Below are 243,793 nucleotides of genomic sequence, written 5' to 3'. Positions count from 1 at the left end.
TGGGGGGTTAACTGGTCAATCTTTTTAATGCGTTTGCCATCTGAAAGTGCGGACCGCGTATTTGTGATGTAGTAGAGGTGCGTATATGCAATGAATAGTTTCTTGTCTGCATATTTATTCCGGGTTCGACAACCAGTCATTTAAATAGGCCATCAGTAAAGAGTTTCGCCAGAGCGTTGAAAACAATCCAAATTTTGCGTATTTTGGAATGGAGCAGTTATCCGTGTTAAATCTCAAAATTTCTTCCATCAAGTAATTTTACTACCTCTGAATAACCTTCCGTGTTCTTCTGTGTGCAGAAATACTTCTAGGAGGATGTAAGAAGCGCACTTCTTAAATGCTGACCGAATCTTGGTAATGGTCAGTGTAATAGTTCTAGTACTTGTTCAGTTACATTCAAGGGACATCACTTGATGTCTAAGAAAAAATTATAAAAACGAAGTTGTCAATATTTCTCCAGGGCAATATTTTGATAGCTTCGAATGCTTATTTTTAAGCACTTTAGCCGTGGCTCTGATAAGACAAGTAAAATGTCGAAAAGCAAGATATCTATATATTAGTGATATGTGTAATTATGGAATGAATATATACTTCATGGGAAAAAAATATTCTCTTTATTTATTATATTCTGTACTGGTGGATTTCTGTTACGAGTATCAACTTTTAAAAACGCTTAAAAACTGGAGAAAAAAAAAAAAAAAAAAAAAAACCACTCCTGCTTTAACCATTATTTGTAAATGGTAGAAGAAAATGCATTTAAAATCCAAAATAATTTTTTTTTAAAAATGGAAGTCGTTTAATTTGTATTGTTACTGTGTTACCTTTGTTTTTCATAATGTCTGTTTACTATTTCAGACAACACAGCCCATAAATCCTACTTTTGAGTTTGATTTTATATTGTGTTAAAGCGTTTTTCCATACCCATGTTAGAGAAAACATACAGTACCACAAATTTGTTGCTCGTGACACCATCCACTTATCGTGTCTAAGAATTCAAGTTCCACTTCCAATGGTTTTGTAGACAAGGCGAAAACTTCCGTTTTATTCCAAGGTGTTAACTGTACAGATACAGGCGGTGTAGTAGTTTCTGTCAAAAAGATTTCATTTTCACATCACATTTTACGAATATTACAACTACGGACTGCTTGAAGGAGTAAAAAGTACATTTGAAATATGTCAGCGGGATTGTCAAATCGATGAACTTGCAAAACAGCATAGATTCTGAAATGCTTAATGTTAGGTCATTTCAACGTTAGGTAAAAACACGATTAGATTCGTCTTCAAGGTTCTTTTAAGAAGATGTTAACTTACTGTATCTGCATTTAAATAAAATGGGGGGAAAAAAACTTTGAGCGGAAATAACTGAATTTAATGGATTTGCAAAACTTTTATAAAATTCCATTATCGAACCTTCAAAAGAGAACAAAAATATTTTTAACTGTTACAGCAGACAGATAAACTTTCGATTTTTAAATCTGTCTGAAAATCCGAAGTACCTGTTTTTTATTTTGCTTTTCTTTTCTTTTCTTATTATTTTTTTTTTTTTAAGTTGGGTATTTTGTAAAATCCATACATCAGCCCAACTGTCAGACGCGAATCAACAATACCAAAGTAAAAAACTGGTCAACTTTTAGAGAAGGGCTAAGCGTTAGTCTTTTAAACGTGGCATGGTAAAAAGAAGCCTTTGACCTGTCTGAGAACGCTCACTTCCGGTAGCTAAAATATAATAAATGGCTTTAGGTGTGTTTCTAATAGATGGAGCCAGAAACCGAATTTACGTACTATACGACAGAGTATTTGTGTGGGCCTTGCTTCTCTCCATTTAGTTCTATTTGACAAGCCCGCCGACAACACAAGATCATTTATACTGTGGTCTAATGGTGTTTCAAGGAGGGAGGGAGAAAAGATAAAGGGCTGCTTCGAACGTGAGCACGGGAGCGCGTTGATCAATAAATAGACAAAAACAGGAAACAGTTCGGTGTCCATTACCGTCAGCCACAGTTGTAGTCAATGATGAATGACTGCCACAATTCTTCAACTGACACACTTTGGTCAGCCAGCCCGTAACTTATTGGTCGTCCGAAAATATATCACTCGTGTGTCACTCGCCAGCACGTGCACAACAACAGTCTAACTTTCGGCGTATCCGTGAACAGTTTCTTTACGGCTTGTTTTTAAGTTAAAAAAGTCCTTTTTTGTTTATTGATTGTGGTGTGAGATATGTCTTTTGATTGCACTGTAAGTTGCGTTACATAGTTTCACGAAGTTTCCAAGTCAGTGAGCATGCGCAGGTGGACGATTTTTTTATGTACAAATGTTACAAAAGATGGCGACGGCTTTCCTCAGAGGCACGTATTAATCTCTACATCCCGCCGGCAGTCCTTGCACTTAACGTAGCAGCACCAATAAAACTTGCATTCGCACCTCTCTTTCACTGGCTCTACTCGACTCGTGAAGCCTCTTCCACAACACAGAAGTTCGCAGCCGTCGATGGCACGCGACGTCTTGTTGCAGAAACGGCCGTAAGTTCCCAGCGATCCGGTGCGATCGTCGCGCTCGCAGAAGTCGGGAGACGAGTCCAGGTACACTAAATCGACTTCGGTGTGCGGTTTAAAAAACGGATTCACAGGCACGAGTTGGTTTCGTTTCCCTAATTTCCGAACCTGTACCTCCGACGCTCCGTCAAATTTCTCCTTTAGAATAGATCCGACCTCTCGAAATTTCGGCATGGCACGCCAACATGTCTTCGTCTCGCAGGATCCCGAAACTCCGTGACACTTGCATTCGATCTTCATGTTGTACTCTATCACCTGGAAAAGAAGAAATCGCATCTTAATTGAGGTTTTAAACGTACTAAACTCTATATAATGAAAATGTTTACAGCAGTAGTAATGAACAACAAATAATATTACAGCAGAATCATACCACAGCACTCAAATTATATTTGAATATAACTGGCCATAAGGGAGGACATTTCTTCCTCACAGAAAAGCGCTTCTGCTTGTGGGGATGAGAGTATCAGGAACAAGATGCATTAAGGGCGTTTAATATGTCAATGGGTGTGTGGACCATAATTCGAGGTTGACTGCATTATTCCATTTTTATTGAATAGCTTCGACCGAACCTAATAATAATATATTTTTAGATTATAAATTGAAATTAGCATCTCTTTCGTTCAGCCACTGTAGTAGTGTCTTTGCTGAGGAGCAATCGTGAAAACATCCCTCTGAAACAAGTTTGTAATCAAATCCGTGTTCAAAGGATAGGACTGATCACTTAAAAGTGCTCAGGAATGGGAGTAGTTTAGTGCAGCCACTAAATAGTTTTAAAAAATAGCTGCACATTTTTGTTGTCAATTTGATTATACAATAATGATGCCTTGTTGTGTGGCCAACTGATAATTCGTGTTTTAAAAGTAACTTGATGTATTTCATCATGTACTTCTCCTAAGCGGAGAAATGTTTTCTTTCTTAATATTGTATTCTTTTGGTATTTATTTCAGCGATGCTTTTAAGCGAAAGCGATTTATAATATTCTAGAAAACAGTAGGCTAGGGGATATTTGTTGTTACTTAATCAAAAAAAGACAAATTCTATATTTCTTTTTTTTTTTTTTAATTTTTTGCATAATAAAAGGTTTGTCTATCATTCGCATAACCCCTGATAGCCAAGCTGTAAACGAAAGAAAATAAGAAAATTGTAATATTAGATCAGTGCTTATGAAATCAAAGTGCTTTCCACAGAATACTGGATCTTGAGATGTATGAAACTGGATCTGTAGTTTTTCGCTATCTCAAGATTTACACTTCTTGCAAATTGGACCTTGGAGTCATAGTGTAATGATAAAGAAAACATCACGACGCTCTCCAAACTAATGACTGGATGGAATGATGCCCCCTCAGTGACAGAAATCATTAAGAACAGAAAGAAAACAGAAGAAACTCCATTAACTGTCATTTACCTCTCAGTTTTATCCCTTCAAACCTCGCTACCATCAGAGGAATGTTTCCGGCAAACACATTGTTAATTGTTAATGCAGTGAAAACAGACCTACATAGGTATACTAATAGCAGAAAGTACAGAACAAAAGTCCAACAAAACATGTAAAAAACATTTCAGAGAAAACTGAAGGAAGAATGATAACCGAGAATTAGTTTTAAAAAATCAAAAAGAGTACTGTGACTAATTAGAATCCAGTGGTCCATAGAAACTATTATAATGTTGCATATGTTTAATGTATATTAACCACTAAATTTCTGAGAAAAGTTCTTACGATTGCATTTATTATGTTTGAAATAACTTGCATTGCGCCCTGAGATATTTTCACTTTCTGAATACCGAAAGTTGATCGTTTGTTTGTTATTTGGTTTTTAATGAAGAGCATTAGCAACTAAGGCCATATTGCTCCGGGATATGCGGTGGTCATTCCCTGACCTTTCCGCATCCTCCGTATTTGGTGGTCACGGGCTCGAACCCCGGTCTAATCAAGAACCGTGTGCTACGCACTGCTGCTCCTGCCCACCTGGCTACGGAGGCGTCGCAAGTTGATTAAAATGATGCACGTATAGCATGTGATAGAGTTTGTATATAGACCTAATTGTATATATATATATATATATAATGCATTAGTCCTCCGTTGATGACGTGAGGAATTTTTATGGGCCTTTTTCACAACGTGGCTGAGTTAGTCGGTCTCAGGCGAGGGTACCATGGTTTTTTCTCCCGGAAACTCGAGTTTTTCGTTCAGCAAACAGAAAATAAACCTCGAAACACACGCAATTTACAGACAGTATACACAAAGCAATATGGCCTTAGTCGCCAATGCTCCTAAAACCCTACAACAACAACAACAACAAAAACAGCATTGCTCCTTCCATACCGACTTCTATATGCCATATACAGTATAATGTATATGCATCTATTATAAAATTCACACGGAAATTCATCTTGTAAGCATTGAATGTACCATCTCACTGACCCGCTAACCGTTGCTGTTAGCAGGTCAGTGAGAGACCAGCAGTTCTACTGAATAAATAAATATACATTTCCGTATATTTTTCTTTTATGAACAGTTTTTCTGCGTTCATATCATCTTTTATGATAGTACACCAACTAGAACTTGGCTATGTTGTCACCACTCTATTATGCACAGACCACTCGCATTATATGAAGTAAAAAAATGAAAGGATTGTATGTAGAAATAACCAAATCAGCTGGGAAAACTGTTTTTTAAAATAGTTTAAAATAGTAGCGATCTCAGTTGATGTATGTCTAATGCTATGTAAGTAAAAAGCATGAATATGTATGTATAAAGTTCGACAAATATTGTCTATTAAACTAGAGGGGAGGGAATGGCGATTACAATGTATAAACAGTAAACAGGAACTCCCACTCTCCTTAACTATATGTTCCCTATCTGATCCACCCCCAGGTTTCTGTATATTTTTCTTTATGTGAAAGTTTCGACACACCTATTCAATTTGTCATGCTCTGCAAAAGTATTATTGCAATGTAGCGTGCGCACATCTTTCTCTATTTTTATTCTCAGTTGACCGAATACATATTAAGCATGTTTTAAAGCCGGCTCACTGACCTCTGAATATCTCAGTCGGCCCGACGAATAGAAGTACATGCAGCTCACACACGCAACTTGTAATGTTCAATGTCATACTGTCAACGTGTTTATCCCGAAGCCGTAAGTCGTTGCCAGCAAGCACTGCGAGATGTTTTTCTTTAACTTTCACTACAGTCATCTGTCATACTGGAGACAATGGACATTTTTAGTGCTGTCTTAACTCTTGTGGGTTTCCCTCCTCCCCATCCCACTGGTTGAAGTGCGCTAGAACGACAGCTTTGATAATTAAAGTAGTTAAGAAAATGCCAAAGTGTCTAATGTATTCTTACAGAAGCATTCAAACCAGTGGTTTTTTGACAAGTTCCAATCTCTATTTATTGTACTCAAAAGAATACACTGGAAGGAGCAATTAATCTTGAAATTGTCTTTTATTGAAAAGCTGAGGTTCCAAGTCTGTCTGGCCTGTGTTGGCTTTGTGCGTAATATGAAGGACAATACAGGAGTCAAAAAATAATTTTATATTGAAATAAATTGATAAAAATTGATATCGTTTCGAAAAATATATGTACCAATTAAGAATTGATAATTCTGTATAATTTTTTCCTAATAATCACATTTTGATTGTTTACTGACTAATAAATACAACATTAATTCATGCGCATAAAATTTTACAGAACTCCAAAAAAATATTCCCCCCCCCCCCTCAGAATATCATTGAGAACATTTAGAGAATATTCTCTACTCACTAAAACTATTAAGCTTACTAATGAACTAAAAATAATGGGAAAGTCATCGAAATGAAAGCTGTTGTAGCCGAGTGGTCGAGAAGTACGTTCTCTCGTTTGAATTACCGTGGCTCAAGCTCACGTGACTACTGAACACGGTGATGTTCTTGGATTAACTCTATCTTGTGAAGTCTTCTGATCTTATGTGGTTGTCTGAGTATAATAGAAGGTTTATTTCCTGATTTTAAAACTGTTTTGAAATGAACTAGGGATTATGTTTATGTAAAGCAAAGGGAAACTGGACAAAAATGGAGTATTTTCTCTCTCTCTCTCAAAAAATACACACAATAGTTTAGAACTTAGTTTAAAAACACGATTTTGGTTGTTTATGGGTAGCACCCAGCGGAACACTGATGATAATGGAAGAACACTGGCATTTTAGTGATCAATTATAATAAATAGTCATCTATTCCGCCCACTTCCGGGGAGGATTTTCTGTAATTGTCATATTGAGATGAGTTTAGACAAGGATGCCTGAAATTTAAGCGAGGATATATGTCCAGAAGAAAACTATCTTAAGTTTCTCCAGGTATCTTAGAGTACACTTAACATGAGATAAATTAAATACAATCATATTTCGTGCAGCTTACCCAGACTACACGCGTGAAATGCAGCAGGAATTGGCACGTTTCAGCTAAGCTATCTGATGCTAATTGAACTACAAGTTATTCAAACCGTTACTGACAGCGTTGATATTAATTCAAGTATAAAATGAACACTGTGACAGGAATTGCAACTGTTGCTTTGTAGGATACTTATCAAATCCTCTCCATTTTTATTTGTGGAAAATGTTTTAATTAATCGTCATTTACACTTTTATTTTCAGATAGATATACAAGATATTTGGTAATTAATGAGTTAATCATCTGTATTTTTCCTAAACGGATACCTAGATCATGTGGTACTGTATCTTACTATCAGCTTTAGTTAATCAATACATAGATCGCAAGCAGGGTTTTACTACTCATACTTAAAGTTTAGTCTAATTGCAATTACGAGTGCACTGTTTATCGAAATTTCCCTGGTAAGCGTTACCAAACATATCCAGCAAAAAAGACTGAATGAAAGCTTCTATACTCTTAAATTATTTTATTATACATAAGAACAATAAATATATCAAGAAGGCAAAGTCGCTGCCTCAAGTTTGTGTCACTGTCATATAGTTAACGGAGCCGACCGGGCTGGCCGGATGGGTAAAGTACCTGCCTGGAAACCCAAAGGTCGCGGGTTCGAATCCCGCCTCGGGCTTGGATCAGAGTACTGCAAAAAAAAAAAAAAAAACCTTGGGAGGTGCATTATGGCCACAGAAGCCGATGCGCCAACAACTAACTAAAAAAAAAAAAAAAAAAAATAGTTAACGGAATCTAGTTGGAACACAACACGTGTGGATACGATTCTACATAAAATAACAAAAAAGAACCAGTTTAACAAGTAATATGCTTCACTGTACGTGCCTGTCTATTGTAGCAATAGATTTCTTGGCGAAAAATGTTATAATTTAAATGCATATTGTGACACTGTGTTAGTGTAGGAAACTACAATATTGCCATGTTACTCAGGGACTTTCATTTCCAGGTGCACATCGAATAGCCCGAAGGTTTCCATAGCAAAAGGACCATAAATCACACTAAATCTTAATTAGCCATGAACCCTAACTGTAGAGATTAATTATCTTGTATCCTCCCTTAATTATAAAAAGCGAGACAGGTAGTAAACAACAGAAACGGATGTAAAATAGCACTTTAGAAAGAATGTATTCGATATTGCAGGTTGGAGACAGAGGTCCTATGTGGTACGGTACAAATGCCTGTCTAGCCATGCGCAAGATTAACTGCCATCCCAGTGGGATACAACTATATATATATTTTTTACTCTGTCCCCCTTCTTCAAAAGAGAAGTGATGTACGATGGACCCTTCACGTATTACGTGGTAAGAAGACTTGATCCATTCCTCTCACGTGCCGACCCCTCGTTAATTGGACATATGCAAGACATCTTGACTTCCCTATGATCTACTAACAGGGTTACTCTATGTGTAACTTACGAGTACACCTACGTGGTTCCAGTAGTTCATTAAATCATGCAATACAATTTTTCTCTTCACATCCTGTGTTGCAGCTTCTTAAAGATGACAAATCACAAGCCAATGTTTTCTCTAGCTACAAAACGAAAATACTGCAATTGCACCAATCAGCGAAAAATATTTCTCTTACAGAGGAACTGAATTATGTTGATAGCAATGACCATAAATAGGGTTAGTGTAAGCAGGAATTGCATATCCAGCCGGCAACACATTTATATTTAAAATAATTAAAACGCAAAATAATTATAGTTGTAGTTATAGTTAGTCCTTCCTCACATTTGGGTGACTGACTATTTTCAAGTAAGCAGAATTGACAATACACATACAGACTAGTTATACAATGATTAATCATTTGGAGGTCTGTGGATGTAAACTGTTAATCACAAGGAGTGAAATTTAGTATGGACAGTATAAACAGTATCTAGACTATGCCCAAATGAAGGTATGATTAAAACAGAATGGTTACAAAGAAAGGTTCCACGGTAAAACTGGCACTGTAATCAGTAAGAATGCAAATTAGAAACCACTGACACGCAACATTTCCATGAAAGGTCCATTAAAGGCATGTGATTACAGAGCAGACAAATGGGGACAATACTTGGAATGAGGAATCAAGCATTGTTGGCGAGACTCCATTAAGCGTTGGCGTTTCCGTTGACGAAATCCTTCCACAAAGTGTACAGTACTGCTCAACATGACCACGAGGTTCGAGGCGGCAAACGTTTGATTCGTGGCGTAGGACAGGGATCACTTGAGGAGGGCATTGTTGATGACACTGCCATGTTGTGATCTGTGCAGGAAGCGATCGGCATTCTTCAGTTAGTGCTAAAGCGGTTTCTTCGCGAAAACTTAGCATTTTATGATGCCAGAGTAGTTTCACGACAGCATAATTGTAGAAGTAGGGCATAGCCTCAGTTTGTACATCGCAAACTGTTTGCTACTAGTATTAAGCTTATCGATCTCATATTGAAGAAGCAGTTTACCACGAGCTGCATCGGTATTGCACTACGTAAAGTGCGTAGTGTAATACCAACTCGATGCACTTAGCAAACTTATTTTGCTCAATTTCTGTGCGCAGACTGAGGCCTTGCTCAAGTTCAACTGTGTTTTATAACTCCAGTGGTATGAGGCACATAGAATGTTGAATGGTTTGTGGCCTAAATTCGTTGAGCTTTTAAAATCTGATGACAACTTAACATCCCATAGTCACCTATTCGCAGAATGCTAAGAAACATGCTACAAGATCCACGTGGTAAACAGCTAATATAGCCTTTATTCTATAACTCCTGGCGACAGTAGGGGTAGACATGTGACCTTCAAAATTCTATGAGTCAACGAGGTACATTTTCAGATCAGTGGCAGAGAGAACTCGCAATTTTCGGATGTAGATCATCAGAATAACGGAAAATCGAGCGGGGATATTATCTTTAAGCGGAACCTATTATATTTTATATTTCACGAAATTTCCATATAATTTTTTTTCATATGATTTTTTTTCAATACAACTTATTTTATGTTAATATTTATGGGACAATTCGAGGACCCCCTCTAGTTATGTGGGTCCTCCGAAATGCTGGGTCTTCCGCTGTGCCATTTCTGTGGAGGCAGATCCCTCCACAGAAATGGCACAGCTATAATCCACGAAATTCTACTGCACCATATGGTACAGTTTTACCGCTATTTTTGGACCCTGTTTCTTCGTTAAGGTCCCATCTTAAGTATCGTGACGGGTGCATTTATTATGAACTCATCACCTAATATGTTATACCTGACCTTCAAGCAATAGGTATGAACTGTTTTCATGTAGGATGAGGTACGATTCCGTATTTCTTATCCAGTGTCGCAGTTTCCCAACGACTGCATAATTTCCCAAGCGCTTAGCCACCTCGCTGGACCAGACTTCGTTATTACTTAAATAAATAAATCTTTTAGTCAATGGTTGCAGGGAATATTTGAATGAAGCCAGGTGATATTTATTTCTGTTATCTAAATATATCATGTTTTGTTCAGCGCATAATGTTTTCCAAAGCAGATATATGATTTTCAGAGTGTGGAGACCAAATTAGTGCAGAAAAAAAAGGGCTATGGGTTAAAAGTCAGGATCATATATGCCGTTCTATAAAGTGAAGACAAGCGGAAAGGAAAAATTTATAGTCTTGTTAAAAGTTACAAAAATCGGTAACATTATTGATGTGCGTTGAGAGGCGCCAATTCGTTTAAAAAGTGACTCCCAGATCCTTTTTAACTCTGGAAACAAGAGTTGGAGTGACTGAAGTTTTATTTGCTATGAAAATCAGTAGAGCATTTAGAAGCATTTAGTAGCATTTAGAAGAATGCCAAGTTATACCTTTGTGGATTCTTGATAAATAAGAAGATGAAAAATTTACGAAATTTATCAAGTGCATAATATATTGCAAGTTGGTATGCAGGTATTTAACAATCCTGTAAACTTCGTCAGCATGTTCTAGAAATATATTTCGGTATTAAAAATATACGAAGACAACAGAGGTCCCAGGAATGATGTACCGTTATGTTTAATATAAAATAAGATAAAATTGATAAATGTCGATATTATGCAGATATTTTATAAGATGGTTATGAAGATTACTGCAAATCAATGTGATTATTGATTCGCAGTAAGGATCAAATTGCATTATGATCTTTTACGAACTTTTATTCAGTATCGAAGAGGACTGCCTTTGTTTCAAACAACAGCAAGTGTGCAACGTGGCATGGATTCTATAAAGGGTTTTAGTGCACATTGGTCTAATTGTAACCATTCTTCCAGCAGATCTTGTAGTTGCGGCAAAGTTGAAGGAAGAGGACTTCGTTGCCGAATAGCTCTCCAGCATATCCGACACATCCTCAATAGGATTGAGATCAGGTGAATGTGGGAACTAGGAAATAGAGAAGATGGTGGAAATCCGTGTCATGTTCTCCGAACCATTCTCGCACGATTCTGGCACTATGCGCTGTTGCATTGTCATCCATCACCTTCAGGATAAAAATGTAAAATTGTAGGGTACAGTAGATCTGATACAAAATTCAGGTGCTTCCTTGATGGCATTGGACCTTCCTTCAGTATCAACGGACCGAGTCCGTGTCAACAAAACATCCCCCGTACCGTGATACCACATCCGGATGATTGGGTTGTCTTAACAAGGTAAACAGGATTCATCGCTTCGTGAGGTTCTCCCCACACTCTGCCTACCATCAGTGCAAAACAAAGTGAATCCTTATATAGCGATGGGGTCACATCACTTTCTTCCATTGTTCCACTGTCCAATCATATCGTTCTCGGCACTACTGCAAGTAGATTTTTCTGTTGTTCTCAGAACCAAGTGGTTTCCGAATAGGCAGACGACTGCCAATACCCAAATTCTTCAATTTTGTGCTCATGGTAGAGTATTATATAGGACAATTCTTGGCCTTGTTGATTTCATATGTTATTTGCTGCACACTGAATGTCCTATTTTTTCATACAGTCCTCTTTAGAGTACGACAGCTTCGCTCTTTGAATATTGCTTTTCTGCTATATTTACATCTTTGAGATGTGTAAAAACTATTTGCTTTTCGGTCATTAAAAACCTTTGAGATGGATGCTTTTGAGAAACCAGTTATTCTTTCGTTTCTTTAATCGTGGCTCCTGTTAAACGTGCGCCCACGATAAGACCTTTTCAAAGTCAGAAATATCACACGTTTTATACATTCTGGCTTCAGATTACTGCGGTCTTTATACTCAGCGAGGCAACACGTCAGCGCCGTATGTCAAGTTTCCTTTGCATCTATTTGCATTTCTTTCTTCCTTCATACAATGTCTTCATACAATGGTTCGTATTTTTTTTTAGCCAGTGTGTATACTAAAACAAAATATCAAAAACAGGATATCAAAGGTTAAATTTACATTATCAACGTGTGGCGATAATAAAAGTGAAAAAAAAAAGAAGCCATTTTATTAAATTTATATAAGTGAAATCAGTTTGAAGTTGCAGAGGAAAAATTCTTAGAGAAATCCAAATGATTAGAGTAAATTATATTTGGTACAGTGTGATCAAAAAGTATAGAAACAGAATCCGTGAAAACTTAAATCTCTTTAAAAGTAAGTAGGGGCTCACATCTGGTGAGTATGGGCTTGGCACACCCAGGGTCCTGAGCTGGATATCATCATTCTTCTCTTTCTTGGTGATTCCTTTCTACTTCTCTCTCTCTCAGGGTAACTCGGGAATTTTTTTTTTTTTTTTTTTTTTTGACTGGTGCAGCATAAGCCTCAGGCTTCCTTGCAGCATATGGCTAATAATAATAATAATGGGGCGCGATGGCCCAGTGGTTAAGACACTGGACTACCAGCCTGATAGACCCGGGTTCGAATCCTGCATTGGTGGAAGCAAACGCGGCTCTATTATGCTGGGAGACCGATATAATAATAATATTAAATGATATAAAAAAAAAAAAAAACATCGAAAGTTACCCCATTGGACTTACCTTCCCCAAAGTCGGAGTGACGGGTGAGGTATAGAGTGGCGCCATCTGGTTTCACGCACAAGAACTAAATAAATAAATCACTAGACATAAGTCGAAGCTAAACAAGTCCACCTCCATAGATGGATGATGTCTCAGATAGATATTATTCATACTGCATCGACTGTGGCGCAGAATAAAGTCACTCGCGTTCAGGCCTTAGGCAGAGGGATCGATTCGAAAAGTTGGAGACAGTCTCCGGACAGTGAAGCAAGTGGCGCTGTCCCCCGTAAGGCTACCACAAGAGAAGGGCAAGACCATCCAGCCTTACCAACTGGAAGTGTTTCCTGCACTAGTGACTACAAGGAAGAACAGGAAGAAAGAAAACACCAATGCATGAAGTGAAGCATTAAAATGAATACATCATGCGAGCATACTATGAAATAACCAGGCTAGAGACCAATATGACAATGTACAGATCGCGACTACATACCAAGTGGTTAGAACGATACCCGGATATTCAGGTCACAGAACAGCGATTAGCAGACCAGAGAAGGCCCATCGTCACGAAGAACCTAATAGCTCCTGCCATCTTGGAAAAAATCAAGCAGGATGCCAGCGATCTGCTACAAAGCACAAAGAATATGGAAACAGAGGAGGAACAGCAAGAAGAAATACAACACAGAGTAGCTGAAGTGGAAAGAGACGAAGTCATGCCATCCAGAATAGAAGACGAGTGGAAGAAGGCACTAACAGAACTCGAAGGAATGGACTCCACGTGATACCTAAGCAGAGGCCAAATAAAATCCTATGGAGAGTAACAGACCACTTCAATCGGCAAATAATGCCACATTACCATTGACAACAATGGTGCAACGCTGGGGGCTATCCACAAAGCCGTATACTGTGCTGCCCTAGCAGCCACTAGGATTAATGGAAAAGAAACGAGAGACCAGCAGCAGAAGAACCGAAAACAGAAGGAACCGCCAAGAAAAGAGGAATTCATCAGAAGATAAGACGATCGAAGAGTTCTGGGAAAATATATGTAGCAGTGAAGTAAGACATAACAGCAAAGTACCCTGGATAGACGTAGAACGGAAGAAAACGAAGGACCTACAAAAGATGAGAGAGTGGGAGATTCGAGAAGAAGAAGTAAAACAGTCGATCAGGAACACCCACAACTGGCGAACCCCGGGAATTAATAACATCCACAACTACTGGTACAAGAAGCTCACCTGCACACACAAGCACCTAGCAGAGCAGTTCAGTCGAATGACAAGGCACCCGAAGACAATCCCGGAGTTTCTCACTGAAGGAGTCACATATCTGAAGCCTACAAGAAACCCGGCGAAATACAAGCCAATCACATGCCTTCCAACGATGTACAAGATCCTGACCAGCTGCATAACTAAGAAGATATCAGACCACTTAGAGAGTCAGAACATAATGGCCGAACAGCAGAAAGGATACAAGGAGCAATTAAGCATAGATGCTGCAGTTATGGAGCAAGCCTTCAAGAAACACCGCAACCTATACACGGCCTACATCGATTACCGCAAAGCCTTCGACTCCGTAACTTATAGCTGGCTGATACAGACCCTGAATATCTACAAGGTCAATCCGATAGTGACAAACTTCCTAGGAGCAACAATGGCGAAATGAAGTACCACCATTAAGGTCGAGAACATCACAACCAGGCCAATCCCATCAATAGAGGAATCTTTCATGGATTTTCTCAGCCGATTGTGGGTCTGTCTAGCACTCAATCCGCTATCCACCATGCTCAACGGCAGTAAGTATGGATATAACCTCAAAGAAGGAAGAAAGAAACTATACACCCTCACCCACCAGATGTACATGGATGACATCAAGCTCTACGTGGCAACCGAGAAGCAACTCCAGCAACTACTCCGGATCACCGAAGAATTCAGCAAGGACATCAGGATGGAATTTGGTCTAGAAAAATGCAAGACCCACACTGCACACACTGCACCAAAATTAGTTGGTCGAAACTACCAGCTGTTGACTGGTAAAGAGATCGAAGCTATGACAGACGGAGAGACCTACAAATACCTAGGGATAATGCAGGCTGAGCAGTTGAAACACAAGGAAATCAAGAAATGCCTGACCGCAAAATATCATCAGAGACTCAGAAGCCTGCTGAAAGCAAAATTGAACGGAGGGAACACAGTTAAAGCCATAAATACCTATGCAGCTCCAGTACACCTTCAGGGTCATAGATTGGACTAACACCGAGCTAAAAGATATCATGCGAAAGACAAGGACAATGATGACCAAGAGTCGCCAACACCACCCGAAGTCAGCAGTGGAGAGAATAACAATATCTCGGAAAGAGGGCGGAAGGGGCCTGATAGAACAGAAAACAGCGATAGTTAAACCTGAAGGATTACTTCGAGGCATCATAGCACCACTCCACCAGGCCATAAGGAAGATAGATAAGTGGTTTACCCCACTCAACCTAAGCGAGGAAACCCCTCCCGCCCAAACGGTACAAGAAACGAAGATAGAAAGATGGGCAAAGAAGCCACTTCATGACAGACACTACAAAGACCTCCATCAATATCATATCGATAACACTGCTTCCAATGCATGGCTCACAAGCGGGACGCTCTTCCATGAGACCGAAGGATGCATGCTGGCCATCCAAGACCAGGTAAGCAACACCAGAAACTACAGAAAATATATCGCAAAGGAACCCGGAATGTCAGATGACACATGTCGACGATGCCACCTGGCCTCAGAAACGATCCAACACATCACCGCGAGGTGATCACCCAGACTGAGTACACTCATAAACACGACCATGTAGCCAGGATAATACATTAGAATCTAGCGAGGAAATACCATGTGTGTGTATGTGTGTTTTTGTAATGGGCGGCTCCTAGAACGTTAGTTCAACTCCGCTTCGTATCTCTGTGAAGAACAGTAACAGCTGACCAAAGAAAGTGTACCATACTACAAGTACGAACCCCAGGCAGAACTAGGGACCCCAACACACAAGCTGTACTGGGACCGCGCCATAACAACGGATACTGGGACCGCGCTATAATAACGGATAAGACCATCCTGTACAACAGACCGGACATAACCCTTGTGGACAAGATGGAAAAGGCTACCTACCTGATTGACACAGCGGTGCCGAACACTAGAAATGTTCAGAAAACCAATGAGGAAAAAATTAGGAAGTACACGAACCTGAGACATATCAAGGAGATGTGGCATATGCAAGAAGTATCGACCATCCCGACTATAGTGTCAACTACCAGTATGGTACCAAAGACTCTACATAGCAGCAATAAGTCTCCCAGAGAACACCTACAAGGAACTCCAGAAAGTCGCAATCCTGAACACCTGTAGGATAGTTAGAGATTTCCTCGACCGACAGTAACACCAGACATTACAACCACCCTGTGTACTTTGTAGCAGTACCCGTCACGGAGTGGAATCCCCCAATCAGGGTGAAATAATATTTTATTATTATCTTTATTTTCTAGACACCCGCTTACAGCTATTAACCAGGGGGGTGCACATTCATATATACAAATATAAGTTATATACATAATTATCCATTTATAATTTATACAAATCATCGTCTTTATAAATTATTCTTCTTCTTCAAGCGGAGTGTTTCATTTACAATGGGTTTCCTCAGCCTACAAGTTATTTCTTGTTAGGAATTTTTTCCCGCCATAAAGTGCGGTTCATGGTGTCTTGGTCGGTTAAGCCTCGGGCTGTCATGCACTCCCGTACTCCATCCATCCATGTCCTCCTAGGTGTTCCTCTTCTCCTTCTTCCAGGAGGTATCCATTCCAGGATAGCTTTTGGATATCTGTTTTCTTGCATCCGTTTTACATGTCCATACCATGTTAGACGCTTTTCTCTGATGGTGTCAATAATAGTCTTTTTCACTTCCATTTTTACCCTTATGTCTTCATTCTGTTTCTTTCTGTCTCTTCTAGAAGTTCCTGCTGAGCGTCTCCAAAAATCCATTTCTGTGGAGAGCAATTTGCTTTCCGCTCGCCTATTCAATGTCCAGGTTTCCGCTCCATACAATAGAAGACTTTGTACAATCGTTTGAAATATAAGTTTCTTTGTTTTATGTAGGATATTTTTGCTCCACAGAACAGAGTTTAACATGACGATAGCCTTTCTGCCGTCTGTTATTCTCTTATTGATCTCTGCTGGGGATGATCCATCACTTTGTAAGATTGATCCCAAATATTTGAATTTATCGACTTGTTTGATTCTAAAACCTGCAATATTTAGAACGTGTCCTGGCCCTGAAGACAACATTTCAGTCTTGCTAAAATTGATTTTTAGACTCCATTGTTTATATTCCTCAAACAATTGACGACATGCATACTTTGCATCTTCTAAGTCTTGTGCTATCACCACCTGCTCGTCTGCAAAAAGTAAATTGTGAATATAGGTGTTCTTATTAATCGGAAATCCCATTTTATTACATTTTTTGACCAGGATCTTAGGCAGATGTCGATATAAATTTTGAAAAGTGTTGGTGACATGCAACAACCTTGTGATAAGCCTTTTGAAGTGTGGAATTCAGGTGACAAAGCTAATCCCACTTTAATTCTGCATTTATTATTCCTGTAAATTGCCTTAATAATGTTAATCAGTTGTCCATCAACATTTGCCTCTTTCAGTGCTTCCCATAAGAGTTTTTTTTGGAACACTGTCATATGCCTTTTCAAGGTCAATGAAAATCATAACGATTTTATTTCCTTTTGATTGGCATTTTTCAAGGATCTGTCGTACTGTTGAGATATGATCTATACATGACCTCCCAGCTGAAAAACCACTTTGTTCTTCTGATACCTCGATTCGGGCTTCTAAATGGTTCCTGATCCATTTTCCAAGGATTTTAACAGAGGGTTCAGGACGCGCTTTATAAATTATACATTGTCTAAATTATACAAATTATACATTGTCTAAATTATACAAATTATACATTGTCTAATTAATTATATTATATATATATCATTGCCTTATTTTTACATGACAAGCAGATAGAAAGAGAGCACAAGCATAATTTGCAATTTTACAAGGAATTAGAGAATGTTCACATCTACAGCACTATTTACAGCGAGATAACAGAAAGACAAGAAGTCCAATATAAACATAACAGGAGCACCAGTGCGGAGCAAAAACAGTCCCGACCGGTTCATTCTTCATTTCCTGCATTCTCTTTTGTTTTCATCTGTGAGCATCACTCAACATTTATAGGTGGAGTAATGCATTCTGAAACATTTCAGTCCTGTACCTCTTCTCTGTGCAAAGCTTTTCTTGGTCTGCTTGAAGATCGTTGTAGATCTTAATGGTGTTAGAAGGAAAAAATCGCCGAAGGCTTTCCAGCTGCGTGAGCGCGCTACTGATTGGAGGGGATGGTGTTCTATTCGCCCATCTTTGCGTCATGGGGGGGCCGAGTCAGCAGGTAGTCAGTTTCTGGCGAGTCGAGTCTCCCGGTCAGCAGTTTTGCAAGCGTGAGAATGTTCTTGGTGACAATTATGTGAGACCAAGACGTGACATCCAAGTTGGCATATAAAATGGTTCTTGAGATTGTAAATGGCTGAGTAGTGATCCTGTTTAACCATCTCAGCATCCAGTACTCTAAACCCAGGAAAATCTTGATGGTAGCATCTGGGGCAGAAGACCAAATCTGAGATGCGTAGAGAGGAATGGGGGGTGACGCATCTTAAAATATATTGTTTAACAAGGTCAGGGTTCCTGATACCTACCAGTTCTTGTCTGGAGGTCCATAGCGCTTCGTAAGGTTTCTTCTTTACATGTCCGAAATGGGGTGTGAAGTTTAGGTTTTCGTCCCATTTCAGACCAAGATCAATATGTGTCCTGACTTTTTTGACCACGCTGCCATTTACGCGTATTGATATGTGATTCTTTATTACCTTGTTGGTGAAAACCATTTGTGCTATCTTGTGTTCATTTAGTTGGAGCCCCATGCAATTAAGATATTTTTGCAACTCGGCGATTTTGGAGTTTGCTTCGTTGTTGCGTTGTAAGGATATGTTTTGGTCATTCGATGTGATGAAAAATTTCAAGTCGTCTGCATATACGACAAATTGTTTTTGATTTTGGGTCAGGAAGGGATGCAGTGCTGTTGCAAAGAGAGTAGCACAGAGGACACCACCCTGCGGGACTCCCCTATTGACTTGGAAGGTCTCTTTGGAAATTCCATTTATGGCAGTGATGTGTCTCTCCCTCAAAGAACTCGTTATTATAGCTAATACGTGCCCAGTTATATGGAAATATTCCTCCAAGATGATAGTAATAGCCGAGATGGATATACTGTCGAAAGCAGATGCGACGTCTAAGAAGACAATATCTAACTGCTGTCTGAAGTTAAGGGCGTGTTGAATTCGAAATAGTCTCCTTAAGATTCGTGGTAGTAGATCTTTGTGGGATCACTGAATGAAGGTACTCCGGTCCATGCCCGAAGCAGTGATGGTTGATGGTATTTAAAATGGATTTCACAAATATTTTTTGAAACGAACATCCAATTGCAATAGGCCTGTAGTCTTTGGCGGATTTAGGATTGTTATTTTTGGAAACAGGTTTAACGAAGTACGTATTCCATATCTTCGGAAAGTGAAGAAGAAAATCTTTATTGTACAGTAAAGATACAATAATGTGCCCGCCACAGCCAGGAGGCCAGGGGCTTGACAATGATATAGGGTAATATAAAAATATGTACAGTATAAAAATTTGTGCAGTATAAAAGATTACATAACAATTAAAAACGTAGCATTAACCATTCAATAGATATGAGTATGTACATAGATGTGAAGCAGACAGTACACCAAGGTATGTACACGTTCATATGTACAAAGCACATATTTAAGCATATTCACACAAGTCAGAATATTTCACAGTGCCAAATTATTGTTCGGTATTGCATTTTCTTGTGAAGACAGTTCGTCGATTTGCCTGCGACGTGCCGTTATGCGCCTCATAGGAGATAGCAGGTGGAGATATCAGTATGAGTCGACATCAGGGGCCAAACAAAAGGGGAACAAGTTCGGCCAACGAGCGCCTGTAATTGCGATCGGAAGCGAATTTCTGCAGGTCAACTCCGATCATTAGCAGGGCTTGTACTATCGGAAGTACTTGTCCAGGTAGGAATCTGTCACTGATCTTCAGCCTGTTCCGTTGTAGCTGAAGAAGAGGGGTGGCTCGTAAGGACGGAAGTGGAACATGCCACTGGCATATATCCCAGAAGTCAGGGGAATTGATTTTTCCAACCAGCATTTTGACTGTGGTCGCAGTTCTCCTCATGCTGATTATTTGAGGCAGCCGCGGGATTTGGAGTTGGTCGGCCATGCTGGTGGTCCTCTGCTGAGGGGGGAGTCGATGCTTGTGGGTTGCCCACTTCAATATCCAGTATTCACTGGCGAAGATGGGCTTCATGAGAGAAGGTACTGCAGATGCCCATATTTCAGAGGCATACAGAAAGGTAGGATACACAATGGTTTCCAGATATCTGATTGTGGTTCTAGCGTCTGTGTTATGAAGAAGATGTTGACGGGCAATCCAGCGCATTCGGTTGATCTTGCGTAGAACACATTCGATGTGACAGTTGAACCTAAGGTTTGGGTCGAAGGTTACACCGAGATCTTTGTGTTTAGTAACACTTGGAATAACTGCGCCCTGCAGTGAGGGTTGTATGGATGTGGGGCACTTCTTCAGAGAAAAAACCATAATAACGGATTTTTGGGGGTTCAGTTTGAGACCGAAATGGTTGAGATGGCTAGAGAAAGCTGTGATTTTATTACAGATTTCCGATGTGATCACTCCCCTGTCAGCTGATGGTGGTATTTGCGTTAGGAACTTTATATCGTCGGCGTAGGTAATGACATCATCTCTGTTACATACAAACGGAATAAGGAGGGCGGTAAAAAGTAACCCCGATAAAACGCCACCTTGCGGCACACCAGCATTGATGGATCGGGTATAGCAGAGGTTACGATGAGTGAGGTACACTGTTCTGTTCCGGAGGAGCGAGTGCAGAAAAGCGAAAACGTCACCTTTGATCCGAAAGAAATTGGTTAGGAGATTCAGAAGGGCTGAGATGTTGAGGCTATCAAAAGCAGCTTCAATATCGGCATAAACAACCGCCATTTCTGATTTGGCCTCAAATGCATTTAAAATCTCCGTTTGGACTGCCAGAAGGTTGGAGACAGTTGATCTATTAGGGAGAACATAATGGAGTTGTTTTGATGATTGTGGAAGAAGATGGCGTGTTATATGCGGAAGAAGGACTTTTTCCAGTAGCTTTAGGAGCGTGGATGCAGTGGAAATCGGTCTGTAGTGCTTCGGCTGGCTTGGTAGTTGAACTTTAGGTAGTGGGGCAAGACTGTATTTGCTCCAGGATGCAGGAAACACTCTATGAGAGAGGATGGAGTTGAACAAGTAGAGCAGAGGATCAAGGATGTATGGACTGAGGCACTTTACGATGAAATGTGGGACATTATCGATGCCAGCGGTGCATGACGGACGCAGCGAGTTGATGGCTTGACGAAGCTGCTGTCGATCGATTTGAATGGAAAACAGCTCATCATCTGGACTTGAAATGGGGTCTGGTTGGTAATCATATGGTTGTGTGATGTTGTCTTGGAATCTGGCTACATAGTTGATCCATTCAACTGGATTGAAATTGGAATCTGGTTCAGAGTTACGGGTATATGGCACTTTGCCTTTGGATAAGGTCTTGTCAGTGTATTCTTTAATGGCTTGCGATTTCAGTCTGTTAAACAGTGCTCTCGTGGTTTTCACTTAAAATTTTGTGGAAAATGTGAAGGAGCAGATCTATGATGTATACACTGCTGATCTTAATCATGAAGAGCGGAAATTTATCAGGCCCAATTGTGGCTTTATTCCTGAGGCTGTTCACAGCGGCTTTAACGTCATCTCTAGTGATATTGATTTGAGACAGTTCAGCATAGACCTCTGTCTTCAGTTTGCTAATTGCCTCACGAATTTTCTCTGTGTTGGTTTCACTATCAACTTAATTTTCTGCCAGAGGAGTTCCAAAGGTGGCTTGGGTTCATTCTGAGAAGATGTGCTCGGGCATTATATCCGTACGCCTTTTCTTATTATATATCCTGCTTCCTTTCTTTAAATGTGATCGCACCATGTCATAGTGAGCTTGACGTTTCAATCGAATGAACCGTGCTCTAGCTTCTTTATATTGAATATAATCAGGTGGGTGTTCAGTTTTTTTCCATTTTCTGAAGAGTTTTTGCTTGTTCTTGAAAGCATATTTTAATTGTGGACTAAACCAGGAATTTGCTCGATCGGAAACTTTAATGCGTTTTGATGCACCCTCAAGAGCAATAAAGTGATGTGTATCCGAAAGCGTTTCTAAGGCATCGTCTACGGGGAGTTGGAAGAGATTTTACCAGTTGAAATTAACGAGCCGTTTAAAAATTACGTCTGATTTTATATACTTGGTTGAGAAGATAACATCAGCGTTGTTTTCCCACCTCCAGTTCTCTTTTTGTCTACAAGCTTGACTTCTCAGGTTGGCTTGGATTGAGAGAGGGATGTGATCAGAAGCGAAGCGAGTCGTACTGTCAGTTAATGTGATGTCTAGAGCATTATAGTATACCAGGTCAAGGCGCTGTGTGCCTCTTGTGAGGGGCGTTTCAAGTTGTTTCATCGAGAGGGTTTCCATAGTATCATTCAATTCGCTCTTTGCATCTTTGTGCTTAGGAAGAGGCAACAACATATAAGAGCAACAACAACAATAATAAAAGTAGCCTCCTTCAGCACGTACACAACGTTCAGCGTTGTCACTAATTATTATTATTATTATCTGTTTATTTCTCTTTCGAGACACCCATAGACAGCACGTGGCTAGAGGGTGTGGTTACATTATAGTATTTACAAGCATGTTTACATGAACTTATTTACAAAATTTGGAGATGCAAAAACACAGAATATGTGGTTAATGAATTAATTGTTAAGTTGGTCTAATTAATTGCAAATGGTTGTTAAATGCTAAATATTATTATATAAATTATTAAATTAGTCTTCTTATTATATTTATACCTCCCGGTAAACATTACCAAAGATTTCTGTCCTATACATTTTGTCTGTACATAGTTTCTCTGGATCTATATTTAAATTATTAAAATAATTCACAGTATTTGCTGGGAAAAATCTCCCCAGAGAGTCCAATTGAGTCAGTTGGCACTTGAGACTTGGTTCTTCTCTGTTTATTCTCGGTCGTGTCATCCGAGGGCGAGTGATCACGTTTCCCACTTTCGGCGCATCTATTCTCTCCGTTAGTAGCTTTGCCAGAGTTAAGATGTTTCTGGTTGTGATGATATACTTCCAGGGTGTGATGTCCAGATTGGCAGACAAGACCGCTCTTGAGATGGTAAACGGTTTCCCGGCGATCTTGTTTAGCCATCTCAGGAGCCAGTATTCTACTCCTAAGAAGGCCTTGATGTTGCTCTCAGGGGCTGATGACCAGATAGTCGATGCGTACAACGGAATCGGTGTAACGCATTTAAGGATGTATTGAATTATAAGATGAGGGCTTCGGAGACCGGTGAGTTCTTGTCTAGTGCTCCACAGTGCTGCGTATGTCTTTTTCCTAATGTGTTCGAAGTGAGGTATGAAGTTTAATCCTTCATCCCACTTAAGGCCAAGGTCAACATGTGCGGGGGAATTTTGGATTCTGGTATTGTTCACAAAAATCGTAATTTCATTTTTCTTCTTTTTGTTGGTGAAGGTCATTTGGGCAGTTTTCTTTTCATTAAGTTTCAGGCCAATGTAGTGCAGATATTCTTCTAGCTTCTTGATTGCCTTGTTTGCTTCCTCTGATAGATGGGGTGCAGTTTCTTGTTCTTTAGATGTTACAAAAAATTTCAAATCGTCAGCATATGTAATAAATTGTTCACAGTTTTGAGCTAAAAATGGGGCTAGTGCTATTGCAAAGAAGGTGGCGGACAATACGCCCCCTTGAGGTACTCCCTTGGAGATACAGTAAGATGCTGTTTGTTTCCCGTTTATTGCGATAATTTGTCTTTCTTGAAGGGTGTTAGTGAGAATGCTTAAAGTGCTTCCTGAAATGAGGAAATACTCCTTGAGGATTACTGTTATAGCTGGGATTGAGACGTTGTCGAAGGCTGCTGCAACATCCAGAAAAACGATGTCCAACTGTTGTTTATTATTTAAAGCTAACTGTATTCGGAGTAGAGTCTCCATTAAATTAGTAATAGTCGACCTTCGAGGAAGCACAGAATGTAAGTATTCTGGCCTGTCCCCAAAGCAGTGCTGATTGATGGTGCTCAGGATTGCTTTTTCAAATATTTTTTGCAGAGAGCATCCGATTGCGATGGTCCTGAAATTTTTACTGGTTTTAGGATTGCTTATTTTTTGGAACTGGTTTTACGTAATATGTCTTCCATTTTTCCGGGATAACCCCCTCACTTAGTATTCGCTGGAAGAGGTGGTGGAGCGGGTCGATTATGTAAGCACTACATATTTTTATCATGAATAGCGGGAACTGGTCCGGCCCGATCGTTGCTTTACTGGGGAGCGAGTTAATAGCTTCCTTTAAGTTTTCCCTGCTGATATTAATTTCAAGTAATATGTTTCTATCTCTAATTCGGTTAGTGCCAGTGGAATCCATCAGTTTTTCAATCATTTTCTGCATCTCGCGGATGTTTTCCTCACAATTTTTCTGCTTTTCATTCAAAGGTTTTCCGAATGTGACTTCTGTCCACTCTCTAAACAGCTGGTCCGTCATTTCTTTTTTGTTGTTTTTCTCGCTAACTATTCTCTTTCCCTTTTTTAATTTTTCCTTCATAACCTCAAAGTATGCTTGTCTTTTCAGTCGAATGAACTGTGCCCTTTCGCGTTTGTACATAGTCCGATCAGTCGGGTGCCCAGTTCTTTTCCACTTTCGGTAGAGCTTTTGCTTCTTTTTAAACATAACTTTTACTTGTGGAGTGAACCAAGAGTTCGCTCTGTCGGAGATCTTTAATACTTTTGCTGCTCCTAGACGGGCGATCTGCAAGAGTAACCTCGAAATCTCGTCTATGGCTTCTTCAGTGGACATCTTGTGTAGACTTTGAAAGTTATATTGCGCTAAGAATTGCAATATGACCTCGCATTTGATATATTTTGTGGAAAATATCAAATTTGATTCATTACTCTGATGTGTGTCGCAGTTCTGATCGGCAATCTGTCTTCGAAGAGCAACTTCCATTGAAAGCGCAGAGTGGTCGGAGGAAAACTGTAAGGAGTTGTCTATTAAGTTAACCTCTTGCGCGTTGTAATAAATTAAATCCAAGCACTGTAATCCTCTTGTCGCAGGTGTTGTTAATTGTTTCATTCCGAGTGCTTCTACTGTGGCGACTAGCTCTGCTTTTGCATCTTTATTCCTCGGTAACGGCATATTCAGATCTCCTAAGATGATTGTCTCAATATTTACGTCTAAGTTTGATACCAGCCAGGTAAAGAACTCATTTCTGATCTCCCTCGTATGTTCTGGTGGCATGTAGATAAGACAAAGCTGTACCTTGCTGTTCTCACCAGAGAATGTGGCGATAACAGCTTCAAAGTTATCAGAATTAGAGCTGTGTTCTTTCCCAATCTGGAAGTCGGTTTTATATAGCATCATTACTCCTCCGCCCCTTTTGATTTCTCTCTCTCTACCGATGCACTTGTAGCCTAAATTGTCTGTCAGAGCGTTCAGCTGCTTATTATTTTGGAGCCACGTTTCTGTCAGACAGATAAATGAGTGTTCTGAATTGATTAGAAGGCTCTGCAAGGTGTGGAGTTTATTGGATATGCTGCGAACATTTTGTAGGAAAATGGAGACTTTTGTATCTTCTTTGAAGACTGGCGAGGTGTTCGTTAATTGCTATTGTTTTGCCAGGGTGTTCACTGCACTAGTTGTGGGCCTTGTCGATTGCTCTCTGTATCTTTTAACGAGGGTGCCACTGGGCCATATGTTTCTGTTCAGTAGTTGGGCTTCACAATTAATGGGGCAAGAGATGGTGAAGGAGGAGTAGGCAGGGTGTCTGGTTCGTACTTGACGTACCTCAACATCGATACCAATTCCCTCAACACACATTTCTCTGATGACACCAGGAGTAATATTGGGGTTGATTCGCGACACAAATATTTTCCCTCTCGTTTGAACCGAAGTGATGTTGTACTTTTCGGCAAGACAAGGACGATATCTGTGGGTAACCTCGGCGAGGAAACAGGGATTTTATGCATAGGATCTCCGTTTGGTCGCGTTGCATCATGTTGCTGATTGGTATGTAGCGGGTGGCTTTCTCTTTTAGTAGAACTTTGGTCAGCCGATTTTGATGGGAGAGTAACCATCTGTGCGTAGGTAGGTTGTTTCGGTGCATATGGCTCTAAGTTGGAACAGCGATTCATATCTGTGCAGGGTTGGCTTGCGGGTAACGCAGTGCTAGCGACTGTTGTCACTGGAAGTACTGCTGGAAGTACTTTTCAAAACTGACTTTTCGAACTCACCAAAAGCTTCTCAGTTAAATTTGCTCTAATCGTTTTCACATCTTCAAATATTTTACCATTCAGGTGTTTTTTTTTTTTTTTAATTACTTTAAGGAACAGAAAAAGTCACAAGGAGGCGCAACTGGTGAGTTAAGTGGCTGGTTGAATTGAAGAATATATATACACGTATAGCTAAAAACTGCTGAACTGCCTCAATTAAAATAGCCCCGCATTGTCATAAGAAATGCTTATCGTCAATGTCATGAATAGTCAATAAATAAATATATATTCTGTTTTTTATACTCTGGGACGTCCACATACAGACTGAGGACCTTGCAATATAGAAACTATTGTATAAGAAAATTACTGTATGTTTTGGTACTACGCGGCATACGCAACTGTATTATTTTAGATGACCACTGGATTAAATTATTTGACTTCCATCGTTTCGCACTAAATTTGCACTGGCACTTCGGTTACCGATTCAACGAGAATGTTTTGATTTATAGAATTACTAAAATAATTAATTGTTATAATAGTTCTCTAAATCGCATTTCTTGTAAAAATTTTATCTTCATTCAACAGCTTTCCTTGATTCGCATATGATTATCCACAACTGATTTTAATAATAATAATAAAAATTTCCTCAAGTTCTCCAATTTGTTTCGAGAACTATACTAATCAGTTAATTACAAGAAATTGTAATCTATCTATTATTTACAAGTGCAGTTTTACTTTATAATTAAACAGCAAAGAATCGCTAAGGATTTTTTGTTTTGTTGTAGACAAGCAGGTGTCCCTTGTGGGAGGAGGACTACTGATAAATTCAGCGAGTCCGTAGTAAACAGCTTATTACTTATCCAATAATACACTCCTGAGACCGATAGCAGCGAAAATGTAGACAAATGAATGCAATGAGACATGTTTCGTGCCAGCAAGATTACTGGTGGTACTTTTCACAGAGTCGCCCGCTTTCTGGGTGGTCCTCGGCATATGTGTAGCCCACAGGTAAAGCGACCTTCCTTCCCGTAGCGAGCCACTATTGTTCTACGATGGACGGAACAGTGCTAAACAACAAAGAAGCAAAATGTATTCCACCGCAACCGCAGAGAATGGATATTAAATTTTTTCACATAAATTATAATCATTACGCCGAAGATTCATTCATGGTTTTTTTTTTTTTTTTTTTTTCGTTCATTGTGGGAAGGGGAGGCGAGGAGGACGAAGAGTGATTACATTTTTAAAATAACAACGAGCAAACACCGAAGCTCCTAAATTCCAAGGGATTTGCTATTTACGATAGAGATATCTCTTTCTATTTCTCTCTTCCCTTTATTCACGTGTTCTGTGAATTTCTTGTCTGTATTTCCATCTTGAAAACCGTGGTAGTGTGAATTTAGTATGATTTGTACCTATGCCTTCGACGATTAATTACTGGCCCTTTTAATTCAAGGTTCAGATAACTTATCTAGACGCATTATTTACATGAGCGTGTATCGAGCAGCCAGCTGGACTGTATTCAGCATTAACAAGCCAATTATTGATAATACTAGACCACCTAGTGGGAATTCGCTTAATTGGTCTTCTATTGGTGTAATTCGGGTTTCAAGGCTGTCTAGGCACTAGACAAAGTTCTTTAGTCATCGTGGTCTATTTTCCTTGATCTTATTTAGCTCGACATTCACAGATCTTTTTTTTCAAGCACAGAGATAACCAACAGGGGAAAACAAACTGAATGGCAATATATCAAGATTGTTTCTATCTTACGTAACCTTCCCTTCTGAAGCAATTCTTGGAAAATGAAGTAATAATTGTGAAATACTTTTTTTTTTTATGAGATCGCAATGGAAATAATGACTATTGTTGACATGATACCTGTTACCATAACTTTTTTTGTTCTCTCCCCCCCCCACCCCTATCTATCTGTCAATCTTCAAATTTGTAAAAATGAGAAAATAATGAGCCGGCTCATCGTATACTGTCCTGCAATAGAAGGTTTGGAGTGTTAGGGACTCAAAATTTGAAAACTAAAAAAATAATAAAATAAAAATGTGTGCGTACATTGTAATTGTATTTAATTGTAATTATATATAAATTGTCGAAACTTAATCTATATATTATACTTTAACACTGCTTGCGCAAATAATTCCCGTTCTGAGTTCATTTTCAATTATTTTTGATTTGATCAGTGATTCTAGAAAGCCTACTTATTTCGAAGAAGCTAACCAGATTCAGTGAGCTTTGCAGCATTCCTTATATGCCATACCTTGAATGCTCTCGGAACTTTCAGTACAGTTCTTTCCAACCTGTTGCAGACGTACCATTGATGGTACATAGACTGCTGTGAATCATTTTAATAATTATTTTTAAATAATTCGCTTCACATGGACATGGGAAAAAATAAAAAATAAAATAAAGAATTAAAAAATCCAATTCTTCTTCTTCAGGTTCCGTGTTCAATTTGAACGTTGGAGGCCAACATTTTCCAGCCAACTCTGCCTCTTGCTTTATAAAATAGTTCCTGCGTCGTCAGATCCCCTGTCCATTTTTTGATGTTATCAAACCATTTTTTTCTTTTTCTTCCTTTTGCTTTTTTGCCTTTAATTTTTCCTTGCAGGATTAGTCTCTGCAGGTCATATTGTGGGCCACTTATAATATACCCGAGGTAGGCAGTCTTTCTCTTTGTAATTGTAGTTAGTAGTGTTCTTATGGTCCTTGCCTTCTTAAGGACCCGCTCATTGGTGACTCGATCTGTCCATGGGATTTTGAGCATTCTTCCGAGCGTCCACGTCTCCAAGGCTTCAGTTTCCTGATTTCTGCTTTTCGCATGGCCCAGGTCTCGCATCCATATAGAAGAGTGCTCAATGTGTAGCATTTGGCCATTCGATATCTTTTCTGGAAATACCAATTCTGCTTCTAATTTCTGTGGCTTGGTCATTGTTACTTGTAAAGATCTTGGTCATTTTTACTTGTTCTATGGGGGAGTGGCCACAGCATATTTTGATTCTAGGCAACGTGTATTCTGATGTATTATCCTGGCGTCCTGGTCGTGTCAGTGAGTGTACTCCGTTTGGGTGATCACCTGCATCCCGCGGTGATATGCTGGATTGTTTCTGGGGTTAAGTGGCACCCTCAATACGTGTCATCCGTCATTACGAGGTCTGCGATGTAATTCCTCGTGTTTATTATTTTATTTAGTCTTTGATGGCGAGCATGAATCCTTCGGTCTTGGGGAAGACCTCCCGCTTGTGAGATATGCGTTGGAAGCCATCTTATCTATGTAGTCCTGGTGGAGGTCATTGTAGTGAATGCGACAGAGTTCCCATATTATTATTATTGTAAACAAATTTTTTGATGAATAAATTGTATTGTATTATTATTATTATTATTATTATTATTATTATTATTATATATGGTAATCGAAGTCCACTGGATGTTGAGACTGAAATTTTTGGTCCATCGCTGATTCGGATTTTAACCAAGAATATAAGAGCCAGCGAGGTATCGTCGTAAAATGTGGCATGCTCCAGTTGTACCGTGTTTGTGATTGCCAAGCTGTTATCCCGTCTCTGTCCGTTGCTTCCAGATGTTTCCTCAAACATCTTGCAATGGCAGCTAGTGCTCCAATCACTACTAGGATAACAGTTACTTTCTTTCTTCCAGAGATCATGGACTTTAATTTGGGGTTTCCGATATTTTGTAATTTTTTTTTTATTTCTCTTTCATTATTTCTGCTGTCTCCTGGAATTGTCACATCAATCAGTGTAGTTTGCTTATTCTCAACCACAGTGATGTCTGTTCTTTTGTGTCCCAGTTGCTTATCAGTTTAGAATTTAAAATCCCACAATATTTTAACATTTTTGTTTTCAGAAATTTTTTCAGGCTTATGTTCCCAATTTAGCAAAAAGAGAATGCCATCGGATGCCATTCTCTTTTTTGCATAAGTTCCAATGCAGAATTTCAGAAATTGCCTATTATTATTATTATTATTATTATTATTATTATTATCTAACAGAGGAATAAGAGGAATATATATATTTTCCTCTTATTCCTATTGTTCTGTATATTACCGGTAAGAATTTACTGCAAATGACCACTGTTTTACAGACAGATTTAATTAATATACAGAAGTGTGCACATGATACTAAACTTGTAATTAGTGAAAGCAAAACTACTCTTATTAATCAAACCTTTCATCATGTTAGTGAATGCAAACTCTCAATAAGATTCCATAGCCACAGCTCCTTACACTTGGTAAAATATTATTCCTGCTCTTGAAAACAAATTGAACAATTATCTCAAAATAAATAAAATAACTGGGCTTGTGAATACACTATTGTTTTGATTGCGTTAAAGATATTAATTATACTGAGTGCAAACTGAAATTCTTTGTGTACTTTACCATAGTCAAAATAAGCTGAATCTCGCTACCAGAATCTCCCTCTACTTTCTTTAATAGATTCAGTTTTAAACTATGCTATTAATTTTATATAATTTTATTTTCTGACTAGAATATTTAAGTTATTTATGGGTAAACAAATCTGGAATGATCCTAATTTGAGGAATCAGGTACTTTTAAAGTTTATACTTACGTACTCCCTATCAAAAACTGAAATTAAATTAAAAAATAGAGATAGTACACAAAGTGATCACCGAATTATGACCACCTACCTAATACTTCGTTGGTCCTCCTTTTGCCCTCAGTACAGCAGCTATCCGACGTGGCATTAATTCAACAAGATGTCAGAAGCGTTCGGGAGGTATGGCCAACCAAGCTGTTTGTAATGCGGTCAGCAATGCAGGTATGGAGGTTATTGGTGTATCCAGACGCCTGATATGCCTTTCCATAGTGTCCCACAAGTGTTCTATGGGATTGATATCGGGGGAGTTCGGAGGTCAATCGATATGCTGGTAGTCAGAACTGTGTTCCTCAAATCATTCCTCAACAACAAGTGTGCCCGATGGCTCGGCGCACTGTCATCTTGGAAGACACCATCGCCATTCGGGAAAAAGTGTAACATAGCGGGGTGTACACAGTCAGCAAGCAGTTGACGATAGCGGAGGCCACTGATACGTTGTTCCACATGTACCAGGGGTCCAAGTTCCTGCCAGTAAAACATGCCCCACACCATACAACTGCCTCCCACTTTTGATATCATGCATAATGGATCAAGAGCCTCATGTTGTTGACGGCAATTCCGTATAAGATCATCCACGTTGTGAAGTAAATAACGTGACTCATCCAACCAGCACACCTTCTTCCAGTCTTCTAACGTCCAACTTGCACGCTCTTTGCACCAGGCGAGTCTTTTATGCCGATGAACCTTGGTTAGGAGAGGATGCCATAGGGGTCGTCTGCTGGTATAGTCCATACGCGCGACGCATGGTCATGCCAGATATTGTTCGGGGTTGGCCCATATTGTATTTGGTAGTCAACTCTTCAACAGTGCTACGCCTGTTCGCCTGTACAAGTCGTTGCGTTCGGCGGTCACCTCTAACATCAACCTTTTGCTGACCTTTGCAGTTTTGCCGTCGAGTCGTTGTTTGACCATTTTGACGCCAGTCTTGGTACACTTTGCTACGGCGGCTCTCGAACACCCCATCAGTTCAGCAGTTTGGGCAATTGAGGCACCAGCTCGTCGAGCACCCACAATCTGTCCTTTATCAAAGTCTGATAAATCCTTCCTTTTACCCATCACGCTCGGAATTTTACTACCTACTGAACCACTGACACCTTATCTATGCTATGTAGGTCGAGTAACTGCGCACTCTCGTACGTCACGTGGTCAACGGGGTCGCATTCAGTTTTCATAGGGGTAATTATAATTCAGTGATCATTCAGTATATACTTTCTACAGTCAACCATTCCCAAAACATACTCTCTTAGATAAAAAGAGCTTCTGTGATAGATCACCCCCACACTCCTGAACGAATACAGTTTTACGAACAGTTTCTATACTATCAATACTGTCTTAAGCAAATTGAATTTTAAAATTAAAACGTTTAATTTCTTGGAAAGATAATATTTTTAGTAAGAAGACATATTTACTTGGTTGGTTGTAGTAGGGTTTTAGGAGCATCAACAACTTAGGCCATATTCCGTCTTATATAATATGTATGTAAATTTCGTTTGTTCTGTGGTCGATTTGCTGTTTGCTGGACGAAGAACTGGAATTTCCGGGAGGAAAATCATGTTAGTCTCGCCTGAGACTAACTCAGCCACGTTGTGAAAAAAAAACAAAAAAAAAAAAAAACAAAACAAAATCTCAATTCTTCCCGTCATAGACGGGATTCGAACTGATATCTCTTCTATTCGGTGTGGGGAGCACAGTAATTCTATTAACTGTGCTACCTATGAGGGCCTAATAATCTTTAAGCGTTTTTCGATTATTAATTTAAGGATTGGTCGAGCAAAATAATTTGCTGAATAAGTCCAATTTGGATGATTTCCTGGAAAATACATAAATAGTGCATCGATTATGAAACAACTGACAATTTTCACCATGAAAATGGTAAATTTTTCTGGACCTACTCTGACGTTATTAGACAGTTTATTTATTAATTATGCGAAGTTTTCTTTTGGGATGGTTCTTGCACTTAGTGGAGTCTTGAAAGTTAAAGCTGGGTGTCTCTTCGGGCCGATTTTTATTTCTGCTTGAAACCATTGCCTGATTTTTCCTTTGTTTCCTTCTGTGTTCAGATAATTAATATTATATACGTTTTATATTTTGATGATGTTGTTATTGTTATTGGGTTTTAGGAGCATCAGCGACTAAGGCCATATTGGTCCGTGTATATTTTCTGTAAATTGCGTGTTCTGAGATCGAATTTCTGTTTGTTGGAAGAAAACCCGAGTTTCCGGGGGGGGGGAACCATGCTACCTTCGCCTGAGACAGACTAACTCAGCTAAATTGTGAAAGAAACCCATAAAAATTCCTCCCGTCATTGATAGGATTCGAACTCGGGTCTTTTCCACTTGGCGTGGGGAGGACGACGATCCTACCAACTGTGTTACCCAAGAAGGCTGTGTTGATGTAATTACATTTTTATTAATTTCATACAAAACGTAAGAACTGTCTATCATTCCGTGCTTCGTCTCATTTTAAATCAGAAAGTTTGAAAATATCTGAGTTATGAAATTAATAAACTGATTAGCGATATATTAACATCGTTTCTGTCTTGCGCAATCATCCCTTCTGAAGCAATTCTTGGAAAATGAACTAATTGGGAATTTCATTATAAGATCGCAGAGAAATAATAACTACTGTCGTATCTTCATGACATTTTAGCACTGAGACATCTTCTTTACTTTCCCCCAGATTACAAGATATTGCTCCTGCTATAGTATTGTCCATAGCAGCGTGTGTTCGGATTTGCACTACGCTACACCATGGCTTTGACGGAATATGCCACGGATGGAAAAGTTTCGTTTAAACATACTACATAGTAATACACTGATGTGCAAAACTTAAGGACCAACAGTATTTCTAAATGCTACAGCTAAATACACACTAACCATAGTTTTAATTAGTATTAAAATTTACATTACACATCATTGCCTCCCCTGCCCTGGTGTGTGAGAAAAAGATGAATGAGTGTGAGTGAGGAAAAAATAGATATATAAAATATTAAAAAAAAAAAAAGTATAAAAATAGAATGCAAGTAAAGTGAGAATGCAGATTATGAATGAAGTAAATGTGTGTCTCTCCCACCCCTTCCCCTGGTGGGTTCCCCACTGCCAACTAACATATCCCACCCCCGGAGCGGGATGGGCAGCTTGACCTTCCTACCGGATTCGACACTGCTTGGACTTGACAACAATCACCGAAGAAGACATTCAGCGGCTTTGCTGCCGACACGTCATTGGCTATCTGAACTGGGTACTCTAACCCGATTCCCTTTAAAACCCCATCCCCGGGCAGGGGAGGGAGGAGACAGGTCTCTGTCTCCTCTCCTCCCTGCCTACCTCCCATACTTCACCTGGTGGGGCTCATCTCCACTGACCTCTTTGGGGATGCCTACTCTATCGTCCCTATTCTTCTATCTGTTTCCCCCCAGTCTTCAGTCTCCCCCCTTCTCTCACTAAACCGACCGAGTACACCTGTTAACAATGCCGCCAAATTCTAATAAACGTCTAAATTCTACCGTTTTCTTGTAAATCTCTTTCGGCCAAATTCTAGTGTTCACCCCCTTTTTTTTTAGGGCTTGCCACTGAAATACTTGGAAATTCCAAATACTTGGAATACTTAGGTGGTGGAGTCTGCCAGAATACTTAAGTAATGTACTGGGTGCCTGATCTGCCTCCTCATGGAAAAGTGTGGCCAACGTTGGGTACCAGTAGAGGCCCAACGACTAAATGGTCAGAGAAACAACAGAACATAACGCTACATGACAGACCATTCCCCACACACTTTTTAAATCTCTGGCCTCCACAGAGTTCTGTGTCACTCACAAAGAATACAACGCGGAGATGGGGGAAACCCCTGGTGCCATCAGACAACTAACACGCTTTACACTATTTCTAAAGGTTCAACCACAAAACCAAACGAAACAGTCTGTGGCGATTTGCATAACTGGCTGTTCAGTAGAAAGCTGGTGCACATGCAAAAAACTGAATCGTGATGAGAGGGTTCACATAAACAGATAAAAGCAGCAGTTATGTGCAAATTACCGAATGGTGAGCACGATTGTTACAGACGTTCGATTGATTTAATACAATGCTACAGACAACGAAATGGCCAGTAGACAACATCTGGATGACTTTACCCGGGGTCGAATAATTGGGAAGCACGAGGAAGTGCGAGAAGTGTGGCTGCAGAGTTCGGTATCGCCCATAGCATCGCTTCACGTGCGTGGCCGGCCTTCAGAACGACAGGTACAGCTGTTCGAAGGACCAGTGGTGGTCGTCCACGAAAAAAAACGCCCAATGATGACCGCTATATATACTCCTACAGGCCAAGAGGGGCCAACACCAGACAGCGGGATCCATCGCAAATCAGGAGCACAGGACGCAGGATATCGCGGTTTACTGTGGCCAGGCGACTCCACAAAGGTGGACTGTTTGCCCGACAGCAGGTACGGTTTGTTCCTTTAACACCTGCCCATCGGAGACACCGTTTACAGTGGTGCATCGAACACAAGGACTGGACAGCGGCGCAATGGCATAAGGTACTCTTTACCGAAGAGTAAACGGTGTAAACACTGTAAACGGTGTCTCCGATGGGCAGGTGTTAAAGGAACAAACCGTACCTGCCGTCGGGAAAACAGTCCACATTTGTGGAGTCGCCTTCAGTCTCAGTAGCGATTCTGGACGTCAGCTAATCTTGCGAGAGGTTGGCACACGGTATCATCTCGCAAACATCACTGAAAGGTGACCGATATGGCGGTCGAGGTGTTCTCGTCTGTGGTGGCGTCATCTTGGATGGACGTACAGAACTCCAGATACTGGAAGGCGGTACTGTAACCGGTGCACGCTACTGTACTGAGGTAATCCTTCCCCATGTGCGTCTGTTCTGAGGTGCCATTGGCCCCGAGTTCGTGTTTATGGATGATAACGCCACACACTATCACTTCAGCTGTTGATATGCTTTTGGAAAGTGACTACATTGTTCGTATGAATGGGGCTGCCCGTTCTACTGATCTAAATCAAATCGAACACATATGGGACGCTCCGGAGAGATGCCTAGTGACACGTCCACACCTACAAGAAAATGTTTACCAGCTGAAGATGGCGCTGACAGAGGAATGGACGATGTTACCGCAAGAACTTATCAATAAGTATGGACAGGCAGTGGACAGGTTCTAAGTATGGACAGGCGGTGCAAAGACCTGCATTGACATTAGGGGTGGTCATATCTCCTACTGAGGACCACCTCTTCCTTTGTTCCATCTTTGGCAGTGATGCATCTGTATCATGGCAGCCAGTGCTATGTTGCCATTTTTGAATAAAGTCCCTCTGTACCGTTTTGTTTCCGTTGTTGTGTCAGTATTGTTTCCTTCATCATTTCTGTACCTCACGAGGGTCCTTTGATATGCTTTTTCCATATCCAGGACACTCCTATGAGAAGCTACTGAAAACCTGACTGCTCCGTAAGTTTTGCACACCAGTGTAGTATGCTTAAACCAAAACTCTATATGTACCGCGATAAACTTTGAGCTTTCTTGAAAATTGTAAATAAGCATTATTTAATTATTAAAATATGAATATTTCTTTAACCATCCATGTTTCGGATGAAGAATATGTAAGCTGTAATTTATAAATTATCGCATGTTTTTTTTTTTGTGAAAGTTCCAAACACGACAGGTATTAAAACCTATAGTACTTAGTACCAGTTTAAGGTTGAGAAGACGAAAGAAGATATTTGTTGACATTAGACTTGATCTTCTGTAGACTAATTTTCAAGAAAGACACATGAAAGAAGGTTGTTCCAGAAAACGGCAGTTGAATGAATAAATGAGGAAGATGAAAAGTGGTTCTGTGAGTTTGAAGTTGGACAATAAATGGATGTTGGCTGGTGGCAGCACGTGTTCCGACTGTTTTTAAAGAGAGAGAGGGAATTATAGAAGACAATTCAGAAGAACAGTGCCCGTGGAAGTATCTGTAGAAAAGGCACGTAGCACAAACAGTACGTCTATGAAACATAGGACATATAGTGGACATAGTGTTATTGTTATGCGGTTCCCGTGGTTTACCACAAATCCGCGTTAGGTACTCTGTTAACATAGTAAAGCCAGTCAGTGTGGGTTATGTGTGAGTAGTGTGTTGTTTGTGATGTTTACTGACCTCTTCGTTACTGGGAGGCGCGATCACCAGGAAGGAGCCTCCCGGCATCCGTCCACTGGCACGAGGAGCCGGACCAGGGAGTAAAAGACATCTGGCGGGTAGTCCACACTCCTACAGGAGCTAGAGTGGGGAAGACCAAGGAAAGAGCAGAGAAGAGACAGGAAAGTGGAAGACAGGTAAGATAGCGAGGGATGACAGAGCGTAGGCATCCTCCCAGGCGAAAAGGAGCAGGAAGAGTGTTAGGTGCAGTTGTGGGAGTCCTGGAGAAGGACTGTGGGTAGGAAGAAGAGAACAAGTAAAGTTCAAATTAAAGAGTCCAGGATCGTCACAATGGAGAATCAGGAGCGGAGTCGGCAGGGCTGGCCTCAATTTTCAATTTCATGACTGGAAGTTTCCGGTGCTGGGTATCAGTTGCTGTGTGGAGGAGGTTATCCAGGAGTAGTGTTCGGCAGTTGCAGATGATGCCAGCGACGACGAACAGCGAGTGGAGAGATGAGTCATTAATTAATCTAACTGCCCTCTTCTGAATGGAATCTAGAAGCCTGAGAGAGGTTTGGGGGGCACCGTCCCAGATGTGGGAACAATATTCCATGGTAGGGCGGATTTGCGATTTGTACAGAGTGAACAGCTGTTTGGAAGAAAAGTAACGCCGAGAGCGAAAGAGAAAACCAAGTTTTTTAGATGCAGAAGAAGCAATATTTGTAATGTGCTTGTGCCAAGAGAGATTAGAAGTCAGGTAATCCCCAAAAGAGATATATCATCTTGCCTAGAAATCGGAGTGTCACCAAAGATAAGCACAGGAGCAGAAGAATCCTTTTTTGCGAGATATAAGACAAGACTGAGTTTTAGAAGGACTGAAATCAACTAAGTTGTGTTTTCCCCACTGGAAATGTGGATCTTATCGTAATATTCCTAGCCAAAGATTGTTTAACAGTGAAATTGTTTTTTAAATAATGTTTTTCATCCTCGAGAGTAGCACAGCGGTTACGATCACAATTATCACGGAATCGATTCGAATCCCAATCGATTCCGTGATAATTGAATCTTTCCGCAAAACAGACAAACCGACCACATATCTACAACATCGTGCAGTCATTGACTAAAGGCCTTACGCCCAGGCCATCCTTGATGTGCTCTTTTATCGATAATTTCTATAGGCCACTTTCCTATTGATTGAAGAGTGAAGAAAATGAGAATTCCTCAGTTACTGGAGTCTGATTCATATGCACTTGTTTAATGTGTTGGTATAAACACTGCGATGTGTTTTTACAGTACCGGAGACGGGAAGAGTTATTCCCCCCTAAAACTCTTTCGACAAATTCTCTTTCTACGAGGGATTTCAAATATAAATGAGATTTTTTTTTTTTTTTACTACTACAGTATTTGATTAAGAAACACAGGAATGCCAAGGAACTATGGTGGCATCATTAAGTGGAGGGATAATCCCTCATCTTATTAGCTATAGGCACGACAAGACCATCAAAGACAATGTCAGGCTTCACCGCCGCAGTGACAATGAATGCTTCCTCAGGAATCCGAAACTCTCCCTCTGCTTACTCTCTCTCCCCATAAACTAGACTGAGCACTTGACTGTAATTTTTTTTGGGTGGTCAAAAACCTCAAAATAACGAGATCATTGAAACTTGCAGTTTTGTTTCTAACAATAAATAAATCTTTATTTGTCCTACCAAATATAAAATATAGGTGTACATTGGTAAGTGACGAATTCCCTTCACGGCAGAAAATGCCAGGGGATTACTATAAAATGAAAAATAAAAGAATGGCTAAAATATACAAGAAAAGCTGAAATAAAAATTGAATTACTCATCACTACATTTCTGTCTAGAGTCCCGGCAATTGTAGTACAAAATTCAGTGGATGTGATGTACTTAACATCACATCCACTGAAACAACTTGTGCGAGATATACACTATTCAATTGCGTACACACAGTTCTTGACAGAAATGCACACAACTACTAGGCAACAGCAGCCTCATCGAACCACACTGCGGTTTGTTTCCTATATTTCGAATCTTCTATGAGCCTTAGTAGGTCAATTCCGATATGTGTGAGGCACTAAATTGATTCTAACGCACTGGCAGGTATATACCTGTCGGCCATCTTCAGTCTGTTGGTCTTCATTCTCAAGGACTTTGTGCCTCTTAATGCAGATGGCAGGATGTGCCACTCACAAAGCTGCCAGAAGCATGGTGATGATATCGTGCCAGTCATCATTTTGATTGTGTTTATTAATCGTTTCCAGGCAATGATGTCTAGTAAACACTGCAGTTTAAGCTGCTCAGAAAGCTGCGTGGTTCTTAACTGTTGAGGGAGATGGTGCTTATGGTTTGCCCACTTCAGCAGCAGCCAGAATTCACTCGCATATATTCTCCTAATGTGGGTAGGGGTGGCTGACGCCCACAATTCGGCGCCATACAATATGGCCGAATACACTGTGGTTCTTAAATGTCGTGCGGTTGTTGTGGTCTGTTTCACGTGCAAGGGGTGCTGTTTTATTGCCCAACGTAAGTAGTTAATTTTCTTTACAATCCGGTCAATATGCGATTTGAACGTAAGTTTAGTATCAAAAGTTACTCCCAGATCTCTATGCGTCTCAACAACTGGGATGGGTTTGCCATTTAGTTTCGGGTGTACGAGCGTAGGCAATTTTTTGAGCGAGTACACCATGATTAGTCTTCTGCGTATTTAGGACCAAGCCAAATTTATCTAAGTACACGAATAAGTTCAGAAGCTTATGATTAATCACTAAACTTCTTTGAAAACGGCACTAGGGAGTAACTAGAAAGAAGTGTTTAGATGAAGAAGGAAACTATCCGGAAAAGGTTCATGTTATTAATTTTATAAATCCGTAATTGAATTTATAAAATTCATAAATTCGTAATCATAATCGAAGATACAATAACCACTGTGGTTATTATATCTTCGATGTTTCATAGTCGTTTGTGAATCGGGGCGCTTGTTAATTCTCTCTTCAAAACCCAAGAGAGAGAATTGTTACAATTTTCTCTTCAACTGTGTATGTACTCGTGCTTATCAGACATTTATCCTATCTGGAAATCACCACCAATCCCCCTGTTGGAGGAAACCTATTCAAAAAAGTCATATTAGAAACGGATGAAGGTATTCACCACCGTGCTATAGTCATAAACGCGAAAAAGGCTTCGAGACAGCTCTTCTTCAAAAGATTTGCCAATCCCAAACATTAGCGAAATTCATTTGCAGAGGTTTTCTTACTGCCGTTAATAATCAATCTTAACTATATTGTTGGATGATTAGGACAGAACTTTTACAGTCACAAGGCATGTCAGCATCACGCACCTTCTTTGTAGCCGCTTCCTTTAGTTCGATTTATCCGTTTCATAATCCTCTAATCGCTATTACGGTCTCAATTTCCGACGCCAGTTTTCGGTAGCTAAACTTTCTAGAAAGAAAAGAGTACGAATTTCCCTTTACCCCCATGTGGGTAAGGGACCAGCAAACCCTCTGTCATGTCCGCCTAAAATGAATTCAACCCTCTCTTTTCTGGCGAATAGCCTCAGCGACACTTTATCGTCGGCATTAACTTAAGCTTTTCTACTCATTCCAAAAGGACATAACAACACTAAGGTCAAAGAGCGACTTGCATTATATTGTTATCACTATGAGAGTTCGGATCGATGGAGCATGAAGATAGATCCGTATTGCTCTTTGACCTTGTTCAGTAATCGGATTATAGGCTCAAAAACAGTCAATTCACACTAATCCCACTTTTGTGACGGGAGCGTCCGTGGGAGAAGAACCGAGTGCTCTGAACAGGATTTTCTAGAGGGGGTTACCGTTAATCGTAGTCGGCGTCATCTTTGTCACGTGCTCGCTGCTGTTCGTTTTGGATATATAGTGGGCACACTTCTGATATTCTATAGCGTAGGTTCGATCGCTCTGTCTCTGAGTTGCACACCAATCTAATAGAGATTTAAACGATGTGTAGAGGACATTCGCTTATTTTTCGACATAATGAAAGAAAGAAAACAGTGGGTTATGCCAACCATCAAGAAATAATTCAGTTTACTGGAGCTCATCAAACATGCTGTGAAATAACAATCTTAAAGTAAATCAACATTATTTTCCATGAATTCGCGGGAAATGCATATTATAGGTACATCATACGATTTCACTTAATCCATCTTAACGAAATGGAAACAAACAAACATATGTACAGTAAATGAGAAAAAACTTCTTCCCCTCCATTTTTATTATTTTACAAAGTAATAGAACAGCATCATACTAACTATCACTCCTCTGGGTAATGATATAGGCCGCAGTAATTTGTCTAAAGGTTGCGAAGTCATTCTGTGGGACGACTCTCCACTCTTGCTGTACTTTTGCTCGTTCGGCCACTTTGATATGACTGAGGCACGGAAGTAAGTGTATCAAGTGTACCATCAAGTCCCATACGTGCTCTATTAGAGACAGATCGGAGACATATTATAGACAAATCCATCCTGGCGATCGGAAACATATCAGAAACAAACCTTGAGACGTTGGGAAGACTATACAATTCAAAAGCTGATTACGGTATGGTGTGAGAAGCACATGGAGCAATGGCTATCGAGGACACAGCCGACTTTTCTTATTTGTGGCTTAATGGCACATCTGGCATCCCGAAGTTTGAAATATGGCGTATAGTCATGACTTTCTGCCCTGTAGCCAATCACTCCTTAACACATCCACCCCATAACTTCAAAATGCCTAGTTTATGAGTACTGATATTTATTTTTTGGTAACTTTTGTCAAACAGTACAGTTACAGGCATTGATCATCTAGCTTCAGAGACAGTCTAATAACCCATCTACTCAAATTCGATCCGGCTGTGTGATGTCTTCGAACTCTTTTATCATGCTTTTTAAGCTTGCTTTCTTGCATCATCTGCCACCACTTAAAAAGAACTATCGGGATTATAGTGCCAGTGTTGCGACTGTCTTCAAAAGCTAATCATGTACATATTTGCACTTTAAAACAAGATCTGCTATGTTTGAATAAGATAACGGAACTCAGAGTGGATACAAAGCGTCGATTAATGTAATTTTATTTAATTAATTAATATGTAGTAAACCTTCTTTACGGTATGGTGTGAGAGGCATTTAATTTTGCAAAAAAAAAAAAAAAAAATCTTAGTATTAGTATTGGCCATTTAGTGCAAAGAAGCCAGAGTGCCAGAGGTTTTGCTGCACCGACCACAAAAAAAAAAAAAAAAAAGTAAAAAAGGAGATAAAAAAAATAAAATTTATGCACTTCCCTCCTCATGTAGATAACTATCCGGTTGACCTTTGAATTTCTTCAAACTGTCAGCCTCAACTACCTGTAGTGGAGTGGAGTGGAGGCAAATTGTTCCAGTAATCAATAACTCGCTGGCTAAAAGACTTCCTACAACCTAGTCTAAACCTCTTCCCCTGTAATTTGAGTTTACGTTCTGGAATTCTTTATAACAGTGAAAATTCCGCCCTCGTTCATTCATTGTACTAACCTCTCTGAGCCTTATAAACCTCAATCAGGTACCGCTAAGGTGCCTGGTTAACAAGCTTTGTAGCCTCCATAATCGAAGTCTCTCTTCGTACGGTCGCCCTTTTGCCGATTTCACGATGCGAGTTGCCCGTCTTTGGACCCTTTCAAGAAGCTCAATGTATTTTTTTCGGATGACGTCTCCATACTTGAACACAGTATTCCAAATCCATATCTACGAAAAGATCTAAACCTCCCAAACACTTCCTAGTTCATTTCACAAATATACCACGTATATTTGTGGTATATTTCACAAATATTTCTCCAATTTTAATCTTTCTCCAATTCTAATCTCAACGATGTCCATTTTCACTTCCAATCTGCCAAACCCCATGTACTTTTTCCTGACAGAATCTCAGTTATCGGTTCATTCAACTACTGCTCATCTCAGTTGCCCAAATTATTCGCTGTACGATTCCTTCAGCCTCAAAGGTGGTACTTGTGCTTATGTCCGTTCCGATATTCCCGTCAGAGATTTGGTAATTTGGAATCTCCTCTCTTCGATCTTCTCTGTCTTAAAATATCTCTACCTCACTGTGTCAAATTCATCTGTTGTCTCTACCGTTCTCCCAACTCCACTAATCACTTGGAGCTCTTTGACTCCCTCTCTTTGCAACTTGACTTTCTCCAGTCCAACTTTCCTAACAGTGAGGTAATTTTCCTTGGTGATATTAATGTCCACAACTCCAGCTGGTCGAGATGCTGAGGCTTTTGCAATTACTAATGACCTTACACAGATTGTTCATTTACCTACAAGAATACCAGACAATCCTAACCATACAGCCAACATGCGTGATCTTTTTCTCATAAACAACCCTTCTAAGTACACGGTCGAAGTGAGTGGTGCTTTAGGCACCTCAGATCACAACTTGGTGATTGTCTCTTCTCCAATGGAGCCTTTATCTCATGGCTATTCCCAACCTCGTGTTGTTTGGCATTACAAGAATGCAAAATGGGATGATCTGCGAGATTTATTTTCTTCTTTTCCTTGGTTGGATTACTATTTCAAAACTTTTGATGTCAACGTTTGCTCAGATCGTGTCAGTGAAATTATTCTTGTAGGAATGGAATCCTTTATTCTACACTCCACTTTAAAACCACTCGTCCTTGGTTTTCCAATAAATGTCCTAAGGCTGTTCAAGAGAAGAACGTTGCATATCGTAATTGGCTTGTTTCCAATTCTTCAGATTCATTTTCTGCCTACACGAAAGCTCACTACAAAATTGTAAAGCAGTTATTAATCAGTCCAAACTAGATTTTGAACAGGCTAAGAGTAGAAAACTTGCTTCTTGCCCTAATGGCAGCCGAGCATTCTGGTCTCTTGCCAAAGCTATTGGCCGCAACTTTTGCCCATCTCTGCTCCCACTTCTATCAAAACCAGATGGTTCTGTTGTCTCTTCCGCCATGGATAAAGCTGACCTGCTAGCATTCCATTTTTCTTCCAACTCATGTATTAATGATCTTGATAAAACACCTCCCACCATTCCTAGCACGCTCCATTCAATGCCTCCTGTGGTCTTCCGTCAAAAGGATGTCAGAAGGATTTTGACCAATCTTGATGCTAAGAAAGCTCCATGGGCACTGTTCTTCTGAACACGTGCCGCCACCAGCCAACATCCATTTACTGTTCAACTTCAAACTCACAGAACCAACTTTTCAACTTCCTCGTTTATTCATTCAACTGCCGTTTTCTGAACTTCCTTCCTTCATATGTCTTTCCTGAAAATTACAGTCTACAGAAGTTCAAGTGTAATGTCAACAAATATCTTCTTTCGTCTTCTCAACCTCCAACCCAAGCACGGTACCAAGTACTATAGGTTCTAATACTTCTCGTGTCTGGGGTTTTCCCAAAAAAAAAAAAAAAAAAAAAGCCTTACAAAGTTACAATTGCCTTATACAGTGGGATTATGACCACCATCATCGATAGGACACCGTGAGCTTTCCTTGCTGCTTGTTTACACTGCCCAGAAAATTTCGTATCTGCGAGTATCGCAACTCCCAGACCCCTTTCTTCCTCTACTGGTTTTAGTTCAACCCCACGAAATGTATAATTTATTTTGGGGTTGCCAATCTCCTAAATGTAAGAACGTGCATTTCGCTGCATTAAAGCATAGCTGCCACTTTCATGAAAGAAGGAATTTATACATATTCAAACAAATCCTGTGATTCTTTTCATGTGAGATAATTTCAATGACCGTAGGTAACTTTATACAGATTTCTTCTTTAGCTTATATTTTTTACTTATAACACAATCGTTTGATAGTTGAAACGTCGATATCTCTTTTTCAGTTGATCCAAAATTATCACTGATTCCTCTTATCATTAAAATCTCGTGTGGAAGAATAAGTATCGTCTTAATATATGAACAAACATCCATCTGTGGCTGTTGTGGAAATGAATGGTTTGAATAAACTCAAGGAAGAACTAAACAAATTCTTGGTGGGTATGGATGGGTGAAGAATGTAGTGTTTTTTTTTTTTTTTTTTTTGGCTGATGCTTTTTAAGTTTGCTTTCTTACATCATGTTTCACTACTAATATTAATATCTGTAACGGTTCTTCAACTTAAACAGAAACCATGTACCGTACATTACACAAAAATAGCCATCGATGTGTATATATTTGGCCAAGCATTTCACAATCTTCTAGTGCAAATAATTGCGTGTGAAAACGCTTGTCCCTTGAAAACACAACCTTTGGAGCTATTTATATGGACTAACATATGGTAATCACATGGAGAAAGATCTGTGTTCTTATGTGGTGGAGGAGATGTTTTGAACACCAGCTCTAAGCATGCCTAGACTCTTCACCTTTATTGCTGGTTGCATGTAATTTCGCGATGGCATTCAGCATTTATCATGAACGGAATACGAAATAATACCAATACCAGTCAGCATCTATCTATCCATCATTGGCAAACCATAAATTTGAGTACAGCATTGGTCTTTAGTAACAAAAAAAGTAATAATAATAACATATAAAAAAAACAGTAAGATCTTACAAAGGCATGCCAGTGCAACGCCTGCCGTGGCCAGTACGATCAGCAGACTCAAATCAGATCGAACATGTGTGGGACGCCCTTGGGAGTCACATTGCACACCGACCGCTAACTTCTCGGTCACTTGGTGAGCTGAGGTCTGCGCTGGTGGAAGAATGGGATTTATTGCCACAGAATCTTATAGACGCCCTTATATCGAGCACGCTTCACCGCTGTCAGGCCTATTTAGCCATTGGAGGGGATCATAAGCCGTACTGATGTCACGTGATCATATTTTCGAGCATTTTGTATCGCCTTCTGTAATGTGACCTATTTGGTAATTCTTATATAATCCCTATAAATGTTCCTGATACCTATCCGAAGTTTCACGCTATCTCTTCATTTCATCGTAATTCTATGGTATTGAGTTTTGTCCCAATTCATCGCGTCACATCACGTTTTCTACGTGTTCTGTTAATTTTGTCAAGCAGATTTTTAACACTGTGCCACTATCCTTTCACACTCAGGCCACGAAATTTTCAAACGGTCCTCGTATGACTCTGATCTATTGTATTATCTGTAAATAATAATGTTTGCATATACTCATAGATGGCAGTAATGTTGGGGAGGGTTAACCTGTTCACTTGTCCGCCTCTCACTTCTCTCGTTCAGTAATGGAGAGATAATTGTAGCGTGAGTACCTGTACAGTTTATCTGTAAAGTGCTGAGCAAAACTTATCTGTTTTGCTGAGCATTGTATTGTTAACATGTTTAAACAGAAGCAAGGGAAATGTCCGAATCTCTCTGACAATTTTTGCTACGTGTGTGGACGATTTACAACTACTCAGAGGAAGAATATTTACAGAACTAATAAACATGCATATTCTGTGTACTTTGGTTGCAAGATTGGTGATCTGGACAAAACCTGAGGTCCACATATGTCTGTATTATCCGCATCGGAAATCTAAGGATGTGGCCATCTGGGAAAAATAAAAGTGTCTTTTGCTGTTCCTATGATGTAGCGAGAACCGCGTAACCAAGTTGACTATTGCTACTTCTGTATGACAAAAATATCAGGGATGTCCAGAAAAAGCAAGAACAGCATCAAATGTACTATCATCTGCAATAAGGCCAGTTCCACATGATGAAGACCTGCAAATACCAGATCTCCAAAAATTATGGGAAAAATCAAACAGCGAGGAGTCTTGTGTTTCAGAATTTGGTATTTGAATGAGTATTTTGTTTAATTCATTCTAATAACACTAACTCACGAAAAAAAAAAAAAAATCGTGCCTCCAGATCAAAAGTTACAGATTCTAAAGGAAATCGATTTTCTGATTCTAGAAGAAATGGCAAAATTATGTCTCGGTCACTCTTCATTGAAAGATATACTCAGATTTTAATAAATTAATGAACGACCAATTTCAAATATCACACAATAATATAAGTACGTATATATATATATATATATATATATATAATGTTCGTCATTCAGAGTTTTTTCTTATAGTTCATTTAGCTTCCCCTCTTAAGAAACCAGCAGTAATTTCCCATGATGGCAGTATTTATCCCAGCAATATTGGTACCCCCTTTTCTATCGTGGATATGTCCTGATGAATGCGTTCCCCTTGCCCATAACTTACATTTTCTAAATTCTAAGTAAAAAAAAAAAAAAAATGAGTTGGGAATGAAGAAAATGAATTCTCAAAGAATTCGGAAGCCCTATATTTATAACATTGCAGTAAATTTGACAACAGAGATTCAAAATTACCTTCTTTCCTTCTTCCAAGAAATCTATACATAACTGCTTTAAATGATCGCCAAACTAATAGTAGTATCCTGTAACTTTGTTTCGAATACATTATATTTGAGGAGTTTCTTTATATGAGACCCACGAAAATTCCTTCTTTCAGTTTTGCATCTGTTAAATTAGAAAACATTTCCTTTAGGTAGCAGAATGCACTTCCTTCCTTATCCAGAGCCTTAACAAAATTCTTCATTAATCTAAGCTTTATATGCATGATAGAAAAAGAACCTTTTGGGGTTCAAATCAGTGGAACACATTTTATTTTACTTCACTCTGGTAAAAATTCCTCTCTCTTTTCCCACTGCTTCTGCACAATATGTTTTTCCTGTTGCACGACTTCCCCACAGCCCTTGTGGGCAGCACGGTTGGTATAGTCAGCGTCCTCCCTACAACGTGTGGAAAATATATGAGTTCAAATCCCGTCAATGACGTTGTTATGGGTCTTTTACACAACGTGGTTGAGTTAGTTAGAAATTACATGGATAACAAAACTGAAAAATTCAAATGAAATGTTTACCAGTAAAGAATGGAAGGATTACTGGCTATGCTAATTTTGTGAATGTGCAATTGAACTAAAAAACAATTAATCCGCAGACTTATAATCAAATTATTTTCATTATTTGTTTTTTTAAATCCTAGTATATAAAATGTTTTACTTTTTATATCTCGTATGTATACTGCGGAAAAAATAAGTATACAAGTAGTAACTTTATTTTAAAAAAATAAAATAAAGTTATTAATTCGTTTATTATGAACTAAATGATCGAAATATGTGGCATACTCTATATTCCAATACTTCTTAGTTTAGTAAAGTAATTATAGCGCTACGTTTCAGAATCCACTTTGGGTCTCCATCATCGGATTAAAATAAAATTAAACTAGAAAAAAAGAAAGAAAGAGTATGATTATGAAATGATAAGAACGTGAGAGAGTGAGAGAGAGATTAATTTAAACAGCCATTTAAAACATGAAGCCATTTTTCTTTCAATAAGCTAAGCATTTAAAGGTAGTGGTTCTCGAGCTATGGTGAAACAATAGTAGAATAAGAAAGATACTCAAAGAGAGCGTGAAGAGTTTCGGAAAGTAAAACATTGTTAAGAAAGAAAATCAACTCACGAGAAGTTGGAGGTTAAAGAGAGTGAGAGTCTCCAAAGTACAACGCCTGTGACATGCAACAAACGGTTCTGTTGAAACAAACCTTAGTGCACGCAACAGTCTACTATGAGCAGAACGTAACCAATGTTACATGTCTCCAGGCTACACGCGATCAACACAACCCAATTATGCAGTACACGATAGACACAGCTGTGTTTTCTGCTAAATTGAAAACATTGTTATGTACACATGAATTAGCCTTGAATGCTCTTCCCAAAATCCTTCTATGGAGCCATGGGACGTTAGGCATACGAATCGAACTTTCAGCATTACGTAAGCACGCACGCAGCTGGACAGCCTAAAACTATTCTATCTTCTCTCCATGGGTGGAGCCAATTAGCAACAACTTCGTGCTCACAAATTAAAATCACCATAAAACGAGTCCGTAAAGTTAGAAATGAGCTGCGCATGAAGTCTATTAGGAGCGCAAAGCTTTCCGTCCCCCTAGCCCCCTTCCCGTCCGCAGGGAGATCGAAGGGCGGTGGGGTGTCTCTAACTACATCTCTGTACCTCTGACATATCTTGGCTGGAGTCATGTCTACGTGTTTTTGTATCCCCAAGGAAGAACGTGGATCGGTTGTTTGGGTTTCGCAGCCCAGAGTTCCAGCCGAGTGCTGACAGCTCACTGTTTGCGGGGGCAAGTCACGTGACTGAAGGTGGCCTCCCACAATTTCTCGAAGTAAGGGACCGGTTTAGGTCTAACACACCCAAATTAACTTAAAAGCTAAACTAATTAACGGTTCATCGAAATTCCGCCAGTGCTTTTGACTCCGTTGATCAGTTCATGCAGACTTTAAATGTACATTGAAGCCAAGGGTTCTCAGCAGCTTTCAAGGTCAACAATCTTTGCTTTATCTAGGAAGACATTTCGGTAAAACGGATCTACTCTTTGTCAGCATGATTTCCCATTATCTAAGAAACACTATGGCGTGCATGGAAATTCAAGCAAGCAGTTGTTAAATAATTCATCTCCATAAGCTGCAACGCTCGTTTTCAGATACCAGAGGAATTTATACAGGATGTCGCATTAGAATTTACATGGCATTTACAGATAACAGAATGAAGCCTCATGGCCTTAACTGCCTTAAGTGCATATTCTAAAGGAATCCAACGACACAGCTCTGTAAGAACTCACAAGAGCTACTGCCAAGAAACTCTATAAAATCAGCTTAATGATGTTGCCAGATAAAAATCAAGCGCACTCGAAGGGAAAGCTAACTTTGCAGGGGCAAACAGTCATTTCTTTTAATTTTTGTTTTGTTTTGTTTTGTTTCCTGGGAATCACTGCAGAGGTTTTAAAATGAAACTGCAATTTTTAGATTAATCAGCTAATGGGAAACAACTTTCTCCCTATATAAAAATTGATCTGCCCATTTTAAAGTTAGTTCAAATTTTCGCTACTCATATATTAAGCAAAAATAGCGTACAAAAGTCCTATTAAATAAGTTAGAAACGAGAAATATACGAGATAAATACAAAGGAAATATAAATGCTCAGGTAATTTAATCTAGAGGGACCCATAATTTTGCATGGTGCGTGACAAATAGAGATTCAGGTTCCGTTGCATTAGTTATATAATTGTTGTTGTTTGTTTTCCGCCAAGACAACTAAGGCCATGAGGCGCAAGAATACTGTGTCTGTAAATTGCGGGGGTTATATGGTAGAATGAAAAAAAAATCTTGTAGAAACATTATGCGACTACCGCCCGAGATCGATTAACATTGCCACAGTGTGGGGGGGAAAAAGTCCAAAAAAATGAGATAATCTGATCAATGATTAGATTATCATTTGAAATGTAACGAGCCTGTAACTTACCTCTAAGATTGAAACAGTGCCTACCGATTAGGCTGTACTGTCATGTGCTGTACATCCTAATTTAAGTAGTTATCTGAATTTGTATTTAAAACTCCAAATAATTCAATCTCCATTTTTCTTATATTATTATCTGTATTGTGACTATATGTCAGAAGACACGAATAATCTGTCTTTGAAACGGCCGGTACTGAATGATTATCTTTTTTATATGTGTATTTTGCTTCGGGAAGGAAGAAATTGTAATCAAATTAGATTTCGTCAACTTCTAGTATGTCTTTAGCTCAAAAGAGAGCTTTCAACAGGGATCTTGCCCATATAAGCTCTTCATACAAGTTCAGCGCGGCTGTGTGTCTTCAATACGTTTTTTCTATGCTCCCAATTATCACATTCGGAACTTAAGTAGTTTGAAACGGTTGTAAGCTGGCCATTAATTCTTAAAATAGCAAACCATTAAGCCAAGAATATTCGTAACTCTGATAACTAATAAACTAGCTGGGTCGGTTTTAAAGTAATGGGGAAACATATGATAACTACGTGCACCCCGAAAATGTTTATGGTCCCTTAGTCTGCATCCCAACCCTTTCAATAACTTACTTCCTGATAAAGACAACAGACAAGCCAAATAGGGCAAGGCTAAGAATCTTTATGGTGATGAAGAAGCTGTTTTCGAAGGTCAACGTACATGGCTTCACGAAACGGAAAATTATTTTAATTTCAGGCTCTCTTTTTATTCTTTAGAGCAATGTCTTCGTGATTGATTTCATTTTTTTTTTTTTTTTTTTGTAGACTGTCAAAAGTTTTGAAGGCGATGGTTCCTATCTCGACATGATCAGCGGCTACTAAAACATGTCTTATCTCCTCTTCATCGAGACTAGGGGAATGACGGATGGAGATATCGGCCGCAGATAAAGCTGGTTATTAACTGACTTCATTATAATACACGGTTAATCTGATCCTATTTTTCATTTTGTTGAAGCGCAATTATTTAAGACTGAACACTGTTGGTTACTCGATCCCGTTATAATTTTAGCCATTGAGAACTTTTGCTGCATCTTCGTATCATTATAGTGAGCAGATGATTTTATATTAATTCATCTACCATTAGAGGAATTAATAATACATTTGGAAACAGCGAGTTACGTCAAGCTTATTGAGATGAAATAGAGAAAATATTTACCTCATATTTACAAATGAAAATTATTTCGACATGTTGAACTCGATCACAAAATTCCAGATAATAATTCTTTAGTACTGTAGACAATGACCTTCAGCACATAGTCGATTTTTTTTTTTTTTTTGTTAAGACGAAAGGCTTTTGGAGCATTTTTGAACCTTTATGTGCGTAATAAGAGTTCGTGTTCCTTTTGCTGAGGCCACATGCACATTGTCTGTTCGCGAGTTTCCCCGAACAGCAGGGAGTAAGGTCAGAGAGACTTGAAGACTATGGAAGTGGTTCTCCTCGACCTATCCATCGAGTGAAGGATGATGTCTCAAAAAAAGTCACGCACGCGCGCTTATAGTAATGCAGTAATGCGCAGGTTACTATACTACTGAAAAATGAGACGATATGTGGTAACATTCCAACTGTTTGCTGATGTCGTTAAAAGTGATACCTGCAAATGCTCAAAGTTATATAAATCAACCAGCACTTTCAGTTTTTATCACCTATTTATTATTTCACATATAAATTCTGGGAGAAGTGTCTGTTTTTCTTTTTACGGTTGGGTTTTCACTGCTCTCTGCTCATGCTTAAGTAAGCGCATCATTCCAAGCAATTACAAGTATCTCGACAACCCACCTTACGAATGTAAGGTAAAGGGGGTAGGTAAGTAGGATAGAGAGGAAGAAAAACGAGTCAGTGAAGAATGGGAAGAGGTAGCGCAGACAGATGAAGAATCAATTTATAGCTATCCTTAAGGATTAGTAGTGCTTATGTATATTGGTATATACATAAGCACTATTAGCAAAGTCTGGTAATAGTAAATGTTATGATTAGCGTAATTCTAAATTGAACATCAAATGTACACTTAAAGAGCAGAAGTTTCAACTTTTGCCCTACAAGTATATATTTTAACTTCACTAGGAAGTCATTATGTACAAAAAAAAAAAAAAAATTCATATCAGGTTACTCGAGAGAAGAAACTCATCCACCCATGGTTAATATGACCATAAATTGCGTGTGTCCTTTGGTCGGTTTGTCTGTTTTGTTGCACGAAAAAAAAAATGGAGATTCCGGGAGAAAGACCTTGCTGTCCTCACCTGAGACCAAGTAACTCAGCCAAGGTGTGAAAAAGGCCCATAAAAGTTCCTCGCCTTATTGACGGGATTCGACTCGGTCCTTTTCTACACGGTGTAGGGAGGACGGTGATTATAACCGCTGTGCTAGCCGTGCTAACATTTTAATGGCAACGTGTTGCCATTAAAAATGTTTGCTATTACACAAAAAATTAATAGGTTAAGTCACCGAATTTGCGACTTAATTTACAGAAATGAAATCCGTCAATGAGGCATCAAGGTGGTTTTCAGTTATCATTATATACTTTCTTCCATTAATTTCCTGTAGCTGGGATTGACATTATATACTTTTTTCCATTAATTTCCTCTAGCTGGGATTACATTATATAGTGCAAGGCAATGTAAAGTGTGCTTATTATTTTCAAGCAGGTTTCGGAGTGAGGAAATATTTAGTTTTTAATGTGGTTATTTACGCAGTGGAAAGGGAAAAGCTCGGACTTTTTTGTGTGATCAGTATGTGATGGTTCATCAGCTATTAATCCACGTACTTTCTTCCCGTTAGTCTCATTAAAAATCTTTTGCTTTCCAAATGGGGGAGGGTGGGAAAGAAGATGCCACAGGCTATCTTCTTTATCTCTGACATTCCCAAATTTTAGGTTAACTTGACAAGTAGATTTGAGAGGTAAATCATGCGGAATCGAAGCATTTTATCCTACATTGAATCAAAATCTGTCTTTATTTCTTGTTAGGATTAATTAATGATACTTCTCAGACGTTTCGTGGTATTTTCGGTATCACTTCATCAGTGACTGAGAAGATGCCACCTCACACACATCAGAAAAAAAAAAGAATAAATAAAAGTACATGTATTTTTGTTTTGATGCAAGTTTGCGTCATCGTAAAGACAGCATTTCAGTCACTGATGAAGTAGTACAGACAGCAGCCACTAATGTCTGAGTACTATTTATATTTATTCTTCAATCTGTTTACCTGTGCACATGCCACCACAGCAAAAACTTTGGGAGTTAGTCTCAAGGTTCAGTAAGAAAGTGTAATATTAGATGGAACATTTCATATTCAGTTCCTGGGAGGAAGAGGAAAACCTACATCGTAAAGCAGTCGGAATATCTCCCCGACGAATCGAGCATTCTTGACTATTTGTTGTTCCGTGTTCACATCCCGTATATGACTTGAACTTACGCATACCTTTTCAAGCAGGGTTGAGCGATGTTATGTTTGTTTGTTATTTGTTTTTTTTAGGAGCATTAGCAACTAAGGCCATATTACTCCGGGAAGATGCAGTGGTCATTCCCTGACTTTTCCGCATCCTCCGTATTTCGTGGTGACGGGCTCGAACCCCGGTCTAATCAAGAAGCGTGTGCTACGCACTGCTGCTCCTTCCCACCTGGCTACGGAGGCGCCCAGGGTTGAGCGAGGGAGGGTACCTCGGTTTTTCATCTTGAAACAGACAAACCAACCTTAGAACGCACCCAATTTATTGATACCTCATGACCTGGGTTGCCCTGGTGTAAATTTAGGATAACCCAAATCTACACTTGATTAGTCTCTATTTTCTCATTGCCATCGTTCAATATTATTTTACGATTATGCTGACTATTTCAAAAAAAAAATATATATATATATCCAAAATCTCTTATACAATTTGGAAAGCTACATAAGGGCATGTGCTGTCTGTTGAGTCAAATGAAGACAAATCCATATAGGCTAAATCAAGTTGCACAAACTTCTTATTACTAAATAATACATGTTTCATTTTCCAATCGAATAAAACAACAATCAGCTAAAATGAAGTTTCCATTATGTTTCATGCATTGAAATTCACATGGAAACAGTGCAGTTGTGAAAGAAAGCTTCACTCTTTCATTAAACTGCCATAAATTGTCTTGCTCTCATTATCTGATTAAAAATGTTATCCATGTAGTGCATCACTGAGAACTCCAGGCCACATGCAGAATAAGGAAGAATGGCAGATCCCATTATAGCAACACGTGCCACTATTTTTGAACATTAACAAATCTTCTCAGTGTCTGCTTACTAAGCAGACACTGCTTACAGCGTCCCCTCTCTATCTGAGACGTTTGCTAAGTGTTAGTGACCCTCCTCCTCCTCTTTCAGCAGTCAAAATTTCGACTACACCATTTCGCTTGAAATGAGACTCCAACAAATTCGCCAGCAAATAATCCATAGTGGTAGAGGTGGAAAATAAAATAAAAAAATATAAAGAAAAATCATTATTTTTGAGGTTACTCTCGTGAATCCTTATTACAGTAATAGCATTACTGTAATAGAGATTCACGTGCTGTCCCATCTTGTCCCATTGATGGGATAAGATGGGCCCCTCCTTATCACCTGTTTATACTGCACGAATTACTTCGTGTCCACCTGTATTGTAATCACCCAAGTTCCTTTGCACGAAGAGGCAAATTCACACATTGCAAAATCGAGTCCATACGTTGCCACAAAATGTGCTCGATCCATTGTCGACCTTTTTGTGGTAAATTGGCTGCATTAAAATAGTTACAATGAAGTTGAACTGAAATACGTTAAGGGCTTTAGCCTCAGGCTGCGAGAGATTTAGTAAACGTACAAGTTAGTGCAAACGCATCACATTAGTACGCAGCTAAACTCTGAATTAGCAAAAATATGCAAAGGCGGCATCGTTTAAGTTATATCTTATATTTGAATACCTTCACAACGAGTTGCCATGATATTGCACTACTTCGAATAAGTAACGCTTCACCAAAGGAGAAGACTGTTGTTACTTATTCTCATCGGATACCACCACCCAGACGGCACCGTTTCGGAGCTGTTTGGCCCTTCTTCAGTGTGTGAGTAGGTACTCTAGTGATGCAATGATGACAAAACAGTTATGAAGTATAACTCCACAATATGAGAGATGCCAGATGCCACAATTCATATTGTGGCGTTATGCTTCATAACTGTTTTGTCATCATTACATCACTAGGGTACCTATCCACCCACCGAAGAAGAGCCAAATAGCCCTGAAACGGTGCCGTCTGGGTGGTGGTATCCGCTGAGAATAAGTAACAACAATCTTCTCCTTTGGTGAAGCGTTACTTATTCGAAGTAGTGCAATATCATGACAACTCGTTGTGAAGGTATTCACAATATGAGATATAACTTAAACGTTGCCGCCTTTGCATATTTTTACTAATTCAGAATTTAGCTGCGTACTAATATGATGCGTTTGCACTAATTTGTACGTTACGATGAAGTTTTAAACTCTTCTGCCCTCCGCTGTATAGAGAATAAATGGAAATGTATTTATATTTAATAAATTACATTAAAGTGAAATCTTAGATTAGATTCTTAGACTAAAATGATCCTACCACCATTCGGAGCCCCTAATATCTGGGACCAATAAACAGGTAGAACTGATAAAGGACATTGTCTTGAGGAACGAACATAGAGATCACTTTGGTTCTGCACCTCATGTAGGTTGGGCAGGTATTGTGCTTTGTTAGCCTGTTGCCAGGCAACATTGGCTCGGAGAGTAGATAGGAACCTATCCTCCGGCCAGCAAGCAACGCTTTCAACCACTGAGATTTCTCCTCACCAAATGCTACTCGCTTGTATATACTAATGGGACTTCCTCCTCCCGATCTGGTATATACTAATGGGAATTCCTGCTCCTCACTGGTAAGGGTTTATAAATGTATTTAACTGCTGGGCTTACTTAATTAGTTTTCTCAGAACTTAGTATATATTTAGAATATATTATACGCTTCGGCTAACCGTAATTTAATACATTTGTTGATGTTTACGTTGCCCTCATGGGTTAGCCACGGATAGGCTGCGGCCTAGAGAGTGGCCTTTATCATTAATGGAATCATTAAATGTATGCCCTCACGGGTAGCACAGTTGTTAGAATCACCATCCTCCTCACGCCCCGTTGGAAAATCCTGAGTTCGAGTCCCGTCGATGACATGAGGAATTTTTATGGGCCTTTTTCACAACGTGGTTGAGTGAGTGAGTCTCAGGCGAGGGTAAAAAACCCTATTACAACAGCGTGTTTACGTTTTTTAAATTTTTGGCCCAAAGAAAAAAATAAATCAAGGTAGTCTTCGAAACGTCAACTTCTCCCTTTAATTTTACCTCAGACATTGTCTTGAGGAACGAACTTGCATCCCTTGATAAACATTCTACTCATTCATAGGCAGTGTGGTGTACGAGTATGTGCCCCTTCAACTTCAGCCGAGCGGGCTGGCCGAGTGGGTAAAGTACCTGCCCGGCAACCCAAAGGTCGCGGGTTCGATTCCCGCCTCGGGCTTGGATCAAAGTACTGCAAAAACCTGGGGAGTTGCAATATGGCCACAGAAGCCGATGCGCCAACAACTACCAAATCAAAAAAAAAAAAAACCTTCAACTTCAAAATGAAATCTCGCGTATCTAAGACTGTCAGCTCTGTGAAGCTTAAAAGTCCGGTTTTGTCAGTAATTTTGATTTCCCGTTTTTTAGGATGTATTTTAAATGCGGTAATCCTATTTTTTTCAGGCTCTTTCCAATTTTTAAAAACTTAATCTTTTATGCATATTACTGATAAATAGGCCAAATGATCACATTTATGTTGGTACGTATCAGTAATTAATGTGAATAAACAAAGCCTTTCTTTAGCTGCTGATTTTCGTTTCAGTCGTATAGTGGTTGCGTAGAGAAAACTATGAGGGGACTAAGATCATTCGAAATTATACGTCTGTGGATGAACCATTAATAACACGATATACATTCACGTATAAATTCATGAATACATTAATTTAGCGTTGGTTTTATGTTATAAAATAACAGAGTTTAAGAATAGAAAATATAATGCACTTGTATTATTTTAAGAGTAACTTACAATATTAAATAGTTCATTAATTGCAGCTTCATATCCTATACAGTAAATTAGCCATATATGTATACGCTTAAATGCTATTGACACCTGGGTAAACTGTAAATTTTGTACAGCAAGTGTTCACATTTTCTCCATACTGTTAACTCTAGAGGCCATGTTGCAATACATATACATACAAGGGTACCTGCAATACCAGGGAACCTGCCCACCCACCCACCGATGATAGGCCAATAGCTTTGAAGCGGTGCCGTCTTGGTGGTGGCACTCACTAAGAATAAGTAACAATAGTCTTCTCTATTAGTGAAGCGTTACTTATTCGAGGTAGTGCAATACCATGGCAACTCGTTGTGAAAGAAGAGCACAATATGAGATACAGAGCAAATGATGCTTCTCACACTACCATCGTAGTTTCTTAAGAGTTATCTATGGTGTATCTATATATAGATACACCGTAGATAATTATGCTGTATCTATATATAGATACCATACCATATTTCAAACGGTGCCGTCTGGGTGGTGGTACTCACTGAGAATAAGTAACAATAGTCTTCTCTATTAGTGAAGCGTTACTTATACGAGGTAGTGCAATACCATGGCAACGCGTTGTGAAGGAAGAGCACAATATGAGATACAGAGCAAACGATGCCTCTCGCACTACCATTGTAGTTTCTTAAGAGTTATCTATGGTGTATCTATACCGATATTATATAGATATACATACAAGATACACTAAACATGAAAAATAGTAATTTATTTAGTGATCAAAAATAAAAACCACCTGATAACGTTTAGAAGTACATTATACACTGAGTGATCACTGAATTATGACCACCCCTATGAAAACTGAATGCGACCCGTTGACAACGGGTCGCATTCAGTCTCGTACCTCACGTTGCAACGGGTCGCAACGTGAGGTACGAGAATGCGCAGTTACTCGACCAACGTTGTTTGTTTGTTTGTTTGTTATTTGGTTTTTAGGAGCATTAGCAACTAAGGCCATATTGCCCCGGGAATATGCGGTGGTCATTCCCTGACCTTTCCGCATCCTCCGTATTTGGTGGTGACGGGCTCGAACCCAGGTATAATCAAGAAGCGTGTGCTACGCACTGCTGCTCCTTTCCACCTGGCTTCGGAGGCGCCTGTCGACCTACGTAACATAGATAAGGTGTCAGTGGTTCAGTAGGTAGTAAAATTCCGAGCGTGATGGGTAAAAGGAAGGATTTATCGGACTTTGATAAAGGACAGATTTTCGGGTACTAGACGAGGTGGTCCCTCGATTTTCCAAACGGCTGAACTAATGGGGTGTTCGAGAGCCGCCGTAGTTAAAGTGTACCAGGACTGGTGTCAAAATGGTCAAACAACGACCCGACGGCAAAACTGCAAAGGCCAGCGAAAGGTTGATGTTAGAGGTGAGCGCCGGGTCTGACGACTCGTACAGGCGAACAGGCTCAGTACTATTGAAGAGTTGACTACCCAATACATGGGCCAACCCGTAACAATATCTGGCATGACCATGAGTCGCACGCTCGCATGTATGGGCTATACCTGCAGACGACCCATACGGCATCCTCTTCTAACTAAGGTTGATCGTCGTAAAAGACTCGCCTGGTGCAAAGAGCGTGCAAGTTGGACGGTAGAAAACTGGAAGAAGGTGTGCTGGTCGGATGAGTCACGTTATTTACTCCACACCGTGGATGGTCGTGTACGAATTTGGTGTCAACAACATGAGGCTCTTGATCCATCATACGTGGTATGAAAAGTGCAGGTCGGTGGAGGCGATTGTATGGTGTGGGACATGTTTCACTTGGAGGAATGGACCCCTGGTGCATGTGGAACAACGTATCCGTGATCTCCGCTATCGTCAACTGCTTGCTGACTGAAACACCCCCGCTATGTTACACTTTTTCCCGAATGGCGATGGTGTCTTCCAAGATGACAATGTGCCGAGCCATCGGGCACTTATTGTGCAGGAATGGTTTGAGGAACATAGTTCTGACTTCCAGCATATCGATTGGCCTCCGAACTTCCCCGATATCAATCCCATAGAGCACTTGTGGGACACTATGGAAAGGCATATCAGGCGTCTGGATACACCAGTCATCTCCATACCTGCATTGCTCACCGCATTACACACAGCTTGGTTGGCCATAACTCTGGAACGCTTCCAACATCTTGTTGAATCAATGCCACGTCGGATAGCTGCTGTACTGAGGACAAAAGGAGGACCTACGAAGTATTAGGTAGGTGGTCATAATTCAGTGATTACTCAGTATATAATTCTGCAGTTTTCGAATGAAAGACATGAAGTAAAATAGTACTTCCACCTTTGGACAAATATTTTAAGTTGCAACCATAAAATCTGAGGTATGAAAAGTACATACATGATAGAATTCTATCAAAGATTTTTTTGTAGTAGAGTATTATTTTAAGAGTCAACTAGCTAATTTTTAAACAAAAGGAAGCCTGAGGATACGTCATCTGTCTACCCTATAGGTAATGACTGTATATCTGATCAGAGAGTATTTTCATTAGGTTTGTAAATTTATTAATATAATAAATAGATAGCAATAGTGCGCAGTGGCAAATGAGTGATATGCCATCCGATAATCAAAAGTTGTCTCGTATTGCGTGTCTTGCACGACGATTCATACCGACTGCTACCGATATCTGTGGTACTCTGTGGTAATTTAGTAGTAGAAAAGAATTCCTGAATGCTCCCTCTTTACACCTGATGGGTCCGAATACTTTGGAGGGTAATACACGCAAGTAAATATTCTATTACCTAATTCAATGAACAAAAATAATTATATATCTTTGCAGTTCTAAGCCTAAACTACAAACTGGTGTGACGACCTTCCTACCCACCCCCTTCTGAAGGGAATCAGAAGAAGTAGACATTGGTAGGAGTGTAAGGCAAGGATGTTCCATGTTCTCTTTTCTATTTAATTTATATGCACAAGCATTGGTGAAGGAGTACAAAGAAGAGCAGAAAGGAGGTGTACAATTAGGAGGAAGAAGATAAAAACAATAAGATTTGCAGACGACCAAGTATTAATTTCTAATAATGAGGAAGAATTACAGAGCTCCTTGGATATTTTGAACAGCAAAGTAAAGGCGTACAATATGAAGATAAACAGCAGTAAAACCAAGATAATGTTAATTTCAAAGGAGCCAGGAAGAAGAATCAATATAACATTAGATGGAATAATAGTGGGCAGGTGGATAGGGACAGAACTGGGAAGCATAATGACAGAAAATGGAAAAGGTCTGGAGGAAATAAAAACAAGAATTGCATGGGCAAAGAGGCATTTAGTAATAGAAAAGAAGTACTGAGAAGAAATTTCAAGGAGGAAAGAAAGCAAATGTGAAAACATTAATATGGATTATGGTACTATATGGCTCAGAAACATAGACACTGGGAAGAGAGGAGATTAGACGGCTAGAAGCTCTCCAGATGTGGGTGTGGAGGAGAATAGAAAGGGTGAAATGGGTGGACATAGTGAGCAATGAGTACGTTTTGAGGAAAGCATTTGAGGAAAAGAACTAAGAAGACAAAAGAATTTTATAGGACATGTATTGGGAAGAGATAGCATGTTGAGTTAAGCGATTGAGGGGATGATGTGTGGGAAGAGAGCCGTTGGTAGAAGGAGAATTGGAATGATGGATTGGATGGGAAGAGGAAATTATGTAAGAATTAAAAGGAAAGCACAAGATTGAGAGAATAATGGCGTCAATGGAGCACTGAACCTGCCTGAGGGCAGAGAACTTGAAGAAGACGAAGATCCCCCCCCCCACCATGGGAAGGTATGAACACGTTAAGTGGCCAGCACCTTCTTGCTAAATGAAGCAAGAACAATGGTATTTATATGCCTCCCACAATATTTCAGCTACATCGTGGCTTCTGTGTGTTACCGTAATCAGAAATTTGCAATTTCTGAAATTGCAACAGTCAGGTTTGTGATACGTAGATTTGTCACTGTTTTTTCTTTTTTTTTTTTTTCCTGCTCTTTTTAAAAATCAATATATTTGATTCTTATTATATTTTTACAGTTCTAAGCCGTTGGTGTAATGGACAGCTCAATCTACGATATGTTCATGTCCAAAAGATAAGTTACAACTATAAAATCTGAGATATAAAAATGCTATCAACGCTTTTGTACAAGAGTTCTTTTAAGCGTACACTACGTTAAATTTTAAACAAAACATGCATCTATATTTATACATCATTATCATATAACCAAATCCAAAAGTCAGTTAATGGGAGTGTAATTATCCATGACGTCCAAATCATCTTCTTCCCATGGCATCTCGCCGTTAGGGATAGTGGTCATCTTGAATGCTCTAAATTCTGGCCGACCTTGAACTTGCCTTCAAGACACGTCTGCTTCTTCCGATGTTGCTATAATCACGAAATTATAATTATTTACACGTTTCAGGCTCAGGCTACCTCAGCTTCTGACTATCCTTACTGCCATCTAATAGCCATACATCCATCACCACAAACCTTTGAAGAGTCTAGTTCTAGGTAACACTCTAGTCAAATGCATTCTAAACCGTATTGGATTAGAAATTAGAGGTATTTTTGTAGTGGACACTTTTATAGTGTGCCTGATTTGCACATTCTGGACCTTAAAATTGTATTCAAGCGTCATATGACGATTCATCATTATAGTTACGTAAGCACATCAAATTCCATCGTTACATTTTAAAAAAATGTATCGTGCTGGAGTATAAATAATTTTTTTTAAACATTTTCCCGCTAGTTCAGATTTATTTTTATTATTTTTTTTCGCTTTTTTTTTTTTTTAGTTCTGCGGGCAGCGAGATATCACGTTCGGTAATCAGTCAAATCAGGCAATGGTTAGGCCGCATACGAGTCTGGAAGCCTCGTTTTAGGAAGGATGTAGACTTGTTGAAACAGATGCAAGAGCAACGATATTAGTGAGGAGCACAAAAGGGTACTCTTACCACGAAAGACTTGAGTTCTGCATATTGCAGCGCCTGGAAAATAGGCACATGCGAAGTGGCGAACTCAGCTTTGAATGGATTGAGTAAATTAAATACTGATGGCATCGTTACTCTTTCTCGGACGACAAATACAAGGGGAAATAAATTTAAATTAAAAAAGGATGGTTAATGGACGGATGTATGAAAATCTTCTTTCAGCCAGAGAGTAATTGCTTGTTGTAACAAAACTTCTATTGGTGTTGTGGAAGTGGCTAGCTTGAATAAATTTAATGAAAGACTAGACAAATTGTTAGAGGGATGGACAGATGAGGTATAGTGTTTTTTTTTTTAGTTAATACTGTATAAGCTTGCTTCGTTTTCCACTACTAATACTGAAATTGGGTAAACGTACCAAATATTAAACACAGCATTAAATATATTCTGTTGATCAACAGTACATGCATGCTGTGTGTTCACCGTCATGATGAGTTAACTCTCCTTGGGTCCTTCTCTGTGCCAGTGTTTGTCACTAGAAGCATGTGTTTTCGTCGTAAGTTATTTTCCGTTTTGAATTCTACAAACCGGCCACGTAAAGTTAAACTTCAAACAATTTGTATGAAATAATCATCAAAGTGTATTGTTTTATTCTTTTTCATTCCTATATTATGAATTTAATGTGCAGTTGTCAGTAATCTTTTGCCTCCCTGATAACATTAGCTGCTTTTATACAAGGGCTTGAACCTACTCTCCTTCCCCCGTGGGACATAAAAAGTTTTTCATACTTGTTTTGCTTAGCTCTTCTTTGTCGATCTTAAGCTTTTCTGAGCATCTTAACTTGTTTCCGACAGATCAAAATCTCAATAAATTATATTCAATTTGCCAGATTTAGGTAGTTTTTCTAGTTTATACTGTGACATATGTGACTCTAAATTACATTTTATTCATTGACGTAATTACTATAAATTTTACAGCATTCCAGCAGACATTTGACACTTGATAGATACCTGAAAGATGTACGGTATATTTTATTCATTTCTATTAAAATATGTCTGATTGAAGTATCACCTACTCATAACGACAAAGATCAGATATTTGTTTTACCTTTCGTCCGGCTTCGTTGTTGTGTAGATTCATTAGAGCTCGTGCACGGAACTTTCCTCTTGCAGCGCGGAGGTCTCGAGCGTCTACAAAACTCTTAGAGAAGGCGGTACCATAGGCGACATTATCGGAACATCCTGACCATTGGAACCCTTCGGGGGAGATTCCTCTGACTGTACGATCACAACCACACCGCCCAAGCAGTCCGCTGCTGCAAGCCCGGGTCACAGTATGGGCCACCCCTGCGGCTGAAATCGCGTGGACAAAGGCAGCTTCCCGCGTACCTAGTGAAGAAAGAAAGAAAAAAGAAACACGAAAATTACTAGTTGAAGTGAAAGCTTCCGAAGCAATGAGACAGGATAATAGTTACGGAGTTTTGTGAAGCCCACCAATTGACACAAGTCGAAAGTGATTCATGGCGTCAGAACTCAGAACACTAAGAGGTGCACGCCAAAAACTCGTTTTGCGGAGATATACGGTGTGTCATGATTGAAAGGGGAACGATTTGTCCTACGTCGTAAGATATTACTTCGCTCTTGAGCCAGCCGAATATTTTTGAAAATTGTGGTCGGCAGTGGAGAATAATGATAATAATAATAATAATAGTCTGGTCAGCATGGTTGAGTAGTTGCATTGTGGTCGTGTCATCGATTCCCAAATGGAGACTCACAGCTAGCTGCTACTCTCCTGTCTCCCTTTCATGAACTATGTTATATTAATCTCATAACACAATTATGAAGTTCATTGTTATAACTGAAGGACGTTCAAGTATTTTAAGTGTCCTTGATGTATACAGGGAGAGTAAAGTACAGAGGAGTGCCATAGAAAACGCAAATCAATATGGGCTATAGCAATAGCGTAGTTAAATGGAGAAAAGGAATACTTAAACGTATCCAGTAATAATTCGATTTTGGTGAAGGAACCTTTTGTTCGTTCACCAAAAACCGATTAAAGTAACAAGCGATTATTATTAAAAGAATTTAATCTCATTTTTGAATAGGACAAGGAAAGGACAAAGTTCTTTTACATTATAGTTGTTGTCCTTAGTCCTTCATTTAATTTTTATAATAACTAAATCTTTATTTTGAATTCATCTATATCTACGAATTATCTTAAATGTTTAATGTTTATACTCGTAAATGTTGATTTTCTTTAGTCTTTGGCTTCCTGCTGTGAGGAATACTACGTACCTTTTATTTGTAACTCTGAATTCTGTGGTATACTGTCTATAGAAAACTTCATGAGAGGTGGGGGGGCCTTTATGGACGACGACCAGCTGTCTCTATTCCTTTGAACACTGCACACAGGGCCAGTTTCAGTTGGTGAAAACTTTCAATTGGACTCGAGAACAGTAAGCCAAGACTCTCTTCACTGATGAGTTGAGATAGTCTTCAATCAAATTCTCGAAGCCCTTTCATCTTCAAGGAACGGAACCGCATTCCATCGGGTAACAACGAGAAAAGGTATTTTGGAATCACTGTCAGTGACAGTACAGATCAGCCACGTATTCTCGCAAAAGGAACTCTCACGACTGTAGAGCGTCGCGATAAGATCCTCAAACTTTATGTTCGCCAATTTTCAGGAGCAATTAGTGCACTTTCTTTTACAAATACCGATACCTTCAAAAACAGAGTATATCCCAGGAATAACGAACCAATGGCACGCGTGCCATTAGCGGCACAAATATGAAAATATACAGGCATGCAACCACCCATAAATAGTTTAGATCAGTGGTCTCCAAAGTTGGGTGCGCGAGATAATCCGCAATAAATCAATATTTATTAATTATGAAAACTTTAGTATTTCGAAACGTAATTGAACATAAAAATTATGAATAAATGTTTTTTTTAATACTTCAATATGCGGCTTTGTTTGATCATGCCGTCGGTTTCGCCCATGTCCAAAACGAAGCAGCCACATGCCTGCTTCGGGTTCGGAGTATATCTTCCATCCTTGTTTAACTTACTGAACAAATGTAGATCAATCAAACAAATGATTTTATAAATGTGATTTTAGATATAATGGCTTCCATGTAAATGATTTATAAATTAAAAACTATATATTAAATTAAAAAAATATATTAAACTTATATATTTAATTTTTTATTCAGGGGTGCGCGCTAGTCCTTTTAAGTAAAATAAGGGTGCGCGACCAAAAAAGTCTGGAGACCACTGATTTAGATTATAAAAAAGTGTATTTTTTAATCTGGAGGCGAATTTATTTCCAATGGTCTTTCAACCACATCTGGTGGTGAAAACCATCAGATGTGGCAGATAGTGAAGCGTAAGCGTGTGCAGAATTATACAGCATCAGAGTTCTCTTTAAAACTCTTTTTTTTTAACCTTTTTTTATGAAACAATTAAGTTTTATATTAAAAAAATGTCACTTTAGTCAGTTTTTTTTTAACTAGTACGCGAAAATTGTTTTTTTTTTTTTTTTTTTTTCCCCTTTTCTTTTTCTTTTTGCATGCCAAAATTGTTATATTTTTGTTTCAGCTTCTTTTTGGAAAGCCAAGCTGAAAGGTTCACCATCGCCGGTATAGACCGTATGGAATAGCACACACACACCAGATCCTCAGACTTTAATTGAACAGAAAATGACTGGGATGCTCTATGAAATGAGGGTTACCAGTCACAGACGCTCCTTTTCCTTGCCAGAAATCCCACTGCGCTTGCGTCAAGTTCTTACGCAAGAATAGCAATTGACATACAGTTGTATCAATTGATATCTTATTTTCAGGCAATTGTTTTCTGTGTCATATCTGTATTGCTACCTAACGAAGGCACACATCTTATGAGGATATGCTTCCCTGGATTATCGACTTGTCATTTTTGGCCGCCAAAAACTCATTTGCATAAGTTTTGTTATTTCAGATCGAAATTTTTCAAATCTTTGTGCATTATTGACGTATTAAAACGAATATCTCACTAAAATTTAGTCATAATCTAATAAAAGATTTCAAAATAAAAGCTTTCGTACCTACCTTGTTTAACCTTCCATAACTCTTCAATAATTATTGATTTTAACATTTGAACAACAACAAAAACAACAAAAAACTATCATATTATGGCCACTCAAGTAATCTACCAGTCTGTATTATGTCCATAAATTACGTGTTCTCCAGTCGGTTTGTCTGTTTTGTTGGGCAAGAAATCCGAGTTTCCGGGAGAGAGGCTTGGCCACGGATTAAAAAAAGCCCATAAAAGCTCTTGGCGTCACTAACAGAATTCGAACCCTGGCCTTTTCCAACCGATGCGGGGAGACGGCGTTATAACCACTGTGCTGCCCGCGCGGACACCAGTCATATACAAGCAAATTCTCTCTCTGCAGATAAAAAAGTTATCATATTTCATTTTTTACTGGTTTCTTTGATAAACAACCATAGATACTTGCGGCTGGATAGTTTTATGGATACTGAAGTCTATGCATTAAAAATAGCAAGAGTTTCCAAGCATTTTTAAGGAGTCGTATTCTAAGGAATGCAGCAGTAACTGAACTTTTGTGAGACAGAGTGAAGAAACCTGACTGCTTTTAGAATGGAGTCCAAAAGCTCAATAGAGGTTTTGGAGACACCATCCCAAATGTGGGAACAATATTCCATGGTAGGGTGGGTTTGAGATTGTACAGTGTGCAGTTGTTTAGTAAAAAAAAAAAAAAAAAAAAAAAAAAAAAGGAACGTGGAGAGCAAAAATGAAAACCCAGTTTTTTGGATGCAGAGGCAAAGATATTTGTGATGTGCTTAAGCCAAGAGAGATTATAAGTCTGGATAATTCCTGACTTATAATCAGTTGGTTGCAATTAGTTTACAATTAATCAATTGGTTGCAATTAGTTTTTATCTAAGGACGGTTTTTTTTTATCTTTGCCTACTAAAGAATTACCTCGAGATCGGCATTTAAGGACTTAGTGGAGAATATTCGAGAAGTTGAAGTATTTCTGCAGAGTTTCGCAAATTGGAAAGTGGAATGTAGTGCGCTGTCATCAGAAAAGCTATGGATAGGATTTCCAGTCAGTAGAAGGCCATTAATGTACAACAAAGGAAAGAGTGAAAGAAAGGACGGAACCTTGGGGAACACCAGGTTTTATGGAGAAGTTAGAAGATAGGAAGACCCTCACTCTCGGGAAGCGATCAGAGAGAAAAATCCATACCCAATTTAAAAAAATAAACAATAGTCGCCAATCCATAGGATGGGAGCTTGTTTAGAATACCTTTATGCTAAATACAATCAAAAGCTTTGGAAATGTTAAGAACAACTTTTTGAGTTTCACCGAACTTTTCCATCGAATTTGTTCAAGGATGAGTAACATAAACCAATATATCACCACTGAATGGACACCAACGGAATCCAAACTGACGATCATTGATCAGATAGGAATTTTAAAGATAGTTTAAGAGATGGCGGTTGACGGAGTTCCATTATTTTGGAAAGAGTAGAGGTAAGTGGTGTAGGGTGATAACTGGATGGGAGAGATCATTCATTTTCTTTATGGACTAGTTGGATATGAGGAAATTTTCCAGCAGAAGAAAAACACTAGTGGAACAAGAAAGTGTAAAAAAAGATTATGCATAACAGGAGCAAACTCAGGAGCACAGGACTATCTGACATCATTACCCGGCTCTCGGTTGCTAGGAATTCTTTTACAGTCTCTCAGTCTATTTTATTTTAATTTTAATCAACTGAGTGTATAGTCCTCTCAGAAGACACTCGATGTGGTTAGTTGTGGGGGGGTGGAATTTACGTGTTTTATTATTGTATCTTCTCTTTTGTATTGTATTAATTTATATTTATTTTATTATATATATATATATATATTTTTTTTTTATCCCCTTTTTTTTGTTTAACCCCTCCCACTTTAACACCTGACTTGATTGATTTCAGAAAATCCCAGACTCAAGGGGACCTCAATTATATTAGGTATTCTTACACTGGACTGGCTGAGTTTCGGAATGACAGACACACACCCATGAATGTAGAATATAACATTGTTTATTGACATATCATATATAAGAAAACTTGCAATAACATTTAACGGAATACAGTATTTAGTTGGAGACTTGTTATCTTACTAACGTTTAAATGTGTATATATCGTGATATCAAATAAATCATTTCACCAACAATTATCCAATTCTAATACATATTCTTATATATTATAACATTGTGTCTCTTCATGTTCTACATAGGCTTCGATGGGTCATGGTATTCACCTCAAACAATCCCTCTCTCTCTACTCCTAAACAGTCCGTATAAATGAACTACCAACTATCAGCCAATGAGCTGGCTAACAAAGTCATCAAGAGTTCGTTTTCAAAAATTGTAAGGAAAATACATTTATTCAATCAAACATTTCCTTATAGCCAGGTTAACAGTCAACATTAATCGACCAAATTAAATAGTACCCTTCCAATCAATTAATCCACAACTCCTTAATAGCCTACCTGTTTAATCAATTCCTACTTCAATCAGATATATTCACCATAATTCAACATTCACAATAATTCAAAATTCAACTTTTAACTCTACACTAGTTAGGAAACCTTTACCCAATCGCTAACAATTCTTAATTACTTAATAGGTCATTTCTTTCTATCAAACATTAATACAGAACTTCACTTCCAATTATATACTACTTACACCTTAATTACATTACTCCTATGCCATCCTCTAGTCTGATTATCTTTCTTTATGTATTACATTAGTACAGTACTCTTATATATATTTATCACTTAGACATCCTTCCCTAACTATATAGCATTCTCCTATAGTCCTGCCCTTACTAATTTAGGTTCATTTATTCTCAGAAAACTTCCTAACACTTACGTGATTTTCTGGGCTTTTCTCCTTGCTCGGTTTACGTTCCTGTCTGTCTTAGGCGTGGACTGGAATGCAGAAGGTCGTCCCTCCGGGGATCACGGTAATCTTTCTGATGTTTCCCTACCGGGTACTACGCGGCTGGATTTAATTCAGGATCCTATATTCTTTCCTAGCCTGCATTTTTTTTTCCGTGGACTGAGGTGCTTTCCGAGTAGGCCAGTCGCTCGACAGCTCATTTGATTAAACTTTACCTCTAGAATTCTCAGAGTGTGTTCCTCCTTTCTCCCTCCATACTGCTTCAATATCTACAAGTGAACATTCCTTCCTACTCTAGTCTTACCTAGAGTTCTTATCACAATTCTCCCGCTACTACTTCCATCTGCCCCAGGACAGCATCCACCACCCAAACTAGATCACGACTCTTTCCGAATCACCCCAAAAACTCAACTCCTCGAATCTGCTCAGTATCAATCTTTTTTCAGACCCTTCTCTCCGTTCTCTCAAAAATCCCTCCGCTTTCTTCCTGGCCAATCGTTGACTTCCACATCCTTTCCTTCGTGATTCTTATTCGTCTCCTTTCATTTCCGTGGGCGTGTTTTTTTTATTCTTTATGTCCGAACTTCCGTTGGACTAGAAATTACGAGATCATTCTAGAAGGTAGAACGTAAGTTCCGGTCAGCTAAGAAAGTTTCAGGCCTTCTTTGTGATCTCACAATCACATCCATTACTACGTCGCCCACACCTGCTAGAGTCGCACCGTGAAATTTTTAAGAGGGCCACTCCCGCACTCAGTGCCCTTTCTATAGAGTATATGCTCCTGTCTTAAGTGGGATTTGTTTCGGTCTATTACTTTTACTGACTCGCTTAAGGAATCCTTTACAAACAAGATATAACTAGAGCTAGGCGTGGCCGGAATAAACTTCCAAATTCCAGTGGTTCCTAACACATATTTGAGCTGAAAACTAACTATTTACACTACAATTAATTCTTCCAATATTTAACAAAACTTTATTAAATTATTGTAAGGATGGGTCCTTACATAGTGTTTCTCTGGCAACAGACTGGTTCATTACACTAGCAGTTAGTTAAGCTTTGAAGATTTGTTAGTTTTCCATGGACATATTCTGAAAAGCTTTTCTTTTTTTGCTTTACGCTTGTTTTCGGTTGACATGCATATTGTTTGTTCCTCGTTTTTGTAAGGGTTGGTAATCCATATTTACCATCCTCCCCCCAAAAAAAAAACTGCTTGTGGAGAAGTAACGTATCTTAAGAACCATCCTGCTTCACCTGCTAATGTAATAAACCATCCGTTGTTAAAGCAAGTATTAATCACATTGTCTTCTCCTGAGAGGAGAACTATAATAGATGCTGGAATACGCTTGTAATTAACCCTTTTCTTTACATTTAGTAAACTAATTAGTCAATCACATGTGGTGCATAGGATTTCGTTTCTTATATTGTTGTTCATGTATTTATTTAATAATAAATTTATTTCTTATTTGAATAAACAGATGTAACGATTTTGCTCATTTCCTTTGTGCGCTGGTAATTATCTTTTATATATCGAAAAGTGTTTCAAAGAACCCTGAGCATATCAACCGAATGTGCTGTGTGTATCGATTTTTGCAAAAGTTAACCCCAAGGAAAAATCATAGAAATAGTGGCAATATAAATTTAAACAAAGAATTTCATTTCTTTTTTGTTTTCATTAAAATTTCTGAATTGACCCCTCGTGTTTTGCAGAAACCATATACCTACTACATATGTTGATCTGCAATTAAAAAAAAAAAAGGTTGCCGACCACTGGGTTGCACCATCCAAATGCCTATGTCGACCGATCATATGTTGCCAGCCGGAAAAGCAGAAAGAACCCCCTGCAGTTCGAAGGGGAGTACGCTGCGCAGATAACAAACATATCCTTTTACTTAGGAGCTCAAATCTGAACAGTATTAGCGAGGAGTGAGATACACTAACCTTCGGTATCTCACCACTCTGACGCATCAGTACAAAATATCTTTCCTACACGATAGGGGGTATGCCATATCGGCAGATCCCCTTACGACTATGGGAAATGAAAAGAGGGACTCATCCAGTAGTTTGCAAGAACTACCTTTAAGCTAGCAGTGGAATAAACCACACTCTTTTAGGCAGTGGGTGGACCACGTAAGGGGAAAAATGATGTCGGAAATTGTAACTGAATAGGGTGAGCTCTTGATACGCGATGAGCAAGAGCATATTTCATCAGGAGATACCAGTCGATGAAAAATTTCATCTGTTTCGATGGAATAATTGGCAGTCTCACATCGGGCTTCACGATACTAGCAAAAATTGAGCACAATCAACGCCACGATATGGTCTGCCCTCATCTTCATCAGGCCATCAGTGCGATTAACCATCGTGTATAGGATAAAAGGTACTGCTGTTCTTCTTATGCAAACTGAGATGAACCGACATCGACCATCTCGTAGTATGAACCAGTTTTCGAGCTGATAGGTAAGTTATAGATAATAAGCTGGATATATCGTAAAGAACCACGCAGAGAAGTCCTGTTTGGTGATTGACGTCGGCATCTCAGCTTATAAGAACCTGAGATTCTATTAATGTGGTGGAGGAGGAGGAGATACATTATGATACTGATCAATTTTGGTGCCACCGGATGGAAAAGAACCTCCTAGAACTATTTAAATTTATTACCGGATGGGAACCTATAAACAGTCGTCAAATGTTCTTTGTGGTAAGCATAATAGATAAAATGACGTAATTTTGAAACATGCTCATAGCAACGGTTTAAGAACCATTTTAACAACAGAAAAAGGAATGAAATTAACGGTAAGGTTTTATGTGCTTTGTTTATCAGTGATTGCTGTTTGATTTCTTGATTAACGTAATGTTATACACAAAATTAAATGCATCTAGGCTAAAAGAAAATTAGATTCCTCTGAATTGCGGCTCTTCTCCCACCATTGCTCACTCTCTTATTTTACCATTACTGTAACCGATACATATCTTCTCCCAGCTTTGTTTATCAGTGATTGCTGTTTGATTTCTTGATTAACGTAATGTTATACACAAAATTAAATGCATCTAGGCTAAAAGAAAATTAGATTCCTCTGAATTGCGGCTCTTCTCCCACCATTGCTCACTCTCTTATTTTACCATTACTGTAACCGATACATATCTTCTCCCAGCTTTGTTTATCAGTGATTGCTGTTTGATTTCTTGATTAACGTAATGTTATACACAAAATTAAATGCATCTAGGCTAAAAGAAAATTAGATTCCTCTGAATTGCGGCTCTTCTCCCACCATTGCTCACTCTCTTATTTTACCATTACTGTAACCGATACATATCTTCTCCCAGCTTTGTTGGTAGGTGTCGTCTACACCCAAGGTCAGTCTCGTTCATCTATCACCCTGGTCATACATATGATAGCCCCCGCACTCCCGGAACTCAGCTAAAGCGCAACTCTGGCTGACGCTTGAAGAAGAATTAATTTCCACGGAGACAAGGTGGCTTCAGGTGGTAATCCCTCTCCGGGGAGTTGTTGTACCTCTTCAAAGGCTCTTCTTGGGATGACAAGGGGCCAACCTTAACTTCGTCAGCATGCGGGAGGGCTGTCGATTGCCCATCGTCGATGACGGCGTCATGCTGTAACACAAGGTGGGTTAACTGACCTCTGTGTGTTTGCTGTGTAGGAGGTGGGGAGGGCACGCGAGTGTGTTCATCATAGCGCTTGATGCAAATGGGTTATCGGGGTTGATAGAGTACACCTTTCTTTTGTAGATGCGGGCTGATTCAGAGCAAATGTTTTTTTTTTATATATAACAGCGATGAAGTGTACACGGGAGTAAGTGAGCCGTGTGCTTGCTAGAACTTGTTTTTTGAAAGGCTTTACGATTAAATTTTTGAGAAAACTTCAGCTTATTGCATTTGCAGCTAGTAATTCCTTGCGTATATAAAAATCTTGATACGAAACTAATTATGGTTATCCCAGAAATATTTTCGAATCAGAAAGAGAGCGTTACTATTCTCATGTACCCTATTTTTTAATTTTTTTAATGAAAACCCCAAACACAAAAGGTATCAGAACTTATAGTACTTAGAACCGTGAATAGGTTGAAGGATGAAAATACTTGTCGACATTAGACTTGAATTTCTGTAAACGGAAATTTGCGGGAAATACTGTGAAGAAAGGTTGTATTTCTCGAGAACAGAAGAAGAATGGATAAATGAGGAAGATGAAAAGTTGGTTTTGTGAGTTTGCAGTTTGATAATGAAGGGATGTCGACTGGTTTGGAAGACAGTGGAGAATTACAGATGTCGATTCAGAAGAACAGGTCCATGGAAGCATTTTTAGAAAAGGCTTGCAGAAATTGAATTATTTAAATTTAGTTAAAATATGTTTGCTTTACAAAAGGCAGAGTGGAGAGGTTTTGTAAGAGACGAGTCATTAATTAACGTGACCGCCCTCTTTTGAATAGAGTCTGGAAGCCTGAGAAAGGTTTTGGGGACTACCCCAGATGTGGAAACAATATTCTATGGTAAAGAGCGAGCAGAAACCAAGAACGAAAAAGAAGAAAACCTAGGGTTTTTTTTTTTTTTTTTTAATGCAGAGGAAGAAGTATTTCTGATGTGTTTATTCCAAGAGAGATTAAAAGAAAGGATAAATCCCTGATAGAGATATGTTATCTTGTCTAGAAATCTGAGTGTCATCGAAGATGACTAAAGTGCTAAAAAAAATTAAAATTCGGACTTTCCAAGCAAGTGACTTGCCACCACTGATTTCAACCGTGCTCTGCGTGTTAGTCTGCTTTATCTTCTCGCAAAGAAGAAAAGATTAGTTTTCTCTTTTTGTGCAGGGCAAAGTTTCTCAAACTGGAAGGTAAAATTTAGTGGTCTGTCATCTGAAAAACTATGGACAGGATTTCCAGCCAGTGAAAGAAGGTCATTAATAAAGAAGAGGAAAGGAGTAGAAACTGAACTTGTGCAACAACAGCATTAGTGGAGAAGAGAGAGGAGAGAGCCATCTATCAACAACCGCAGTGAGCGGCCAGAGAGAAAGCTGCCTACACATTTTCAAAAAAAAGAATTCATAAAATGGGAACTTATTTAGAAATACCTTTATGATAAATACGATCAAAAGTCTTGGAAATGCCGAGAGAAATTGTTTGAGTTTCACGGAACTTTTCCGTCGAATTCGTCCACCGATGATTAACATAAGACAACATATCGCAGTTGAATAGACATTACGGAATTCATATTGTTCATGGAAGGTTTGGAGATAGTTCAAGAGTTGACAATTGATGGATTTCGCCATTACTTTGGAAAAAGGAAAAGGTAAGTGCAATGGAACGATAACTAGAAGAGAGGGAACTGTCACCCTTTTTAGGAAGTAGCCACTTCCTAGCCACTTCCTTTTTAGGAAGTGGCTAGTATGAGAAAATTTCCATGTAGCAGAAAATATACCAATAGAATACGAAAGTGCAAAAAGGCGACACAGAAGGGAGGCAAGCTCACGAGCTAAGGTTGTGAGCACATGTGAAAACGTTATTAGCATCTGGAGTTTTCTTGCCATCAAGATTATTCAGAGTGGCACGCTCGAGGATCCAAAAAGGACATGGGCTTTGGGTGACCGTGGGTTAAGCCCATGTGTCTACTAAATAAAGTATAATGTTCTTGTATTTTCTCTCTCTCTATCTTGTGAACTTCTCTGACCTGATGCGGTCGTCCCGGAGTATAAAATTTATTTTATTTTATTTATTATTTTATCCTTCTGTCAGAAGGCCATAGGAGGCATTGAGTGGAATGTTTGTTATGGCTAATGTGTTAACTAGGACTATAAGGCGTCCGTATATTATGCCTGTAATCGTGTTATTCTCTGGTCGGTTTTCTTGACGAAAAATCCGACTTTTCGGAGAGGGGAACCATGCAACCCTCCTCTGAGATCAGGTAACTCAACCATGTTGTGAGAAAAGCCCATAAGACAGAATTGCCATGTAGTGCACGGATGTTAGAATTGCGGACATTTTAAGGTTACGAAAGTATTTTATACCTTGGGAATATTAAGGCCATAGCGTTATTTGTTAGTTGAAAGTTGCTTCCTCTACATCAAAAAACTAGGGTTTCTTTATCACTCTTGGCATTACTTTTCCTCTAAATAACTACTCACTCCATACAAATCTTAAATCTAGCCTACCATAGAATATTATTCTCATACCTGGAGTTGTGTCCCCAAAATTTTTATCAAGCTGCTAGACTCCATTCAAAAGAGGACTGCAGGTTAATTAAGGACCCATTCACTTCTGTCTTATCCACTCTGTCTCATAAACATTCAGTTTCTGCTGCTTGCCTTTTCTACAGATACTTCAATGGGCACTGTTCTTCCGAATCTGCATCTGCAATTTCCCCACTCTCTTACAAATCAGCCAGCATCCACACACTGTCCAACTTCAAACTTGCAGAACCAACAACTTTTCCTCATTTGTCCCTTCTATTTTTGTTTATGGAACAACCTTCTTTCACACATCCGGTGTAATAACTAGCGGCCTGCGAACACCATTTAAGAGCTGTATCCTTGAAATGTAAGGAAGATTGGATCTTGCCATGATGTTCATCATAACCTTAAAAAGACATCAATCATACAGTATGATGGAAGAGATGTGGAGGAACGTATATGGGAACTGCAGACATTTTAAGGTTAAGGAAGTATTTTCTACCTTGGGAATATTAAGACCATAGCGTTATTTGGTAGTTGAAAGTTTAATTAAACTATATGTAAATAACTATATGTAAATAACTAAATTAAATACTATTTGTATTTAAATACTCTCACCGAGGAGAGATTACTTCAAAATTTCGTAGATATCTGTTTAGAAAAGAGTGTAATTAAGGGAAAGTTACTGTTATGGATAAAGGGATGGGTGAGTGGGAAAAGTCATAGTTGTTATCGATGAGTACTGCTCTTTTTGGATTAATATTATTAGTGGAGTCTCCCAGGGTTCAGTGCTGGGCCCATTGTTGTTTTATGTATTCATTATTGATATTGATGAAGAGAAATCAGGCAGGCTTAATGTCTAAGTTTGTAGATGATACGAAGGTTTTCTGGGCAGTTGATGATCAGGGCAATTTATTGAAACAAGATCGAGAAAAATTAAACGGATGGCCTAGGAAGCGGCAACTGAAGTTTAACATTGACATATTTAAGGTACTACACAAGGGTAGCAGTAATCCCAGATTAATGCACCAACTGTGGTACCACATTCAGGGTAACAAAGAATGAAAATGACAGGGGTAATTGTACAGTTAGTTTGCAGTTCTCTGAGCAGTGCAGACAGGTACTAGGACCTCATGATATACACTCATTTTGTCAATGTTATACAGGAATTTTGATAGCAGGATCAAGGAAGTGATTATCCCGTTGTATAAGGAAATGGTTAGGCTACGTCTAGAATCTGCACACAGGTCTAGAAGTCTCATTTTAGGAAGGATGTGAATCTGTTGGAACAGATATAGAGAAGAGCAACGAGATCAGTGAAAGTAAAAAAGGGGTGCTCTTACTAGGGAAAGCTTCAGTTCTCCATATGGCAAGCGTCTGAAGATTAGGCACCTGCGAGATCTGATTGAACTGTTTAAGGCTTTGAATGAATAGAGTAAGCTCAATGCTGACGTAACCTTTCCTTTTTTCAGACTCACACTTGATGGGATATGAATTCAGATTGAGAAAGGATGGTTATATGATCGATGTGCAGAATTTAGCCAGAGGATAGTTGATTGGATAAACAAGTAATATAAAAAAAATTTTTAATCAATTCCTACTTAGGTCAACAAAGAAAAATTTTATTTTAGTTACTTTTTATTAAATAATTACAATTAATATAAATATGTATATACATATGACAGAATCACAATATTAAGTGGCAAAATAGAAAGCGAATTTCCTTGCAATTTTCCATTTTCCTTTCTATATATGGTGTTGGACTATTATTTTTATTCACATGTTTCATTTTCCATTTTGTTCCCTCCTTGACTCAGACTAGAACCCAGAATGAAAAAAAGAATCTGAAAAAGAAATTTTTTTCCAGCGATCTACACGCTTCGCCACTGACGGTATTTATTCCTAAATTTATATCCTGCTAAATATCTTATATAAGAGAAATTTTTTTCTCCCATATAAAACTAAAATTAATTAATTAAATTTAATTAATGAATTAATATTTGAAAAAACTGTATTAACATCAAGTGTCATCCACTACAAGTTTAAAAAAATTTATTTGAACTTGAGTGGATGAATAAAAAGTATTTTATTAACGATTGAAAATTTGAACAAGATATATAAATATATATAGGGAGAGCTATATGTGAACTAATAGTAGGAATTGAATAAATTCAAGGAAGAACTAGGAAAACTACACTGCTCGACAAAATTAACAGAACAAAATGTTTTTCATAAATATTTTATCGTGAGTGGTGTTGCCGAAGGCGAACATTGGATATAATAGGCATCCTGGTATGCAAATTCCGAGTATCCAATAGAATTCGAACCTACGACAGATCCGCACATTATGCAAGTTATTCATGCTATAAAAACACGGGTTGTGACCACATCACTTCATTCCCGTTTTTTTGGCTTGCTCAGTGGGAGAGCTACATCTCCAATACTCAGGATGGCAAGCCATCGCCGTTTAGATGATTGTTTGAATTTGGCGGGCAGTCGCAGGCAGAGGTGGCACGTTGGCTTAATGTGCCACGCAGTGTCCTCTCGACACTTTGGAAGCAGTTTCAGGAGACAGGAACCATTAGAAAAAGAGCTATCCAAGGTTCGCCTGAGGGCTACGTCAACCAGAACAGATCGCTCTCTGACTCTAACAGCAAGACGGAACCCTACCATGTCCTGTCATTAGCTGTCTCTTGAGGTTGCTGCGGCCACAGGTGAAAATATTTCCAACCGAACTGTGATAAAAGGCTCAATTCAAGTGGACTCTACGCAAGGAAGCCAGTGGTTTGTATATCATTAACCCCAAACCAGCACAGAGCTCATCGAAACTGGTACTCTGACTTGGAGCCCTTGAGGTACAGTTCTGTTCTGTGATAAGTCCTGCTTTAGCCTACAAATATATTCTAGAAGTTATTTCATCTGGAGACTAGGAATGTGGTACCATCCCTGCAACATCAGAGAAAGGGGCACTTACAGTGGAGGCCGTGTTCTTGTGTGGAGCGGAATAATGATCAACGGCCGCATCCTGAGAATCTGTTCTCGTTACCTCTGCGTAGTTAGCGGGTACCGTAACTGTGCAGAAGTATTGAGAATAGATCCTCGAACCCTATGCATGACAATGCCACTGCACTTCAATTCTTCAAGCAGTGGGGCGATAAATTGTGATGAGTTGGAAAATTGTCGAAAAAAAATTGCAACAATATTCATTTGTGATTAGGACTGCTGAATGTACAAAAGGAGATTCGAAAATTATTGCATGAAAAGAGTAAACGTAAGTCGGGTCAATATCAAGTGGCCAGAAAGAAAGGAAGTATAATCATTACTCCGTATCTGCTGCAGAAATGCATGGTACCCCTACCCGCACATCCCACTAATTATTTTCAAAATAATTTATGGAAGAGAAGAATTAATAGGGGATGCTCCATCTGAGGCTAATTTTAGATTTAAGACAGAGAGTTTCTAGATTTACAGGGAAATAATCCCGGCTGATGTGACATTTTTCAAACCTTTGCTTGCCTACTTCATTCCATTGATAACTGATTTCAATCCCATATAAGTTGAGGCGTCATAGAATTTCAACTTTCTCATTATTTGGATCAGCGCCTGTTGCAGGATTATTTCTACAACTGTGAAGGATATTAATTATCCTTATAATAAGTCATTGACTGAATGCTCGAAATGCGTATTTATGGCGTAATGCAGCCTCGAATCTGCAATGTGTGGAACTGTGTACCTGCATTACTAATCCATATGTAAATATCAGACCTTCGTGGATGCGAATAATGGAAGTAGGTAAGGAGAATATTGGCAGGTCACAAAATGCTTTACTGGCCACTCCCTCGTCTCCTTACACATATTGTTACTGCCACGTATAAGTGTATCAATATTTTTGTTTCTTCTATTTCAACTAGGAGGTGACGGACGCGGAAGTGTCATTCGTGCTTCAAGATATACAATTACGTAGCACAAAACGTGACGCGAACGTAACACGAGATGTGATGGATTATTTAGAGAGATCACGACTGCCATTTGATACTCCAGATGCCATGTACTGATACTAAAAACTATTTCAGGTTTTAGAGTAGAAGCGAGGAAAAAAGTACAACACCAATCAGAGGACTCCGTGACTTTATCATTCGAAATTCCTGTGTCATAATCACAGATAAGTACCGTAAATCAATGATCTATTGTTTATGAAGGTAACGTACATACTAACCAGCTATTTCGAAGGTCTTACACACACACACACACACACACACACTCGTGAAGGCCCTTTTCCTGCCACCAGGTGTGATGGGACGTTGCCTATAATACGATTTAGGAAAATTTTCTCTGTCAGAGTTCAGTGACATCGTTGTGATCGCATGCTCATTGAATTACCGACATGCCAAAGTCAGTCGCCAATTAATTTGTCTTATTATCTTAATAACAGGATCTCAAAGCGTACTCTATAATTATATGACGCTGCAGAGATGTAGCCAGGGCGAATGAAGAATAAAAGTCATGATCTTACAGGTTTGTCATCACTACATGTGTGAACACTATCTTCTCGACTTTATAATAGCCAACAGCAGATGTGTGTGTGAAGAGAGAGAGAGAGAGTGAGATGAAATTTTTGTTAGTATTAACATAGTTTGTTCTATTACAGTTGTATCAATATCTAAATAAAAATAGAATCCTACATTAAGATTATTACATTAACATTACTGCCGAATGATTTTAATGAAAATTTGTGAATTTATATACGTGAAATATAATGGAAGGCCAATTATTATATTTACTATATTATAATGAAAAGTACACATAATCGAAATCAAGAATAAGCATTACTAAATTCACACAAGTGACCGGGATTCAAGCCAGTGACTGCTAAATAAGATGCTGCTTTTGTATTCGCTCTAACTTGTGAGCTCCTCTGACTGTAAGGTCGTCCCGGAATATAAACAGAAAATTTTATTTATAGATATTTGGATAATTTCGAGTTTTTTTTTTATTTTTGAAACATAAGATAGTATTATGCCTATATAAGATAGATATCTTACTGAGACACTATGAAAAGGGAAGGCTGGCATTTATAAACACGTAGCTGGCAAAGAGCAACGGACCAAGCGAGGAGTCTAGGGGGGGGGGGGGGCATCCTCAAAGTGAAAGAGTAAGACGTTGATTTATTGATTAAAGAAATCGAATTCTTGTCATGTAGAGTGAATCGAAGATACGTTCCATTGTGAAAATTTCTATTTTGCAATTTTTGTTCCCACAACTCATAAAAATCAAAAATTACAATTTCAGATGACAGAGATGATACTGATCTGTCCCGACTTCCAAAGGATAACGTTTAATTACTCTACATACAAAATAAATTGTGGGCGACCGTGATATAGTGGTTAGCAGTTGACCGGGGTTCGAGTCGCAGCTGTTGTTTTTTAGCCTCTTGGTCATGTCGCAGTGATGGGTATCATTATTGTTCCTAGTAAGTACGATACAAGTACACTGAATATATGCTAAGTTCACAAGCGAACGTATGCTACTTAGCATACGTTCAATTGTGAAAGCTAAATTTATTGCTGCTAAGTACAAGTACACTGTACTTGTACTTAGCAGCAATAAATAAAGAAATTTAAAATTTGATGACATTTACTGGAGCTCAGGGACTTTCTTTTCTTACCTTTTGTCAAGGTGATATACAGGCGAAAAGTTATCACCTATTGTTTCGCGAGTCACTGCAGTAGTCATATTACAGATGGATAATTATATGTTATCAGTAGTGCACAGCCAGAGATTTAGATCAGAAATGAGTTTGCTTACAATACAGAAACTTTCTTTCTGGCTTAAAAAAAATTCAAAGCAAGTCTCTTGTGGGGCTAGCACTGAAATTTGTTAGTGTTACTATTACTATTTATATAGCAAATAACATCTAAAGCCATTCTGTAAAAGTGTGGATTGATTCTCTCTTTCTCTCTCTCTCTCTCTCTCTCTCTCTACACCTAAGATCGGCTAACTATAATTCAAAGAGGCATTTAAAAATTCCTGAAGTTTCCAACGGAATTTGAACGCCTCCAAACGAGTGGTATGTGAAATCACTACTTTGAACGTCTCCAGTCATGTTCTAAACTAGTTTAACGTTGATGATCATTAACAATTTAGGCATAGGTTAGGCATTCATAACTATCTGAATTGTTAGGCATTAACAATTCAGATAGTAGTTATCTTCACTTTCTTATTAGAAGAAGAGAATGGTAGTACAATTACAAATTGTACTACCATTCTCTTCTCATTTATTTGCAAGCAGATATCTACTCGTATATTTTCTTCACAGTAGAAACATTCCAAGAAACATTAGTCACGTAAAAATAACATGAAAAAGAAAAAAAAGAGGATGGGGGGCGGTTTCTATACAACTGACTTCTTTGGATCACGGCCTTGTTTTTCATCTTTTGTTTATATTAAGCTATGCAAGTAAATATACGAATGGGCCTTGAACAATTCACATTCTTCAAACCAAGATAATGACCATACATCTACATAGCTCCATTCTCAGAGCCATGTCCAACAGTGCTTAATCATAACCACGTTAAAGTGCTATAAATTTTATGCTAATAAAAATAATTCTCACCCTTCACCTGACGTCACAAATGCGCGCGGATCTGCTCTTTCCATAGCCTTGAGATACGTTTAGTTGTTACTTCAACAAATGCATGTCTTGCAATGGACGCAGGACGCGTGTTTTCTATAGCTTCGTTCATGTTCAGTAATAATTCATGCAAGAAAGAGAAACACAAAGCAGGCTCGTAAATCCGCATACGAGGAGTAACAGGGAAGTGAGCACAATAGCCAGCAATGATTAAGTAAGAAGCGTGCTGGCACAACTGGAAATGGTTATCTTAAGTAATACACTGCGGATATGCACGCAAATTAAATTTCCTAAGGTCTGACGATAGTGACCCGAAACCCCAATCATCTCTGAAGTCAACCATCAAATTCCAATGTTACTAAAACAAAACAAAAATGATTTAAGATTCATTTTTGAAGTTATCCGTTTATTACTATTGAAGTTTATCGTTGATATTTTAAGAAAACATAATGATAATGCGGAATAAAATTATACCACTGAGCCTTAAGAATAATTAATACAATATTTAGTGGAAAGAGACTTGGAAAAAATATTAGCGAAAGCAGCGGAGAGAATTGAACTCGATTCTTTCCATTGTATACGAGAGTCGGTTAGCTAAGTGCTCTTCCAGCTGGCTAGTAAGTAGCCTGTAGGGAAACTACCATACCAACAAGGACGCCAACGGAGAGGGGGGGGGGCTGTTATGAATTGTTCCGCTCATTGTCTAAATAATGCATAATTAAATGAAAGACTAGGTTCCAGCTATTAAAAGCGGGAACCTAAACTTTCATCGTAGTGAGACCATGGAGGGGAGGCAATTACCCTTCTGGCCTCCGAAATCTTTTGCTGTTCCGGGTATGCTGTCACCATTAATGGTCATATAATTCTCTGGCACAACAGATAAACGTATATTTATTCATTTAAAAATAAAACTGCTTTGATAATAGAATACGAATGACAAAACAAACCACCTGTCCCGTTGTGCAGTGTTAGGTAATGTTATTATGTTGTAGGTTGCACTCTGCTAAAAGTCACTAAAAATGCAATATTGGCCATCTTAGTCAATCATTGCTTTTATGGTATGTAGGTAGCCAAGATATCTACATATCATCATCGATGGCCAAGTGACTGCCTCCAACACCTTAGGGAGGTGCTCTTCCAGATGCAGAAACTATATAACAGTATACACCCACTGGATATCTTTTTAGATATTAAGGCCGCTTTTGATAATCTATATATTTCTGTACTACTTCACATCATGGATAAGCACTTTAGAATCAGAGGTGAGATACTATACCTATTAAAAGTACTGCTTCTAAATATAAAACTGGTAACAAAGCACTGCAATCAATAATCTCAGCTTACTATCTCTAGATAATAGATGTGTCACAAAATGTGTTTTATCGGCTTTTATTTTCCAAGCAGCATTGAAGCCATTCCTTTCTGTATCACACAATTTCCTAACTATCCTGATGACATAAAATTCTCTGTTTTCTTCCATGATCCCTCCCTCCTACCTTATACGATTCAGCAAGCCACCAATCAGATCGATCAACTTGAAAAATACCTAAATTGCATAGGCCTTGAAATTAATCCCAGAGAATCTGCCCAACTAACATTTACTAAAAAGAGAATAAAAAATAAAGTGCAACCTACTATAGAAAGTGCTAAGGTCAACACCGTTCATTCATCTTTGACTTTGACTCTGTACTCTTGCCTTCCACCGTTTCAAAAACATTAAAACAAAAACATATTTTGCAATGTGGTTCATAAGGAAGGAACTGACAGGGGTACACTCCTCTAAACTTGTACCATGTATCCAACGATGTCTTACATCAATTCCACTTAATGCGTCACAAGTCTGGTTCTCTGCCTCTCCTGGCGCATAATAGCCTTAGATACTAATGCGCCAATAAAACCATAATCGTTTGCAAGGGATGAACAGATTCATGGGGATGGCCATTGACTATTTCCTTGACTGCACGAATTAAGAATCCCCCCCCCCTCTCTCTCTCTCTCTCTCCAAAGCAATAGACTCAACTGACAAATTCTAGATAATCTGCCCACCATTAAGACCCAGTCTATGAAATGAAGAACTATATTTTCTTCTAAGCATTATCAGATGGCATTATCTGCCTCCTCAAATGGTCTATTTGCCTACTTTACTATTACATTTTTATTGAAATTAACTCTGACGGAGTTATACTGTGCTAACTTCAATTTACAGTTTTGTAATAAGCCAAATTCAAGAGCAGTGCAAATTTTCTGAATAGCTGTAATTAATTTGTTTGTTTAAAATAAAACCATTAAGTTTTTAGCAAATAGAAAGATTACAGAATTCTGAACAGCATTCTACAAACCACAGATTCTGCCAAATGAAAGAGAAAACAACATTATTATTTATATATTTGAGATGTCAAGTAACATATTTTAATTTCTTAATTCTGTTAGAAGTAATACATTTATTCTTTGATAACACATGAAGTTAGCAGAGACCAAAAACCTGTTTTCAGTTTTGCACAACTGTTTTGGCTTTTGATATTTTAAACGTGAGAGCAGAGTGGAGACACATGGAAATGCTGAAGCAAAAAGTTTATCGCGAATTCCTCTTGGCTTTATGTGGTCATTCCGCAGTATAAACAAAAAAATTGTTTATTTTGTATTGATAAGGAAAAAGATAGTGCGATTCCCCGAAAAATTATCCAAATTTTCTTCTGGCAATTAATTGCTAACCTTCTCAGGATCGGCTGATGACTATGGTGGAACTAGCAAGTTCATCCATCCTAAATATAGGCCTACTCTAGGATTCATCCCTTCAGAAATCCATCGTTACCGTTGATATTTACGAATAGTTATACGGGGTTCATCATAACGTGGGACCTACTTACTTCAGAGATGGATTTAGGACCCAAAAACAATAAAAAAAGTATATGTAGACACAAGTCTGATTTCGCCTTGTTTCCGAGTTACAGCCATTTTTATGTTCCAGCTACTACCTGCTTACGTTTACAAGAATGCTTAATTTTCAAAATTACCACTGTGTGCCTGAACGCCTGTAAACGCCTCATCATAGACCTCACCCGCTCTAAAGTTCCAAGTATCTGTCGGATTTGCTATTCTGGTGCTGATGGGTCTACCGCCATTTGAAACTCGTTTTCTAAATGAACCAGTTTCCGCAAGGTGTTCATGTATTCTCTGAAAGGTCTTCTTAGTTGACACATGACGATAAGGGAAGATTTCTGCATACAGACGTCTTGCCTCGGCTGCTTTGCATCTAGAAAATTCATACATACATGAGATGCATGTCTACCAACTCTCCAGTTGAATAAGCCACCATTATAACCGCAAATGCACAGTATCAAAGTGATGATAACAGGCTCCAAATTAATGCTGTTATTAGGAGAACTACCGTATTTCCCCATGTATAAGACGCACCTTAATTTTGGGGCCCGAAATTTCAGAAAAAAAGTACTACATAAAGTTATTGAACTCAAGTTTTATTCATCATAAAATTCATACAACTCCTCATCACTGTCAAAACTCCCATCCATTAGCTTTTCCTCATCTGTGTCTGATGAAGAATCACTGTCTTCATATATTGCCTCGTCCTCAGTTCCATCTATGGCATTTGAAATGCCACACTTCTTAAATGACTTGACAACGATCTCAATCTTGATATTATCCCAGGATATTTTTACCAGAGGTACAAACTTCTCCTATAGTTGGTTTCTTCACTCTTCCTGCTGGTGTCAAATTGTCCCCAGAAGACTTCATCCATTGGTTCCATTCGTCTCTCATGGCAGCTTTGAAGGGTTTGTTAATGCTGACATCAAGTGGTTGGAGCTTGGATGTCAAGCCTCCAGGTATGACGGCAAGTTTTGTCTTTTGCTCTGCAGCAATCTTCTTTGTGTTTTTTGTTATGTGTGCCCTGAACTGATCAAGCACCAATAGAGCAGGTTTGCGTAAGAGCCCACCTGGTCTCCTGCTCCAAACTTTCTCAAACCAGATATTCATCCCATCCTGATCCATCCAATCCTTGTCATGAACGTGGACAATCACTCCTTGAGGAATGTCTTCTTTTGGCATTGTTTTGCGTTTGAAAATCAGCATAGGAGGCAGCTTGGTTCCGTCGGCACAACAAGCTAGAACAACTGTATAATGGCTCTTTTCATGTCCACTTGTCTTCACAGTTACAGTTTTCACCCCCTTCTTATCAACAGTTCTGTTACTTGGGACATCAAATTGAAGGGGGACTTTGTCCATATTCGCAATCTGTCCCAACTCAAACTGATGTGTCTTCCGACATTGAATGACAAAACGATGAAATTCAAGGACCTTCTGCTCATAGCTTTCAGGCATCTTTTGGGCAAGTCTGGTGCGTGTATGCATGCTTAGTCCATTCCGTTTCATGAACCTGAAGCATCAATTGTGTCCTCCTTTGAAATCAGTAACTTCTTTTTCATCAGAAATTCTTCTTGCCTCATGCTATTTGTTATTTGTTTTTTTTTTTTAGGAGCATTAGCAACTAAGGCTATATTGCTCCGGGAAATGCGGTGGTCATTCCCTGACCTTTCCGCATCCTCCGTATTTGGTGGTGACAGGCTCGAACCCCGGTCTAATCAAGAAGCGTGTGCTTGCACTGCTGCTCCTTCCCACCTGGCTACAGAGGCGCCTTTTTGCCTCATGCTGAACCATCTTTGTGGACACAGGAATTCCAATTGCCCTTTGCTCTTCAATCCATATCTTCAATTCCCTCTCTAAATCAGGCAATTTTGCTGACTTGCCTCTCATGGCCTTCTTCTGCCATGGCGTCTTCAGTAGGGTTTCTTCTTCCCGTAGCCAGTCTCGGATTTCTTTCTCAGTTGGAGGAGGACCAAACTTACGTTCAGCAGCGTGATTTCCGTTCACTTTTGCAAACTGGATCACTTTTAACTTGAATTCAGCACTGTACGAAAATCTTTTCTGAGCTATTTCTGGGCGGAACGTGGCAAAACGTAACCTAATATACCGGTAACAAGTGCGAAACAATGAGCGCAAAGACAACAAGCGCGAAAAAGTGGGAAATGCAAGTAAAAAAAAAATAATAAACAACCACTGTATAAGACGCACCCAGTTTTTAGACCCCAAATTTTTCGAAAAAAGGTGCGTCTTATACATGGGGAAATACGGTAACTGAAATCACACAAAGAACACTACAGAATCTTATTTACTATTAAACATTGTTTAATTAAGCATTGTTTTGTATACAGCTGAATGAAGCCAGCTATGCTAATAAAGTCAGTGGAAAGTATTGCTGGAACACAAAAACGGCTCGAAAACAAGGAAACTCGGACACAAGGCGAAATCAGGCCTATGTCTAAATGAATATTTTTTTTATTGTGTTTAGATCCTAAATCTATCCCTGGAGTGGGTTCCACATGCTATGATACACCCTGTATATTTGGTAGTATTAATGAAGTTAGATGGATACATCAAGTGCCATTGAACGGATCACGTGAACACTTAATACAAAACTCAGCACAGTTTAAATTCAATTCAAATTATATTAATTTCCATGTTTCTCTCAGAAACACCCCTGTTATAGTTGCGACGTTATTTTAAATAAACAGATAGTCGTTTATTGAAGACTTCCAACAATCAATTGATATATTTTTGAAGCAGAACTGCCCATGTTAATTTACAATACTTGTATATAATTTTCCACTATGTAGAAAATTTAGACGAATCAAGCGAATGCAGTTAATGTAAGAATAAATATCGCAATTAAATTCAATACAAGCATTCATAAAACGATTTGATTTTCTTCTTTTATATTCTTGGACTGAAGTCAGTTGCTTGAAGGCTATACGAGTATTTCGGGTCGTGTTTAAGGAAGTACTACTTTTGGAATCAGCAATTAGACTTTACTAACGGTTTAATTCCGTGATTTCGATGACTCAACGTCACCTTTTTGGAGGAGAGAAAATAACAGGTAGCGATTACGAATAAGATTCACGTTATTAACAAGCCATGTGCAGGGTCCAATTAAGTATAATGGTGTTAATTATGGCTAACCTGGCTTTGCTTCCAGGAACACAGAGGTGAGGGAGATGGTAAAAGGAAGTGATGACTGTTCATTAGTCTCGGCAAGTTGATGGGATGCCGAAAGTTCCGCCCTTGCGCGTGAAGTAGAAAACGCCAGAGGATGGGAAGGAGAAGGGGGAGGAACACTCAGAAGGGAAACAGAATGTCTCTATTTGCGTAAACAAATTGCTTTGGGTTTTTCTTAGTCGTTAGTCAGCGCACTGGATTGTCAAAAGGAACTGTTTCGTTATGTTACCCCCCCAAAAAATTATATTATCTTATCTTTCTTAATTAATCGAATTAGTACAGACCCTGCATATCAATGAGCATTCTCATTTATCTTACGTCAGCCCTTGTCATTGATAAGTTGTAAGTATATGTCTGATCTTAAGAATCCCGACCCTGCATCACTACCATATTATAAACTATCCAGAAAGATAATCACCGTCTTCACCGTTCAAACAAGCAGCAATCGCAGAACTTCTGAAAGCAGTGACAATGATTTAAAGTGAGCTATCCATAATAGTAATGAAGTTTCAACACCCTTGTCGAAGACAGGGGTGTAAAACAACTTCCTCTTTTTCTGATCTAAATCAGTCTATATCTCAACCCCAACTCCACGAATTGGCAAACTACAGTAATACTTTAGCAGCCATTGCTGTTTTAAGTTTTTCGTTAGTTCACAATAATTCAAACACAAAACCGCGAATATAAGAGAATATGATTAGTTAGTCGTAATTACAGAGTTGTTTTACATCTTGAAAAGATGAATTTCGCGAGTGATTATAAATTCTGCGACTAAGTCAGTCTGGTATTAAAAGATACTCGAAATTTACCTATAGGGAAGTGTTCAAGCCGCCAGGAAAGAAGTAAACAAGAGCAACATTTAAAGTTTATATACAGCTTTCTAAAAATTTTCCATTTTTAATTTAAGCTAGAAATTAACATTTCAATTCCTCATCACAATGAGCCTTAGAAATTAAGATTGACTCTTAAAAATTAACATCCATCATAGAACTAAACCGATCCTAAAAATTATGCTGGATTCTTCTTGCTTGATTTATTTTTAAATTTAAAGACATCGCACTGATCCTTCAAAGCAATTTAGAAGAATAAACAGAATTTGATCATAACTAGGAAACCGAACCTGATGAGTAATCAGGTTAGGTAAAGATATTCCAAAGCAGTCCTGGAAATAACTTCAACGAATAAAAATCACGCATCAAAGTGGTTAACTCACTGGCGAATCATGTCAAAGTAGTTCGCCGACAGAGCCGGAGAACAACTAAATAATTTTTTTAAAAAACTTATGTTTATACGCCGGGATGCCACATGGACTAAACGGAGTTTACAAGATGGAGAATACGAGAACACTATCCATATTGAGCAGTTCCGTGGGCACAAACCAATTCAAACTCATGCATTATTGTTCTACGTACTAACTACAGGGAAGCAAATAGCCTTCTAGCCTACTGTATTTTAGGAAATCCTACAAGACTACGACCCACATCCTAATGGAACTGTCCACCTCATATAGTACCTGATTTATATTTCCTCTATGGTAATCTAAGCACTCAGCCCATTTTCAACCGTAAATGAAAAATGTTTATATGACATTTATATAACTTACACATAAGATTTTATATTAGGAAAATAACAAAAAATAATAAACTTTTTTTTAAAGTTTCGAATTAAAAAAGTGCCAAATTTATAACGAAATTCTATAAAGCAAAGGAATAAATTGCGGCTAGTCTTTATAATTTATGGATTCAACAAGAATACCAGCGTGACATCTAAATTTATTTTCTGACAGTTGGCATGTCTCATTACAGACAAACTTGTTCTTCGTTCCATCACCGGAATTTAGATATTTTTGCCCAGAGTCACAGATACAGCTGTTGAAAGGATATTATTAGGGGGTTTCGCACTTGTAATCGCTAATGGGATGAAACAACACTCATTTACACGTAGATAACTACTTGTCACATTGGGAAGCACGGAAACATTTGTCATCATTGCCTTAAATACGACTGAAACGACTTTTGATTCCTCACCGCACGCCATTCTTTATTTTTGCAGATATTTTTCTAAATGGTCTCATTTTATGCATGCGGCAACAATCTGAGAAACCTTGAGCTACAGAAGTCTGCGTTATCTTTCGGTATTGATCTTGAGTTAACTGCGCGATATGCAAACCGATGTGGAAATTATCGGCACAAAATTTAACAGACATAAAAAGTACCATTAGGATTCGAAAGATTTGTCATCTATCTAAGATGTTCTGAGATAAATGGACTAACTGTTCCTTAAGGGAGATTTTGACTTGTAAACAAGTCCTTCCACCGAGTTTTTTACACATAGCTTTTTTATAGTTAGGTATATTTTCCACTGAACGAAATTTAATTTTAATTTTAATATCACGTTTCGTTTCTATTATGCAAGGTAGACAAGATCAGAGCCAGCACGGTTTACTGAAAACCCAGATTGACGTATGACATATGACGATAGTTATGTTTATTGAAATTAATACAAAATCTTTACTAAAATGTCGATACTTACACTACGTATACGGGCATACATAGTGTAAGTATCGACATACAAAGTGTTCGCCGTCCTCCCCACACCGGGCGGAAAAGATTTGAGTTCGAGTCCTGTCGATGACAGAAGGAATTTTTATGGGTCTTTTTCACAACGTGGCTGAGTTAGTCGGTCTCAGGCGAGGGTAGGTGGTTTTTCCCTCGGAAACTTGGGGTTTTCGTCCAGCAAACAGAAGATCTACCGCAGAACACACGCAATTTACAGACAATATACGCGGAGCAATATGATCTTAGTTGCTGATGCTCCCAAAAAAACCCTATTACAACATATCGGAATATGGAATGTACTTGTCTGTCTTTGTGATCCCGTAGAAGTTGGAGGAATTTTTATCAGATTTTTCATACCATGGCTGAGTTAGTTGGTCTCAGAAGAAGGTCGCATGGTTTTTCTCTTTGGAAACTCTGTTTATCGTCCAACAGGCAAACCGAAAAGAATACACTCAATCATAAACATACTGCCGTCTCGTGGCTTTAGCTGCTTGGGCGTTAAAAACACACAACAATATTTAGAAATGAACGATGAACTTTTAAATCACACTTGATTTGGATGATCCACAGATAAAATTCGTATTGTGATTCAAATTTATCGTTCTAAATCAGAATATGAAACTGAAATTAAGACGTAAAATTTTATGCAGCTACGCTTAAAATTAAAACAGGTTTCTAACTAAAGTACTTAAGGTCAAGGCAGTTCTGAACACAATCAAGCAATAGTTTTCACCAAGCTCGAATTTTATTTCTTAACTTCCTTCCATGCAACTTCTTTCTTTCATAAACATTTTGGGTCCATATTTTTAAAATGGATGATATTAAAAACATGATATCAAAGAGAATAATTGGTAATTTTCAATTGCCGTTATAATGAAATGTTAAGTGAACGATCATTAAGCGAAGAATACCCGTATAGTTCAAGATCGGATAGATGCAATAAAATGTGAACAGTATTCAAAGCATGCTAATCTATTATCCATTATCAAAAATGTTTTGAATATATGCTTGTTCACAATACTGGTATGAAGTTTATCCTCTACAAAGATAAATTATATATTATTCAAAATGCCTCAATCATTTGTCCAAGAATCGAGTTTATAATATTAATCAGAATTGATAATAAACCACTCACTGAATATTAAACTGGAACAGTATTTATTTATTTTTGACCTTTATAACTAAACTCTATGGCATTCTGCGATCCATTTCGAGCACAAATTCTAGCAAAAGATGCTGTCAATAGCCAATCAAGCAATTTTCATAAATTTTTGAAAATGTGGTTTATTGAAAGATATTTCAGAATGTGTGCTGAAATCCGGTGATATACCGAATTAGGTCAACTTGTTTAAGCATATTCACTAGTAAATTGAAAGATGCTTTTGTATTACTTTTAGTGTTCATCAAGAAAACTGAACCCCCTAAAACATAACTCCTGTGAAAACTTACCGTCATTAAGTACTTTGCCAAACACTCTGGTTCCGTTTGCAGTGCTGCAGTTCCACCGTCGAGTCCGGAATTGCCACTGGCATTCCAGAATAGCTAGTTCGGCACCCTGACGCACGCTCTCCATGACTTCTAAATTTTTCTTACAGATCTTAACTTGCCGTTTTGTGAGTCCTTCTAACGCGTCGCAGTGGTCTGCTTTGCTAATAGTTACAACGGATGCTGTTCGAAGTAATGACCTGAAACGATATAAATAAAATCTAAGATTCAAAACACACCACGCCATATTCAAATATACTCGTGTAATGAAAAATTTATATGTGATGATTAATTCAGCTAAACTGTTTATCTTAAAAAGGAAGGATACGATCTAGTACCCACAGAATTAGCCCAGCCACTGTAGGATGAAATTTTTTTTTTCAATTTTTACTCCTTTTTCTTTTCATTTTTTTTCCTTATCACCGCTGCCTTAAAAGTAATATACAGTACTTATAATATTTCTTTACTCGTGTATATATCTAAGATTCACTTTTATGTTATTTGAATGGATTTGTAAAGACATACGAGATAGTAATTTTATTTTAATTACCTTTAATTTAATTTTATTACAATGAAAATGCGTGCAAAATAGAGTATACTTCATTCTGCCCATTAAAAATGTATATTAAATAAATCTTTATTTTCTGAAGAAAGAGAGCACTTTCATAGAATTCCTTAACAGCAAATAGATTCCAGGGCCCAGGGGTAGTTACAGTTCTACGTAGCGGTAAAATTTTAGGCACAATTCACCCTCACACACAAAGGTGGGATTCATTTAAGAGATTTAATTACACATTAATGTAATTAAATATCTCAAACACAATACACATTAGTGTCCTGTGGCATAACATGAAAAATATCATTAAATGTTTTCATACCACGAGGATAAAACTTAAATGTTTTCATACCACGGTAGGCAAACATATTTTTCTGGACTTTCTTGGTTTTTTTCTAGTTTTTCAATATTTATTTGGTAAAGAACAATACCTAAGGAGAACACTATTCTTAATGCTACTAATTAAAGATATTGGATATCCCTTAAATCTGCGAATGTGATTTATTTATTTTTGCCTCTATCTTCCCGAAATGTGCTAAAGCTGACTACATTTACCATTTCACTGTATATCTTTAATCAACAGCATTAAGAATACCGTTCCGTTCTAAATAGGTATTCCTCGGTAAAATACTGAAAGACCTTCCACTATTAAAAAATACACTGCCTACCATTCGTGTCCTCATGATATAAACAACTGAATGATATATTTTTTAAAACATGGAAATAGCTATTGTACTCCATCCAATTGGAAAATTAGGGAAGTTGTTTTCGATACAGTCAAGAATTTGTGAAGAATCCATTATGCCAAAAAATTAGTATAGTATATCATGAGGAGTTCTTCGGTTGTATGTGCTCATATCGGGGGAAAATCCGATGCATCCTACTTGATGGGACCAACAATCTTGAGAATTCCATTAGTGCAAGTCGTTCTGGAGCTTCGGAACTCGCACGACGTGCGTCTCCCTTCGTCACTTTTCAAATTTCACCAGAGTTCAAGATGGGATTACCGGCAAAACGTCCTTGTGAGTAACAGTGCGAAACTACACGAGAAGTAATACCCCCTCATTTGAAAAAATAGACTTCAAAAATAGATTAATGCACGCCTCTTCAAAATCTCATCGCCACTCATATCCTTGCCCTCGATAATGACAAAATCGAAAAGTTTTAGTGTAACTTCGGAGATGGTTTTATCAATTATTTTTTTCTCTCGGTAAGGGGTCCGAGTCTTCTTTAGGGATTCGTGTTATTCTTGTTTTGTTATCAATGATATTGGCGCTGGGTTCTCTAGAGATTTTGGTGGTGTGTGTTAAAGGCCAAAGAAACTAAGCGTCGGTATATTATGTTCTGTAATTGCATGTACTCACTCTCGAGGTTTGCGGAAGAAAAAAAAAAATCAAGTCTCACCTGAGACCGACTAGCTCAGCCACGTTGTGAAAAAAGGTCATAAAAATTCCTCGCTCCACAGACGGGGTTCGAACTGTGTTGTAGTGTTTTATGCGCATTAGCCGCTTAGGCCATATTGCACCATATGTATTATTTCTGTAAATTGGGAGTGTTCTGCAGCCGATTTGCCTTTTACTGGATGAAAAACTCTAGTTTCCGGAGGGGGAACCATGCTACAAGCCCCGAGACTAACTAACTCACCCACGTTGTGCAAAAGGTCCATAAAAATTCCTCAAGTCATCGGCGGATTAGAACCCAGGTCTTTTCCACCCGGTGTGGAGAGAATGGCGATTCTGCCAACTGTGCTACCATGAGTTTGGGGGGTAGGATTCGAAATAAGGCATTTTATAACCTGTGCGGAGGACGGTGAAAAAAATTAATAAATGGGATATTTTTTATATGATCAGTGGCATTAGTGGGTAGCCCAGTTGGCATAATTACCGTCCTCCCCACACCGGGGGGAAACACTCGAGTTCGAATCCTGTCAATAACGCAAAGGATTTTTATGGGTATTTTTCATAACGTGGCTGAGTTGGTCGGTCTCAGGAGAGGGTAGCAAGGTCCGGAAACTCGGGTTTTTCGTTCAGTAAATAGCAAATAACAAATTGATCATAGCACACACGCTTGCTGGGAGAAAAACCATTCCACCATCGCTTGAGACCGACTAACTCAGCCATGTTCTGAAAAAGATCCATAAAAATTCCTCGCGTCATCGACGGGATTCGAACTCGTTTTGTTCACCCGGTGCGGGGAGGATGGTAATTTTATCACCTGTGCTACCACGAGAGAGTGCTTCGGCTACAATATATGGTATATGGATAGCCTGTGTGATATGTATGAAAAAAATATATATATTAATTGCTGGATTTCTGTTGTTCCGATTTTAATTAAATTGGGTAAAACTCAAAAATTTGTTCAAAGAGAGTCAAATATAAAATTTTATGAAAATCCATCCACCAGAAGTCGAGTTATTACATGCGGACATGGTGAAGACAACAGGCTTTACGTATACATGCTTTCTGGACCCAAACAAATGCTTATTTGCTGCCAGCTGTATCCCGTGGGAATGTCTACTCAAATGTGATGCCTTATTTGCAACAACTTCTTAACCAGTTGGATCAACTCTATTACAGAATTAAGGCTTCCAAAGTAGTAAGGATATCATCAAAATCGAAAACCTGGTGGAACTCTAGCCTAACTACATTGTTTAAACTAAAGCAAACTCTGCGCAGAAAATGGAAACTGTCTAATGACACACAAAATAGAATTAACTATTCCAGGGCCATAGCAATATTTAATGGGGAAAAACTAGAGCAATCAACCGCTTGACAGCTTTCCCCTGTCAACTTTCTCCTGTCAACACACTTGACAGGGGAAAGCTACCTCGTTGCACACACACAAAAGTGACACAAATCAGGGGCTTGACAAAGAAGCGTGGAGGGACCACATCAGCAGATTCTCCACCATATATCATGAGTCTCAAGTCAGAGAGTTTGAGTGGGATCAATTAGTTGACAATGAGATGGAGTCTGTTTTTATCACTAAAGAAGCACTAATACAGAGTATTAACTCCCTCAGGGCAACTAAGATGTTTTTATCACTAAAGAAGCACTAATACAGAGTATTAACTCCCTCAGGGCAACTAAGACAGCTGGATTGATGGATTCCCCCACTTCATGGTAAAGTGTCTCAGCCCTTACCTAACTGAACTACTCCAATCAATTTATAGCTCTATCCTTGCTTGCCGAGTTTTCCCTGAGAACTGGAATAAGTACGCTGTAATTCCAATGAAGGAAATTACAAAGCCTAACCTTGTGGAGCACTATATGCCAATATCTACTGAATCTACCCTGTTAAAAGTACTGGAGAAAGCTCTATTGCCAAAGTTGTCGAATCAGATACTCGCTGGGCAGCCTCAACAAATTCATTATTCAATAACTGCAAGATCAACAATTACTAACCTCCTCACAGTTCAAGCCGCGATAATAAATGCTTTCCAAGCCAGAAAGGAAATTGCAATAATTTATGCCGATATAAAAGCAGCCTTCGATAGTCTGGATGTACATGCCTTACTTCATCTGCTCCAACACGTCTTCCATATAAAAGGAAATTTACTGAAGTTCCTACAGGCCCTATTTGTCGGTCCATTTATTACCACACAGATAGTCAGATCCTCCAACGCCAACTCCATGCAGGAGTTCCACATGGTGGAGTCTTATCTGGACTCTTCTTTACCGCCATGATGATCCCGTTCTGCAAGGGTAGGGATGATGTATGCAGCACTTATGCAGACCATATTAAGATTGTAACACCCATCCAACCGTCCATGATCATAGTGCATTGTGTGAACAGATTAATTATAAGCTTCTGAACTTATTCGTGTACTTAGACAAATTTGGTTTGGCCCTAAATCCGCAGAATACTGTAATCATGGTGTACTCGCTCAAAAATCGTCTACGCTCGTACACCCTAAACTTAATGGCAAACCTATCCCAGTTGTTGAGACGCATAGAGATCTGGGAGTAACATTTGATACTAAACTTACGTTCAAGTCTCATATTGACCTGATTGTAAAGAAAATGAACTACTTACATTGGGCAACAAAACAGCACTTCTTGCACGTGAAACAGACTACAACAACCGCACGATATTTAAGAACCACTGTGTATTCAGCCATTTTGTATGGCGCCGAATTGTGGGCGTCAGCCACCCCTACCCACATTAGGAGAATATATGCGAGTGAATTCTGGCTGCTGAAGGGGGAAAAAAACATAAGCACCATCTCCCTCAACAGTTAAGAACCACGCAGCTTTCTGAGCAGCTTAAACAGCAGCGTTTACCAGACATCATTGCCTAGAAACGTTTAATAACCACAATCGAAAGGATGACTGGCACGATATCATCACCATGCTTCTGGTGATGGAGTGGCACATATCATCACCATGCTTCTGGTGATGGAGCTTTGTGAGTGGCAGATCCTGCCATCTGCATTAAGAGGCACAAAATCCTTGAGAATGAAGACCAACAGATTGAAGATGGCCAACAGGTTTATACCCGCCAGTGCGTTAGAATCAATTCAGTTCCTAACACATATCGGAATGGACCTACTAAGGCTCATAGAAGATTCGAAATATAGGAAACAATCCGCAGTGTGGTTCGCTGAGGCTACTGTTGCCTAGTTGTTGTGTGAACTTCTGTCAAGAAGTTCACACAACAATTCTTATTACAATTTCCAGGACTCTAGAGAAATGTAGTGATGAGGAATGCAGTTTATATTTCATCTTTTCGTGTATATTTAACCTTTCTTGTATATTTTAGACATTCTTTTATTCACATTTTATGGTAATCCCCTGGCCTGCCGTGAAGGGAATTTGTCACTTACCAATGTACACCTATATTTTAAATTTGGTAGGACAAATAACGATTTATTTATTTAACGCGCTTAAAGATAAAAGTAATAAAAATATAATCAAATAACTAATTCTAAAATCAGTTACTGACTATCGACAGTATGTGTGTACTGACTACCCACAGTATCAACTACCAGTGTGGAGAAAGTGAAATTTTTGAACAAATAAGGTATATGGTTCTCTGCGTTACTTAAACATATTTTCCTGGAAAACAGCTAAGTCCGAAGCTAAGAAAAAGCATGTCTCTTTACAAGTTATTTCCCTTAAACTTTAATCAGCTAATTCCAGGACGGATCGTATGCTTCCATTTTAAAGACACTAAAGACTATGACATTAGAATATGAATTAAGAATTGAAATTATAAAAGATGAATTTTACGTGGTTGAGGTTTTTTGCCTTCAAACTTTATTACTAAGACGTACCAAAGCTATATTTTTTGTGTTGTGTAGCTAGAATAAAATTTTCCTTCAAGTATGAACTACATAGTTTTTCCGAAGCAAACCGGTACATTAAGTTAGAGTATAGAGCACGTATAAAAACACTGTTTGTTCACAATTATTAAATGATTTTCAGACTTAAGAGGAAAATATAAAACAGAGGGCATGCGCACGAACGTGCATGCACGCACACAACACGCCTAAGGAAAAGACAGCAGAGGGTAACGAAGAGAGGCTAAATAGTCTTTTAACTTCCATTTAAAGTCAAAATGGAAGATGGGAAACCAGATAAGGGTCGTAACATTTAATTTACCTTCAGGTGGCCCCAAGTCCGTGACATCTTTGTCCTGAAGAGAGAAAATGGGGATGGTACGTCAAATGTATTTTATCTGAAGTATATAGATTAAGAGAAACGACCAATAAAAATAGTTCTCCTGAAGACATTACCGAATGGAATCTGCCATCTGGTGTTTGGATGGGGTGGGGGGAATTATTACGTCGGTATTGTTGGCAGAGTGCAAGCACGCCTACAAGGTATCTGAAGAGATATTTGCAACTTTGTGTGGGAAGGTGAAGAAGGAATAAGCATTGACTTTTGAAAACACAAGGGGTTGTTTGACAAGTTCTGTACCAATAAACCAGGATAAACGAGGTACTGTATCATGGAGAAGACCTATCAGCCGAAAGGATGCTGTACTCTTCTAGAAAAGTTCATTAGTTGATACCAGCAGTGCACTCTTGCCTTTCCAGCTTCTGATTACACACAAATGACTGTCCAAATAGCTAGCTTACATGGATTCCATTTTCTTTTTTCATTACAACTGCCGTCGGATTTATTTTTTATAGAATGTTCTTCAAAGCACATAGCGAAACCAAGATATTGAATAGTGAATTACTATAATTAATGGTTTAAACTTTAGAAAAATAATGCATTTAATGTTGTTTAACTCATGAATCGAGCAATAAACAGATATTACTACTACTACTAATAATAATAATAAATATATTTGGTTCACCCAAGACATCCGATTCGATCGAAAACTTGAATATTAGTGATCCACAACAGTGGACTTTTCCTTTCATTCGTTCATCATAATATAATATTTCTAAAAATGAAAGAGATGGTTGGTGTATATTCTTTGGTAGTTCCATCTATCCAGTCTTTTCCTTCTACTATTCTTACACAAGACTACTGTTAATTTCGATGATTTTATTAAAATAAGTGCAGCGTCCGATGCTAGAGAATATGCCTTATAGTCTTTCTGTGAAACTGTATGCAACCTCAGCCTGAATTTGTAAATACATAAGCTGTATATAAGTATAGACGATTTCTTGGTAATGATCATAAATATTGATCTATCTGTAAATAATTATACATGTTTTGATGTCATCTGTAACCTCTTAGCTGAATAAGCACATCAAGGCCTGACGTAGCCGAGTGGTCATTGCGCGAGTGCAGTGGCGCACGCTCTTTTTTTTGGTAGTTGTTGGCGCATCGGCTTCTGTGGCCATAATGCACCTCCCAAGGTTTTTGCAGTACTTTTATCCACGCCCGAGGCGGGATTCGAACCCGCGACCTTTGGGTTGCCAGGCAGGCACTTTACCCACCTGGCTAGCCCGGTCGGCGCACGCTCTTTGAGTGGACCGGGGTTCAATTCTGTGACTGCTAAATACGATTAACAATTGTATTGATTGATTTATTGTAAACTCCACTGACTTGGTGGTGCCGGAGTATAAACAAGAACATAATATTATCATGATTCTACATTAATTCAGACTCCTATGTTACGGAAGTAGTTCGGCCTTGGTGTCAACGATCACATTTGTATTTTAAGAATCTATGTGAAAAAGGGTGACATTCCATTCTTTATGAAAATGCTCGTAGGACTGCCTTGTCCTTTAATCTTTTCTGCGGCCAGCAAGATTTAATGATGCATAGCTAATGCAATGGGTCTTAAACTCGTTCCAAACGCAAGTTTATTCTCTCATGAGAATAAACTTGCGTTTGGAACGCGTTGCCCTGATGTTACACTACTTTTAGACGGATGGCCTCGCCAAAAGGTTGTTAGTAAGCGAGTTGCGAGTCTTTTTAAAGATTAAAAGATTTTAAAAAAACAATCTTTAAAGATTTTTAAAGCTTGTTTTCAAATTTGTAATATAGTTAAAGCGTCTGTTTGGTCTGCGTGTCTCACTAGAGACCACTAAATATCTAATGAGAGATCGATTAGTCCTGAAATTGGCTGTCATCGCAGTCTCATATTTTTAAAAAAATAGCCAATTAACCATTTTGCGAGTCCATCTGTTTGAAAGTAGTGCAATACCAGAGCAACTTGTTGCAAAGGCAAGTTTGTTGAGGAGACAGAGAGGATTATACACTTGATAAGTCGATGCCGCGTTACGTTCTGTAGCGCTTCGTTTGTGTGCTAAAACTTTTCTGTAAAATTCAATGCTCTGCAGCTCACTACGCATAATTACGTATAATAATCCATGTGCTAATATTAGTTCCTGTGATATCCTGAACTTCTGGCTAAAAGTATTTTATGAGGAACGAAAAATCTATGTGCCACTTCTGAGAAAATCTATGAGCGTCCTCTGGTCTCCCTCCAACAATTTCTGCGGTTCACTCAAACGTTTCCTGGCAATAGTAGTACCGTAATGTCTCCATTTGGCAATTGCATCACCCACTGTTAATCTAAATTGATCTAATCTGTTGCAGTTTTTGCTGCAACGTATTAGATCAAAGCCAGAGATTGGTCTCTAAAATGGCGTCCATACGCTGTCATACATTATACGCGATTTCTGACAAATTTCTGATCGCCAGATATCTGCAGACATCTTGTGAACTGAAACCTTTATCACACGTGTAACTGATCACAGTGGAAGTGAATCTATTCAGCGGATTGTTCGTCACCGCTAATTATTCAAACTGGTTTGTTACTAATTGCGCAAACTATGGATACAGAAAAAATTACTAATTTCGTTTTCAATGAAAGAGCTTTGTACGACACCAAAAAATGAAAAGCTGTCATAACCAGGAACGTTTCAAGAAAATTATGGAATAAAATTGCAATTGAGATGATCGTTTCGAGTAAGTCGAATTTCTTAAATAAACATTTATTTGGGAATAATGTGCATGATTATAACGTGTGCATGCTGCTATTTGTAGCAATAACTAAATTTAACATTGCTTGTTCATATAAAATCCTCACATTCATTGTTCATATAAAATTCCGTTCCTCCGGAGAAGGAACGGAATTTTATATGAACATAGTGTGCATAGTGTTAGGGGAAAGACGCCTCCGGTGGTTTCCCATATCTGCGCCATTTGAACTCTGTGGAGACAAACAGTATCATTGTGAAAGCCAGAAAAATTATTTGTGTTGTAAATGAAGTATTGTGCTGGGTTCTGTTGGGTGTCCTGGCTTTTGGCCGCAGGGCCCCTGGTGGGACCCCACGTTGCCCGCACACACCACTAGGAGGTAGCCAGGCTGCCCATAATTCTCTGGCTAGTCTCCTCCAGGTCGCCTGAGCTTACTGGAAAGAGACAAAAAAAAAAAAAAAAATATATATATACTGTATAGGGTACAGGGAGTACAGGATGTACCGGAGAGGGTAAAGGAAAGGAGGTATACACAGAGCGACGGAGGATGTAAGGGAAGGCATCCTCCGCAGGTTGGGTGGGAATTCTCCCACCTAAGCGGAAGTGGAAGAAGAGGGCCCTCGAGAGGGTGGAAAGACAATCACGTATCAAGAAAGACACGGATGAAACAATTCAAGCGACCTGAGTGTCAAGTTCAGTAGCTAGAAGTGGTCATAATCTATGTGAAGATGTTCAGTATATGAGAAAAGGGTATTGACCAATGTGCATCAGTTCCAGGATGTTGCACCAGTGATCTTCTGGTGAAGAGATCATGGGCGAAGGCAGAGAAAGCGTGGTACTGGTCTTCCTCATTGATCAGAAAATTTTCATTTCTTCGAGGCAAGGCATGTATTTTTGATATGAGCAACATTCGCTGGTCCTCGTAGAGCGGGCAAAAATAGAATAGGTTATTTCAGTTTTCGTTATCACCACAAAGACAGCGAGAGTCATCCACGATGTTCATAGAGGCAAGTTTGTGATTTATGGATCCATGGCTTGTTTGTTTGTTGTTTGTTATTTGGTTTTTAGGAGCATTAGCAACTAAGGCCATATTGCTCGGGGATATGCGGTGCTCATTCCCTGACCTTTTGCATCCTCCGTATTTGGTGGTGACGGGCTCGAACCCCGGTCTAATCAAGAAGCGTGTGCTACGCACTGCTGCTCCTTCCCACCTGCCTACGGAGGCGCCTGGATCCATGGCCTGTAATCAGGAAAGTGGTATATAACCCTGGGCTGTACCATGCTGGAGCTTTAGGGTAGATCTGGGCTATTTCAGGTAAGAATTTTTTAGTGATGGTCCCTTTGGGGGTGGTATTCCATCTGTTTTGCCAGGCGTTAAGAAGGTAGACTGCAAGGCGCTCTTTTTCTTCTTTGATGGTATTTGCTGGGTTTGTAGAGAAATCCAGGATAGTGGTAGGGAGTCCCTTTGCGAGCCGGTAGTGCACGCCTTTGCGAATTATCTGCAGGTCCAAAGGGAGAACTCCTGCCAAGACTTGGAGCGCTGGGTTGCTTACTGTGCAGCAGGCACGGGTGATAGTGAGAAGGATATTACGCTGGATGGAGGTGAGCTTCCTTTAGTTACGAACAATGAGTGCACGATGATACCAGACCCATTTTATATGAACAATCAATGTAAGGAGGATTCCATTTGGTAGTAATTTTAGTGATCCATTTTCCAGGGATTAAAAATTTGATGCAGTAACATTCCTCCGCCGTTTTGCTTTTACAGTGCTTAAAGTAGGCGTAAAGCCAGATAATAATTGTGCTTGGAATAATGAAGTAATATAACAATTACCTGGTAAGTTAAATACTTACATATAGGGGTGGGCAAAATAATAGAAACACTTGTTATGAAAGTAGCAGCTTTTGTAACAGCTGTATGACGTATTTGTAAACATGCAATGATGATTTTTTTTCTCTTGCAGGTAGTACTGCGAAGGAAAGACGATAAAAGCTTGTTTATTTAGAGGTGATATAAAAAAGGTACATGAAGAAAATGACTAATCTGTCTGAATTCCAAGGAGGTCAAATCGCTGGTGCACGTTTAGAAGGGTAATCGGTTATTATAATTGCTGATTTGTTTAATGTATCCAGAGCAACAGTATCGAAAGTGATGTCTGCATTCGCCAAGTATAAAAACAAAAAAATGTGATAGGGAAATTGTGGGAGAAAATCGAAGCTGACTGAAAGAGACACTGAAAAGAATAGTAGCCCGAAAACATAAAACTGCTGCTTCAAAAATAACTGCAGAACTTAATGTGAGTCGCAGCAATCTAGTTTATAGCAAAATAGTTTGGCGAGAACTTCATAACGTTGAAATGTATGTCAGAGCTGCTATTGCCAAGCCACTCGTCACTGTTGGTAATGCCAGTAAGAAGATGCAACTGCGTAAGGAGCACTAAACTAGATGCATGACGATTGGAAACGTCATATTTTCAGACTTATCATCATTCAGACTTTTTCCAACATCAGGAAAAAGAGAGTTTATCATTCTGACCGTCTTGTGCTAAACGTCAAACTTAGAGGAAGATTAACAATGGTTTGAGCAGAATTATCTTGGCATTCCCTATCAGACTTAAACGTTATCCAGCCACTGTTGCATATTTGGAGTGGAGAGTGAGAAGCAGATTTCCTCCGACTTCATCACTCAAGGAGCTTGAAACGGTTTTCTATTAAGAATGGTCCAATATTAATACTTAAGACAATTCAAGATTTATTTGAATCCATTTCACGTAGTATATAAGCTGTTTTTACAGCAAAGGGTGATCCAACACCATAATAGTGCATACCAGTAACTTTTATCACAGATATTTCCATTATTTTGTTCACCCCCTCTATTTTTATAAGCATAATTGGCATTACCTAATTTTTCCTATTTCTGTTGTTCATTGCGTTTCTCTATCTTCCAACTTGCTTGGAATGTAACTCACCTTTTTCCGTCACTGTGTATTTGTTGCCGTTCGCGATTTTTATTTTTTATTTTTTTACCGATCGCGAAGGGTTCTCAGGCGCTAACCACCGCAATCGAAAGTGATACTTGTAGTTTTAAAAAAGAGCCCCTTGTAGCTTTTTTCATAGAGCGCTAACTTGGATTATTCCTGTGCATATGTTTCGTACAATTTTTAAATTGGACTGTTTACAAATAGTAAACAGTATATAATATATATTTATCCTGTTAGTTTACAAAGGATCCATTAAGGACTTTTTCATTTAAGTTTATTTACCATCAATCACAGTTATACGGAACCTGTTACTTTAAAACATCAGTGATGGCAAACAGTCAGAACTGTTCATAACTAAACATCAGAATAAAATTCGAGTATAAACACGAGAGTTTTCTTTCTTATATATACTGTACATGTTTACAGAGGTGGTGGGGGAAAAGAAACATTGAAAAAGGTAGCATTTGGGAAGTTAGTGGCATTTACAGTGAGAACCTACGTTTCTTATTGCATTTGTGAACAAAGATTCCCTTCCAGTAAATGAAAAGTTCCTCTTTCTGTCCTCCATTCCTCCTCCTCCACACACGAGGTCAAGTTTGAGGTTAATTGACAGGGTCGTCTCACTGTTTATTTTATCACTGCGTGTCAAAAGATCACTAATGGAGTGCGAACCTTGAGAGACATTTTGGGATGGTAAATAAACGGAAGTCACGCGAGTGACACCATGCCTCAGCGTGGTCTTATCACACCTGACTTGTGGAGGTGTAGGAAAGTTGTACTAAGTATAAGTTTGTGTTTTCTTATCGCGTACATTTTAGTTTTTCAAGGTATGCCAAATAAGCATCAATTGGCTGCTCCATTATCACTTACAGTAGTGAACAAATACAGTAGGACACTTATCGGACTGCTTTATAACTGGTAGCACTGAGCACGCTGTATGAATGAGAATATGGCTTACCAGCAGTACTACAGAAATTTCAGAATAAGCTATAAGTGGTAGAAAGTATCGCAACCCTTTATTTTCTCTCAATTTTAACACTATCGTATTTTCCTTGTGAATAATTCGTTGCTTTAAAGCAAGGCAAATAAAGCATTTATCACGGTTGGAAAAAGACTTGTAAAGTGCTAACGTTTGGTATTAATACGCGGGTCCCCAAAAACATAATGGTGATTTTTTTTTATGAAAAATGTTATTTATATTATTTTTAAATAAGATATTACTAAAACTCTTTTGTATACTTTTAATAATTTTTTCAGAATTAAAATTTGGAAGCTATATTTTAGTACCGGAACTGCCGCTAGTTGGAACATTCTTATCTTAAAATAGGTCTCCGGAAATTCCCAAAATTTACCAGTATTTAAGGTAATTATCCAAAATATCACGTTCTTTACAAATTAAAAATAAGAAGTACAGGGTAAATTTGCCTAAATCGCCTCACTTTTTAATGTGTGTGATGCTTATTTAAAAAAAAGAAAAAAGGCCCTCGTGGGTAGCCCAGTTGGTAGGATCACCGTCATCCCCACACCGGGTGGAAAAAACCCGAGTATGAGTTCCATCGATGACGGGAGAAATTTTTATGGGTCTTTTTCACAATGTAGCTGAGTTAGTCGGTCTCAGGCGACGGTAGCGTTTTTTTTTTATCCCAGAAACTCGGGTTTTTCGTCCGTCCAGCAAACATAAAATCGACCACAGAACACACGCTTTTTACAGACAGTATACACGGAGAAATATGGCCTTAGTTGCCGATGCTCCTAAAACCCAACAATAACCACCGCAAGTGTCCCTTTCTCTGATGTTGGAGGGATGGTTCTGCATTCCTCATCGTCTCCAGATGAAATAACGTCTAGAGTCTGTTTGCTGGCTAAAACGGGACTCATCAGAGAACAAAACTGTACTACATTTGTCAGGGCTCCAAGTCACATGTTCATGGCACCAGTTTCGACGAGCCCTGCGGTAGTTTAGGGTTAATGGGATTCAAACCACTGGCTTCCTTCCGTAGAGTCCACTTGAACTGAACCTTCTTAACACAGTCCGGTTGGAAATGTTTTCACTTGTGGCCGCAGCAATTTCAAGAGACAGTTGATGATAGGACATCGTAGAGTTCTTGGTGTTAGAGCCAGATGGCGGTCTGTTCTGGTTGACGTAGCTCTACGGCGACCTTTTCCAGCCCTTCTTGTAATGGTTCCTGTCCCCTGAACATGCTTACATAGTGCTGAGAAAACACTTCGTGACACATTAAACCAAACCCCTGCCTGGCTTTAGTCGTCCATCTCAAAGAATCATCTAAACGAGGATGACTTGCCATCCTGAGTACTGGAGATACGGCTATCCTACTGAACAAGCCGAAAAATGGGAAAGAAGTGGTGTCGTCGCAACCAGTGTTTTTATAGACATGCATAATTTGCATAAAGTGGGGCTCCGTAAGGTGGTTTTTCGATTTCTATTGGATACTCGGAATTTCCATCTAGTTACCTATTATATCAAATATTCGCCTTTGGCGACACTGTTCACAATAAAATATTCATGAAAAACATTTTGTTCTGTTAATTTTTCGAGCAGTGTACTAATATTTTCTACATTAGATTTTTCACTAAAAAACAGTCTTCGCGGTAGTACAGTGTTATCGTCACGGTCCTCACCACTCCGGGTGGAAAAGGCCTGGGTTCGAATCCCGTCGATCACGCGAGGAACTTTAATGGGCTTTTTTCACTCCGTGGCTAGGTTAGTCGGTCTCAGGCGTAGATAGCAAGGTTTTTCTCCCCAGTAAACTGGGTTTTTTTTTTTTTTTTTTTTTTTTTTTGTCCAGCAAAACAGGCAAATCGACCATAGAACATACGCAATTTACAGACACAAATACGGGTTAATGTATTTAATTACGGGCAACCCTAAAATAATATATATATATATATATATTTTTTTTTTTTTTTTTTCACAAAAAACAAACCCATTCTTCCGTAGACTGAGAACTACTGTGCTTGCTCTCCAATTTACATTTTTAGGGTTTCTGCATTTTAACTGTACTTACCGCTTCGCTTTTCTATTTAAATGTCGCACACATGTCTGCTTAGGAATGTTACATTTACGGCAATAGTCATTAGAGCCAATTTTTGCGGCTTGAATTCTTCTATTGTAGTCATCATATTTTCGGTGAACATTTTCCACATTCTCTTTTAATCATTTTAATCTTTTATTTTAAGGAAATATTTATTTCTTAAATAAAGAAATTTCTGTTTAAGGTGGTGTACACGTTTCTCGAACCAAATCGCACTAGATTTGCGCAACCTATCTGTGGTGAGATTTGGGACACTGCTCCTTCTGCCCTTAAAATCTAAATTGCATCGTTAAAGAGTGGAGCATACCATACGTTAAGCTAATTAAGTTTTTGTTATGATACACACTTTTACACTGCATTTATAAAATATAATTATCGTTACTCACCAAAGCAACAGATCCTTACAGAAATTACTTTAAAATAGCTTCACGAGCCTCATGGCCTACTCATCAATACCATTACATACCAATCATAGAAATACTTTCTAGCTTAATAGAAATCCATTGAATTTCATTAAATACAGGCTAGTCGTTCTCTTTAACTTCAAGAAACCGTACAGGACTGTATGATTATGATTGAAATGCGCCAACGTTTGGCTACGTGTAGGTGGCACACCTACCATAAATTGCCCGGAGATGAAATTTGGATTGGGTTAGACAGTGTTTATACCATGCGAAAATGCAAGAAACGAAAATAAATGCATTCCAAAGGGTGACGTTGGTGCTGCATGCAGCCACACAACCGATTTATATAATCAGGTTACAATATATTTCAGGAAGCTACAGGTTGTGAAGCTTAAACTGTTCAATGTGATTAGCCATTTGTGTCGAAAATGTGTTGGAAGGGCAGTAAGGGAATTTCTTGTAATGTTTTATTTTCGTTCAGCCACAGAATTTAATATTTCCTTGATAAATCCTCCTTGAAATATGCGCATAACCACAAGTCATTACGTGGCCAATAGAACGTAAGCAGTGAAGAGAGCGAGGTGGCAAAACATCAGAAAAATTCAGGGAAATGATGTGGTCATCAACAAATGTGGCCCTAAGCAACTGTTTTAAAGAACGTGCAATGTGTCATGGAGCTCTATCTTCTCTCTTGAGTAGGGATCCTAAAATGTAGTGGAAAATCACAATAATGTTCCACTCATAACTGCACTTTTTCTTATATAAGAGATGTCATCAATTTGATGGCTTAAATGCCTCAAAAGGAAAAAAAAACTTTCGAAACAAATGTTTCAGGAAATACCATTTATCTCATTATCAAGAACCTAGGACTGGATTTCGATAAATGCTGCCAAAAATTAGGATGGATTTGGTTATGTGCCAAAGTAACTAAAGCTATGAGACGTCAGTATATTGTGTAACTGCATGAGTTCTTTGGGCAGTTCACTTTTTGCTGGATGAAAACCCATGCAACGTTGGCCTGAGACCGATTAATTCAACCATGTTTTGAAAAAGAAAAAGAAAAGCCCATAAACATTCTTCGGGTTATTGCCGTAATTCGAACTCAAGCTTTTGCACCCGGTGAAGAAGGTCGGAGATTATAATCATTGTGCTACAAGCGAGGGGATCAATATATAAAATTGTTAATATGCTAATTTTAATATACTGGATTATTTATTGATTTTAGTAAATTGTTTAGAATTTGAAAATAATTTGTTAAACCAGTTTAACTTAAAATATTATCCTTTTGTAACAATATAAACCTTCTTTGCCTAAAGGCTGTTTGAAGGTGTGCATGCCAGTCGATTGGTTTGTACACCTCTAAACAAATTTAATAAATTAACAACTTATTGACAAATTTAATAAATCAATAAACAAATAAATTTAGATTCACCATGAAAACATAATGTTTCTCTTATACGAATACAGTATATACACCGATAAGCCAAAACATTATGATCAGCGAGTCGTTATGAAAATCGAAGCAACTACGGCGAACTACGGGGCGGGTCGGTCGGGACACGGCATAAAAACCTGATACTCAGCTCCATTAATCGGTCTTACTCTTGTTCTTCAGATGGGAAAGGCAGCGGACTTAAGCGAGTTTGACAAAGGCCAAATTATAATGGCCAGACAAATGGGTCAGAGTATATCTGAAACGACACGGCTGGTGGAGTGCTCACGGTCACCGAAAGTGGTCCGAGTGTTGGACGACCACGGCTCATCGATGCTCGAGGTGAGCGAAGGCTCTCCCGGATGGTATATGGCAACAAAGGAGCGACTGTGGTGCAACTCGCCGGTAACTGGAATGCTGGTGACGGGAGTAATGTGTCACAACACACAGTACATCGAACCCTGATGAATATGGGACTGCGTAGCCGCAGGCCGCTCCGAGTGTCCATGCTCACCACGGTTCACCGGCGACAGCGCCTACAATGGGCACGCGAGCATCGAAACTGGAACTTGAGTGGAGGTCGTCTGGTCCGATGAACCACGTTTCCTGTTGCACCATGTGGACGGCGGGTACGTGTGCGTCGTTTACCTGAGGAAGTGATGGCGCCTGGTTGCACCGTGAGACGAACACAAGCCGGTGGCGACGGTGTCGTGCTTTGGGTGATGTTCTGCTGGGATACCCTGGGTCCAGTCATCCATGTGACGGGCACTCTGACGCCTACCACCTATCTAAACATTATTTTTATTTTATTTATTTATTTTTTTATTATTATTTTATTTATTTTTATTATTATTTTATTTATTTATCTTTTTATTTTTATTTTATTTATTTAATTTTTTTTTTTTTTTTTTTAGGTCCTAGCCACTGAAATATCAGGAAATTAGGTTGCAGGACCTGCCAGAGTAACTTAAGTCTACTGGGTTCCTGGTCTGCCTCCACGGGGCGAAGGTGGGGCAACGTTGGGCCTCAGCAGGGGTCCAGCGGCTAAACGACCAGATGAACAATGGTACACGGCACTACACATATACAATATCCATACACTTTTAAATCTCTAGCATTTACAGTGAACTGGTATACCCACAATGAAAACTACGCGGAGATGGGGGGAACCCCTGGTGCCGTCTGACACTAAATACATCTTACACATTACACCTATCTAAACATCATTACTGACCAGGTACACCCTTTCATGGCAACGGTCTTCCCCTCTGGCGGTGCCGTCTTTCAACATGATAATGCGCCATGCCACACCGCCCTGATTGTTCGAGACTGGTTGGGAACATGAGGAAGACTTCCAGGTATTGCCCTGGCCTCCAAATTCCTCAGACATCAATCCCATCGAGCATCTGTGGTTTGTGTTGGAACAGCAACTCCTATCTGCGGCGTTAATTTTGTAGAGTCCATGCCTAACCGGGTACGAGCTCTTTTGGCTGCACGTGGAGGACCAACATCATATTAGGTAGGTGGACATAATGTTTTGGTTCATCGGTGTATACGATAGTTCTTCAATTAAAACAATCTAGAATTCAAAGGAGCTCTGAAATTCCAGGAGGAATTGAGCACATTTTTTAAAGCAAGACCTCAACCAGGCTGGCAACGTGTGGGCCAACTCTATCATGAAAAATAACAAATTATTGCTGTCAGTTGTCTTGGTTGCTTTCTTTTGATTCTGAGGCGGAGGCGGTTCAAAGTTTCGGCATAATGTTCCAAGTTAATCTTATCATAAGTGTTTTAAAATCTAATAGGAAGGCTTAGAGTCTTCTTAAAAATTACTGAATATAGGTGGTAATAATTTTTGCGTTCCATATTTCCACGATTTCTTGCCGTATGAAATATTGTATCGATAAAATGTTCTTTGAAATATGCAGGTGTCCGGTTACATTTGGCAATACGGCGTAAATTGTATTTTAGTTTATTTCATCAACAGTAAATAAATTAAGTTTTTAGTATCAAGAAACCATCTGATTATATATGAAATATAATTTTTTTTCATTGTATTTTTGAGCCAAAGTAACTAAGGCTATGAGGCATCAGTGTATTATGTCCACTAATTGTTTGTATTCTATGATCGATTTTCCTTTCTTGCTGGATGAAAACACCAAGCTTACTTTTGGGGAGTAGGGGAATCGTGAACACCTTACCTGAGACTGCGTAACATAGCCATTAAAGAAAAAAAGGAAAAAAAAAAAAAACTATACAAAGATAAAAATTCTTCCATCTTAACTTTAAGACTTTTCCACACGAACCGTCACCTTTTACACATTTCGTGAAAGAAGGGATCGTCACCACTACGCTATCTGCAAGCGTTCCAAATGCATACTGATTTTTATTAGCATTTGCATTAGTTGAGGCATATGATGAAAGAAAACAAGCTTATACACCATTAGCCAAGAAAAAGAAAAAAAAAACCCTCCCATTTCACCCATCCGGTCACTCCAAATGTTTGTCTAGTTCAGCCTTAAATTTATTAAAGCTATCAACTTCCACAACAACAGATAGAAGTCTGTTCCAGCAATCAACTACCCGCTGGCTAAAGGCAAACTTACGCACATCTATTCTACGACTGTCGTTCCTCAATTTGAATCTATGCCACCTCAGGTTCTTAATCTGAGCAAGCGGAAGTATCCCGTCAGCATTAAGCCTGCTCAAATCATTCAAGGCCTTATACACCTCAATCAGATCACTTCGCAGGTGCCTAGTCTCCAGATGCTGAAACTTGCAGAACTTAAGACTTTCTTCGTAAGCGCGCCCCTTTGTTCCTCTCACTAATTTTGTTGCCCTTCTCTGTACTCGTTCTAGCAACTCTACATCATTCCTAAAATGAGTCCTCCAGACTTGTGTACAGTACTCAAGGTATGGCCTGTTCATTGCCTTATACAAAGGGATAATCACCTCCTTGGCTCTGCTAGCAAAATTCCTATATATCATTGACAAAACTCCATGACCTGCTCTGGCACCCCGTGTGCACTTCAGAGAACTTCATATCTGACTGCACAATTGCCCCCAGGACTTTTTCATTCTTCACCTCCCGAGTGTAGTAACACACAGTTGGTACATTTCTCTTGGGTTACTGCTATCCATTTGAGTACTTTGCATTTGTCAATGTTAAGCTTCAATTGCCACTTTTCAGCCCTCTGCCTAACTTTTATAGATCCTGTTGCAGTAACATACTGCCTTTACTGCCATTAACAACCCTGCCAACCTTTGTGTCATCTGGAAACTTGAACATTAAGCCTGATATACCTTCATTGATATCGTTGATAAATACACAAAACAACAATGGGCCCAGCACCGAATCCTGGAGGACTCCGCTAATAACATTAGTCCACGTAGAGCAGTGTCCATTTATTACCACTCTCTGTTGTTTCCCACTCAACCATCCCTTTATTCATTGCAGTAACTTGCCCTTAATGCCATACCGCTCCAAATTGTACAGCAGTCTTCCATGTGCAACAGTAGCAAAAGCTTTCCTGAAATCCAAGTATATGATATCAAAATTATTTTTTGCATCCAGTTCCTTTGTGACCACATCGCAGTATCCAATCACACTGATCAGACAAGACCTCCCTTTAACAAACCCATGCTGTGTCTTATCTATTACATGAGCCTTGTCTAGATGATCCTGCAATGCTTCTTTAACGTGACTCCATTATTTTCCCCGGAACACAAATTAAACTAACAGGTCTATAGTTACTTGTGTTACTCGTTTCGAACCTTTCGAACCCCCCTTTGGGAATTGGTGATACATCTGCACACCTACAGTCCATGGGGACCTCCCTTGAGTCCAAGGAAGCTTTCATAATTATGGCTAAGGGTTTGCTTGCTTACTTCCTTTGCTGCTTCCTTTAATATAACTGGATAGATCCCGTCCACCCCAGGTGCTTTCTTTATGTTTATCTTCAACCATTTCTCCTCCACTTTGCTCTCAGTTATTATAAAATCATGTATCTCCCTGTTAGGGTTTGATAAACTTCTGGCATTATCCTCCTTGAGGAACTCTTCATGTGGGAATGTAGACGCAAAATACTCATTCTGTTTATCAGCTACTTGAGCAGGATTATCAATAGCCGAATCATCTATGTTAAGTGGACCAATCTGGTTCATCCCCTTCTTTCTGGAGTTTAAATAAGTAAAGAACTCTTTGCCTCCCCTGACAAAGATTTCTCGTAATCTGCCTTCGCTTGCCTAACGTCCTTTGTGACTTGATTACAGGCTAGCTTATACCTGCCGTAGGCTTCTATGTCGCCTGATAATTTATATGCATCCCATGCATTTTTCTTTTCTGTCACGAGCCTCATTAATTCATCCGACAACCATTTAGGCCTGAGCCTTGAACAGTATTTCTTAGTTGGTATGAAAGGCCTAGTAGCCTCCAAGATTAAGTCCCTGAAGGCTTCCCATTTAGAATTCACCGTTGGTAACATCATCAGTTGATCCCACTGTATAGAATTTAAAAACTGTCTGAGACCACTATAGTCAGCTTTACGAAAACAAAAACCCTTCCCTTTACCCTTGATGGTAGTTACATCTTTAAGTAAATCCCACATCAGTACACTTTGATCAATGTCACCTAGTGGTTCCTTTATCTGCAAATTCTTAATGCATGAATAATCACTGCTGATAATCAGATCAAGGGTATTACTCCCTCTGGTTGCCCCTCGAACATGTTTCTGTAGAAAACAATCCTCCAATAAATCCACAAAAGTCTTGCTAGCGTGCGAATGACCAACCCACAAGTTCCAGTCAATATCTGGAAAGTTAAAATCCCCCATTACAAGACATTCTGATTTACTGGCCCATTCTATTTCTCTGCACAACTGTTCATTGTGCTCATCAGTGTCATTAGGCTTATAACACACTCCTACTCTTATTATTATTATTATTATTATTATTATTATTATCTGTTTATTTCTCTTTCGAGACACCCATAGACAGCACGTGGCTAGAGGGTGTGGTTACATTATAGTATTTACAAGCATGTTTACATGAACTTATTTACAAAATTTGGAGATGCAAAAACACAGAATATGTGGTTAATGAATTAATTGTTAAGTTGATTTAATTAATTGCAAATGGTTGTTAAATGCTAAATATTATTATATAAATTATTAAATTAGTCTTCTTATTATATTTATACTTGCCGATACACATTACCAAAGATTTCTGTCCTATACATTTTGTCTGTACATAGTTTCTCTGGATCTATATTTAAATTATTAAAATAATTCACAGTATTTGCTGGGAAAAATCTCCCCAGAGAGTCCAATTGAGTCATTTTCTCATTTTCTCATACTCTCATTTTCCCTTTTCCAGTGTTTATGTCCCATCAAACAGACTCAACATTGTACTGTCCACTCGTGTCAACTGGATGCACTTACTTAGGTTTTAATTGTTTCTTAACTAATAGCGTAACCCCTCCGCCCTTCCTACCCTGTCTGTCCTTTCTGTACACATTGTACTCCCCAATTTTCAATTCTGCACTGCTTATATCTGTGACACTATGTCTCTGATGTCCCAACAATATCTGCCTTTTGATGCCTTGATCAGCACTTCAAATTCATCAATTTTATTTACTAAAATTCTAGCATTAGTGTACATGCAAGTAAACATGTACTTGTTCTGACTCTTAGTTACCCTAACACAGCCCATGTATTTACTTGTTCCATGATGACTTCCAGCAGTTCTTGAAGTCCCCAGCAACTTTCTCTCTAGGCTGCGGCTCATTACAGTAGAAGCAGTGCAACAATCACTTTCGCCTCTGCCTGCGCATACCATTAATCTTTTAGTCTGTGTATCCCTCCAATCTAGCAGTTTTCCGACCCACCTAACACTGCCTCGATAGCATCAGCAAAAATATTCTTGCTCCCTTTCTATTTAAGTGTATCCCATCCCTGTAGAAGCAGTCTCTCCTGTTAGCAAGCACAGACCACGCTGAAAAAAATTCTACCCCGTGAGCCTTGCACAATCTCTCCAGTGCCGAATTGATTGACAAGGCTCTCATCATATACTCCCTCCTATCGTGTCTGGGCAGAATTGCAGACACTTTCAAATTTAACCCTAACTCGCAACTTTTTTGCAGCATTGACCTGTTCTTGTTAAGTAAATCTGGAGACCTCTTACTCTTAAAGTCATTTGTCAACGTGTACAACAATATTACCTTTTGTGCCCTTAAAAGTGATATCTGTCCTACAACGCCATCAACCTTTGCCCCTGGCAGATATACCCTGGTCCTGTTCCACCTATCCTTTTGACATAATATATTCCCCGTCTCCCTAGCAATAGCGTCACCGACAATAACTAGTTTCTGTGGGACTAGCGCATTCTGCCTCCATGAATTTTATTTCTTGTAGAAGTGTCCGAAAGGAAAATTGATTTGTAGTGCATTACCTTTGTAGTGATTGTGGTTCTTCACGCTGAGGGAATAAATTTTATCTCTTATTTCTAGAACAATCCAAAATGTGAAAAGAGCGCCTCTAACATAGAATGTATTAGTAATATTGTACTATAATGGCTATCCCCGTCCGTAACCGACATAATATTTCGAACAGGCAGTGCATTCATGCATTTAGTGAATATTGCTCGAAACAAAGTTCCCATTCGAATCTCCTTTTTTGTGTCCCTTTTAGGCACAAATAAACAACGAGTTTATTACATTGGCCTTCGACTTTCAGTTTGTTTATAGTTTTACATTGGGCATCTTTGGCTCATTGTTTTGCACAGAACTCAACAGCTCGTTCGTGATAATGATTTATTGCTTCATTTTCTATCACCACTTCAATAACGACAGAAAAGGAGATCTCACACGACGTAAGCCAGTTTCTCATGGGAGCGAACCTCTTGTGATTTCATGTTGTCGCAGACCTTACTCCCTTTATTCAGCAAAAAAGAATAATGCAGGATATTATGATGCATGAGTTTCTACAGCGAAGGAAACCTGTCCCACGTGAATTTTATACACTACTCGGAAACCAGTAGGGAAACTACAAATTCTGGCCTCATCGCAAGATTCATGAACGAGCGCCCCCCTCCCAGTAATACAGTATACACAATTTGTTACAAACCTGTTTACAGAACCAAAGGAGGAGTAGGCCACTGGAAAACAGGAAAATTTCCGGGTCCTCCCTCCCCTTTGTTCGTGAGCAAAAAGACACCTACTGAATTAATACTCTCACAATGTTATTCTTAAATTTACGAAAAATAAAGAACTGAACAAAAAATTAAAAAGAAAGATAAGCAACTTCCAATCAAGCAATTATTTAAGCTGATTTCTACCTCCACTGCTTTTACCTCCTCTGCATCTAGCTCTTTGTCGATGTCATCTCCTAGTGTTAAGCCTAGTGACCTGGAACACTTAGAACGTAACCGTCCTTTTTCTCAGTAATTATTTGTCGTTCATGGATTTACGGATGGAGAGGGTTTGCCTGTCCCTGATCGCCGCAATCGGTGAGGAATGTTTGTAATGTAGTTAAAAAAAAAAAAAAAAAAAGTCTAGGTCCAAGCCCCTCGAAACATTTCTCAAATATCCTTGTAGTTACTGTTCCCCCCCCCCCCAAAAAAAAAAACCCGGCGAAGTATAGACCATTTCTAAAATATCCTTGTAGTTACTGTTCCCCCCCATCGCACAGAATTTCTTTAAACAGCGTTTTTTACACGGTTATGGCATATGGACATTTTAGGCCGTTATATTATTATTATTATTCAGTTTATTAAGTTTGATTTCACCCCCTGTACAGCTGGTTGGCTAGAAGGGCGTATTTAAAAAACATTATGGTCTATGGGGGGGGGGGGGGAGAGGAATCGAACCCACGACCCTCGCGTTATTAGCACGACGCTCTAACCAACTGAGCTAAGGGGCCTTGTGATCTCAACACTGCCATATATGCTTTCATCAAAGGAGTTTTTACCGCAGGCTGGATATTCTAGCAATGAAAATAATAATAATAAGTGGAGCAGTTCGCCCAGATAATAAGGTACCCTGACACAATCCTAGAGTCTCTAACTCAAGGAATTACCACATGAAGGCTTAGAACAAAGACACCACAAACGCGGCGAAGTATAGACCAATCACTGTCCCCAACAATCACCTGTCTCCCAGCCGCATAACTAAGAAGAAATCAGACTACTTGGAGAGCCAGAACATCATGACCGAACAGCTTTTGATTTGATTTGATTTGATTTGATTTGATTTTTTTATGGCGCATTGGCAGCTAAGACCATAATGCGCCAAGTCACGACCGAACAGCAGAAGGGATGCAAGCAGATGAACAAAGGATGGAGCAGCTGGTGAAGACTGGTCTTCACAGGTCTTTCCCAGCTGGAGACCGGCGAAGAGATTGAATCCATGACAGAGGAAGAGACTATAAATATCTGGGGGATAATGCAGACTTACCAGTTAGAACACAAGGCAATCAAGGCCCGCCTGACTGAGAAATACCATCAGAGACTGAGAAGTCTGCGAAAATCAAAACTGAATGGCGGGAACATAGTCACAGCCATAAACACTTATGCATTCCAATACTAACGTACTCCTTCGGTATCGTATTCTGGACCAATACCGAGCTGGAGGAGATTATGAGATCGACCAGGATAATAATGACAAAGAGACGCCAACACACCACCCGAAATCGGCCATCGAGAGACCTGACCATACCCCAGAAAGGAGAGAGGGGATTGACTGACCTCATTGAACAAGAAAAGAAGGCGATTAAAAACCTACAGGATTACTTCAGAAAAACACAGCACAAATCTACCAAGCCATAAGAAAGATAGACAAACGGCACACAAGATTCAATCTTAACAAGGAGACCCCTCACAAACAGAAGAAACAAATACAGAAAGATGGAGCGAAGAAGGCACTCGTGGCAGATACTACAATGACCTCATCAAGAATGCATAGATTAGATGGCTTCCAATTCATACCTCATGAACGGAAGCTCCTCCCCGAGAACGAAGGATTCATGCTCGCCATCCAAGACCAGATAGTCAACACCAGGAACCCCAAAAAAAAAAAAACTACTACATTAGGGTCACCCGGAAAGTTATTTCATCTACCCATGTGTGTTGTATCTCTGAATTGCACGTGTTCTCCGGTCGATTTTCCTGTGTTGCTGAACGAAAAACCCGAGTTTCTGGGGGGGGGGGGAGTTTGGAAGACCTTTTTATCTAGGCCTGAGACCGACTAACTCAGCCACGGAGTGAAAAAAGCCCATAAAAGTTCCTCGCGTCACTGACGGGATGTATGTATTGTATGTATGTTCCCTGTTTATGGCCAAACTATGAAAGGAGCCCCATACCATGACACTGCCTCCACCAAACTTCACTGTTGGGAGGATACAATCGGGAAGGAACTGTTCCCCTGGCATTCGCCCTGGTAGAGTGCGAATGCCACTCTACCAGTGCGTACCTCGACTCGTCTATCCATAGGACTGTTTTGCACTGCTCCACAGTTCAGGATTCGCACTCCTTTCACCATGTTAATCGTTGTCTAGCATTCATTGAGATGATCAATGGCTTGTGAACAGCTGCCGACCATTGTAACCCATATCATGGAGCGTTATTGTAACTCATATCAACTGACATTTCCCAATACTCTCACATAGGGTTTGCGTGACTTGAGACATTGGTAAATTACGATTTGGTGCACAGTTCTCAGAATTCTCTTGTCCCGTTCTGTTAGTTTTCGGGGGTCTACCAGGCTGTTTTTTTGGCAGATTCAGTCCCATTCCTCTTCCATTTGCATATGGCGTCACTAACCGTTGACCTAGGGATTCCCAGAGTGATTGCGATGTCTCGTACAGAACGCTTGCTTATGTGGCATCCTACTATCATTCCACTTTGGAAGTCTGTTAATTCTGTTGACCGTTTCATATTGCATGCCCACTTTTACAATTGTCTGTTCGAAGCCCAGTGTGCATATTTATAACAGGTTCTGTTACGTGTTGCATGCATAGGCCTGTTTTTCCTTCGATGAAGGGGTGTCCGGATAATAATGGTAGGGCAGTGTATATACAATTTGAGATATAAAGAAAAATTATGTAAATCCACAAATAACAGATGATTATATAAGATGAATTTAAAGGAACATTCCAAGGCAATTCTAACAATAGATAACTAACAGGAATAAAATAAATTAACGACTTTATCAAAGGAAAATATTACAAATACTGTAAATAATCGAAGGAGATTATCAATGATCATTATAGGCCAAAGTGGTCTATCCTTCAACGTACAATTTTAGACCTACACACAAAAACAGGTTTTCACTGCAACAGATAAATAAAATATTCCTCGGAAACAAATTTCAAGGACAGAATCTAATTAGAAGATGAAACAGGATGCTATTAGCAGGATCTTATCTAATAGAAGACATAAAATGGATTGCCTACTTAATTATTCTAAATCGTAAACAACACAGTCTAATTACCAGGATTACCCCACAACGATTTTCATTTGTAGCATAACAAATGGCCAATTAGTTGGAGATATATTAATAAAAAAAGTATATATATATATATATATATATATATACATACACAGTGTTTTGCATAAAAATATATCTTCTGGTTTTCTAGTAGTCCTATGCAATATATTGAATAACAAAGATGACCTTTTAGAATTATTCGCTTTGCATCTGCAAAATTGATAATTAGTACTTGTACCAATCATACATTTAATCAAGGTTTCTTGCTATTTTTTTTAAATATATTAATCCTAGGTTAATTCACCCTTCATAGTTATTTTTCATTAAAAGGAACTATAAATAACTTACAAAAGGTTAGCGATTCAGAGAGTTATCTTTGTTTTATGTCAAGTACATCATTTAATAAATTGTTTTCCAGCTGAGACTAGATAAAAGCAAATCATAATTGCACATAAGCTTGGAAATCCCATTACTTTACACGAAATAATATGTGGACTTACTGGAAAGGGCACAAAATATGGTTAAAGACTAAGGACACAAAACGGGCATTCTTATTAAGAGAAGCTTGAGTTCGGTAAGTTACGTATTTAGAAAACTGTATAGTAACCTGATCGATGTGTTTAAGGCTTTAAAAATAGTTGAGTAAAATAAACGTTGAAGGCATCTACACGTCAAGTGACTTGTGCATAGGTCATAGGCTTAATTGAGAGGAGATAATTGTTGAACGTATTATTTCCGATATTATTTATTTAGTCAGAGATTGTTGTCAGTGAAAATAAACCCCTACCTACTCTTGTGAAGATTTGAAATTCGTCTAAACTTAAGGAGAGATTGGACAAATATTTGAAATAAATATGTAAATGAAGTGAATCAATTTTACAGATATCTACATCTATCTTAGTAATTAAAATCAAATAATACGAGAAAGGACAATCAAAACAGGAAGCATTACAGAACATAAAATACAACTGAACTACTTCTCTAAATACTACTTCTCTTACAAAAAATCGATCATGGTCGACAAAGTGACAAAAACTTGATTTTATATTGCATTATGCTCTGTGTGACAACATATTACTTTATACAGATAGAGATAATAAGATTACTCTATGTAGTATATTTCAAAATAAAATAAAATAGAAGTGATAAACTCTCGTATTTTTATTAGGCTTGTTGCAACTAAAGAACATTGCTATAGAAGTTTCTCAAAAACAGGTTTCTAACGTCCTGTAATAATTAGAGGCTATTTGATTAAACATTGCAGGACTTTTCGGAGTTATTTTTTATTAATACCCGGTTAATAAGAGTAACACGCTTTAAAAAAATAATACAATGTAGAATGTTTAAACATTGAACATTCTACACAACATAATAATATCATTAAAATATACAACTATTTTTTTATAAATACAATATACAAATATACCATCTGATGGTACAAAACTATAGTCCTAATACAATAATGGATGAAGACCACGAAAACTAGAAAATTGAGAAGTGGAAGGAACTTACTATAAAAAATTATGGATTGCCAAACTGAATCTTCATCACCACCTCGCTTCCGAAATAGCCGTACATTTTTACGACCAATTTATACGACATAATAAGAAAAGATGGAAGGAGTACTCACTCCTTTACATTTCATGTTGCAAGTTTAATAGCTGCTTCAAAATAAGAGATATCAGTGCACGTGCTGCGCTTAAACTGGATAAACGACAGCAAACACTTGTGCAGGACTCCCCAGACGCACACCCTGTCTAGTAGCAACGTGGCATTTATTTGTTTTTGTATCTCACGCTGTTGGTCAACGTGTCGTGTACCTAATATCGGCGAGGTCATAGGGATCAGACTCCCGCCATATGGCATCGCAGCACTTTAATCACAGTCTGCTCGTTTCCCAAAAGTAGGGAACATTACAAAAGAAGTGTTGTCTGGAGAAAGCGTACCAAAGTAACAAGCACCCTACACTAGCGAAAGCATAGAAGTACCACTTTTCTGCAGCGGGAATGACAATGCAAACAAAATGAGAATATTTCCAGATTATTTGCTAGGAATAATATTCTCTTATAATTTGGAAATAAGGGATATAATATGGTTTGTAACTAAGTGTTTCCATAATTACAATCTCTGTCTGTAACCTGTCAAACTTCTAAACGTATGATGTGATCTCAAAAATTTATCTACGTCAGTAAATAAAGAAACATAGCCCAATATATATATATATATTTTTTTTTCAATATATCTCCTTGCCTTTGTGGGGAGGGGGATTATTTTTTAATGTTTTTTATTTATCCTTTTCTTTTATTTGTTTATTACCCTTATTTATATTTATTTAGATTTAGGTGCCCTCACACGTACAAAGCCCCACCTTTTGCCACCTGACTGCTATAATCTGTATACATCACAGAAGATTCTCAAGATCTTGAGGGTAATTTATTTTGATTCCCCTTAATCAGAGACCAGGATTCTCTCACCAAATTGTGGGAGAAAAAATTCTTAACTAGGCAAGCAAAGCGCTGTGTTACTTAAAATAACAGGACTCAGGGTGAAAACAAAACATGAAATTTATTACATACACATATACAACATAATATACAATTGAATTAAAAAGAATACAGTCCTAATATACAAAGTCGACTCAGAGATACCTTGCATATATTATTCTGATTACAGTTTCCATTCACTAGCTAATCTGAGTTGACCATTATATGAAAACACTTGATTCATTCTTCTTGCCCTAACTAATTTCTAACACTTGTACATTCTCTATACTTATTTCATTTACTCCTGGATACAATTCTGTTTCATATATTAACAATCAAATATGCTGCATTCGTCATTCAGCTCTTTCTACTCACCACACTGTTACAATATACTTGTTAACCAATCTTCAGTATCCTAAAGTCTCTACTTGTTCTTAATCACTCAGACAAACCAACAAATCTTCATCAATTAAAACACTATATTCAGAGTTGCTCATATAACTCAATTATCTATCATTAAAACATAGTCAGAATCCTTCTTTATAAACTTTACTACTCTTCTAACACATTATAGCTGTTTGTACATCAATTTCATCTATTACTCATTCCTTCGTTTCCATTGCATTATATATTAACCCTTTTTAACATAATAAACTCTGTTAGTATATCTACCTCAGAGATAATTTATCTTTCACTTTACTTTCTAGTGCTACCCCCTTTTCATTAATTACTACACTATTTCACTAATAGTCCTTGTTAACTTAGTATACTTAATATATCGCTCACCTACTTCTATCTTTTTCTTTTCTTTTCCAGGGAGGTTTCAGGCTTCCATCTTAGGTTCTCCAGGCTATCTTCTAAGGCTTTCCTTCATTTGCTTTCTCCTGAATCTGCTTCAGATAATTTTTCGGAACTCTTGACTGCTTAGGTCTGGCATCCTTTCTCCTGCTTTGAATACACAACTCCTCCTTTACTATGGATCATTCAGATGTATCTTTCTCCAAGAGGTCGTTACCTTTCCTGGTTCACTTAACTGTCTTTCATAACCTTTTTCTTATTATCCTTAGCCTTCCCGTTACTTATCTACTCTTAACTATTTTCCCCCCTTACTGCCTAGGGCCCTTTTTGCACTCCCTACATTTCTGCACTGCCCGACTTACTTCTCTCACTCTGTCTCCATGATCACCCCTTTTCACACTCCCTCTTACTCTTGCCACTTCTGTGTCTCTCACACTGACGACCCCAACTTTTTCTCCGTCGTTTGACCCTCCTTCCCCAGGACTCTCTACCAATCCCAGGAATTCACCTAATCGTTCCCTCTTTTCTATTCGTTAAAAAATTACCATAACTATTTGCCCCGTGTGCAAACCAAGCCATTTTCTCGTATAATTCTCAGGGTAGCACAGTCCTTTCATATCTGCCGTCGTCTTCTAGGATAGCCATTTTCGTCTTTTCCCATTTGAGAAAATGTTGACAGCTTACCAAAAAGCCGCCACAGTGACTTCGTCTTTTTTCGACCCAAACGCTAGCCCATCGGGACTTATGTCCAGATGCCACATAGATCAAACGTGTCTTAATCACCTGCATTTCACTGACCCATTGTTCTGTTTCCATAACCCTTTTCCGCTCGTTCACTAATGACCACTCCTTCCCTAGTATGGGGCGGCTGTTCTTGTTTACTCACCGTTCACCCCTTTTCCCCCACGGATCTACATTATATGTTACTTTCTCTTCCATTTAACTGCTATTCACTTTACACGTCTATAATCGCTTATCTCTAAATCTAGTATTCATCCCATATATGCTTCTCTTAAATGTCAAAATTCCTTTCTATATCAAAGATTAAATTATTCCCAAATTACAAATTTTCCCATAACCTCTAATTCTCTATATTTGTACGACTGACTTCGTACACTTTCAATACATGTCCTCCGTCCGTTCTGAGGGCAAAGAGCGCAATATTAATAATAATAATAATATATCGCAAAACGGTCCTTGTTCTGGTCTTTGAAAAACCATTTACAGCTTCCTTGACATCGTCATCACTCGAAAATTGATGCCTAGGCAAGTGTTTCTACAGATTACTGAAGAGAAAATATTTACTAAGGGCCAGATGCAAAACTGTAGGGCTGGTGGTTTTAACTCCTGGACCGCAATTCCTCAGAGCAGCAATTTTTTTATGGGACTTACGTACAGGAGCATTGTGATGAAGAAGAAGGACACCTCGTGTTAATTTCTCTTTTCTCTGTTCCTTTATGGCCCCTCTTAAATTTTTGAAAAACAACACAGGCATCTCAATCAACACAGTGATTGTTTTCTTATGTGGCACGTAGTCTATCAAACATTTTCTATTGAATCCCAAATAATGGTGACCATGGATCTTCTCAGCAGAGGGCTGAGTCTGAATTTTTTGGGCGACGTGACTCATGGTGTTTCCATTGCGTGGACTCCTGTTTTGTGTCTGGATCCCAGAGATGAATTCATGCTTTCTGAACGCTTAGAATTCTTGAATGAAACATTTGAAATGATTTCTTTCAAGAATTTTTAAGTGATTGAAGATTTTAAGTTGAATACTTCCAATCCTGTAAAAGTCCGGAGGGCTTGGCGAACACTGTGCTTGAACTGGTTGTCTCCCGCAAAATGGGTTCCACGGAGCGGGCTGGAGGTGATAGTTGAAAGGTGCAAGATCCGGGCTAGGAGAGGGGGTGAGGAATAACAGTGCACCCCAGTTTTGCAATGGCCTCCATTGTGCGCAGACTAGTATGGGGTCGTACGTTGTCATGGAGAAGAAGAACCTTATTAAGGTTTTTGCCCCGTCGAACTCTACGGATGTGGTCTTTCAACTTTTTCGACGTTTCCACATATCGATCTGAGTTGATCAGGCTCTTGTTGTCTGTTGTAACTGACGTTACTGGTCGGCCATTTCGGGGCTTTCAACAATGTCACTTTCCTCACTCTTAAAGTGTCTTACCCAACGTCGACTGTACTCACATCTACAGTATTGTCACCATAAACATTTTTGAGACGCGTATGGATTTTGATAGGCGTCACTTCTTCCTTGATAAGAAATTCAGTCACCTCTCTGCTTGATAACGTGTATCGGTAACATCCACCATTTTGAACTATCCGTGTGCTGCACTCACGAGACCAATCACAGCACCACTCAGTATGGCGAAACTAGAGACTTCTAGTGACTACTCAGTTACACGCAAAATGATCTACGGCACCACATTTGAAAGAAAAAAAGTTAGGAGGCATTGCCTTCGTACTGGTCCTCGTAATTTATATGTTTATTGGGAGTTTTCTGGTTATCGTTCTTCTACTGCGATTGGAGATGTGCAATACCGGTGGTATTATTTTGCATGTTTTATCTTCCATGTGAGCCAAGTTATGGAGCAGAAACGGATATCTCTAGATGTTTTTAAAGTGCTAGCTTCTTCTGGAGATTGTATTTTACCTCGGATCATAATTCAGTTCCTTTTACCTGCGCGCCATGCTACTAAAGGAACAACTTAGATGAGCAAAACTTATTTTATTTAACTAAATTAACATCATGTTGACCAACTTTGGCTAAAATGACCGCATCAATGGCTTTGGCTATAGTGACAGGCGAATACAGTTCTTAAAGAATCTGATGGTGAGTTTAGATTACTAGTTGTTTCCCATGGCGCTTCGACTCCTGTTACTAGTATTTTATATTTCCTTTGCTGTTTCTTGGGCTGTGTCACATTCCCAATTGTCAACTTCGAAACGTTTAATTCTTGTGCAATATCACACACGCCATTTTACTTACATGACATCCAACTATCATTCCCTGCTGAAACTCTGTGGTTATTTCCGTATATTCATCATTCAGTATACACTTTTGAAATGAATTCCAGGTTAACCGCTGATCACCTTTATAGGGCAAAATATTTGCATCTGGATAAATTGCCCTCGTACCTATCTAAGTAGTTATAACATCGTACTTCTATACTTTTTTTTTTTTTTTTTTTTTCGCACCGTGATCAATTTAGTCAGTTGCTGGCGAGTAGTGCGCAGTATTTTTTTATTTCCACTATAAGCTAAGGTTTTCATCCAGCAAAAACAGCCAAACCGACCACAGAACGCATGTAATTTTTACTGACAACACATACTGATACCTCGTGGCCTTAGTTGGTTCGGGAAAATTCAAACAAGGAAGTTAAATTATTACGCATCCAACGAAATATGATAATTATTCCTTAAATAAGAAACTGTTTTAAAGAATAATCACATTCAATTTTAATCATCTGAAAGATCACATTTGCAGGTCGAAACTTTAAACACACACACGTGCGCGCGCGCAAGCAATCCTCCAGTATCTACTGAAACAGTAAATGAAAAAAAAAAAAAAATTTCGTCAGAAAAAAGAAAATTTTAATATCGAGTAAGACCCTCACGAGCATTAATGACAGCCACTCTGTGGAGGAGGGGATGGACTCTACAAATTTGTGGGACGTGTCCACATAATATGTGAAAAGTAAAATCTTGCTCTAATCTTCCTATAACACTGTGGCTAGTTCTCTGTTCTAGCCGACCGGGCTAGCCAAGTGGGTAAAGTGCCTGCCTGGCAACCCAAAGGTCGCGAGTTCGAATCCCGCCTCGGACTTGGATCAGAGTAAAATACAAAAACCTTGGGAGGTGCATTATGGCCGCAGAAGCCGATGCGCCAACAACTAACAAAAAAAAAAAAAAAAAGAAAACGTTCTCTGCTTGAACTCTTGTTTTGGCTATCAACTGTTCGTCCAAAACATCCCGAAGGTGTTAGTTAAAACATCCCAAAAGTATTCAATTGGATTGAGAGCTAGACTGGAAACAGCAGATTCACCACATTATTCTACTCAAAGCACTGCTTTACAGACCTTGATATGTAACATGGTACGCTGTCACATGTTGATACAAAAGACAAAAAAAAAAAAAAAAAACCATGTTGATACGAATATAAGTTCTCTCCGCAATTGCCACAATGCAGGTAAAGCAGAATTGTTCAGAATGTCGCAACAGACAGCAGCGTTCATGATTTCATCAATGACAACCAGTGAATTATGTCCCAACTACGCAAAACAGGCCACTACATTACACTCTACTACCACCGAACCAACCATTGTTCGTGCAACACACCCAGATACATCATTCTGATGCCTGCACCATGCAGCGTGATTCGTCAGTCCATATTAAGTTCTTCCATTGCTGCAAAAATGTACAGTGCTTCCCTTCTATGCAGCAGGGTAGGTAGTGACATGCATTGTTAGGTGATAGTTTCGATTTGCAAGCAAATAACTGATTCTGTGAACGGTCTTTCTGATTGTTGGACCTGTACTTATTCTAGTTCTGTCAACTGTTTCTCAAGTGCCTTCGCGGATAGCACAGTGGAGATAATCACTCACGGTCCACCACACACAGAGTGGGAAAAAGGCCTGGATTCGAACTCACAACAAGGAATATTTATGGGCTCTTTCACAATGTGTGAGTTCGTCAGTCTCAAGCGATGGTAGCATGGTTTTTTCTCTCCAAAGAATTCGAGTTTTTCGTCCAAAAAAAAAAAAAAAAAGGAAAACAGACCACAGAACACACGCAATTTACAGACAAATATACTAACACTTCATAGTCTTAGTTGCTTTGGCGCTTAACACATATACGTACAAATAAGTGTTTCTCAAATTAGGTCATTAAAGGTACCATTGCGATTTCTTCTCACTGTCCATTTAAACTATCAACATGGTTCATTAATGGTGGTCTACCTGGCTTCGGATGAATGGTCGCATTATTTTCTCTTTTAACATACTGTTTCGAGTGTCCCACGATTTCTGCTGTCTAGCAAATAGAGATGACCATTCTGTGTTAACCTACTATCACACCACTTGTGAAGGAATCTCGTCCCATTCTGTTTATCTACCAGTCTTATCTTTGATTGTACTGGCCTTTCTCATCTTGCTTTTAATTGGTACAACCATCAACCACTGGACTTAAACATTACTTCTCTTACTTCCCACTGCATGTTGGGACACCCTTATTCTTGGTAACGAACACGAAACTCTGAATGCTTTTTAACAGCTTTTCAGCAAACATAAATGTGAAATCTGAGGCTATTTATTTTTTTCAACTTTTTTTTTTAATTAGGTTTAAGTTTTGTGTGACACTAGTTCTCATCAATGAATGAACCACTAATATCCCTATTCGGAAATAATTGGATAAGCAATAGGCCACGTGACCCATATTCTGTCATTTGTGGTAGAAATTTACTATAAATATACTTCAACTGTTACATACTATGGCTGCTAAATGCCGTGTGCTTTAAAAACAGCCATTCTTTCTATTCACAGAATTGATTAAAAATACGGCCCTCGGCACCAGCCGAGGACCACATTTTTTAACTAGATAATCATACTTTTCAATTATTAAAAAATATGCCCGATACGTAATTTACTGGAATTATTGAAATGATAAAATAAGTTGTACGATAACGCATATGCATTACTGTTTTTCAAACATTTGGAGGAGGGGGAAGGAATACGTTGGCCTAGGTCCCGTGACACTCTTAATCCAACTGCAGAGAAACTTAGACTCCTTGTATGCAAGTGTCTTCTAGTACCGGCAAGTATCTGCAATGTTATTAGTGCAAACATGCACTAATAACATTGCAGGTACATATCTGTGTATCCAATACTAAACACGTTTTCTGCAACAACGAGAGGAAAAGCTGCCTCAAGGAAGGGTGAAGGAACTCCTGGGATATTTATATTAACTCTCCAGTTAGCGCCATCACACGGTTGCCGTGTAATTTTCACACCATTCAGGTGCGCCATTAACGGCGCCCTAAAATAGATGATGGCACTTTTGGACCGCCCCTACCCTTTTCGGGGGCAGCGCGCGGCGACATGTGCGACTACCCATTACGCTCGGCTTGTAGCGGCTCCAACGTGATTACAGGCTCCAGGACGGACAATTAGAGGTCGTTCATAGTCGAAGGGAATTCATTTCTGACCAAGACTCTGTACTCCCCGAGGACATTAACTGAAGACGGAGAACGTTGATATATTGCAAGTTCCAAGCAGGTGCCGCCGGCTGTTGCAGTTGTTATTGTGGCGTCACAGGAAGCAGGAGGCAAAAGAAGGTACCACTGTTTGATACTCCAATAAATTAGTAACCAGATTTTTATTAAGAAGAATAATCATACTTGCTAGAGCTGCCCATCTGAGGGTGGCACTATGGACAGTGATTACTAGCAATGTCCAATGTATGGCTTGTCATTTTAATAGAGGGACTGGCATCAAACCCGAGCCTCAACTTGATTTGGCCTACTGCCATTAAAGCAATTATTCCTCAAACATATTTCCGGGCAGGACTCCATATGTGACGGAGCCCGCAGAAGCTGGGACCCGGAACCTTTTTTTTCTCGTGCAAGATAAAAGTATCTGCAGGCAACTGAAAACCCCATATCTCCCAGTCACATCGGTAGTCTGGGGCATTTTTTTAAATTAATGTTTCCGGGCGATCAGTATTGAGAATGTAGGATGATCCACCTCTCAGCTCTTTCCTTAGCACACACACGTACACAGCTTTATTAAACCAGGTAGCATGATTTGATGTTTTTCTCCTTTAAAAACAACTCAGACAACCTCACTTTTTTTATTTTCATTATGATTTGAACATCTGGAACTCTGGAAATTTTTCAAGTGACTCACAAAATGCATGTTACTATCACATACCAATCCGGAAGATGTGGTGAACTTCTGGGATAATCGAGTAGCTCCTATACCACTCGTAAATTTTTATTTATTTATGCGAAGTTACAAACTTTGTCCCGGAAGAGCAGTATATGTATGATTTCAATTGTGTCAGATTTTTTTGGCCAAGGAAAACCAGTTATCAACAACTTCTTGTCGTCTAACCGTCTAAATTTTAAAGTGTAGTATGTTCTAGTATAAATCGTTCAAAGATGACTCCTCTATATATTAATCTTGTTCTTGAAACAAGGATCAATCAATTATGCTAATTAAGTTTACACAATAATTGTACGAGCACCTAGTAACTAATTTATTTTGGGAAAATATTACACAAAATTAGTTATTATACACAAAAATTTACACAATTAACTAGTACACTTGATGCACATAACACTCACGAAAGAAGTTCTTGTTTATACTTCAGCACGACCACTATGTCAAAAGGGTTTACATTAATTATTTTGACAATGAATACAATCGTTAACCACCTTTAGCAGTCACGCGAGCTTGAATGACGGTTCACACGAAGCGCGTGTGTTTCTGCAGCCTCTCGCTTGACCACTCAGGCCGAATTAGTTTGCAAACCTGGGTAAAGTAAATCCATAATAAGTCATATGGACAGACCTGTGAATAATGAAGAGATAAGAAGTACTGGTGGCAGAAATCCCATAACAAAGTTAAGAAGGTACTCAATCCTTAATGAATAAGTACCTTAATAGTCGATGTGTCGTTACGTATTTTCAATAATGTCCTCCCAAATTGTTTCTTTCCCAATGGAATGTATTATGATGCTGTGCTCAACCTATGAAGTCTAGTGAACTAAGAAACCTGAACAGGATTCAACAAACACGGTCGCCATGGCGACTACTGCTTTATAGGCCAGTCTGGCGGATGAGGAGTTCAACTGTCAGTTCTTTATTTTACCATCATTGTGGTCTGTATCTTGCAAGGCATTGGCACGGCTTTCGACAAAGTTTCAGGTCCTCGTGCACAGCTGGTAGGATAGGATCGCCGTCTTCCCTACACCGGGTTTTAAAAGACCTGAGTTCGAATCCTGTCGATGATGTGAGGATTTATGTTTTTTATGGCCTTTTTTCACAACGTGGCTGAGTTAGTCGGTCTCGGGCGAGGACAACATGGTTTTTTTCTTCTGGAAACTCGGGTTTTTCGTCCAGCAAACAAAAAATCGACCTTAGATCACAAGCAAGTTACAAACAATATACACGAAGCAATATGGCTTTAGTCGCTGATGCTCCTAAAACCCTACAACAACAACAACAAAGGTTCAGTATGGTGAACTCTTAGTACAGAGGCTAAACTATCTACATCAGTATTTTAAGGAATGAATCCTACTGGTTGAAGGAAGGTAACGAAGAATAAATAATAATCCGATTAACCATATCCGGCTTTCGTTATGATAGTGCAAAAATTATAATCTCCTTCTTAATTAGTTTTTTATCCAACATCAACACAATAAATTTTATCCTTTCTTAAATTAATTAGGAAAAATAAATAAATTGAACATTCGAAGACTATTCATTCGTCAAAGCATTATATTGTTTATCTTATGGAGCTTTGTTGCATGGTCGTAAGTCGGATGTTCATAACTCGGAGAGTGACCGCATAATTTATCGATTTGCTTTGCTTCGGTACGCTGGCAACAGTTAATATATCATTTATATTTAAAGATATAGAAAAAAGTTTAGCACGTAAAGAAATTTAAATACATGTACTTAAATTTTCACTGGACATATTACATGTAGGCAGATGAGTTGGTTCTTGTGTTGCTCTAATATGACAGGTAACTTAAATTTTCACTGGACATATTACATGTAGGCAGATGAGTTGGTTCTTGTGTTGCTCTAATATGACAGGTAACCCCTGGCTTGAAAGCCGTGAAAGGTATTGTGTACGGTGTGTGCGTTTTGTATGCAATAAAGAGTTCTTCTTATTAATAAAGAATTTTGTAGAAGCATCTATGATCGTGCCTCTCGTGAGGTTGCTGTCATCATCCTTTCCCGTGGTACACCACCTTTAATAATATCTTTTAGAGTTTAGTTATCAAGACCGTCTAATATCACTACGGGAGATTAATTGATATCGGCTGCTTTGTAAAGTTGGCATTATATGAATTTAACGCTAACAAGCAGAGTAAAGACCGTTATTTTCACCTCATCATGTGAATCGTCTTCTGAGTAATGGCTGTTTAAAAAGACCTTTCTTTTAGTAATCCCCCCGCGAAACTGGTGAGTAATCTTAGCTATGGTATCTAGATATTGAACAAATAAAACGCTTTTAAAAAAACAGCTTCCTTGTCTTTATAAAGTACCTTGCCCCAGGAGTCAAAATAAATCTATTGCACATTGCAACAAGAATTCTTAGTAATCAATTGTTGTGTTTAATTAACCTCCTAGTCACAACAGACAAAATTCTGGAAGTCTTTGAAGCTAATTCTGAATAGGTTATTGCATAACTGGATTTGCTCTTTCTTTGACAGTATAAACAGCGATGAGCGATTTCGCCTACAACATCTCTTAATATTGAAGGAAATGTTCTGATATTTCTGTAGACCACATTGTTCAGAAGACTCATTTTGCTGGCAGGAAAGTGAATTGGCTGTATGTCAGTAAATCTCCTACAGAAAATACAGTGGAATTAAGAGTGAAAAAAAAGAACATACACTAAAGCAAAAGTTACTCCTGAAATGGAAGTTTTAAGATCAAATGAGGAAATACCCTCAGTACCTTAAGATATGGAAATTGTTTGGGATTATTCTAATCTCTTTCAGTCAGAAAAAATCAAGGGAATCATTTAGTAGAATGTTTCGTATGGTAAAAGGAGATTTATCAAGACCATGAACGCATTTATCAAGAGTTAGAGAAAAGTAAAATGCTAATAAGTCAACAGTATCTTTCACGATGCAATATAACCATCAGGATAACAGAGGTGGAAGTATGGTTGGACAAAAATTACGACCAATGGGTTTGGCAAGTGACTAAAAGCTTGACTACCATTTGGACAAAAGAGAAGTTTTCCACTCGTGGATTTTCAAATGGAATGCGCATTTATTAATAACTTGTTCCGCTAATGGAAATTTTGGTGTGGGCATATAATGCAGCTGAAGATTTGAATGCATGCCAATTATCATGTTTTTCTTGGTACACTTGTTGGAAAACCTTGGTTTAGATTTAGATAAAGGGCGTGAGTTTAGGACGGAATGGGGAATAAAGGATTTCCTCCCTACCAGAATAATTTCAGTGACATGATATGAGAAAATATTAAGATCAGAAATTTTAAGGTTCTTCAACCAAGGAAAGTAGAAAGAGAAATTACGCAGATTGTCCAATTCGACACTGTTATAATTGGGCAAATTGGTCGATCTGCATCCAATTTGGCCATTACAGCATTACAACAAAGGCCAAATGGGATGATTACATAATGAACAGCAAATGAAACGAGTGGCTAATGCAGAGGTACCCCATTCACCATACACTCTCCTATCCTCCAACCATTTCAGATCGATAGATGAAACGTAATAAACATATACATAACAAACAAAATCAAATTCAGATTTGTTTAAAAGCTTCGTCAGCTCAAGAACACGCTGGCAGAAGATGTGCCACTATCTAAAACGATATCAGTAATTTCTTTCTTTCGTTCGTTCGTTATTTATTTATTTTATTGTTTATTTATTTCTTTAATAGCATAGTACATAATGAAAAAAATGTCAGCAATTCTAATGCATGCACAAATTCAGAGATGACAATATAATTCATACAATGAAGCGATTTAAAATAAAAAATAACCAAGTTACAGATATAAAAAAGCTAAAGAATCAGCACACGAACTACCTTTCTAAACTCATTTTTGGAAAGAAAAATGCCCACATGTAACTCATTAATCATGTACATAGAGTAAAATGACGGGCTAAAAGAAGAAGAATAAATAGGACAGAACAAAGGGAATGAAAAAGTACGATGAGGAACAAAAAAAAGCGAAGTAAAAGAGACAATAAATATAATTATGAATTGAGGTTATAAATGTAATTAGAGGACTGTAATTTACAATGATCACCAGGTGGAAATAAATTAAATTCGTAGTACAGAAAACAATAATTAAAGGTGAAATGGAATATTCTTCTGGAAACACAAACAGCAACGAAATTTAATGTGAACACACACTAAACAACCAGAGAGAAAAGAAGGAAACCAAATAAAGTCACGATATTCAAAATTCAAAACTGGAAGAATAAGCTGTCTGGAGAAAGTTAAAATGTCCTAAATGCACACGAAACAATAGTATTAATAGGATACTATTATTAATATGATATTAATATTAATAGTATTTAAGGTGAAAATCGAATCTCAATGTGAATCCTAAACATTTACGTTGTTCCACGAAGTCAGGAATCGCACACGACACCAAATAATCAGACAAAAACTAATGGCTTGAAATCACGTTTTGGAAAAATTGAACAAAATTTATACTAATTTGGATTTGATGACTTGTTATTCTGATTGATTCAATTAAATATCATTCTAGCATGACTTCAAAACTTGGGCATGCGCTTTCTCTTGCTGCTTTAAATGGGAAATCATTAATATATGTTCGAGCCCGTCACCACCAAATACGGAGGATGCGGAAAGGTCAGGGAATGACCAACGCCTATCCCTGAGCAATATGGCCTTAGTTGCTAATGCTCCTAAATAACAAACAAACAAACATTAATATATTTTTAAGATAAAATTTTCTCTAGAACAGCTTAAAATCAGTTCCAGGGAAAATAATGGAGTCACTGGTTAAAGAAGTAATGCAAGATCATCTGGACAGGAATGCAATTATTATTTTCTATTAATTATTATTATTAGCCATAAGGTGCAAGAAAGCCTGACCAGGCAAAAAAAAAAAAAAAAAAAATTCTGAACTACTCTGAGAGAGAGAGAGAGAGAGAGAGAGAGAGAGAGAGAGAGAGAGAGAGAGAGAGTAGAAGGGGATCACCAAGAAAAATATGATATCCAGCTCAGGGTCCTGGGTGTGCCAAGCCCATACTCACAAGACGCGAGCCCCTGGGGGTAATTATACTGTAGTCACAGCATGGATTTGTTAAGGGGCGTTCTTGGCTAACCAATCTGACAGGTTACAATGATGCCGTGACCAAAGAACTGGATGCAAAAAATAATTTTGATATCATATACCTGGATTTCGCGACGGCTTTTGATATTGTTGCACCTAAAAGACTGCTGTATAAACTGGAGAAACGTGGCATTAAAGGCAAGTTACTACTGTGGATAAAGGAATAGTTAATTAGAAGAAGACAGAGAGTGGTTATCAATGAGCTCTGCTCTTCGTGGACTAATGTCATCTATCAGTGGAAACCCCCAGGGTTCAGTGCTGGGTCCATTGTTTTCAATATTTATTAATGATATTGATGAAGGTTTAATAAGGCTTAATATTAAACTTTGAAGATGATACAAAGGTTGGTAGGGTGGGGGTGGTTAATGACAATAATCAGGTGAGCTATTGCAACAAGATCTAAAATGGCAGCTGAAGTTTAATATTGACAAATGCAAGGTACTGCATATGGGCAGCAGTAATCCCAGATTAACCTATCAACTGTGGGTACTTCACTCAGAATAGTGAAAAATGAAAAAGACTTGGGGTGATAGTTGGCAGTGCAGAAATGCTGCCAGGACGGCTCATGAGGTTTTGTCAATGATATACAGAAACTTTGATAGCAGTGATAAGGAAGTGATTATCCCTTTGTATAAGGCTATGGGTGCATCTTGAGTACTGTATACAGGTCTAGAGACCTCACTTTAGGAAATATGTACATTTGCTTGAACGGGTGCGGAGAAGGGCAACCAGATTGGTGAATGGAACAATAGGATACTCTTACTTAGAAAGGCTTCATTTCTGCAAATTGCAGCGTCTGGAGACTAGACATCTGCTGGGTGATCTGATTGAGGTGTTTAAGGCCTTGAATGCATTGAGTAAGCTGAATATGAATGGCATTTTCCTCTTGCTGAGACTACACACAGGAGGGGCTATAAATTTAAGTTGAGGGAAAATGGTTGCAGGATAGACGTGCGGAAGTTTACCTTGAGCGGGTGGCTAATTGTTGGAACAGGCTTCCATCTGTTGTTTTGGAAGTGGATGGTTTGAATAAATTCAAGGAAAAACTAGACAAATTCTTTGAGGATATGGACGGATGTAGTGTGCAGAGTACATCTTAAATTTTCACTACCAAATGAAAAAAACAAAACAAAAAAAAAAAAAACAGGATAAATGGTACATTTATCCTGTTATCCCGGTGAAACCTTACACTGAGTTTTTCACACAATGTACCAAGGTTTTGTGGAAAGTATTCGCGACCATTGTCCAGAAAATGAACCTACACAATCATGTTACAACCTACACTGAGTTGGCTTTGCATTGGCAGTACCTACTTAATACCTAGTGTGCCACTTTTTGCCCGTAATGCGCCCTATACACTTGGCATAGATTCCACAATGTATTGCAAGGTGTCCTGTGGTAGTGCTGCACATGCTTTGCACAAATGTGTCCAGTAAAGCTCCGAATTGTCAGGTGGATGTTCGTAACATCGAACGTCTTTTTCCAGTAGGCCCCAAACATGATCGATTTGGTTGAGATAGAATGAGTTGGACCGCCATGGGAGAACAGAAGGTTCATTGTCATGTTCTTGAGACCAGTTAGCAACCTGCTGGCCTTGTGGCATGGTATGTTTCTTGTTGATAGACTCTGGAGCAGTCTGGATACACTGTCGTCATAAAGCGGTGTAATTGCTCGGCAACAATAGAAAGGTAAATGTTCTCATCGAGCAGTTGATTAAGGTGATCAGAGGATCGAGGGTCTACCAAGAAAACAGTCCCCAAAAGAAAAGACAAGCGTCCCCAGCCTTACGAACTTCAATGCATCCAGATCACATGGCCTCATGTTACTTTCCTGAAATGCGGATAAGTAATAGGAGTTACAATAAAATTTTCTCATAGCATTGTATTTTTTTATGAAAATGAAAACTGCATTGATATCCGATCTGTCATCTAAAATTCGTTTCAAACTAGGAGTGATTTGGGCTGAATGCCTTGAAAAGAATGTGGTTTGCGGTAATCCATTATAGAGAGGGCAGTCAACTATGATATGTCGGACTGTGAGTTTTTTGAGTATGATATTTTGGACAGAAAGGTCGATCCGAGGCAGAAAGAAGATAAAAGTGAGTAAGATGTGTATGACTTATCCTTAGTCGTGCAAGCGTGACTTATTCATTTTGATTCGAGCGGAAGCTGGATGGTTAAAACTGGAGATTCGGTTTAATCAGGAGTTTGTTGCCTTCTTTTTGCCAGATGGTTTGCCAGTGATTTATATTTTGACTTATTACAAGATTTTGGTAGTCTATGAATGGAATTTTAAAAGAAGTGTCAACTGGTTTGACAGTGAATTTGGCTGCATGGTCAGCACTCTGATTGCCAGGTATGCCAACATGGCTAGACAACTAACAAAATTTTACTGCTTTCATATCCTTAGCTAGATCAGTCAGCAAGTTCAGAATAAGATCAAGTAGATAGTAGTGGTGTTTCCTCGGTTGCTTGAAAGTGAGAATGGAACTGAGAGAGTCAATGAATATGAACAGTACGATTAAACTGGTGCAATTTTGCAGATTCCAAGGCCATTTGTACTGCATGCAGTTCAGCGGTAAAGATGCTACAATCTAAAATTAACTAACTGGAGATTCTGGAGGACGGAAGATCAACGGCGGCACTGACATGATGGTCAGTTTTGGAACCATCTGTATATCTGAGTATAAGATTCATATTTTGCAAGTAATGATTTATGAAGCTGTTTTAAATTCCCTTGAGAAAAAGAGTAGTTTTTACCCATTCTTGATGGGACTGGTCAACTTTTGGGGGACAGAAGGCTTATGGAGGTGCGCCAAAACTAGTGATGACTATTTTAGAAAAATCTAGCTGCCAATTTTAAAGTAATGAGCGTAGACGTATACGAGCTGGCTGGCATACGTCTTCGTCATACATCTTCGTCATACAAGTTCTCTCAATTTGAAGTACACAGGTACTTCCAAGCTGGATGCCTGGGTTGCCTTTATAGTATAATAGTAAAATTTGTCACACGGAGAGGCTCGTGAGCTTCAGCGTAAAGACTTTGAAGAGATGTGCAATAGGCTACAAGAAAAACATGTGAGCCGTTGTGATGAATAGGATTTAACCAACTCAAAGTGCTGTGTTTAGCATCTTGCTGTGACCAGTAACACTATACGGCCTATATGGATACTGGTTTTGCTATTTCTTCGTTGTGTTGGGCTAGCTGAGCCACTGCTGTGTTACGAGACAAGCATCGACCACAGCTGGCTGTTTGTTTGTTTGTTCGACCGCCGCCGAGTGAATAACAGTAGACTCGTGACACCACAGAATAGGGGCACTTAACGGTTGGCTGTTGTCGAGAAACTGGCACCTGCACGACTTGGCCCTACAATCATTCCACGTTGGAAATTGGAAAGATCTCGACGCCGACCCATTCGTGTTCGCAGATAATCAAAAACTGATTCCCATGTGTGCGAACTACAATATCAGCCGTTCCCCAGAGTCCACACCGGCGTTACAGGCCAATCCATCCCAACGCAAGGGAGGGGTGTCGCTAATGCAAAATTAACTCAGTGTAGTTTTTCGAAACTCGTAGGAAGGTTGTTTGCAATATTCTCGTAGTTCTTGGTTTTTGAATGCCTAAAAAGTTTTTTACAACATTCTTGAATGTTGACCAAGCTTCTACTTCTCTTTGGGAAACAGAAGTTGTGAAATTATTATTCAGAAGTGCTTTGATTTGAGGTCCGTTCAAAATACTTGCATGGAATTTAGCATCGCTTTCCTCAGGAAATTTTGAAGTGATGTACCAAAAACAGTATCCCTCTTTATTAGTGGCCTTAAAAAACTCTTTCACTCCTACTAGTTTTATATAAATTTGGAGGGATAAAACACTTAAGCAAGATAGTTGGCTCATTAATGGCATTTTTGCTTCAATGTAATACTGATCCTTTTTTTGGCCAAATCTTTCTAATCCCATGCTCCTGTGTGCTAGTAGCACAGTGTTTATAATCACCATTCTCTCCACACCAAGTGGAAAGAGGCCGGGTTCGAATCCTGTCATTAATGCAAGGAACTTTTATGGGTTTTTTTTCACTCCGTGGCTGAGTTAGTCTGTCTCAGGCTTGGATAGCAAGGATTTTATTTTCTCTCAAAAACTCGGTTTTTTCATCCAGGAAAACAGACAAATCGACTAGAGAATGAACGAAATTTATGGACATAATACACATGGGCAGATAAGATGCCACTTTTCGGTGGCCATAATATGACAGCTTTTTTAAATTCAGTCTTACACGCCTGCACGGCAGTACAATGGTTATAATTACCTCATCTCCACACCAGGTAGAAAAATCCCGGCTTCGAATCCCGTAAATAACGCTAGAAACTTTTATATTATAGGCTTTTTTTTTTTACTACATGGCTGAGTTAGTCAGTCTCAGGCGTGGACAACAAGGATTTCCTCCCCGGAACCTCAGATTTTTCGTACAGCAAAGCAAGAAAATCGACCAGAGAACACACGCAATTTATGGACATAATGAACAAACAGTCGAAGTTCTTTATAGCGACCCTCTTTTTAACGTCTCACACGCTATAATGTCCTATGTGGTTGGTCCTTGCTAATTATTCATTAAACGAATGCCATTTAATGAACGAGCCATATAACGCCCTCTCGATGTAACGACCGTTTTTCTAATTCTCCTGCGGGGGGTCGTCGTTATATAGAGCTTCGACTATACAGGGTGTTTCAGTTAAACGTTTCAGAACTTCTAAGAGGGGTAGAGTACATCCTGACAACTCGAAATCATATAGCAATGTGGGGTCGGAAATGCTTTCCTGAAGCGGTGTTGTACACAGAAGCACCATAAAGAACTAGCGATTATAAACTAGCGATCATAAACTAGCGATTTCATATGACCGTGAAAATTCCTTCACAAGGGAAGGAATTTTCAACACGCATAACGACCATATCTGGGCGGTCGAGAACCCGCATGCAATACGACGTCGTGCAGCACAGATTCGATTTTCGGTCCAATGTATGTATGGGCCGGTATTATGGGAGATCACCTCATCGGCCCTTACCTGTTACCGTGTCGTCTAACCGGACCTATCTACTTGATCTTTCTGCAGCAAGTATTGCCACAACCTTTGAGAGATGAACAGATTTCTGCATTGACGCAACAGACAATGTGGTTCCAACACGATGGAGCCCCTGCCCATTATAGCGGAGATGTTCGTAACTACCTGGATGTCACATTTGGTTAACAGTGGATCGGACGTGGTGGTCCCGTGCGTTGGCCTGCTCGGTCACCCGACCTATCATGTCTTGATTTTATTTCTGGGGTCATATGAAATCGCTAGTTTATGACACCCCTGTTGACAATGCTGAGGAGCTGGTTGCAAGAATCGCAGTAGCTGCCGAAGAAATTCGAAATTCGCCTGGAGTATTCCAGAATGTTCGGATGTCCATGCGTCGGAGATGTGAGGCGTGCCTTGTAGCCCGTGGAAGAAACTTCGAACACTTACTTTAATCCATGTACCTTTTGCTTCTTTTCATGTATTATTAAAACGATTTCTCACTTACGGTCTCTTTTCTTTATGGTGCTTCTGTGTACAACACCGCTTCAGGAAAGCATTTCCGACCCCACATTGCTATATGATTTCGAGTTGTCAGGATGTACCCTACCCCTCTTAGAAGTTCTGAAACGTTTAACTGAAACACCCTGTATAAGATAGTTCCTCGGTATAATAGGTTTTTTTTAAATCCAATGATCAAAAATATGTTGCATTAATAATAACAAATTAACACTAAAAATTTGTTGCAATTACAGCCAATGTTGCTGTAATTGCAACATTACAGCCAATGTTGCAATGACTTTTGAAAACTCTGACGTGCAGGAAAAAAATTACAGTAGTTTTGGTAATCTTACCAGATAGGTAATAAAACTGTGTCCAGTTTTATGCCAGCAAAATCATGAATAACCAGAGTAATAATTATATCCTTACTTGCTGTAATTATTGCTGATGGAGTGTCAATCTGTGTAACACGGACATTCCATCAGTGAATTACATAGCCCTCGTGGGTTTGTTTGTTGTTTGTTTGTTATTTGGTTTTTAGGAGCATTAGCAACTAAAGCCATATTGCTCCGGGATATGCGGTGGTCATTCCTTGACCTTTCCGCATACTCCGTATTTGGTGGTGACGGGCTCGAACCCCGGTCTAATCAAGAAGCATGTGCTACGCACTGCTGCTCCTTCCCACCTGGCTACGGAGGCGCCCACTGCCCTCGTGGGTGGCACAGGGTATAATCACTGTCCTCTCCACACCGTGTGGCAAAGACTTGAGTTCGAATTCCGTCAATGACACGAGAAATTTTAATGGGTCTTTTTTACAACTTGATTGTCGGTCTCAGCAGAAGGTATCATGGTATTTTTTTCCTGGAAACTCGGGTTTTTCATCCGGCAAACAGAAAATCAACCAAGACCGCCACATCTATGATACGTGTCTATTAAAATAATTTTCCTCCTAGTGATATTTATTCAGCCAATGGTAGAAGAGGTATGCGGGGTACGTGGTAATACGTAACAAATGCTAAAATACGTAACAAAAGCTTGTTTTACTGTGGTAAAACAATCTTCGATTTAAGCGTGGTCATGTTATATACACCTCGTGCACGCGCTTTGTTTATTTAGCATGACCACGCGGTACCATTCTTGATTTCGATATGTAACATATGTATGTATTCATAGGAAGAGACACATACACACACACAGTGTCGAAAGCATCTGTACTTATTTTATGTTATCAAAAGGAGCGAGCGCATCGAGCAGGAGACGAAGCCCCATAGTTAGCATTAAAATTGAAAAGCCATATACCATTAAAGCCCCACCATTAATATCCGGACACCTCTCCATGGATGGGGGAAACAGGTCCTATGCATACAGCACGTCACAGAATCTGCTATAAATATGCACATTGGGCTTCGAACACCCAATTGCAAAAGTGGGCATGCAAGATGACACGTTCAACAGCATTAACTCAACAGTTAAACAGAATTGATCACCTCAACAAATGCTAGACGTCGATTAACATGGTGTAAGGAGCGCGAATCCTGGACTGTACAGCATTGTAAAACAGTGGTATGAACAGATGAGTTGAGGTTCGCACTCTACCAGTCTGATTGTCCTTTCTATGTGTGGCAAATGCCAGGAGAAAAGTTCCTTCATGATTGTATCCTCCCAACAATGAAATATTTCCTTCCTATTGGAGTAAATGGGAAGGAAACACGACATGGGGAACAAAATTTTTAAATCAACTAGATGACTGTTATTTGTATCAGCATGTCAGGGAAAGTACTAGAGAAAAGAATATCCTAGACCTGATCATCACACATGAATCAGATGACATAACAGGGCTGACAGTAGAGGAACCAGTAGCAGGAAGTGATCACGGAGTTCTACGGTGGATGATGACGAGAGAGGTAGCAGAAGTAAAAGGCAAAGGAATGGGTTTTAATTTCAGAAAAGGAAATTACGATGCCTTAAGGTACTACATGGCCTCTATTAACTGGGTAGATATCGTGCAGAAAATGAATACATTTGAACTGTGGTACGCTTTTAAAACATTAATCACAGATGCCTTGAATGCGTATATAACATTAAAAAAAATACTCCACGAGGAGGGTTCCAAGTTCGATGAATAGTGAAGGTGCCACATTACTTGAGCAGAAAAAGGTGTCATGGAAAGGTTACAGAGCAATAAAAAGTACTGAAGCCTATAACAGCTACAAGGTGATGTGCAATAGAGCCACAGAAAAGGTTCGACAGGCAAAGGCAGTTTATGAGAAACCACTAGCAAACAGAGCAAAGAGGGGGGTTAAAGAATTCTTCACATATATAAATGCCAAGAAGAGCAGGACAAACCAGATCGGACCTTTACGTAAGGGAAAGGGGATAGTATTAAATACACCAGCTGCCGTTGCAGATGAACTCAACGGTTATTTTGCATCGATATTTACAAATGAAAAGCCTTTTGTGGCAATGGGAAATTGTGGGAGCGAAGTTAAAAAATATGTAATTAATGATATTGAAATTTCGCAAGATTATTTAATGAAAAAACTTTCGAGCCTACAGACCGGTAAGGCACCTGGAGTTGATGGAATATACCCTAAGGGAGGCGGCAAGCGAGTGCATTGAACCATTGAGGATAATTATACGAGCATCACTAGACTCTGGGGAGATTCCCTTGGATTGGATAAGTGCAAATGTATCTTCCATACATAAGGGTGGCTCTAAAAGTGAAGTTGGAAATTATCGACCTGTCAGTCTGACTTCAGTAGTAGGGAAAATCATGGAGGAAATGATCAAGGGTGGAATTCAGGATCATTTGGATTGAATTGAAATTCTCAAGGATACTCAGCATGGTTTTGTAAAGGGAAAATCATGTTTAACAAATCTGGTTCGCTATTTCGAAAGGGTCACTGACGAGCTGGATTTAGGGAATAATTTCGACATTGTTTATTTAGATTTCAGCAAAGCTTCTGACTCAGTCCCACATGAGTGGTTGCTTTATAAGCTGGAACAGGTTGGAATCACTGGGAAAATCCTTAGATGGATAGAAGGATGGCTTCAGGCAGGAGGCAGAGGGTTGTGATAAATGGCTATTCCTCAGATTGGGTTGATGTAAGAAGTGGGGTTCCCCAAGGATCAGTATTAGGACCACTGTTGTTTTTAATTTTCATAAACGACATTGATGAAGGGATAGAGGACGTGATGTCTAAATTTGTAGATGATGTTAAAATTGGTAGAGTAGTTAATGATCACTGTCAAGCTGAGCTTCTTCAGAGAGACCTAGATAGACTTCAGGAATGGTCAGAAAAATGGCAGCTATGCTTTAATCCAACAAAGTGTAAGGTATTACACCTGGGAAACAGTAATCCCAAAATAACTTATTCACTTGGTGGAGTTCAACTAAACCCAGTACTGGAGGAAAGGGACTTGGGTGTTACGATACGGTCAGACATGAAATTCTCTGATCATTGTAAACAGGTTGCAAGGAAGGCCCATGGTGTCCTATCGATGATCTATCGAACTTTTGTAAGTATAGATAGGGTCGTGATAATCCCATTATATAAGGCTTATGTTAGACCACACTTGGAATACTGTGTTCAAGTATGGAGACCGCACCTAAAGAAAGACATCGACCTTCTTGAAAGGGTGCAAAGAAGGGTAACTCGCCTGGTGAGATCGGCAAAAGGGCGTCCTTATGAAGAAAGACTTCGAATATGTGGGTTGCAGAGTTGGGAAACTAGACACCTTAGATGACATTTGATTGAGGTGTTTAAGGCTCTGAGGGGCATCAGTAAAATGAATGAGGATGAAATTTTCAAGATTATAAATGATGCTAGAACTAGGGGACATAAATTCAAGTTACGGGGGGAAATGTTTAGATTGGATTGCTGGAAGTTTTATTTTAGCCAGCGAGTTATAAATTACTGGACCTTCATGGGTGGTAGAGGCCGACAGTTTGGGGAAATTCAAAGGTCATCTCGATAGTACTTTCGGGTAAGGGAAGCGCATAGGATGATAGGTTTAATTTCCTTTTTTTTATTAATTATTATTATTTATTTTTTTGTTTTGTTTTAATCATTGTTTTGTTCAGATTTTTTTTTTTTTTTTTTTTTAGCTGGTGCAGCATAAACCATAGGCTTTCTTGCACCATGCGGGTATTACTAATACTAATATTGTGGAGGCAGTGTCACGGAACGAGGCTCCTTTCATGGTTTGGCTTGGGCCCATTAGTCGTTATCAACAAAACCATGAATACTGCGCAATACCAGGAAATCCTGGACAATTATGCACTTCCAGCATTATGGAAATACTTCGGGGAAGGCCCATACCTGTATCAGAAATACAACGCGCCATGGTATACTGCTCCGATCGTAACAGAGTAGTTTGAGGACATGGGTGTGGAAAAGTTGGATTGGCCAGCCCAGAGTCCTGACTGATCTGAAGCCTATCGAGCATCTTTGGACTGTATTGGATCGTCGGGTACGTGCACGTCGAGATCGCCCAAAGAACAAAGCCGAACTGGTGGCTGCATTAAAGGTCGAGTGGGGGAACATATCACCTGACACTTATAAGAAGCTGGTTGAGAGTATGCCGCGATAGTTTTCAGCACAAAATATTAAATGACACAATAAAAGCTATTTTTTTGTTTAAAGGCAGGTGTCCGGATATTAATGGTAGGGCAGCGTACAGCACGCATTCAGCAACATAACTATTTTTACATATCAAACGAAAGTGGATTATTATATGAAAGCTTATTTATATGAATATATAAGAAACATAACACTCGAGATTATCAGCGTTGTTACAATCGCTGTCCAACGCATTAGAACTCAGGCATATTGCGTGCGGAACAGGGTTCGACGCTTTGAAGTCTGGGTTCGAAGCTTTGAAGTTTGGACAAATTATGGCCTTTTTTTCACATTCTCACCAAGTTAGTCCGTCTTAAATGGGGCTACTCGGTTTTGATCGCAGAAACTCGGTATTTCATCCACAAAAACCGGTAAAATAACCATAGAATACATGATATTTATAGATAGATTACAATGATCCCTCTCATCTCGCAGGCCCCCTCAAATCAGTGCTGCCATCTACTTTCTTTGAGTGAATTTTTCTCCGAAATCAGTGTGACACAATACATGTTGAACTGTAGTGTATATGAAACTTTGAAAGGAAGCTTTCCTGGAATAAGAAGCAAGAAAAATTTAGAAGAGAAGAACCTGCAGTTTACAGAGAAAGCAGTAAATCTTGTTATAGTTTCATTAACTATTTGACACGGGTCAAACGTTCATAATTAAGAAACGAGTTAGAATAGTGATAAGACAGAAGAGTTGTCAGCATATAAACAACTAGATATGCTGTGGTGCAGAAACAATAAGGAGTAAAAACTTAATGTCGTTATTAAACTACAAAGACAACAAAAGTAAAACGGAAAGATAAAATGCTCTTGTAAATGCGCATGTAAATCTTGGATGTATTTGTAATCAAAATCATATTAAGCTCAAATTATAATGCAGCAGAAGGTTAAGTCAAAAGTAACTTCACGCATTTGGTGCGTTATAATTTTTTATTATGTTCACACAGAAGAAATATTACATTTGGTGCGTTATAACTTTTTATTATGTTCACACAGAAGAAATATTACATTTGGTGCGTTATAACTTTTTATTATGTTCACACAGAAGAAATATTGTAGTGGAAGAAAATTAGTGCAAATCTAAAGTTGTAATGGAAGTGACAGTTACAATAGGTTGATTTGAAAGAACAGATGTACAAGTCTCCCTTGCTGACTGGTGTTAACTGATGTAAATGATTTGAGGAGAAAGATCACTGCAGCGATGGACACAGTTACATCAGTCATGTTAACAGCGCGTCTGGCAAGAAGTCTTTCTCCTCAAATCATTTACATCAGTTAACACCAGTCAGCAAGGGAGACTTCTACATCTGTTCTTTAACGTAGCCCCAAAAAAATAAGTCATGGTGGGTGAAGTTCGGTGAGCGAACCGGTCACAGAATTGAACCTGCGCACCCCACCCATCGGCCTGGAAAGTTAAGATTCAAACGGCCTCGAACATCCGTGTAGAAGAGAGGGGATGCGCCATCTTGAACAAGTGGATATAATTGCCGGCCTACATACGGCGAGTGGAAAATGCCTCTGACTTCGGTGTTCACTGTTTGGATCCGAACTCAGTTCGAATCCCAACAATGACGAGGAGTTTTTGCGATTTTTTTTTTTTTTTTTTTTTCACAACGTGGCTGAATTAGTTGGTCTCAGGCGAGGATTGAATGTTCCCCCCCCCCCCACTTCTGGAAACTCGATTTTTCGTCTAGAAAATAAGGAAATCGATAACAGAATACACAGAATTTCTGGAAACAAATACACTAACTCCCCTTAACATTAGTTGCTTTGGCACAAACATACTCAAAGATAAACATCTCATGTTCACTCACGGAACATCATAAAACCTGAGGTTATCAGAGAAAAAGAATATCCAGAATAACAAAAGTCATTCACTTATAAATACTGCCATTGCCTACTAAGAATTCTACATAGTACTGTAGGTGGTTAGATACTTTGCATCTGGCAAAGAAGAATTTACTTATTAGTCAATCACTAACTGCCTTTTTCTGTTCAGCAAAAGGCAATTGCAAACAACCATGCTCCATGCTTCCACGCACGACATCGACTAATTCTGCCACAGTATGGAAACAAAAAAAAAAAAAAAAAACCCAAAAAACCTTAAAAGTTCGCTCCTTCCTTCCATTTCGAGCCAAAAATAAACATTTCTCAACTTCAGTCAGCGAGGGAGAAAACAGAAATCTGCGGTACATGTGCATGATAATCAGTTTTAGTGCAAGATTTTGATTTTGCCCACGCCTTTTAATTGCAATAATGGTAACAGAAAAGCCACTGTTCAACAAACAACTCTGCACTGGTGAATCCTCTCCGGATTTTTGACTCATTCGGTTTGCAGCAAAGTTAACATATCTTCTGAATTTTTTTATTTTCCCGTGTTATCATACGTATTCTAAATTAGAGTTTGAGTGGTAGCACAGTGGTATCGTCACAGTCCACCCCACACCGAGTGGAAAAGGCCCGGGCTCGAATCCCGTCGATGACGTGAAGAACTTTAATGGGCTTTTTTCACTCCGTGGCTGAGTTAGTCGGTCTCAGGCGTATTTATCAAGGTTTTCCCCGCAGAAACTGTAGTTTTTCGTCCAGCAAAACAGACAAATCGACCATAGAACACACGCAATTAACACACAGCACGGCACATGAATTTAAATATTCGGGTGACCTAATATAATACAGTAGTTTGGTTTGGTCTGGTATTCTAAACTACGCTGGTGTTCAAAGAAAGTGCATCATCTAGGAATTTCACATTTCTAACCCTTTTTCGATTTGGTATGTTACATTAATTTGCGAACCATCACAAATAGAAATATAAACAAAAGATATTTATTAATAGTTAAGGCAAAGCTAAGTAATGTTTGATACAGAAGCCCTCAATTTGCTTCAGTTTATCATTTTAAATGGAAAACAAAATGAAATGTTTACCAGGCATAAACTAATATTTAGTTGAACCGCCTCTGGCCCTGATGACAGCAGCACACCGTCGAGGAATTGACAAGTTCAATTTATGAAGATAATCAACTGATAGTGCGTGGTTCCAAACACGAATTATGGCTTCCTGAAGTTCAAGAAGGGTCTTTGGTTTCTTTCTGGCAACTGTAGATTCCACAGGATGCCAACATTTCTCTATAGGATTCAGGTCCGGGCTGTTTGTGCTAAGAGTTGTAATAGACTGTTCTTCCAACCATTTTTTCACCTCTAACAAATGTAAACACATTACTGTCGAACCTCTAATGCAGAAATAAAGCTAAAGTAACTACAAAAAGTGCCTACTTACACTTTTCGCCCGATGACAAGGAGTAGAATCGTCCTGAAAGATGCAGTTACTTGGCAGGTTGAAATGGTCTCTAATGGTTGGCAGCAATTTGCCTTCCAATATAGCCAGGTATCCATTGGCATTAACGGAACCTTTTATAAACTGCAGGTAATCTACTCCGCGATACGAAATGCACCCCCATAGCATTTGGCTGGTAGGGAATTTCACTATAGACACCGTACAGTCTGGATGGTATTCTTCACCACGTGTACGGCGAATCGTTTGTCTCCCATCCGAGAAAATAACTGATGAATTTCTCATCCGAGAAAATAACTGACTTCCACTGACTTCCATTTGACATGCTTCTTACACCAAATTAATCGAGCCTTTTTCATTTTTTGTGTGAGGAGGGGCTTCTTCTTAGGACGACGGACTACAAGTCCATTTTTGAAGAGGCGTCTTCTGACTATTACTGCACTTGCTACAACTCCTGTATGTTCTTCCCATTCTCTTTTCAGCTTAGACGAAGAAGCTTTACGGTTTTTAAGGCATAAGCGGTCTGCGCGGCACAGTGGTATCGTCACCGTCCTCCCCACATCGGGTGGAAAAGGTCCGGGTTCGAATCTCGTCGATGTGCGAGATTCGAACTTTAATGGGCTTTTTTCACTCCGTGGCTGAGTTAGTCGGTCTCAGGCGTAGATAGTAAAGTTTCCCCCCAGAAACTCTGTTTTTCGTCAGCAAAACTGACAAATCGACCATAGAACACATTCAATTAAGAGACTTATATAAGATACATAAAAATAATAAAAAAAAAAAAATAACATATATATATATTTTTTTTTTAACGCATAAGCGCTTCAAAACGTGGTCCTGTTTTCGTAGAGACTTGTTTGCGTCCGGTTCCGTTTGTTATCAGCAGAACCAGTATTCTTGACTTTGGAAAGAAATCTACTCAATGTCGACTGATTACAAGACAATCTAAAAGCAATATGACGGGAAGAACATCCTTCCTCACGTAAAACAATAATAGCACTCTTTCTTCGTGGCGTCAACTGCACGTAACTCGCCATCCTGACACAAGCAAGGAATGACTGCAACTCTTGCAGAGCATGCTTATATAGCTGAAAGTAACAGCTGATGCAATATTACGTCATCACCTACGCGTGATGGTTTCTTACAGATTGCATCAGTCTTATCTGATGCAATCTGTAAGAAATATTGCCATATACTTACGTTATTCGGACGACAATTACAATTTTAAGGGGTGATGCACTTTCTTTGAACACCAGTGTAGTTGTTCTCAACTAATGTACACTAAAAGGGGAACCCCATCTATGGCCCTCTCTTGCCTGAACATATCACCCTTTCTTATATACCATCTAGGTCAAGAAACTTAATTTGTGACATAATTTAATTATGCTCAATTTTGAAATTACTTTTTAATTTTATTTTGTGACAATCATCGTGATCCCCGAGACAACCACCTGCAGCAATCGTAGTGGGTAGTTTTTCTAGTCCTAATAACCTGATATGTTTTCTTTCTCATAGGGCGGAGAGGGGGATACATACATGCGTGCAGAAATGTCTGAGTAAATAAGGGTGTTGTTGATATTCTTCTTCATCAAGATCCTATTCGTCATAAGTCAATAGACAAGAAAAAACTAGAGCTTCTACACGTAAACTGAGTACAACTGTTTCAATTTATAAAAAGAAAAAGTCTTTGCATTAGCCGTATATTTAAAAGAAATGAATACTATACATTAAATGCAGTAATAATAAATTATACCGTCATTGATTGACGTTATATATAGTTTCAAATCTTTTGATTGAAACCGAAAATTGATTCTTTATATTTTATGATTACTTTGGAATTTAAAGAGAAATACGAAAAAGATTAATAAAACATTTTTAACTTACTCCATTGTTTCTTCTTTACAGAATAGAACTCACTCGATTGCCAAAAAATGTGAACATTTTCAAGTGATTTTCGCAATTGAAGGAACTGAGACATAAGCTATCATTGAAATAAATTTAAAAAGTAATATCACAATGGTTATAAACGATTTCACAATGGTTATAAACGAAAAACACTTCACGGACAGTTCAGTTTTACCCTTCTTTGAAAATATACTTCAAGAAATATCCAAAGACAATTCGAGGGTTTCACTTTCTCCCAAAGCGAATTTGAACTTAACACCAGCCAAATACACTGTTATCTAAAACAAGGATATTGTCTGAGAACTACAAACATTCGACGCAAAAACAACTCTCTAATAACACTGCACCACTAGAAATGAAGCAAAAAAAAAAAAAAAAAAAAAAAACAGGTGAAAGGATACGAACGTACTACACCTCTGTGATGTTCCTAAAAACAGCTGTCACAGTAGTAATGCGCCACCAATCAGCTGAATTTCCTTGATGGAAGGATGGCTACATTGGCGGAGAGAAGTGGAAAGCACTGTGGAATGTAAAGAATGCAAAAGTGTTAGGATCTTTGTATTAAGAGCTACCATTAGTCATAATTACAGGTCAGTGACAGTAACTCGGTCGTTGTATGCCTGTTGCATCAGCAACAAAGTCGAGAAGGAAACAGAAAACAACTATGTTTTCTGTTTCCTTCTCGAAATGTGTACATAATTGTGATGAATTACGTGTGTATTCTAAGGCAAGTTTATCTGCTTTTGGAATAAGAAAACCTGGGAAATTTGTGGGAGAAACGGTATATCACTTGTAAGACCAGTTATCTAGGGCATGCTTCTCAAGGCCTCAGTAGTTTTTTTAATTCAGTTAGCGTTGATATTCGACACGAATCTTTCTAAACTGATTTGGATAGCAAAGGGAGCATTCACTTAGCTATGGACGCTAGTGTCTCTTCGTATTGGATAAGGATTCTACATAGAAGCGGGTTTGCTAGGCAAAATGTAAAACCAGGTTTCAGTTTCATACCTAAAGGTTCGAAATAAAAACAGTTCGTCTATAATAATACTTTACCATCAAAAGTGAAGCGCACAACAGGTGATAGGGGAAGAAGCATACTACGCCACTGAAATTTTCTCAAAATAGCTATCTCTGAAGGTGTTGTAACCAAACTGGGATTTCTTTACTGAGGATGACGCTACAGATTTGACGTCTAAGCTTTACTTTCTACTTTTATTGCCACACCTTGTCAGTTCTTCCGTATACATTTAGAACAATCAAGATACCCTCAAAATTGGGAAAAAATAACATAACATACAGAAAAAAAATAATTAATACCATGGCATCTAAAGCATCAACATAATGAAATATACTTGTTATTGGAAGAGATAAACGTACAATTAAGTGGACAAAATTCTTCATCCAACCTTATGCAGTTCTTCAGCATCTTCGCAAGTACACAGTGATTACGATCGCTGTTCTTCCACACTGTATTGAAAAGGCCTGCGTTCGAATTCCTTCAAGAGGAGGGAAATTTTTATGGGCTCTTTTTCATGTCGAATTGGACGAATCTCGGGAGTGCTGCATGGTTCTCCTTTGAAACTGGAGATTTTTATCAAGCAAAACAGGGGCACTAACCATAGAATAGAGCCAATTTACAAATATAAAATACTGACATCTCACAACCGTAGTTGTTTTGGCGCAAAGACAAACAATAACAACAATAAAATTCTCCCAGATAAGTCACGAAAGGTTAATAGATAAACTGTATCAGCATGTTGTTTTTACCATCCAGCATTCTTTGTAATCAGCAGGAATGGGTATACGACATGGGGCATGACGATGAATTACAAACTGCTCAATCTGTAAGGTGGAATTCAGTTGCCCATACAAAGGTTGAACATCGACCAGGGAGATCGAGTGTTTTTCTCAAAAAAAAAAAAAAAAAAAAAGGAATACCAATATAAGCTGTGTTTAACAGATGATAAAACTTGGAAGGCGCACCGAGTCGGAAAACGTTTTGAAAAGGACTGCACCGTCCCGGCTGTTAACCATGAGGATGGCAGCATGATGGTCTGAACCCACTTTTCGTAGCTTGAAGTTGGACTGGTGGTTTTGTGGATGGTCCTTTAACGAAGGAACGTTATTGTGACGTCCTTGATAACGCCGTTCTTACAACTCTAATGCAATGTTATAACGCACAACCCGCCTTTATTAAGAAGGCAATGCTTCCTGTCATACAGCTCTGTGTGTAGTGGTTTCAATTGGAGAGAGTAATGTGACTGGCTCGCTCAGGGCCCAACAGAATCACTGCGAGACGAACTGAAAAGTGTAAGGGTTTATCTATGGAAGCCAACATCGGGGGGGGGGGGGCTACATCACATTAAAATATGATCTGTTACTTTGCTGTTTGCGAACTCCTTTGTGCATCGCCTGTGTTGCCGTAATGCACACTGTGCGCGTTCATATGGTTTATCCTGTATTCTGTAATACGATTAGGTGTATTTGTGTGCTGACGGCCGATTCGCATGCTCTTCGACTGAAGAACCGGGAATATTTCGTGGAGGATTAACCCTACTCCCTCTGTCCGAAATTAGCAAACTACAACACTGAGTGAAGACGATCTTGATAATTCTTCCAGATTGCTACTAAATCTAAACCAAAATTTATCCAAATGCATGATACGTAGTGAAGCCACTATACAGTACTTTCACGAGGGACAATGATTTGTCCTTCGTGATACAGCCACCCACAAATGAAACAGATGCCTACGAAAGCGGTATTGCTTTTTTGCCAACAACAAAACTCACTAACATCATTATATATTGTACATTCCCTGCTACATGGCTGGTCCGTGACAGCTAAAACTCAATAGCATCTCTGTCGCTTCCTGTTTCTAGACTTCTCCTTCATCTCGCGATACTCATCATCAGCCTCTGTCAAATAATCCAACGTTCCAATTCTCCTCCTTCCTTTCGGTATCATTTTATGAATTGAAGACATCATTTTATCTTCAATTACATATGTTAACAAACTCTTTCTCTCCTCAGTACATGTCCAGTCAAATTTTTCTTTTACTTACACATTTAACATACTGTATTTAGATTTTCTCCTCAATACTTCCTCATACTGACCCCATATCTCTATTTCACGCTTTCAAGTCTCATCAATAAACCACGTCTCAAAAGCTTAAATTCATCTAATATACTTCTTCATTAGTGTCCATGTCTCAGCCTTACAAATCATGACATTCCATACGAAACAACTAACTAGACTCGCCTTTAACTCAGCCCTCTTAACCGCGTGGAAAATGCTCGAGTTCGAATCCCTTCAGTGACGCGAGAAATTTTGATGGGATTTTTGACGTGACTGAGTTAGTCAGGCTCAGGTGTGAGTTGCATGTTTTTTTTTTTTTTTCCAAAACTGATTTTTCGTTGAGATGATGACATTGTGATCGAGAGCCAACTAGGTGTTGTTTGGACCTTCTGGATTTTTAGTGAGAAAACTGAATGAACTCTCTGAAGATTTGGTGCCCGGCTTTAAATGCGATCGACTTGTGCGTCCTTCCTAGTAACGTTTTGGAACTATTTTTTTTTTTTTTTTTTTTTTGCCTACTTCTCGTACTGTATTGTCTTCATAACATGTTTATCAAATAGGCCTATGAACGCTTTCCGTTAACTGGCCCCCATGTCAACGAGCCAGAGTAGGTAAATTATAATTGCAGCCACCTTACACTTAAAGAAATCAACTTGCATAATACTTGTAGGAGATAAGGTGTGCACTATCTAATTAGCTTCGACACAAGTAGGACACGTGTTCTTAAAAAGATACAGGCAATTCTTTTAAAGAGTATGCTTTTATGTCACAGATGCTTGTTTTTGCTAGTCACTCATGCAAGTTTTTCTTCCAAGTATGACAGGTTAACAGAAATCTATTATGATCCTGTATGATAGGTCATTCGTATACAATCTTTCACATGCAAGCAATAATAGCTTTTACAGAATTTAAATTATACACAGAAATAATTTGTATATTTAAGATTAGAACAAACGAAGAAGGATTTATAAATCACCTACATTAAAGCGAAATGAGAACGAACGGTTTACAGTTATAAATACTTAACAGCTACCTAATTGAAAATAATGTTCAACAGGTATTCTTCAGCTACAATTTCCACAAAAAAATGTGTCATATTAGACAATCTCATCCACCCATGTATATTATGTCCATAACTTGTGTATATTCTCTGATCGGTTTTCTTGTTTTGCTGGACGAAAAACTCGAGTTTCCGAGAGGAAAAAACTTTTGCGTTCTCGTCTCAGACCGACTAACACAGCCACAGTGTGAAAACGGCCATAAAAGTTACTGTCGTCGTCATTGAAGGATTCGAACCCGGGCCTTTTCCGCCCACTCTAGGATGGTGATTATAACCACCATCTTGTGCTAGTCGCCACGCCGAAACAGTTGCTACAGAAAAAATCACAGTTAAACTCCCAATGTTTTGGGAGTTAACTGACAGCATAAAGATGCAAGTATAAGCATTATAACTAAGAGACCTATGCCAACCACTTGATCACAAGCAACAACTTACAGCTGTAAAAGTACTTTTGTAAAAATTTCATAACTCACAAAAAAGTGCTTTTTTGAACCTGAATCAATGAAGTGATGCGATATTAATATTAAACTTCGTATCGATTAATTAGATCCATGTATTCTAGTTTATGGTATTAGGCCATTTGTCAATTTACCAAGAAGATATGCAATTTATTGAGAAGCAAATTACGGAAAACAGTTTAAAACAATTCATTTAAGTGTTATAAATAATATAATATAGCTCATCAAAGCAGGAATGCAATTATATGGTAGTCCGTATGGATTTGTTAAAGGGGGGGGATCTTGTCTGACCAATCCGATTGGATACTAGGACGCAGTAACAAAGGAACTGGATGCAAAAATATAATTTTGAAATCACATACTTAGATTTCAAAGCTTTTGATATCGTTGCGCGTAAAAGACTGCTCTAAAAATTGGAGCAGTGCGGTATTAGGGGCAAGTTACTGCTATGGATAGAGGGATGGTTGAGTGGGAGAAGACGGAGAGCGGTTATCAATGGGCGCTGCTCTCCTTGGACTAATGTTATTAGTGGAGTCCCCCAGAGTTTGTTGGTGGGCCCATCGTTGTTTTCTATATTTCTAATGATATTCATGAAGCCATATCAGATTAATTTCTAAGTTTTCTGATGACACGAAAGTTTGAAGGGCTGTTTATGACAGTAATCACGCTATGCTACTACATAAGATCTAGAAAATTTAGGCAGACGGGCTGAGAAGTGACAACTGATGTTAACAAACACTGACAAATGCAAGGTACTACATTTGGGTAACAGTAATCCAAGAATAACATACCAACTGTGCGATACCAAACTCCGTAGTGAAGAACGAAAAGGGACTGCAGTAACTGTGCATTCAAACATGAATTTCTCATATTTTAATTTCTTCTAGGACATTTCTTGGGGTTTTGTCAATGATATATAGGAATTTTTTCTAGTAAGGATAAGAAGGTGATTATGACATTGTATAAGGCGCTGATTAGGTCACATCTTGAGTATTGCATATAGATCTGGAGGCCTCACTTTAGAAAGAACGTGGATCGGTTTGGAACGGATGCACGTTCAGAAGAGCAACGAGATTGGTGAGGGACACAAAATGGTACTCTTATCAAGAAACACTTCAGTTCTGCAAATTGCAACGTTTGTAAACTAGGCCACTACGAGTAAATGATTGAGGTATTTAAGATTATGTTTGGTGTGATTAAGCTAAATGCTGATGGTATCCTTACTCCTACACAGACAATGCCCATGAGAGGGCATAAATTTATATTGGGGAAGGATAGTTGCAGGATAGCTGTGCGGAAATTTTCTTTGGGCCAACGGTAATTGATTGTTTGAACAAACTTCCATCTGATGTTTTGGAAGTGCGTAGTTTGAATAAATTTAAGAAAGAACTAGATAAGTTATTAGAGCGGATGGACAGGTGATGTGAGTAGTGGTTTTTTATTTTTATTTTTTGTGCTGATGCATTATAAGCTAGCTTCCTTTCACATTTGCCACTACTAATTCTGAATACCAACTTTACAATACAGTGCCTAAGCATTTTATTATAGACCCATTACTTCTCATACTTAATTTCACCCTGACTCAGTAGGCCTCCTCCGAACAATGGAACAGCTATCGCGTGATGCCACTTCCTACAACCGCGGTCTCCAACTCTCATGAATATTTTCGACCACTTGCGACCGAATGAACTTTAATGAATCGCATAGAAAAAATAATCTTCCTGATCTTAGCTGATCAGCTCCTGGCTCAAATTCAAAAACAACTCACTCTCTTCTGCCTAACAGATACACCACTTCAAATCTCCTTGCAGTTCAAACCTCCCTTCTCAACGCCTTCGAAAACAACGTTGAATGCGCAGTCACTTATGTAGATGATCGTAATTGCACTCGACAGCCTGAGCATTCCTGCTCTACTAAAATCCTTCATCAAAATCGATGGCAACATTGTTTGGTTTATACAGTTTCTACTGCACAACCGAAACATCCATCTCTGGATAAAGATGCTTGACGTTCATTCCGAGTCTATGATGGCGCTCCAAGGTGAAGTGCTACTTGGACTATTATTCACCACCATTCTCATATATTTCTTTCATTCTAGAGACGATATCGTAGTCTGTGCAGATGATAGTCTGCGCGTGTAGCACAGTGGTATGGTCACCGTCCTCCCTACACCGGGTGGAAAAGGCCCGGGTTCGAATACCCTCGACGACGCGAGCGAGGAACTTTAATGGGCTTTTTTTCACTTCGTGGCTGAGTTAGTCAGTCTAAGGCGTAGATAGCAAGACTTTTCCCCGGAAAAACTGGGCTTTCCGGCAAAGCAGGCAAATCGAACAGAGGGCACAAAATTATATTCCGGATGGCCCTAATGTAGCAGTTTAGTTTTTTTTTTTTTTTTCAAACTCACAGAACCAACTTTTCACCTTCCTCGTTTATTCATTCAACTGCCGTTTTCTGGAACAGCCTTCCTTCATATGCATTTCCTGAAAATTACAGTCTACAGGAGATCAAGTCTAATGTCAACAAATATCTACTTTCGTCTTCTCAACCTCCAACCCAAGCACGGTACTAAGTACTATAGGTTCTAATACCCCTCGTGTTTGGGGTTTTGATAAAAAAAAAAAGTACTTGCATGTACACTGATTGATAAATAAATAAAATAAAAATAAAATAAAATAAAATAAAAAGTAAATAAAATTGATGAATTTGAAGTGCTGATCAAGACATCAAAGCCAGATATTGGCAGTGCAGAATTGGAATTTGGGGAGTACAACGTGTACAGAAAGGACAGACAGGGTAGGAAGGGAGGAGGAGTTATGCAATTAGTTAAGAAACACATAAAATCTAAGGAAGTGCATCCAGTTGACACGGGTGGACAGTGCAATGTTCAGTCTGTTTGGTGTGACATAAACACTGGGAAAGGGAAAATGAGAGTAGGAGTATGTTACAGGCCTAATGACACTGATGAGTACAATGAACAGTTGTGCAGAGAAATCGAATGGGCCACTAAATAAGAATGTCTTGTAATGGGGGACTTGAACTTTCCAGATATTGACTGGAACATGTGGATTAGTCACTCGCACGCTAGCAAGACTTTTGTGGATTTATTGGAGGATTGTTTTCTACAGCAACATGTTCAAGGAATATGTCCAGAGGGAGTAATACCCTTGATCTGATTATCAGCAGCGATGATGCATGCATAAGGAATTTGCAGATAAAGTAACCACTAGGTGACAGTGATCACAGTGTACTGATGTAGGATTTACTTAAATATGTAACTACGATCAAGGATAAAGGGAAGGGGTTTTTGTTTTCGTAAAGGTGACTATAGAGGTCTCAGCCAGTTTTTAAATTCTATAGAGTGGGATTAACTAATGATGTTACCAATGGTGAATTCTAAATGGGAAACCTTCAGGGACTTAATCTTGGAGGCTACTAGGCTTTTCATACCAAGAAATACTGTTCTTAGACTAAGAACTAAGAAATACTGTTCAAGGTTTAGGCCTAAATGGATGTCGGATGAATTAATGAGACTCGTGGCAGAGAAGAAAAATGCATGGGATGCATATAAATTATCAGGCGACACAGAAGCCTACGACAGATATAAGCTAGTCTGAAATCAAGTCACAAAGGACGTTAGGCAGGCGAAGGCAGATTACGAGAAATCTTTGGCAAAGGACGCAAAGAAAAACAGCAAAGAGTTCTTTACTTATGTAAACTCTAGAAAGAAGGGGATGAATCAGATTGGTCCACTTAACATAGATGGTTCGACTATTGATGACCCGACTCAAGTAGCTTATAAACCGAATGAGTATTTTGCAACTACATTCACACATGAGCAGTTATTCAAGGAGGGGAATGCCAGAAGTTTATCAAACTTTAACAGGAAGCTAAGTGATTTTGTGAAGCAGGTCATGCTTCTTTTCTGAGAGCAACGTGGAGGAGAAATTGTTGAAGTTAAATATAAAAAAGGCACCTGGGGCAGATGGAATCTATCCAGTTGTAATGAAGCAGGCAGCAAGGGAAGTAAGCAAACCCTCAGCCATAATTATGAGAGCATCCTTAGAGTCAGAGGAGGCCCTCATGGACTGGAGATGTGCAAATGTATCCTCATTTCACAAAGGGAGTTCAAAGCGTGACAAATAATTATCTATCTGTTAGTTTAACTTCTGTTCCGGTGAAAATAATGGAGTCACTGGTTAAAGAGGTGATACAGGATAACCTGACAAGACAGCAGCAATAGTTCAGACACAGCATGAGTTTGTTAAGGGGAAGTCTTGTCTGGCCAATTTGATTGGATACTACGATGTGGTCACAAAGGATCTGGATGCTAAAAATTATTTTGATATCATATACTTGGATTTCAGGAAACTTTTGATAATGTTGCACATGGAAGACTGCTGTACAAATTGGAGAGGTACGGCATTAAGGGCAAGTTACAGCAATGGATAAAGGGATGGTTGAGTGGGAGACGGCTGAGAGCGGTATTAAATGGGCACTGCTCTACGTGGACTAATGTTATTAGCGGAGTCCCCCAGGGTTCGGTGCTGGGCCCATTGTTGTTTTGAATATTTATCAACGATATCAATGAAGGTATATCAGACTTAATGTCCAAGTTTGCAGATGATACAAAGGTTGGCAGGGCTGTTAATGACACTAAAGACAGTATGCTACTGTAACAGGATCTAGAAAGGTTAGGCAGATGGGCTGAGATGTGGCAACTGAAGTTTAACATTGACAAATGCAAAGTATTGCATATGGGTAGCCTAAGTGTAGTACCAACTCTATGGTACTACACTCAGGGAGGTGGAGAATGAAAACGACCTGGGGGTAATTGTGCAGTCAGATATGGAGTTCTCTGAGTAGTGCAGACGGGCTGCCAGAGCAGGTCATGGAGTTTTGTCAATGATATATAGGAATTTTGCTAGCAGAGACAAGGAGGCGATTATAACTTTCTATAAGGCAATGGTCAGGCCACACCTTGAGTACTGTATACAGGTTTGGAGGCCTAATTTTAGGAAGGATGTAGAGTTGCTAGAACGAGTACAGAGAAGGGCAACAAGATTGGTGAGAGGAACAGAGGGGTGCGCTTATGAAGAAAGGCTTAAGTTCTGCAAGTTGTAGCATCTGGAGACTAGGCACCTGCGAGGTGATCTGATTGAGGTGTATAGGGCCTTGAATGGTGTGAGTAGGCTCAAAGGGCATAGATTCAAATTGAGGAAAGACAGTTGTAGAATAGATGTGCGGAAGTTTGCCTTTAGCCAAGGGGTAGTTGATTGCTGGAACAGACTTCCATCTATTGTTGTAGAAGTTGATAGCTTAAATAAATTTAAGACTGAACTAGACAAACATTTTGAGTGACCGGATGGGTGAACTGGGAAGGAAAGTCTTTTGGCTTATGCTGTATAAGCTTGCTTTCTTGCATCATATGCCTCAACTAATGCTAATGCTAATGCTAAAATGAGTAACTTGAACTCCTGGATAAGACAACTAATGCTTACATAACAGGACTGACAGAAACGCGTGCCAGTCAGAAAAAAGGAGATTATGAATTTTTCACTATGGTATGTAAAATGTATTTAAGAACAATAGGGAAGATAGAAGGGGCGGTCATGCTTCTTTTCAAAATCGAAAAAAGCTTTCCGAGATTTAGAAGTTATGTATTCTAGTCCAAAAATCTGTATCGTGTGAGTTAGTTGGAAGCAAACGACGTATAATGAGAGTGGGAGTAATCTACAGATCAGAAGATTGTGAAGTGTGATGAGAGCCTCGACATTCAAACGGAACGGGCGACAAATGTGAATGTTTTATTATGAGCAATTTCAATTTGCCGCTAATTGACTGGAACAAGTGGAAGCGAAACTCATTATGGGGAACAAAATTTTTAAATCAACCAGATGATTATTATTTGTATCAGCATTTTAGGGAAAGTACTAGGGGCTAGAATATTCTAGACGTAGTCATCATCCATGAATCAGATGTCATCATCGGACTGACAGTACAGAAACTATTAGCAGAGAGTGATCAGGGAGTTCTAAGATGAGTGATGAGAAGAGATGTAGCAATTGTTAAAGGTAAAGGAATGGGTTTTAATTTCAAGAAAGGAGACTATGAGAGATTAAGCGGGCAAATAGCCACTATCAACTGGGTAGATAGCCAACACAACGCGAATACGTTAGATTTATAATATACCTTTAAGAGCTATAGTGACAGAAGTCTTGAAAGCGTATATACCATTCAGAAAAAAATACAGCACTGGGAAGATATCAAGAGGGGATGAATAATAAGCTAGCCAATTTAATAGAGCGGAAAAAGATCGCATGGAAAAGTTACAGAGGGTTCAAAAATACCGAAGCCTATAGCAGCTAGAAATTGATCTATAATAGTGCCACGGAAAGGTCAGGCTGGCAAAGGCAGATTATGAGAAATCGCTGGCTAAGAGAGCAAACAGCGAGGATAAGGAGTTTTTCGCGTATGTGAATACAAAGAGAGAAGAACAAGGTACAAGGTACAAGGTATTCGTGTAATGATTGCGGCCTCCAGGGTTTCCCCTATATACCGCTGTATCTTCTGTAGTTTATTTATAGCCGGCAAGTGTGTATAAATGTATGTGTGTATGTTTTAGTGTAGGTTCTGATGGGTGTTGTTTGCCGGCCCTGGAGACTTTGCAGCCTGGAGGCAGGGGGGGGAAGCCACCTGCGTCCAGACTCCCGTACCTTGCCACGAGGAGGCGCTCCAGGGGTTAGTAACCGCAAAGAGGGTTTGCAACCAGTGGTAAACCCGTGAAAGTTATGGGAAGGAGAAGTAGGACAAAGAAAGAAGAGAGATATTCTCTTAAGAAAGGAGCAGAAAACGGTAGGATGAATTAACAACTAAGAACAGAGAGGAAAGTTAGGTTTTCTCCGACTGGAAGAGGAGCCCAACCTCAGCCAGCCAGAGAAAGGAAAACTCAAGAAACAAATTTAATTGTGTCTGAGACACCAAGAAAATAACTTAACTTAGCATCTAATTACAAAATTTTCCAAAAATTTACAGTGAGAAGACAAGACTTCTGAGAAGCCCAGAAGAACTTGTCTGAACAATAGTTGGTAAGAGTTTTAAACAGTTACACTAAATAACAAGCAATCTAATAACCTTCAGTGATTTTGTTAGAACTGCATTTCTAGTATCTTAACACACAATGAGGAAAACTTGAGATTTAACAAGGCTATTAACTCCGAGAGTCATAATAAAATTAAGATCACAATTATATAAAAAGAGGAAGTTGTAATTCTAAACAATTTTTTTTTTTTTTTTTTTTTTTAATCCAAAATTTTGAGTTAAACAGGATGAGCTGTGTTTAGCATCTTTCGTCTTCTAAACACGGAGTTAGCATAGTTACAAAAAGCTGAGAAGGATTCTGATGTTTACAAAATTTTTGGGAAATCATCTAGGGTGTAAACATTAGTGTCTAACATGAGCTGGTAACGTAAATCTAAATATATGTTGCAATTTAGGACTAAATGTTCCACCGTCTCCTCAGCTCCACAATGACAAAGAGGAGAGGGGACCAGTCCAAACCTAAAAAGGCGGGAGTTAAGGCCGTGACCCGTAAGAAGAAAAGAGGAAAAAAGTCCAGGTTGAAGCCCGGAAAGATTCTTAGATTTTACAAAGATTTTAGGAAGGAAGGAGAAAGTAATTCTGCCAAAGGAAGAGTCATCCCAAGAGAGCTGCCACTCATCAAGGGCTAAACTGAGCAGTCGAGAAACTTCAAGGTCGGTAGAGTTATAATTATTTTCAAAAACACCAATGGAAGCAGGGGTAAGACGCCTCCTGTGAAATTTAAGAAATGCAAGGATAATTTCTAAATGAATGGGAAGGCGCCCATTCAGAACTAGCAGGGCATCAGTAGAAACAGTTCTACATGCCCTGCTCGTGGCCAAAAGGAAGGATCTTTGCGTCTGTAGAAGAATTTTAAGGATGAGAGTTTTGGACACGGGAACCCCACGCACCCGCGCCATATGTAACAATTGGGAGGAATATAGATTTGTAGTATAAACCCAATGTTCTAGATTTGAGGTTCCAAAGAAATCTGGCAATGTGAATTAACCAGCCAGTAGTTGATTTAATTTTTTCCTTTAGGAATTTGCAGTGTGGAATGAAAGAAAGGCGATCATCAATCACCACCCCAAGATATTTAAATTCACGTACAAGCTTGATTGTCTGGTTGAGAAGCCTCACCACAGGAGGACGATTACGATTTAACAGACCTTTTAAGAGAAGCTGCTTCGTCTTAGATACAGAAATCGAAAGTTTATGAAGTGAGCACCATATGTGTAGATCATCCAAGATGTGGTTAGCCTTTGTTTCAAGCTCAAGGCGAGAATTCCCAGGGATCAGCAGGGCAAGATCATCAGCATAGGCAATATTAACAATATCGCCATGCGGGGCATTTAGCCATCCATCAAGGACCACGTTCCAGCAGACAGGGCCAAGAACGGATCCCTGAAGACAACCCCTAGAAACCGGTCTCGAAACCGAGCAGAAGCCCGATGAGACCACAAGGTTCCTATCTTGAAAGTAGCTGGAAATAAGGCTATAGATAGGACAGGAAACCTCGGCCCTTCGGAACTTCTCCAGGACGCTCTGCCACCACAAGGTGTCAAAGGCCCCTTTGAAGTCCACGAAGAGACCGAGAACGTATTTTGAAGGAGATGTTCTAACAGTATTTAAAAGAAGATTTATAGCATCTGTAGTTGATCTGCCCTTCGTGGAACCAAACTGGGAAGAAGAGGAGAGATTCCTAGAAACATAGTAGTCTTTAAATCTTGCAACAAGAAGTTTTTCCAGGATTTTCCCAAGAAAAGGAAGAAGAGAGATTGGCCTATAGGAGGAAGGTGAGTCAACGGGTTTAGCCGGACTCTTAATTAGCAGTTTAAGATTGGCAGTCTTCCAACGATCTGGGAAGACACCATAAAGCAAACAAGTATTCATTAAGGTAGCAATGAGACAGGGTTTAGTTTTCCAAGTGCGTTTTACGATACAGACCTCAAGATTGTCAAGCCCAGGACTTTTGCCACAAGAGAAAGAGTTGACCACTGTATCGATTTCCTCAACGGTAAAAGGAGGTTCATTTGAGGGGCCTTCAAAGGAAAGATGTTGAAGACGAAACAGAGTCTGGTCATTACTTTCAGGAACCGAAGTATCATGTGGAAGAAGTTCATCTAAAATCGCTTCAATAGATGCAGACCAAGTGAGAGTTTCAGAGGAATTGGGGAATTTCAGAGGAATTCAGAGGAATTCAGAGGAGTGAGATTGAATTCTGTGGGGTATGCAGATGTAATTTTGACGCAAGAACTTTGTGAGGTAGGCCCCAGGGATCGTTTTTAATAGTTTTTTCAACTAATCTATCCCATGCAAGAGATTTCTCCTTCCGGATAGTGTTAAAGTAGTTGCTTCTAGCAGCTCTGTAAATTTCAAAGAGCCTATTCAGTTCTGCAGGAGGCCTATCAGACTTTTTGGCCCTATTTAGATCACGTCGAGCAGCCCTGAGAAGACGCCGAAGAGCAGTAAGACTGGCAGTCCACCACGGAACAGAGTTTATGATTCTTTTCCTCTTTACAAAGCTAAGATCAGAGGCCTTGGAAATAAGTTCAGTAATTTTCATTTCCAGAGAATTAGGATCTAAGGTAGTAGTATTTGAAATGAATTCCTCTGTAGCCAGACTGAGGAGATTAGCATCAAAAAGAGACCAATCCGCGTCCTTTGTCCTATAACGAGGGGTATCATGATTAAAACAGGAAGGAGAAGGTCTGAGTGTGGTGACCAGATCAAACGTAATGGGGTGGTGATTGCTACCAGACCAGGAAGGACGAACCAACCAGTTATTAATACCTAAATTAAATGGACGATTAGATATGGTTATGTCAATGAACGATTGTCCCAAGGCATTTGAGAAGGTGTGGGGTTGACCTCTGGTGTTCAGATCAGATTGAAGTCTTGTGTAATGGACGCTGGTCAACTATCGAATGCGAGTTCGATAGCTTTTTTTTTTGTAAGTGAGAATTCGCGCTATAGAAAACTTAATGAGGTTTTCATAGGAAAAGAAGTCCCTAATCGAGGAGTCATAGAAAATCTGTTTTACGCATATAACAATAAATTTAGTTAAATAATTATTTCACACTTTGGTAATTATAAAGTTTTATGGAATTCATGAAATTAAATTATGAAATTATGGAATAATGTCGTGTAATGGTCACATTATTAACGAACAGAAAGTATGTTTAATAACTGGATTTGTGACATATACGATACTGAAAAACGTAACTAGATACTTGCATTTTTATCAATTCATTAAATATACTGATATAATATTTAATAATGTGGCGCCCCACTTAACTGATTACACACTGTATCCTCGCCAATAGACTCTAAACTAATTTTTGATATCAGGAAGGCGCTATTTTGGTCCATTCTTATTTCGGCAGTGGGTGTATTTATTATTGATCACGGGTGTGTTGGTCTAACCGAAGCCGATGTTACAATTCATTCCAAACGTGTTTAGTGAAGTTAAGGGATGAGCTCTAGGCAGGCCAAAGAAACTTCTGCACGCACATATCCTCCGACAAAGTGACCACGGGCTGTGTATTATGACAATATACAGTCATGTTGAAAAACAGAAGTAGATCCCCTAGCAATATGTTGCCACAATGTAAGAAGGACGAAATTGTCCAGAATGTCGTTTTGTTCTAGGAAACGACCAAGAGTCCATGCTCAATCCAAGAGACACAACCGCAGATGATGGAAGCATCTCCATCAAACTTTGCGGAGGTGCTGTCACGTTTGGACGAAACGCTCTAGTTAAAAACGTTGTTCGGGTATTCGCCATTCTTAAACCCGGCATCAGATCAGAAAATCGTACCGAAATTCGTCACTCCATACTAGTTTTTGAACATTCAAGGGATCAGTCGCGAAGGGTTATGCACCACGCAAGTAGACATGTGCAATGCCCGCTTGAAGAGATGTTTCGTTTGGGTGCCGCAATTCTTCCGCAAAATCAAATGTTTTATATTTTTTCCCTACGTATCGTCTTCTATTAATATCAGTTCCTATGGCCTCAAGGAACTTTTGGTTGGCAGTAATCGATGAGGATTGAGGAGATCTACGTACCATTCTTCTGAGTGCCGTCCGGTCTTTTTTCATCAATATATCCGGCTGTACTAGCACCATGACGTTTCCATTTGGTGATTATGTCAGTGACTGTTGACCTACAGCGTTGCAGTTTGCCGCAAAGGCACGAAAAGATTGATTGCTAATATGGCATCCTATGATGAATCCCCATTGAAAGTTACTTAACGCAGCGAATCGAGACATCTCCTGTATTTCGTTGACCTTACTTCTAACGTGAATGCAACTGCTTTTATACCTATTTCCGGAAAAATACACTATACCCTCAATCACATTTGTCTGCGCGGGTAGCACAGTGGTATCGTCACCGTCCTCCCCACACCGGGTGGAAAAGGCCTGGGTTCGAATCCCGTCGATGACGCGAGGAACTTTAATAGGCTTTTTTCACTCCGTGGCTGAGTTAGTCGGTCTCAGACGTAGATAGCAAGGTTTTTCTTCAGCAGTAACTGGGTTTTTTTCGTCCAGCAAAACAGGCAAATCGACCATAGAACATACGCAATTTACAGATACAAATACGGGTTAATGTATTTAATTACGGGCAACCCTAAAATAATAAATAATAATAATAATTATACCCTCAATCACGGATATGGTTCATTTTCCCAAATCCCAGAGATACTGATTTAGTATACAGGGTGTTTCAAAAATGATGGTCAATAATTTAAAGGCGAAAAGTACAAACTAAAGTAAGAAAAATCGGGCTGCAAATGAAACTCTATACCAGTTTACGAGATAATGCACATTTTCTGTTAAGATCCACCACTGACGATGGGAGCAGCACTAGTTTAGCAAAAAGCTGGGAATCCTTTGCTAAGGGTGGTTTTATTAAACATAAGATAATACATTTTTAATTTTTGGTTTCAACACCACAGGATTTTACAGATGTTACATGTTACAGGATATTCTTTCTAACACCCTTTCCTCAACATCAGGTGTTATGCTTCTGGGCCTACCTGCTTGTACTCCATGTGTGAAGCGCCCATGTTCTCTAAGGCGTTGATGTATCCTGATGAATGTGCGCCTGTTGGGCTGCCTTCGTCGGGGAAATGCTTCTTGGTACAAACTTGCAGTCTCGAGTGCACTGCCATTGGCTTTACCATACATGAAGTGCATGTCCGCATACTCTTCGTTGCTGTAACCTCTTTCCATGTTGACTATCATTTGACAAGGACTGGTATGCCTGCTACATTCTCTCCCTTTCCTCTTTCTCAGAGCATTGAGAAAGAGGAAAGGGAGAGAATGCGCATAATCTAACCTAAACAAACAAGTCAGTGGGGGATCCCAACTCTGTACAGTTCACCTTGTCAGTGGTGGATCCCAACTAGAAATGTGCAATATCTCTAAAACGATTCACTTAAGGACCCATGTTTATTAGGCTTTTTTTTTTTTTTTTTTTTTTTTGCATATTGTAGTCTGTACAGTTCAATCTTTAAATTATTGACCATACTTTTGAAACACCCTTGTATAGTGTATGGTATTTTGACTAAAATTAAATTCATAAAATCAAGTTTCTAACTCAGTTCAAACAATATTAAAACCAAACTGGGCTACCTTTTGTCGTTTGGATCCTAATCAGCAGTGTTCTTCTGAATAGTTCCCAATGTGTGTAACCTTTTCAACGTACAGTAGTATGCAAGGCTGATTCGATCAAATGAAAGTCGCTGAAGATCTCAAATTAAATTTATTTTGCGTGTAACTTTAATATTCCTCTATTCTTAAAAGTTTTCTCTTTTTTTTTTTCCAACACACTCTGATCACTATTACAAAAATGTATATTCCACAGTTCTCCCCTTTATTTCCGTTATTAGCTCCTCACTTTTACCTTAAAAGTGAACACTCAGTAATACAGATTACAGCTATTTTGAAGTCAATCATGTTTTCAGCTTTTTTTTAACTCTGCATTCTTGGAAATGGGATTTGTTAGCTTTCCGTGGGACGCAAAAAATTTCCACTGAGAAACTCAAAAGTTTTTTGGGACTAATTTCATGTTTTTGTATTATTAAATACAAATTTATTAAATTAAATTAAATATTGTTATTAAACAACAAAAACATAATCATAAGTTTTTTGGGACTAATTTCATGTTTTTGTATTTAATAACAACAAAAACATAATCTCAGTGCAAAATATTCATTCGTAGCAGAAGGCCCTTTTAGGACTGCGCAGTCAGCCCTCAAGTAATGAACTGATTAAACGTGACAAGAAATATCAGATTTACTCTTTGCAAATTCAAAAACTCAAGCACCTACTCTGGCAAGTGAAGTCAAATCCCAATGGCGTTCAGGTTCATCGATCACTTGACGAATGTTAAATCTGAAATACTATGTCACATTTCACTCTAGCATTTCAGGTTCAACATTTCAGAAGAAAGGTGAGAATCTTAATCCAAAGATATAAGGAATTCAAAAGAATCTAAACATATTTATAACTCAGTCCATAATCGCCCACGTGAAGAAACATTGTTCTCTGACATGAATAATAAATTTTCTAAGGTCATTCAGAAGAAATGACCAGCCTCCTTTTGAAAAACGCCCTCAGATCTTCAATCACAAGCTCCTGTCCTTTCTGAGATTAGTTCTCCTTGACATATTAAAGGATGTCAAATTTTGTGAAAAATTTCCTTGCTGTTGTTTGACTGTCTACTTCCCTTTTTTTTTTAAGTTAATTGACATCACACTCATTTAAACCAGTATATTTCTATTGCAACCTGGAAATAAGACGTTCTACTTTCAAATTTATGGATAGCCTAAAGTAAGAAAAAAAGATAGTTCTTATTCATTAAGGAAATAACTTCACTGTTATATGAGACTATCTGGGGGACCATGTTTCCTTTCAAAAGTGGTGTGCTAATAAATGTCGAGTTTACAAGCATCGTAATTTCAAGATGTTTAATTTTCAACAAGTTGATAGCAATTTTGCACATAAAGGAAAATCAAGAACTGTACGTTGGGCAGTAGTCGTGTTCATTTTAGCTAGGAAGCCTTCCAGATACTATTAAAATAAATAAAAAAATATTTGACTTACAGAGGGTTTTAGTGGAGAAAAATGATGTGTTGACATAGGGCAGACTAGCTGGAGTCATGCCTGCAATTTTAACTGTTCCTTAGAGCAATGTTAAAAGTAAGAGGATATTCATTCAAGTGAAGAAAGCTAAAGCTCGTTTGAGATCTTTTCACTGACATAGAGGGTGGGGAAGGAACTCTTAATAGCAAGTCTAAGCAACGAGGCCATTGTTCTCAGTAAAATGTTGACTCTTCGTTTTTAAGGACGACAACTCTTCAAAAGTGGTCTTGAAACAGTAGGTTTTGTATAAACATACAGCTAATAACTCGAAGTTAGTTAATGTATTAATTTTGCCTATCAACTTTTTTACACAAAAAAAAAAAGCTGGTTGGATAGGCAAAAGTTTTATAAAGAGATTAAAAAAAAAAGGATTTCCGGAATCTTTTTTATAATGCAACTCACCTAAGCTGTAAAAAGTAAATCTCTATTCCATCATTTTAGAAGTTGAATTTACAGACAGAAGAAATTATCGTTTCGGTTTCTCTCAATTCTTAGATGCAAAGTATAATTATCAAAAAGGTAACTTATCCATTAACAGTACTATATTTTACTTAATCACTTAATTTTCCGTAACTAAATTGAATATAATTTACAAAAAAAGTGCATACAGTATATATTATTACATATTCATATTATATTTTATTTTAAATGCAATCCTTGTGTTTTATCGATCATTTCGCGAACCACCCAGATTTTTCTGCAGCTCACAGGTGAGTCACGACTCACAGGTTGAGATATGCTACGCTACAGAATTCATTTAACATACCTTCGATTATGAGCTCGAAGACACAGATCGGCAAGAACATGTCGACTGCATTCGGATCTCATAGGCGCTACAGAATCGTGGTATACCTTTATCATATGCAAAGTGAATGATACTGTGTTCTCAACAAACGTAATAGGAGAGAGAGATTTGTGCAGACAACATGTTACATAGCTGTGTGTGTGTGTGTGTTGTTGCTTACCGATGAGCCAAATTTGATCTATAAAGCGTTTCGAAACTGTTCTCAACAAACGTAATAGGAGAGAGAGATTTGTGCAGACAACATGTTACATAGCTGTGTGTGTGTGTGTGTGTGTGTTGTTGCTTACCGATGAGCCAAATTTGATCTATAAAGCGTTTCGAAACTTACACTCTTAAGGGAGTTAGAAATATAGCATTTTCCATTAGGGCCGGCAGTAGTCCAGTGGTTAACTTGCGGCGAGAAGGTTATGGATTCGTGACTGTGCGCTGCAAGTTGTGAACTGTATCATCGAAAACCTGGCTGCCTGGATACAGAGATGATATCCTGAATCACTATGCGAGACCATGTGCAGGTATAATAGGGAACAGTTTTATCTTACAAAGCGATAATATCCACCTGTTATAAATATGGAGTTGGCAGTGCAATCTCTCTCTCTCTCTCTCTCTCTCATGGCGAACAACGCGCATCATTTCTTCCCGGACTTCTTGATAGCCGCAACACTATACAATATCGTTGTAAGTCCTGTATTGCACTTAGGTGGTTGGAAAGACAGCACATACCTCCTACTGAGCACCAAATAATACTCCGTTCACGACCTTACTCTTGACCAGTATATCATCCTTCACGATGTTTGAATGGGTATTCGTCGTTTTACCATTAATTTTACATTCTATAGTACTCATAAAAAACAATCAACTTACAAAGTTGCATTCGAATATTTCCATGGGTTCTAGTGATATGCTTAGTTTTATGATTGAGGCTTAAGTTTTGGAAACCACTACATGGCATAAAATAACCTGTGTGTGTGTGTGAGAGCTCACCCAGTTCAAAACTATAATTTTGTGTGCATACTAAGGGAACCCTATGCGTGTACAGCTGGTGTTTATTTTTAGCATATTACATAAGGATGCAGCGATTATATCAGTCACTTATAGAAATGTTTTCCTTATAGAAATGACAGAAAGAAATGTTTTCCTAAAATGTATCCATACATCGAGAGATTTTAGAATTTTATTAATGCAAACTGTGCGAAGCCAGCCGGCCATGATGGATTTTTTTCCTCTTCCTGTAAACTCGGGGTTTTCGCCCTGGGCAAACGGAATATACACTGGTGTTCAAAGAAAGTGCATCACCCCTTAAAATTGTAATTGTCATACGAATAACGTACGTATATGGCAATATTTCTTACAGATTGCATCAGATAAGACTGACACGCGTAGGTGACGCGTAGGTGAATATTGCATCAGCTGTTACTTTCAGCTATATAAGCACGCTCTGCAAGAGTTGCAGTCATTCCTTGCTTGTGTCAGGATGGCCATTTACGTGCAGTTGACGCCACGAAGAAAGAGTGCTATTGTTGCTTTACATGAGGAAGGATGTTCTTCCCGCCATATTGCTTATAGAGTGTCTTGTAATCAGTGGACAGTGAGTAGATTTCTTTCCAAACTCAAGAATACTGGTTCTGCTGATAAGAAAAACGGAACCCGACGCAAACGAGTCTTAACGCGAAAACAGGACCGCGTTTTGAAGCGCGTATGCCTTAAAAACCGCAAAGCTTCTTCGTCTGAAGTGAAAAGAGAATGGGAAGAACATACAGGAGTGGCAGCAAGTGCAGTAACAGTCAGAAGACGCCTCTTCAAAAATGGACTTCTAGCCAGTCGTCCTAAGAAGAAGCCCCTAATTTAGTGTATTTAATTTAGTGTAAGGAGCATATCAAATGGACCCCCGAGCAGTGGAAGTCAGTTATTTTTTCAGATGAGAAGAAATTCAACCTACATGGCTCTGATGGGAACAAACGATTCGCCGTAGACGTGGTGAAGAATACCATCCGGACTGTATGGTGTCTACAGTGAAATTCCCTACCAGCCAAATGATATGTGAGTGCATTTCGTATTGTGGAGTAGGTAAATGCCAATGGATACCTGGCTATTGTGAAAGGCAAATTGCTGCCAACCATTAGAGACCAATTCAACCTGTCAAGTAACTGCATCTTTCAGGACGGCTCTGCTCCTTGTCATGGGGCGAAAATTGTAAGTAGGCACTTCTGTAGTTACTTTAGCTTCATTTCTGCATTAGAGGTTCAACAATAACGTGTTTGCATTTGTTACATGTGAAAAAATGGTTGGAAGAACGGTCCATTACAACTGTTAGCTGGCCAGGAAACAGTCCGGACCTGAATCCTCTAGAGAACTGCTGGCATCGTGTGAAATCTACAGTTGTGAAATCTACAGTTTTCACACGATTTCATCGTGTGAAATCTACAGAAAGAAACCAAAGACCCTCCGTGAACTTCATAATTCGTGTTTGGAACCACGAACTATCAGTTGATTATCTTCAGAAATTGATCTTGTCAATGCCTCGACGGTGTGCTGCTGTCATCAGAGCCAGAAGTGGTTCAACTAAATATTAGTTTGCACCTGGTGAACTATTCATTTTGTTTTCCATTTAAAATAATAAACTGAAGCAAATTCAGGGCTTCTGATAACATTTCAACCATAATTGTTGTGTTTACCAAAACTGTTGTATAAAGGTTGCAAATGCTAATTTTGGAATATTTTGAAAGCCCCTGTCAAATATTAGTTAGCTTTGCCTTAACTATTAAACTATTAATAAATATATTTTGTTTATATTTCTATTTGTGATGATAGTCATTAAAGTAACATACCATCGCCAAAACAAGATTAGAAATGTGAAATTCCTAGGTGATGCACTTTCTTTGAACACCAGTGTGTATATATATATATATATATATTTTTTTTTTTTTTTTTTTTTTTTGGCAGAATACATGATTTACAGGTATAATATTAACCTAATGTCTAATCGGTTTAACATCTTCTGTGAACATTCAAAACAGTCAATCAGCAAGCTACCTTTGCTAATCACAAATAAAATCGACGGGATCTGTCCATTTTTATATTTTGTTTCTGTAGTTCATATCATATTCTTCTCTATTAATGAATTCCCTAAAACTTTCCATCAATATCAATAATTCCGTTAAATGAATTATTATTTTTTTTTTCTAAATTTTGAAATTACTGTTTCTGAATTCATGTAAATCTCTTTTTATATATGCGTTGCAAAATAAGCAGTGCGATGCCCCCATTATTACTTTATCGATAATATATTTCTCTGCGCGACTCAGTTTTCCAGTTAAGTAGTGTTAAACTCGTGTATTCAGCCAGATATTTTTGTTGGAGATCGACTATTAATAGAGAAAAAAAAATAATTATACATATTTTATACACTAAGTTGGCTTTGCATTAGCAGCACCTATCTAATACGTCGTCAGGCCACCCGTAATGCAGCTCGTACACAATTTGGCATAGACTCCATAAGGTGTTGCAGGGTGGTTGTGGTAGTGCTACCCTAGCGTTGCACGATGTATCCAGTAATGCCAGCACATTGTTAGGTGGATGGTCGTAGAATCAAATGTTCTTTTACAGTTGATCCCAAACAAGCTCAACTTGGAGGTGAAATCAGCCGAGTTCGGCGGTCATGGGAGGAAGCACAATCCATTGTAATATTCCTTAAACCAGTTAGCAACTTTCCTTGTCTTGTGACATGGCGTGTCGTCTTGTTCACAGATTCTGGAGTTGTCTAGTACAGTCCTTCACTAACTATCTGTAGTGAAGGACCAGTTCCTTTTATTTCCAATCCGTCGCGAATTGGTACTGTTGTAATATACAATATTCGTGGACCGGTAACGGAAGAATCGTCGTTGACCCAGTAACGTCCACGCGGACTGATAATAAAACCACATTTTGAGTAGAACTGGTCTAGTACACTGTCATCATGAAGGAGTGTACTTGGTCGGCGATGACAGAAAGATAGATGTTTCCATCAAGCCGCTGATTAACGGTGATCAGACGACCCAAGGCATGCCACGAAAACAGTCCCCAAACCACAACGCCAGCATTTTCAGCTTGCCGAACACCAACAGTATATCCAGGACCAGGTGACATGGCCTCATGTTGCTTTCTCCAAATGCGGAAAAACGTCCATAAGCATGATAGCGTTGTAAACGGGATTCATCAGACCAGGCGACAATTTCCATATGTCGGTGGTCCGGCGTTGGTTCTGACGTCCCCATAAAAAGACGCAGTTTCTTGTACCTATCAGCGAGCATAGGTACCCACGATACGAGCTAATGTCCGATGCATAATCCATGTGGATATTGGTTTGCTAGGTAGTTCGCTGGACCACTTTGCTAAGTCACTGCTGTGTTCCGAGACGAAACACACGACGCTCACCACGGGCATCGACCACACGTTTGGCCTTTGGTTGGTTATTTGCCCACCGCTGAACCAGTCACGGTAGACTCGTGACACCACAAAACCCCAACCCATTCGTCCTCGCAGATGATGAAAAACTGATCGCTAAGTGTGCAAACTACAATCTTATATCTTGACTTTGAACCTTCACCAGCGTCATCACAGAGCATCTATTTCTACACAAGGGGATATATCTTGACTTTGAAACAAGAGGGTATTGCTAATGCAAAAGGCAACTGAGTGTCCTTTAAATTTTTTATATATTTTAAGTTAGGAGTTTTTCTAAGAACGGTTATTTCTAAGGACTAAGATTATTTCAGTTATTCTAAATTAGAACCGAAGGGGCAATGAAGCCCAATATGTCGTATTATTATAATCTTAAATTATAATTAAATTATAATAGGAAATCTCATACCTTTTTAGTATGACTGTAATTCTCTCGACATTCAATCGCGAATGAATGTATTATTATATGAACCCACGCCACGTGCTTAATCTTAAATAAATCAAATTAAAAATAGCTACTAATTAAAATCATCATGTATTCAATTCTCATATCACACCAGGCGCATTAAGAAGAGCCATGGAAAGTCGGCGGCCACCAACCCTTCAAAAAAACCAACCAATATCGCATGCTACCATGAGAATTGAAAAACAATTGTCGCAAAAAAATCTTAAAATCACGAAACAAATATTCATCAATTCACAAACAAAAATTTTTAAGATTTTTTTGCGAAAACTGTTTTTCAATTCTCATGGTAGCATGCGATATTGGTTGGTTTTTTGAGGGCTTGGTGGCCGCCAACTTTCCATGGCTCTTCTTGATGCGCTTGGTGTGATATGAGAATTGAATACACGATGATTTTAATTAGTAACTATTTTTAATTTGATTTATTTAAGACTAAGCACGTAGCGTGGGTTCATATAATAATACATTCATTCGCGATTGAGTGTCGAGAGAATTACAGTCCTACTAAAAAGGTATGAGGTTTCCTCTTATAATTCAAAAAGTTATTCTAAAGAACGATCCGTCGCATAATTTCAATCTCAGGTGTGTGACTCGTCATGATAATGCTTTACAGACTGTTTTCTGCTACCGAACGTTACTCAATTCATATCACTATATGATGTAAGAGTTTGTAAATGGCAATAATGAAGAGATATCCGGTACTATTTAAGGAACTATGATAGAAGATTTTGTTTCAACTGATCTATTATCTTAATTTGTGAACCTCAATACCTGTAACAAGATGTTTTACAATCTGCACACTACTTACATTATCTGGTTACTTTTAAATGCCTCACTATATTTCCAACTACTAAAAATACATGTTAAACTAAAATCCAAAAGAAGACTTGGCCTTGAAGAGTTCTCTGTCTCTATTAAACTGAATAAGCTATCTCGTCGTTTCAAATGGATGTTGATGAATTAGTTGATTACGTAATTTTAGTAAACCGCTTTTTTATATACAGCATCAATAATAAACTGTCGGCCACCAATCAAATCTGAAATCCAGAGAGAGTAATTATTAATATGATAATGACGAGTTTAGGTTCCATACATGCGGCTAATGAAATATATATATCGACTATTATAATTTCTTTTGCGCTGTAAGCAACGTTCAGCACAAAGAGAAAATGAGAAGAAAACGAAAAGGATATTTTTGTATATCACGTGTTCATCGTTCTGAGAAAGCGAAAATAATTTGAAGAATTATTCTTCTGTAATGCATTTATCTGTTTCGACTCCTAGACTGCTTCCATGGTATAATTGGTTTTATTTCATTGACATAATGACATCATTGCGCTGCAATAATTAGGACTTTTTTGTGTGTAACCACTGCACCTCACCAAAAACAGTCACTAAGAGACCTCGATGCTGACAACGCCATTTGTCTTCCTTTCCTTCGCTGAAGAACACAATTTTTCACTTTTCCCCCTTTCCATTAATCTGCGATATACGCCCTTACGAAGAACTCATGCAAAAGTTGAATGAAGGAGAAGTAACGTAAAAGTGGAGTGATGGAGGCAGGGGGAGGGAAGGAAGGTCTACTGAACCGAGGAATAACAACTTTGTTTCAAGATCAGGCATTCGAGTTCGAAATGCGACAAGCGCAACGAATATTGACATGCTGAAAGCAGCTTGAAAGCGATAAAGGCTACTGATCTGGCTAAAAGTAAAGGTAGGATTTGCCCTGTTCAACAAAACCAGACGCGACAAGTAGATTTTTCTTTACAAACTAGTCGGCTTCCTCGTTGCTCTGGTTTCTCCATTCTTCTTCGGTCCTCCCCCCGCTTCCCCCTTCGCCAACTGTAGTCATAAGGGCCCATCATCAGTCACTGCTGTAAGAGGAGTTTGACAGGTAGTCGACCCCCGCCGCCGCCGTCAGCGGCCCACTACTGATGGCCTCTGTCCCTAATGAGGTCGGCCACGTCAATACCGGACTCAGCACCAAATGGATGGAAGACAAACGGGTGGCGAGAGAGTGAGAGAGAGATTATTTCGACTACCAATATCTAGTTTGGAAAAGTTACTGTTTAATTTTTGGACAAGCCCAGACAAGCCTTTCTGTTTCTGTTAAAGATGTTGAAAAATCGCTTAAAGCTACTGGAAAAATAATTATAGTTTACTAACCCTGAGAGGCACATTTTATGATCTAAGGGTCATTCTAAAAATGCCATCGAGAACTGAGTTTGAGAGATTCAATTTAAACCATACAAGTCAACTAGTAACTGTTTCCTTTTATGATGTGTTCTTGCTCATCACCTTATTAGTGGGTAATAACTTCATTATTAGTAGGTAAAGACATTAATCAGGAACAGTAAAATCACACTGTTTCATTAAATAAGAATATTTTGTTGAATACTACGTTTCGGAGGTAAATCAAAAATCCTTCAACATTACCACAAAAAAAAAAAAAAAAAAAACAGAAAGGAAAAGAAAGAAAAGAACATATCAACATAAAGTTAAAAAATGTGCCTGTTTATCCGTAGAGAAGAGATTTATTTCAGTATTGCTAATTCGTGTTAAATTTTGAGCACTAATAAATTCTTCAGTGAATACGCAAGACTAACATTTGTCATCAATAAAAATAGTAAGGTTCACTTTATAAGAGAAAGAAGAATTTGCTTTTTACTTCATTTATTTTGAATACGCAGTTCCAGCTAAAATTTCAGCAGAGTAAAAATAAAATTAGCCGAAAAGAAAATGAACAAGAATACCATTACTTGTATTTGAAAAATATCAGGTAAATAAAGTGTTGAATTTTGCTTTAATTACAATTCAATCAATACTAAACGCTATTTCAATTTAAATTATTGGCAATGTTTGTTCTCCTCTGAGACAGGAAATAAAAATGAATCTTCATTTAACCGGTTGTTGGGTAAAAGATAATCAGCTGAACGGTTTTGTTGAAAGTGGGAAAAAAAAAAAATCCCACAATCTCAATTCTGGAAATAGAATCAAAATTACTCGTTTTAGAGAATTCATTTTTCAGATTTCTGCAAAGACAACGTGTCTAAAACCCTAAGAAAACGATGCTTGCTACAATATAGGTGAAAAAAAAACAGATTTCTTTAACATTTTACTAAAGGTACAAAAACAAAGAACACGGCGGCATTTGAACAAAGAAATATCATCTGTTTCTCGTCTGTCTGCCTGCAGGCGTCTTACCTCAGACTTGGGGGCTTTATATAGAACTTACGGGTTTCTCCCCAGATAGTCTGGCGATGTGCATAAGTGCATTGAAAGACTAAAACTTGGCATATGTGGCTATTCTTTTAACAAGGGCATTTCCTGCAAAGCACCAAGTTTCAATTTTTACTTGCATTTTTTCTCTCTTCTTTTATTGAAAAAGTTGTTTTCATTAGAAAGCATTCAAGAATATTTTATATAATACATATTTTCTATTTATTTTCCTTATATTCATTGCTATAAAATGCGCTGAAAGTGCATGCATTCTCACATTTCACAGATATCATACCAAGAAATGATGTGAAAATTATAAACATTTTGCAGGCAGTATGAATGAGGGTGGAATAAAACGGGTAAAAGTCAAGTCTTCACATGATTAGGAAGTTGCATAAGTGGTACTTTAGTAATGAATCACAATTTCTTCCTTTGCGTCTCTTGCGTACTAGTTCTTGCGTTCTCTCTGGAATGATGCCAAATACAGCAAGAATTTGTTTATCTAACAGATGTTTTTAAGCATAATTATGCGTAATGCTAATCATCCTTAAGTGCTATGTCTAATAAATTCCACATGCTTTCTATCGCTTAGGCCCAAGTTTTACTTGGGATTACGTGAAAATCATCGATTCAAATCTAAAGATATGCACATAAAACCAAAATAAAGATGAGAGAAGCTTCTGGTGTATATGGATCATGTTTATTTTTACAGTAAACTAAAGCTGGCTTGCAAGACATGGAAAACCAGGGCTCTTAGGCTTGCATCACGAAATATGGAATATTTGCAGAATTAATTCTTATGAATGAACTAACGCATTCGGATAAACACATAAAAAAAGGTGTGGGTAAAGAACTGCAGTTTTCCGGTAGCCATAAGCTCTAAATTTTTGGCAAGATATGCAAATTATAAAATATATAAAAATAATAAAACTATAAAATATAAAAGCATGGTTAAAAAGTTTAAATGAGTTGAACTACATTTAATCAATAAAGAATACGAAAATGGCGGTGTGAATTGAACATCTACTGTAGCTTTGAATCGAACCTGTAGGGTTTTTTTTTTTTTTTTTTTGTCGTTTGTGCATCTACTGAATTGAATATAAACCGTCGTCTAGATTTTTTTATCAAATATATTCATATATATTTGAACTTAGCCTTGCTTTCTTTCCTCATTTAGATACTTGCTTTGAAGCTTCCATATTTTCGTTTTTCTGCCCGATATGACTGTTGGTAAAAAAAAAAAAGCTATAGTCACCAGCAGTACCAAAATATGACAGTTCATCTATCAAGTTATATCTTCCGTGGAGTGGAAAACCCACTGTAATACGTCACCAGAATATGAAATGCATCCTGAATTTTGGAGCGTCATGTTGCTTGAAAATTTTCCACAATTGTGTTACAGTGGCCGTGCTGTTTCCACACATTGTACAACCCGTTCGAACTCATTCCACGGATAACCAAAAGTAAACAAAGTTTCTATTTATGCTCCAGATGGCCGCATAGAAGCAAAAGAGTTAATAAGATAGAAAATACAAGAACATTATTATTTATCGGCCTTGATGGCTGAAACTACGGTTACCTCAAGAGCGTGTACTACTGCACACTTCTGCCTTGACCACTCGGCTACGTCAGGAATTCGAGTTGAGGTCTGGGAAGTTAGAGACAGCGAAGGGAGAAGAGTGAACTTTTTTAGAATGTTCTGCCAACGATATCTGTATAAATCTGGCCTGGTGGCCTAAGTAATTATCATGTTGAAAGACGCTACTGCCATTATAGTAATACGTTTACATTGAAGGGTGTACTTGATCCACATCTAATATCTAAGTATTATTATTTTTGTATCACGGGGACCCAAAGTTTCCCAGATCATGGCACCGCCATCATCAGCCTGCGCTATCTAACCCATGCACATCGGGCCCATTGCATCATGTATTTGCCACACAGTAGCACAGAGAAGGCAAGAAAAGTGAACCTTATTTCGGTTGTCGACTTTTCAATAACAACATTCCTGGCATTGCGCAGGTTGCGATCCCGTATATCTGCTTTCCATTTTTTTTTCTACCACGACAATCCTTCGTGATGGCTGGTTACTTTCCCTTAGTATTCCAATTCGTGTACATCGTTCTGGAACACTCAACTTGTCATGCTGTTTCGGAGCTAGAGGCAAGGGGCCTCAATCTCAGAAACATCATCCATCAATCATCACTCTTTCATGGTATGGCAAATTATGGCATTTTCCTGGTGCATGATACATTTATCAGCCATTTATAAATACTGCACACGCCAGAATGTAGTTAACATTGTCATGGACGACTTCCAGTTGCAGGAGAACAATACAAATGAATAGTCGTCATCATTTGAAGAAATGCATCATTCAGAGCATGATCGGTTGGTGGTCTACATATGCCTAATACTCCCGTCCGCACAACTTACCTTCACTTGAAAAGGCTAGACAAATGTTATTGGAGGAAGCGATCTCTTATGTATAAAAATAAAGATAACCTATCCTAGACAGTCCTTTTAAATTCTTCGCAGTCCACAGCCGAATCCAATTGTACTTATTTCTAAATTACATAGCTCTTTTAAAGGAGTTATTGGAAACTTCTAACCCTGATCTACTGGTATAGAAGATTTCTCCTGCAGCTAGGCGGAATCTAGCAGCTACTATGCAGAATCTTGTGTCTAGTGGCAGCCTCCGCTGCATGGAAGATAAAATGATGTAGCGGATGTGATAGAAATGCTGACCAGAACATATAGAACTATTCGCGACAGCTCGATGTGCAATGAGTGATTTTCAATGGTAGACATAAGTTTAGGTAGAAAACATAGGATTACGCCTAGATATGCAGCGGATGAATTTCGTTCACAAACTAATTTGCTTCATCAAGGTTGCATGAGCGTTCCAAATTGCAGCAACGAACTCCAATATTAGAAATACGCTCATTTTAAATAGAAGCAATTCAACTAAGTATGTCTGCCATTGACTGAAACCATTTGTTTTTCTACTTATGAAAACCACATACGCAAAAAAATGTGATTCCATGGTCCACCGCTTAAAAAATTCTAAAAAACATGGCGTCATTAATGTTGTAGCAAATTTATAAAGGTTTTTGAAGAAACTGTCTAGAAATTATACTTCGATACATATTATATCAGGAAAATTAGTAACCATTCAATAATTTAAACATGTAATTGAAGTGAAAAATTTTACCTCACTGGCAAAGGTGGGACAGATAATAACAACAGTACATACCTCTAAGTACTATTTTAGTTGTAGAAACCAGCGTTTCTCTACCTTTTAGTGTTTAGGGGCAATATAACGGATGCGCATAAAAGAAATGTTTCCAGTTCGCGCATATGAAGTAGTTGCTCTTTCTTTGATGAGTTCGTTTTTTTTTGTTGTTGTTGTTATCATTTTACTAAATATATACATCTCAAATTATTATTGTTCCTTACTATATTAATTACAGCTGAAACGTGAAATACGTGTTATATTTCAACTGTTATTAAAATCCAAAGGTAAATAAATAAAGTAAATTACAAAAACGTTGACTGCCTGCCATGGTCTGGGATATGTGTTGCTGTTTATTTTTATTAAAAATAGAATATCTGTAAAATACGTGTTGTATTTCAGTTTTTATTAAAATCTAGAAGGAAATAAGTAAAGTATTACAAAATATTGAATGAATATTATGTTGTGTGTATGTGCAGTGATATTAAAACAATTACTTGTATATATTATTAGTTAATTTATTAGTAATTAATTGGTAACAAGATAACTAGTTATTTACTTTTCACTTCTGTTAATCACAAAAAAAGGAAAAAAATGCAATTAATTTAGAAAATAAAAATCGAAGGCGCCTGATATGTAATACATCGTGTACATTATCTAACTTTTTCCTCCCTAATTTCTATGGACACCTTGACTGTTTGGAAAGACAACCAGAGCATGTATTATTGTATTGACTGTATGAACTGTTACTAGAACTACTTTAAATCTGTCTTTCAGTACTAGCACATTTTTCTATACACTATATCACTATACACTACACACTATAGAAAAAGCAGCGCCTCCGTAGCCAGGTGGGCAGGAGCAGCAGTGCGTAGCACACGCTTCTTGATTATACGGGGGTTCGAGCCTGTGACTACCAAAAACGGAGCATGCAGAAAGGTCAGGGAATGATCACCGCATATCCCCGGAGCAACATGGCCTTAGTTACTAATGCTCCAAAAACAACAACAAACTATAGAAAAAGCTAAAATATAATGATACAACTAGAAATCTCTCCCCCCACCTTCTCTCTGGTCTTCTGTACCATGAATGGTATCTTTTTTTCGTTTCGTTCTGATCTATTCTATTTTCATAGCGCTCTCTTTTCCTGATGATCTTTGCCAGCAGCGAGGCGCCTCCGTAGCCAGGTGGGAAGGAGCAGTAGTGCGTAGCAAACGCTTCTTGATTAGACCGGGGTTCGAGCCCGTCACCACCAAATACGGAGGATGCGGAAAGGTCAGGGAATGACCACCGCATATTCCCGGAGCAATATGGCCTTAGTTGCTAATGCTCCTAAAAACCAAATAACAAACAACAAACAAACAGCCAGCAGCGAACGTGCATGTTCGCTGCAAATCTAATTACGGAGATTTAAGCGCGACCAATTTTCATCTAGTCAATGAATAAGGTCAACACCTGGAGGTTCTGTAATTGGGACTGAGCATCAAGCGATTAATTCCATTATTAAGACAATATCTCTTTGAATTTGGGGTAATTGATGGAAAGACTTTCGCCTATATAAAATAAACAAAATAATCATTTGTTGTTGAGAGATACAAGTAAACCCATTGTGACTAAGGAAAAAAATGAAGTACTATATATTTGAATATACCACGTTTATCAGTGTCGGTAGTTAGTTTTCGTTAAGATTTTAAGTGTATCAATTAACAGACAGAAACAAAGGCCAATCAAAAGAAACATACTTTTGGCATAAACTGTTGAGAATATGTAGAGAACAGCACATTCTAGGGATCGATACGAAAGGACAGGTGTCAGATTACACAATACGAGGCGGGATCGGTGGCTATAGTTTGTATTCTGTGACAATGTGGCTTCATCCAAATATACTCAAGTGTGGAGTGTGAATAACTAGTGGGATTATATGTATATATATGTGTCCGTTTATATATATGTGTCCGTGTCATGGGTGGCCTCCAGGCTCTCGCCTAACTCCTGTATATACTGTATTTGGATAAAATCTCCAGAAAAGAAACGACCTGAAAGTGTTTTCTTATCTTACTCTGCTAAAGCACAAAATCCCTCACCCACCAGAGGAGGTGCTATACCGGTGGGTGCTAGCAGTCCCACCCCAAGGATACCCAACCTGGGAGCAACTAGTGAGATTTAAAGCCGTGTGGCCACCATGTACGTGAGGGACTGTTTAAAATGTGTCACAGTCTTGTAGCAGATGGCCATAAAGACAAACTCCGCCATGTTGTGAAAAAAAAAGCCGGTCAATGTTCTTCCCGTCGCGAGGGGATTCGAATCACACAGCATGAAAGTACGCAGAAAATTGGCGAACAAATGAAACAAAAGTTAACAATGGGAGAGACAGTAGCTCAAAGAAGAATGGAAAAATAAACATTGGAATAACAAAATTGGGCAAAATAGCTCAGTTAGGGAACAGACTGATTAAAGACGTTATTTCAAAGATAAAGAAGCGAACTCTACTGCTGATGATGATTATAATGCTTTGCTATTGACATATCGTTAACAGTCTATTTCCTAGGGAGGTTTATGATTTCGAGACAGAGTTTGAAAACAGTCTATCCACTGAGTCCGAAAACGAGAAGTTTTTTTCCCTTGCATTTTCCCTCGTTGGTATTGACGCGACTATACTTGAGACGTGAGACGATTCTAGTGATGTTAAAGTTACCTTCGCATGCAGCGTTATTATTTCTTCTTCCCTTAAGAGACGATAAAGCGATTTATTTTAAGATGTTTGAGTTTAAAACTTGGAGAATGGGCTGTGGATGTCCTTTCCTTTTTTCGTTCAGATCCGTTTATGACTTTGAATAGCCAAAACTCTGCAAATGCTTTATGAAGACTTGTTCGTTAGTTGATGTTAGTTCTTTACTCTTTGGTGACCATTTAGCTTTCTGGGTTTTATTTTAATTTTTATGAGAGATGATTGCAGTAACAGTCAACACTCGTAGTGGTTGATTTGCAATCAACTTTTGGATCGGCACTGGATTTAAATGTAAAACGCTAGTCATCTAATAAACCCAACAAGTAAAATACTGAACTGTATCTTCAAATGTCGAACGTGTTTACAATCCTAGTGCAAATCGATGGTGCGCTTATGTTAGCGATATATACTTACACTGATAATACCCGAACACCTGCCTTTAGACAAAAAAAAAAGCTTTTATCATGTCATTTAATATTATTTTGTGCTGAAACCTTTTGCTTTTATGACGACCTTCAACCTTCACGTCGTGAACGTGAATCGTGCATTTTGAGATCTCCTTGTTCTTTAGGCGATCTCGACGTGTATGTACGTGACGATCCAATACAGCCCAAAAATGCTATAAAAAATAGGGTTCAGATCATCAGGACTCTGGGCTGGCCAATCCAACTTTTCTACACCCATGTCCTCAAACCAGTCTGTTACGACCCGAGCAGTATGGCATGGTGTGTTTCTTGCTGAACAGGTATGGGTCTTCCCCGGCGTATTGCTATAATGTTGGAAGTGCACAATTGTCCAGATGTCCTGGTATTGCGCAGTATTCATGGTTTTGTTGATAACGACTAATGGGCCCAAGCCAAACCATGAAAGGAGCCCCATACCATGACACTGCCTCCAGCAAACTTCATTGTTGGGAGGATACAATCAGGAAGGAACTGTTCCCCTGGCATTCTCCACATCCAGGAACGACCATCAGACTGGTAGAGTGCGAATCTCGACTCGTCTGTCCATAGGACAGTTTTCCACTGCTCTACAGTCCAGGATTCGTATTATTTATTATTATTATTATTATTAGCCATATGATGCAAGGAAGCCTGAGGCTTATGCTGCACCAGCCAAAAAAAAAAAAAAAAAATTCCTGTGTTACCCAGAGAGAGAGAGAGTGTGTGTCAGTCAGTCAGTCAGAAGTAGAAGGGAATCACCAAGAAAGCAAGAAAGAGAAGAATGATGATATCCAGCTCAGGACCCTGGGTTTGCCAAGCCCATACTCACCAGATGTGAGCCCATGGGGTAGCTTCGTGCGCTCCTTACATCACGTTAATCGGCGTCTACCATTTGTTGAGGTGATCAATTCTGTTGAACTGTTGAGTTAATTCTGTTGAACGTGTCATCTTGCATGCCTACTTTTGCAATTGTCTGTTCGAAGCCTAGTGTGCATATTTATAGCAGGTTCTGTGACGTGTTGCATGCATAGGACCTGTTTCTCCATCCAGGAGGGGTGTCCGGATATTAATGGTAGGGGAGGGGGATTTTCATATACGAAAATCATTATACATATATTATGTGGTAATTTAATGACATATATTATGTAGTACTTTAAAAATAAATATTTATCTCATTATACAAGTAGATCGGCATGAGAATAAACTATAATCGATATTTTAACAAATCCGATTTCGTTTTTGAACAGGCTAAGTGTAGGAAAGTTGCTTCTTCTCCAAATCGTACTGCAGTTTTCTGGTCGCTTACTAAAGCTATCGGGCACAAATGTTGCTCATGCATACTCTGTGACATCTTGTTAGCTCTATTGAATCTTCACCTAAAGACAAAACTGCTTGGATGAAAATCCGTTAATTCACTATCACTGGTGTCACCTCTAAAGTAAGTAAAAGTAAAGTGCAGCCATTATCAACCCACTGCAGGATGGAAGCCTCCTCAACAATTCATGCTGAGGGAAGTGGACCATAATCTGCCACGCTGGTCCAGTGCGGGTTGGCAGATCGACCGTATTCAGCAATCAGGGGCTTGAACCCCGGTCTACTCAAAGAGCGTGTGCTACTGCACTCCCGCTCCTGACCACTTGGCTACGGAGGCCGTTAGGATAGCCTATCAGCTAGAAGGGTGTTAGGTACATAAAAATTTCTAATAATTTTGATGTACCTGACATAAAATTATACATTTTTTAAACTTCATTTCCTTTAATACAAAAATATACAAATTTTTTCGGTTTTACAGGCATATCAAAATTATTGCACAGTCTATTTTCTTCAATGCATCCGTTTTTATTGCAAAGTCTGTTCTATTGAGGGTAGTTTTTGAGGGTCCTCATTAGTATGGCAAGTTCCTGGTTAATAGCGACACGACATTACGGGGTTCTTCAGATTTGGTAAACTATTTCCAATCACCAACATAAGATAGGTACTTTGTACTGGACGATAAATGTGATTCGAGGGCTATTGCAAAAAGTGTAGGTAATAAGATGCCTCCTAGTGGGACGTTCCTGGCGACAATGTAGTTGCATTCAAAAGTACGATTATTGATTTATTACCATCTTTCATTTCTAACTATTGGTAAATCTCCTCCTACCATACCGAACATATTCTATTCAATGAATTGAATTCTGTCAGAAAATCAAGGGTTCCCCTCTTTGTTTTCCGACAGAAACACATCAGAAGAGTATTACTTCAAGCTGCACACCTTTCGTTCAAGCTCTGGGAACAAAATAAAATTATATTTTAGGAACTAAATTTTCAATAAGGCCAGTATGAAGAACCAAAGTTTTCAAATTCAAGAGATACTGTCAAATTTCCTCAGTAAGCTATTTAAATCAAAATATTTAAAACTAAATATATGAAATAACGCTGTCTTCTAAAATGTGTTCACATAAAATTTTTGTTGAGATCTATTTAAACCTAATAAAAAATTTAATCCAAACTAGACTTTAGTAAATATGGTGAAAACAGAACGCAAAGAGCATTTGGCCTAAGCCTACTTTCGTACGCCTACTTGTTTCGTTTGAAGACAACAAGCTGTCTGACATCACATGCTAAATGAAGTTAGCCAAGTAAAAATGTTGAGAATGTTTCCCATGTTTCCAAATCGCTGCCGGCCAACGAGGTGGCCTCCGAAATACCTGATACCATTTAGATAAAGAAGACAGTTGCTGGTCCGGTGCCGTCAACAGAGACCCTAAGTTTCTTCCATCAAAGAATTTGGGGGGAAAGACTCAGGGGAGGAGTGGGGAGGAAAGACTGTGGGCGTGGCAAGTCTGTCAGTGCCGCGTGCTCCTTTCCTTTCTTTCAGACCGCTGATAGCAGTTGAAACGTGACAGAGTAGCCATTTAGCCCGAGCCCTAGTAGCTAAGTGTGTTTGATAGGACAGTCTTTCGCGCACAATAGGGGTGGTCTGTTTCCCTCTGGGTAACACTGTCAACCCGTATTTGCAGCAACAGGCAGATAGTCGCTAACTCAGCTATTTAGGGAGTTGTGTTCAATATCGTGGAAGTACATCTGTTACTGCCCTATTTACCATGGTTCATTAGGCTTAGTTCAGGTGTGCTACAAGTTTGAAGCATCTGCTCACTGTCCACACTAGGAGTTAGCCAGATTGCCAGCGGTAAGAAACTGGAGAAAGATCTGTTGCTAAGATACTTATCTCTTTCTCTCTCTCTTAAGTCGACTTATGCCGACCGACTAATGAAGATGGGAGAGTCAAGCACAAAAGTTACCGACTGGCGTTGGAGTACGGCTAACCCCTAGCTCTGGACGTATCAAAGAGAACTTTCTTGCCCATACGCATAAACATTAGAGTTAACAACACGCCACAGTTTCTTCCGATCTTTGAGAACAGTGCTTACTTGTTCCTGGATGGTAAACTTTTTGCTGGAACTTGATAGCTATAGAGGAGTTACTGAGCACTCAATTCAGTCCAGTTCTGTTCTCAGAAATAGGGTTACCAGAAAGGTTACACATAAAGTCACACGATTTCATGGGAAAAGTATCAACTTATAAACTCAAATAGCCCAATTTTATGTATACACTATGTTATAAAAAGTATTGGGACATCATAAGATAGTCAAGGTTTGAAGAGGTGTCGATTTGAATCCTGTCGGAAACTGAAGGAATTCTTTAATGTCTCTTTAATCGGAACTGTACTTAGCCGATGTCAGTGGTAGGAGTATGACTTTTATCCCCGTGTTATTCCGGGATTTTAACCTGCACGGGATCTTAGCAGGCAAATCGGCTGATGAACACAAGCTTGAACACGAATAATATACGACAAACGGAGTACCAAGAACTGTCATGCTACGACATCATTAGTCGATACACCAAACAACTCTAAGAACAAGAACAAGAACAAACATCTTCGTGATGAACTGAAGCGGTGTTGTGCGAAATTGAACATGGAGGGCGAATTTTCAAGTTTAAGTAGTGTTAAAAGATTTCCTGAGTGAGGAATGCAAAATGTTTCCGGTGAATCAATTAAATAATCTTTATTTTTTTTTTAAGTACATTATTCTGCTATTTCCTGCACGCGTTTAAACCTATTTCTGCTTTGCACATGTCCCTTTCACACAGTTTGGCAGGATTTTTGAATACTCTTGTAAGGTAGCATATATTTGAAGTAAAAAATATTGCAATGAAATTGTAAAGAATCCAATATCAAAAGCTATATCAATATCAAAACCATAATGGAAAGGGGGTATTGATAAAAGTGTTATATTAAGTTTTCATAGATGTAGAATAATTTTTTTACTAAATTTACACATTATGTCTTCATGCTATCATCCTGAAACTGTCATGAATTATTCAAGATTTACAAACATAATCCACTCCAAATGCATATTATGATATTTCTTGTCAGTAAATTTTTATTCGTGTCCAATACTTTTGCTATCATAATGTATTTCGTTGACCTTGTAACAATAAATAACTAATATTTATTCAAAAAATAAAAGTTACTTTTCAAAATACGTGATGGCTTCAAGAGAACAATGTTGCCATTGGAATGGCCGGCTCAGCGCCGATTTTAACCCATTATCATAAATTTTAATGTATATAAGTTATTACATATGATTTTAAAGCAAACAGTATATAATTGCATATTTTTGTATAGTAATGATTTATTTCAACGGGAAAAAAAATCGCACAATAATGTAAAATTATGCATGGAAGTGAATTAAACCTGCCCGAAGTGTCATATAACCCGTGAATTGCTTAAGCCGCAAGGAGATATAATTTATAGCCCATTTGGCGACTTTTCGCCCAGCCCTACTAGGATTTATGGTCTACGACTGGAATGGGTACCTAATCATTGGCACCCGTTCCACTAGGGGAAAATCGTAAGAAAATATACGAGCACGCGGCCACCCATAATTATAATATAGTTTATATTATAAGAAAAGTATCTTGTATCTTTTGTATTAATATAGACTATTTGAAGACAAATGTTTTACGCAATGAAAGAATTATACAGCAACAAAGTTTTCATTAGAAACGTTCAAGTACTGTTAACTTTTTTTTAATAATAACAAAAAATATTTACTGATTTTAGTCATTTTTTTCTGTGGTACGCGAAAATTGTTATACAGTACTATATTTTTATTTCAGCTTATTTTTGGTATGCGGAAATGGCCAGCAGAGGTTTACCATCCTGGTCTATGATGAATCTGAAGCCAAAACAACACGATTGCACATTAAAAAATCTACTCGATTTGAATTGAAAAACAGTCTAAATCTGGAAGATGTCTAGACTCTAGAGATACGCCAATCAACAGAAACGGAGAAAACTGAACTGTATGTATCAAAATTGTAGGTACTGGGGGTACTTATATATACAGGGTGTTTCAGTTAAACGTTTCAGAACTTCTAAGAGGGGTAGGGTACATCCTGACAACTCGAAATCATATAGCAATGTGGGGTCGGAAATGCTTTCCTGAAGCGGTGTTGTACACAGAAGTACCATAAAGAAAAGAGACCGTAAGTGAGAAATCGTTTTAATAATACATGAAAAGAAGCAAAAGGTACATGGATTAAAGTAAGTGTTCGAAGTTTCTTCCACGGGTTACAATGCACGCCTCACATCTCCGACGCATGGACATCCGAACATTCTGGAATACTCCAGGCGAATTTCGAATTTCTTCGGCAGCTACTGCGATTCCTGCTGAAGTGTTGTTTTCCGATGAGGCATCCTTCACATGGGAAGGAATTTTCAACACGCATAACGACCATATCTGGGCGGTCGAGAACCCGCATGCAATACGACGTCTTGCAGTACAGATTCGATTTTCGGTCAATGTATGGGCCGGTATTATGGGAGATCACTTCATCGGACCTTACCTGTTACCGTGTCGTCTAACCGGACCTATCTACTTGATCTTTCTGCAGCAAGTATTGCCACAACTTTTGAGAGATGAACAGATTTCTGCATCGACGCAACAGACAATGTGGTTCCAACACGATGGAGCCCCTGCCCATTATAGTGGAGTTGTTGTTGTTATTTGGTTTTTAGGAGCATTAGCAACTAAGGCCATATTGCTCCGGGGATGTGCGGTGGTCATTCCCTGACCTTTCCGCATCCTCCATATTTGGTGGTGACGGGCTCGAACCCCGGTCTAATCAAGAAGCGTGTGTTACACACTGGTGCTCCTTCCCACCTGGCTACGGAGGCGCCATTATAGTGGAGATGTTCGTAACTACCTGGATGTCACATTTGGTCAACAGTGGATCGGACGTGGTGGTCCCGTGCGTTGGCCTGCTCGGTCACCCGACCTATCATGTCTTGATTTTTATTTCTGGGGTCATATGAAATCGCTAGTTTATGACACCCTGTTGACAATGCTCAGGAGCTGGTTGCAAGAATCGCAGTAGCTGCCGAAGAAATTCGAAATTCGCCTGGAGTATTCCAGAATGTTCGGATGTCCATGAGTCGGAGATGTGAGGCGTGCATTGTAGCCCGTGGAAGAAACTTCGAACACTTACTTTAATCCATGTACCTTTTGCTTCTTTTCATGTATTATTAAAACGATTTCTCGCTTACGGTCTTTATGGTGCTTCTGTGTACAACACCGCTTCAGGAAAGCATTTCCGACCCCACATTGCTATATGATTTCGAGTTGTCAGGATGTACCCTACCCCTCTTAGAAGTTCTGAAACGTTTAACTGAAACACCCTGTATATATATATATATATATATATATATATATGAATAAATATATATATATATATATATATTTATTCTATTATAACTCTGTCTTATCTCTTTCTGCTTTCCTACATCTTTTCTATTACTTTATTATTATTATTATATATATATGTATATATATATATATATGAACATATTGTGAATGAGCAGGTGGTAACTAAGTGCTGTGATAGCTGTCATAGCTGTCTCTATGATAATTAATTATAATCTCCATTATAATTAATTATCTTACGTTTATAACTGTTAACTATTTGCCATATCCACTATATATATATATATATATATATTTTTTTTTTTTTACATGGGGGAATACTTTGCGCAAAAAGATCGAGAAACGCTGGTGTCTACATGACTGTACCAGTCATGCAGGAAGTACTTAATTTTGAACCTTAGTGGTTGAAAATTAAGGAAGGCAAAAATATAAGCTTCGCGGTTTATGACCTGCCTGTTTTGGTCTTTGAGCAGTATGATAAAAACAAGCCAACTCATGAATATCATTAAAAATTCCAGTGTTTGTGTTGTGGACTTAATCAACCCTAAATGGATTAGGACATTTTAGGCAATGAATTTAGAAAATTCACTGCCTATAACTGAATTCTCCAATAACACCTTATACCTGAAAGCAGTGCTGTAGTCGTAAAATTAGCAGAAGTTATACTCTGTAAATGTTACGTATGCAGAGAGTATACTGTGCTTATTAATCGAATTCCAGAGGGTATACGTCGTATACCCTCTGGAAGTGAAAAATCTAATGTTTCTGCGTCTAGAAGCACTGTTGGTTGTTAAACAATGTGACAATATGTCAGTGGGAATGTATGGCATAATACGAGTCTTTGGGATTCAGTTTGTTTTGTGGTAGCAATAAATGTATTAAAGGAGTGTTAATAATAATAATAATAATAATTAAAAAAACATAATCCACTGAATTCTTTGGAGAGTCACAGACCACCTCAATCGGCAAATAATACCACATTACCTCGACAACAATGATGCAACACTGGAGGTCATCCACACAGCTGTATACTATGCTGCCATAGCAGCCACTAGGATCAATGGACGGGAAACGAGAGATCAGCAACAGAAGAACCGAAAAAAGAAGGAACCGCCACCATGGGAAAAAAAAGAATTCACCAGAAGACAGAAGAATTAAGAGTCAATATAGGCCAACTGACCCAGTACCAACGGGGCAACAGGAGTAAGAAATTAATTGGAAAAGTGAAAAGCATCCTCGAGAGCAAAAATCAGAAAATAGGAGAATACTTGCACACACTGAAGCAGACCCTCCTGGCACTCAGGAAGAGATTACGCTGATACAAAGAGAGCTCCCAGAAGAAAATGAACAACCGAATCTTCAATCAGGACCAAAGAGCCTTCTACAGGAGACTCGGAGAAGACGGAAACGGACCACCCCAGAAAACGATCGATGAGTTCTGGGGCAACATATGGAGCAGTGAAGTAAGACATAACAGTCGAGCCCCCTGGACAGAACTAGAACGAAAAAAAAACCCAAGGTTAACGTCCACAACGTCTGGTACAAGAAGCTGACTTCTACACACAACCACCTATCCCGACAATCTCGAAGTTTCTCACTCAAGGAATCACATATCTGAAGCCTAAAGACCACCTGTCTCTCAACGATGTACAAAATCCTGACCAGCTGCATAACCAAGACGATATCAGACCACTTAGGGAGCCAGAACATAATGGCCAAACAGCAAAAAGGATGCAAGCGAATGAGCAAAGGATCCAAGGAGCAATCAACCATAGATGCCGCAGTTATAGAGCAAGCCTACAAGAAGCGCCGCAACCTGTACACGGCCTACATCGATTACCGTAACGCCTTCGACTATGTACCTCAAAGTTGGCTAATAAGGATGCTGAAGATCTACAAAGTCAATCCGACAGTGACAAACTCCCTGTCTGCGTGGGTAGCACAGTGGTATTGTCATCGTCACCCCCCCCACACCGGGTGGAAACAGCCGGGGTTCGAATCCTGTCAACGACGCGAGGAACTTTAATGGGCTTTTTCCACTCCGTGACTAAGTTAGTCGGTCTCAGGTATAGATAGCAAGGTTTTTACCCCCAGAAACTAGGGGTTTTTCGTCCAGCAAAACAGGCAAATCCACCACAGAAAACACAAATTTACAGACAATATATATATATATATATATAGGTATACATATATACTGGTGTGCAAAACGTAAGGACCAACACTGTTTCTAAACGTTACAACCACAAAATCTGTACTTAAGGTACTCTTTACTGATGAGAGTAGATTCAGATTCATTAGCGATTCAGCTAATCTGGCGAGAGGTTGGCACACAGTATCACCCGGCAAACATCACAACTCCAGATATTAGAAGGCGGTACTTTAACCGGTGATCGCTACTGTACTGAGATAATCCTTCCCCGTGTGGCGTCTGTTCCCAGGTGTCATTGGTCCCGAGTTCATGTTTATGGATGATAACGCTACACCAAATCGCGTTGCAGCTGTTGATATGCTTTTGGAACGTGAGGACATTGTTCGTATGGATTGGCCTGCCCGTTCAACGATCTAAATCCCATCGAACACATATGGGATGCTCTGGGGAGACGTCTAGCGGCAAGTCCACAGCCACCAGAAAACGTTCACCAGCTGAAAATGGCGCTGACAGAGGAATGGACGATGTTACCGCAAGAACTTATCAACAGCATTGTTCTAAGTATGGACAGGCGGTGGAAAGCCTACATCGACATTAGGGGTAGCCATATTTTTTTTTTTTTTTTTTTTATGAAAAGCCCAAACACGAAAGGTATCAAAACCTATAGTACTTAGTACCGTGCATGGGTTGAAGGAGAAGTATGGGGGGGGGGATGCCGGAAACTTTGCTCTAGAGACTAAACATGGGTTCTACCACTTCAAGCCTCCAATAAGCAAAGTGGTGGTATTGAACCGGTCGATGAGAGTCATCTACCACCTATAATATCTCCTACTGAGGACCACTTCTTTCGTTTGTTCCATCTTTCGCATTAATGCATCTGTATCATGGCAACATAGCAGCCAGTGCTATGTTGCCATTTTTGAATAAAGCCCCTCTGTACGTTTTGTTTCCGTTGTGTCGGTGTTGTTTCCATCATCATTTCTGTACCTCACGAGGTTCCTTTGGTATGCTTTTCCCGTATCCAGGCCACTCCTATGAGAAGCTACAGGTGAAAACCTGACTGGTCCTTAAATTTTGCACACCAGTGTATATACATATATGTATATTAGAAATAATGGGTGGCAATAATATAATAGTTTGAATTTTTTTTTTTTTTTTTTTTTTTGAATGACAAACTTCCTAGAAGCAACGATGGCAAAGTGGAGACCACCATTATGGTCGAGAACAGCACAACCAGACCAATCCCTATCATGAGAGGAATTTTTCAGGAAGATGCCCTGAGCCCACTGTGGTTCTGTCTAGTACTGAATCCGCTGTCAAGCGTGCTCAACAGCAACAAGTATGGATGCAACTTCAAAGAAGGATGGAAAAACCTGTACACCCTCACCCTACTGATGTACATGGATGACATTAAGCTCTACACAGCAACTGAGAAGCAACTCCAGCAACTACTCCGGTTCACTAAAGAATTCAGCAATAATATTAGGATGAAATTTGGTCTAGAGAAATGCAAGACTCGTGGATTGCATCAGGGGAAATTAGTCGGCCGAAACTAACAGCTGCAGACTGGTGAAGAGATCGATGCCATGACACAGGGAAAGACCTAAAAATACCTGGAGATGATGCAGGCTCAGCAGTTCGAGCAAAAGGAAATCAAGGCCTGCCTCATCGAAAAATACCATCAGAGATCAGAAGCCTGCTCAAAGCAAAGTTGAATGGAGGGAACACGGTTAAACCCATAAATACCTATGCGGTCCCAGTGCTAACATACTCCTTCGGGATAACAGAATGGACTAACACCGAGCTGGAAGATATCATGAGAAAGACAAGGACAATGATGATCAAGAGCCGCCAACCCCACCCGAAGTCAGCCGTGGCATTTCATGACAAACACTACAATGACCTCCATCAAGATTACATAGATAAAATTGCTTCCAATGAATGGCTCACCAGGAAATCAACATCAGAAACTATAAAAAAAAACTATTATTTTTAGGCCACCCGAATAATTAAACTCATCTGCTGCGCATTGTGTATTATTCCCGTAAATTTTCCTGTTTTGCTGGACGAAAAACGCGAGTTCCCGGGGGAAAAGCCTTGATATCTACGCCTGAGACCGAATAACTCAGCCACAGAGTGAAAAAAGCCCATTCAAGTTCCCCGTGTCACCAACGGGATTCGAACCCGGGCCTTTTACATATGGTGTGGGGAGGATGGTGACGATACCACTGTGCTACTTGCGCAGACAACTAGAAACTATAGAAAATACATCGCCAAGGAGCCCGGAGTATCAGATGGCACATGTCGGCGATGCCACCTGGCCTCAGAAATGATCCAACACATCACCGCGGGATGCAAGGTGATCACCCAAAATGAGTACACTCGTAGGCCCGACCAGGTAGCCAGAATAATACACCAGAAACTAGTAAGGAAGTACCAGTTGGTCAAAGAAAGTTAAGGCATTACAAGTACGAACCCCAACAATACTAGAGACCCCAACCCACAAGCTGTACTGGGACCGCGCCATAATAACGCACAAGACAATCCCACACAATACACCGGACATAACGCATGTAGACAAGAAGGAAAAGGCTACCTATCTGATTGACACATAGCGGTGCCCAACATTGGCAACCTTCGGAAAACCCATGAGCTAAAAATCAGGAAGTACACGAACCGAAGACAATAAATCAAAGAGATGTGGCATGTGCAACAACTAACGACCATCCTGATCATCTGGCCAACCACCGGTATGGTGCCAAAGACCCTACATAACAGCCTAGAAGCAATAGGTCTCCCAGAGAACACTAGACAGTCGCAATCGTGAACGCCTGTAGAATAGTCAGAGAGTTCTTCGACCAACAGTAACCATTCTGTGTACTTGGTAGCAATACTCGCCAAGGGTGAAACCCCCATCAGGGAGAAATAATATGAGCAACAACAACAATAATAATAATTACAAGCAAATAATAATAACCATTCTATGCACTTGGTACTATTACCCGTCAAGGGGCGGAAACCCTCCCATTAGGTAGGAATAATAACATAATAATAATAATAAGGACAATGATGACCAAGAGCTGCCGACACAACCCGAAGTCGCCAGTAAAGACACCATAGCTCGGAAAGAAGGAAGAAAGGGCTTGATAGACCTTACCGACCAACAGAAGAAAGCGATTGAGAACCTAAAGGATTACTCTACCAGGCCATAAGGAAGACAGACAAGCGGCATACCCCATTCAACCTAAGCGAGAAGACCCCCTCCCGCCCGGAAAAAAACGAGAATGGGAAGATGGGCAAAAAAGATTCTACACGGTAGACACTACAATGACTTTCTTCAAGACCACATAGATAAAATGATTTCCAGTACAGAGCCCACGAGCGGAAAGCTCTTCCCCGAGACTGAAAGATCCATACTTGCCATCTAAGATCAGGTGATCAACAACAGGAACTACAGAAAATACATCGCCAAGGAACCCGGAGTGACAGATGACACATGTCGACGATGCCACCTGGCCTCAGAAACGATATAACACATCACTGCAGGATGGCAGGATGCAAGGTGATCCACCCAGACGTAGTACACTCATAGACATGAACAGATAGCCAGGATCAGAAGCTAGAGAGGAAATAGCAGTTGATAAAAGAAAGTGTACCGTATTACGGTACACTTTCTTTTATCAACTGCTCCAGGCTGTACTAGAGACTCCTACTCACAAATTATACAAGACGTTCCGCACAACAAACCGGATATAAACCTCGTTGATAAGAAGGAAAAGGCTACCCACCTGCTAGACATTGCGGTGCCCATCACTGGCAACTTCCAAAAAACCTACGAGGAAAAGATCAGGACGAACACAGACCCAAGACAGGAAGTCACACGGTTCACCTCGCATGACCACCATACCGGGTGGTGTTGACTGTCCCAATCACCGTGTGAACTACCGGCATGGTGCCAAATACTCTACACAAGAGCCTAGCAGCAATAGACTTCCCAGAGAACACCCACAAGCAACTCCAGAAAGCCACACTCCTGAATACCTGTAGGATAGTCCAACATTCGGACATAACAGCCATCCTACGCACTTGGTACCAGTACCCTACCCGTGAAGTGGTGGAACAATCCCCTCCCCCATCAGGAAGAAATAATAATAATAATACAGTAAGCTCTGCAAAATTAGGCATTCATAAACTCTTTAAAATCCAGAAAATTTTACAAAAAAAAAAATCAACATTTTACAATCCCCAAATATTAGGAAAGCAATCCAGAAGTCATATATGTACAATCGCATTTGTGTTTAAGAATCCATGCAAAAAAATAGAGATTTCTTTCTTATAAGATGCTTGCTCGACTGTCTTCTCCTTTGATGCTTTTTGGCCAGCAGGAATTAAACTGCATAAAAATTCGGTGGTTTCATATCTCACAGCAGAACAAACTTGCCTTTGCAACGTGTTGCCATTGCACTACTTTCAAATAGGGAGGTAAATCAAGGAAGGAGAGAAAGTTAATGCTGCTGTCAAGCTATGTATTATAAGATATTATAACTGACCATTTGTTTGAAAGATGAAACTGCAATATCAGCCTTCTTCAGGACTAACTGGTCCCTCACTATAGCAATTGGTTTTTAGTAACAACGCGCTGCCAAAACAGCTGTAAAAAAGTTGTTCGACGTGGGCTTCCGTGGATATTGTAAATCAGTTTCACATTTTTAATAGAGCTAAAGCTATCTATTGAAAGTAGGGTAATACCACAGTATCTCATTACAAAGGCAAGTTTGTTCTGCTATGAAAATTAAGCCTATTGCATTATCTATGTAGTTTAAATCTTGCTGCTCGCAAAAACAGATAAAAGATAAGATAGTTATTATAAATGTTTACGTATGTAAATAAAGTCAGTTGTTTATGCTTAATATTTATTGAAATGGGTTCCTCTAAAACTGCTCAACCACTAGTCATACCTGGCATTCCTCACTAATATCCGGAAAATTTAAAATCCAGCACCTCTCAGTTCCTGACGGTGTCCGATTTTAAAGAGTTTACAGTAATAATAATATTTATTTGTTTTGTTTCTTGTCAAAACATGAGCAATAAATTGAGAATAGAGAATCGACAATAGCGTTTCGAAATTAGGAAAAAATTCCGCGGACCTTTACAGAATGCTAAACGCTAGTAGAGATGGAATAATGTTTAAAGATACAGGTTTTTATGTGAGAAGAAATTAACTTTCGCAAAGGCAGTTAAGGTCATGAGGCCTCCGTATATGTCGTATGCAAATTAATCGATATGTTTGTTCGCTTGATTAAAAACCCAAGTTTCCAGAAGAAAATAGCTATTAAACTTTCACTAGGGACTGGATAACTTGACCAGGATGTGAAAAATGTCCGCGAAAATTCCTCCTCTTTCGATAGGAATCGAACCTACAGTTTTCCGCACTGTACGAAACGATGGAGATCATAACCGCTACGGTACCCGCCATCAGTTGTTCATATTTGACTGGTCGATCAAGGAGGGAGAAAAAGCTAAAGCTGCTGTCAAGCTATGTACAGTATTATAAAAGTATACATGCAGACCTATTGCCACTCGCCGCTTGGTTTATGAGCACGAACTTTTATACAACTGGGGGAGGACAAGTTTTTGTTGTTAAAAGCGAATGCGTGAGCAGCTGCTGTTGCTCCTACTTTCTTTGACTGAATGCCACTTTTTCTCTATGGAGTCCAACAATATGGAAAAAACAGCTGCCACCTAGAAAAAGTTCGTTGCTTGAATACAATAACTTCTTCGAACTAGTGTCAATATCAAAAACACGGAGGAGTCATCTCTAATGGTTGCATATATTGCCTGAAAACTATACAGCGCTACATAACAGAAATCTTATTTAATAATTTCTTGAAAAGTTCATTCAACTTGAATGTTTATAATTCGATACCCACAAATTAACGGGACAATTTTAGTAATGAAATTAACACTCACCCACTGCAGGATTATTTTAAGACAAAAGGAGCATTTAAGACAAAGACAAACCAGTCTGTTTCATATATATATATATATATATATATATGAAACAGACTGGTTTGAAAAATCCCTATTTACTTCGAATACGAATGAAGCATTATCATTTGTTCAAAAAATAAGTTTTCAGGCAAGTTCTCATTTGTAAAACCTAATGTGTCTAAGATGGATCAAACTGTTTTAGGTTGATCCATCCATCTTAGAGGTTGATCCATCCATCTTAGAGGTTGATCCATCCACATTGGAGGAAACTGCAATTTTGCTTTGATCATATGTAATATACTGTAACGAAATACTCTTTTCATGTTTCAAGAGATTTCCAATAAATTCAAGTTTTTAGGAGGCAAGAATATAAGACTCAGCCAACACGAAGAATAAAAACTAATTCATAAGTAACATCAGAATACGAAGTGCACCTTCCGAGCACATAAATACGAAATACAGAATTAAAGGTTAGCAGCATTTAATTTAGAGTTCAAATTAGTCTTGTACATGAAATAGCGAAACAGAAATGAAGATATCAAAGTGAGTAATGCTATACACACTAGTATGTCTTTCACAAAAAAAAATTACAGAAAATAATTGGTTTCTGTAGGTAGTAAAGGCACTTTATTCCTTGACGTGTATTTAATCAGTTTATTGGAGCGAGAGGACAATTATTACAATAGACCCAAACAGTCTCAACAACCAAATAAATTGGCTACGTTTCGGATTTCTTAGTTGAAATCCGTCTTCGGGCCTGGATCTTGGGTTTAGGATAAGTTTATAACTCTACTCTACACGGAAGACAAAAAATAATTTGCTCCAGGAGATACCAAGCTATGCCACCAGAGAGAGAACCTGTTGTACCACACAAATCTACCACTAACTTGGCATTTCCTGCTGCACAGTTCGGTCTTCCATGGTAGAGTTATAAACGTATCCTAAACCAAAAATCCAGACCCGAAGACGAATTTGAACACGGAAATCCGAAACGTAGCCAATTTATTTGTTCGTTGTGATTGTTTTGATCTATTATAATAATTGTCCTCTCATTCGAATAAACTAAATATTTCATATGATAACGTGTCTTTACTAAATCCAATTAGTAGTAATTACACAGACTGTTCTTCTCGAGTAGAATTAAGTGTTTTTTTATATATATGGAATGAAAGGTTGAATGGAAACATGTTTATTCGATATATAACACAAAAGATAAATACATGATGAGAACAGAGGATTCTTGAACGGATGATTTTGGATATAAATTCTAAACCCGAATAATCTTCTAGTAAAAGAGTCAATGAATCAAATCTTGAACATAATTAAGAATGGTTATTCGAGTAATATTGCAGTATGCATTCTGAAGCAAGAAACGTAACAAAAAGCACCTGGATAGTTTAATTCTGCATCAAAATATAAGTATGATAAGTTAGACATAGAGGATCTAATCAATTATCAAAAGTTTAAGGACGGGCTAACTTGATTTAAAATTCTTTAAAGATATTTTAATAAGAGCAAGAAGTCTGAATGCCTTTGAAGAAACTGAAAGTTATGTCTAGAGAAATGCATGTCATAATGTCTTACAAGGAAATAGATCCTTAAGAATTAAGAATTTCAATATCTTTATATTTCAAGTGATAGCAAGGATTATAAATTTATCAAAAATTATATTTTTCATGAGTTTGTCTGAAACCAGCAGTGGGATTACTCTAAATTCACTAACATGTCGTTATGTACAATCTAAGTAGTAATACCTGTGGTGTCCAGCAGATCTGCAATTGAAATGAGGATAAACTTTTGAAATCAGCAACAAAAGAGAAGCTGGAAAGCAAAGCAATTGTACTTGAATTCCATAATTCGTCGATAAATAAAATAAAGAGAATCCGGAGTAGGGCAAGGCGGGCGATCCGGACTGAATTGTAATCAATAAAAACAGAGGTTGGATTAGTAAAATAAATCTTGAATACAATTAAGAAAGTGCGGTATTAGTATTAATTAGTCCATATTTTGAAGTATACTAAGTGAGCTCGTTTCTTACTCCGGACAATCATCCAAAAGAAAGAGGGGGATTTACGTCACTGTTATGGCAAACAATACAATATGCAAAAGAATATCAGTACGAATTCTGCCAACCTTGTTCTTATCCTCGGACAAGAACAAGATATTACAAATATAGTCTTGTGTCAGGACCGCCAAATTACCTAATATTGCTCTTCTTGCCTCGAAGCAGAATTAGCTATCAGAGATGAATCTGCTCAGATTAAACTTTTAATGGGTGTACACAGCACTCAAAGTGTTTAGCTAATATATTTAACTATTAGAGTAACTGGGCGATAATTGTTTGGTTCAGATTTATTGTTTTTATATGAAGAGGAAAGCCATAATCAGATTTACCCTGGGAAGGGCAGCATGCAGTATGAGAAAAGAGATTAAATATTAATGAACAGAAAGATAAAGGGGGCATTTCTTAAAAAGAGGATCGGTGAACTCTTTTTAAGAAATGCGTCAGATCCTGGAGTTCCTTCTTTAATCCAGAAATACAAAATGTAATTTCATTACAGTTCAACAGACTTATTCAGCCTGTCATTAATATGTCAGGTATAACTTCTGCGATCAATGCAAAGGGAAAACTTCAATTAAGGAACATCAATGCGCATCAATTTGAATCAGTTAGCATCAAACTTAGTTAGCATCAATTAAGGAGGAGAATTATTTTGGAATTCGTTAGATTCCAAAAAGGGTCTATCCTTAAAACATCGTGAAACTTCAAATTCAACGGACTAAATGCATTTTAAATACTGTTTAATGTTATCTTTTTGTTGCAAAAAGATAACACTAAACCTCAAGTTGCAAAATTGCTTGTAATTTTGCTTGTACTGTAAGATGTATCATGGTTTAAAACTATATAAAGATTCGATGCAGATCTTCACAGCCACCCTGAAATCCTGCAAACTAGCGAAAAGAGCACGCGAGAGAGATAGAGCATTACATATATATAAAACGCTTAGGTATGCTGCCCAAATTTTCCAACTGCTAATTGTTGCCAGCACCCGTTCACGTGGTTCCGGGCATTCTTTATTAATTTTTGTCTTTATTCTTTATTAATTTTCTTCGATCGAAAAACTAACGTTTTTCGATTGAAGAAAGGCAACCTATCCCGGAAAGCTATCAATGTATGTTTATTTTATGTCTTAAATTTTAATAAACCGTTGTAAGCTTTAAGAAGAGTGTAAAAATGGCTGAACAGTGTGTAAGAACTTTGAGAAAATGTAGAAATGCTAATGAAAATTAGAGGAGAGATATAATAGACTAAGAGACCGAAACGAAGACGGACAGAAAACATTGAGTTTTCTTCAACAAGCTTATGCAATTATGCGAATAATCAACAAGCTGTAATTAATGTGGACGAGCATGACATAGGAAATACTGTATGTGTTACAACTGTGAGTATTGCAATGCAAGATATTGGGGACATGAGTGAAACACATCGAATAAATACACTAAATGCTGTCATGATGGAAAGGTTTCACTTGACCCACTGTCTGAGACACCTACTCTATTACGAGAGCTGCTTACACGAGAAGCAAATAACTACAGAGAACATATACGAGAGTACAGCTCAGTAATGATGTTCGCATCAATGGGCGCAGAGATTAAATCTCCTCCTGGAAATGGTCCATACTGTTTTAGAATACACGGCCAGATTTACTATTTGGTCTCACCGCTATATCCAAACGAGGCAAATGAGTCAGGATATGGACAATTTATATTTTCGATTCTGCTGAAGCAACAACAAAACGGCTTTAAAAACAATCAAACCAAGGGTGTATGGCCGCAGTAATGCAACAACTGGACGAGATGGTTAAGAGACGATATAATGCACCTACATCCAAAATGAAGGTTGCTGCAATATTTGTTGGGGAAGACGGGGAACCACCTGCAAATAGAGACATATGCATATATCTCACAGGTGACTGCTGTAGAATTGTCACCGCTAAACAAGAAAGGTGAAGACTGAAGGATAGAGATTAAACTATTTACGCCATAATCAGAAAGATGGCGTATGTTACGCCGGGTACATCTAGTTATTACCATATATGTTTAACCAATTCGAAGAGTTCAGTCGCAGTTTTCCCCAACTTGAAACCAAACGGAATGTTCGCTTATTGTTCCATCATTTAATGCATTGATTAATTAATGCCTTGAACAACACAACTGTAATACGACTGAGTGCGAACGTCTTACTATACGCATATGACCTTGTAAAGGAAAGCTATCACATAAGTCAGCTTACACAGCGCGTTGCATCATGGTCCTGCATGCTTTGACAATTAAGTCCTGGAACTTAAATGCGAAACCTTGTAATATTAATCCCATGGAACTAATTAAAAAAGATTGATTGCTAGGGAGAGGATAAAATCATAAGCATAATTAAGTATAGATGAGGAGAGCGTATATATTAACACAATCTTTTGGCATAACAGAAAAGCGTGGCCACAGAAGTTCAGCCTTGCACCTACATCCAAAAAAAAAATGCACCTACATCCATAGCAATGATGTCTGAAAGACATCATTACTATGTCTAAAATACATAAAATGCTTAAGGAAAATTAATATCAAAATATCACCTTTGAGCTAATGAATCCATGAAAGCGAATGGGTAGAGAAAATATCGGAAGCGAGCCCTAACTTTTTTCCTAATGATATATTATTATCTTGTTTTCAGAGCATTTCAGTTGGAGCTATATTAACTCAAAGTAAGGGACACACACACACACACACACACACACACACACACACACACACACACACACACACACACACACACACACCTTTCCAGAGGGACTAACTCGGAAGGATACGTTTGTATACTTTTCTACAAAAATGCACATTGACCATAGAACACATACATGGACATGAACAACTTTAGTGGCTGTCCACAGTTGTAGGATGGACTACCAATGTGACACAGTAAATGAAGACTGAATTATAAAAACCTAGGCAGCATTTTCCAGAAGAAACGGAAGGAGGTGCTATTTTTCCAATTACAATTTAAGTGAACTGAAAAATGAAGTGAAATGGCTTGAAACTATCCCGAGAGTAAACTTATTGCAGGCATTAAAAAGGAGGAAGAAAAGAAGAAGAAGAAGAAAAAAAGATGCCTTGAGACATTGTTATCCCTGACCACGCCGGAGTGACCAGCAGTCAGCACATAGGTAGCCAAGGACGTAAGACGCTATCCCCTTTTTCCTCCCCCTACCTCACGAGCAGCTGTCAACTTGTTCAAAATTTATTTTGAACTTGGCCTTGAAGAGCTCTGCAGCACTTTTACTTATCTTCATAAATTAAATGAAAATGATGCTTGCTTCTGGCACCAGAGGTCGTTAAAAATAAAAATAGCCTTAAAAGCAAATGACAAGAACATGCAGTAATTACATTTTAAAACGTAAATTGTTTCTATTATAATAAATATAATATTCAGAACGGCGAGATGGAAGAACGAATAGGTTACCTTTGTACCTGTGGGCATCTGTAGAGGCGGTTTTCGTTAAGAGAGTGCTAATTACCCGTAGGAGTATCGATAAGTGATTTTGGTCATATACAAAAAAAAAAAAAAAAAACTGTTTCAAGGCTGTCACGCAGAGTTGGCGAAATCAACTTTTTTAAAGTCTTAATTCGAAACACTAATGATCAATGAAAACAAAGGACTATGGAAAGCTTTTCAGATGAAATAAAATTCCGTTTCATTTTCTTTTTCTTTCTTTCACTTGTATTTAGAAAGCAGCGTCATACATAATCGGCTGCGCTTTTAAACAAAGAGAACACTTTCATCAAATAAGGGGCGTTTATACCTGCATATACGTATTGCAACATTTTATAACTATAACTATAACAGCCTTGCATAACTAATTTGCTTATAATTTCAAGAAACGTATGCTTTACAAAATAAACGTCAACTTATTATCGTCCATAAAACTTCTCAGAATGAATAAATAGTCTTATGTAAAACTCTTCCTGTTCTCATGTTTGTTTAATATTCATGATATTACTTGCAAAATTGAAGGTAAATTTAAACACACGAAATATCAAAACTGAAAACAATCTTTACTGCCTGGATGTACGATACTTGGTAGCAAATATACAGGCAGTATATTCTTGGCCTGTGGCCAGGACTTAACATTAAGACACTTAAACTGTTGCGACTTGGAATCCACATCAATATTCAGGAGTTCAGTCGTCAGATGTTAGAAAAATACAGTATATTACTATTGCAAGTGTTCATAACTTATTTGTTAACTGATAAAATGTAATAACAGCTACTGGTAATTATCAACAATAAAAAGAAATAATACATTTTTCTTGGTGAGTCACCATGTCTAGTTACGCGGCCTGTTCGAAAAGTAGTGGAAATGCATCTTCTGTAGGACTACCAACTTTATTTACAGGTATTCGATAATTGAATTACCAGTGATCCCCGGCCTCCTGTAAAAATCTGTCTCAATCATGTTGGAGAAGTACAATACTCTCAGTTGCCTGGTTTTGTTGAAGAGATGGAGAAATCTACTGCTCGCGGCGTGTCTTGTCTTGCCCAAAAGCATTGACCTCTGAGTGGCTCCTTCATCTTGTGGAACAAAGTCACGTGAACTCATTTCAGAGAAAAGGTGGTGGTTGAGAGTATCGTAATTCAAGAATTCTCGAATGTTAAAGCTGCAAAAAAACTTTCCATTATCAAGTCACATGATACCCTTGTCATACATGTCCACATCGAAACGATATTTCCCATTTAGTCAGAGTATCACAGAAAATACATTATGCCAATATGCTACATGCTAACCATGGAACCAGTTTGTTGCGTTTGGTCCTAGTAATACTTCAGCCTTTATCGAAGAGCACCGGTCTTGTTCTATAAACATGGCTCAGTGCACGTACAGTATGCACCAACATTTCTCTAGCCCTTGCGGGTAGCATAGTGGTTATAAACACCGTCGCCCTATACCGAGAAAAAAATAATACGAGCAACTTTTATGAACTGTTTTTACTCAGTGGCTGTATTAGTAGGTCTCAAATGAGGATAATAAGGTTTCTACACCAGGAAACTCAGGTTCAGAAAAACAGGCAACGCGACCAGAAAACACACGCAGTTTTTGGAAATATAGGCGGATGAGATTATTTTCGGCTAACCCTAATATGACCTTTTTTTTTTTTTTTTTTTTTTTTCACACTTGTTCATCCAGCGAAAGAACTTTCTCATTCAAGGAAAGTTAAACGAAATTACTAATACTGAACTCCTATTTCCTTTTATATATAGCCTACTATGCGACTCCTACTCGAGAGAGAGAGAGAGAGAGAGAGAGAGAGAGAGAGAGAGAGAGAGAGAGAGAGTACACTGCAGTATACTGCCAGCACGTTTTCTACATCCCTCATACTCATAGTACATTATTATAGTTATTCTTAATATTTTCATACTGCCATAAGTGATTCCTGCAGTTGGTTCCTTAATTCTCACTCACTGCTTCTGTTGTATCAATATTTGTTTTAAAAACTTTAGTAACTTGGTAATCGTGAAAATAAAGTACAATCACAGGCATTTCCAGCCTATCATTTTGGACATTTGTCTTGCAAAACAACATTTTAGTTTAGAATAGGTAATTAGGTAACGGGTAATAATTAATCAATTTTGGATGTGCTGCTTTAAAAGGAGATTGAGGAAACATATCCATAATTTTTATTAATTAATGGAGCGATAAGTATACCGAAACTGTTTCTCACAGGAGACTCCAAAAAACAGTAGAAGGATTCGGCTCCTATGACTTCGGTTGTACCAAATTGCCCTGTCAGTGTAGTTGATAACATCAACATTCTTTCATTCTTTTACATCAGACTTGTTATTTGCGCGGAGGTATTCTATGGGAGGATTGTCTGTTTGCTGGATGAAAAACTCGAGTATCCGTGGGAAAAGAGAGACGAGACCTCTCTCTCTGTGTCTTCCAACTAGCTTGGAGACGGTGTGGAAAAAAAAAAAAAAAAACGTGAACGTTCCTCCTGTCTTGAAGGGAGGTATTTCTGAACTTCAGATCAGTGAAGGGAATCAAACTCAAGTCTTTTCCAAACAATGTGAATGAACGTCAGAAATAAAGAACAAAATGAATTCCTAAGAGAACTCTACTCATGACACTAGCCCACAGTAATAGCATTTATAACAGTTCTTTGTCGTCTACTTGTGAAAACATAATAGTTGCTTATCATATATATATATATATATATATATATATATATATGATAACATCAACATTCTTTCATTATGTTTTCTTTAACAAGTCACATATACATCTGGTTCAAATTCCTTTTTCAAGACCTCAACAACATCTTTTCCGTCATAGAGTGTACCTACAATATATAGTGTACCTACAATATATAGACCAGCAACGTAACCTTTTCCGGCGCACGTGGAACATAAGTTGAACTAAAACTATAGAAATTTTTACTGCATTAACTTTTCGCACAATTACATATAATTTTTAAGCTAAATGTGGCCTTTAAACGAATTTGTTTTTAAATTAAAAAAAAATACTTTTTTATAATATAAATTAATATGAGTGGCAGCGTGCCGGTATATTTTCCTAAACACTTCGTGATTGGCAGGCAAATAATAAAACATTAACGCTTTTTTTTTTTTTTTTTTCGTTTTTCTTATGTCATTAAAATGTCAATTTTCTTTGAACATTTTTATGTCTATTCAGTTGAATCAATTGTTGAAATTCGGATTTTCGAATCTGAATCATCCAAAAACACCATTATTCGAACAATTCAAGGAACAGCATATAACAATAAACAATTGACATCCAATTGTGTTCCGATTTAATCCGTTGTTGCTTTTTTCTTTTAATTTTAGAAACAGATACGAGCTTTCTAGAATAACTAACGTTTTCACAAGCAAATGTTCAGGTCAGTGTGTATTAAAATTGTCCCAGTTTCGCCAAATGAAAGAACCCGCTATGAACACCCTTGACTCGCATGAATAAGTGTTGATAATCAACAAAGTCTAATTATGATGCATATCCATTGTTCATATGGAGATTTCGATTTATTTTTCAATCTACCACCCAAAACCGTGAAACTAGCCGTGTTTATGCACTTCCGCAGTTGTGAAAGGGAAGAAAATATTTCAGGGAGGGGAGTTACTGCACCAGGTACCGAAATGCGTCAAAAACATGGCAGAAAGTTGACAAGTTGGTCTGCGAGAGAGAGAGAGAGAGAGAGAGAGAGAGAGAGAGAGAGAGAGAGAGAGAGAGAGAGAGAGAGAGAGAGCAGGAAAGGGCGCAAGCGTGAATTCTCAATCGTGCACAGTAAATGAACCTTTTATCGTTCCATCTATTCAAGTTCACAAATATAAAAAATGTTTCTCAGAAAATAGCATTTGTTTTTTTGTTTTTTCGGTAAACAAAACTGGGGTGCAATTTTATTTCCGGGGAAGTGGGTGGGAACGTTACAGTCGATTAATTTAATCTAGTAAAAGGTGCAAAATCTCGGCATCGAGTCGTGATTCGTGCCTCAGATTGTGAGATAGCCACTAAAGAAAGAACGAGTTTCGAAGTGAAGAAACGTGAGTGTTATTAAGTAATATTTCTTGCAACCGTAGCTGTTGGTGCGTGTCCGTGTGCATTAGTTTAATATCAGAGCTGTTGTCCGTGTAGAAAATTGACTCGTGATTACAAAAAGTTAATCAGATCTGGAGATGTACTGCTTTCGAAAGGTGAAAGTACCGATTTAACAACAGATACGCAAAATGTTAGAAAGTTATCAAACTCAGCTGACTTCCTCTGAGCAGAAATTGCTGATCTTCCGTGTGTGTTGACCTCTGAAAATATTCAAATACTGAAGTCCTTTTTGAATTCTCTGACGAATCTGTTTTATAATGAGCAATAATAAATAATATGGAAAACAAGAGGAAACCTGATCAATACATTTGATAATGGAATACAATTATTAATGTCTGAAATCATTCTCATCGATAACTCTAGGACTAATCAATCATCCCAAATTTGGAGAGGGAGGACCACAGTTTTAGCATTCGTTTCTCTTTACTAACTGTCCCAACTTTTGTCCTGCTTTTTCTGAATTCATTACAGCCCACAATTTCATTTTTAACTCTTTAGAATCGTGGCCCTTTGATGCCAGTATATCGTTGTTAGATACACAGAGATACCATGTTATGTTTTTTTTCAGCAGAATGCTGCCTTGAAACATGTCTGATTTGATTACTAGCTTGCTGGATATCCCTGAAAAACATACCTCTAGTATAATCATAAGACATCTCGTTCAGGATTCACTTTTATTTCTGTTCTATTAAGGTGGATTGTATCTAAGCTTTTCTACTACATATGCCCTAACCAATGCATACTGCCCTACCAAAAGTATCAGAATAAGAAATACACCATCGTGTTTGGAAAAAAACACCAGCTTTAATTTAAAAAATAAATAAATTCAAAAAAATCAATAAGATTTAGGTTCCATTTTGGCTCCGATGAGAGAGTCGGCCTACCGCGAAACACTTTCAGCTATAATAAGAAGGAAAAAGAACAACAAACAGTTGAAGAACAATTACTAGGCCTACGCACTCCATTTTCATATTATGGGATGAGTCAGCAGAGAGAAATCTAGTGAGTGACCTTCGCATTGTTTTTCCTCCTCAGTATCGTTCCCTGTATCAGGCAGCAGGATCTGTGTCCATTCCTCCTTCAATGCAATTTTAAGTTCAATCTGTGGAAGGGGACATATTGGGTGTGCCCTGATCCTATGTCCTACTTCATACCAGAGGTGTTCCACTGGGTTTGAGTCTGAATTCTGGCTCTCCAGGTGAGTTGCTGAACTTCGTGTTTCTGAAACCAGGTTTTCACACTGCTCTCTTGTATGAGGTGAGGCATTATCGTGCTGAAACATGGAAGGCCCATTTCCATATAACTGTTGAAGTGTAGGCGCTACGGAATTGTTCAAGATGTCCTGATGTAGTGCAAACACCATTAATGGTTTATAGGTACTATTCTGGCTCTACAACCAATGGTCCTACTCCGATCAAGGGACACATGACCTCCTCTGAATTTCACTGTCAGCGCAATACACTTCGACAGTTATATGGCGTGGTGTAGCCCGCACTTGAGGTAGAAAGAACCCAATTTGTAGAGAAAAAACACATTTGAACAAAAGTGGAACAAGGATCTTTGCCAATATCACTGAGGGGACCTTAATGTTCAGGGAAACTACTAGTTAGGCAGGAGGGAAAGGATAATATGGCATTTATTCATCTTATGATATAAGTCAACGTAATGCTTACACACATCTCAAGAATTATTGTATGTGGCTACAAAAGTTAATATTAGTAAAGGTGTTCTGGTGGTAGCGACGTTTAAAATGAGTGGGAAACTAATGCTAGAGAAACCAGCCTAAATAACTTCAAAGGGGATGTAGGGGAGTAAACTATATAAGAACACTCAGTCTTAAATGTGTATACAGGGAATGTCGCGAGTGTCGTCAATAAAATGAGTGAATCTGAACTCCTGGGCTGGACAACTAACGCTGTCACAATAGGGTTAATGGAAACGTGCGTTACCCAGAAGTAACGAATGATGAATTTCAATATTGCACGTGCAGTGTATTTTGGAAGGGGGGGGGGTCATTCTTCATATCAAAGTAACCTGAGCGCAACGAACATTTTCCCAGATTCAGAAATTGCACATGCCAATATAGAATGCCTATGTGCGTAAGTCAATTGAAAAGTGAAATTAGAGAGTGGAAGTAATCTACAGACAGGCTGATTATGATGACAACCTCTGCATGCAAACAGAACAGGTGAGCAAGAGAGAATGTCTTATTATGGATGGTTTCAATTTGTCCATTAGTGATTTAAGGAGGTGGGAAGGAAACACACCGTCCAGAACGAAAACATTTTAAATCAACTAGAAACTTAGGAACTTCAACATAATATTTTCCAAGGACGTTGCTCGGTTTTGCTTTCGCTGCTTTCTACAAGGATCAGCGATTCTTTTCTTTCTTTTCTTTCTTTCTTTTTTTTTTTTTTTTTGCCTACCTGATCACTTGCACACGCCTGCACGGCTGACTTTGCGAAGTTAAAACGTGTACCTGCCGAATGCAATGAATAAGTCATTATATGGAATCAGATGATTAAGCTTCTTGCCTTGGCTTATTCTGCTTCTTAGATAATATCTAATTTATAAGCAGAATTATTATCTGTATATTTTCGATCTGCTCCTGCTCTCGTACCGTTCATTACATTGGGGAGGTAGCCGAGAATACTTTTTGCTGGGTAGTGTACATTGCATCATTTCTCTCACCGCAACAGTAATTTTTTTTTTATACAGTACTTATTAAACGTTAACTACATATATACGGTACTGTATGTATTTTCCAGTATCAAGTAACAAGTAGTTTGCACAATTTATAATGGCAGCGAATATTTAAAATGGGTGCGTTATAAGGACAAAAAATTAAATTCTGAGCTACATCGCTTTGAGCTTCAGGAAATCTGGCTACTTTACCACACACCCATATACTCACAGCAATAGTTCTCAACCGCCATGACGGAATTAGAGGTGGCAGTCCCTGTAACCTCTCTTTGGCATTGGTTTATAAGTTTCTTTGATTTATAAGTGAACGCGAAAGAATTTCTTGGAATTAATGTGTTGTTAAACGGCCTCCGTAGCCGTGTGATCAGGAGCGGGAGTGCAGTAGCACACGCTCTTTGTTTGAGTAGACCGGGATTCAAGCCCCTCACTGCTAAATACGGTCGAACTGCCAACTCGCACTGGACCAGCGTGGCAGATTATGGTCCATTTCCCTCAGCATGAATTGTTGAGGAGGCTTCCATCCTGCAGTGAGATGATAATGGCTGCAGTTTTTATTAAATGGAAATCAATTTTGTGTTTGATAATCTGTTTTACCAATCTCGCTGGAATGGAAACTAGCTGTGTCGTCCATTCTCCTATTTATGGTGATTCGCACCAGGAAAAGCACTTCTACAAGTTGAAGATGCCACTAACCGCTAATTACTGTTTTTCTTATAATCCCTCCCAAAAAATACTGCTGTTAAGATCAGACAGAATACTAAAAATAGTTGTTAACTCTAATGAAAACGAAAAGTACTAACGTACAGAGCATTTGTATATGCACATTCCGATACAGTTCCATTAAGGAACTTAGGTGACACCAAACAGATGCTATTATCTGGCTTTGTTTCTTTAGATTCTGTATATTTTCCCATCACCTGTGATTTGCGGATCTATTTATTTTCTGGAACAGGACGAAAGAAATTTTCATGCAAGACAAACAGAATATCAATTATTTCGTTTTTTAGTATAATCAATAGATGTGAGCAGCATTTGATATATAGTTTTGACATTACGCAAATTACTAAGCTGTTTTTAAAAGTTTGGGGATTGTTTCTGTCCGAAATAACCAGTTATCATTCTAACTATTGCATTTTAAAATAAATTATCTCTCTCTCTCTCTCTCTCTTTCACACACACATACAAGATAAGCGAAAGTAAAAAAAATAAATAAATAAAAGAAATAAACCATTTGAAAATTGCTACGTGAAGCTGAGACTTCCAAGAACTGGGCATTTTATGAACGACAGAAGTCGGGAACCATAATTAAGAGGACACGCCTTAGCAAAAATTACCGTAAGGGACAGCACCTGGCATTGATAAGTAGGTTTGAGACCTTAGTCTTATACGCTCCTTTGTAAGTGGAGAAGGGAACCCGTCATATTGTACAATTGGTACAAAAGTTTAACACGCCTACCTGAGCGTACACTCATTGAATGCAGATTCCAGCGAATTAAAAGCTGCTTTATTGAAAGAGAATCGCGTGCTATGAATTTTGATGATGTCCTTATCGAAAAATGATTTGTAGTTTGGCAATTTATACGAAAATTTTCATATACACAAAGTCGTCAGGACTATAAATTTCCTTTTCAGACTTTACGATAAATTGAAACTAGTCTTTTATAGCTCCGTTATTCTATTCTCGGTAGGCATAATATACTCGCATGAATGATGGATTGTGTTATACGTCTCAATAGTTTTAAGGTGTGAGACTGTTACGCCCCATGCAATTTATTATAATTATTTTAAATTGCGCTGATAATTGTTTCTATTGGCTTCCTTCACGTTTAAACTAATTATTGTGAAATTTCTTGGCTTACGCGCATAAATAAAAACAAATCCAGTTTACAAAAATATGAAGATACAAAACCATGAGAAAAATTCTTTAGATCAGCACGAGGTAATAATCTTTATACTAACTTACTGCAATTACTACGATTAGGTTGGCAGGAGGGTAGTGCCCTCTTTAATATCTCAGGTCTTTCTGCTTTTAAAAGTTAAGTCGAATTTTTTTTCCAACTAAATATGTGTATTTAAAAATGTTGTCTTTTATTTTACCTAAACTATTTTCTGTTGGCCTAAAGTATTCTTAATTCTGTCTTATTTTTCGACTAAATTTTCATATTCCCTTTCCTCAGCGATTCACGTATATTTCGGCATATAAGTCAACCTTCGAATAAGGTAGGCGGATGTTTACGGCTGCAACCGGGTCAAAATTTAGACACTATAAAATTTTAGAGAAGAATAGTAGACTAGACTAGACCTTACGAAGTTTACCTTCGGACAGCGTACTGTATACGCTCACCGCTTTCTTTCCAGTTTATTGTGTAGTGTAATAAAATGTTGCAATGTAAATTTAAAAGGAAAGAGCAGAAATAATTTAATTTAAAAAGTAGACAGTGGGTACATATTTTACTGTATTACACCATTGGGTATGATTCCAAAGATGGCTGTGAAAAAAATGGATCAACTTATAAGATGCATGAAATTTGTTCTCATTCAAGTATAGATTAGCTGCCAAACACCAGTCTGTATTTTTCACGTTTTTCAATAATATTCACTATTACCATGGGTATTTCTTTAGAAACAAATCCAATCAAAAGTATAAATCAGCAAATTTCTTAAGATTTTATTAATCTCAAAATTAATGATATATATTATATTTCATTAATCTTTGAGAAATTCGAGATACTGTGTGTACTTTTTGTTTCAACCAGAAATTCTAGCTATAGCAATAAAAGACAAAAACACATGCTAGGTCCCCATAAAAATTTGTCTGGTGCTGTATAATCTTTGCCTCCTTGAATTATGTTGCCTCTACTAATACTAATTTGAGATTAGGGTCCCATAAAAATTTCGTAAGATCGTTTTACTGCTGAAATTGTTCCTGTGTGGAGTAGAATTCTACACACAGTAAGTAAGCTGCATCCAACTCAATTCGAACAATTTCTAAACCGACTTCATCACATTCTCTGAAAATCCTAATCTGATTCTAGAAAGCGAGATTGATTCTTTGCTTTTACGCTCGAAACAACTAAAAAATCAACGATAGCTGTAAATTGCACGTACCTATGGTCAGTTTGCATATGTATTGCAAAATGAAAAACCGGAGTTTCCCGGAAATAAATTGTGAAACCTTCTCCGGAAACTGGCTTAACTTAGCCACAATATGAGAAAGACCATAAAATTTTCTCCATCTTGAGAAAGAAGAGAAAAAAATGTTTCAGAATAAGCTGAAATAGTGCTACTATTACTAAAAACTTTAGAATAATACTTTTTTTAGCAGCAGTGGCTACCCTACTAATTTATAACACAGTATACAAATTCAGCGTTTATCACAGTATACAAATAAATGTGTAAAAAACCAAATTCGCGAAGTACAGGAAGGCGAAAAATAAACCTTGAAAAATGAAATCTTAGAAATAAACCTTCCTTAGAAAACAATGCAAGAAGCTAAGTTACATTCCTTCCCCCCACAGGCATATCTTCATTAATACTTTATAAGCGGTTTTAATTAGAACAAGACTATAGAAGTAGTACAGTATTTGTATAGTTCTACAGTTGTACGCAATATGTTAATACGCTAACACATTACTAATTAATTTGAAGAAAACAAGAATTTAATGAAATAAATCAATAGCTTGTTGGTGCACCCGTACTGCCTCATGCCTACTTCAATGTGTCGTGGAAGATATTTCACTAAAGCTGCTGGTATTGTGCTCATCCTTGCATTCGTGTGCTGCACTAACAAAGATTACTGCAGTGCCCTTGCCCTAATTTTGCGTTACAATTCAGCCTAAAGGTTAAATTGGGTCGAGGTCAAGCTCTGTGAGTCCACAACAATGTTCTCGTGTTATTCTTTTCAAACCACGCGTTCTAGATCCTTTGTAACATCGAGCACTGTCATCGAGCACTGCCATAAAATTGCCACAATGTGGGGCACACAGAATCGTTCGGAACATCAACGTAGGATGCAATGTTCGTGGGTCCAGGCATTGAGACCAGCGGACCTTGTCCATACCACGAGAAACACCTCATACCATGACATCCCTACCTCCAAACACGCCCATCAGACTAGATTCGGTGTGCATTTGTTTTTTGTTATGAAATGACTGTGGTCTGAAATTATTCAGTAAAAATTCATGGTAACAATTCTCCCAAGTGTTGTGGAAAAACTTATAGGTTTGGCTGTGGCCACTCGCACCTATGATGGCAAGTTAGGTAATCAGTCGTCTCACGGCACAACATAGGCTCCTGTCAGTCAGTAGTTTACGCCTACCTGGCTTTATTTATTTATTTTTTTTTTTTTTGCTTCAGCATTGCCTCTGGACTTCTATTTTATCAGCAAGTTGCCAATTGTCAACTTGTTTATGTTTAATTCCAGAGCAATAGTACGCACAGACATTTTCTCCACTGTTATTCTCTTCTAAAAATTCCGTTAGCTCATACTGTTTACTCATTGTTCAGCAAACATAACTAATTCCGAGCCAACTGTCAATTAAAATAAATTTACACTCTGTAACGTCCATATATGGTCAAAAAAGCTTACAAGATATAGAATACAAGAATATTACAGTAAAGTATTAAGCGATCACGTGGACTGGAATCACAGTAAATTCAACACATGCACTACTGCACCTCGCATTAACCACCTATATATATATATATAATGCAGTACCAACTGTAAACAGCAATAGCTGATAAAACTAAAATAGTTATAGTTTCAACAAAGAGGGCTATAGAGGTGTGCATATGTGTTGTTCCTAACGCATTCTCTAAGGGGGAAACATTATTGATTGAAAGATGTCATAATGTTTCTCTCAAATGTGAAACTATCTGAACACCCCATGGTTTTATTACTGCAACCCGTGGTATCAATGTAGTCATTAAAAACAAAGTAGTAGTAGTAATGGCAAATGATGCAAGAAAGCAAGTTTATACAAAAAAAAAAAAAAAAACAGTTCACCCATCCGTACCCTCCAAGAATTTGTCTAGTTCACCCTAGAATTCATTCAACCCATCCACTTCCAGAACAACAAATGGAAGCCTGTTCCAAAAATCAGCCACCCGCTGGCTGACGGCAAATTTTCCGCACATCCATCCTGCAACATTCCTTCCTCAAATTAAATTTATGCCCCCTCATGTGTGTGTGTGGTCTCAGCAAGTGGAAGAACATTCAGCAAATTAACATTCAGCTTACTCAATCCATTCAAGGCTTTAAACACCTCAATCATATCTCCCCACAGGTGCCTGGTCTCGAGACGCTGCGATTTACAGAACCGAAGCCTTTCTAGGTAAGAGCACCCTTTTGTTCCCTTCACCAATCTGGTTCCTTCTCTCTTCACCCGTTCCAACAGATCTACATCTTTCCTAAAGTGAGGCCTCCAGATCTGTATAGAGTACTCAAGATGCAACCATGGCCTTATACAAAGGGATAAGACCATGGAGTGATAAGGATCACTTCCTCATCCCTACTAACAAAGTTTCTGTATATCATTGATTGACAAAACCCCATCAGCTATCCTGGCAGCATGTCTGCACTGCTCAGAGAATTTAATGTCTGACTGCATAATTACCCCCAAGATGCAACACAATAAAGTTCTTTTTTTTTTTTTTTTGTTTGGTAGTTATTGGTGCATCAGCTTCTGTGGCCATAATGCACCTCCCAAGGTTTTTGCAGTACTTTGATCCAAGCCCGAGGCGGGATTCGAACCCGCGACCTTTAGGTTAGGCGCCTCCGTAGCCAGGTGGGAAGGAGCATCAGTGCGTAGCACACGCTTCTTGATTAGACCGGGGTTCGAGCCCGTCACCACCAAATACGGAGGATGCGGAAAGGTCGGGAATGACCACCGCATATCCCCGGAGCAATATGGCCTTAGTTGCTAATGCTCCTAAAAACCAAAAAACAACAACAACAACAACCTTTAGGTTGCCAGACAGGCACTTTACCCACCCGGCTAGCCCGGTCGGCAATAAAGTTCTACACATTTCTTAAAAATGAGGTTCCTGCTGGATTTATTTACCAATTCATACTACCTGGAAATTTGTCGCGCATTTCGAAAATTGTTCCTAAAAAGGACGGAAATAGTTTAACTGGGCGGATACCTTTATATGATTTATATATAGATGGGGGCGAGACAAGGAATTAAAATGAAAAATAGGAACATGGTGCTGTACAGAACCTAGACATAAAAACTAATGAATTGAAGAAAGAATTGGGAAAATACGAACATATAACAGTAAGCTTAAACATCAGAAGATGAACATCAAAATAAGCTGCACTGAAAGGAAAATTAGCGAAAAATAATAATGGTATGGCATTAACCGATTTTTGTGTTTTAATTAATCTGAAATACATAAAAAGTTTATTGACACAAGAATAACACAGACACACGCGTCGTAAATGGGAAGCGGAAGGAACCAGGTAAATTATCTATTATATCACTATTAACAAAAAAATTAAAACATAATATCAGAGACACAATTATAAAGTGCAGGGGCAATGGGATCGATAATGATCACGTGCTATCGGAAAGTAAATTTTAATTTCACATAAGGAAATAGAAAAGCGATCGAAAAAATAATAAATAATGCCGAATGACAAGCGGCTTTAAAGTACACCTATTCGAATAAAACAGCATCAGGAACTTGTACCAAAACAGGTTAAAGGAAAAATGAAACAAGTTAAGCACAATGTGGAAACAGAGACTGGAAGCAAAAGCGGTCTGGAGTATAAAACAAGGAAATATAGGACATTAGTCCGAAGATAAAATAATGAATTAAAATCAGAACAGTTTAAGGAAAACATTATGAAATGGTCAAAACAACGAAAGAGTGAAGATTACTGGTATACTAAGTATAAAAAAATTAGAGTTCATGTTATACAGATGTTAAGATTTCAAAATAGTTAACTATAACAGAAAACGAGTGATTAACACGACTTAAAGTCGAAAGAAGAATGGATGTAGGGTTAGTTGCGGTTTTGATTTTACGGCAAGGCAACTAAAGGCCATGAGGCACTCATGTGTTGTGCCTGTAAATTGGATATGTTCTTTTGCTGATCTGCCTGTTTAGCTTGTTGAAAAATCCCCCCCCCCCTTTTTTTTTGGAGAAGGCGGGGAGGGGAACGTTCGTCCGAGACCGAATAATTCGGCCACAAAGAAAGAGAGAGAGAGAGAGAGAGAGAATAGAGTTTTACACCATCAGAGAATAGAGTTTTACACCATCAGAGAATAATTTAACAACTTTAAAAAGTTGAGATCATTCTACCTAAGGGATTTGTTTACTTTTATCAAGATTAGTAAGTATAACGTGGATACATGTGACAAGATTGGTAACAACGTTTTTGTAAATAGAGAGAGAGAGAGAGAGAGAGAGAGAGAGAGAGAGAGATATTCAGAAGGGAAACGCTCTTTGAATTCGGGCCCACGTGACCACTAAATACGGTAATTTTCTTGTATTATCTACCAGGAGTTTACATTTAGGTAAACCTAAATTTTGTCTTCATTCCATTATAATTATCTTGATTACAGGAATAATGCAAGATACGTTTACTACAGAAAATTATTAAAAAACTCTTATGATAATTTTAATCGAGAAGTATTATGGAATATGTACACTAGTCATGTGGTGTAAGGAAGCCCAGGGTATTTGATGTACCATCCAAAAATACATAAATTAATTAAATAAAATAAACCACCTATTTGGCTTCCTCCTCACCTATTACAATAAATAAAGTTAGCAAATAAATGCAATAAAACGTTATCCAAGCATACAGGCATCTATTAGATTTTTGGATGGGGTTTACATTATAGTAGCATTCAGAATATGGAGCATGAAGACATTTCAAGTGAAGCATAGTGTGATGAGAATCGCCATACTAATTGTAAAAATCACCATTTGTAGAAACGTCTCAGTGGGAAGTTACCATTAAGTAGTAGTTTAGATAACAAAAATTTTGAGAAGCACTGATTTAAAATAAGCGCCGGGGCACCTAAGGTCACGAAACGTGAACAGATCATGTCTTTGCGTGTATAATCAGTATGCCTGTTTTCGAGATGAAAATTCCAAGTTTCCAGATTTAAAAAAAAAAAAAAAAAAATGATACAGTACAACTTGCCCACACCGATTAATACATCCAGGGTATGAAAATCAGTCCATAAAAAATAACTCCGCTGGAGATGGAATTTGGACCTAGGCCTTTTTCATACAAGAGGAAGGAACAATAGCAACATACCATAGCGTACTGCTGTCCAGGGAGTGGATCATGAATAGAACAACATACAGATGTAGTGTTGTGGCAGGATTTTAGGAGCGTCAGCGACAAAGGCCATATTGCTCCGTGTATATATTGTCTGTAAATTTCGTGTTATGAGGTCGATTTTCTGTTTGCTGGACGAAAAACCCGAGTTTCCGGGAGAAAAAACTATGCTACCCTCGCCTGAGACCGACTAACTCAGCCAAGCTGTGAAAAAGGCCCATAAAAATTCCTCACATTATCGACAGAACTTGAACTCAGGCCTTTTCCATTCGGTGTGGGGAGCACAGCAATCATATCAAAAAAAAAAAAAACCAAATTATGATATTAGGGTTCCCTGTAAATGATTACATTAAAACATACAGTATATTTATTTTATCTGTAAACTGCGTGTGTTCTCTGGTCGATTTGCCTGTTTTGCTGGACGAAGAAACCCTAGTTTCTAGGGGATAAAAAAATCTTCCTATCTACGTCTGAGACCGACTAACTCAGCCACGGAGTGAAAAAAAGCCCACTAAAGTTCCTCGCGTCATCGGCGGGATTCGAATCCGGGCCTTTTCCACCCGGGTGGGGAGGACGGTGACGATATCACTGTGCTACCCACGAAGACCAGCAATCCTATCAGCTGTACTACCCACGAGGCCAAAAAACAAATAATAATAATATGGTGGGTGGTAGTTATTGGGAGCGATACCAGATGGCGCTGCTCTCTGCCTCAACCGTCCTTCGACCTTGAGAAGGTATGTCCGATGAAACGACTTTCGCGTTTTTTTTTTATCCCACGCGTTTTTTTTTTTTTTTTTTTTGCACAGGATTCGAACGCGGGTTCATGATATTGGTGATCCGGTAACCAGTCATCGTAACCAGTGGGCTAATCGCGCCCATAATAATAATACAGGTAGCTACGGTTGCGCCTGACATCAGAACAAATTCAAACAAAAGTACAAAACACCGCGGCAGAATTTCAACTTAGTTTTCAACATCTAGATTAATAAAGCAATAGAAGAACGAAAAAAATTAAATGGAAATATTAACTGCAGATAAGTCAAGAGTAAAACAATTTTATGTGTAGATAATCAAGCATTTATTGGTAAGTCAAGACGAACTCCAAACTGTATTGCATAAACCAAGAAATATGAAAATTTTATAACAAAAACAAGTGTCTGGATTTGGGGTATGTAATAGCAGAGTACAAAAATGAATTTAAATGTAAACTGCAAACATATAATAAATTAAATGAAATAATAAAAAAAAATGTTAAGATAGATAGCAACAGACATTAAATAAAAATTATATGACTGTACATAAGGTTGGCAAAAAAAAGTCAGTTATGTACATAGTGCCTACAAAAGTTTGCTACATAAATGCATCCACCTCCTGACAGCTATAAAATATTACTGTCCTTACGTATTATTTTATAGCTCTCGTATGCCTAAAAGCGCTTGCTCTAAATTTCCTTGAGCTATTAAAATTACAAATCAAAGAAGTAAAACATGGATATTAAAGAAAGAAGAGTCAAAAGCTAGAAGCAGTACAAATGAAATTTGTATGTCATTTCTTCAGATTTATAAAACTGGTCAGCAGAAAAATGCAGATATTAGAGAAAATTTGCAAGTCAGCAATGCAATATCGCAGGTGTAAATAAGAAATTGTAAATAATAATTTTCTCCACACTGCTATATATGAGAGGACATCGGAAAAAATAAGTGAGAAATTATTGCCAAAATAAGCTTTAATATACTAACACTTGGTAAAATAGACATGTCGACAAAAAAAAAAATCCATGGTAAGGAAATTTCTTCAGAGAAAGCAACAAGAATCACAACATTTCAGTTGTGATACCTGTTTCTTTCTCTAAGAAAATCCCAAATGTACCCGATAATAAATTATTTACTCTTTCTAGTTTTGCATACAATACGAGAAGATGTCATGCTATGCAATAAAAATCAAGAGAAGCATATTTTATACAAAACCTAAACACAGTTAGGTAAATGGACAGCAAACTGGATCCATACTAGAGAAACAAAATTAAGTGTACTGTTCTACAAGATATAAACTATTTACTAAAGTTAATTATTATAAAATATATGTAGATGTTGAAATAAAAATAGTACAAGGTGTCCGTAAATGATGTTTCCGATTTTGATATTTTTTTAAATTCAGAATTACAAGCTACACTCATGAAACACATACCAGTTGAAAGATCAATTCAATAAGTTTTTTAAATTGGCACTCGACTGCCAGTTTTGTATTCTACCTGCTAAGCAGCACTACATTCGCCAGAATGGCAAAATGGCGACCGGGCCGGAGAAAGCGTTCTATGTGTTAGCATTTCATGCAACAAAATCTGGATTTCTTTTTGTGGGACAATGAAGGCCAATGTGTACATTCCTCCACTACCAACAATATTGCAGGAGCTGAAGGCACGGATCACAGAGTCCTTTGGTAAAATTGATCTCGAAATGAAGCACAGCGTGTGGCAGGAGATTGAATATCGCTATGATATCGTTCGGGTTACTCATGGTGCCCACACTGAACTTTACCAATGACTTTATGTACCTTTATAAAACTTATTGAATTGATATTTCAGCTGGTAGGTGTTTCATGAGTATAGCTTGAAGTAATTCTGAATAAAAAATATATCAAAATCGGAAACATCATTTACGGACACCCTGTATATAGACAATAAAATGACATATAAGTAAAATCGATCAAGTAAAAATGTAAGGCTTGTATATGATAAAATGAAACCAAACAGTACAGTTTTTAAGAAATTGATAAAGTTTGCGAAACTGAGCATCCGATTTTTCACATTACATTTTCTAATTAGATTTGGCAAAGCGACTGTTAAAAATAAACTTTTGCTAAAAATTCGAACTCTTTATTTTCAATTGATGAAAGCTAAAAATGTAGCAGACTCTTCATTATTCGGAGTGGTTGGAAAATAAATTTATCTGAATAATCGAAACCGCAGTTAAATCGTGATATGAAACAAAAACTCGTAAATCTGGCAAAAACGGAAATTTATTTATATACTATACTCATATTTATAAAAGTATACTACTGTACTATAGCGTAAGAAGATCAGAGATAATTTTTTTTTTTGAAAAGGGCAAACGGCGAGATTTCCTTTTCCCTTGGGTTGTCTTCTACGAATGGTGCTGTATACAAGATGATGATGCTTTTAAATTTACAATGGGCAAGATGATGCTTTTAAATTTATGAAACATCATCCTGTCGGCGAGCGCGGCATCTCTTTACTATTTCATGCAGTTGAGTCGAGACTCATTACAGTTGACAGTATATAGTAACCTTTTTTTTTTTTCAAGTTTATTGAAGAACTGAAGTTATTTTTGTTCAAGAGAAAGAAATATTATTTGCCATTTTAACATGATCCACGCCAATTTAAAAAAAAAAAAACCTGAGAAGAATGTTAAAATTAACCGTACACCAGTAAAAATTAAGGATTATTGAAAATAAACAGTTCGAATTTTTAGCAGAAAGTAAACATTACAAAACGTAAACAAACAACACTTTAACATATATCACGTATTTGTTTTTATTGTTCCACTTAGACTAACTTGAACTTTCGTGGGCCGTAGAGACTCAGTTAATCAAGAGTACACTATACAGTATATTATTTTGTAACTGTCTGAAAGATAAAAATAGATAAAACTGTTAAAATCGAATATTGCAGTTTTCATTACAGAAATCGAAACTGCTACTAAAGCACAGGTCGTCAAAGTTGACTTCTATGTGGGCGTTGTTTTCTCCTCATCATTTTACGAAGAGAGAGAGAGAGTATAAATCAATGACATCAAAAGTACAGTGTGTGTGCATGTGTTTTTCAAAGGTTCATATTATCTTCAGTATTTATGCAATACCAGCGTCACTTATATGTCGACACATGCTTCGGTACATAGCATAAACAGAACCATTCAAATAATTCAGTATGAAATCATGCCTTATTCAATTCTTGCGGTAAAGTAAGAATTACTGGATATAATTAATCTTCAAAACAAGTTCTACGTTCGTTCAATTTGATCATATGCAATACGAATTAATTAAACTGAATTGGAATTAACTGAAAACCTAAAATAGAAGTATATATATATATAAAGGGAAATTAAACTTCTAAATGATGAATGCATCCCAGAAAACATTACATAAATTAAAGCGATGCCATGCATCCCAAAACGTCTACTGATTGCCAGATTTAAATTATTCTGTATTTTGGATGGCAGACAAAAAAATCAATATTTTTTTTTTAATTTTCCTTTTTTGTATCCTTAGTAAAACAATTTTCTTCACACTGTTATAAAAACATATGCACTTATTTGGAGGTATATAATGAGAAGTATTCAACTATTTACGCTTATTTATAAATATTAAATAACCGACTTATTTAGATCAAAAAGTATTTATTTTGAAGACAAAACAGAAGTTCATATTAATTGTACTAGTAATCCTCACGGACCGATCCTGAATATAAATTTCATTTTTCTGACAATACAGTAATGACATGCAAGTTATTTTGTGCTATTAACATTCCAAGTAAATGCATTTTCAAATAAACATTTATTGAAAATAAAGTGCTACATGAAAACTGCATTTCGATTTGTGTACCCGGAAGAAAGCAAGAAAAAAAGGGAAGTGTTTGAAGCGCTGCTGTTAAAAGGAATATCAGTACTTGAGGAGATCTTCAGTTATCTGACAGTTATTTTCATTGGGGGATGTTATTTTTAGGGACAAAAGAGTCGCCACCGTTGCTTGTTGTTTAAAGTGATAACAAACCCGGGTAGACGACTATTATAGTAAAAACTTAGGGATCGAGTGATTCATGGGCTATGTACAAAGTATCTGAGTCACACGAGGAATTTTCCAAATAATATCCCTTGAAATTTTCCAGTGAAATTCTAATTAGCTATAGACATATTGGTTATGCATTCAGTTAATATAAAACTGATATACAGATAATTTTAGAAGAGAAATCTGAACATTGTCTGGATATCAATATTTCAGTAGTTAGCGAACGTTTAACAAGATAGGTATACGGAAATACACAGTTACTAAACGTGTACGCTGATCACTTATAATGCTCATAAATTTCTAGCAATATGGATATTACATAAGACAGGATTTTTAACCTTCGAGTAAAATACGATATACGAATCGTATTAAGGAAATAAAGTGATTCATTTATATGTTTCTTCAGTAGTCGGATGCCCCTCCTAAATACGAGAGTGGCTCGATTGGAGTGAGTCAGGTTCTCTGGACCGCCCAGTGAGGAGCAAGAAGGTCGTTTTTCACAGCAAATTCTTGCGCGAGGTTAGGTTCAATAGAATTAGCTAGAATGAAACTGTTCGATTTGTTTTTAATATTCAAAGTATCTGAAAGACAAAAGCCTTTTTAAGCCATTTATTATCAAGAGTGTGACCGCTCTGATAACTCTTTCAGTGGTATTCCCATTTCATCATTTAGTCACTACATTCAGATCTCTGAACACAGGTTTTTCATGTTTGGAGACGAAGAGCGATTAAAATGAACACTGGAACTCTCCATGTTTCAGAGGGAGGGGTGGAATTTTCTTGTTTGCAAATGCATCGCATAGTTGGATTAAAAGACGACGAGCCATGAAACCAAAACCAACAACAGCCTTCTGAATCACAACTTGTTAAGCTCGAGATTATTCGTTCTGAAAGTTCGATAATGGAACACACACACACTACATCGTGCTCTAATTCCTGTTGATTACTCATCCACGACTTACGGGTATATATCTTACACCATGATCTGAAACATGTCGACACATTTGATGACATTTTCATTATCATGTAAGTGGTATAAAAGCACCACACTGAAGTTTCGGGAACGCAAACGGAGTTCCTTTTTAATCTAGCCTTCTCTATCGGTTCTAGCCGAACGTGTACTGCCTTCTATAGAAATGATAAGGCCTTCGTGAATTTCCAACTGCACGCGAAGAGTCTGTCGATCTTATCGAAAAACTCAAAAAGAACACGAAGCTCATTAATAAACAAACAAGGCAAAAGAGCAATTAAAAAAAAAAGATGCCATTACAATGGGAGCATAAAACTTGCATTGTACATAAGGGTGATTGGTACGCTGTTTCCCTCTCTTTTTGTGTGACCTCGTTATATAACCGCTTTTAGAAAAAAATAAATGAAAATAACAGTCGATTTTATCTTACAAAATTCATTATTGTTTCGGTGCCATTATTTCAATGTGCTTGTTTTACTGAACTACACTTTAGACATGCCAATGACACGGTACACTACTCCACTCGATTTTAATAAAAATTATCCTTGCACAATATTTCAGATCGAGAACTGAAGGCTTATTAAAACTCCTGTACCAGAAATGACAGGTGAAATGAAATACAACTAAAAATCACACTATTAGTTTTTCGAGGTATCGTAAGCTGAGATAACGAAGAATATGTAAATCTAATTCTCTCCAGCCCACCCTGATAAGGCGGCTACTAATGCAACCTCTCCTTTGTAAGATACGTGTTAGTGTTGTCGGTAACTGTATTTTATTTTTTATCGTGATTATTGATCTAAATGAAGTTAACATCACTATACGTTCATCAAACATCTTTTGATAATTCTGATTGCTGGGATTATAGTCTATATAACTATATTTGTACGAATTTCTCTGAACTGTGTTTGTATTGATATTTATGAAAATATAAAAAAAAGTAAGTCCAAGATATATAAAATTTGTGGCCACAGTATCCGACTAGTTAGGAGCCAGGTTGCATAAGTACACGTATTCTAATGACCGGGAGGTTCAAGTCGGTGATTGTTAAATACGGTGCTGTTTCATGTATTGTCTCTCTCTCTTGTGAATTCATGTGATCGTCCCGAGGTATAAAGAAAAAATTTATCTATTTATTTAAATTCAAGTTGGTTAGTGAAACTGTTCTTTTACTATTCTAAGTCCGAGTAAAGATGAAAGTATTTCTATTTCAATCGCGTACCATAAAATGAGATAGACACGTTTATGAACATATGTGAATTTTGTATAGGTACATATTTTATGCTTTGAAAGAGCTTCGAATATTTTAGAAATCAAATGAAACTAAAAAAATAAAACATAAACCTAAAGCGTAAAACCTTTCGCATTGCTAGACTCCAAGCACTTCCTAAACTTTGCGTTATAGTAATGATAATCGTCTGCCAGTGTACCTGGCAGACGATATTTTATATTTACAGACCAGCGGATACCACAAAAGATCAAAAAAGTATTCTAATTATTACCACAATCATTTCAGTAATAGTTATCGACAGTTCTGAGATTTAAAACATTGGTGCCGCAATTAAGTGGATCACCATCAGCAGAAAAGCAAAACAGTATTTATTTCATGTAAAACTATAAATAAATAAATATATATATATATATACGGAGGGTATAAATAAATAAATAAAGCAGCGCTGTGTGAAATTAAAGTTTATTGATGTTTAGAAAACAAAACATCTGCTAAAAATCCAAACCGTTCATACAGATAACATTTCCGAGCTATTAGTTTAAACTAAATGAACAGCCGAGTGTCGGCAAACCGAAATCGCCTGCAAAGTGAGCATGCAACAAATCCATTTGTACGCAATCAGGTAAAAGAAAAAAAAAAAGTCCTACATCTCGAAGTTGTATTTTATTGGGAAAACGATTTTACTATAACAGTGATTTGCAGATGGCGTTTTTGGAAGGAAAAGGGAGTTCTGTGAATAGTACTAGTCTGCACCATCCTTAATGGAATGCATTAGAGAGAGAGAGAGAGAGAGAGAGAGAGAGAGAGAGAGAGAGAGAGAGAGAGAGAGAGAGAGAGAGAAATCAGGGCCCCATTAGCGGTCCAGTGGTAACTGATAATGGCGGAACAACTCTGTAATCTCTCACAAACCCAGACCTGTTTACAAATTACAGTAAATGAAGTGAATCCAAATTCTTTCAAGACTCTCGGATTAGTCTTACCTACCTACTTCGTGGAATTTTCAAACAGAAACAAAAAAAAAAGGGTAAATTGAAGATCTGAACTCTTAAGTGGATATTTTGTGGCTTGTTTCTGAAACCAGTCTATCCCCCACTACCTCCCTACCGCCTTAAACGTCTGGGAAAGACTGTGCGGCAACAAGTGACCGCTGGTCTTCAAAGGACTGTGAGGGGTTGGTGATGGAATGGTACCCAGTAACGAAAATATACTCCTTAATGACGAACAGGCGCCGGCTCGCTTGAAAAGTAAATTACTTCATCCCACTATGGGTTCTTGGTCACGGCACCGACACGTTTTAAATTACGTTTCCTACACACATGCACTTTAATCAGCAAAGAGTCTGCCTTAATCCCACAACCATAACATGCAACGTTTCTAATTATTTGTGTACTGGAGCCACAATTGGTTTTAATTATTTTCAATGTTATGTTCAATTTCTTAATGTTGTCAATAATTATTCTCAATGTTGAAACATTGAGAATAATTACTGACAAAATAAGAAAAAGCCACAAAATTATTGACGACATTATCTATATACTTTTCTATGGCTCGTATGGTTCGACTAAGCCAAATAAACCGAAGATAAAAACTTAAGAACCAAAAGTACATTCAAATTATGGGACAGTTAAGCCTACTTCTAAATTCCATAAACAGACGATCATTACTTTCACAAAAGCGCTATCTACGCAAAGGGTACACATTCGACAGATATTGTAATCAGCTTTAAATCTACATTTTAATCATCTCTACATGTAAACAAGTAGGGATGATTAAAATGTAGATTTTAATTCATTCATGGACAGTACTAGACGTATAAATACATTTATATGTCTAGTACTGTCCATGAATTTGAACATATATGAGAATTTCCCTACCTATATATATGATGCAAAGAGTTTCGGTTATTTCTTTAATGGCATATATAAAAATATTCTTCTTTAGATAAAGACATATTTGTAAAACAAATTGTTTTAGGCCATTAGTCATAATGAAGATTGTATTAATTAATTCATATAAGTATATGCGTGGTTAAAAGAAGGCCAAAATATCTTCAGTTAAACCACAAGAAAGATGCATTTTCTTCCATTACACAGAAAAAAAAAAAAAAAAGAGTACTGTAATGTCACATAATGATATTAATATGTGGTAACATTTATGAGAACAAAACATTAATTCCAATTCTGTTTCTATTAACAAGCGTTTTTTCAAGGCATTAACTACCTCTGATTTAAAAGACATGTTAGTGTAACGTTTTCTTGTTGAAAGTGAGGAAGAACCACTTCCTCACTTTCTAATTCACCTCTCTGATACCCTTTAATGTTCTCAGTTTAAATTTTAGCTACCCCATGGAATCTTTCCAGGCATGTACTGTCCGATGCAATTTGGAAACCATCTTCTATTGAAAATGGCTCATCTTTTCAAAAACTAAGTAATATTTAATGAATGGTCTACGGAGGTCCAATGTACGAAAAGTAAAGAGGTATATGATTCTTTGAAAAAATAAATAAAAAAGAGGTCCCCCCACCTCTCTCTCTCTCTCTCTCTCTCTCTCTCGTAATACACGGAAATTCAAGAAGCTGTGATTATCTTAGAAAGGAAGACGCATTCAAATGAAATCAATCATCTCGAAAGCAACACAATTTGTTTGCAACAAATTGTGTATCTTAAAAGCATCAAAACATGAAGCGCAATTCGTTCAGGAATGTTTTGTGCTTAAATCTGACGAATTTCACAATATTCCTTACAACCTGTCAACGAATACGTAAGTAAATAGCATCTATTAAGAAACTCTTTCGTCACTGTTAATAGTCTTTTGATACAAGCAGAAAAATCATACAAAAATGTGTACGAAATATTAGCGTCTGTTGATCAAATAATAATAGAAAAAACCGATGATCAGAGACAAAATCAACTGGTACACTGTAGGTATGGCCATGTCTAAATGGAATCTATGAATTTTCATCCTCCACCTGTCAAAGTTAAGTAAAAAAAAAACCGCAATAATATAAATCAGGTAAATCAGATCATTAGTAGTCATTATCATAAATCAGTAGTCATTCAGTACCTAGAGCATATTCTGCACAAGGCTATACTGCACGTTGACAAGATCAACTCTTGAAAACCATCGATAAGGTTGCTTTATGTGACAGTTTCTCCTACGCACAAGTAATTGCATAGAATATGACTGTGTAGGAAATGGGTTGGTAATTATGTCAAGTGTGTTCTGTTATGATCAGCAACCATGATGGCAGAAAGTGACCCAAGAAGAACTTCGATGAAATGTATTCATAACATTCCACTAATTACTCTCTTTTTAAAATACCGTTCACTATATTAACCACGTAGTCATTCATAATTTAATAAAAACATCAATAACTTACATCCAGCGAATGCTGAAGACGCCAGAGAAAATGGACGCCAGTAGAAGGGGAAAGATAAATATTATGACTTGGCCTCGATTCCACATCATGTACCGGTGAAAATCGACGGAGTTGTCACCACTCACGACACTTGGGGACACACGGACCTCTACGGCCGTAAGGCATTGTTGATAGCACACTTGGGAGAAAAAATCACTTTCAACACACGGCAGAAGGGTCGGTGCGTTTTTCAGAGGAGGATTAATAAGGGGAAACTCTCTCTCACTCAATCTCTCCGCGAGTCAAGGCGAAGGGTAAACGTGCGGCACACTCCTCCGGCCCGTAGCGACTTCAGTTCCCACTACAATGAGCGCTGGTCAAGTGTGTGTGAGTGTCGTCAGCTGGCTATTCCTGTCGGAGGGGTCACCATTGGGGCAGCGAATGTTGTTCTACGTTCGAAAAAAGTTCTGGCCAATGGTAGCGGGCCGGAGTTGTGCCGCCTACGGTCATAGGTGCTCCGGTGTTTTCTTGAAGTTGTTTTCCTTGTGCGGTCACGTGACTGAGTTGCGGAACTAGAGCCTGCGTTCTGTCACTCCACGTGGGCATAGGATGTCAGATCTCTACACGTGGCCCATCTCTTGGTAACATGCTCTGTGTCTTGTTGTCAAACGGTGTTGTGATAGCAGCAAGCCTTTACAGTAGCGGCCTGTTAATGGAGGTGCTTAGAACTCATATTAATCAAATTTATGAAAATTTTTTAAAAAAATGCTAAAGGTCAGGGGTAATTCGCCGGTCCGTCGGAATTGTGGCATCTAGCCCTGCAAGTATCGTTGCCATTTTACCTTGCCATTAACCGATAAAGGAAGTAAAACACTCGGACCATTAGAGCTATTATCCTAAGTGCCAAAGGATAAAGATAAAGCATGGATGATGAGAGCAAACCGGAAAATAATAAACAACCATTGTGTACTGGGGAATGAGTTAATACGATGCACGTACTTTATAATGCAATAATCAATAGTTAAATAGCTTAATTAGAGTTTAATTAGTGTTAAATCGTTACTAACATCATCAAATGGCAAAAGGGAATCTAAGTGGATGTTTAAGTGTCAATCATATTAAATTGGAACACTCCTGTGGATCTGAAGAATTCATTTATCTTTTTTCTTTTTCTTTTTCTTTCTCTAAAGGGCATTTTTTCCTCTTCTTTTGTGAGTGATGACAGAGTCCTTGAACAGAATGGGAGAAGCCAAATGACTTATCTCGGAGTCACAGGGTAACTGCCCAAGCCTAAGAGAAATTGTAGGTGTTTCTTCACCAGTTTATGAGGAAGTTTCCTGTAGTGAACTTGGTTCTCATATGAGGCACCTTTTATTGGTCAGGAGTTAGAGAATGCAGCCTATTGTAAAGTTTATAATCTAATTGGACCATATGGCTACCTGAAATTTTTGCAATACAGTTAAATAGATTTCGCTCTGATCTTTAAATTAATAAGCAGCAAAGGTTAGTTTAATGAACTATTTACTAGCGACGGAGAAGAAATGCCATAAAAGACACTTGCGTTTTTTTTTCTATCCATTTAACTATCATACCTTCTCAATTTACAGTATTAAAGGATAGAGTTTCTTACTCTTAACGGTAGCATCAAAAGATATGTTTGAAAACAGAAAAAGCAGACGTGTAGAAACGATGCATTTTCGCAATGGCTTGGCATGTTTGCGGTATAAAATAGGAGGCGCCTACGTAGCCAGGTGGGAAGGAGCAGCAGTGCGTAGCACACGCTTCTTGATTAGACCGGGGTTCGAGCCCGTCACCATCAAATAGGGAGGATGCGGAAAGGTCAGGGAATGACCACCGCTTATTCCCGGAGCAATATGGCCTTAGTTGCTAATGCTCCTAAAAACCAAATAACAACAACAACGGTATAAAATAAAATATGGCTCCGCCCGAGACGGCTAACTTAGCTCCGAGTGAAACCGCAACTAGAAATTCTTCCAGTCTGAAATGGGAACACAACCTTTCCTACTATACTTCCACAGAGCTCTATGCTTGTTTTGTTTTTTCGCCAACGCAAGTAAAGCTATGGGGCCCTCAGTGTATCGTGTCTGTAAACTGTGGGCATACTATGCTAAGATTTGCTTCTTTTGATGGATGAAAATCTCCGAGTTTCTGAAGGTTAGGGGGTTTCCATATAATTTGAGACAGAATAATTTGACCATGTTGTATATAAGCCCATAAAAATTCCTCCCGTCTTAAACTGATTCCAACCCAGAATCTACCGTGTGAAAGGACAAAAAAAAAAAAAAAAAGTCATATTAGGGCCACCCGAGAACTAACTCATCTGCCCATAAGTTACGTGTGTTCTCTGGTCGATCTGCCTATTTTGCTGGACGAAAAACTCGATATATGGGAGGAAACCTTGTTAACCACTCTTGACACCGACTAACTTATCCACGGAATGAAAAAAGCCCATAAAAGTTCCTTGCATCATTGACAGGATTTGAATCCGGGCCGCTTGAATCCAGTGTTGGGCGTCCTCGCCTGCGGCAATATTCCAGAATATTTTATTGAGCAAATTGCGCCAATGATCACTGTTAATATTTTCTTACCCACTACATTACATACAGATGAAAAGATGATTTCTGTCGACCAAAATAATGTTTCTTTGACTCTAGAATGGTACCTCTTCTTGCATCATCATGCACAAAAACAATTCTGTCATCAGTTTTGACAATTTATGCGGTTGTGCATATGTTAATGTTGCCCATTAGGCACAATAAACAAATGATTTTTATTATAGTCACAGAGAGAGAGAGAGAGAGAGAGAGAGAGAGAGAGAGAGACGCTGTTCAGAAATTCAGAAATACCAGATATTAATCCTCCGTTATATGTTGTGACATATCATTCAGAAACCGGTGAAAAAACATTCCAGTGATAACATCGCACGTAGTTGGCAGCATGGTTTCAAGATGTAGTGACCAAAAAGGAGGATATTGACAGGTAGTAGCCTGAATTATGGACAAGAGACGCGGGATGGGACAAGAAAAGCAGCTCTGGACTCCCTGCAAAACAGATGTTATAATAAAACATCATACTGCAGATATAAGCAAATCTTAGAAACAACGTGCACCAGTGGAATACAGAATATATTACCATGCAACCAAAGGCCGACAGGTGACTATTAATAACCCACAAAGTTTGTCGGCAACTGAAGGAAATTGCAAAGATACCCTCTGCACAGAAAAGAGACGTGCTAGACAACAGTAATAGCTGTGTCATCAACTACCATCAGAAGGACACTAATACTGAGTCCAGCTACTCAAAAGCCAAAAGGCTCTTCAGAACTGTCCAAAGTCTGTATGTTGCAATGGGCCTTGTAACTGTAGCCAGTGGTACAGATTAATAAGTCATGATATACTCTGCTAGGGGCGTATATCTGATAGACTTTTATTATACCTCTATAGTATATTTTATTTCTTATACCTTTATATGTGAAATTACTTTTCTATCACCTTAGTTTATCCCCTTTACCTTAGTGTTCTGATCGGGTGCAGAGTGGTTTTAAGGCGCCTCCGTAGCCAGGTGGGAAGGAGCAGCAGTGCGCAGCACACGCTTCTTGATTAGACCGGGGTTCGAGCCCGTCACCACCAAATACGGAGGATGCGGAAAGGTCAGGGAATAACCACCGCATATTGCCGAAGCAATATGGCCTTAGTTGCTAATGCTCCTAAAAACCAAATAACAAACAAACAAACAGTGGTTTTAATCACCGTCAGCCACACAACGGGTAGAAGAGCCCGGGTTCGAATCCTGTCAATGACGCGAGGCACTTATATGGACTTTTTTCACTCTGTGGCTAAGTTAGCCGGTGTCAGGCGTGCATAGCAAGGTTTTTGATTCCCGGATAATCGGATTTTTCGTTTAACATAACCTGACTGCTATGTTAATTTTCAATTTGATCAGAAGATACAAGAGTTGAGGGCTATTCTCTTCACAAATTTCTCTGTAAATTTCATATACAGAGCCGACACACAAAACAGAATGACCACATTTATTACACAAAGAAGTTATATACAGTATATAAATATAATTTTTTCAAAACTCACCTCTACATAAATACCATGAATGAACGCCATCATCATACAAACAGTATTTCCCCTCCAACTTAAAATTTAATATCTTTAACTGCATAACCCAAAATCTTACCAATATAAAATGCTCTCTAAAAAACAAAATGCTGCCTTCTGAATAGCTGTAAACCAATTCATACTAAACTTGCACGATTACTTCTTCTTTTAATTTCATATTACACTACATAACATCATGCCTATTATTCATAAACCTACATTTCACAATACCTGTTTTACATAATGCCTACATTTTCACAATACCTGCTTTACATAATGCCTACATTTTCACAATACCTGCTTTACATAATGCCTACATTTTCACAATACCTGCTTTACATAATGCCTACATTTTCACAATACCTGTTTTACATAATGCCTACAATTCATACCCGTATCTGTCATTCTCAATACTTTTCATGCATTATACCTATAATTCATAAACCTGTCATTCCCAATACTTTTCATGCATTATACCTATAATTCATAAAGGAGACATCTATCATTCAATTCATTTCGTCTACTCAATTACAGTATCTCCTTTACCTAATCTTACTAATGAAAGTACTTTACAAATATCCTTACACATAACATTTATTTTCATATTATCTTCCTTTGATATTTATTTTCAATGTTTATTTCACCTTCCCTCTTTAACAATTACTTCGTTAAGTGTTCTCTTTCTCTCTCTTTTACAACTGTAATACTAATCTGAAGTATACTCTTGCATACCATTACCAACGTACACTGAGTTGGCATTGCATTAGCTCCTCCCCCTCTTATGTAGGAATGGACTGGTTTGAGACGCTGGTGAAGGATCAGAGTCGGGAACAGCTGATATAAGATTGTAGTTCGTACACGTGGCGATCGGTTTTTGAGTGTGAGGAAAGATGGGTCAGCGACGAAAAGATTTCATTTATGGTTAATGCTCCCATTCTGTGGTATCACCAGTCTACCGTGACTGGCTTAACAGCGGTCGAACAACCAGCCAAAGGTTACACGTAGGGCAGGCACGTGTCGACGCCCGTGGTGAGCGTCGTGTGTCTCGTCTCTTAACTGGACCCATATGGACTATGCGCCGGATGCCCGTATAGGCAATGTCAGTAGACGGCCGTCACGCGTACCATTTTACTGCGAAATACAAGAAACTGCGCCTTGCATAGGCACATTAGCACCAACACTGGACCACCATGTGGAAATCTGCCGCCTGGTGTAATGAATCCCGTTTACAACTCTGTCATGCCGATGGGCGCATCCGTATTTGGAGAAAGCAATATGAAGCATGGCAACTGGATGCACTGCTGGTGTTCGGCAGGCTGGAGACGGTATTCTCGTGGCATGCCCTGAGTCCTCTGATCACCACTAATCAACGACTCGATTGGAACGCCTATTTTTCTATCTTCACCCACCAAGTAAAACCCGAGCTTTGTGCACGGTTGCATTTTCATGGCGACGCATAACCGGACGACCCAACTCTCCTCGTCAGTTTTAGTGGAATTGCAGCTTTTAACTTCGGCATAAGGCTGGCATAACATTCCGCTGCTTTTGTGGTTTTGGATGCAAAGTAATCAATTAAAACAATCCTTTTGTGTTTCACAAATCTGAGACCAACCCTTTCCCAGCTGACTGCTGGGTTCGAAACTTTTTCGGAGTTTTTGTGTTTCCACTGCATACGTCCTAATTTGTAATCAGGATCATAAAAATGTAGTCAAGCTTCATCACTAGTCATCAAATAGAAAAAAATCTATCTGGATTAGCAAAAATTCATTTTAAATTCTCTTTTGATAACTCCACCCTCTAATGTTTGTCATTAATGAAAAGATTTCTGGGACCCCATCTTTCACAAACTTCAATTTCTTCTACTCAATTAGTGACATAATGGATATTCCTAAATGCTCGTGTATTATTCTTAAAATTCTTACATGGGAAAATGTTACATGCGATTTCAAATTAGTGTTTGAGCACCAGTTCAAACACCAGTTCATTCTTCCGTTTTCTAAAATTTTTTCTTCACCGATGGCAATTTTCAGAACTGATTACTTCAGATGGTATCATCCTCAACTGACTTATAACTCTTCTTTTGAACTCTGCCGACCATCATGCAAAAATTGCTTAAGTGGTGATGTTTCCCTAAACACTCTAACCATTCCTTCATGCATTTCTTTAGTATTTCTGCCATTTTTGGTCAAAACTTTGTTACTGAACAACGTTCATTCTTCTTCCACCAATGAACATGAAAAATTAAATTTCAGAAACTGCAAAATCATTGACATATATTTTTCCTTGTTATTTTATAACACATTAAGGTATTAAAGGTACATATCCTATAATTTTATTAATACATTTTATATACTCTCTTCTCAGAACTTTTTGAACACCCCTCCTATAATGAAACTAAAAAAAAAAAAGTTCTATAAAAAAATTATCTCACGAATTAGTCTGTGATCGGGAAAGATTACAATCTCTTAAGAACAGGTTATTGTCAGCAGATTAAAGTTCACAAATGAACACATCAAGCATCCGTTTCGCCAAAGAAATAAATAAAATAAAAAAAATTCGCTTCAAAGAATTAACTCTTTCTAGGAGTTAATTCTCTGAAAAACGAATTTCACAATTTATGACTCTATTTTGTTAAATAACACATCTTATTATTAAAGAACAGCCCTCGATTTTGTAAGGGTCTAATTGTGTAATCAAAATTCTCTAATGTTTATTATAAGATGATATAATTAATACAGTAATCAGTTCATCAATATCACATGTGTGATGATCACTTGACAGTTTATCAATCACATACATCGAAACTCCAGCGACAGCAGCTTGAAGCACTTCATTAAAAGTGGAAATAGAACGGGTTTAGAAAGAAACTCTTTTGCTTGGGGAAAAAATAAAATCAAAAGTAATGACAAAATCATAGGATGCGAAGAAAGAGATGGATATTAAACTGAGTACGTAAAACATTCCTATCTTTCAAGAGTATACCCTCAAGGAATTTAGAGAGAGAGAAAAAGAGAGACTGGGAGAGAGATCTATCAAAGGAGTCCGACGCCGAAGAGCAATTAATTTATCTTGAATTTATCTTTGGACTTTAAGACTTTCTGCGGAAAAACTTTTCTCAAGGTTAATTTGTGTCGGCGAATTAAAGACACCGATGAAGTCGCAAGTTCGTTCCATAGCGTGAACATTATATTGGTGAACCGGAAGTTGTAAAGGATACCAAGAAACAATTAGAAACGCATGACCCCAAATTAAGAAGGCTTGAATGATTAAACTGTTTACAAGAACTTTAACCATTTCGCACCTTTTCTTTAATATTCGTGCTGCGACTGTGAAAATGCTGACGGACAGTACCAGCAAGAAGAATTTTACCACCATTCAGTAACAGCCACCAGCCTTTTAAATTCACACATCAATAAATCGATACTTTTTTGCGGGCAAGCCCTCATACTGACAACTCCTCGACCCCTCACAAAAAAGCAAAAGGTATAGTTATAAAAAAAAAAATTAAGTTAACTATTGTCTGCTCCTAAAACACTACCACTTGTCCCATTCTTTTGTCATCTACGTTTCGGCTCGGCCCTACTTATTATAGAGTGTATTACTCGGTATTATATACGAGAATATATTCACATTGCTAATACAAGTTGCAGTAATTCTATATCTACGCGAGCGCTTGGGGAAAAAATAATAATAAAATAAATAAAACAATAATAATAATAATAAATAAATAAAACAATAATAATAATAATAAATAAATAAATGAAAATAAAAATTAATAAACAGATGAAATTACATTAAAATATAAAAATAAATAGAAATAATAAATTAATAAAAAATCAGAATTGCTGATTTTTTTTTTCTTTGTCCAAAAAAACTACCATATTGTTTAAGAGTTAGGAAACTAGTACTTTTTTTGTGATAAATATAAATAATATTAATTAAGAACGTTAATTTTTATTATCTTTACTAAATAAAATTTCATTATCTGGAAATTATAAGAAATGTGAATGTGCAATTCCCTCCCGCAAAATAAAACTCCTACTTCAACATCTAGGAACAGAAAACTAGAAAGAGATTTGATTTTGAACATAGAGTTATTTAAAAGGAAGAAGGGGAAGAGGAGACGTTCCCTGTTTTGCGTAATAGAAAGGCAGAAACAGCACAAAGCTAACCTATTTTCCAAGCTTGCGTTGCACACATTTTTGTTGCTAAAAGGTACATGTAGTGAGCCACATTCCTTTTGTAAGTGGTGCGTAGTAGGGGCGGATAAGAGAATTTATAAATAAGTTTAACAATAACACTTTTGTATGGAGTTTTTTGTCTTAAGGCAAACTCGGCAGACGATACAGGAATGTTTAATTGCATTGAAGAAGGAGAGAATTTACGAGACAGACCATACACATTCAGAAACACTGTGATGATAAATAGGTGCAGAAGCCATTCCACTTCTTCACACGCTGAAAAAATAAATAAAAATCCATTTGTTACTGGAAACTGCACACGTTTCTGGTTCTGCTATAGTTCAACGAAGTTGCTTGGTTTTTAATACATAAAAATTGCGTTAGCTGCTTTAAATAGAATGAATTTTCATATTCTAGTTAGAATTGCAGTTAGAACTTGGCTTAATGTCCAATTTCAATTAATTTCAAGAAGCGAAAACAGATGTATTAAAATTATACCTAATTAACCCTGCAGTTCTTGAATCAAATAATTTTTCTCGTAGTGAATAATTTTCAGATTGAAAGTTACATACTGCACTTCACATCTTCGCTTCATATCGTTAATATAAAAGAAATACATTTGTCTTTATTAAAACAGTTCATTTAAGAATTTTAAATAAAATTAAAAGTCGTAAATATACGTACCTGCAAATATCATATCTCGTATGATCCAACTACACTAATATATGCGATTCACAAGTGTACGTGTTTCTAACTGCTTACAGTTGTGGTCGTATTTATTTGACACTGTTGTTATACTAAATCAAAATATAATCAAATGCATACCTCAATACAGTTTAAGCTAACTGAAAAACACATACTTAATAAGGAGTTCCTTTCATTATTTTGCAACCAATTTTAAGAACGGGAGATCAACACAAAAATATCAAACGTTCATTCACTTGTTAACACTAAGCAACACTACAACGCAAGTAAGTGCGCATATGCGAAGCCCCCTACATTTTTATTTACTGAACTTAGAACTATGAAATAATATCATTCAATTTATAATATTATAGAAAAAATAAGCAATAATTGCAAAAATATTTCAGAATAAAAGCACTTTTCATATTTTCTAATTGCAATTTGTGAATCTTGTAAGATATGATCAAAATTTTAAAAACAATGAGTTTTTTAAAAATTTTCAGATCTTCTCTAACAGAATAGTGTTCAAAAAATAAATACAGTACACAAATAAATTGCCTTCGAGGCGGTATAGTCATCAAATATCGTCACTGACGCAAGGAATTTTATGAGATTTTTTTTTTAAAACGTGGCTAAGTTAGCCAGTCCCAAGTGAGAGTTGCATGTTTTACCCTCCAGTAATCGAATGTTTCATCCAGCAAACACGCAATTTACAAATATAATATATTAGGCTCAATAAATCTAAGTCACAGATGCGTCTAAAACCCAAAAAATAACTACGGTTCAAAAATTACTAACGTTTTATATAAATAAGTAACAAAAACTCATTTTATACAAATACTGAATCAACTAACTACATGTCTAATGCTGCCTATATGGTAGCATGTTGTCCTCAACTGTCCGATTCTTTGGGAGTGACCTGAGGAACGCATGCTGAAAGCTATGAATTTATTAAATTGAAAGACAATCTCAGACCTTGCTTTACATTATAAGGTGAATTTCAGAAAATTGCATGAATTAGCAGCGTAATATTAAATTTAATGGAGTATTACTTAGGTATGATAGAGTATCTCCAACCTGGAGAGACTGTGTGAGGTTCATGGGATAGAATTTGCCTCACCATGGCCTCTTCACTTGTTGACAGAAAGAACTGCTTTTGTAGAGATGAGACACACTTGAATAGAAGAGCTGAAAAAATATTTGCTGATGCCATTGAAGAAACTCAGTTATTGTCTAAGTAACTGTTTCGAGAAATTGCTACCCACAGGGAAAAGGATACAGAAAGCAAAAATTTTTTCGCGGCTAAAAGCATATGTAAATTAGATTTTTGCATTATTCGGATATGCAATAATTTTCAAAGTATTAGGTGTGTGTGTGCCTGCACACATTAACTGTCAAAGCAACTAAACTTATGATGCATCAGCATATCATGTATGTAAATTGAGTGCATACTGTGATCGACTTGCACGTTTGCTGGACGAAAAACCTGAGTTTATAAAAGAAAACACCATGCAACCCTCTCCTGAAACAGAAAAACTCAGCCACGTTGTGAAAAAGCTCACAAAAATTCTTGGCGTCATTGACGGGATTCGAACTCAGGCCTTTTCCACCCTGCTTGGGGGTCGAACGGTGCTCATTAAAACGTGCTACCTGTGAGGACGAATACTAGCAGAAGCTTGCTGGAGATATTTAAAATACTTTGACTCCGAGAGCTGAAGATACTGTAGCTTTAAGAGTATGGGATCATGGTAAAGTAATGGATAGCTACCGAACAGTTGTACAAAAATTGCTAGAGCTATGAATATCCAACGGAAAAATTCCTGGATAAAGACTGCATTTATCAAATACATGAAATGTGTTAGGGTTATGTTACAAAGAAGAATCTCAAATGTTCGAAACTAATGCTAGGAGCATAGTTTTTAAACTTTATGAAATCAAAATACTGATTAATTCAACCAATACCCATATAATAGGAATATCAGAACACGATGCAGCTCTAATATAAAGGATACAGAATGCCAAACACTATGTGAATAGAAATCACATCGCACATCTGATCAAGAAGAATGTATCCTATAGATGAGAACTACCGAAGTATTAGTCAGTTTGATGTGACATAAGTTATGGATAAATAATAATGAAACTAGGATTACTATAGACCAATTGATTGTTATGAACACATAAACAGTTTAAGCAGAAAAATGGAGTGGTCAAGCAAATATAAACGCATTATACGAAGAAATAGACTAGGTTTTGAGGGTAGGGTACTCTCACAGCAGCATATTTCTCTATTGATTTGATGACTGTTTCATATAGCAAAAAGTTGTCAATCAGCCTTACGCAATCTTTCCAGGTTGGAGTTTCCCCCCCCCCCCGCATGCCTGTGTAATATTCCGATAATTTCCTATTGACTCCTGAGAAAACTTGTGTTTTCTCGTCACGGCCTCATAACTATGACGATTTAATTGTCCCAAAACTTTCAACATGTGCTCCATCCGGTTGATCCCAGAGAACAGAATGGTTGAAACACCTACCACAAAAAAAAAAAAAAAAAATTGCATGTAAATTGCATGGGTTCTCTGACCGATTTGCCTACTTTGATGAACGAAAAACCCAGTTGCCGGAAGGGGGAACCTTGTTACTCAGCCACGGAGTGAACAAGCCCATAAAAGTTCCTCGCGTCATCAACAGGATTCGAATCCGAATTCGAATCCCTTTTCCACCCTGTGTGGGGGAAGGACGGTCACGAAACGATTGTGCTACCGCGCAGACCTACCACACAGAAAAAAACTAAAAAGTAAACTATTATATTAGGGTCACCTAGAAAGCTACTTTCAACTACCCATGTGTATTTTGTCTTTAAATTGCGGTGTTCTGTGGTCGATTTGCTGTTTGATGGAAGAAAAACCCTGGTTTGCTGAGACGGACTAACTCGGCAACGTGAAAAAGATGCATAAAATTTCCCAGCATCATTGACAGGATTCAAGCTCAGTCCTTTTTCACCCTGTGTGGGAGTGATGGCGACTATACCAACTTCCGACCGGGCTAGCCAGGTGGGTAAAATGCCTGCCTGGCAACCCAAAGGTCGCGGGTTGGAATCCCGCCTCGGGCTTGGATCAGAGTAAAATGCAAAAACTTTGGGAGGTGCATTATGGCCACAGAAGCCGATGCGCCAACAACTAACAAAACAAAACAAAAAACTATACCAACTGTGCTACCCATGAGGACGTACAATACGGGTGAACGATATTCTTAACCTATCCTTCCAAGATTCAATTGGCATTGAGAACTTTTGCATTAAAGAACCATTAAAAGATAACATTATGTATTAGTGTTGGAAATATTTGAAAGGATAACTGCTGAAAGAGATAAAAGCAAGAGTTTTGATTTTTCGCAAGGGAAATTATAACGGTTTTAAGCATCATTTGAATTCTATTAAATGGAAAGAATTGTAATCTAACAAGCACATATGCTTAATGGGAATTATTCGATTAAGTAATTCTAGAAATTGTCGATCTTCCTATACCTTTAAAGTTTAATTGTTCCGGGTCCAGCGAAAGTCGATGACCACTGAATGACTAAATCAGATAGAAAAGAAAGTTCTTTTCTATTTCTGATTTAATGGGATAAATATAAATTATCAAGGTACACTAAACACTGTAACATGCATTCACCTGTCCAAGTGAATGAATGTTCGTGAATTGCCTGTGTTCTCTGGTCGACTTGCCTGTTTTGCTAGACGGAAAAACCTTGCTATCTACCGGAGACCCACTAACTCAGCCACGGAGTAAAAAAGCTCAAAAAAGTTCATCGCGTCATCGACGGGGATTCGAATCCAGGCGTTTTTCACCAGGTGTGGAAAGGACGGTGACTATGCCACTGTGCTACCGCGCAGACGGTGCATATATGAAACACTATTTGCAAAATCAAAATGAAAAGCTGTCCTGTACCTTATTGGTCCACTGAAAGATAGCTTTCTTAAAAACATTGATGATTCTGAATGGATAGCTTTCTTAACAACATTGATGATTATGAATGGATAGCTAATGAATTAAATAAATTTTTTGCATTAATATTTACAGAGGAGCGTTCTTTTTTACTTGAAAATACTATTGGTCCACATAACAGTTATCTGCAACTAAATGATTGCATGATAAGCGAAAATGGAATGGTAGAGAATGTATCATGCTTGAATGCAAAAAGGCAATAAGAGCTTATGGGATTTATCCAAATATTAAAGGAAGCAGCTG

General features: G+C 38.3%; 1 protein-coding gene across 1 annotated transcript; it reads right to left on the bottom strand.

Moving 5' to 3' along the window:
* Positions 1-1,670: 1,670 nt before the first annotated feature.
* LOC150085393 (protein Wnt-4-like) lies at positions 1,671-230,802 on the bottom strand. The gene is made up of 4 exons (XM_090373197.1): positions 230,573-230,802; positions 92,422-92,657; positions 63,690-63,970; positions 1,671-2,810 (listed from the first exon to the last, which is right to left on the bottom strand). The coding sequence occupies exons 1-4, from the start codon at positions 230,659-230,661 to the stop codon at positions 2,343-2,345; spliced, it is 1,074 nt and encodes a 357-aa protein (XP_090229323.1). The 5' UTR covers positions 230,662-230,802; the 3' UTR covers positions 1,671-2,342.
* Positions 230,803-243,793: the final 12,991 nt, after the last annotated feature.

This window comes from Mastigoproctus giganteus, chromosome 5 (genome assembly GCF_048544385.1).
Source record: "Mastigoproctus giganteus isolate SK-2022 chromosome 5, ASM4854438v1, whole genome shotgun sequence".
Classification (NCBI taxonomy): domain Eukaryota; kingdom Metazoa; phylum Arthropoda; class Arachnida; order Uropygi; family Thelyphonidae; genus Mastigoproctus; species Mastigoproctus giganteus.
The sequence above is the reverse complement of the archived record's forward strand: the minus strand, read 5'-3'. Positions and strand labels throughout refer to the sequence as shown.

Coding starts and splice junctions, on each gene's coding strand:
- LOC150085393 (XM_090373197.1), bottom strand. CDS start 230,661: ATGATGTGGAATCGAGGCCAAGTCATAATATTTATCTTTCCCCTTCTA. Junction 92,658..230,572: donor GTCTTCAGCATTCGCTGGAT/GTAAGTTATTGA, acceptor ATATCGTTTCAG/GTCATTACTTCGAACAGCAT. Junction 63,971..92,421: donor TGGCAAAGTACTTAATGACG/GTAAGTTTTCAC, acceptor TTTCTTCACTAG/GTACGCGGGAAGCTGCCTTT.